Raw genomic sequence first — 280,634 nt, 5'->3', positions numbered from 1 at the left:
GATCAACATTATTTATCACCAAGTGTTTAGCTTCTAAGGTCGCTCCATCTAAAATTATACTGAGACAAATCATTGCAGAATACACTGGTGTACATTTGAGAATAATGACCAATATTTTTAATATATTTAAATTTATAATATACTTCCATCGACGATTTTCTCAAAACCTTTCACTGGATTGCACTGAAGTAAAAAACTCAGACAGACCAATATGTTTGCGACTTGTAATTCGCAGTTTTATTTCAAAATGATTTCGTACGAACAAAGCCATGTTTAACAAAACAGAACATGTCTTATTCTATCTCTACTCACTATCCGTTAAGGTCATAAGAAAGACCATATAGCACAGAAATGTTCCCTTTGTGACCAATTGAGGATTCTTTGTCGCCAGTAAAAATAAACACCTACATAAATGTAGGCATAAACTACAAAGCTGAATAAACATAAAGAATCAAGACTCTTTGTCTGATCCTCGTATACGTCAACATTATACTATCTTTTGTAGAATAATGTCAAAGTTTCTTTGTAAACTTGACGTATGTTCTCTAATAAATATACGTTGTCTAGAATTTCATTGTATTTATAAATAAATTACGTTAAATTAAAAACAGTTTTTGAATGTTATCGCTGCAATCTTAAGAGTACAACTCAGTTTAACTTGCAAGATTGATACTTTAATTTTAAGAATGGTAACAACGCGTAAAAAATTTCAAAATTGACGGCTGATTTTTGAAGTTTTGCATAGGTACTTTATTAATATTCATTATAAAATGGCCGTTACTACTACTGTGTTTAATTTATTAAGTACTAGCTGACCCGCGCAACTTCGCTTGCGTCATATAAGAGAGAATGGGTCAGAATTTTCCACGTTTTTGTAACACTTTTTACTGTTACTCTGCTCCTATTGGTCGTAGCGTGATGATATAAAATATGCTTTTTTTTTCACGAAAAATATTCTCAAAATTATTTATATCTCTTAATATAACGAAGTCGCGCTAAGGCATATTCGCCATTTAAACTGTTGCCATGACAACGGAATTTTGTTAATTCAATTGATTATTCACGACTTCGTTCGCCACCTGAATTTTCCCGGGAAATCCGTCATTTTCCCGGGGTAAAAAGTAGCCTATGTCCTTTCTCGGGTATCAAAGTATCTCCATACCAAATTTCATGCAAATTGGTTTAGGCGTGATTGAGTAGCAGACAGACAGACAGACAGAGTTACTTTCGCATTTATAATATTAGTATGGATAATTTATTAAGTATAACTTGTCTATATTATGAGAATGTAAATAGTCGATATATCTGTAAATATGTTGTTATACTAAGCTCTGTAAATAAAACTAGTAGTAAGTTTTTAAAGTAGTCGGATCTACTAGTCATTAAGATATAAGTCACTGTAAATAATAAAATACGCTGTCAATATTATTGTCGTTTCATTTTACTCACAATCGGTATATTTTCTTTGAGAATGTTTCATGATTTCTTTGCAGTTAGTTGATGAAGGTTTGTATTGAATTGAATGGGTACTTTGTTCTTCCTGTACTGCAACCTGTAGCTCGATTCTCTACTACTATCGACTACCGACAACCGAACTGTCATCGAGAAATTTTGTATGAAAATCTGGTCAGCGCCTCTGACGGGTGTCGTAGAAAACTTTTTGGCAGTACATTCTAAATGTCAAATGTCGATAGGTAGCCGGTTGTCGGTAGTCGATAGTGGTAGAGAATCGAGGTACTGCTCGAGTAATCAAACGGAGTGGTGAACCTTTGCAAGCAAGACATTTGAGCGTCTGCCGACCTTGCAGAATTGTAATTTTTATATACTTTTTTTTATTAGATTTGGATGGCCAGGAATAACATTTTGAAAATGTGATTATGAAAAAAGAATTAGTTTTAAAAATACTTCGTTCTCTTAGTCTATCAACGTAATATAATCATAATAACATAAGGATCGTCACATTGAAGTATATGATAATTATCATCGAGATAACATTACCTAATGATCATAATAATATCAGTACAGTAAAGTTATTTGGATTCTTTATTCTCAAATACTTGGTGTAGTTTTTGATAAGTATATTTTTTATTGGATCGATAAAATAACTGCATAAAACAGATATTAATTGAACATCCAAATGCACTAGTTGAGTCAAAGTTACAGGCCGCCCACTGTAATGTTCGTTACCAGCGTTCGTGGCATTTGGAATGTAATCGAGACGCACTCCATCTATTTCCTCTGCTATAGACAAACATACCACTGCACGTGTTATTTGATTCCCTGAAATACTCTAACTTTGTGGTAGAATCGAAATAGATAGGAAAGGAGTCAAATTTAAATTTGAAAGTATTGGCCGCAGTCGAAAAAGAATCACAATAGTTTTTATTCTAACTGAACAAAAGTGCTCTCTCCATTATTAAAGTCGTTCCAAAACCGTCCTACATACTAAGTCCTAGAACAACAAAGATAAGTAATTATAATACTCAATTAACTATACGAGCAGTTTAAATATTAATAACTAGCTGACACGCGCAACTTCGCTTGCGTCACATAAGAGAGAATGGGTCATAATTTTCCCCGTTTTTTGTAACATTTTTTACTGGTACTCTACTCCTATTTGCCTTAGCGTGACCAGTAGTTCCTGAGATTAGCGCGTTCATTGTTCATTCGTTTGAACGCGCTGATCTCAGAAACTACTGGCCCGATTTGTGAAAATTCTTTCAGTGTTAGAAAGTCCATTTATCGAGGAAGGTTATATATCATCACGCTACTACCAAAAGGAGCAGAGTACCAGTGAAAAATGTTACAAAAACGGGGAAAATTTTGATCCATTCTCTCTTATGTGACGCAAGCGAAGTTGCGCGGGTCAGCTAGTATTCTATAAATATAATAACTTGGTCTTCTTTCAAATTAATCTTCGCCGTTTGTACTATAGTGAGTTCTAGACAATAAAGTATGGACACAAATGCGTCAGGTTGACTAGACACTAACAAAATAGTTTTTCTCGACAGACGTTATTAATTCCCAACTCGGGAGCTATTACTTTGTCACTGTATTTTCAGGTAAAAGTAAAATATATTTATGTGGAGTAAAATACTATATTAATAGCAGAAAAACATCTAGGGATCTATTAAGGCAATGCCAAACAGCTGATGTATATTGGTTTTACTCTTCATTTATTAATCTGTATTATTTTATTATGATGAACGAATTTGTAAATAAAAAATAGGAAAGAGTTTAGATCATACATGTTTTAATTTATTTTAAAAATCAAAGGCCTTCGGAGTTCCCAGTAAATTTACCTCCACGTAGTTAAGTACTTACTGAAATAATAAAACATGCTATTTTCTAGGAAATGTCTTCAAAGCTTCAAAGTATAAAAACTACCTAGGGTAATAAAATATGCATAGGAAACTACTCGTACTTCTTATCCGAAGTAGCTTAACACACCCATCACGTTTTTAAAGTGCCATGTCTTAAAGCTGAATTTCTTGAAGTACCTAGTACCTACATTTGAAATGATTTTGAGTAGGTACTTACAAATCTTGGAGACCAGTGAAGGGTCTTTACAGAAACAGCTCAAATTTTATTTCGGTAATGGACGACACTTTCGTGTATCATTGTTGGAAAATGGCTGATAAATTTTTATTTTGTTATTAACAAGGACATTTAACAGCGGGTTTGGTAATATTGATAAGTATATTTTGTTTTCTTTCATAATGTTTGAAGAAATTTGAAGCATTGAGGTAACTATTGATAAGTATATTTTCGTTTCCTTTACTAAATACAATGATTGACGAAATTTTAATTCTACGGAAGTATTCGCTCTATTGATTGTAATCTATATTAGGAACTAGCTGACCCGCGCAACTTCGCTTGCGTCACATAAGAGAATCATAATTTTCCCCGTTTTTGTAACATTTTTCACTGGTACTATGCTCCTATTGGTCGTAGCGTGATGATATATAGCCTATAGCCTTCCTCAATAAATGGGCTATCTAAACTGAAGATTTTTTGAAATCGGACCAGTAGTTCCCGAGATTAGCGCGTTCAAACAAACAAACAATCAAACAAACAAACTCTTCAGCTTTATAATATTAGTATAGATAAAACGAAGTATGTTTAAACATTTACACAAATTACAGACACACACACACACACACACACACACACATTTATACAGTATTTCATATTGTCCCTTTCCTGTATACTCTCCACATTCCAAATAATAAGGAGTTATGAATGTTCCTTGAGTACATGCTAAAATACCTCAGCATGAATATTCTGGATAAAAATGCTGTAAATTTTAAAGGAATGGATGCTGTTTAAGACTTTTCTCGTATGAAGACGGTGAAGTTTTGGAGCGGGAAATTAAATAGTTTTGCTGTTCCGTTATGCGCACAGATTTACGTCCAGATAGTCTTATGCCTACAAGAGATTTTGATAAATATATTATATTTTTAATTGTCTAAATATTTTATCTTTGCCTTTTGATGACGACGCATTTGATGGAATGACTGATAGTTCTTAATTTATTTTTTCATACTTTAAAGAAGGTAAGGTAAATTCAAAGAAGGGTCAGGGAAGATATCCTAAAACCTGTATGGCATTGTGTTTTATCTGCAAGTTTCGAGATTAAAGATTTCATTCCAACTTTTACCTCGGTATAAAGGAATGAAATTAGTTGGCAACTGAATGATAATGGACTTTGTGGTGTACAGAAATATTACGTAGTTCAGAAGCGTTCACTTATTAGTATTAGTTCGTGTAGCACTAAGTGCTTAGCTTAATGAAAGCGTAAATATAGGCGCTAGACAAGGCTGATATATATAATATATGTGTATAAAACTCTTCTGTAACTTGGTGACTGAAGTGCGCAAGGCCGCAACTACTAAACACAAGAAACTGGAATTTGGCTTGTGTGTTCCTTGAGAGTGTAAGGGAGCACCAAGAGAGGATTTTTTGGAAATTTCACGCGGGCGAAGCCGCAGGCGGAAAACTAGTGAATATTTGTTCAAACTATTGCCATTATATCTGTGATTATAGGTTCCTTATGTGATACTACATAACAAGTAAGTATGCATATATTTTTTTCGAATAATAGCATTAAAATTAAACAATCAAATAGCGGATTAAGAGTCCTCGCCTAATTCCAGGTGTTTCGCATTTAAACCTTTTTACATAATGGAATTCTCGTGTAAAAATATATAAACTTAAAAGTTATACTTGGTAGTTCGATTGATGAATATTTATAATGTTTTGTCAAAAATGAAACTTACTTAAAATCAGGAGTAAGGTTTATGAAACTTTTTTGATTTAGAACTTTTTTTTAGTAGTACCAGCTTTTTGTAAGAAGTTAAATAATGTATAATTCATGAATTCGGCGAAATTACTAGATTTAGATTTTACATAGATATTACGCGTCAAAGTTTTTAGAAATATCTAGAAGACCTGAGAATAGAATATTAATTTAAGAATCGAAGATGGGTAAAGGGTTACTATTTTATCATTTATCCACTAACTACAGAAGCGCGATTCTGTGCAACTATCGACTACCGACAACCGAACTGTCATCGAGAAATTTTGTAGGAAATATTTTGGCAGCACATTCTAAATGTCAAAATTTCGATAGCTAGCCGGTTGTCGGTAGTCGATATAGTGGTAGAGAATCGAGGTACTGGTTACGCACAAGATTATGTTACACATGTATGATCTCTCCCCGTAAGTGATACTTATGCTATTAAGTATCACTCCCAACTATTCGCTTTATGTGGTTAACATAATTACAAAATATGCGCCGAGAGTAGCGTAACTTCCTACATTATTGCTATTGGGTGTAAAATAGTATAAGCGAATTGCGCCAGACATTGATCAGTCTTTTATACAAAACTAGCTGACTCGCGCAATTTCACCCGTAGCCAGTGGCGCTCCCCGGTTGTTATATGATTTGTGGGGTAAGCAAACCTTGGCGCGGTCATTCCATATGTGGGTGACCGCATAGTGATATTTGAACAAGGCGTCTCCGTGCTTCGGAGGGCACGTAAAAAGTCGGTCCCGGTTGTTGTCAATTAAGATAACAGTCGTTAAGACATATCAAAGGCCTTTCGGGCGGTTAGAACTACTTTGACACTAGGTTGACCACTAACCACACGACAAGAAGAAGAAGATCCCGTAAATTCCATTCCCGTAGAAATTTTGATTCCATCGATCCCATACAAACCTTGTTTCGACAGTAACAAGCATATAAAAAAAATCATTCAATTTAGTATAGTTGTTCAAGAGTTATGCACGTACATACATTTAGGTAATTCATTTTTATTTATATAGAGGTAGATTCTTTGTACTAATAGCATTTTCACTGTTCTATATCCATATACTATTTATAATACGTTTTGTTCGATAAAAACCTTATTGTAGTATCGCTATTTTGTAAGTGTCATTTAAAGCCCAAGGTATTCTGCATACTCAAGTATTCTCTACTGTTAAAACTCTTCTGCAATCTGTGCACATAATCTTATCATTATTGTGACCTGTATTCTTATAGATTTTAATGAAAACCGTGGCCTTTTCTCCCTGGGACCCAATATGATATCTATACTAATATTATAAAGCTGAAGAGTTTGTTTGTTTGTTAGTTTGATTGTTTGTTTGTTTGAACGCGCTATTCTCAGGAACTACTGGACCGATTTTAATAATTATTTCAGTGTTAGATAGCCCATTTATTGAGAAAGGCTATAGGCTATATATCATCACGCTACGACAAAAACCGGGAAAATGATGACCCATTATCTATTATGTGACGCAAGCGAAGTTGCGCGGGTCAGCTAGTTATCAATATGATAATTATCTGTTTATTTGTTTGTTTTCCACGTTCATGAGCTAAGAGTTAATAGTCGACTTCGCTTTTTCATAAATGTATTGAAACAAGTTTGTATGTATAATTTTTTATGTTATGGCGTTAATACTTACATTTTTTTTTTATTATAGATTTATAAATACGAGTAGGTGCTAACACGTACTTTTAAATTGCAAAAGATTGGTTAGATTTCCTAGTCATCAACATACAGTTTTTGGCCAATACCTAATACTACATTTATTGTCATTGGGCTCATTTTTTAGTTTCAGGCTAGTATTTAAACTAGCTAAATAAAGACCCTACAATATCAGTAACACACAGCATCAGTTGATATAGAATATACAGATTCAGCTATTCAACAACTAATGAACGATTTAGCCTTGCTTTTACCACTTTTGAAAAGGTATTGGTTAAATTATCAGTTAGAATTAAGACAGTAGTTTGCTGTCACACTATCGAGATAACCTTAAGGATAACGGACCCTTCTCGAAGGACCTTTATCCTGGGACCCAGAGATTAGAGGGATATGTAGATGCAGTCACGTTATTGTGTGGACTGTTGTTTAGTGCTATAGCTACTGCAAACTGTCGCAGATATATATATATATATATATATATATATCGGTATATAGCGGTAGGGATTTAACTATGGGTTGGAAAATCCCTGAAGACTGTCAATGTCAAACGTATTTAGTGGAATTTTGTTTTATGGTATGACGGATGTCTATTTCTAAGCATATTTTAGAAGAAAAAGGCATTGAGATTTATATTATGTAAGAGTAGCAAATAGTGATAGCCGAGTGGTTTAAGTTGGGCCCTCCCACGCAAGTGGTCGCAGGTTCGAATCCGAGGCAACACACCAATGACTTTTCGAAGTTATGTGTGTATTAGAAATCTTTATCACTTGCTCTAATGGTGAAGGAGAACATCGATATCGGTACAAAAAAAAACAAACCACGATGTAGACTTCAGCTTGGATCTATTAAATCACCGAGAAACTTTTAATATTTTTTTAATGACTCCTTGAGAAAAATCAAATTACATATAGGTAAGTTGTTGCAGCCAAATACTAGTGTAAATATACAGAGATAATCGTGTTCATTTTTAAAAAATAAGAAAATATCATTTAACTTTTGAATTAAATCGTTTACGTGGCATCGACATATGCAGTAAATAACTTTTTTAATACCTATCTTCAGTGTAATTTATTGCAATTTACGGCACGTTTATTAAATCTTTCGAAGTTTTTCTAAAGTAAAGGTAGACAGATAGATATCGAAGTCTATTGAATGGTTGTCAACACGTTGACGGCTTGATATGCTTGTGACAGTCACAAACAATCAAGTAAAAGATTAAATAATTACTTCGTATGTGTTTCTTTTCAAGTGTTTTTCATAAAAAATGCCTTAAAACATTGTTAATTTAACATTACGAGCAAAATATAGGTACTATTTTCCGATCGTAAACCATTAAATGTATCCGTATAGTGTTAGTGTATTCAAATATTTTGGTTTATGTACCGCGATTATGAATTTTTCAATAGAATAGTATAAATTCAGTCAAGTTGATTGTCCAAAAAACATACATTTTTGATTAAATCTATTCAGCAATTCAACTTTTGTCGTAAGAAGAGGCTGGCGCTACACGGAAAGTATAGCGCTATTTCTTTTTCACTATAGAGCTTGGATCGCATCAGCACGTGGTACAGTACCAGCGGGCTTATCACGTATCTCAGTTGACAGCCAGTATACGTCAAATCTATGGTCACTATTCAGTACATTGCTGCTTTGACGTAACGTATTAATCACTATAATCTAAGGGGGAAAACAATGGACAGCATAGTGGTTTTCAAATGACTTTCAACTGAGATACGTGATAGCCCCCCAGGGCTGGAAACATAATACTACATGTGTTCAAAGTTTATTTAGATCGTTTTTATTGTTTTAAACTGTAGGCGAGGCACGCTTCACCATAAGTGCGGTCATACCCGGAAAGGACATTGCGGCCTCTATAAAAAGTTTTATTCGTAAACCCTTACGTGTTGTTCAAACCACTATTGTAGGTTTTATATAACCTAGGGCAGAATTTTCCACATGTTGTTTTTATATTGGAGTCAAGCCGCTACCATTGCTTCAGAAGGCCATTTTAAATTTCTATAGAACAGGTAGTTTCGGGGTTAAAATATATATTTTTTGTAATTTGTACTTAAAAAAATCCCGGATGCGCAAATGTAAGCGTAGTTATATGAACAAATTGAGTTTTCAAAGCAACGAAATTATTTTATCCTCGACTTTAATGCCACTTTTATGACCTAAGTGGTCTTAAGAGTCTAAGGACAGATTTATCACAAAATACAGAAAATTTAGTGCTCTACAGTTTGTCGAATCGTATGTTTCGTTATTTTATTTTGTAAGCTGTGTGCGATGTATTTTTACTTATAGGGAAATATTAGTTCTCTTCAGTGTGTTCTAGAGTGAGATAAATGGTTACGGCTTGCGAGTAGAAGAGTTTAGAGAGGAAGGGCACCCATTAATATATGTATATGGCGAGTGTTATTCCAACGGGTGCTCTAGATGGACAAAGACATTGCACTCTTGAATGAGGTATCATTCAAGAGTGCAATGTCTTTGATTGAAGCAAAAACACTTATTACCATTTTTCCTCACTATACTGTCGATAAAGAGACCGTAAAAGAGTAATGCATATTATAACCTTTCGCTTTAAACAATGATGACAATAACAACGATTGGGGTCTCAAACAAACACCGAACATTTGTTGTGACCGTTTTCCAGAAAGTTCTGCGTTCAACGACGCTCGTTAGAACTTATTAATGGCAGTTGCGGGTAGATTACAAACTTCTGAAAACCTCTACGTCATGGTGGTTTTTCATTATCACCCATAAGGTTAATTAGACCACTGAAAATGGGAAACGTAGGAACGCTGTACTAAATTAAAATGAAGGGCAAAGAAAAAGTTTTGTATATCCCAAAAATTTTAAAAGAATCGGTGAAAGAGATTGAACATACGTTTAATAATAACCAAACTTATATGATTAAAAATTTAAATAACATTAAAACTGGGAAAATGTTTATTCCTTGCCATTCTTATACTTACAAACTTTTACTTACACAGCTCAATACTAATACAGAAATATTATAACCGGCAAAAGCACTAACTTAATTACTTAAGAACCATTACTATAGTACTTATGTCTATGACCGAACAAAACGCTCAAATTGTCGAAGCTGTATTGTTGCTCGTAAAAGTAGTCGTTAAGTCTTTTCATGCATTGTAGCCTTACAGAAGAACATAAATGGCCGGAAACACATTACTTGTAGTTTTTTTTTGGTCAAGTATTAAATGGAACAGACAGAAGTAAAAGGTTTTTATATTAACTAGATTTTCCCTTGGCTCCAACATTGTTGATTTTGGTTTTTTAAATTGTAGCATGAGTATCTTTCCGTAGAGTATATTTGAAGCTATCATTCTGCCTAATTAAAACAAATCAGTTTAGTAGTTTTACCGTAGAAGTGTAGAAGATAGACAGACGAGTTTCTCATTTTACATCTTACTTTACCAACACAAGCACGTGAGATTAGACTTTATTCTAGCCGACATTGGTCTCCAGTGATTACATGAAATGCCGCGCACAAAAGTTTGTAAAACTTAAAAAATAATAAAATGATTGTCACGTGAAGTCAATTTTAAACCTTCATGGAATAAAATCATATGATTTTTTTATTGCCCCAACATAAAAAATTACGAACGTGATTCTTGGATCAAGTTAATTTAATGGAATTGTGTGTACCTGAAGATTGTGAAACGTGCTTGCAATCGTGTATATTTCTCAACAGAATTTTGCCAGTCAATATTTAAAATTGCTTTTAAAACTGATTTTGTATTGAAATAATTCCTTTTGATTTACCAATTTTCAATGCACAATACGCATGAATGTAAGTAATAAATTATTCATACTTTCAGTCGCATTTGAGTTTCAAAACAAAAGCTTAAAGACTCTCCACAAATTGTCGACATAAGATTAGACAGAACTCAATCTGATATAACAAAGGCTTCGCATGCTTTATTTGTGAAGCATTTTGCACAAGAACAAAATCCTATTATAAAGTCTACATCTGTAGACTGTCGCAGTAAAGCAGAATGTACGGAAAATACAAGGTTATTTTCATAATTAAGAAGTTTTAGGGTTACACAGAATATGCAGCGTGCGACTTCGCTCGTGTTAAATATAAAAAAAAATAATTCTTTTGACTATTTCGACAGTAAATTTTATAAAGAATACCTGTGAATTAGCTGTGAAAGCGTTACTTTCGTTATTTTAATCAATTCCTTGTTTGGGAATATAAGGTACCTGGGGTATGACAGCCGAAAAAGGGCGTTGGAAGGGTTGACAAGTACGCCGTTCGGATACATGCGACACTTGCCACAATTTATGGTCGCGTTACAATGTTTCGTGTTTGGAATAATATGCTGCCATATTTGACCCAGCCACCTTATTTCAATCCTTTAACTATTTCCATGCGAAACTAATATATAAACATAAGATCTGTGCCATGAAAATTAAAAAAAAATCTTAAATGAATGGTTGTCTAAATTATTTAAGGGAAATTGAAGCTCACTGACATTTGCCGGTGTTCTAAAATCTAGGATATCATAAATACTGAGGTAGTAAATCCGGGTGTTTCATATTAAACAGAGCTGTGTTAAGAAGGATCATTTACCTTCCCCGATTTTACGACACTGACAAACAGTAGCTAGGCACAAATTGTTTACATTTTGACAGGAGCAATATCGACAAATAGTCTATACTAGCTGACTCGCGCATCTTCGCTTGCGGCACATGAGAGAGAATGGGTAAAAATTTTCCCGGTTTTTTTTACTGGTTCTCTGCTCCTTTTGGTCGTAGCGTGGTGAAATGTAGCCTATAGCCTTCCTCAATAAATGGGCTATCTAACACTGAAGCAATTTTTCAAATCGGACCAATAGTTCCTGAGATTAGCACGTTCAAACAAACCAACTCTTCAGCTTTATAATATTAGTATAGATACATAGTGTAACCAAATTAAAGGTTACTTTTATATGGGTCGGGTGCTGAAAATGTGTTGACGTTTTCAATATAAATCGTTTATTGGTATTGAATTTCAGTAGTCGGAGTCGGCAAAATTAAGGAGGTACGTACTTTAATAAAATTTGTTTCAATAATATACATACACATATACAAAGTAAGTATTTTTTTTTTATAATCTTTAATTATTTAGGGCTTTTAACTCTATGAGCTTATGTCAGCCCCATCACAACAAAAACAAAAAAATCGACACAGTTATTTTCTTAAAAGTATAAAATATAAATTTATAAACACATTTCACCTCACTGGCTGGATAAACTAAAAAATTACTAAACATTCCTATGTCTAAACAATTCAAATTTAAATTATTATAAAACTTTTGCCTCTAAACAATAATGTTTCAAAATCAACTAATTTAGGCCTTAAACTTTGTGAGTTTTACTGTAAAATATATAACTTATCCATTAGAAAGATTAAACAACTGTCCAACGACATCTCCACTGTTAAACATACTCCTAAGAAAATATTTACATTCGTCACAAATAACTCTAAATGCCAACTGAATCTTTTCGTCTACAGTTTTTTCTGATATAAAAATATTCTTTAAATTCCAAATTAAATTAAGTAAGTCAAATTTTTTCTGTTTAGTACTACTAGGTTGTAAGTTAAAAGAACAATTTCAAAGTAAGTTATTTTCCTGGACGTAACTTACTAAATGCTCGATGGGTAAAAACAATCTTTTGAAAAGCTGAAGAAGCACTTGGTTTGGAACATTTACAGGTTGTGCGTGTTTTTACCCGTTTACACTTTTCCTTTGTTGTCACATTGCATTGCGTGTCCGCAGTACTCGTAAATAGGTACTATTGAAGGTGAGCTGCATAAGCAAGTTGGTGTATATCGTGAAACTTTCAGAAGTGATGACCAGCGATTTTCATAAATGCTGACAGCTTTGTAAGTATATATGTTACTGTAAAAGCCCGAACGGTGGTAAATCCTAAGATTTTCCGGTATAACCTAAGATTTACCAACTGGCAATGGTAAAAGTCCGAATAATTATTTTATTTCGAACTTTTACCTATATTCACTTGATGATATCGAGATGTCGCCGGAGCCCCGCTTCGCGGGGCTCCTTCTTCTGGGTGGTTAAAAAAAAATAACCACGAAGGCTAAGGTAAATAATTGTTTCGGGTCTGGTTGTACTTTGTGTCCGTTATTTGTATGTTTGTAAAATCACCGTGACACAAGAGCAATTCTTAGTTGTCTTTTTAACAAAAAGAGACACACCCAAGATCAAACGTCCAGAATATATTAAACAGCCATCGCTAAAAGTGTTCTCTCTGCCAAGGCCCTTAATCAAGCTTCAATCCTACAGTTCGCGTGACTGGCCTCCAAAAACAACCTGGGATCTTTTGTGTTATGCCTGCGAGCGATGTTTGTCGTTATTCCTGTCCATTTATCATTCAACCACAATCCCGTTCATTACAAGTACGCATTTTCCTCCATTTCTTAATTGGAATCGCTTGTCTTCAGAACATCGGCAATTGAAGAGTTTCTGAACATATTATTGGCTCCGGCTATGAAACTGACATTCCATTTAGCTTCACTGGTTTAATTGATGGAAATAAATAATGGAAGAACGATAGTGACGTCATAAAGTGATGTACAATGGCAGTTGTAGTACATTAGATATATTTATAGTTGCAGAGAGATTGCAAAGCTCTCGAATCCTTGTCGCTTAGGATTGAGATTTCCGATGAGATCGCACAATATCCGGACTCGGCTCTTTGAGTCTGCGATTTTCAATACTAATCCCATGGAAAAAATTAGGAGTACTTGTTGCCATATATTATATCGGGTACATTATCACACTCCGGGCTACTATTGCAAATATTCTAACATATTTTTTAAAAGATCAATGTCACTTTATTCTACCTGGGAATCGTACCCAAGACCTCGTGGTCAGCATTTGTATACATCACCGCCTAAGTCGCAGAGGCAGGCAATGAATTAGCAAGAATTATTAATTTTGATTTCCAGTGTGAATGTGTGTATTAGAAATAATAATTATCACATGCTCCAACGGTGAAGGAAAACATCGTGAGGAAAACTTGCATGCCTAAAATTTGTTTAATACATTTATTGAGGGCATGCAAAGTCCCCAACCCGCACTTGGCCAGCGTGGTGGACTCAAGGCCTAAACCCTCCCTCATTACGGGAGGAGACCCTTGCCCAGCAGTGGGACAGTAATGGGTTAAATTTATTATATTATTATTATGAATTATAAATATTTTAAGAACCACGAACATACTTTGTCATCACAATATTCTGGTATATGTTACGCACTTAGTTATATTTTATCCATAAATTCTATAGCTTTGTTTTGTAATATATTATCATCAATTGATTAGTTCAAAATTGCTTTAGTTGTTGTACCTATAACAATTTGATTGATTTCATAAGTTACAATCTTAGTTGAACCTTGAATATTGACGTTGTTTAAATCGGTTTTTCGAACCCGATCCAGGTTTCCTTGCCAACCGGTTTGATTAGAATATAGTCTGGACTTTATTGGATTGGTAAATTGAATGAACCAGTTCAATTTATACAAACTTACGTAATCATAGGGCTCGATTCACAATTATTTCGCTTTTTGGATGAGCTAGTACGAATTTGTTCTTAAGATTGTATGAAACAGGATGAATTTTACTAATTTATAGTACTCGAATGTCGAAAGTTTTGATCGTTTTATGTATGTAAAAGCTAAAACAATGAGATCTTGCGTGAGTTATTTATTAGCATTTTATTCATGAAGTTGTTTGAATCTACACTAATCTATACTAATATAAAGCTGCAGAGTTTGTTTGATTGTTTGTTTGAACGCGTTAATCTCAAGAACTACTGATCCGATTTGAAAAATTCTTTCAGTGTTAGATAGACCATTTATTAAGGAAGGTTACAGGCTATATATCATCACGCTACTACCAATAGGAGCAGAGTACCAGTGAAAAATGTTACAAAAACGGGGAAAATTTTGACCCATTCTCTCTTATGTGACGCAAGCGAAGTTGCGCGGGTCAGCTAGTAATTACATAAAAGGTAATTTTGTTTAAGATAAATTTTGATATGCAACACAGTTTTTAAGTTATACCGGTATGCTGAGCAATATCTGTATCATGAAAAGTCGATATACATTTTAAAACTATAACAAATTGTACGTAAATAAATGGTGTATAATTAATAGTAGTATAGTAGATATATATATATATCTACTATACTACTATTATATATATTATAGATACTATGATATATATTATATTTACCTATAATATATAATATTATAGGTAAATATTAGGTCGGGGAAAAAGTCTTTTCGCATTATAGTATGTATGAACTTGTAATAAAATCTTTTCTCTACACAGAAAACCTCAATATTTGGGTACCTCACGAGCTTATTCAAAGAAACCTAACGAACCTAGTACTCATTTGTGATTCTTGAAGCCAATGAAATTTTATTACAAGTTCATACATACTATAATGCGAAAAGACTTTTTCCCCGACCTAATATACCTACGAACAAATTAAATTGAGACGTCTTCGTTTGCGTCAAGATAATAGCGAGTGCTAGCGATTGTCACAAACTTTAAGTTACGTTCACAAAAGGACAACTAGACCTTGAAGATTGGCACGAGACCGGTAACAATGATATTAGAGGAGACCTTCTACTTGAAGAAAGGGTGTTTTAGCATTACATTTATTATTTAAATTATTTATATACTCAACATTCATAATATTATCACTTGTGATGGTGATAAAATACACGGAACCCACATTTCACCAATAACAATGTTAGCCCCAAGTACCTACTAGAAGTCGAGTCTATTGCCATTTACTGGGTACATTACCCACCTCCGGGCTACTTTTATCAAATAATAATCAAATATAAATTTGACACGGTAATTGAACTTAAGACTTCTACCCTATCAATTCTTTACTCTGTAATACCTAAACTTGAAGTATAAGGTATAAGCTCTAAAAGCAATGAGCACATTAGAAGGAACATTACTTCACCTATGAACTGAACGGCTCAATGTACTGAGAACACGTGCCGCCTCGACCGCTATTACCGCTGGGATCGTATCCAACCATAACTTGAAATTGAGATGTAGATCGTTACATGGACGTAGAAACCATATATGGTTCAACCGTTAACGCATAATTTGATAGACTTGTAGACCATTTGACGAGGTAAGAGAGGTTTTTTACGGGCTATCGACTGCTAAAATTCGAGTCCTACTTTTGATTGAATTTGTATTTGAAAATTTGAGTCAGAGATTTGCATCGAAATGACAATAATATCGCGTGGCTTTTGTGATTTTAGTTTGGCTTTCTTAATTCGGAAGTTGTTAGTTAAGAGCCCTAGATAAAGTGATAAGCGGTCTGTATCCTATAAACCTAACTTTATATTGATTTTCACGTTCTTTAGAGACATATTGGCAAAATAGTTTTACACACACACACACACACGCACACATAAACACACACATTCACAAACACACACACACTCACACACAAACACACACACACACATAACATGTACAAAAAAAGAGTGTAAAAGTGTAAAAGCAGCTGCTTATACAATCACCGCTTACTGTTCGTCGCACATATACCACAAACAAATCAAACCTACTTTCTTACAATCGAGGGAACGGGACTGTATCTCCTTAACACAGGTTATTTTGTAGCCTAGCTAGGAGAACAGCGCTCTACCCAAAAATTGTAGATGTACAATTAAATTTAAATTATATGTGCAATTTGTAAATATGCATTATTGTAAATCTGTCTGCAATCACTTTGTTCTTAAATAAACATTTATCTTATCTTATATTTTTCCTACGTAGATACATTTTACATATTTTTTTGATTCAATTTTGATAGAGGCGCTCCATCCAACAGTTTATTCGTCTCCATTTTATGAAAAGCAACAAACACCTTTAGTACAGCTTAAATTAATAGAAACCATTTCGCGGATATTGGATTCTTTATCTCTTAAGTTCATATGAACAGGAAAACAGCGGTGTGAATTGAATCCCTTTCATTTTAAATCCCCATTCAATATGGTCTTTGAAGATTCATACATTGATTTTTGTATCTTTTTATATCTTCGACGTAGTTTCACGTTTTCACGCTTTTATTTATGTAGTGAAATGTTCTTTAAATATTATAACATTAATCGTTTATGTTTCAATGAAATATGATGATGAATATGACAAGGAAAACAGTCTGGAAACTTTCAATTGGAGCCGGATTATTTTTTTCTGATAGTCCTCTCCCACGCTGTGAATAAATCTTTTGTCGTTTGATATTAGATACTAAAAATAAAGTACACGTAGACTCAAGACACAAATAATACATCATTTAAAATTATATATACATGTATTAGTATTACCTTCTTTTTGTCCATCCATCTCAAGATTTGGACACCTATCTGGAAGGGTGGCAGGAGATGGCCGAGGATAGAGACCAGTAGGCAGCATAGGTAAAAAAAAAAAACAAAATTGCTAGTAATATGTAAGTATGATTTTTACGACCATTCTATAAAAAGTATATACATACTTCACGCCTCACCTATATATCAAAGTCCTTATGTAAGGTATATTCTGGTTACAAACGAGTTTCCTTATATTGAATAGAAGTTGCCGACCTGTTGCTTAAAAGAATAGGCTGTTGGCACGATAAGAATTCTTCTAGTGTATTCTCGAAACTTGAGGCTCAATGTTACTGAAAACGTTTATGGAATTGTATGTTTAATTTTTACTTTTCTATCCTAATATTATAAAGAGGAAAGATTTTTAAGTAAGTATGCTTGTAATGAATTGGCTCAAAAAGTACTGGACTGATTGATAAAAAATCTTTCACCATTTTAATGCTACATTATTACCATAGACTATTTTAATTGCAAGCAAAAAAACAAATTTGCAACCGTATGAAGCCGAGATGGGCCGCTATTATATAATATTGTTACTGTGGTATTTATCGAAAGATAATAATTAAAAAAAATATTACATTTTAGGATATAATTAAAACACCTAAACGAATACAACATTTTTCTGAAACAATCGGTGCGTCAATATAATAAATCTTGAAAAAATTACCTATGTGAATATCGTACGTTTTTCCTGATACTATATTCTTGTAAATTGTCAATATAATGTTCTGCTTTAGAGAGACTGGAAATATATTAATGTGATATCATATTATTAAAATTCTTCCTTTGATCGCTGGGCACCTGTACATGATATGGTTTAATGTATGACATTTTAATGAAGTACAAGGCTATATAATAGTACCTACTTTTTGTTTACCTCCCCCTCTGGGCAAGAATATCTTCCCGAACGACGTTCCCTGGCCTTGAGTCCACCACGCTGACCAATCGGACTGGGGACTTTGCATGCGCTCAAGAAATTAGTTAAGAACTTTTAGACATGCAAGGTTACGTGATGATGTTATCCTATATCGAGCAAGAGAAAATTTTGTATACATATATATTATATAGATAGATAGATAGACACATAGTAAAAGTCTTTGTCTTCAAACATATTGGTGTTGCTTTGGGTTTGAACCACTTGTGAATTAGGCCAGCTAATCTATACTAATATTATAAAGCTGAAGAGTTTGTTTGTTTGAACGCGCTTATCTCAGGAACTACGGGTCCGATTTGAAAAAATCTTTTACTGTTAGATAGCCCATTTATCGAGGAAGGTTATAGGCTATATATCATCACGCTACAACCAATGGGAGCAGAGTAGCAATAAAAAATGTTATGAAAACGGGGAAAATTTTGACCCATTCTCTCTTATGTGCCGCAAGCGAAGTTGCGCGTGTCAGCTAGTGACTTATACGTGTCATTAAATAGTAAGTAGGTCCTTCCATTCCGTCACCCACACTTTTCAACCACATCTCTTGGTTTTACAATTCGCTTTCTACGCAGTTTGTTGCTATATTCAGGCACAAAGTTAAATGGTTCGTACCGTAATCGGAATTTTATTAGAGATCAGAGTTATGGGCGAATCAAATTCCAGTCGATCACTTTTATGTCGCAGCTTTGATGGGCGATCGTATTTCAGTGAATTATTTTATGTGTCAATTTACACTTATACCGTTAAGTTTATTAATCTTTATTTTATTTGTATACTTTTATCTCAAGGTAGAGAAACTAGAAAAAGCTAATTTATACCCGAAGCTAATTTATAACGTGCCTATTATACCCGAAGGTGTAGACTGATGTGTATGAAATACTCCCGCGTTTCGCCATAAGCTATGTTAGTTCCAACGTATAGGGTACGAGCTTATAGCTCTAATCTAGGAACCAGACTTACCAATGTAGTCGTACTCAATACCGCCCAGACAAAAAAGCCAGTTCTTTCAGATTTTTTCCTATGTAAGTATATAAGCCTAGCCTTTATTCAAACTATGTTGGAGTTGGCTGCCAGTCTCACCGGATGCAGCTCTATACCAGTATTTTACACCTTTTCTTAGTAAGTACCAAGAAGGTATTATTTATATATATCGGCCAGTGGTAAGACCATAAAATTCTGATTCATTCAAATTTTACTTTTAATGATAGAGTCAATGTCTTTCGGCATTTTTTTATTGTGATAAAATAGGTGACTCCCGATAGCTCCGTCGCAGAAGTTAAAGTTTTAATTGTTGAATAAAATGTTTTTAAGAATTAATCTAAATTGGATATATTTGCAATACGAATTGTGATTTCACCAAATTGTAAATAGTTTGTTTAATACATATTGAAAGATCACATAAACCAAACAAATAATTCCCACTAATTAATTGTGAACAAAGTCATATTAGGCTCATGAAATGTTGTTTAGAATATTAATAGAATTGGCTTTTAATTAATATTGCCGTTTATGATAATGAGGCGCTTACAGCCATTTGCGATTGTACCTACCTATGATAGTAAACGATCTGTGAGTTATGCAACACTTGACGCGGTCTTTCCATAGATGGGTGACCGCATCGAGGTATTTGAATTGGAGTCTGCGTGATTCGGAAGGTACGTAACAAGTCGGTCCCGGTTGTTGTCAATTGAGATAACAGAAATTAAGCTATGTCGGTCTTTCGGACGGCTTAAATAACTTCGACACTAAGTTAACGACTAACCATACAATAATATAAAATAACCATTAATAATGTACAAGCTAATTTGAATCAAGTAATTTAGTCAATAGATATTGGGTGTTGAGTTTTTTATTTCGGGTTGTCGTTGAATTGTCCCCAATTTTTTGTATTAGATAGTAAATTCACTCTTTTTTAATGTCAAACTCTCGATACTCGATGATTTTAATTGGAGAGAATCGTGTTACAGATTACCCGTCGCGTAATGCAAGGTAATGACAACAGCAAACATTATTAAAATATAGTAAGAGCTTTCTCGTGTTTTAAACGAGAAATACAAATTAATTAATTTCATTAATATTAAAGTAATTTGCGGTAGATAATCATTCTTTATTACAGCGTTTTGTTAACCTTAATAACTAGTTACCTTCAGCTTATATTTAACAAAGCTATTTACGGTGCCACTTCAAACCATAATTCGATTATATTTAAACAATATTCATCAGTTTATTAGGTATTTCAAAAGTTATTAAATATTACTCCGTACTAAGACCAAAATATCACAAAAGAGACTTAAAGCCTAACCCTTCTGGATTCAAAAACTTTAACTTTCCTATCTTATTTTATATTTATGTACAAATAATAAATTAATTGTTGTACGGGGAAAAAGCTTTTCGGTACTGAGTACAACGGCCGTGGGTGCGAACCGACTGAAATATTAGCAGTATCAGAAAATGTAGATAATAATGTCTATAGTCCAACAACTTAAAAGAAAGCCTTTTAAGCAAGGTACGCGGATGGCATACAAATATTAGAATTTAGATAGCTCTTCATCGGGCATTATTGCAGGCGATAAATATTTAGGCAGCCGACCGGTTTTGCTTCTTTTTGGGCATATTATTATACATCATTATTATTATCTTTAACTGCACGTTTGGCGCAGTGGTTTAAGCGGTCACCTAGCCACAATAACCGTAGCGCCGCGTGTGGCGGGTTCGAATCCCATCTGGGACAAATATTTGTGTGATGCACACGAGTATTTGTTCTGAGCCTGGATGTTGATTTATCTACATAAGTATGTATTTAGAAGTATATAAGTATGTTTATCAGTTGTCTGGTTACCATAGTACAAGCTCTGCGTAGTTTGGAATCAGATGACCGTGTGTGAGTTGTCCAAAAATATTTATTTATTTATTTTTATCTCATTATACTCTAAGTTAATTTCGCATCCTAAGTTATTATATTATAATGTGCTAAGTATAAAGTCGCTTAATTATTATGAAGCTGCCACGTGTCCCGCCACGTGACGACATCATTGCGTAGGAAAATAGGTCGCATAAATAGATACTCAACGATGTTGAATTATACTGAATGAATAGTGAATTACGTCGGTATGAAAGAAATTTCTACTATATGCTGAATATCTTATATATAAAATTCTCGCGTCAAGGTTATCGTTACCGTACTCCTCCGAAACGGCTTGACTGATTCTCATGAAATTTTGTGAGCATATTGAGTAGGTCTGAGAATAGGCCGACATCTATTTTTCATACCCCTAAGTGAAACTATTTTTTTTTATTTATATGGCATAACAACGTTTGCCGGGTCAGCTAGTAGATATATACCACCACGTTTGTTATACCCGAAATTATAAACAGAGATGTAAAAAATACAGTCACTACGTCGGTTTGCCTGAACTACCTGACTTTAGAAGTCCTAGTCGCATTGCACACCCTGGGCTACAGTAACATTCCACTACATTTAGCAACACACAATTACCGATTATTCACATTCACCGTAACATATCTATATAAATCTATTAGGAAATCGTAGGATAATTTTCAATAGTCCATTGTAGTAATTATCGGAGACGTAGAAGCCATTTACTTGATTTATTAAATAATTTATGACTTAAATGGTTCACGGAGGAGTGGTTACGAGGAAAATCGGTTTGTAGAATACATAAGTAAGTTAACCATTTGGTTCCGTCTTGGTATGAGTAAAATATCAGTTACCTTTTGTGTACCTATATTAATCATGTTCTTTGGTGTCTGCCTACCCCTAAGGACCAAACTCGTGGTTTATGCATTTATATTGATATCAATAGGTTAGCTTTTGATCTAAAACGATCATGACATCGAATTCAGCAGTGTGATTTTCTTGAGATAAAAAGAGAAAAATAATTAGTTTATGCAAAATACGTTAGGGGTGCTAATCAGTTTTGTTCGATCGGTGCCCCTAAAGTTACATAGTTTGAACCAACTTCTATGAGAAGTTACTGCCTCTGTGGTCTGGTTGGTAGCTTATACGACTGCTGATCACAAGGTGCCCGGTTGGACTCCCTCGTCCGGGTCGTTAAAAGTATTACTGGTATTTTCAAAACCTCTCTATTACAGAGAACTAACATTAAAAATAAGGAAACGTGGTCATAAAACATACAGCCCTGCCTAAACCTTCGGACATAACAGGCGTGATAAATTAAAAGTAGAGTGAAATATGTATAACTTAACAACTTATCCTTTGGCTTTAAATAACTCAAAACAATGAGTTTATCTAATAGTAATTTTTAGAGATACTGACGCATCCTTTAAATATTGGGTCGGTGAAAGTCTTTTTGCATTATAGTATGTATGAACTTGTAATAAAATCTCTTTGGCTTCAAGAATCACAAGTGAGTACACGGTTCATTAGGTTTCTTCCAATGAGCTCGTGAGGTACTCAAATATCGAGCTTTTTTGTGTAGAGAAAAGATTTTATTACAAGTTCATATATACTATAATGCGAAAAGGCTTTTCCCCGACCTAATACATCAATTTTTTATAGTTGAATTAAACCGACTGTAAACGATGAAACTAGAAACTGGACCAATTCAACTACCCCTATGAAACGCATGTAAAGTGCTAAAGAGCGTAATTGGGTCGGAACTTTTCAGCGATTAGGCAGCTAGTTTAGTGAAATATAAACTGAAATTAAATAGAACTTGCTTGATGTGCCAAAAATAACTAATAAAATTATAATGTACGAAAACTGAGATTTTTGGGTATGAAGTAAGGCTTGCTACACACTTATTGCCAAGCCGAATATGTGCGCAATAAGCTTAAGGCTTATTAAGCCGCTTGGTCGGGCATCAAAACCAAGAGTATGTAAATGAACCCAATCGGCATAAGCCGAACGAGTTACCCCCGGTTTCTGAGGTACATTTAGCAGTAGTTTATCTATTCAATAGCGTTAAAACTCATATAAAAAAACGCTAAATGTACTCAGTAACCGGGGATTAGTCGGGTCGATTTTGTTATTCGATATATTATTATATTGACGAACCTTATATGTGTGTAGCAAGCCTTACTTCAGATTTTTTTATAAATGAAATGATACCATAAATTAATAGCCACACTATCGCAGTAGGTAAGAATATGTAAGTATTAACAGTCGTGAGGATGATGAATGAATAAATATATGTACGATGCTTTACACCGTACATCACATTGCACACAGTCAGCATTTTACGCCGACAAGCAACGATACAATTATTTTATAAATCAGTTTACGTTTACCTACCAATCGGTTCGCGTATACTCACATAACCATTTACTATACCGTTTTAAATTTAGTTAAGTGAATAAACCATTTTAATCTTAGCTCAAATCTTTACTTTATTTATGTATCTATCATTACATAAATCTTCTGTACGGTATAACCATCGCACCGAACAATATAAATAGGACGAATGAAAGTCAAGAAGTTGCCTCTTTGCTTAAAACCACAACCTCTGACATTTTGTTTGTATTTTGTACATGCTTATTTTCAAGCTAATTTAAAGACCAGTCTTGGGCCCAGAGTAATCATAAACCAATGTTGTAAAGCGCTGAATACTAATTATGTAGAGACCACCAAAATTTCTAAAATTACTAACATTTCTAATGAAACTGTTTGAAACTAGGCTTTATGTAATTAGGTTTATAGAATTAAACATACACAAGTAAGTGGCATTCGCAATTGTATAACTTTATTCGAATACTAGCTGACCCGCGCAACTTCGCTTGCGTCACATGAGAGAGAATGGGTCATAATTTTCCCCGTTTTTGTAACATTTTGTACTGGTACTCTGCTCCTACTAGTCGTAGCGTGATGATATATACCTTACTCGATAAATGGGCTATCCAACACTGAAAGAATTTTTCAAATCGGACCTGTAGTTCCTGAGCGCGTTCAAACAAACAAACAAATAAACAAACAAACTCTTCAGCTTTATAATATTAGTATAGATGAGCAAAATGATCTTTAAGAAATCTCGAAATGTCCTTATATAAATAAGAATCGGATTCCAGTCTGATGTCCAGATGTAGCTGAATACAGCACATTTTACATGAGCAACTGCCAATCGTACCTCCACAATCCAGTTAACAGGGTACCTCTCGGTACAACTAGTTGTTTGACTTTCTACCTTCTGACTGCTGGTAATAGCTGCCTTTGTAAATTAAGGCCGGGACCCGCAACTTAACGTTGCTTTCGAAACACGAAGGAACTCGGTATGTATCATATGGTCACCCATCCACGACCAATCTTGTCAAGCGGAACTTATGATCTGATATTTCGATCTACACGGCTAATGGTTCTTAGCTTCTCCAATTATGCTCGTAACTGCACATATTTTTACTGCTTCCGTGGCGCAGTGGTTTAGGTCACCACGCCAATACCACTGCGTCGGGAGATCGTGGGTTTGATTCCCACACGGTGCAATTATTTGTGCGATCCACAATAATTGTTTCGGGTCTGGTTGTGTTTTGGGTCCGTTGTTTGTATGTTTGTAAAAGTCCCCGCGACACAAGAGCAATTCTTACTGCGGGAGTTGTCTTTTCTTAAAGATAAATAAAAAAAGATAAATTTATTACGAAAAAGAATTTAATAAGTAACATACATTTGAGTTACGTTTTCTGTTGTATCTTACTCAAATAAATTAGTTTATATGAGGAAGGCTTGTATCCATAGCAACTGTATTATTATCATACATTACATTTATTGCTTTGGGCGCTAACGTGAAATCCGGGAGAATAGTCGTTAGTTCTATATTGGAGTGGAAAGAGCGGTAGTTTAGCCACCCTGACGTATTTTGAACATTAAAAATAATGTATGTTTATCCATACTAATATTATAAATGCGAAAGTAACTCTGTCTGTTTGTCTGCTACTCAATCACGCCTAAACTACTGAACCAATTTGCATGAAATTTGGTATGGAGATATTTTGAAACCCGATCATATATATCTATATATCATCACGCTACGACCAAAAGGAGCAGAGTACCAGTAATTAATGTTACAAAAACGGGGAAAAATTTCACCCATTCTCTCTTATTGGACGCAAGCGAAGTTGCGCGGGTCAGCTAGTAATATATATATATACTCGTATAAACCATAGAAATATTACAATACCTACATATGACGCGCCTGTTATGTACAGAGGTAAACGCAATACAACCTTTTGAAATTAACAATAAGGTGCAGCGCAGACGGCACACTTTTTGTGCGATCGAGTCTGTGTACTAATGTGGTAAAGTCTATTAGAAACTTAAACTTACCGTATTTTGTTTTTTCTTTAGACTCAGACATGTCCAAACAGGAGCGGAATAAACAATACAGCACACTTCAACCCACATTTTTCTTTTTTTTTTTTTAAATAAGTTAATTTTGAATTATGTTATAGTTACATGAATTCTTTTCTTTTTTTTTTTCTTTTTTTTAAAAGACAACTCCCGCACTAAGAATCGCTCTTGTGTTGCGGGGACTTTTACAAACATACAAGCAACGGACACAAAGCACAACCAGACCCGAAACAATTATTTGTGGATCGCACAAATAATTGTCCCGTGTGGGAATCGAACCCACGACCTCCTGACGCAATGGTTGCGGCGTGGTGACCTAAACCACTGCGCCACGGAGGCAGTCTTTTTAAATGTCTTTCTATTTTCACAGACTAAAAAGTGCGTCACGGATAGTCTGTCGTCTGCGCTGCACCTTATGATTGTTGATGAGCATGGTCCGTGATCATAGTCCACCTAATTACCAACTGTTTAAATTTCGAGACCTTTACCAAGAGATTAGATAGTAATGACAAACGAATAATATAAATACCTGTGCAGGAAACATGCCAAAAGTATTGCTCCCACAGGAACACCTTGACGGATAGGGAAAAAGATCGATTGAATTGTGAATGGGTAAAGGCGGACCAAAACCCAATATAAAAGTTTGGAATTTGCATTTCCTTTAAGCTTTAAATGAATTTTATTTAGAGCAACCGGATTCCGTACTGATATTCAGACTGACGAATAGATTTATTGGAAAATTTTCAGCACTTTATGTTGTATGTTATAAAATACTAGGAATTTTGATAATCCCTTTAAGTACACAGCTCAAAGGCTTATAGGCAACTTGGGACCGCGAACTCTATAACTCTGCTGAAACATCGAACAAATCATGGTGAATAATAAAATTTTCGGAAACATGCATGCACGTGTTAATTTCTGTGCAATATTCAAAATCCTACTAATTTGATAAATGTGTAAGTTTTAGAAATTGTGAGTCGTATATTATAATTGATGGTCTTCACGCTATTGATGGGTTTGAACCTGTAACCCCGCGATCGTAAGTTCTATAATATGGACCACCACGCACCAATTAAATTGAAGTGCAATTTCTTTGCTAGTCATCTAAAAGTCATTAAATACCATGCAATTACGTGGAAAATTTTAGGATGCCTTTCTACATAATTGAATTGCACAAAATGACTTTTTAAATACGGCAATAACATTTGTTTAACACAAAATTACAAATAATTGGATTGATCCCAATGACTTTTTAAGTAAGTTGCTTGTTTATTTATCGTCATCCTTCAATTATTCAACAACGCTGAAAACTTTAGGTATACATTTCACTTTTTCCGTAGTTTTAAGCGCGATTTTCTCCGTTGTATCGAGTGCCGGAAGTTTCACATTTAAAATGTACTGCAAAAATAGTTCTTATGGCTCGCGCTAGAGGAGTTCATTAGATTTTCATACCAAACTTCTCGATAGGTATGCGTCGATAGTGGCTTGCGTATAGAATCGAGCTACAGTAATTTTCATACAAGGAAGCAGTTTCCGGACAGAGACCTAATAAACTGGTTATAAAAGTCTCACAAAAAAGTAAAAATCATAATAATATTAAAAAGCGATTGTGATGAATATTTATCTTTTCGAAAATCAAATTACAAACCCGGCGGGCGCAATGCAAAACTCTGTCAGCACCTAAACAACTTGTTTCTATGTAAATGAATTCACACGTTTATTAGGCAATGCTACATGTCGTTTCCATTTATTTTTACATTTACATTTTATTGCAAGCTTTTATTTATCTTATACATTTGTATGTTATCATTGTGTTTATTTTTAAAAATTCCCAGAAAAGAAAATATAAAACACGTTAGGTACTTATTTCAATGTTGTGTGAATGTTAGAACGTCACGCTATAACCATAGCATGTCTGTAGTTTCTAAAAGCAGACGTGAAAAATAAAAGACTAATTTCAGTTAACATATTGCGAGTTGCACCTTGAGATCAACGGTACATTGGAGCTATGAGTTGCGGCCCAAAACGCGACCACTAGTACTAACCACTAGACCACAAATGTAACCACCATTCGCAGCCATTAGTGACTTAGGGTAGCCGCTCAAAAACAACTACAAAACGCCGCCACAAGCATATTACGTCGATCTGTAGCATATGGCGTAAGCGGCGTGTAGTCGGTTGCCCGGATGGCCCGCCGAGAATTAGTCGACTATTGTGGCGGAGTGTGCACAAGCAATGATAGCGACAAAACGCAGTCATAAAAAGCGAGCTTGAATGCGACAATTTGTAGCTTGGTTTGCCCGCATACTATAAAAAATGTTTGAAAATAATCGTTTGCATATTGTGGAAGTGTTTAGTGGTGACAACTAGTGGTTCAGTGTGCTGACGGCTTTATAAGATCTCTGAATATTTCTCTGTTTAACGTTGTTGTCAAAAGCTGCACGTCTAGGCTTCTATCTCGGAGCACTCCGTGTCTCAAAGCGCAGAAACTAATTTGTGTCTATGACTGTCGTGTCTCAGGACCGACGGAAGGTGAGGACAGATGCGGGTGTTTTGTTTTACAAAGGTATACACTTTGAGAAATTGGAGACCTGCCTGGCATGACGTATAGTATCCATGAAGAGTACGTACGTACAGCAGGGTGAATTCCAATCACTAGAGGTTATTTTTCATAGTCAACCGAGAAGCTATCGAGAAATTCTTCTTCAACAAGAACTATTTTGGCAATTTGTCTGATGATGGCTACTCGATAACATCGAGTGTGGCAAAAAGAGTTACAAATTATTTTAGCTGTACCCCGATTCTCTACCACTATCGAGTCCACAACCGGCTAGGTGTCCAATTATTTTGTGTGAAAATGATCAGCGCCTCTAGCGGGTGCCATAGGAACAATTTTTGTGAACATTAAAAATCTGGATACTTGTTTGTATCGACTATACACAAACACGCTACTGAATATCTTTCTGAATTTTAACAAATTAGTAGTATCTACCATCCCGCAGTTACGCCTAAATTCCGGGAAAAGTGTTAAGCTCATAAAATTCAGTTAGCATTTGTAATATAATCTATTTTAACAACAATTCAGTGCAAACAATAACGCTAAAACAATAATAAATTTTACTGAATAATCCACGGAAATTACTCTTAATCACATTTACTGTGAAACAAATACAGTGGTCATAATTCGTATAATTTTATAGTATCACTAGCGGCCAGTCCCGGCTTCGCCCGTATTATAATTTCCTTAGACAACTTATTCTCCCAAATGTCCACGTATGTACCTACTGCACAAGATCCAATTATTCAAAAATATTATAAATAATTTTCCCCGCTTTTGTAATATTTTTTACTCTGCTCCTATTGGCCGTAGCATGATAATATATCATACTATCTATCTATCTAACACTGAAATATTTTTTTCGAATCGGACCAGTAGTTCCTGAGATAAGCGCGTTCAAACTAACAAACAAAAAACCCTTCAGCTCTATAATATTAGTATAGATTAGAATTGTCATTTTATGTGAATTAAATTAACTGTATATATCAATAAGAGTTTTATTTTAAACAGCGAAACTCCTGCTCTTTTTATATACAAGTTCAAAAACTAAAAGTACATGGATACAATAATTAAAACCTTACAAAAGTTAAAATTACTGCTATGAAACGTGCATATCAAAAAGGATTTAAAAACATCGTTATTGTTGTTTTAGAAGACAAATATGATGTAGGTACTAATCTCTAATCCTGCTGATTTATTTGCATATTTTAAAAGCATGTCTAAAATTGAGAAGCAATATTTAACTGTTTCGTTGAAAACAACCTCAATAATATCGCTTCACCGTTTAATGAAGTACCGCAGAGGAGATTAAAACTGTGCAAATTAACGCGCCACGTGGAAACTGAGACACGTTCGGTTCTATATTGATATAATCCGATTTTGTTCACATCTAGTAACAGTACCTCGATTCTATACCACTATCAACAACCGGAGGTATGAAGTTTTTTTATGAAAACTAATCATTTATTGTGGGTATGCAAAGACCCCAACCGGCACTTGGCCAGCTTGGTGGACTCAAGGCCTAACCCCTCCCCCTCGTTTGAGAGGAGACACATACCCTGCAGTTGGTTAAAAATCAACGCCTCTAGTGCACGTATTCGATAGCACTGATTGCAGAAAATCGCACTACAGCGCCTCTAACGAGCGCCATAGGAACTATTTTTGCAGTACATTTTAAATGTCAAATTGTCGATATTCGATAGCACCGTCTGTAGATCGTACACATGTATAAGTATTTAAAATATGCAACGATATGCCAATAGACTCACTAACACGCGCAGCTCTGCCTGCTTGAGATTTACTTTCTATTTTGCTGTTTAGGTCTTTTTAAGTTGCTTTTGTGGATCCTAAGTTTTCAAATATTCGTATACTATAATTTTAACTCGAAAGCGGAACATATAGACAGTCTTTCGAATATTTCATATAAGTTATTCGATAGAAATCTGTTCGATCCCTAATTTGTATGCAGAGTGCGTTAAAGTTGAGCCAACAAAATAACAACGTAGTTATACTTTAGGGATATGAAAGAATATCAGTGCGGTGGCATTATCTGGGATAAGGAAGCGTTTCCATATATCCGGATTTGGGTAACGAAAGCGTACAATTGAATGTCTACACGACGTATACATAACGTGTCAGAAAGTTTTTGGCAAACGATATATTACCAGAGTGAATTTATTATGAAGGATAATGTCAAAGAAAATTCAATCACGCGGAGGCTAAGTTGATCGACTGAGTTTTGTAACAAGCGCGTTTTTTTTACGCTATAGCGGCGTTCGTAAAGTTTTCATACCTTTGACGATAACTAGCCAGTTGTAGATAGACAATTGATCTTAAAAATCGCCACTCTCTAATAACTAAGCTAAACACAGACATTTAGCTCTAACTAGCTCTTGGCCACCTATTTCTAGACATTTTTACTCTTATGCGTATACATAAAACCGCGTTTAAAAATTGAAAGTGTTCAGTAAAAATTCAATTACGCAAAAATTCAATAAACGGTTTGGTATTTTAAGCCTGTCGAAAATATTAATCTAGATTTTTTCGCAGGTACAAAATACAGTGTTTTTTTACGCATGCCTCGATGTCTATAACTTCAGGCGACTTGTATATAATAAATCTGTTTATACCTCTTAGGGCCTATATTATTTCAGCCATTATAATTGACCCACGAGGTATCTATATATTCAACTATTATTTTTGGGTCAAATAATAAAGATTCAGGAGTTCATTTTTAAAGAGTATTCACCAAAGTTAACTGTCTCTATACTATAACATATTGAAAACTGTTTAGCGTTATTGACAGACTTTTGCATTTATAATATTAGGTATTATGTTGATATGGTTACCTTTTAGTCAAATTCGTTATTAACAATTGTTATTAGACGGTTTACAGAAATTATTTCGTAACTTAATAAAGGCGCAAAGTAAAGATAACTACGGTCAGTTTTACGGTAAACTATGTGCGTGATAAAGTCGTAGCCAATGTTTAAAAACAATTGTCAATAATTCATTTAATAGACATCTGATGCCGGTGCGACCGCGTCTTTTAATTTTAGATTCTTACTGATAATAGTTACAATCGAAACGATAGATATGCTGTTTGACTTCGACTATGACGTAGATACAAGGATTTTACGATAGCTTTGCTGTAAAAGTATCTGATAGCAAACGTCTTAGATACAGGCCAAGGACTCAAGTCTTAAGTTTCTTTAAAAATAACAAACAAGGTCGTATTTAGCAATGTAATTACAATTAATGCTTTACCTTACTTTCTTCTTTTTCTTTACTACTATTTACACCGCAACTCACGTGCACAAAGGATTTCATGCATTTTTCCTTTGTTCTTGCAATTTGTTTTTTGTTTCTGGTTGTACATTCTCACAGTTCAAAATGTAGCAAAATAATTTATAATTTAATTTTAAAATTACTAAATAAATAAAGAATAATTAAATGATATTTTCATACAAGAAAGTACTTACGGTAGAAAATGTGAGATATTTTTCTTGAAAAGTGAAGCATATTCCTTATACTGTTTTTCGTTACTGACAGTCTTCAGTCATTCACATTACACTCGAACAATTAAAAAATTGTTACTGTTTTAAGTGTTCTTATTTTAATGGCTAAACATTTTATTTGGTCGGGCGTTTCCTTACATGACAATGCAGAATGATATCATCTACAAACATGTGCACTATTAATTTTAATAAGTTTGTGTAATTTACAAATGGTTGTTCCGGGTAAATGTTGTTTTGGAATCTGATTGTGTTTATATTCTTCATTTACACGTAGAAGTGCATAAAATACAATCACAATCGATGTGTTTTTAAATCTCATATCGATCTGCTTATTGGGTACACACGAGAATTACAAAATTTAACTTATTTTTTTTTCTTCAAGCATTTAGCTAAGTTACTTGCGTAAAAAGGAATTCTTAAATGCTTAAAATGTGTCAAGAATGATAGGCCTTTTAGATATAAAGTCGAAGGCTCACGTACTTATCTCCATAATTATTAAATTACATTTTAGGGTCTCTAGAAAACCTAGGATTAATATATATTTTTTGTCACAGTGACCGCTATTAGCATAACACGGATGTAGTGTATATATAATAATATATTAAAATTTTGCCTCAGTACAACTTTATATAAAAAGTAATTTAGGTGGCCAAGTGTAGTTGTTAGTCAACATTTATAAGAAAATTACAATATAATGACAGTTGGTACAGTTAGCAACAAAAACCTCTTTTTAAAAATCGATGTTGGTTTTTAAAAATGAGATTCTTAGTAGTTAACTATATTATTTTGAAAAGCTTCGAAGTTCAAGTCTAAACTTAAAACAATTTATGTTAAAATGAATTTGAGGAGTAAAATATATAAATTCACTACTATCAGATATTTTTGATGAACAAATATTTCGACACTAAAACGATACCATAAAGAAATCGAGATTGCGTTACCGTATAGTATGTAGGTAGTAGTAATGCTTTTGTTGCTAGCTCTACAAAAGAAAGGTTGGAAAAAAAAATACGTTTTGGCCACAGATGTTGAGTTTTATGAGTGAAAAGTGAACTTGTGTATAAAATGTTTGTTGTCAACCATTATAAGGGTCGCTACTCATTTGCAAGAGCTTGCCGTCGTCATTTGGTGTGAGCCCTCGTCATGCGGCTTGAAACAACATAAAATGCCTTATTATTCAGGTTGACTGCACTATTTATACTTTAAATATTATAAATTATTCAAATCGAAGCAAGTGGCGTTCGTTTTCTTTCTGCCTACAATCATAAGTAATAGGTGTGATTATAGGTATGTATGTATGTATGTAAGGGCTATCCGTATTAATGTAGATAGCTACACGCTGTACTAAGACCAAAATCGCTTTACAGGCCTGACAATTGACGCTACTTAGTTGTAAAGATAAACATTCAAATATTTGTTGTATTAGATACAAGCTTAAATCTACAACACTAACCCCCGGTTTCTGAGTACATTTAACGGTAGGTTAACTGTTCCATAGCGTTTGTTTTCGTATGAGTTTAAACGTTTAAAAAAGGTCAGAAAGAGTCAGTTTCCTAAAATGCATAAATTTCAAAGATCTACGATTACAGATCTTTGAACTGAAATGAGTAGATAAGGTCGCTAGTACGTGACGCACATGAGCCAGCCACAAATACACTAGCAATGTAAATCTAATAAAACCTAGTAAGAATGATAAGGCGAACATCACAAAAGTAATGGACATTGACACAAGAGTTAAGGGCTTAGTCTAGACTGTAATGTACACAATAGTTTGAGACGCATACATTAGACGTTTCCCACCCACTAGCAAACATAATTTTATTCACTTCTTTAATCCGTCACTAACGAGTTTGTAAACGAGCATTCTTCGACGAAGCAAATAAAGGGGATAGGGCGATCCTCTATTAGTCATACTATAGTCAATAACGAACTTTTTACGTATCTACCTTCGTTTTGAATTAGATATGTTTTTCTCTACCGATAGAAGCGTGATTCTCTACCACATTCAAATTTTCTACAAAAATAGTAATAACGACGATTTTTTTTTAGCCGGTTGAAAATAGCCAATAGTGGTAGAGAATCGCGTTGTAGTGCTTCAAGCGAGTGCTGTAGGAACTAAGTATTTTGGCAATACATTGTTATTGTCAAACTCGCGATACACTACACGATATTGCCGCCTGTACAGTATCGCACAAAAATTCAAAACTCCATAACAGTCTTGATAGTAGTTCTTAGTTAATCAATGTAGATAATCCATAAAGCAGTATCTTATCTACAGAGCTCGATACCAGTAGAGAATCGAGCTACTGTGGGGCTATCAAGTATCTCAGTTGACAACTATTTAAAAGCCACTATGCTGTGCAATGTTTTCTTCCTTAGATAATAGTGATTAACGCGTAACGTCAAAGCAGCAATGTACTGCTGTTTAGTGCTTATCAATTTGACATATTCTAGGTTGTCAACTTGAGATACATGATACGCCCGCAGATGCCCATATCGTTTCGACAACCGTGTTTTCCTAACACTGTATATAGTTTATCGCAAACAGTGATAGCTATTAATCTTCTATAAATGCCCATTGTACAAAATTTATTTGAGACCTTATTTTATATCGAGCATAACTATCGGGAAGAAAATAGTCGTTGTGAAGGTTTAAAGCCCAACATCGTAAAAGGTACGTAGCGTACGATATCTAGTTTTTTAAAGTTGATAGTATCCCTCTCAAAAATAACTATCCTTTGACAAACTTCATTAAAATATATTCAGATTTAAAATGAACGATGTTTTTTTGATAGATGTAAATAAAAGGACCTCCTTCTATATTTCGCAAATCTATTTCTAAAAACAAATAAATAAAGCACTCTAGTATGATTTCATTGAATTTATTTCTGATATGCGAAGTTAAAAGAGTCTAATACGAGAAGGGATCGTGTTATTCAAAGTAGCGTATTTTATACGTCTTCACGTTGTGCATTTTGTATTTTACTCGTAATAAAATATTCGTATTATCTCCCAACGGGATTATTCGTTGAGTTGCAAATATTCTTGAGTGCATTTGCAGTGCCTTCGTTGTTTCTACAAATTATTGTAGAAGCAAATTTAAAGTTTTTTTATGTCGTTATCTTAGAGTCAAATATCCTACTTGTCTAGGCCATATCTATAATAGGTTAGTAAAACTACATTCAAATTACATAAAAACCAAGAGAGCATAGACTATCAGGGCATTGTGTATGCCCTAATATTATAAATGGATTCATTTTAAGTCGTTATCAGTTCTAACATTTCTCCCATATCGTAATATAATCCCATAGGCCCCATCAAATTACATTCACTATGGCGTTAAGTGACCTCTGTATGTTACTGATAACACAACTTCCGCATCTAACGATTGTTCATTTTATCCCATTTAAATCCCATCAAGTCATTATTATGTAAATAGTTTAGCAGACATTTTACTGGAATGTAGAACTATAATAATTATTGAACCGACTATTGACCATGAGGTCTCGAGTTCGATTCCTGAGTCGCGCAAAGTGCTATTGATCTTTTATTACTTATATAATAATAGCTAAAAAGTTTCTCAATAGTTACAGTAGCCCAGAGTTTAATAACATGCCCCGTAAATGGCAAAAAGCTTGCCCCTATTACATGGGACTAACATGACAATAGTGAAACTTGCGTGTATTTCATGCACCTCTGCCCACACATTCGGTTAACTCAGGTGTTATGTTTGTATGATAAATTTACAGTTAATCGAACCATGGAATTGTAAAATATGTAGAAAGCAACAATATTGACCATTATTAAAAAATAATTTATAAAATTTAGATGAAAGACGTACAGGTGGTCCGTAGGTAATATGAGGTGACAAAAATAGTGTTTGTAAAAAACTGTCGTATTCTAGTGTTGGCAGTGAAAACATCCAGTTAATTATTTTCCAGCTTGTCTAAAATCCTTAAGTTAAATTTATATTACTTTAGAAAATGCAATTACTTTCAAAGTTCCCTTGAGAATTTCAAACTGTAAAAGCATTGAATTTCTCTCATCGAGTAGAATCACCTGAGAAGTGTTAACGAACAACTTGCAATTCTGCTGACAAACCTATCTTCGAATTTTGTCCGGATTCCGCCACCTTGAAATCATGGTCACTATGTCAAATTCATTTTCCTGTACATTACCCTTAAGCATCGAGATAAAATCAATCTAAATGTTCATATCGGGGGATATACCATTTTCTTGCGACTTTAGCAATGCCGCAGTGTCGCCTGCATTTGGTCATTTTAGAGTTGACGTTTCAAGAGCAGCGGAATAGCCATAGATGCTTCGAAGTTTAACGCGTGTTCATGTAACTGGCTAAATATATATCTGCAACAATAATTATTTGTTAGTCCTTTATATCTAAAACTCTTCCATTATTGAGTGACTGACCAACGACTGACTGTCTGAAGGAACTGGACTGTCTGTAGGTTAGGAACTGACTGAGGAACAACGCGCAGCCGAAACTACTAAACAAAAGAAGCTGAAATTTGGCATATGCTTCTAGGAGTACGTGGTGGAGCCATAACTTTTAACTCTCGCGTTGAATGTTCAATATATAACAGGATACGAGAATTAACGCGAACACGCATTTTACCTTGAAATGCTTTAGTGTAGTGGAGCACCAAGAAATGATTTTTGGAAAACTGGAAACAGAAACCCAGTTGATCAATAATAAAGAAAACTGATCTATCAATTTCAGTATTCAGATTGAGAAGCTAAAGTGGTTTTTTACAGTATGTTACGTGTAAATGTACTGACTCAAAGGCGTAAAAATAATATATACAAATATTACCCAATGTAACTGAAAAAGTAAATTGTAACAACACACCCACGTCGAACACTTCACAATTCAAATAACGAAACCAATTTCCAGTTGAAAGAGTCTTAACGACCGTTGGGTCAAATTGTTGCTGTCAATCTTTGTCAGAAAATACGATTTACGCAACTGTTTTACATTTTACGAATATAACGGGACTAAACAACAGCAAAACAACTACATGGAATATGTACAATATTTGATAGTAGCTTTTATACTACTTTGATACTAGCTTCTTTTTCCCCGAGGTAAAAAGTAGCCAATGTCCTTTCTCGGGTATCAAAATATCTCCATACTAAATTTGATGCAAATTGATTCAGTATATAGTTTAGACATGATTGAGTAACAGACAGACAGAGTTACTTTCGCATTTATAATATTAGTATGGATAAGTATGGATTAGGTACATAGCATTGTTTACTTTAAATAATACATCATTATTGTGTTTTTCGTTATATCCAATGTATTTCCATAGTATTTTCTATCTTTAAATACAATTTAGAGATTCTCTTGCTAGAGTAATAGGATTATATCATGAACTAGCTGACCCGCGCAACTTCGTTTGCGTCACATAAGAGAGAATGGGTGTTTTTTTTCCCCGTTTTTGTAACATTTTTCACTAGTACTCTGCTCCTATTGGTCGTAGCGTAATGATATATAGCCTATAGCCTTCTTCAATAAATGGGCTATCTAACACTGATTTTTTTAAATCAGACCAGTAGTTCCTGAGATTAAACGTGATTTAAAATACAGAAGATATGTATTTCAGTTTATTTCATGTGAGATTTTATTCTTTATTTCACCCTGCCGTTTCTTTTTAAGGCTATCAGATTTTAATACATAGAAAATAAAAGTTTTTTTAATCCTGAAGTGTAGCAACACACCTTTTGAACATTAGGTGCGGAATGTTTTCGATGAGTGACATAAATTAGACAGCTAACTTAAAGCAAATCCATGTGTGTCGCTAGTTTTACAAACTAACGATTTTAAACTATCGCGACTTGTACTCATACACATAAATATATTATGTAACGGATCTTAAACGCGTTTAAAAATTAAAGGTTTTACCTTATTTGTTCACCCGACGTTTTGATCGAATTACATCGACCGTGGTCACGGGCTGACTGATGTGGCTACTAAGCGTCGCCGTCGTCTCCTTGTGTCGCGAGTTTCAACGCCTCCCTTAACTTGGTTTTCACTGAGTATAATGTTCAGAATTCTCGGATTATTTTTTACAAACAGACTATCTAATTTTGTATGAAAATCTGATCAGCGCCTCTGACGGGTGTCGTAGGGAACATTTTGGCAGTACATTCTAAATGTCAAATGTCGATAACTAGCCGGTTGTCGGTAGTCGATAGTGGTACAGAATCCAGGTACAGATTTTCATACAACATTTCTTATCAACAATAGTAACGTTATTTTATTCAGTGCTTATTTATTGTTTTATAGACGCGTAAATAAACAGATTTCGTAACATCCATGATAAACAATTTAAATTGAATTATAATTTCCCAGAGAGACATGTCAAGCGTTAACTTCATTATATATTGTGGGTGGAATGAGGAATTTTCCCCAATGTTTTTTAAGGTAAACATGTTTTTCACCACCATCACTCTTTATTCGATGTCAGTGCCGAAAATATACCAAGTTATTTTCGAAATGTAGATCGTAAACACCAGTATGATAGATACACTTAACCATCGGGTTGATATCTTTCAATACTCCCTGTTTCTTATTTTTAAAACGAATATATTACGCATTTAGGTGTTGAGTAAACAAGACAAATAGGTTTATATGTAGATTACAATAAACAGTGTTGAAGTACTTGGACTGTAGTGAGGTGGATCTTAATCATTTTATTTCCGCTGAATAATGCAGTAGCAACATTCTGTACAGTTGATACTTTCGAGTATCGAGAGTTTGACATTTAAAATTTACTGCCAAAATTGTTTCTAAGATGCCCGCTATAGCGCTAAACCGATTGTCATACAACATTTTTCGATAGCTAGCCGGTTGTAAGTAGTCGATAGTGGTAGAGAATCGAGGTACAGTAGCTCAATACTCTATTACTATCGACTACCGACAACCGACCTGTCATCGAAAAATTTTGTATGAAAATCTGATCAGCGCCTCTGACGGGTGTCGTAGAAACTTTTTTGGCTGTACATGCTAAATATCAAATTTCGATAGCTAGCCGGTTGTAGGTAGTCGATAGTGGTAGAGAATCGAGTTACAGTTTGCTGTATTGGTTAACGTAGTTACTTCATGTCTGTTAGATATCAGGTTACCTTACCATATATTATGTATAGCTTTGTATTACGACACTACAAGTTTTTTCCCACAACGACAATCATTGTTATGCTAAAATGGCTATTAGGTTTTGTTGTAACCCATTACTGTGTATGCATCCTGGGTACATAGTATATACAGGGTGTCCCAAAACTCAACGATAATCCGAGACAGGATGAAAGGCCAAGTCGTACCGGCTATAGGAAAAATAAAAAAAAAATTCCATATCACTTAGTTCAGCAATAATAGACAATTTTCAAAAAAGTTGAAATTCCACACCCTTGGTCGCATTTTCAAGTCCTGTGATCACCAATGTCACAATTTCGCTGTGTTTTTTTGAATTTCGTGATCTTAATTAAATATGCTATTAATCGTATAACAAATGAATGCACAAAACATTGTTAATTTAATAAAAAAAGTTAAGTTTTAGTGAGTCATCTTTCTCAAAAATATCGTTAGTCAACTTTGACGCTTCACACTGAAAAAAAAATGTACTACACTACCCTTGGCAAGTTATTTCAAAAGTTGGCGCATTTAATCAAGATTTCAAAATAGTATAACACTTGCCACTTTTCTTGCCATTAAAAATGTTATTTTTATTTGAACGAAGAGTATCCTCGCAAATGGATCGGACGCAGTGGTACAATTTAATGGCATCCTCGTTCCCCCGATCTAAATCTAGTAGATATTTTTTACTGGGAATGCATAAAAGAAAAAGTCTATTCGAAATCAATACAAAATCTATCAGAACTTCGCCAGAAAATTGACACAGCGTCAGAAGAAATAAATGCAAGGAATTTTGCTTGACTGGTAAAAAAATCTTTTGCACGTCGTTGCAGAGCCTTTATTCGTGCCAGAGGAAAGCAATTATTTTTAGTAAAGATGTAATTGAGTCAGTCCATAACAAATATGTAATGTAATAAACATAATAGGTTATAATAATTTAAAAAAAAAACAATGAACGAACCATCGATCTTATTTAATTATTCTCCTTAAACTAAAGTAATTCCGAATTCTTTTCCTCTAGCATGAATTCAGGCTCTGCAACGCCTCACAAAAGACCTTTGCACCGGTCAATCAAAATTCCTTGCATTTATTTCCTCTGACGCTGTGTCAGTCTTTTCTGTCTAAGTTATGATAGATTTTGTATTGATTTCGAATAAACTTTTTCTTTTATGCATTCCCAGTAAAAAATATCTACTGGATTTAGATCGGGGGAACGAGGAGGCCATACAATTGTATCGCTCCGTCCGATCCATTTTCGGGGACACTCGTCATTCAAATAAAAATAACATTTTTAATGGCAAGAAAAGTGGCAAGTGTTGCACCATTTTGAAATCTTGATTAAATGCGCCAACTTTTGAAATAACTTGCCAAGGGTAGTGTAGTACATTTTTTTTTCAGTATGAAGCGTCAAAGTTGACTAACGATATTTTTGAGAAAGATGACTCACTAAAACTTAACTTTTTTTATTAAATTAACAATGTTTTGTGCATTCATTTGTTATACGATTAATAGCATATTTAATTAAGATCACGAAATTCAAAAAAACACAGCGAAATTGTGACATTGGTGATCACAGGACTTGAAAATGCGACCAAGGGTGTGGAATTTCAACTTTTTTGAAAAGTGTCTATTATTGCTGAACTAAGTGATATGGAATTTTTTTTTTATTTTTCCTATAGCCGGTACGACTTGGCCTTTCATCCTGTCTCGGATTATCGTTGAGTTTTGGGACACCCTGTATAATCTGCTGTCAAAATGAGTGAGGGGGAAGGCCTTGGATCCTATTAAGAGTTACTTTATATTAATTACGGTTAAATTTTCAAAAGCAACAACAAAATATTGCTACGAAAATCTAATCTTAGTAAAAAAGTTTGGATTTTTGAATGAATGTTTGTTACTCGGTCACGCCCATACTACATAACAGAGAGGAGCGATTCAAAACTATGAATTCTCATAGTGTATCTTTTAGTGTTGACGATGGTGTGAGCCGCGTCAGTGCGAGCTGGCCCTAAGAACACAATGCTTCTTCGCTTATAGTGACCATAAAAATTGATGTTTTTGTTTAGTCCTGTCGAACACTTAAAAACATTTCCAGCCTCATAAATTACCTTTCCATGTATATTCAATTATTTTGACTTAGTTTTACGAGATCGTTTGTAATGGAACAAAGATCTTTTATAGGATAATAAAATAGGCAGTATCCTTGTGTATAATTGATATTTATGACGGTCGTTCGGCCACGGTTGTTTTTTAACTACTGACCCGTGAATAAGACTGGCATAGGTTTTCTCTAGAACGACTGGAAAGAAGTATTCTAATGTGTCAACTGGATTGATTCGGACGATTTGAAATGCTACCAATCATCTCAGGTTTTAATAAGAACTTTAATCTAAATTCTCTAGATAATATAATTTTTTTATCTCAAATCAAGAGATACAACAAAATTTCAAAGTCAAACAACAAAAATGACGAATAAATCGCATGTAAAATCTTATTAAGGTACGCATTGTGATTATATTGCTTATAGTCTATACTAATATTATAAATCTGAAGAGTTTGTTTGTTTGAACGCGCTAATCTCAGGAACTACTGGTCCAATTTAAAAAAAATCTTTCAGTGATAGATAGCCCATTTATTGAGGGAGGCTATAGGCTATATATCATCACGCTACGACCAATAGGAGCAGAGTAGCAATAAAAAATGTTACAAAAACGGGGAAAATTTTGACCCATTCTCTTTTATGTGACGCAAGCGAAGTTGCGCGGGTCAGCTAGTTGTCGATAAAATACTAAGCGTGATTCGTAAATCGTGAACAGTTGCTAATAAATAGATTATACATTTAATTTACAAGAGTAAAACAAGTTTACAATATCAAAAATCTTTACGAATGGATTATTTTCAACCAATCCAGAACCTACGTAGCGTATACGAACTATAAAGAAACATCCTATTTGTAAGCACTAACCCCTAGATCGTGTCCATGAAAAATTCATCACAAACGTTAGAATAACCGTCGAATTCATTATACATTCATTATCCGCCCAGAAAAATATCGAAAGGATTTGCGAGTTTTATCATTGTAGGCAAATATGCGATGTTTATTCATATGGACATACCATTGAAATTATAAAGCGACTAACACGTAATGGTAGGTAATTAAACGGATTTCCTAACAAATAAAGAGGGATTTAAACATACATTTAGCTAAAAAAATGTGTAATGTGTCTGTTTACTTGAAACAATGGTAGCGCTTATTCTGCTGCGCTATTCTCTACAGTAAGTGATATCGAGACTTTGTCATCTATACTAATATTATAAAGCTGAAGAGTTTGTTTGTTTGAACGCGCTAATCTCAGGAACTACTGGTCCGATTTAAAAAAAATCTTTCAGTGTTAGATAGCCCATTAATTGAGGAAGGCTATAGGCTATATATCATCACGCTACAACCAATAGGAGCAGAGTACCAGTAAAAAATGTAACAAAAACGGCGAAAATTATGACCCATTCTCTCTTATATGACGCAAGCGAAGTTGCACGGGTCAGCTAGTTAAATATATACTGCAACAATAGTTCCCACGGCACCCACTAGAGGCACTGAACAATATTTTAGACAGCATTACCCTTGAGCTAGCCGTGTGTCGATAGTACATATTATTATATGTATCTAGACTCTATAGTGGTAGAAAATCGCACTACTGCTGTATAGTCGAAATAAGTTTCCACTAGCACATTTTCAACAGCAGTTTTACCAATGAAATGTTTTTTTTCCATTGTTTATTAACTTAAAAGTAATTTAAACAATTGCTATAGATATATTTAGGAATTGTTGACTATAACTATTCAAATGATATTTTTGTACAAAAAGTATGATTAAAAATATAGTTAGTTATTATAATTTCGCTCGTAATTGCACAACAGTTCTTAGCACTTAAAAAAAAACTTTAAAAATACTTGACTATTACCTACCAGTGTCTTTACTAAAAAGGAGTGAAAAGTTTAAGATAACTACAATATTTTATTTTTTGTCTCAAGGTTCGCAAATCTACCGTGATAGAATAGAGCAAATCTATACTAATATTATAAAGCTGAAGAGTTTGTTTGTTTGTTTGTTTGTTTGAACGCGCTAATCTCAGGAACGACTGGTCCGATTTGAAAAATTGTTTCACGGTTAGATAGCCTATTTATCGAGGAAGGTTATAGCTTAGGCTATATATCATCACGCTACCACTTAGAGTAGAGTACCAGTAAAAAATGTTACAAAAACGGGGAAAATTACGACTCTCTTATGTGACGCAAGCGAAGTTGCACGAGTCAGCTAGTAGAATAATATACTGACTGAAATTCTTAGAACAAATATAGTCTTAAATCGAATTAAGGCCAATAAATATCGGCGACCAATAACACAAATCCCTGCAAGAATCTTGCCTTATCAACACCAAGTCCTGATACTAAGTCATTCAAGAATTGACATTTTTAAAGATAAAATTTAATTTTAGTATTATACAAGTCGATTAAATAAAAAAATAGATGGCCACTCGATGACAGAATTATTTGCCTACTCTAATATGGTTCTTGATTTAAAATTAAAGTGTGACTGGTACGAATAATAAAATGCATTTTATTTTACCCCGTCCGATGTCAAAACAAACACAATAAATATTATTAAGTTTCTTTAAATGTTTTAACAAATTGTTAAACTTTATTAAACAAATTATACGATTTATTATTCACTTCAAACATTTTAAATGACTTTCATAAGTCAGAGGTTTTGAACTTAAAACTTCAATCGTGCTTTGTCTCAAGAAAATATCATATTAATGTATTTTATTTGTTAAGCTTAATATTCTAGGAACGTATTTCAAAATAAAGTATCTTTGAAATCTAATAAAATTATATCAAATAGCTGACAGTATAATTTTAACTGAGCATATTTATTTGACAGAATAGTCTTAGATGAGATATTGCAGTTAATACTAAATAATCCAATGCCTTTAAATATTAAGGTCGACAATAAAAAATACTTGATTATTGATTGATAAACCTAGTAGAGAGTATGAACATATAAGATCTTATCCCTTCCACATTCCGGGACTTTTGCCCAGCAATTAAACTTTACTAACTTTACTTATTGATGAATTGGTTTTAGTAATTACTAGCTGACCCGCGCAACTTCGCTTGCGTCACATAAGAGAGAATAGGTCAGAATTTTCCACGTTTTTGTAACACTTTTTTACTGTTACTCTGCTCCTATTGGTCGTAGCGTGATGATATAAAATAGGCCTTTTTTTACGAAAAATATTCTTAAAATTATTTATATCTCATAATATAACGAAGTCGCGCTAAGGCATATCCGCCATTAAAACAGTTGCCATGACAACGGAATTTTGTTAATTTAATGTCATTATTATATTGATTATTCGCGACTTCGTTCGCCACCTGAATTTTCCCGGGAAATGCGTCATTTTTCCGGGGTAAAAAGTAGCCTATGTCCTTTCTCGGGTATCAAAATATCTCCATACCAAATTTCATGCAAATTGGTTCAGTAGTTTAGGCGTGATTGAGTAGCAGACAGACAGACAGAGAGACAGACAGACAGAGTTACTTTCGCATTTATAATATTAGTATGGATAAATGGCATTGCACCCGGTTATGTGTATAACCTCAATAAAATACTTATGCGTAAATTCAAAAGGGCAATTGAAATTAACACTTGACAGGAGTTTCATAAAAGCCTGTGAATGGCACGCCCATTACGAAATATTGCTCGTTCGAATAAATCTTCTCTGTTGAGTGATTGTTTCCGGGTATTTGAATTTTTAAAATGTAGGTACTTTTATTGCAGGCTTGCGCCCATAATTTTGTGCCAACAGAATTATGGTATGAATCTAACGATCTTCAAAAAAATCGTTGGATTCATACACTAATCGTAATAATTATGAATTCGCAAATTTTTGGTCCTTTTAAATTATATAGGTTAGTTTTTCCGTAGGTCTAGTTACTTATACCTGCGAAAAACATGATACAGAATATTAAATAAAATAACGTCAATGAATTAAGAACTACTTTGCAATGTACAACCAATTTTAATTTTAAAGTTAAGTTCTATAAAAAATTAAACATAAAACGAACACAAGATCAGTTTTGAATTCAATTTGCACGTAAAGTATCACGCAGCTGTCTCGCTTTCATATAGGATATGAGTGCAATCAAATAAATTGGTGGCACGGAATACGAGGAAATAACATATTTTAATGAAAACTCCACTTTATTGAACGAATTCGAGTAATTTATAGATATTCAATCGCACTGACTCCGAAGTTTATTTCAAAATGTACGACTATCAAATGCCGGGAACAATTCAAGATCGGAAAACATTACTGGGATTTTCTCTTTTTTTTGTGTTAACAATCGAAGCCTGGATTTTTGTAACTTGCTCGTAAATCGTACAAGTCACAATTGGTTAGTAGCTATTTAAAGGTTTGATGGACGAAATAAAATAAAATACACAGCTAAACCTGTTATCATAAGGTCCACGCCCCAACACAAAAAGGAACAAAGCCAGAGATACACTTATAAGGGTCAGATGAAAACTAGCGAGCAACACTCGCTTTAGTCTAAAAATAGACTTCGATAAAACCCACGCATTTTGTTTAAACAGATATTCGTAAACAAGCAACCTCGTCAAATGTATGAAAAAGTAAAAGATCATGTTTACTTTCTCTACATCAAAGCTATATCGCAGATAAGTATTACTATTCACGTCACGTCTAGCAATTCGATATGAGTTTTATTTTCAGTTTTAAGACTGGACAGTAGAAAACTATACAACCTACGAAAAATACATTAAGGGTTCGATATTATTGGCCAAACGATTTGAAAAACAAAATAAACGTAAAATTATACACCATCGTTCTTAAAAAGATCGGTAAAACGTAAAATGTAGTAATAAAAGAATTTCCATTTATTGCTACCATTTTTTATCCGAGGTTTGTGTTGAATTTAGTTTTTAGGTTACATTAACAAAACGACGCTTGTTGATATGCTATAAAGTAAAGCAATTTAAAAGTATGAATTACGAGCTAGTTTTTTGGGATATTTGACCCCAAAACTAAGAACAACTTAAATTAAAACAATTTAAATTAAATATTGAAAATCACAAATAAAACATTTTAACATAACGCAGCCTTAGCATTTACGTCGAAGCAAAACCGATATAAGTTTTTATTGTTTTGATAATCCATTCAAGTAGCCAGTTGATGTTCTCTCAACAATTGAACAAACAGATTGCCAATTTAAACCCTTCCTAACTCCCAAAAGGGTTGCAAAGCAAATCTCATAAGTAACTTCCTTAGTCGAGAAGGTCCAAAGGTTAAAATAAATTCAAATAAACTTCGCTTAAGATATCTTCGACACGAGTTGTTAAATACATTTACATACAACCAGTAGTGCGATTCTCTACCCCTGTCGACAACCGGCTAGCGATCGATACATTTTGTGAAAAAATCGGTCAACACCTCTAGCGGCGGCCTTAGGAACTATTTTAACAATATATTTGAAATGTCGAGCTCTCGATACTAATAGTACCGACCGTAGACTATCGCGCTGCAGTTTAGGCCGGCGGCGATTACGTTGAATGAATTTCCTACTATCGACTAGCGACTACTGGATAGCCTCCGATTTTTTTTCTATGAAAGCGTGATCAGCCATCTAGTGGGTTCAGAAAGATCTAATTTTGATACATACATTTTAATCTGTCAAACCCTCGATACTAGATAGTCTTGTGTGTCGATATGAGGTAGAAAATAGCGCTACGGAAGTAAAAAGTAATATGAGTGTTATTCAAGTAATAAACAATAGATATGTGATAAAATTAATTAAATTAGAAAAGTCACAAACATTCATACATTTATATCAATACAAATTCTCGCATTTATACTATCAGTGGAAATGAATACGATTTCGTGTGAATCGACCGAGATTGGTATTTGTTAAATAATATATACTGAGTTTAAAATATTTCTAGTTAGAAGGCATGTTAGCTTTGTCGTAAACAATATAAAAGTTCATTATTATTACGAAATATTTTTTAAAGTGGACCGTGGTTGGTTTTAATCTAAATGGCTTATGAAGCGAATTGTTATGGACATAGTTGTGTGGGTATTCAGCAGTACAGTAGAGCTATGCATAGACACATAATTAACAAACATATATAAAATACGTCTGTTATACACAGAGACACAGGTGAAAGAAATACATCCATATTTTGCCGTTCAAACTGATAATAGGTAATTATCATAAAATTAATAATTGTTGTTCATTATTTTGCAGTCTCTAAGTCCCCAAGTCGCACTTAGCCAGCGCGGTGGACTCAAGACCTAAACCCTCCCTCGTTTGGGTGGAGACCTTTGCCCTGCAGTGGGACAGTAAAGGGTAAAAAAAACCTATTGCCATAAACCAGGCATGTTCCCAAGCTACTTTTGCAACTTGGGCATAGGTTGCGAAAGTAGTTAAATTATTTTTTTTACTTATTCGTATAAAAATGGGCAAGTAATAACTTTTAAACTCTCGCGTTGCATGTTTAATGTATGGCTGACTCCTCCTGGACAGACTCCGACCACGGCGACTGCAAACTGCGCCGAAACGTTAGGCATTTTAAAGTAAAATGCGTGTTTGCGTTAATTCCCGTATTCTATGATACATCTATACTTATCTATACTTAATATTATAAAGCTGAAGAATTTGTTTGTTTGTTTGTTTGTTTGAACGCGCTAATCTCAGGAACTACTGGTCCGATTTGAAAAATTATTTCAGTGTTAGATAGTCCATTTATCGAGGAAGGCTATAGGCTATATTTCATCACGCTACGACCAATAAGAGCGAAGTAGCAACGAAAAATGTTACAAAAACGGGGAAAATTTTGACCCATTCTCTCTTATGTGACGCAAGCGAAGTTGCGCGGGTCAGCTAGTTAAGTAATAAATAACCAGTTTATGGTAGCACTTAGAGCAATGGTATACTGACCTATAAGTATAGTTTTCAGTAACAAAGCCAAAACATTTTCAAGCCCCCGGGATTCACAACTATTGTTTAGTTGCTCACCATTAATTAGCTGTTTCCCAGAATCCCCCAAATAATAGATATTCGAATACAACATTGACATTTTACAGAACAAAAGGAATGCTTTGTACGATCGTATTTATCGAATAACTTTGATTTAGTTAACCACAAACGCGTTTAAACAAATAGTAACCGCACATAATATTTTATCGTGAAATTAATGAACCTTCGAGATTAAACCTCGGTATTACTATGTAATAAATATCGGTGAGCTTATCAATAGAATACATTTTTTATAGTCGTTTTTACATTTTGGACAGGACGTATCTCGTATCAGTTTGTCTGCTATCTAGTTTTCCTACGTAAAGCCGTTATCCGTTTTCAGTTTTTTATTCTGAATATATTGTTTCACAATTTTTTTGTTTATTTTCATAAAAGTGAAATGGATAAACCAAGCTTCTGCATATCCTTAAAAAATACAGACCTGTCTTAAAAGTGAACTCAATACTCTCAACCTGCAATATGTGTAATTATGGAGGCATACTAGAAAATGACTAACACTTCGAAATCATAATAGTTTCTTTATTATTTTTAAACGACTAATGGCGCCATCTATGAGTTGAGCGTTGAACAAATAGATAAGGAAAGGCTCGGAGAAAGCCAGCGATGACCGAGCTCTCAACAAACTACGGACTGCCTGTTTATTTTTGTTCCACATCGGGCTTTTATTGCGATGGCGCTTCGAATGTTTTTTCAACTCCAAACAGTGGGAATACAAACCGTAAGACGATTTAGATTGAATGTTCCGATTCATTGGTATCGTTTTTATTGGATTTACGGATTCACCGGATCGACTTTCATTTCTGACAAAGAGAGCGGGGAATAGACCAGTAAACAATGTGACTGTTTTCCTGTCTCACGGAATAGTGAAGACAATTTTTTTCACCTGAGCCTAACGTTAATAGTTATGTTTAAATTATGTTTTGTAATTAAGAAAACAATCAAAACTGCAAGACTAGATAATATTTTCAAACAAAATTTCAGAGGGGCCATGTACTGCACTCTTTAGCTATTGTCAAAATTTGAATGAAAATCTTATCAGCGCCTCTAGCGGGCGCCGTGAGAACTAATTTCGCAGTACCTTTTAAATCTAAAACTCTCGAAAGTCGATAGTACCCACTGTAGATAATCGCCTATAGTCCTTACCTTGATTTTCATTTTGCTTCCGAAATAAGTAGAACCGTAATTTACGCATACAAAAATTAATGGAATATCTGATAACTTCCGGTAAGATTTTCACTAGTCAGTGTCAATTTTTAATACCATGTTTTATTTGTAATTTAGAAACAAATGTTAAACCGAGATAAATAATAATACTTGTATTATTTTGAGGAAACGGCTTTTATAAAGGTACAAAACTACGTACCAATTCGTGTAGCGTAAACACGATGGGTTTTACGAAAGAAGTATTCCAAGATCTTCATCTTTCAGTAGGCCTTGTAGGCAATGAGATTGGAATCAACAAAACAAACAGAGACCAAAGTGTTTCATACATAGAAATAGCTCAAATCCGGTTATATTACGAGCAAACAGATGAAATTGGAACTCTTGAAATTTGCGCTTTCATTTTTCTTATATCTTTTAGTTGCTAGGGGGCCACGCGGTACAATGTCTCCCATAATGTTCACATTGTTTGATTTGACAGCTGATTTTGGAAGTTATGAAGAATAAAATGTAATATTCTTTTCTTTAAATCTCCAGGCTACTGTCAAAACAACTGTTTTTATTCATTTGTAATCCTATACATTTGGTAACTATACATTACTACTACTACTTCCTATACTACTAGTAGTAGTATGTTACTAGTAGTAGTAGTAGTACTATAAATTAGTAAGTCATTGTTACCTTTATGTTTTGAAGCACCTTATAATATTTTCTGCTTTTTATGCTACAATTTATTTTTATAATATGATTTGTTGAAGAACTTTATGATGTTACTTTGTATGAAAACGTTTTCTTCTATCATTTTACTTGAACGTTAACGCCTTATGACCCCTCATTAAAAACGGAACGACCTTCTTATTATCCTTGCGAAATATATTCATTTCAAAAAGATGCTAAGTAAGAGAAAATTCTGCTCTACTTACTACTTTTTGGTACCGAAAGAATTAACATAAAAGTCGTCTTAGTTCGTATACTCGTATATTTTTGGAGACTCTGAAGCTGTTTTTGACGTAACTGTAATAAGGAGTATGGTCCTATGATAAACGTAACTTAGGTACGTAAACTAACGCTTAGTTAGAAGGGTACACCTGCAACCCTTAGTATATTAGTGACTTAATTGAATAATAACTTTATGACATTACCTTGTTGCGAAAATGCCCACCCGAATCCAGCTTTATTGGGTATAATTTTAACTACCGTTTTTGTCGAAATTCCTGTTATTGTCCATAATGGCTAACCCTACAATATACAGAATAATATGTTTATTCTCTGTGTACGTAAATTACACAATAAATGTTAAAGTGACCCATCATTGCTTTCGTAACATATGCGGGAAACCCGGAAAAGTAAAAGAACTAAGTTGTTTTCACATTCTATTTCCGAGGAAATTTCCGGAGCACGCTGGTCCTGCATAGTTTATACAAACCGATGGAACTGGATATAATTTAAAAGGAGTTTTCTAAAAGCATATCGTGAAGCTTTTACGAGGAATAATATAATATCTCCAGTGAAATACGTGACTGTTTGAATTATTTGTATAAAGCCGGTTCAATTTTGTCTTTTATCTGCAATGCTTATCTAGGAAATGTAGTGTTGTTTATAACAAATATAATATAACAATGTTTATACTGTTAAGTCAGTTTTATATGATTTCAGTTAAGTTCCTTAGCTACAGAAAGTTAATATGTAATAGGATACGGGAATTATACTACATAAAGTTAAATGAAAACTTGATTTGTGTAGTCCTAGTATAGATATTCTTAACTAACATAGTTATTCATAGGACTATAAATTTGAACACTTTTGATGGGAACTTGCGTGTTATGGCACTTACCATAATAATATCAGTTTCGCCATATTGGCATGGCTCGGTAAAGAAAGACTATTTGAAATGCTTTATACGAAGTTTACGAAATAACGGATATTTTAAATTTAAATTTTAATTTACTGAAGTAAAGTTCTACAGATGTAATGTACGTAAGAGCAAATAATGAAATGAGCACGTAAAGCGTTCGTTTGGAAAACTTATGTAGATTTTGTTGGCAGCGTCATTGTTTACGCAGCTTAGTGTATACGTGACAACAGATCACAGTCGGGAGGTGTATGTTGTAACCCAGTACATACGCTAGCTGAATACGATTGAATATGTCACGGTGGAACAAATACAGCTTACATCGCGATATCGTATCTACAAATATTTGCGATTCGTCGTATTATTATTATATTCGTATTTTATTTTGTATTCGGATAATCTATCCTCTTGCATTAAGAATAATAAGAATTGTGAATATATTTTGCAAAAGAAGTAGAGATGTTTATATTTATTAAAAAATATTTTAGAGTAGTGTCCTTTAAATAGACGAAAAATTTCATTGACTTGGAAAACGGGCATTCACAATGCTAAATACCCATCGGCAATTATAAACTGAGTGATGAGCTTTTTAAAAATGTACAATCACTAAAAGGGCTCCTGTGATTATATTTTTTTGTTTCCTGGAACGATTACAATGTCTCCTGGTTTTTTGAATTGTAATGTTTTTATAACCTAAATTAAAAGTTCACAATACATTTTAACTTATAGCATTGTGTATTAAAAAACAAAACGGGAATTAATTGCGCCGAAACCTGAATGCATCTTCGCGTTAATTCCCGTAATTTGTTGTGTAATAAACATGCTATGTGAAAGTTAAAAAGTTTGAACATAAGACAGCCAGTACATTTGAGTACAGTGTTTTCTTTAAAAAAATACGTAGGTACATTGTTGTTACGTAGGTACACAACCTTGTTGGTTACAATTAACGTAGTGTACCTTCGTATTTTTTTAAAGTAAACACTGTACTGTACTGGCTGTCTATAAAAAGAATCTAAAAATATGACGGTGACGAGGCTACTGAAAGTGGCTACAAATATATCTGGGATTCATCTATCACTCTCAAAGAGTTTGATATAAACAGCTTTACAGTTTGATTCCCAAGCTGTCTATCAATAAAATGCCATGTTTATTTATTTGAGTTTTTCTCTAGTCGACTGAGTTTCACACTGCGAATTGTAATTTTGTATAAATTTACTCACATTTGTAGAAAAACAGAGGATGAGTAAATACGTTCGGGATGTACCTACTTTATTGAGTACACAAATTGTTAAATAAGTAATAGAACTTTTCGAGATAGGTCAAATACGAGACTGAGATCAAAGAGGTTAATTATTAGGTTTTAGTTGTAAAAAAAAGAAAGTTTTTACTTAGGTTCACCGATTTGTTTCATAGTTCATATAAGAATGCTCCTGGATTGATGGTATGAGGGCAAATGGTTATTGTTTTATTAATATTTCTTGTTATTGATTTGATATAAATACGTACAAAATATTGAACCCTAACGCTTAATTTTGAATGGGTTTGTTTTAGTAGAAACACCAACTGAACGATTACAAACACTGAAATGACCGCTTTAAGGTACAAGGTGAGCGAAAGGTACAAGTTATAGAGTGTTTATTTTGGAGTTAAGCACGTAAAGACTATTTTAATTAAGCAACGTAAGGAAAACCTGAGCTGCGTTGACTCATTTTTTTATTACCAAGCAAGAGGTGTTTATTTTTTGTAAAATGTATTACGGTAGTGTGATAATCGTATCAAGTGGCGTTATTTGGTCTTTGCCTACTCTTTTGAGAAAAGGTTATGATTTTATGCATTATGTTTGTTATGGGCATAATTTGTAAAGCAAAAAAGGTTTATAAATGGCTATGCTTACGCTGGATGTCTGCAGAATTAAGCAGGGCGTACACTAGATACCTTTGAGAGTTTAATGGTCAGTTCCACTTGCCTAAGTCCATTGGATAACCTACCCCGTAGGTGAAATAACATCAATGAATGGCAGAAAAGATCTGGCAATATTCGGCTTGTTAAGATATTTATGTATATAAGTATGTTTATCAGTTATTTGGTTACCATAGTGTGTGAGTTGTCCAATAATATTTATTTATTTAATAATAATGGTACCAGTAGCGTGATTCTCTACCACTATCAACAGTCGACCAACCAGCGAGCTATCGAGAAATGTTGAATGTAAATCTGATCAGCGCCCCTAGCGGACGGATTGGGAATTATTTTTGCAATACATATTTAACGTCAAACTCTCGATGGTACTGACTGCACGGAAGCGTGCTACAGAAGTGGTAAAACTAGCTCTAAAACGGTAGTTTTTGTATTCGAACTGTCATTATTATATAAGCTTAAAGGCTAATAAATAGAAAAACGACCGCTAAACAGCAGAACCGGGTTTAAGTCTGGGAAAGTTGGAACATGTCATCTTTTTGCTGCTATTTAGTCCTCACTGCGTTTTTTATTCCACAGTATTTTTCTTTCACAGCTAGTTCACGGTTCGCACCTTTTTAAGCAGAAAGTTAAGTATACTTTACGAGGGCGCTTAACGCAGTATTCTATATGATTAAAATAAAGTACTCAGGCGAGGTCAAATAAACTGTAATAAAAGTTAGACTGTTTTGAAAAGCGATACGGTTTAATTTTAGACTGAGGTTTAGAACAACTTTGCGACGGTTGAGAGTAATCCAGTTAAAACGATTCGATACTTTTCAACTAGTGATTTAGTTTAGCTCTGTGGTTTTCTAACCAGTTTATCCTAGATTTCGCTTTAAAATCTGCGTACGGGATAATCCGCTTAGATCTGATATCAATTCAACGTTGGAAGAAACATTAGCAGAAAAAATCATTGCTGTACAGCTTATAATATGAATAAAGATTTTGAGTATAATTTAGTTTAGTTTGAAGTCAATAACAAACGTATAAATTTATGATAAAAATAAATGCCTGGCAATATAACTCAATAGATCATCAATCCACAATATATGCTAGTATTGGTGCAAATTGATTCAAACCCACGTACCTATTTAAGTATAACAAAGGTTCCAAATCAAATCTTCAACTTGAAAAAGCTAAGACGAACTTTTACCCTGATGCTGGCAAATACTTGAGAGTTATAAAGAAAGGAACGGCTAAGTAAAATGTGAGATGACTTCCGCTCGTGCAAAAGCATTAAAAATGTAGAACAGACTGAAAACAGGCGCACGTTCCTAGAGTAACTTGTATTCCGATGTTCAAGAATGAGTCACTTAAGTCTTTAGTGCTACGCAGCGCTACGAGATGCTACGAACCTTCGGTCCTACAAATTGCTACGAAGCTCTACGAAAGTATTATATTTTTACTAAAGTTTTATTTTCTGTTTTAGTTCAAAACAAGTACGCGTACTTGTTGTGTGTTGTGTGTCATTTATTTGTAGAGCTCATTTAAAATACTCTCTGCAAATGCCTAGGTATTAGGTATATAGTAATTTAAAAGTTATGATCGACTTTCAATACTATGTATTATACAGATATTATACCTGACCACGATGAAACCGGTTCTGTTGCCATTTGATTGTTATGATAATAATATATATAAAATCTGATTGTAAACATTAAAAAATAACCGAATGTCACATGTAAATAGTCGTAGTAGTTTAGAATTGCCTTTTTACATGTTTAATTCTCAAGTTCGATAAAGTAATATGAATGAGGTAATTTATAACTATGTTCATACATGTGTCGTAATTATTACGTACAAATATTATTATTAATGTTGCCTTATTTTTCTATAATATATAAGTTCAAAGTACATATTTTTTTTACTAATCGTTTAGTATGTATGACGTCTGCTTATTACGACGTGTTCCTCAATTTCCTTCCATGTTATTATAAACAGTTCCCACTTTACATCGATGCTCCTAAAGTACACATAAAGTTTCTCCCATCTAAGCCAAGTACCTTCTATTCATTTTTACTTTTAGAAACATACAAACAACGGACACAAAGCACAACCAGATACGAAACAATTACTTGAGGATCGCACAAATAATTGCTTCGTGTGGGATTCAAGCCCACGACCTCTCGACTCAGTGGTATCGGCGTGGCGACCTAAACCACTGCGCCACGGAGGCAGTTAATTTTTAAGGCGTAAGAATCATAATTTTTATGTTCAACATTTTCAGAAACAACAAACAATTACAACATTCGTAACATTGAAACAATTTCAAGGTTTTCGGAAACAGGAAAGAGTTAACAAAGCCTTATGGGTTGTTGGGTGAAACAATTGTTTTTTCTTTGATGTCGTTTAGTATTAAATATCTTTCCTCAACTGAAGTGTGACGTAGCGGAGTTTATTAAACGCAACAAGTGGCAGTTTTAATAACGAATGGTAGGTTGCCTGTTATTTTATGTGTAATTAATTTACTGTTCTTGTTGATAACGGTGAAAAGCGTTGTTTTATTGAGAAGTATATGGTTCGAAATTAATACTGATTCTGTGAAGCTTGCTACACACATATTCGTAACGACAATAATCGGTACTATATATATATGGCATCGTAGTAAAACATAAATAATGACTCGATTACCGAGCGAAAATAACTTTTTAAAAATACAGCCGGTATATATTGTTTCAACTTTGAAACACGCATTAGGAAAGAACAACGTGGGCTCCGAAAGTGGGAGAACTGGGGCTTAAATAAATAATTAAAACGTGTCGAGAATCACTAATTTTCTGAGAAACTTTGTAACAAATTGCCTATTATCTCGACCTTTGCATTAGCCTCCAACAGAAACACAAACTTGTTTGCTGTAATTATTTTGACTAAAACACGCAAGCTTTAACTTTCACTCATTTTATTCCTGAGTTGCGATTTTTTACTACTATCACTACATACGCTTTCTAGATATTTATTTGAGAGACTACTTATTGCTCCTAGCATCTTCTACGTTTTATTTAAGTACAGTTTGATGCCTTATTCTCACAACTCGATGACAACAGAAAATAACCCTACGTATCTACATAATTATTAATAATACCCTATATAATATATTAAGCATTGATTGTGGTGGCAAACTACAGTAACTCGCAGCGTAGCCAAGATATTTTTTGTTTGCGAGAAAACTTTGGCAGTTAGCTCATACAATTTTCTTTAGCCTCTTCGACAGTTACTTAACTTCATCAAAAATGCATGAGCTAAAATCATTATTTCATTATGCTCGAATCTCCATAATACATGATATTTCAATTACTGTAGTTTTAGCAACAATTACGAGTAGCACACGTTCCCAAAGTTTTTATTGATCACCTTTTTAGAAACGTTAAAAGCTTCTGATTTTTTAAGCGAGTTTCTAAAAGTTGAATATCCACGCGCGACGCACAGACTTTTCGATATCACAAAATTAATAAAAAACGGTACGCACACTTCGCTCAGAGTTCTTTGTTTGTAATAAAAGAGAAAGGTAAAATAGGGCTCTATCTTTCAAATTTTATATCCTTGTTTCATATTTTGGATATTGCTGACTACTAAGTTGTCAGTCTTATTATATTTTTAGCCAAGGACTAATTGGCATCGAAAACTTCTGTGGTGGGTTCGGTAGATTTAAACTTTTATTCAAAACTAGGACCATAACAGTTTTGGAATAAAATGCAGGTGACCGAATTTCATATCATTATAATAATTGTTATTCAAACCCACGTAAAGTAAACCAGCTAATTTGATGTAAAATCAACTAAAATCACAAATTAAACCACAATTCTGTTTATACATTGATTTATTTCTTTAGCGGTTGGGTTTTCGGTCATTGAAATTAAATTTATTTGCTGTGGCTTCACACCTACCTTATATTTGTAGTATTTTTACTAGGGTAGAAATGAAAGATTTTTAATAAAAAATAATTTATTTTATTAATATTCATTGTCTTGAAGAGTGCGAAAACCATCGCCAATATATAACAACATCCTATTAAATTATAAGTTATAATATAATTAGATAGCAGTCATTGTGGAGTACATGCACCCCAGTCCTCTCCTATCCTCTCTTCTCCAGTTTATTCCTTATGGGTTTGAGAACCCCAAAAATGTTATCACTTCACAGTTTTTTTTGGGGTATTAGATGTGACTAGTTGAAGTGTGTGCGTACTGAGAGTGCTCGGACGGGGGCGACAGGCGTGCACGTGCGCGTGGTGAGCACGCCCCGTCTGATGGACGCGCACGACGAACACGTCGGAGCACGATGCAGCCGGCTGAGGCAGCTGGTGGTAGTGCCGCGGCGGGAGATACCGTTCACACCAACCATTTCTGAAACAACAATACAATAAGTTTTATTTTAGGATTTATTAAGAAAGACCCTTACCAATAATTGCTCTTATGTTGTGGAGACTTTTACGGGAACAAATAACAAACACAAAGTACAACCAGAACCGAAACAGCGATTTGTAGATCGCACAAATAATTGTTCCGTGTGGGAATCGAGCCCACGACTTGCGACCAACGGTAGCGGCGTGGCGGACTTAAGCACTGCGCAACACTTATAAATATTCAGTTTGTCAGGCTATTGTGAATGCAATAGCCAATCACGAGGCCTTGAGTTTAATGCATGAGCAGGATGAAGGGGTCTTTAGGTTTCTTCAAAGTCTATTTGTTAATTGTAATGTCCTCATATCACATAAGATCAATACAATTCAATTTATAAGTTATGTGTAGTTCTCACAAAAAAGCCGTCGTTAATAAAAACAATTGTTAAGACACAGCAATAACTTATGAGGTGACAAACTTTAAAAAATACAGTCGACTTGGGAACTTTCTCCTTTTTGTTGAGTTGGTAAAGCATCTGTTTTATTCTCTGTCTGTAAGCTCTTATAAAGCGAAAACTGGTCGGATTTGTTGATAAACCAGAACACGTGTCATCATAATAATATACCAGGAAATCTGTGACGACCAAAATTTCCTTTGTGCTCATCAGTATCGAATCATGTGAATGCGTTAGACAACAAAGAGCTATGCTGAACGATCATCAATATTATTCTGGTAATAAGGAAACATCAGCTCGAAAATGACTAATAATGAAACACATTAGGTACTTATGTGTATAAAAGTAGACTGTATCTGTGGCGAAGTCAGTAGTGTATCTGGTAATAATTATGGTCGTAGGTTCGATTGTTGGATTTAATTGATATTAGAATACTTCCCAATAGAAAGAGATCCAGAGTTTGGTAAGATGGTCGGTACATTGGCAATAAGGTCGCCCTTTATAACATAGGACTAAAGTGTAATGGCGAAACATGGGTGTATACTTCATATACCTCTGTCTACACCGTGGAGTATAATAGACGAGATATTATGGATATGTAAAAAAGATTAAAAAATTATCGTCTTGCGGAATTAAACAGAAATATGAGTTGCAGTATTTCTCGATACAAATGGATTAAGTCAAGCCAAAATATGCTTTAATAATTGATCAAATGGATAGTGTCAGCGACCAACGTAGTCACAAAAATAATAATTTGTGATAAACCAAAGTATCATAGTTTCATATATTAATAGATTCGTTTTACAGTTTCATAATGTTTATATGAAACTAGAACATCAAGGTACAATTTTTTTTATTTTTTACGCACGCTAAAAATCATTTTTCGAAATAACCTTGTTAAGTCTATAACGCAGTACCTCAATTCTCTACCACTATCGACTACCGACAACCGAACTGTCATCGAGAAATTTTGTACGAAAATCTGATCAGCGCCTCTGACGGGTGTTGTAAGAAACATTTTGGCAGTACATTCTAAATGTCAAATGTCGATAGCAAGCCGGTTGTCGGTAGTCGATAGTGGTAGAGAATCGAGGTACAGGTATACTGTATTACTTTTACGTTCAAACTCCAAGCTTATAAAATGTCGATCGGATCACTGCATGTAACCAGGTGTTAGCATTTTTATTTTGCAGCTAAATAACTGTTTAAGGTACTGAAATGTTGTATCATCAACACATTACTATGGAACTTTTATTATAACGTCTTTACAGAAACCAACTTGCAGTAAAATTTATATACACCTGGATAACTTTATAGATCATGAAATAAGATCTTCGATCCAGAATATATTAGAAACCGTAAACGCAAATCTGAACGTGATTTAACTATGCTATTTAAACTACATACTACGTACAGTCAAAAACAAAAACATTAATATACTGTCACGATTTCTATAGCATTTTAAACAATTATAACAGTAAAATGACTACAGTAGCTGTATTCCCTACAACAATCGACCATAAAATTTAGTATCACAATCTGTAGCTCGATTCTCTACATACATACATACAAAAGTAAGATTTAAAAGGTGACAATGTGAACATTACATAATTTTGCTCATGGCCGTACATTAACATAAAACTTCTTTGTGTCAGTGATTTGTGAATCCGTAATGTCTCCTGCGGTTGAGACCATTGTGTACTTTTTGAAAAGAAAGGAGAATTCTTTAGTACCGCGTCTCTCAGTTCTCACGTGACCCATTATGCCTTTTCAGAGAACAACCGCGTATTCCGTTCGAAAACGAAATAAATTGATGTTCTTAATATATTACGTGCACAGCGTAAGCATGTAAAAACATAATACCAAGAAATAATCATCTTAAAAATATTTTTATTCCCTTATTTCTCCAAAATATATTATTGAGTATTGCATAAGCAGTGATAGCTGAGTGGTTTAAATTGCATCTCCCAAGCAAGTAGTTGAGGATTCGTACCACAGGCAACGCAAACATGACTTCTAGAAGTTATGTGTGTATTAGAAACTAGCTGACCCGCGCAACTTCGCTTGCGTCACATAAGACAGAATGGGCCAAAATTTTCCCCGTTTTTGTAACATTATTTATTGCTTCTCTGCTCCTATGGTTCGTAGCGTAATAATATATAGCCTGCCTTCCTCGATAAATGGACTATCTAACACTGAAAGATTTTTTCAAATCGGACCAGTATTTCCTGAGATTAGCGCGTTCACACAAACAAATAAACAATCAAACAAACAAACTCTTCAGCTTTATAATATTAGTAAGTATAGATAAATATTACTTGTTCTAGCGGTAAAGCAAAACATCGTGAAGCATGCCTGAAAGTTCTTTAGAACAGTTCTTCAGGGTATGCAAAGACCTTAACCCGCACTTAGCGAGTGTGGTAGACTCAAGACCTAATATCCCTCCCTCATTCCGCCCAGCAGTTGGGATAGTCATGGGTTAGTTCTTATTTATAAAATATTTATTACTTCAAAAATATGATTGAGTATTGCGTAATAGGTATAAAATATTCCCAATTGTTCTTTAGAAAAGGTTTATTCATCAAAATAAAGTAGTTCCGTGTTAATTCTGACAGCTTTTGTCTGAAAACAACAAATATTAAAGTGAATTATTTTGAATTGATTTAAGTTTGTTCCGCCTAAGTTTTAGTTTAACTTGATTGAGTTTACAAACAACGAAATATAATTAAAGTACGCATAACTTTATGATCTTCAATCATAAATATTATTTATAAGAATAAAACTTGTTAACTTGGATTTAATTATTCAGTTATTGTCTCTCTCTCTCTCTCACTGTGTGTTTCTTTCATGCTATAATCCCATACAGTAGTGGGATCGGTACCCCGATTCTCTACCACTATCGACTACCGACAACCGGCTAGCTACCGAAATTTTGACATTTAGAATGTACTGCCAAAATGTTTCCTACGACACCCGTCAGAGGTGCTGATCAGATTTTCATACAAAATTTCTCGATGACAGGTCGGTTGTCGGTAGTCGATAGTAGTAGAGAATCGAGCTACGGATTTCCTTATCTTTCTCGACAATTTGCTGTATCTTGAACATCATGAAATTACACCGACCGTGGGCATGTGCAGTAGGTCGATTGTCTACAGACGGTACTATTTATATACTTCAAGAATAGTTCCTACAACTCCCGCAGTAGGCGCTAATTCAATTTTCAGAAATTTATCGATAGCTAGCCATTCGTTGACAGTCGATATTCGTAGAGAATCGCGCTACTGACAGAACGATATGACAACTTGACGTCACGTGTGCAAGCCGAGATAGTTTAAAGATGTAAATAATCATCTCGAAAATATTAATTAATCTTGAGTGGTGTACGTACTCATAATGCTTCAGTAATATTGACACAACGACTTTTCAGAAACGTGATGTATCCCTCTTAAAGATAAACTGCAAAATCTATTACTTAGTCGATAGTCCTTTGAACGTGTTATTCAGTGACCACAACACTGCACAGAGCATCACTTGGAATAGCCAATACAAACTCATCGTCTGCTTTCATTGCTTACATAATTTATCTATTGGACCCGGTGGCGGCTAGAGAATAGATCAACCCACCGCTGTATATAAAATCATTTAATAAGGTTAATAAGATTTGGTCGCACTGAGGTGATGTTAATTGAAATGTAATAAATATTTCACGAAGCAGTATAGGATATGAAAAAACTTATGCGCGTAGATTGTTTTAACATATTTATATAACCATTATCTTTCCCTTCTTTACCAAATTGTCCTTTACCGTACGGAGGTTAAAAGTTTTTTGCTCTTAAAAATCTTGTATTTGACTTCGAATCGAATAACTAAATATTCAGGTGTTTACAAATTTAGAGACAGGAAAAAGATTATTGAATTATCAAAGAAAATTGTTAAAATGAGTCGGATTTTCGAATTGTAAAAATCTTTATAAGTAAGATTCTTTAAGATTCTTAAAATTAAGTGCCTTCAGATTGTAATGAATATAAACCGTCAGGACCTAAGAAAAACACAACCGTACTCAAAAAATATTGCTTCGAGAAATTTTAGTAGCTCTCGACTTTCAAAGATTTCGGACAAAAAATAAATAAATTATGTACTGTACTTATCATGACAAGATAATAGACGTTCGTCTTTTAATAAAGTGGTATACATTATGTCATTACTATATTTGCTGTTCAAAACATAAATAAATTTTACCATTATTTTTTCGTAGCACTTTATGATAAGCTAATAACAACGTTATTCTTTCAAACAGCCTTCAAAAGAGCTTAATAATTTTAAGTTAAACTTCTCGAAAGTTTATTTTAAGTATTATGAACTTAAATGGTATTAAAATAGAATTACCAATTAAGTTCTTATAACTTTAGTACAGTAATAAAGTGTACTTAGGAATCTATTTATGAACAAGAGCTTCGTTAAATAAGAAATTATGATGTGAGTAACAAAATGTAAAATAAAAATACAGACTGCTTTTAGTTTGTTATTCTGTACTAAGTATATTTATAGCTGATCAGCGATCAGCGAGCGTCATAGTAACTATTTTGGCAGTACATTCTAAATGTCAAACTTTCGATACTCGACAGTTTCGACTGGAGAGAATCGCGTTACAGTAATGTTTCTAAATATAAAGGTTATTGAGATTACAAGTCACTGTTTCACCATTAAATCAAATGCAACGTCGAATTCTGTGTAAGTGACTGTCAAAATCCATCCAGAAGATAATTTATTAAACCACAACACAATAGGATACAATAGAGAGTTCAAATTATACTGGTTTTTATACGATTTATGAGATAGTACCGTTGAAGATGAGCCCCATCACAACAAAACTGTGAGAAATGATTGATATAGTCCTAGCAAGAGTTGTATTGAATGCCGACATCAATTTTCGATGCTTAATTTCTTGTCTTTATACAATAAATGTGCGTGAAACACGAACATTTTGAATTAGTACAAAAATTTTTTTCACCTTAAGACTAGGCAAAGCTTGTATTACTATACTCCTAAATACAATTTTTATATAGATAAATTAACCACCAGGCTCAGAACCGATACTCATTCTCTTCACACAAATATTTGTCCCGTGTGGGATTCGAATCTACTATCTATTCGGTTTTATGGCAAGGTACGCATCTTAACCACTGCGCCAAACGTGCAGTTAAACTTCTATCTCATTTTAAAAATAAATTATTAAGAATGATCTTTTTCTTATCGTTAAGTGAATTTCTACTAAGATGTCTTTAGGCTCTTCAGTAATATTGAAAATCAAATATGAAAAAGTAATTTGATTAACATTTTTTTAACTTTTCCAATTTGACTTGAAGAGGGACTTGAAAATTCACTGGGTAATCGCTGTAAACGTTAAACGTTATTATTTGCGATTTGTTAAGTTAAAGATAAAAATCGTATTTCGAATTGTGTTTACTGCTGCTTATGTATTGTGGTCGGTAGCTCGATTCTCTACTACTATCGACTACCGACAACCGACCTGTCATCGCGAAATTTTGTATGAAAATCTGATCAGCGCTTCTGACGGGTGTGGTAGGAAACATTTTGGCAGTACATTCTAAATGTCAAAGTTTCGGTAGCTAGCCGGTTGTCGATAGTCGATAGTGGTAGAGAATCGAGCTACTGAGCAGTACTTTAACGTGTCCGCTATTTTCCTTATCGTAATCGTAACGTTCTCTATTTTCAAATAGAACAATTTATTCTTGCTTTAGAAGTCTGGAGTTTCGCAATGTGTTCTGTACTCAGCTAGCCCCTTATTACACGGGCCTAACATTGCAAAGGGCGATAGTTGAATGTATTTTAGGTACCTCCGCTTACACTTTCTTTTATGATACGCATGCTACTAGAAGCAAAATATCTATATGTTACTGTAAAAACCCAAACTGTGGTAAATCCTAAGATTTTCCGGTAAAACTTAAGATTTACCAACTCTCAATGGTAAAAGTCCGAACGTTCTTTTATTTCGAACTTTTACCACCATTTAATTGGCAAATCTTAGAATTTGCATAATGACACGGTAAAAGTTGATAAAGTCATATTATATTGTGTTTGAGCCGGAATATAATGATATTGCTAGGGATATAATTATATGCCGTAACATAGTTATAATGGGAGTTTGAAGATGTCGCCAGAGCCCCATTTCGCGGGGCTCCTCCTTCTGGGTGGTTTAAAAAAAAATAACCACGAAGGCTGAGGTGGTTCTAACCTAACCTAACCATGTCGGTTTGCCCAAAACTCCTTCTTTATAACTGATAAATTATTTTATAATAGCTACATTTACCTGCCCTTGAGGTATACCTATCCTAAGATTTACCAAGTGAATAGAGGTAAAAGTTCGAAATAAAAGAATTGTTCGGACTTTTACCATTGAGAGTTGGTAAATCTTAGGTTTTACCGAAAAATCTTTGGATTTACCACAGTCCGGGCTTTTACAGTAACATATACAATACAAATATTATAAAGCTGAAGAGTTTGTTTGTTTCTTTGTTTGTTAGTTTGTTTGAACGCGCTTATCTCAGGAACTAGTGGTTTGATTTGAAAAATTCTTTCAGTGTAAAAAGCCCATTTATCGAGAAAGGCTATAGGATATATATCATCACGCTACGACCAATAGGAGCAAGTACCAGTAAAAAAATATTACAAAGACGGGGAAAATTATGACCCATTCCCTCTTATGTGACGCATGCGAAGTTGTGCGGGTCAGCTAGTTAATAATAAAATACTGAGAATAAAATATAATATATTAATAATACTATTTACTTATGTTGTAATCACTTTGTAAATCGAATGTATGACGGATTAAATATCCAATCGAGATTGATTGAACATCGGAACTTAATTTAACATGTTTTAATTCTGTCGCTGTACTTTCAATATTGTTTCCATTTCAATTAATGTTTATTGCAGTTATTGTTTAATTGAAAGGCATACATAAATGAGTGCTTAAATGTTTTGGTTATGAAAAGAAAATCAATGAATGTCGAAAGACAAAACAAACTATTGTGCTGCCGTAATTGGAAAATTATATTTCATTTCATTTCGTCTTTGCCTGCACTTTCGGGTACAACAGGCGTGATGTTGTGTATCTTTGTATTTCCTATGTTGTCTTTTTAATGTCAACATGCTAATCGAGAAAAATATGTGAAAACCCATTCTTAACGAGATTTCCATTCTTTTGAAACTATTGATTTACGTACTTTGGCATTCATTATTTATATATTTCTCAAGACTAATCTTGATTCAATTAATCACAAATACTATTTGTTATTGATCTCAAATCATCGGCATGTTTCTTCCCTCACGCCGATTGAAGCAAACACGTTGAATACATTTACAGTGAGCCGTCAAAGACGAAATCATTCAGCCATTCCGAGAATAGCTTACATCAAAGACTTGTTGGCTTAAATTATACAATAAACTGCGATGGACAGCCAACGTTTGAGTAGAAACAGTAATCGAGTGGTTCCATCATAAATAAATTATATTTCGTAACTTGGAGACCTCTCCATGGAATTAAAATACCCATTTATTTGAAATTTATCTAATTGAGATTCCCCTTAACCTTGCCTGTACTTACCACCTAAATGAACTTCGTTGAATAAGCTAGGGATTCAGGATAAAATTAATTTAATTGAAAAGCTCTTCAAGTGTTTTTTGTCACCTCTTGCCATTTATTTTAACGATCGAACGGGTAACAATATCCTACCAAATAAATGCTTATACGCGTTGAAAAAGAAGGCTCTGGGTCGTTTATAAGTCGTATTATTAATAAATACGTAAGAATATATTAAGGAAACTTACCAGACATCTGAACTCCTTCGCAAACACTGGACCGGTGACGCGATGGCGTGTCCAGTCGCATGCGAAATAAGCACCCAAACGCCTAAAACGAAACAAAGGAAAATTAACATAAATATTTACTTAAAAATGTCTAAAGGACCTTTATTTAGGCTTATCAGATTACTGGTGTTCCCGCGACTTCGTTCGCGTGTTTTTTTTTTACGGGGTAAAAAGTCTTTTCTGAGATTTTCTGTTAAGAAAATTTCTTAGAGATTGCCCGGAGTTAGGAAGTTGAGGTCGAAGACCGTGCCTCGGAGAGCACGTAAAGCCGTCGGTCCTGCGCCTGACCTCTCACTGGTCGTGTCGGTTATCCGTCCCACCAAACTATGAGAGTGATGGAATAGACAGTGTACCTGTGTATTGTGCACACACTTGGACACTATAAACAAAGTCCTGCACAGATGGCCAGTTTCAATGAAACTGACCGCGGTAGCCGTGTATCGGCTAGGAGGACATTATTATAAGTCCGAAGAAAAAAAGATTTTCATGGCCAGTTACGCGACTTTCACAGTCGTCGGTACTATGGATTATGGAAGGTGACATAAAAATGTACTTGAAGTACATTTTTATGTCACCTTCCATCATTCCAATTAGTTCCCACAGCACCCAACAGGGGCGTTGATTCCTTTTTAACCGAAATTTTGTCGATATCTAGCCAAATGTCGATAGTCGATAGTCTGGTAAAATACCCCTCTGACCTTAGCCTTATGACGTGGTACTTTTGACATTTGTATTCTACGCGAAACTTTACGCTCTTAATTGAAAATCTTCAAGTTGAAGAGGTTGCTGCCGTGTCGAAGTTTTTCAATTAAAATGCATCTGACTTTTATTGAAGAAATCGCACAGTGTGTTATAAACCCTATTTTTGTTTCGTCGTCTTTTTATTGAATTAATCGATAGAGTATACCATTCTGAGGATTAGAGTAAAACTCCGGGCTCGCTAAGACTTGTACTTTTTTCGTTATTCAGTGTCAAAGTTCCGGAATATCCGACTATTGAAAAACGAAAAAAAATTAATTACAATTTAACTGAAGTACTTATTCCAGAATTTATTTATTCTATCGAAAGAAGATATAATAGCCGACCATTCCACCAATTCCTGAAGCTTTAGCATGAATAGGTCGAGAGATATGAATTTTTTTCTCATTTTTCGTTTTTATTTTTTTATTCATCTAAACCGCCGTAGTAGGTGGTCATTCCTACATCAAAAAATTGCTAATACTTTCTTTTATTTGCAGTATTATTTTTAAAACCTAACTCGCTGGTTTCCAGGAGATATTTGAAATTTTAAATTTTACTTAGGGTTGTCACTTTCGAGTATCCGAAAATTATATAAGATTATAAACCTTTATTTGAAAAAAAAGTTAAGGCAAGCCCCCCGGCCGTAGTTCTGCACGACGTACCTCAGTCACGCCTTACTGAGGTTGTTGAAGTGCAGAGTACGGTTACGGTATTAAGGTTGACTGGCGCTCAGTCCCCTAAAATTGTTCCAACTCCAGATGGAACAACCATTGATTTTGCTTTTTAGAAAAAAAATCAACAAATATAATTACATAATATGTGTATAAATTATAATAAATAAATTGTTGACGAAAATAATTTTATCGTATTTTTTAAATAAAAAATCGACACAATTGATGTACATACATGATAAAATTTGATTTAAAATTATAGATAGGTATATAATTCATGTAGATATATAAAATACATAAAAATTATTCTTAAAATTGTTATACCACAAAAATTACAATAAAATTGATTTAAAAAAAAATGGTTGTAAATCATTATAAAATATTTTTAGAAATATTTTGAAAAAAAAAACAAAATGTTGTAATAGTACTTATGTTGAATGTTGATTTATAGGTATACTTATGAGATATCGGAAAGAATTTTCTTTCATTTACTATAAGTTGAGTCTTTTGAGTTAGAATTTATAGACAGATTCCAAATAAATGTATCAATCAACATCATGCCAATTTCTTAATTTGTTTTTTAATTTCCTTTATAAAATTACCCAATCTTTGCCATTTTAAGCCACAAAATTATGATATCTTGTTATGGTCGTGATATAAAAGCTAAAACTTTATAAAAATAAATTTATTAAGTTTTGATTGAAGTGGTAGCCCTATATGCGGATATTTCGGATATCACTAAACTTTCAAATATCTCCTGGAAACCAGCGAGTTAGGTTTTAAAAATAATACTGCAAATAAAAGAAAGTATTAGCAATTTTTTGATGTAGGAATGACCACCTACTACGGCGGTTTAGATGAATAAAAAAATAAAAACGAAAAATGAGAAAAAAATTCATATCTCTCGACCTATTCATGCTAAAGCTTCAGGAATTGGTGGAATGGTCGGCTATTATATCTTCTTTCGATAGAATAAATAAATTCTGGAATAAGTACTTCCGTTAAATTGTAATTAATTTTTTTTCGTTTTTCAATAGTCGGATATTCCGGAACTTTGACACTGAATAACGAAAAAAGTACAAGTCTTAGCGAGCCCGGAGTTTTACTCTAATCCTCAGAATGGTATACTCTATCGATTAATTCAATAAAAAGACGACAAAACAAAAATAGGGTTTATAACACACTGTGAATCGTTGTAACGCAATCTCACACTGATTACACAGGGTTTAATTAATATACGCTTTTGATTACTTTGCCTTAACTAATATGTTTCGTCATCTGGCTATATTATGCTCGATAATCGAGTGTCGATTGAACTCGACTAAAAATGCAGTCACGAGTATAATTTATGAAACGTTACAACAGCAAAAATAAACTGTAACTACAATATTATGAGGCACCCATAGCCAGTTGCGCTCACCGGTCGGTAAACGATCTGTGGGTTAAGCAACCATTGGCGCGGTCATTCCATAGATGGGTGACCGCATAGTGGTATTTGAACTGGGCGTCTCCGTGCTTCGGAGGGCACGTTTAAAGTCGGTCCCGGTTGTTGTCTACTAAGATAACAGACGTTAAGGAACGTCAAAGGCCTCTCGGGCGGCTTGAACAACTTTGACGCTAGGTTGACCGCTAACCATACGACAAACAAACAATATTATGATCATTAAAAATTCAAGAAGCTGCTGTTGTTATTTCGTCACGATTTTCGTTTTCAGACACAACTGAAATAGTGCAACATAAATAATTCTATATCATACAATATAGGTTTTATAGTTACAAAGCCTGAATCTATAGATGTGTGAAGATTTTTTGCAAAATGTTTAGAGCACTTACCAAAAATCTCTCTCAAGCCTCCCGACCGCCGGTCTTTTGTAAAGCTTAAGAAGTATCTGAGATATTGCCAAGAGTTCTGCGGCTTCGCTTCATTCAACGTAAGCGAGGACTCAATATAACACAGAGTCCCTTTAACAAATTGGATTTAGGACAACCGTTCATCGTGAAGGAAATGTGTTAATGTAAGACTTACGGTTATTTATTTAGCCACATAACAGCGTACTGCTTTTTATATTAGGTCGGGGAAAAAGTCTTTTCGCATTATAGTATGAATGAACTTGTAATAAAATCTTTTCTCTACACAAAAAAGCTTAATATTCGGGTACCTCACGAGCTCACTGAAAGAAACCTAATGAACCGTGTACTCATTTGTGATTCTTGAAACCAAAGAGATTTTATTAATATGACAATCATCTTTAACAGTCGTTAACAGCACTCACGACCATGAAAGTCTGACAACCAGTCTTAACGCCCAGGGGATAGCTTATAAATCAAGGTACTGGGTTGTGAAGGTCGGGTAGGCTTAAATACTGGTATTCAGCTGCATCTGATGATATCAGAAGCTGACTCCAACAAAGTTGAAAGAAAGGCAAGGCTAAGATATGAGTTGTTAAAATATTATTTCGTTATCTGCTACCGTGGCGATACTACATGCTATTGTCATTATTTCAAGCAAGGTGTCGTTTTTTCAACAAATTCTTTTTGTACTTATTCAAGTAGAAAGAATTTAAAATATTGCTATTTCCCAACAATTAGACGTCCAAGGCTAGCAGTGGATCAGGGACTCAAGAAAACAATCTTGTATAACAATTTAAAACTAAAAGTGTAAACTAATCTATACTAATATTATGAAGCTGAAGAGATTGTTTGTTTGCTTAAACGCGCTAATCTCAGGAACTATAGGTCCGATCCTAAAAATTCTTTCAGTGTTGCATAGTCAATTTATCGAGAAAGGCTATAGGTTACATATCATCACGCTACGGCCAAAAGGAGCAGAGTACTAATAAAAAAATGCTACAAAAACGGGGAAAATTTTGACCCATTCTCAAATGTGACGCAAGCGAAGTTGCGCGGGTCAGCTACTAACATATAAAATGATTTTAGATTTGATATATCAAAACTATCTACATTGTAACCAAAGCCATTATTGTTTGAAAGCGTTATCCGAGATTAATTATGACAATTCAGTCAATCAGTTAGACGAGCCTTTTGTACTACTGATTATGAATAGATTGTAACTATACACTAGACATAATGTTGTATTGTGTGTGTGTCTATGGCGCGGTCTGCAATGTATCCGAGTGAGGCTGAGACTCATGAGGCCGGGGGTTCGATTCCCGCGTCAGGCTAAAGTATTAGAATTGGTCTCTTCTAATTTATCTATACTAATATTATAGAGCTGAAGAGTTTGTTTCTTTGATTGTTTGTTTGTTTGAACGCGCTAATCTCAAGAACAACTGGTCCGATTTGAAAAATTCTTTCAGTGTTAGATAATCCATTTATCGAGGAAGGCTAAATAGGCTATATATCAAATAAAATTTAACAAAAACGGGGAAAATCTTGACCCATTCTCTCTTATGTGACGCAAGCGAAGTTGCGCGGGTCAGCTAGTGTTAGAATATTTCTCAATAGTAGCCTCGGGAGTTTTACCAATCTCCCGAGGCTACCGTGTACATGGCAATAGGCTCAACCCCTATTACTTGGGGCTATCACTGTTAATATATTTATTTATTTCATGACTATACTTACTGTTGTGTTTTAACCCTAAGCTGAGCATTTTGATGTATACGAAAAAAATATATTTATGAACGCTATGTTGTAAACTGAAAATTCACGACATTTGTTTACTTATCATGTTAGTTACCTACGGCTAAAACAAGAAATAATAATGAAATGTGAAGATGACAGATGACCGAACTGTTTGTATCAGTAAAATAAGATATTATAGCAATTTGAGCAAGATCACTGAAGACGTAAAACTTAATTATAAAAGCTTATATATCTAACAAAATTACATTTTATAAGTCAAGAGAATAGTTTTAATTAACGATCCAGCCATTTTGTCCTGGATCAAATGTTTGCCAAATAATCTTGTTGGTAAAGTCTCTTCGGTATTCGGAATTCTTTACACAACGAACTCATTTACTGGGATTAGGTCTCAGGTTCGTAGTTTATTAAAGGTTTCGTCCCACAACAAACTAATTTCAAATAATATAAGAATAAACTTTGTTGTTAAAATCCCTTTTTTATAGTTTAGTCTAAAAGTTTAATTAAATGCTTGTTAATTTCTACTTGTACAATTAACAAGCAAACTAAGGCTATAGTTAAACATGCTTAATACTAGCGCGAAAACATGCCACTATGAAGCAATTGCTACTTAGTAGCGCGTGTACTGAAGCATTGCTAATAATGAGCATGCTCATTTTGAGTTTTGTCAAAAATCAGCAGCCTGCAAATTACAGACGCGAGCCAAGGCAGCGTTGATATCCATACTAATATTATAAATGCGAAAGTAACTCTGTCTGTCTGTCTGTGTGTTAAATTTGGTATGCAGATTATTTTGATACCCGAGAAAGGACATAGCCTACTTTTTACCCCGGGAAAATGACGCATTCCCATGGGAAAATTCAGGTGGCGGACGAAGTTTCGGGTAAAAGCTAGTCCTTAATAAAGCGTGCTACACATAAGCAAATGTGTCAGTTCGACTAGCACACTTGTTTTAGGCACCATATTTTATATGTCTTCCCAAAAATATCCTTAAGCAATACCAGATTTTACATTGTTGGATAATCTAACTATATATATAAAAATAAAACCCGTTTTCCTTGGTCACGCCGTCACGCGGGAATGGCTGGACCGATTTTACTAATTATTTTTGTGTTGTATTTGTTATTATTAGGAGAAGGTTCAGGAAAAAAATATTAAGAAAATCTCTCAGAAATATTGAAAAATACACATTTAATTTTGCATATTTTAGGCGCTACGAAGTTCGCCGGGTCAGCTAGTATTCAATACATCCACATTAATAGTATGATTATCTATTACCTAACCTAATCCTCTTATTCATAAAAATATATGAAGTTATGAAAGGCTTATAAAGAGTTTTGTTTCTTTCCCTCCTTAGCGAAATGAGAAAGAGGAAACATATTATAGTAGTTTTTTAACTAAAATAGTTTTATAGTGTGTTTATGAATAAGAGGGTCAAAGTTTGGTTTCTATACTCTTCTCTTAAGTGAACTAGGGTCACTTTATAAAAGATTTATGTTTGCAGCCTAATGAACTTATTTCAATAAAATGTTCAAGCACTCGTCACAAAAAAATAAAAAACAAGCTTGGAATTGGTATAGAGAATGAATGAAAAACATATTTCTTTCGTTCATAAAATCTCTATGTAAATTCAAGTTTGTGGTTCTATCGATTGAATTGAATAGTTGACTGGGTTAACGAAAAATTATTAAACTTGCACTCGTAAAAGGTTCATTTAAAATGCTTAGGCTAAGTATGTTTTTTCGTTAATAATATAATTATTACAAACTGAAACATTTTATTAGGCACTCATTTTATTTTGCGGATGTAACTTGATACCGTACTTAAACCGTAATCAGTCAAATTTTTCTTTCATATATCAACCTAGCCGCTCCTCCAACTATGTTAGAGTCGGCTTCCAGTCTCACCGGATGCAGTTGAATACCAGAGTTTTACATGGAGCATCACCCATCGGACCTCCACAGACAGAGACCTGGGTTATAACAGATTTTTCTTTCATACAGAGAAAAAATATACGCATAGACGTGAACGAAATGTTGATAATATTAACAGGTGCGTATTGCCCCGAAGGCTCTACGCTATGATCATGTCAAACGAACACGTTCTATGTCTTGTTATCTGTGAATAGAACATATATACTGGCAGGTGGTAAAATTTCAACTATGGCAATATTTCAAAATGATTAGTGCATTTAGCAATGGTTTTACTGCTTCGAAATAAGTATCAATTAGCATATCGGAGGGGCTATCACGTATCTCAGTTGACAGCTATTTGAAAGCCACCATGCTGTACATTGCTTTCTACCTTAGATTATAGTAATTAACACGTTACGTCAAAGCAGCAATGTACCTATTCTATAGTGATCATCATTTTGACATAAACCACCTATCAAATGAGATACGTGATAAACCCACAGGTTGTGTTTTGACAGTTGTTTTCGTCCATTTGCTATCATTTATCTTTGCAAAGATTATCGGCACTTTATGCATAAGCCGTGAAACTATTTTGTATTAAAATAGTCAACTCTGAACGAACTACTAACTTGCCCTTAACGATTTTAAACTCTCGATGTATACATCAGATAAAGCAACGGGTTTAAGCGCGGTTGAAAAATTAAGTTAACGATATATTTTTTGCTTATCCGACGTTATGGGTAAACAAGGTAATGATAACTTTTAAATAAAATAATAATATAATAGAATACGGGAATTAACGCGAACACGCATTTTACCTTAAAATGGCATTTTGCATTTATTTTAAACAAGGTAATGGCCAGTCAACAGTATAATAAGATATAAAACAAAAGCAAACATCTATATACTAATGCTACACACCAGACATTGTTCTCAACTACAATATTGCTACAACATACCCCATTATTTGTTTGTGCTACCTACGTATTATGAGAAACCCAAAAGGTACCAATAACTGGATACTGCTGTAATAAAAGCTACAGAGAACAAACATGGCCGTTATTCTACTGAAGTACCCGACTTCATCAATATCTCAATACGTAGGAACATATCTATAGTCTATTGTCGTGAGTCTATAAAGAGCGTTGATTTCAAACCGAATTTAACAAAGCAATCGTACGCATTCTCTCTTGAATACGAACCGAAGCTTCCATACACCACTTATGTCTGTGTTACAACCGCACGGCTACAATTTCCAATTATTTGAAACCAGCTATCTGTGCCTCGATTCTCTACTAATATCGACTACCGACAACCGAACTGTCATCGAGAAATTTTGTATGAAAATCTGTACCTCGATTCTCTACCATTACCGACTACCGACAACCGGCTAGCTATCGAATTTCGACATTTAGAATGTACTGCCAAAATGTTTCCTACGACACCCGTCAGAGGCGCTGATCAGATTTTCATACAAAATTTCTCGATGACAGTTCGGTTGTCGGTAGTCGATAGTAGTAGAGAATCGAGGCACTGATCAGCGCCTATGACGGGTGTCGTAGGAAACATTTTGGCAGTACATTAGGTAGTCGATAGTGGTAGAGAATCGAGGTACAGTTCGTAGTTTCACTCGCATTATATGTCAATTATAATGGTAACGTTTCATTTTACTACTCAAGGCTTTTAGGTGTTATATAATATTTTAAATACAAGTAAAAAAGATACATATGAACTTACAAGGGTTAGGCAGACGCTAAAGAAAACCACTTGCTACGATACAATTACAAACTTCCCTTGCTTCATTCACAACCATACATTTTTTCAGATATAAAAATATCTTGCTAATAATAATGGTCTAGCACGTGTGTGTTGTAAAAACGGCAAACAATGGATACAAGTAATTCGCTTCAATATTTCTTGTAGCGATTTCACGCATCGCAAGCCCAGGTAAATAAAAGCCGAGGTGGAATAAGCTCATTTAACGAAAAAGCCAAAAAAACTGTTTAGACATCTCTTTACCTTTCTAATATTGTGTTATCTTCCAGAAAGTCGTAAAAATGTAGGCAAATTAGAAGTATTACAAAGTTTTATCTTTACTTTGCAACAGAAAATACGTATGATTCCTACTATAACTTTATTTTATTCCACTGGGTGTGCGAAATATATGCCGAAGTAAACAAGATCATTTATCAGTTCTTTTTTTGTGATAAGCTTATATTTACCTGTTTGAACCCTCGTCGGTACCGTGCGTTCATGTAGCAGTAAATGATGGGGTTGTAACACGAGTGCGACATCGCTAGCCAGTGGCTCGCGAACCACACGTACGGCATGCCCGGCCACATGCCCCAACTCTCATCTTGTTCATGTACCGTCCATAATACCTGTGACCCAATTAAATAATAAATAAATGATAATAATTATTTAATATAAGTCTAAATACATACATATATATAACTCAAAGGTGACTGACATAGTGATCTATCAGCGCACAAACCGAACCACTGGACCGATCGGGCTGAAATTTGGTATGCAGGTAGATGACGCAAGCATCCAGCATCAAGTTTGTATGATAATTCTGTCCTAAGTCACAAAACGGGCGGACGAAGTCGCGGGACAAGCTAGTAGTTTATAAGACCGGATCCCTTCTGACTTATCAGTCACTTTTGTCGAAAAATCGTTTTGGGCTTCTTTAGGCCAAGAACAAGTAGTTGAGTTGTTGCCAAATTGAACTCTTCCCCTTCTTTCAAGTCCACAAAAAATATTTCTTCCTTACAGCTTTATACTTTCGATGTAGAAAAAGCTATAACATATTTTAAGATTTTATGAGTCTGCTTAACTCTGAAGGAGCTAGATGCAATAATTGTTTAAATTAAATATTGTTAGTTACATAATGTATGTCATAAGTTTTTAAATGCTGTATAAAAAAAATATTAGCGCCCCTAGCGGACGCCGAACTAAGTAATAAGTAAATTTTTTAAAAGACTAAACTCTCAATACTTGAAGATCGCGCTTCTCAAGACTTATGCTATTAACAAAAAAGAGGCAACATAAATAAATAGTTATTCACCACGTGTCACTCTACATGCGGCTTCAGCAAAACGGTTTGGAAGCAAATGAGCTCATTTTTTATTCGTATTTCTTCCTCGTTTCGTGACACTCCTGACTAACGACATAGATGGTCGTTTTCCAAGTTTTTTCTATAAGAATCCTTGGGATAGTCAATTTAAGGACAAATGATAAGCGTCCGTACTTATTTCCTGAACTAATATTAAACAATCAATAATTTTTCTTGATCGTGCAATTTTGAATATGATTATGTTTATTGAGTACTGCGGTTTTACTAGGCAAATATACCATTTTAACTGTGTCTATCTTTTGGCACTGTCTTTTTAATGTTCTAGCTATACCTATGCGCATATAGATCAAATTATAATAAACCTATCTACTTTAAAAGTCTACATAAGTATTAAAAAGCAAAACCTGCTCTATTTACTACAAAAACAGTTTTTTTAATTCATTTGCCATAACTACGAAATAATCGTTATAATATAAATAAGTAAACAAATAATGGAACGGTTCTCTTTATAATACTGGCATGATGGAAGAGCATCAATCATTTCAACCAACACATTATTCTTAGTGTTCTCGCTTCGGAACGAGACGTCTACATTCATGAATGTACTATGCGTGATTTATTAAAACATAGAAGACATTAAGCATTACTGTACGCAACTGTCGCATTTTTAGACCATCGATTTGTCTTTTACTTTACATGGTAACTATTTCAAACTATTGCGACCTGTGCACGTAAACTACGACGAAAAATAGAGCATAAGAACCGTTTACAATAAGATTTCGATATTATTAAAGGAAGTAGGCACCTACAACCCTCGCTTGGCCAACATAATGAACTCAAGGCTTAATTTGTCTCTCAGTCTTAAAGAGACCCTTGTCTAAAATTTAAATTATTCAATTATTCTTAATTAAAAAACGACAGAAACATACTAAATTTTGACTCTAGCAAGTGGCTAGATGGTAATTTGTTCTATAAATTCAACCGCAATAATATTGATTAATTTCTTTTCCTTACGCAAAATCCAATTTGCCTTCACTCCATTGGCAAGTTTCCAATTTGCAGGAAGTAGAAATCCGTTACAACTTATACGTCTTTAGTATAACTTCCTCAAAATAATTACTTGGAAAGCGTGGAGCAGGTAAGCTCTGCACAAGTCAAGATTTACGCTGCTGAAATGTGGCTTACCGCGTATGTGAATAAAATAAATCCAATTAGGATCCACTATATAACACTCGTGGTATGATCCTCACACAATATTACTGCTATTTTTAAACAAGCGGGGAAAACATAGTTCAAATTGTTTGGTTTAATTTTTTCTGCGGTAGACGTGATTGGACTAGCTTCATAGCACAAATCTGGCTCAATTTTTGCTTCCGAAAGACAGATTACATCGAAATTAATTCAGAGTTTATATTCTGGTATCAATGGGACCGCGTTAAATGTCATTGTCTTTTACAATAATAGGCTTAAAATTCCCTTAATATAAGGTCGACGAAACCCCGTACAAAAGCACCTCTTCTATTCCATCTTTGTTCCCTACAATCTATTTCGATATTACGCACAAAGTAGGATTAAGATAAATTTATGGTTCGGTAAACAATATTGTTGACAAAATCATTCCTGTCTTGTTAGATTTACTTTATCATTTTTATTTTCCTCAAACGAATAAGTATTTTAAGCTATATTTGTTACATGTGATTAGTGTGTACCTACGCTTCCTCTCAAGCGCCCGGCCACCGTGTCACGGTTGAATGTGCTACCCCCGTCAAGCGCCCCGCCACCGTGGTACGGCAAAACGATCTTATATTTAAAAAACGTAGAAAAAAAATACTAAAACTATCTTTATCCCTTTCAAACATATTTGACATTGAAGCTGATGAAACGAGACGACAATCTAATGCACACACTTGAATAAGTGGTTGATATAGGCCAGAGAGCACCATAAACAACATCTGACCCAACGACATGTTCCTTTATGACCAATATTGTAAATACTTTTTTTAACTAATTTTAACGATTTGAGTATATTTTACAGTTGGATTTTAATGTTATTATTCATTAACTACACGATAAGACCTTTCGTCATATTATTTTTTTTGCCTAAAAATATTTATTAGACTTTCTTCAAACACATGCCTAAAGCACACAATATTCAGATTAAACCGACTATTGTGCTAGCACTATCAAATATTATTTGTGGTTTATTGTTTTAATCTATAGCAAATTTTATGTAGATTTCAAATATATAAGGTATGTCTAGGGTGTTAGTATTAAAATATGACGGAATCGACGCTTAAACGCCAACCGCCAATTCAATTTCGCGCGCCATTTTTGGCCCGGACGCTTAACGGTATATTTGAATTTTGACGTTGGGGCGCTCGAGAGGTTATTACGCTTGTGTATATACGCTTTTATGAAATGTAGACTTATCAAAACATTTAGTAATAGCAATCCAGAAAGGTCTTTGCTCGAATAACCAGGACTAGACGCACGTTTTTTTTTACGTGCCGTTTACTGACAAGCAAATGCAATCTTCTACAATAATCTACACACGTCCATATCGTTAAAGTAATTATTTTAAAACTCATCATCGTCATTGGCCTGTGTCCATCTATTGCAGATGATTCAGGTGGCGTCAGATAGAGGAATATTAGTAATCAGGGAACATCTTCGTTCGTGACTTAAAAGACCTATGCGGGATTGACAACCGCGACCGCTTTTTTTTTAACTACAGTGATATTTATAGTGGGTATAAAAATGAGTACTTGCAATGAACATGTTGAGAGGCAGCCAGCATATCGTGAACACGGTCACCACGATCACCATCATTTTGATCATCTGCAACAATATAACTCATAAGTAATGTTTGCAAAAATACTTAACATCGCGGAAAGCAAGCGTAGGATTGGAGACCTTTTCACTGGGGACAAAAATAACAGCACTTGACTTGACTTTTGAATTGAAATTTTATTCAAGAGTATAATATGATTCAAAAGATGTATTTCATAAATGGGATCTTGGTTCTACTCAATGCCGCATTATATCGAAACAACATAACAATATGTATAGTCCTAAAACTAAATAAACACACTGTTATTGCAGTAACATATTTTTTATTACATTTGACAAATTCACAAAATCTAATTAACGTTTACATCATCACAATGTGTGCTAAAATGTTAAAGTTAACCAAAAACACTCAATATCAATTTACCTGACGAGTGTAAATTGCTATCGAGTTACTATGCAATCGCTTATCCATAAACACGTAGCTCGATTTTCTACCCTTATCGACTACCGACAACCGGCAAGCTATCGAGAAATTTAACACTAAAATATGTTTAGCGCCCCTATCGGGCTACATGAGAACTATTTTGGTAGTACATTTTAAGTATCAGACTCTCGATACTCGATTGTACCGACTGTACAGAATCGCGCTACCAAACACGATATCTATACGATCCTAAAAATGTCCAATAAAAATATTTAAGGGGAATCAAATGTAATAATATTCTGTGGAGGATACTTCAAATAAATCCTTATCTTTCCGAATAAAACATGAGGTTGGGCTGTCTTTTTAAAATTGAATTTCTGTCTATAAATATTTTTGTTTCGTCTTTCTTTCAGGTTAATGATCAAGTTGGTGACAAGCCGACCGAATAGAATTAATCAAAATTTAATTACGCGGGGCTTTTTGTGCCAACGGGTTGTGGGTTCGACCCGTTTACGCCACTAACATAATAATAATATATTTATTTAGGTTATCGTTGCCATTTCTGTGTCACATAACGCAAGAGAGTCCTTGGATTAAGTTGCAAATTACCATTTTTATTATCCTACTTTGGTATGCCACTTACTTATTTCGGTAAGCAAATATGTTATGGCTCTGCTCCTATGATATAAGCTATACATTTATTCTGTCAATAATTCCAACCAAATTTAAATGGCAGTAACAGCAAGGTAAAACCTTTTAATACTTTCTGCAATTTAAGCTCATAATTATTTACAAACTGATGAGAGTGATTAATCCCCATAAGTTTAGATTTTAATACACATTTATTTGTATGAATAAAATAAATAACGAATCATATATCACTGACAATATCAATATAATAAAAAAGTTAGTTAGCGAAGTTGAATCACGAGGCCTCGTTGATCGACCTTTACATTATATATTATGTTGAGATCAAAGTTTATACAAATAAATATTTTTGGTTTATAACATTAATTGACGAATGATTTTGCGGTTTTTCGAAGCGAAAAGTAAAATATATATCAAAAGTCGATTTAATTAACTTCAATATACCACCAATACCTAGAACAGCGTTTCTAATCTGAAATAAAAAAATACTGAAGTATTTTCAATAGCCATACCAAGTTTTAAGATCCAATTAGTTTCGAAAATGTTTGTACTTTTTGAATGAAAGCAAAAAATATTTTTTCGTACAAAATAGTGAGAAATAAACAGAGAAAATTTCTACAAATTCTATCGTTACGGTGTATGCAATAATAAGGCAAGGAAATCTTAATGATATTGTTAATTAACCCTTTGAAGGCTGTCGTACCCTTATAACGGATGGCGCCACAATGTAAACAAGCCTTTTGTTATCAAATATCAATCATCGTTGTACGGTTAATGCAATTTATACCGACTATGTGGTATAACTACTGAATGTGGAACGATAATTTAGGAAAATGATAAAGTATATTAATACTCATCAGTACATACATAGAATCACGCCTCCTTCCCATAGGGGTAGGCAGAGGCCAGAAAACTTCCCTTCCCTCATTCACATTCATAAATTTTCTCACACAGGACCGTCGGTTACGAATACAACGCACCCGCGCAACTTCGCTTGCGTCACATAAGAGAGAATGGGTCATATTTTCCCCCGTTTTTGTAACATATTTCGTTGCTACTCCGCTCGTAATGGCCGTAGCGTGATGATATATAGCCTATAGTCTTCCGCGATAAATGGACTATCTAACACTGTAAGAATTTTTGAAATCGAGACAGTAGTTTCTGAGATTAGCGCGTTCAAACAAACAAACAAACTCTTCAGCTTTATATTAGTATAGAAAGATAGATAGATATATATGATCTGTGTATGTCTTTCTAAGGCGTCCCCTCCCGGCGTTTCCATTGATGTCCGCACAGTAAATTTTACATTCATTCATTCTGTCTACACGACCAAACCATCTGAGTATCACTTCTATATCGTAATTGAGTACATTTTCACGGTATATAATATCTAGAAGTGACTTGACAGTTGCGATAATTATTGTAAAATGCTCGTCTTAAAGGACTAACATCGTTCATTGCAAGATGTGGATGTACTACATACTCTGCCTTCTCCTTAAGCTATAATATATATTTTAATAGATCAATATCATTCTTTCCATCAAAAAATACCACGATAAATCTTGCAGAATTGTGTTCGATTTAAAATATGATAAAGCATGTAAGCAAAACATAATGTTAGCGTTGTCAACACCCTGTAGAAAGTCTTGAAGACTTGTCACGATAAGGTGGCTCCCTCTCGTGGCGGTACAAACAATTTGACGTAATGAATACAGACTCGCTTGCTAAGACGCAAACACTATGTTTAATTTAAATTCTAATTAGGTTTTTTATTTAAGAGCACCAGCTTACATTTTAGTAAATTATCCCTTTTTGAGATGCCTCATAGTAGCGTCTAGTGTAGTGTCTTCCTGGCTAGTGTCTAGTTTAAGGATAATAATAACGATGTCCAGGGGGGCTATCACGTACCTCAGTTGACAGTTATTTGAAAGGCACTATTCTGTACATTGTTTTCTCCCTTCGATTGTAGTGATTAACACGTTACATCAAAGCAGCAATGTATTGAATAGTGACCATCAATTTGACGTACACTAGCTGTCAACTGAGATACGTGATAGGGTCAGCGCAGACCGAGAGGAGCGCAGCGGAGAGGATTTTCTTAACGCACTTGAAAATAAACTTTAAAATTATTGAAATAAAGTGCATAAGTGTTGAGTACATTGCTGCTTTGACGTAACGTGAGAATCAATTTATTCTAAGAAAGAAAATAATGTACAGTATAGTGGCTTTCAAATAGTTGTCAACTGAGATACGTGATAGCCCCCTGGTTTCGACACTAATTAATATTTACCAAATAGCTTACATTTAATTTTGTTTTAATACACTTGCATTTAGCAGATTGGATATCTAGCACTTATATATAAACTGTGAAAATGGCTCGTATTTTGTGGTATTAAAACCATTCACGTACATACAAGTTAGAAACCACTATTTGGTTATTATAAAAAAAATCGTTTTGTGCGAGTATTAACCAAGTTCTTGCCACCTAATCCCTACCGCCACAATACCGTCCTCATACAATGACCAAATGAATATTCTCTACCTAAATTTCTTAAAATAAATGTTCCTGTAACTTAAAAAAGAACTGCAAATAGTAAACAAATAACAGGCACGCGTACGTCAGTTTATTTAGGGTTCCGTGAATCGTTGACGTTGATAGACATATGTAATATATCAAAGTGACGACTGTAAACGAAATATTATCTGATATGTAAACCTGTCTCATGGGCTATATGATAACTGATCGTTACATCATGTTTCAGATATATTGTGCCGCCGTGCCTCGCCACATAGATGTCGGTCGCGGTTATTTTATCGCCGTTTTTCCCGGCCCCAAAGGATATTCAAAGCTTTTTATTCATTTTACGAGAAAATCTGTAGTTACCAAGTCTAGACCGGATGAGAACACAAATCATACAATAATAGTAGAGTAGTAATAATATATGTAAATCAAAAATCTTAAAATTGTAAGATTTTCACCGAGACAACTATATGTTTTATTGAAAACTTGAACACCGAGCCATCTCTTATTATGTGTGAGCTAACGAACTTGCTACGTTCTCTTTGCTACGTCAACCTAATTTATTTAATGCAAAGTTCTAGTTTATAGTAAGATGATACTAACTTTTCGCTTAGAATGTTGTAACCGCGTGTCTCTGGCGTCTTGCGCTTCCCCCGGCGGTCGTCCACCCCACACCGCGCAGGCTATCCTTGCATACGTCGCGATGAGTGCCGCCAGTGGCAGCGCAAACTGCAGCACCAGTAGCGCACACGTGTACTGCGCACTCTGCCCCGTGTGTTCCCACTGTTCGAGGCAAATATCTCTGTAAACACGATGCATTACATCTTTGAGTTCAAGTCACTACTCTATAAACTTAAATATAATCCAAAATAGTCTATAGAATAAAGTAAAACTTCCTTCTATGTAAAGTTTTAAAGATTCGCTTTACATTTCGGAGGGGTCAAGTAAGTTTACTGTTATCATTTCAAGCTATCTATTTGCCTAGGAACTGTTAGTATCAAGTTAGAATAGTATCATGATTAATTACGAAAGCAAACCTCGAAGATTAATTACTTACGCCTGACAATACTGATGCCACGCCGTCGGTCTCTGTAGTTGTGATACTACAGATATTGGCGCCGCTGTTGCTAAGGCCCCGCCCCATACTGCGGCCACTACGCTTTTCGCTGCGGCCTTACCAAGTCGAGGCTTTAGCGGCCGCATGATGGCCATATACCTATCTATAGATATAGCCAACAGCGTATATGCACTAACAAGCACCGACACAGCTTGCGAATAGTTCACCACCTTACACATTATCAAGCCAAACGGCCAGTACCTCAGCACTAACGTAGATACAAATGAGAACGGCACACAGAACAGGGTCATTAGAATATCACCTACGGCTAAGTTCACTATAAAGTAATTCGTCACTGTCTTCATACGCGGTGAAGTTTTCACCACGAAACACACAAGTCCATTTCCAAGAAGTGCTATTAAGAAAACAGTTGAATACATAAAGTATACACAACTTTGGAAAACTGTTGAAGTAAGAAAGTCCTCTGAACTTGCACTGGGATTGCACACGTCGGGATCCGGCCATGTTGAGTTGGTCGATGTTGTATTCACATTTTGTTTTTCAAGACCATTGGTGTATGTTTCGAGCGCGTCGTAAAGTGTACTAGTTTCATATTCCACCTCATTGGGGTCTAACATCGTGTGCCGTTTACTCCCACATCTTCAAATAGAAACGCTTGCTTTTCCACCAAAATGTATCTGAAAAGAAATGAGGTGAGTTAATCTACTGTGATACAGAATTGCGTTTGATATTTCGGTAAGCAAATATACAGGTGTGAGTCAATCCAAGTACATTTTTGTAGCATAGTTAGGCTGTTCTTTTTTACAATATTACTATTAGATCTTATAGGAGCGTTATTTCTAAATAGTATAAAAATCTTTAACCAAAAAATCCATATCATTCAAAGATTGTGAGGGAAGTATGACTTTCATAATAACAAAATAAAAAAAAATACAATGTACCCAGTCTAGTTCCATTACCTAGTTTCCTATTTCATCTCTACAATATTCGAATTCATTTAAAACCAAGTTTAAACTAGGAAATATTTTCAAACATAAATTAAAAAGTAAATAGTCAATTTAGTATTTGAATTGAAAATGAAAACCGTATTTACTAAGTTGGAAATTGTAGACACTGGGAGAAGTAATAAAATAAATACTAGAAAACCCTTTACGCGTACGATGTCACTGCAATTGAATTGTGAATTAATTAAACTTGTCTGTTTGCCGCCGTTCCCTTTCCAAAGTAAGGTTGGTGTCTGCATAAAACTGAATGTTTAGAGAAACTACACTAGAATTTCTACAAATCCCAAAAGAATACGGTCAATTTTATTTATTCACTCAAAATGTTCTAACTTCCCTACAAGACTTACCAACGTAATAGTACGTACCCTACAGGCAACTGTAGGGTTTTTATAAAAGGTCTTTTCACTCACATTGACACAGATAGTTTTCAACTTGATTAAAAGTGACTAAACTTAGATTAATCAATTCTGGGCAAGAATTGAAACACGTATCCTTGGAATCACATCTACTAATATTATAAATGCGAAAGTTTGTGAGAATGTATGCATGTATGGATGTTTGTTACTCTTTCACGCAAATATTACTGAACCGATTACGATGAAATTTGATATAAAGGTACCTGAAGACTCAGAATAACACATAGGCTACTATTTATCCTGGAGTTCCCGAAGGATCGGGACAAGGGAAGAGTTTCCACGCGGACGAAGTCGCTGGAGGCTTCTAGTATATTATAAAAAAGACAAAATCGCCTTGCCATGTCAGTCTGTTTGTCTTTACAGAACGTTATTTCAAACAATTTTTACTAATAGATAAAATGATATCACAGGAGCTCGTGGCTTAGTTTACAACAGCCGCACGGATCGATCTCTGAGGTTAAGCTACGCTTGCCGAGGTTGTTCCGTGGATGGGTGACCATCTTATACATATCGAGTTCCTTCGTGTTTCGGAAGGCACGTTAAATTGTGGGTCCCGGCTGTCATTTTCGAAGATCTTTGACAGTCGTTAACAGTAGACAGAAGCTTGAAAGTCTGACAACCAGTCTTACCGAAGGGTATCGTGTTAATACCCAAGTAACTGGGTTGTGGAGGTCAGATAGGCAGTCGCTCCATGTAAAACACTGGTATCCAGCTGCATCCGGTGAGACTGGAAGCCGACTCCAACATAGTTTGGAACAAAGGCTAAGCGAATATATATAAAATGATATCACAGGGAGGATTTATGTAGTGCATTATACCGAAAAAACCGGGTCGGGCTCTAGTTTCTTTTAAGACTATGTTTAAACCCGATCGTTATAAGCTTTGTCATGCATATGTTACATACTTTACGAGCTACCATAATAAAAGCATTTCAACAAATCACATCATTTTAAAAACCCACCGATACATTACATTTACGTAAAAGTGCTTTAATACACTCGCCACCAAAATTCTGTGGAACATTTTTTCACTTCGAAAATGTGTTTCCACGTAAACTATGCCAGTCAAACTAGTCGTAATTTGTAAGAGTTTATGAGATCGAACATAGAAGTACTTGTAGCCATACGTTGTGTAATACACACGCAATGATATTGACCTAGCAACAACTGGTAAAGTACCGAATATACATATCTGAAACATTGTCAAAGTGTGGTGCAAAAAGGTTCACGCACCCTAGTGCTATTTCGGTATCAAGTTTGATAAAGTTATCGATATGTATCATAACTGCGCGTCTTGCAGTTATTGTATGGATTCAGATATTTCATAAGGTGTTTATTGGACGATATATTATTTAAGCAGTGATAGCCGAGTGCTGTAAGTTGATCTCACGCAAGTGGTCGACGATTCGAACCCGAGGCCACACACCAATCAATTAGAAAATTAGTTTAATACATTTCTTGACGATTTCCCCAACCCGCTCTTAGCCGGCGTGGTGGACTCGAGGCCTATCTCCTCCCTCGTTCGGTAGGAAATAGAAATACTTGCCCATCAGTGGGACATAGACGGGTTGATAAAAAAAATTGGACGTGCTAATTTGTCCATTAATACATTTCAATAACAATACCATTTGTGTTATAGCAGTGCCTACGTATATATAAACGATGTAATAAGGTGTACATGATAAATATAATTTTGTCTCACACGTAGGGCCTTCGAACTAATGTGCTGGCTTTTCCTAGAACATCCGCTGAGGGAATATTTTATAGACAATTTCCACATTAACATGTTGTTGTAATAAAATTTTTGACTTTGTGACTTTCATCAAATTTTAAGCATTATAAAACTGGAGTGTAATCTATAAGAGTCTGATAAAATTTTTTACGATGAAATAAAAGCTTGCCTTTGCTCCTTAATTTTTCTTTGCCTTTTTTTTAAAGAATGATTGTTACATGTAGAAGCACTAAAGTTCGTTTTGCACTTCAACTAAAATGCAATATAAACAAGAAAGTATCAAAAACTGGTCACTCATATTCCGCTGGAATTATAATTTTCAAGTAAATTTTAAATGTTAAAATATATAGAACCCTAGTACAACGGAGTATAAAAAATACGCTACAGAAGCTTAATATTGTCGTATTATGTATAATCAGAGTATCTTAAGGCTACCGCTTCTATAAAACTAACCCGACACCAAGGCGGCATGGCGAATATAATGAAGGCATTCAACGTGAATGTGATACCATAACGATCTTACTGTGAAAACTACAAATAAACAACTACACGCATCTATTTAGTTACTTACTTTGTTATAATATTCACTATAAACAACTTATAATCGTTGTTTTACATTATTACAGCAGAATAACTCAATACGACCATGTCCGAGTAGAAAAGTGATTTCCTACTACTAGTGACAACCGGCTAGGTATCGAGACAATTTGTATGAAAATTGACCAGCGCCACTAGCGGTTTTTAAAAATTTTGGCAGTACATTGTAAAAATCAAACTTGCGATACTCGATAGTACCGAGTGTAGCAATTCCCTACCGCTATCAACTAGCTAGCTATCAAGAAATTTATATGAAAATATGATCAATGCCTCTAGCGGGTGTCGTTGGAACTATTTCTGTAGTACATTTTAAATGTCAAACTCCAGATACTCGACATTACAGACTGCAAAGAATCACGCTTCAGATATTTTTTTCTGTCTGTAGATATGTAATGCTGTATTCACGCCATTATAAAAACATTTAATTAACTCTCGTGATACATGTCTAGGCTTTTTACTTAGTCCCCGTGACGTCCATTTACGTCAGTAATATTTCTTAATTTAATTCCTACGAAACAATACGACCTAAATGTTCGCGCAAAATAGACAGAATTCAAGTCAAAGCCGTAACGAGGCGGACTCGAGCGTCGGCAGAAATAACACTAAACAATAATTTTATTATGAGCAACTCAGAAGAAATCTATACTAATATTATAAAGCTGAAGAGTTTGTTTATTTGTTTGTTTGAACGCGCTAATCTCAGGAACTACTGGTCCGATCTAAAAAATTCTTTCAGTGTTAGATAGCCCATTTATCGAGGAATATGCTCAGGCATCACGCTACGACCAATAGGAGCAGAGTACCGGTAAAAAATGTTACAAAAACGGGGAAAATGTTGACCCATTCTCTCTTATGTGACGTAAGCGAAGTTGCGGGGGTCAGCTAGTCAGTGATAGAGGCATAACAAACACTATTTAATAAGATTTGCTTGGTTACAAGTGTATCAAAAATCATTTTATCTTCAATCCATCAAATCAAAAGTATTGAGCAGGTTTCGACAACTGTTGGTACACAAATAGGTTATAACGTAGATACTTGCGGTGGGATATTTTTCTTCGTGAACCAAGTCACGGATGAAAAGCTAGATTGAAATTAACTAATAAACTAAATTATAACTGCCTCTGTGGCACAGTAGTACCTATTGGTAACCTCGTGTCCGTTTTTTGTATGTTTGTAAAAGTTCCCGCGATTGTCCGCGAGTTGTCTTTAAAAATAATAATTATAATCATAGAGCAACGTCTCAAACCTAGTATATACTTCCAAACCTAGTACTACTTTTTTATATAATTCTACAAAACCATGATATAACGCCATTAGATTACAGACGTGTGATAAAATAAAACTCGAAGTCATTAGTTACGTAAATAAATGACCGGCTCTATATTAATGGTTCATTGGTCTAGACTTGACAATACTCTCCGTGTTATCTAAAGACGCGTCATGTGCTCGTGCTCAATTGATAAAGGGCTTAAGTGTCAAGAGTGTCAGAGGAAGATAAGTCGTATTGTTTCGAGTGATTTATTCCCAATAATTGTATTTTTGGGATTATTTATACACTAAAATAATAATAGCCATCATTATTTGTTACAAGTTTGAGTTAGTCATGCGTAGCTTTTAAACTATTTCAAAATATTCCCTGACTTATTTTGATTACGATAAATTTATTTGTGAGGTATATGATAATGCGATCATATCTGTGAGGTCATGCAAAGAGGTTAGGATCGTAGTACTCGTAACCAGCGGTCCGGACAAGATGTATGAATCTGAATGAGGTAAGGGAAGTTTGTAAGGACCGTACCAAGTGGCGTGCTCTGGTCTCCCCTATGAAAATAATGTTTGTATGTATGTAATTGGTAACGAATGAAAAGTTATAGATGTTCTTCCAAATACTTTTCAGATGCTTAAACGAATGTCATGTATACATAGGTACAAGATGTATGAATTTGAATGAAAATTGGGTCTCTGCATACCCACTACAAAGCATGACATTTTCATTTTAAGAAATATATAAATATAAAAAAAGATTTAAAACATACATCGTTAAATTAAATAAAGGCGTTAAAGAGTATCCATTTCATTGAATAAAACCACGAAATCTGATCAGGAAATCATTTCGTTTCACCAATTGTAAATAATACAATTTCACTGGTCGACCTTGTTATAATTGAAGCTTTTTCTCGAATTAATTTAGCACGTGACTCCCTGGCTTTTGTGTTAACATTGTAAGTACACGGATCACGTTATCGAAAGAGAGACTGCAGTAGATGTCTCTTAACCTCCTATTATAATAATACTAGCTGACCCGCGCAACTTCGCTTGCGTCACATAAAAGAGAATGGGTCAAAATTTTCCTTGTTTTTGTAATATTTTTTACTGGTACTTTGCTCCTATTGGTCGTAGCGTGATGATATATAGCCTATAACCTTCTTCGATAAATGAGCTATCTAACACTGAAAGAATTTTTCAAATCGGACCAGTAGTTCATGAGATTAGCGCGTTCAAACAAACAAACAATCAAACAAACAAACTCTCCAGCTTTATAATATTAGTATAGATGAGACCCACAATAGCAATCGCGAACAGAAGACACACTACATTTCTACCTACACCTTCAGGTATATTAGTAGTATTATTACGTAACAGTGTATGAAACACATTTCATCGGGGCTAAATGTTAATTACAAATATAGTAGAGCTACTTATTTGACCGCTAGCGAGTTTTTATATAGACGGTACTATTGAGTATCTAGAATTTGACGTTTAAAATAAACGACGAAAAATTTGTCACTGCGGCACCCGCTAGAGGCACTAATCGGGTTTCAGACAAAATTTGGCCTTAGCTGACCCGTTGTCGAAAGCCGATAGTAATAGAATATCGCGATAAAGGTAGTTCTATTGAAATAACTACTCCATTAAACTATTTAAGCAGTAAAATATTGATAACTTAAGAACTTCCGCTGTAGTTACTTATTGTAGATAAAGACTGCAGTCTGAACACTATCTAAGTGCACGGAAGCGACCAGCAAAGTTTCCTCGTTAACATTTACAAACGATACAAGAGACAAAATGAGGGCACGTTTATAAACACGATAATGATGATGCTAGAAATTATATTTAATTAACTCTATTGCAAAAAAGTTAATGCGAAAAAGTCACAAATTCGACGGTTTCAAAAGACTAATTAAGATGGATTGTGAACAGATATAGTTACAATTAGCTTAATTTGAATGGAACTAAATTAAACTATTGGTTGAAATATATATCATACACACGTATTTTGAATATTATTTCCAAAGGCGCAGGCAAAGATCAAAGAACGCCACTTGGTACGATCCGTTCCAAACTTATTATATTAAAATTATTTTAATAGTCATATTTTCCCAATCCGTAATTCTAATAGCTAATATTCTTCTTACATTAAATACACTCGAGTAAAATAACAGGTTTAATCCAGTTTTAAATGAAACCGCTATATAGCAGAATTTATATCCACCGCAGCGACCTTAGGCCGTGGTATTCAATCTACAATACAATAAAGTACAACTTTATCTGGGGGCACGGAAGTGCCCCCGCAAGTCGAGCAAAAAAAAAGCGGCACGGCCGTAACATCCCTTTCTCGAAGCAATTCGGGCTATTTTTGACACCCCTATAATTTCGTTGTGGATAAAACTAGAAGCCTGGATTTTCAGCAACTAATAAGTCATTGTATAAACACGATATATTTAAATTTTCAGTCAATTTGAACCAGTAGTTTAAGAATGACAACTTGTTAAAATTTTGAATTTTGTCACTCACTGATTCACTGACTCACTGACTCACTGACTCACCGATCATCAAAAGTCTAAGGTACTTCTAGCAGACTTAGAAGCTTAAAATTTTGAATACAAATAGGGTTTAGTGTCTTAATCATGGGAAAAATTTAATATTTTCTAATTTCGGTCCAGTTTTCTAAATACATCAACTGCAACAATAACTTTGTAATCCCATATAAATGTATAAGATTACAAGGTTACATTTGCAGTTAATGAATTATTGTTACTGTAGAAAATAAAATAAATAGGTGTAAATAGGTACCTACTATATGAGGCATAACGGGAGAGGGTATAGGGTGGGTAAGGGTGTTTAGCCCATGAAACTGAACAACATTCCCATAGGAAAATATGTTGAATTATGAAAAAAAAACGTCTTTCCATACAAATTGGACTTATGTTCGCTCTAAAAAAAGAAGTGAGATGCCACCAAAAACATTCTGTATAAACCTCAAGTCTCGCCGTAAAAAGTGGTGAGATCTATATAATACCAAGTCGGTTAATCTATTTAGTCTCTACTTAAAGGAACTTCTGTCTTAAGTTATTACGTACGTTATTATCATGCCAATTTAAAAAAAACCTTTAAAACATATAGATCGACTTGGTCATCGCAAGAAAACACAAATTCGCCATTAACATTTCAGGAGCATTAATTTCTCGTCGTGCTGTGTAGTGTGATACATACTAATAATTAAATCATGCGATGGCCAGGTCGATCTATTTGTTTTAAAGGTTTTTTTTAAATTGGCATGATAATAACGTACGTAATAACTTAAGACAGAAGTTCCTTTAAGTAGAGACTAAATAGATTAACCGACTTGGTATTATATAGATCTCACCACTTTTTACGGCGAGACTTGAGGTTTATACAGAATGTTTTTGGTGGCATATGTATTGTGTGCCGTACATTACAACCACGATGAATGGCTGTTTACACGAATGAAATCACCCAATCGAGTGATCAGCGTCGCGTTTGTACAATGTAATCTATACTAATATTATAAAGCTGAAGAGTTTGTTTGTTTGTTTGTTTGTTTGAACGCGCTAATCTCAGGAACTACGGGTCCGATTTGAAAAATTATTTCAGTGTTAGATAGCCCATTTATCAAGGAAGGCTATAGGCTATATATCATCACGCTACTACCAATAGGAGCAGAGTACCAGTGAAAAATGTTACAAAAACGGGGAAAATTTTGACCCATTCTCTCTTATGTGACGCAAGCGAAGTTGCGCGGGTCAGCTAGTTAATTAATAAGCTCTTACGTTACCATGCAGTGAAAATATAGGACCAATGTTCGTATTTGTAGTATCTTTGAAATTAAGGATCAGACGATAAAGAAGTTTGTATAAGACCGTTTAGGGGACCAAGACCATTGCTTTGCAGAGAAAAAAATAAATTTCTAATTTTGTCCACAAGTGGCGGGGTAATCGCTGAACATTGAAACATAAAAAAATAATCATCTATACATTACTGTGTATAAATGATTATAATTATTTGAAGTTAGTAAAAAGGATACTTCAAATAAAAAATATGCTAAAATTAATATTATATAGAATATACAGAAAAGGTTTCTTCGCAGAATAATTCTGAAATAAAAATAAATCTCAAGAGTACAAATTCAAAAGTTCCTTAAGTTCTTCTTTTGCTCAAAGTCACTCACTGAACAAAAGTAAACACTGAGACTTGCCAACACATTGGGATTGAACAAAATTTTTATTTAAAACAACATACTATTACTGCGCAGAGATTATACACCTAAACGAAATCATATTCAATATTGAAAACAATAAGCGCCTCTAGCGGGTGGTACTATAACTAATTTTCAGGAACATTTTCAAATATCAACCTCTCGGTACTTCATAGTTTCGTGTGTAGAAAATTGCGCTATAGTAGCGCCATTTTCTAGCGCTATCGAGTATCAACAACTAGATTATTTACAGTGACCTTTGTACATTTTTGGTGTATTTTATTTGTTTCTTAGTTGCGTTTGTAAATTTTGGCATTTACAGTAAAAGGATTTTGTGAATTTTAAGCTGAGTGACTTTGAGGGCTAAATAGTAAAATTTACTTCACTGTAAACTCCTGTACATTGAATTACTAAGTATAATGTAATATACTTTGACGTGTCTTATTAAAGTACACAAATTGACACTTCGCTTCAGTCACGTACGTACGGGGAGCCCTAATAAAGCCCATAAGTAATAGGGCCAACCCGCGTAGTAAAATGTTATCATATATATTATTTATACTCCAAACTAACATTATTAATGGAAAAATCTATTGATCTGTATGTCTAATGTCCTATCATAGTTAAGCCTCTGAATCGTTTTTCCAAAAAAAATGTTTAAAGATGTTGAAATTATTGTATTGTATGGTATTCAGTATACCCTAATACTTAAACCACAAAGACATAAAAACATTTAAGACGTAATTAATCTAGTATATAACAAGTAAAAGACGAAATTGACTACCTTAAAAAGTAGTCGAATTCCGAGGCCATATTTCCTCAGATAAAATATCGACCCTTAACCGGTAGCGGCTAAATCACATCATAGAAAACTATCAAAAGGAATTATGACCATCGGTGTTACGGTTTTACGGCTTCGATCTATTTTCAGTTAGTGGTTATTAACGGAACGATGATAGGACGGCCATCATCTGTGTACTGCAAATAGACATTTATAGACACGCCCACGCCTACCTATTTGGCTATTCTATTTATAGAAATTGGGAATTTGTTAGTTGTGCTCAACGGTCGATCTGTGGGTTAAGCAAACCTGGGCCCGGTCATTACATAGATGGGTGAACGGATAGTGGTATTTGAGCTGAGCGTCTCCATGCTTCGGAGGGCACGTAAAAAGGCGTTCCTGGTTGTTGTAAATTAAGATAGCAGTCGTTAAGCCTCGTCAAAGGCCTTCGGGCGGCTTGAACAACTTTGACACAAGGTTGACCACTAACAATATGATAAGACAGAACCACTAGCGGAACTACTGACGCGTAGCCAATTAATCACGAACTTTTACAAGTTGCGATTACTTAATGCAAAGCGTCATTTATTTATTTTGTTACAAGAAGACTAGTCGTCATGATCACGTTCAGTTTAGTGTTCAAGATTTCTACAGTGCTCTGTTAGTGACCCACTGCATCGCAAAGGCCTGACATTATTATAGTCCAGTCATTATAGTAAGTTCACCTCGGAATTCGAGATACCCAGCTGTAAGTCTGTAAATACTTGTATATTGACACCCTAAAAGTTGTCTCAAAACCTACATATGGTAGGGTGTACGCAAATATAAAATTTCAAGGTCCAAAGTCCCAAAAACCGGTTTTTTGAGCTTTTTTTGTAAGTATCTCATTTCCTATGGAATTTATGCATTCGTATTTATTACCGATATTGTACAGTATAAAATTCTCTACAAATTTTGTTTGAATTTTTTTTTTTACGGTGAACCGTTTTCGAGATAGAGGGCGGAGAGCGCGCGGTCACAGGATCATTTCAAGTCAACCGGTGCCTCCGGTCGAAGATGCGCCATATATAGTTGATGAACTATGGATAAATCAATGATGAATAAATAAATTTAACCCATTACTGTCCCACTGCTGAGCAAGGGTCTTCTCCCGTAATGAGGGAGGGGTTAGGCCTTGAGTCCACCACGCTGGCCAAGTGCGGGTTGGGGACTTTGCATGCCCTCAATAAATGTATTTAACAAATTTTATTCAAGCAAGGTTTCCTCACGATGTTTTCCTTCACCATTGGAGCATGTGACAATTATTTCTAATACACACATAACTTCGAAAAGTCGTTGGTGTCATCATTTTCTTCATAATTATATTAAATCTATATCTTTTCAATAATACTGATTTATTTGTTTTTTTTTCATCATGTAAGAAGTTATTAATATTAATTAGGTTAAAATTCAAATGTAGTGCCTATATTTTCATGAAAAATTCTGCAATTACATGGGCAGGTAAGTGTTGATAAGTTAATTAATACTGAATAAAAAGTGGATAGGTTATGAAAAAAATGATAAAAAATAATGTAATAGTTAATAGAAATTGACAAATATTTATTAATCATTGATTTATCGATAGTTCATCAACTATAATATATATGGCGCATCTTCGACCGGAGGCACCGGTTGACTTGAAATGATCCTGTGACCGCGCGCTCTCCCCCCTCTATCTCGAAAACGGTTCACCGTAAAAAAAAAAATTCAATCAAAATTTGTAGAGAATTTTATACTGTACAATATTGGTAATGAATACGAATGCAAAAATTCCATAGGAAATGAGATATTTACAAAAAAAGCTCAAAAAACCGGTTTTTGGGACTTTGGACCTTGAAATTTTATATTTGCGTACACCCTACCATATGTAGGTTTTGAGACAACTTTTAGGGTGTCAATATACAAGTATTTACAGACTTACAGCTGGGTATCTCGAATTCCGAGATTCTTACCTAATTTAAGCTTAATTGACTGCACTATTAGTTTGAAATATAGAATGTTTCTACACTACTTGTTATCCTACAATTATAATAGTATCTCGTGTCAATATTAATTAATTTATACCTAATATTGACAAGCAAGGTCATCAAAGTTACAGATAATTAATCCATAGTATTAGCATAGCAATAGTAGCCATTCAATCAATTAAACGTTGCACCAAACACACCTCCGCTAATAGTTACTGATAGGTATCCGTAGTAGAACCATTACATATTAGCTCGGGGAAAAAGTCTATTCGCATTATAGTATGAACTTGTAATAAAATCTCTTTGGCTTCAAAAATCACAAAGGAGTACATGGTTCATTAGGTTTCTTTCAGTGAGCTCGTGAGGTACCCAAATATCGAGCTTTTTGTGTAGAGAAAATATATTATTACAAGTTCATACATACTATAATGCGAAAAAACTTTTTCCCCGACCTAATATATCAAGATGATTACGGAATTTTAATAACCCACTAACTACAGTTAAGAAGGTGAAAATATGAATAAAAAAGCAAGAAGTACCCATTACCTGTCCTACGGCTGGGGACTTCTCACAGAGTGAGTAAAGTAGCATTAAGCTTAGTACGAGTTAGGAGTCAGTAGACGAACTTAGCACGAGTTAGTAGGAGGTCAGGGGTGCCTCGACCTATGGATCTGTCCGACCATAGGAAAGAGGCATACGGGCATGCGATCCCGTCCTACCCGAGCCACTGCAGCTCCTACCCATTCTCCCCTCCGCAGCTGCAGTGTCCAGTCCCCCCCCCCCTACCTTTACCATATTCCTCAACCATTACCCCGCATCCTTCACCACTACCTCAATTTTCCTCCCATACTCCCGTTGTACCGTAGGATTCCCAAGGAGGGTTGACGTCAGGCAGGCGGCCGGTTATAAAAATATCAGCCAAATCCCTTCAACATGGATTCAATGTATGAAAGATGCGATAGGACTAGGGCGTTCCCCCGAGGCGACGCGCAAGCGCAGCACCCGGCGCCTGCGAGAAATGGACGAGGGTTGTTGCATCAGGGACGGATGCAACGTAAGAAGCGAGTCCGTGGCGATGTAAGAATGAGGATTGCGAGTTGGAATGTAGGAACGATGACTGGAAGAGGTAGAGAGCTTGCCGATGTTTTAAACAGGAGGCGAATAAATGTAGCATGTTTGCAAGAGACGAAGTGGAAAGGCACGAAAGCTAGAGAGATTGGAGAAGGATATAAATTTTATTATACTGGAAGTGATGGTAAAAGGAATGGAGTGGGTGTGGTGTTAGATAGAAAACTGAAAGAATGCGTGACGGATGTAAAGAGAGTGAATGATCGAATTATGTTAGTAAAAGTTATGATAAAAGATGTAGTGCTAAATGTTATGAGTGTATATGCGCCTCAAGTGGGATGTGATGAAGTAGTGAAAGACAAGTTTTGGCAGGAATTTGATATGGTAGTAATGAGTATCCCACAGAGTGAAGAAATCTACATAGGAGGTGATTTTAATGGACATGTAGGGAGAGCGAATGTAGGGTATGAAAGAATACATGGGGGGTGGGGTTTTGGTCAACGGAACCGTGAAGGGGAAACACTGCTAGAAGCTGCTTCTGCTTTTGATCTGGCCATAGCAAACACCTTTTTTCAAAAATTGGACCAACATCTTATCACTTACAAAAGTGGTCCGCATAGCACACAGATCGACTACTTCTTGCTCAGAAGGAATAGCTTCAGCACGGCCAAGGACTGCAAAGTCATACCTGGGGAGCCACTTGTGTCCCAACATAGGTTAATGCTCCTAAAGATATGTATAAAACTGAAAACAGCGATAAGTAGACCAAAACCTCTACCGAAAACGAAATGGTTTATGTTAGAAAAGAAAGAATGTGCGGATGAATTCCAGAAGAGAGTGACAGAAAAGATGATAGACATGGAAGATGATATACGGAAGAAATCCGCTAATGAATGCTGGAATGAAATGGCTTCTTGTGTAAGGAGTGTGGCGACGAATGTTTTTGGTGAGAGCAAAGGGAAAAGAATGATTGATAAAGATACATGGTGGTGGAATGAAGAGGTACAAAGGGCACTGAAAGAGAAGAAGGATGCATTTAAAGACTGGAAAAGTGTGGACATATGTAACCCCATTATGAGAGAGGAAAAACGAAAGGTGTATAATGAAAGTAAGAAACAAGCTAAGAAAGCTGTGGCTATTGCAAGGGGCAAAGTCCAAGACAACCTATATAAATCCTTAGAAACTCCCCAAGGACAAAAGCAATTATACCGGTTAGCTAAAGCTAGAGAAATTAATGGAAGGGACATTACGAAAATAAAATGCATTAAAGATGAGAGTGGAAAAGTTTTAACTGCCGATGAGGATATAAAAGGACGCTGGAAGATGTATTTTGAAAAGTTAATGAATGAAGAGAATGATTGGAGCAAGGAAATAGAAGAAGTACCGAGGAACTTAGGAATGATAAGGAAAGTAAGTATAGATGAAGTAAGAAAGGCTGTAATGAGCATGAAAAACGGCAGAGCAGTTGGTCCAGATGGCATACCATCTGAAGTATGGAAGTTTCTGAAAGAGGATGGATGCAAGTGGCTGACTTTATTCTTCAACAAGTTGTTACAGGAAGAGATTATACCAGATGAGTGGTGCAACAGTACACTGGTGCCTATTTACAAAAACAAAGGGGATGCACAAGAATGTAACAACTACCGAGGAATAAAGCTCATGTCACATAGTATGAAAATTTGGGAGAAAGTGATAGAAAGAAGAATAAGAGAAGAGTGCGAGGTAACCCAAAACCAATTTGGTTTTATGCCAGGACGGGGCACAACAGACGCAATATTCGCATTACGCCAGTTGTGCGAAAAATTTAAACATGCGCATAAAAACCTGCACATGGTCTTCATCGACCTTGAAAAAGCCTATGACCGAGTGCCTCGTAAAGTTTTGTGGTGGGCTTTGAGAAAGAAGAATCTGCCTGAGAAGTATGTAAGGATTGTATGTTCGATGTATGAAAGTGCTAGTACTCACGTCCGGTCCGAAGCTGGGTTAACTGACAAGTTCAGTGTGGCTGTAGGCTTGCACCAAGGGTCGGCTTTAAGCCCATTTCTGTTTCTTCTTGTCTTGGACGCTTTAACCGCCGAAATCCAACGAGAGGCACTTTGGTGCATGTTGTTCGCCGACGACATTGTACTTGTTGGAGAAGATGCAGCCGGAGTACAGAGCAGACTCGAGCAATGGCGGGAGAGGTTGGAGAAGGTTGGACTAAAGATCAGCCGAACTAAGACCGAGCACCTTTACTGCGACTTTGGTGGTCCCTCAAACTTCTCCCCCATTGCTCTAAATGGCGTTTCCCTGCCAGTATGCTCCGATTTTAAGTACCTTGGCTCCCTCATTCAGAGCGACGGCGAAATTGACCGAGACGTGAATAATAGGATAAATGCTGGCTGGATGAAATGGCGACAGGTCTCTGGTACAACGTGTGACCCCAAAATGCCTCTTAAGCTCAAGGGGAAAATCTACAAAACGGTCATCAGACCTGTTGTCATGTACGGATCTGAGTGTTGGGCAATGAAAAAGACGAATGAAAGAAAGATGCATGTAAATGAAATGAGAATGCTAAGGTGGATGTGCGGTGTGACAAGAGTGGATAGGATAAGGAATGAGTACATTCGAGGAAGTTTAAAAGTTGCGGCAGTCACAGAAAAACTAGAGAGTAGGAGGCTATCATGGTATGGACATGTCATGAGAAGAGAAGAAAGCCATGTTACGAGACGAGTGATGAATATGAATGTAAGCGGACATGTAAGTAGAGGAAGACCAAAAAAGAGATGGATGGATTGTGTGAAAGAGGATATGAACAAGAAAGGGGTGAATACAGAGTTGACGGCTGAAAGGGATGAGTGGAAGAGGAAAACATGTTGTGCCGACCCCACCTAGCGTGGGACAATGGTATAGAACATATATATAAGCTTAGTACGAGTTAAAAAAGCTTTGTATACCTTCAAAGAACCTTTAGGTATACAAGGTTTTTTTTTAAAAGACAACTCCCGCACTAAGAATTATTGCTCTTGTGTCGGGACTTTTACACAAACGTACAAACAACAAACACAACCAGACCCGAAACAATCACTTGTGGATCGCACAAATAATTGTTCCGTGTGGGAATCCAACCCACGACCTCCCGACACAGTGGTATCGGCGTGGCGACCTAAACCACTACGCCACGGAGGCAGTCAAAGTTTCATCATTATGATTTTTATGATTTGAGGATTTAAACAGTAAATAAAAATAATGTACCCATAAGAATGCCTATTTATTTATAAGAGTTAACGGTTGCTGCTTGAACAACTTTGACGATGAATGTAAAACTCGTAAATAATTAATCAACCGTACGCATTCGAAATACATCTCCGTATATAAGACGATACCTTTATTACCCTTACAAATAAATACAGGTGCATCAATCTTAATGATGAATGTATTACCGCGATGTTCCACATACAGTTTTATGTAACAGATGGCTTTCTGAGTGTACCTTGCCTCTGCTTATTTATATTATAAAATCTATAAACGCATGTGGCCAATGATTGCAGCTGCGCTGAAAGCTTATTTAATTTGTCATTTATTAATGAAACGAAAGAGGGACTCTTCTATATAATACTCCTTAGTTACGCGTACATAAGTAATTATAATTTTCCTTCAAAAGTAGTAAATGCGCACATATTGAAAACAGCTGATATATACATACATGCATTACCTACAAGCAATTTAAGTAATTTCTACGTCTAATTAATGTCGAGATTTACAATTTGGTGCTAATAGTATTACCTGATTAGAGTAATTAACTGTGGCTCTGAAACACATGTGCACAATGATACCTGTAGTTCTCTGCAGACTACTGGAAAAATAGTTCCTACGAAGCTCACTTGAGGCGCTGATCAGATTTTCATACAAAATTTCTCGTTAGCTAGCCGGTTGTCGACAATCAATATTGTTAGAGATTTGGACTACTGTAGGGGGCTTATTATTGCTTCGTCTAAAGACAAGCACCTATAATACGAAAGACCCTAAAATTCTACACGCGCATTTAATTCGGGGTCTTGAACTATGCTCCTGCAAAATTTAATCACAATCGCTTTAGTGATATAGCCATCAAGCCGTCGCTTTAATGATACTAAGAATGGATTGTTTAAATTTACATTAACGCATAGTAAATTCTTTAATAAATGGTGTACAAATCACTATTACGATAATAAATGGTTTTGTTTCAACGTTCGGAACGCATTAGCGAAGCGGATAAATCTGTCAATCGGCGTGAAATGAGAGATACCACCTGAGGTAAGCTTGTGCACTATACGAAATGTATACAAACGTTCTCGGGTATCTTGAGAATGTTATCTTTACGTTCTGAAAATGTTTAATACTGTTAGTATCAGTAAAATAAAATTGTAAACTAGACTGCCTATGTGGTCTAGTATGCGACTGCAGATCACGAGGTCTCGGGTTCAATTTCCGGGCTTGACTGGCTGAAATTGGAAATATCCAATATTGCTACTAAGTCTATCCAATTTTTATCGAGTCTTATCTTTTTAATCTAGTTCTGTTGGTCTAATCTGTTACAATATCCTCAATAGTAGTTCGGAGTATGGTATAGTGCCCAGTATATGGCAATAGGCTCGCCGCCTATTACGTGGAGCCGCCAATAGTCACGGCGAAATGTGGTTATGTTTCAGACAGTTCAGCTCACACCTTCGGATATAGCAAGCGTGACTTTATTAATAACAAAACTGACTGCACTATAGAAACTCGTAGAGAGAGGTAAAGCTATTTTAATTATTCATATTGCAATCACAGGAGTCATACCATTTTGTTGCAGTTTTCATGAGTCAATATTGACTGTCCACTGAAATACTTCCGTTTATTTTCCACTGTATAATTTATACGAAGCTACGCAAATGATAATCATTTTATTTCAAGACTTTTAATTAAACTAGATGATTAATTGAAATTCAACTTTTTGGTGGAAGTAGTTTTAAATTATTATATTATTGCCTTACTTTCTTTAAGTCTCTACAGTCGGTACTATAGAGTATCGAGATGAGGACAGTTTAAAAAAATACTACGAAAATAGTTCACGCGGCGCCCGTTAGAGGCACTGAGTAGATTGACATACATTTTTACATATTTTTATAGTTTTCAATAATCGATATTGGTAGAGAATCGCGCTAATGAAAAACGTTCACCAAAGAAATAAGCTTGTTCATTTATATTAAGTCAATTTCTAATCCTGAGTGTTTGTATTCGTAGTTTTTATAAGATCAAAGTATTTAGAACATATCGTTAAGTGGTTGCCATTACGTTAGACTTTCATCTTTCATTGCTTCATTCACATTAAATTTGCAATAAAAGTATTAAAATAAACATAAAATTGAGTGCATTCGTTATTTTTATTACTTGAAATTAAATAAAACCGAAGAGGCGAGATAATGGATTATAGAAATATCTAGACTTCACGGCTAGTTGCATTTGTAAAAGTAATAAAATACTTTTATTGTTACGTGCTGAGAGTAAGGTATTTCAAAATGATGTTCGCTAGAAGTTTAATTGGATACTCACCTTTTACTTAAAAAAATATTGAAACGCGTATTAATAATACGTAATACGTACCTAAATCCATTTTCACAAACTTTTGCATTTATAATAATATAGTAGGATTAGTAAAACAATGTAACAAGTAATCTATTTTCTCATTGTGTTTGAAGACAAAGAAGTTATTCGAATACATAAACCAAAGTCATTTAGAAACAATATGTTTTTCACAGTAGATAGTCTTCTGAATACAATCGACAAACTCAATTCAATAGTAAACTGTATTGAAATGTTCGGCTTTCATTGAACTTTGTAATAATGATGTTGTATTTTCTTAATTTATCTCTATCATCTGTCATCTTAGTGTTCTTTTACTGCGAGTATATTGTTTCACAACGTTCATTCATCATTTTTCTTTAGCTTTTAAACCCGTGTACCGAGTATGTTAAGCTTATAGGGAAGTAATAACGCTGCTGGGGAACATTGGAAAATGTAGTGCCTTTTTACTAGAGAGACTTTTTGTTCTTAACTTCATTGTTCAATTAACTCTATATTAATCGTCCTTACATATTATATTAGGCCGGAGAAAAAGTCTTTTCACATTATAGTATATATGAAATAGTCATAAAATCTCTTTGGCTTCAAGAATCACAAATGAGTACACGGTTCATTAGGTTTCTTTCAGTGAGCTTGTGAGGTACCGAAATATCGAGAATTTTTTGCGTAGAGAAAAGATTTTATTACAAGTTCATACATACTATAATGCGAAAAGACTTTTTCCCCGACCTAATATGTTAAATGCAGTTTAAGCATTACAAAATAAAGTAATAGGAATTGACAATAGGGACCTTGTAATGTTACCTACTTAACCGCTAGTGAAACCGCTAGTGCGTAAGGCCTAAGTGGGTAAAGAGTCTTTCTCCGATTGAGGCAGATTCTGAATCCGAATTTACCCTTAACATATGGTTCTCAGAATAACTGAAACGTTAATTGATATTACTTGTTGTCCCACACATTTTTAATGAATCGTGAAATTTTGGTTAAAGATAAAAAGAAAGAAAACCATCTATATCAAGAATAGATGAAATTCACAAAATTATCTTCCCACTTTCTAAAAAACAGTAGTTGCTCAGTATCTACCTTCAAAGATCGCTTTGTCGAAATCCCCGTGTTATAAATAAATAATTCATGACAGCCATTCTAGTTTGAAGCTATCGCAGATCGCTTCGGTTTGGTTCTACACAAAGCTTTTTATTTAGACCAAGCTTTTAGGTATTATGAAAATGTATTGAGTTCTTGATTCAAGATTACATTCATCACATGCTCCGAAGACGCTGCACAATACAAGTGAATTATTATTTATTATATTATTTAGAAATATGGTTCGAGTATCGCTCACTTTGGTTAGTATTATTCGGTTTTCAGACTACAGCAATATTCTAAAAAGTGTATACATATAAAGTTTCTGAATTCTGACAGAATCGTAAATGTCATATTTCATACATATATTACTGTCACACATCCAGTACGTTCGAACCAAATAAACAATCGAACTATAGAAATATATTAAAATAAATTATGCTGATAATTTGCAAACACTCTGGCGCTTTCAAAAGAAAGTTATATATTTTACTTCATAGTTATCAAACTGCGTTACTTCAAAAACTATAACTAAATTAATTGCTTACAGTTTTACCTACACAGAATTTTGTGATGAAAATAAATTTATGATGCATACAGAAGCTCGTTGAAGAAATACTAAGAATCGTAGCGGATATGACTGTTAAAATGAAACGAATATCGCAAATGTAATTGAAATTTACTTTGATACGAATGGACATGTGTTTAGAAGTAAAGATAAAAGACAGTTGGATAAAAAATCATACATTTGTTTATTATTTTATAATCATGCCATACTCGGCCCAGACTACTGGATGATTTAACGAGAGGGTGAATCTTATCTATTAAATAAATACTCATAGATACTGTTAAAGTAAACATGCTAACGTATCGCCTCTAAAGATGTTCATTTATGTAAAATTTTGCATCAAATTTCTAACGCCTGTCTAGTCGTTTATTTCACAAAACTGTAGCACGATTCTCAATAGACGGCACTATCGCGTATCGAAAGTTTGACATTTAAAATGTACTGCTAAAATAGTTCCTTCGCCACACGTTAGAATCGCTGATCAGATTTTCATACAAAATTTGTCCATAGCTAGCTGATTGTCAATAGTCGATAGTAGTAGAGAACTACTCTACTGTACCTCGATTCTGTACTACTATCGACTACCGACAACCGGCTAGCTATCGAAATTTTGACATTTAGAATGTACTGCCAAAATGTTTCCTACGACGCTCGTCAGAGGCGCTGATCAGATTTTCATAAAAAATTTCTCGATGACAGTTGTCGGTAGTCGATAGTAGTAGAGAATTGAGGCACTGGCTGTTAGAATTATTTTCCGAGGGTTGATGTGGGTTGAAGTATAATTCAGAGTCCTAAAGCGCGGCCATGATCGTAAACACTAAGCTCTCGCAAGATTGTGTCATTGGTCAACCAGTGAGCCCATTTACTACGTCGTCTCTCTCTTTATCTTAATTAACTATGCGACATAATAAATTAGGCTATTCGTAAGATCAACATTGGTCTTTTGCTTGATTTAAGGGTGTATTTTTCTTTGAACAGTGAATCAGTTAGAGAGTATTTTCACGCAACTGCGTGCGTTTACATTATAATACTAGGTTCATTCTGACGTCACCCTCGTGAAAAAATATCCGGGGTAAGAAGTATTCTATGAATTAATCCGCCAAGTAGTTTTGTTTGTGAAGGAGTAAAAACCTCCACCCATCTAGCCATCCTCACAAACTTCGCGTTTATATTATTAGTAGGATAAACCACAAAGAAATAAGTACGTTTCAATTCTGGTTCAATACTAAAATACACACGCGTTGATCTTGAAATCTATTCACCGCTTTTATTACTTCCCAACGAAGATTTATACACGGATGTAAAACTAATATTGAGTGTGAAACAGCCGACATGCCACTGAAACCATTTTCAGTCGACTCGACAGAAATATTCGTTTGATCAGCTGTTACATTCTAATAGTAGGTACTTAAGCAAACCGGCTACTTGGATTTTATTTACCTCATTGACAAAGAAAACGAAAGGTATAAAGTAATGTAGATACTGAAACTCTTCCAATAGCATTTCGACGACAAAAACAAATATTTCACAATTATATCTGTCTGAAAACACATCTTTATTATCAGCCTTCGTTTTATCCTACGTTAAATAGGGTACAATTTTTTTTTATTAAACCTTTAAGAAAACGTTAGCGTAGGTGTATGAAATGCATCCTATTTCAATTTATAAGGAACGTTACTACTGAGAATATGTTAACACTAAAAGCCACCAGCGACTTCGTCCTCGTGAAAACCCTTCCCGTGTAAATCCCGAGCCCTCGAGAACTCCAGGTTCTAAAAAGTAGCCTATGTATTATTCTAAATCTTCAACTACCTACATATCAAATTTCATCGTAATCGGTTCAGTAGTATTAGCGTGAAAGAGTAACAAACATACTCACAAACTTTCGCATTTATAATATTAGAAGGATATATCCGTCAGAATCCGTCTCCGGAACTCGTGATTGGCAGATGCGTACATTTTATTGCTCGGACTACGGCGGCGGTAAAACACATGTTACTATTTTATTTACATACTGCCGAAAGCTGCTTTGTCTGTGTTAAAAAACAGCGTAGAAACGTATTTGTTGAATTTTATCAAAATAATTTACCAGTTTTTGCATGAAAGAGTAACAAACGTCTTTTGCCAGTCATGCAAACTCTTGCATTTGTAATATTTTCATAATTTTATTATAAAGATAACCAAATTATTAATACAATTTTCTAAGAATCAGAAACAAGCAAGCTTTATATTGAGCATAAAATGTTCCAGTATAGTTTGTACAGTAATTATGAAGTATATTAACGTAATGAAAGCTTTAAACACATAACGACAGGTGGCAAATTTATCATAAATGAATGTACACAAACTGTTAAAAATTATATACTCGTGTTTACAAATGTTGGAGCGAAAACTGTTTGATGATTATGTTGAAATGTTCATGACATACGATAAATTGGGCCTTTGTGAGCAAAGTAATAGTCCTTTACATGTTGCGTAACTAGACAGTCTACCAGGTACCTTGAGAAAATTTTAGAAAAATTCAATAACAGAGCTATGGAATGGATAATGGATAAAAGACATGATATAGTCCTGGAACATAAAATCATGTCTTTCTCCCAAAGGGTCTTTTTCGCAAAGCATCTTACATATTGTTATTCATAATATATATGATCGCCGACCACGAGTACTACGCACCTGACCTTTTCTCTAAACATATCAGCGATGATCTGTAGTAATATTTCATAGTGAAAATAGTAAGTATAACTAGCCTTAAACCAATTTACAAACTTACATAAGTCATAACTATTTGAAACAATTTTAAAACTACTTTATTTTTCGATGTCGCCTTATATAAATTGTAACGCGATTCTCTACAGCCAGTATAAAAGTTCTGTGATATGTTCTGTCTTCTTCTTGTCGTATGGTTAGTGGTCAACCTAGTGTCAAAGTTGTTCAAGCCGCCCAAAGGCCTTTGACGTGGCTTAACGACTGTTATCTTAATTGACAACAACCGGGACCGACTTTTTACGTGCCCTCCGAAGCACGGAGACGCCCTGTTCAAATACCACTATGCGGTCACCCATCTATGGAATGACCGCGCCAAGGTTTGCTTAACCCACAGATCGTTTACCGACCGGTGAGCGCAACTGGCTACGGGCGCCTCAAATATGTTCTGTGTGTTCGTATTACGGTAGTCGCGTCAAACTAATGCAAGTTAATTAAAAAAAACATTTAATTTTCATTTCTAGTTTGTTCTTGTAGAATCAATTTTAAAAATATGTAGTAGTCTCTCATTAATCATTTAAAAAAACATCTTAATCAAAGAATATAATGAAATTATTGCTCTATTTTACTGCACTGTACACAGCCACTGAAAAATTGAACAAAACATTGTTCTTTAACCAAAAGCATTATTAAAAATGTAATTTTCATGCAAAACGTATGATTGAAAATATGACTTATGTTTGAAGCTAAATGTATATAACAGCGTTCTGTATTTATGAGTGGAGCTGCAAGTTTGTTTCTGTTTATAACAACAACTTTCTATATTTATGAGTATAGAGTTAAATTTAACTTTATCTTACCCCTGGGTTTGTGCGCGATTTATATGATACCGTTCTTCGTGTTAAAAACTATCAATGGTTTTTCATCAAAGAGAAATTGGTGGTTTTGTTTTTTTTATAAAAAACATAAAAGGGCGATCCCATACCCCGCTACTCAGACAACATAGCAGTCTTCCATAATGCCATATGTAAACAGTATAATTGCTTCCATTGCTCACTGATGCGTACCAAAAAAAATAAGGTTTATTCGTACCATTTATGTATGTTCCAAGAAGGCCATCAGATGTCCTTATTGCCAATCAAGAACGACTCACTTATCTATATTGAGACAATTATTGACTTTTAGACAATCGACTTCGAAAGTCTTTGCTTTTTATTGCGGGCGTTACAGGCAATCAAAGTTCGCTCTGGCTTATATTCAACCTCATAGAGAATTCAATATATCAGTGTGTCCTTAAACTTTATTTAAGATAGATTCGTTAATGGCACCGTCGTTCCCACTAAGCGGAGAAATATTGGATTTCCTTTCAGAATAAAATTTGTAAGTATAGGTAGTTAGTTCAAAATATATTTGAGCTTTACCGTTGTGGATATACTGCCTATATTACTAAAATTACAGTCAGTTAGTTTAGTTGTTATTCCAGTAGGTGTCTTTAAACAAATAGATCGGGATGTTTTCGTCGTTCAGATCTCGAATAGCTTTTAACGACTATTGTAAATGTAGAAAACTTCTAGTGAACATCAAAGAAACTAATTTCCAGACCGGTCATCCAGTTTACCAAAAACTTCACATTAGACCTACTATTATCGAAAAAGTTTTGATTGTTTTTTTATAGAAAAACAACCTGCCGTCTCCGCTAAAAGTGGTTCCTACTATTTGAAAGAAGAAGATATTATCATAACTTTATGCGAGACGTATTGCTCGTATAACGAGCAATATACGAATGAACATAAATATACATAACAATCGAAATACTTTAAAACAGTTTAAAAATGGTAAGTAAACGTTTGAGTTATTTTTAGTTGGCGTATGCATATTGAAAATAAAACTGTTTTCTCATCCATTCCTCTTGATTGGTGTTTGTGCTAAATCGCGGTGCAAAAACAATCTGGCTAAATGGATGAAACCTGTTTCTATTTCCTACGTCTAATCAACACATATCGTAAATATAGTGCATAAAATAAATAAATTCTTAGGAGCAGCATCACTGTTCTCCCTCGTTTCCTATGATGTTTATGAAAAAAGTCACTTCTTAACTTAGAGTTCAATTGCTATCTAGAAATTGCGACTAGTAAGTTAAGCACGGGTTTTCAGTACATAAATGGCCGCTAATGAGTAGTATGACCAATGTCTGGTTGTTTAAGAGGGCAATATAACAAAACACGATCTATGTTTTAACCAACATTCGCCTCGAGATCGAGATCGGTATAACCTGGAAACGTCCAAATGTAAACAAAAAATATATCTTAACCTTAAATTTTTTTATCGTCAAATATAATTTATTCGTCCGTTCCTGACACAAAAGAAATTATATTATGGCTCGTCCACGGAAATGTTTCGTAATAAATTCATTCGAGAGGTTACGATTACATTAGTACGTATTAAAAGAAAAATTGGCCCAAGCAACGATCAACACGCGCTAAATAATCTATATACTATATACTATACTATATACTATCTATACTAATATTATCTATACTATAATATTATAAAGCTGAAGAGTTTGTTTGTTTGTTTGTTTGTTTGTTTGAACGCGCTAATCTCAGGAACTACTGGTCCGATTTGAAAAATTCTTTCAGTGTTAGATAGCCCATTTATCGAGGAAGGCTATAGGCTATATATCATCACGCTACGACCAATAGGAGCAGAGCAGCAGTAAAAAATGTTACAATAACGGGGGAAATTTTGACCCTTTCTCTCTTATGTGACGCAAGCGAAGTTGCGCGGGTCAGCTAGTAATATTATAAAGCTGAAGAGTTTGTTTGTTTATTTGTTTGTTTGAACGCGCTAATCTTAGGAACTACTGGTCCGATTTGAAAAATTATTTCAGTGTTAGATAGTCCATTTATCGAGGAAGGCTATAGGCTATATAACATCACGCTACGACCATTAGGAGCGGAGTAGCAACGAAAAATGTTACTAAAACGGGGAAAATTATGATTCTCTCTTATGTGACGCAAGCGAAGTTGCGCGGGTCAGCTAGTAATTTAATATATGGTTTACGTAAAGACTTATTATTTCTCAAATCCCTACCATCAATCATATTAGGCTCGAGAACAATCGATACTAAAAGCCTTAAAAGGAAGGTTGTAATACACTAGACGGGCAGTAAAAGTTTCCGTCCTTTCAACTCACGCGTGAAACTTATTCGGCCGTATCTTTGCTGTATAACTATTAGAACTTAAATTTCTAAAGTCTTAAGTAAACAGGGGGAGGTCTAATAAAAGGCCTGTAAACTCCACTTAAAGTTAGCGGTTTGTTTCACTAATATTGTTAACCGGTAATTCGAGAGCTAAGTGGCACAAATTCGGGGGTTAGGAAGATATTTTGACTCAGATTAGAACTAGTTAACTACCAGTCAAACCAGCTACTCTTTATAAAACGTTTTAGTACAGTTTATTTTCATTTGGGACCATAGTATGAGTGCCTAATAAAATGTTTTAGTCTGTTGTATTTTGATTTTAACATTATTTACGAAACAAAAGTACATAAAATATACATTTTGCATGAATTTTATACAAGTTTGAGTTCAATTAATCATTTTCCTTACAATTAAAAACAAACGCATAAAATTTTGTACCGTGATTTCCTCAGATTGGCTGTATTAAACCATTGAAGTAAAATAATAAAAGCGCAACATTGACACATGATATTAAAACTGGATGGAAATACATTCCACAGCTTTACCATTTAAAATATAACTGGCCCTAAATCATAACAAAGGTAATTCAGGTAGCCTGAATTTGATTTCGCACAAAGAGTACTAGAATTTAATTTCCGTGCCATCAATTTTCTCTCACAAAATGTATGTAAATTCACACACTCCTACGCGATTGAAGTGGTCGGCACGTTTATGAAATGAATATTCAACAAAGTCCCAACTAATAAAGTGCACGAGGGAAAAACTTCTGGAAAATTCCGTGCTACCTTTAATTTTATTTGCTCTCTTTTATATTAGCAAACTTCCGAACCCTTAGAACTTTTTTACGACCTAAAAAATGTCCTGCCATAACAAAACATCACGCCTGTTGCGAGGCGCTCATAGCCAGTTGCGCTCACCAGTCGGTGAACGAACAATGGGTTAAACAGGTTGGCGCGGTCATTCTGTAGATGGGTGACCACATAGTGGTTTTTGAACTGAGCGTGCTTCTGAGGGTACGTAAATAGTCGATCGATTGTTGTCAATTAAGTTAACAATCATTAAGTTATTTATGTCAAAGACCTTTCAGGCCGCTTGAAAAAAATGCCTCTTACCCCCAAAAGTGTAGGCAGAGTTGTATGAAGTATACCCGCGTTTCGCCATTAAGCGTCAATCCCATTTAATAGTGGACAGTCTCTTGCCATATCCCGGGCACGTAAAGTTTGAAACTAATAGTTAAATAATGTACGAATTCATATTAATTATAAATGCATGTATTCAATTGACATCTTTCGACATATTTTACCTGTGACTAGTTGTTCAAAATGCGTAAATAATTTAGGTAAATTGCTTTGATATTAATTTAATCAGTACATAGAAATGCTAATGATGTTTATGCTACAATATAATTATAATTATCGCGTAAAGCTTCAACATTTTGTCAGCACTGATTACTTCACATACGTGTAAATCGAATGAGGTCATACCGTCTGATACAGACTGTACGAAATGTTAGGAGCTACCAGGCATTTAAGTTTACCAAAATTAAGGATAGGGAATCATTCTCTTTTAAACACTTCAGTCAGTCTATGCCCCCCAGTTTCTGAAGTACATTTAGCGGTAGTTTATCTATTCAATAGCTCAAATGAAACAACACAATTGAATAGATAATTTACCGCTAAATGTACTCAGAAACCGGGGGTGCATCACCTTAACAAAGAAATGTAACTAATATACAACTTTGTACAAATAAATAAATACTTACAATTATAATCACATCAATTAAGTGATTCTGGGAACTTACTAACAAAGAGTTAAGTACTAAAGTTTATCTATACTACTATCTATACTATACTAATATTATAAAGCTGAAGATTTTGTTTGTTTGATTGTTTGTTTGTTTGAACGCGCTAATCTCAAGAACTGCTGATCCGATTTGAAAAATTCTTTCAGTGTTAGATAGCCTATTTATTGAGGAAGGCTATAGGCTATATATCATCACGCTTCATCTAATAGGATTGGAGTAGCAACGAGAAATGTTACAAAAACGGGGAAAATTATGACGCATTCTCTCTTATGTGACGCAAGCGAAGTTGCGCGGGTCAGCTAGTATAATATATTTTTCTATGCGTAGTAAATTGCACACTGTTATTTTTCTTTAAAAAATACTTGACATATTTCATTGTAACGTATTTCCTGTCCGAAGGGTCCGCTATCTCATGGTTCCGTTTCTCGCCGGCGGACAGTGCGGACATAATATATGTTACTGTCAATATACAACCATTGGAACTGTGATTTTTGTCTTTCTTTTAAAAGTTAGCAGTTTGTTCTTATACTGTAGTTGACTGATTTTGTCACTATTCAATAAGTAAGAAAAACTGTCTCATTCAAACGCAAATTCCTTAAATTCAATCTTGTATTCTTCGCTTTGGAACTGCTGCTCTGTATTGTTTGATAATATATATCAGCTTAGCCTTTCTTCCAAGCTATGTTGGAGTCGGCTTCCAGTCTCACCGGATGCAGCTGAATACCAGTGTTTTACATGGAGCGACTGCCTATCTGACCTCCACAACCCAGTTACCTGGGATAACACGATACCCTTCGGTAAGACTGGTTGTCAGACTTTCAAGCTTCTGACTGCTGTTAACGACTGTCAAAGATCTTCGAAATTGACAGCCGGGACCCACAATTTAACGTGCCTTCCGAAACACGGAGGAACTCGATATGAATAAGATGGTCACCCATCCACAAATCAACCTCGGCAAGCATGGCTTAACCTCAGAGATCGATCCGCGCGGCTGTTGTTAACTAAGCCACGAGTTTTTGTTTGATAATAATTACTACAAATTAAATTATATTTAATTTATGTAAGACATGTTTTTCTTCTTATCGTATGGTTAGTGGTCAATCTACTATCATAGTTGTTAAGCCGCCCGAATGGCTTTGACGTGGCTTAACGACTGTGACAAAATTTTTACGTGCTCTCCTAAACAGGGAGACGCCCAGTTCATTTTCCACTATGCGGTCACCCATCTATGGGATGACCGCGTTACTTAACCCGCAGAACGTTTACCGACCGGTGAGCGCAACTAGCTATTAGCGCCATATACGATATTTCACTTCTTTATTCTATCACCGAAATCTATGTTAAATTGTAGGTATTACTGGAGAATCACGTTACGAAACAAAGATTTATATGCAGCTAATAATATCAAAAAGATGAGTGGTACGTACGTTTTAATGCAAGTCTACATCTCTATGCTGACAAATTGAACTGGTACTGGTCAACTAAGCTCGCTTAAATCCGAGCAAAAGCGACGGTCGCTTATCGGAATTGCCACACGACAGTCGTTGGGTACACGTACGATATCATGGCTAGAGAAGAGCTGACACGATGACGTATCCGTAGCGAAGTTACGATCTTTAAATATTATATATGCCGAAAGTATAAAATGACTACAACTACAGGGGTCAGTTTAATTGAAACCAGTCAACAACGGTGCCTATGTGTGTATTCGTGTCTTTATATAACGGGTCCTATGTGGACTATGCTTACAGTGCCCAAGTGTGTCTCCCCGTACCTCTTTCTTGCTTCGCCCTCGTAGCCCGGTGGGACGAATACCTACACGACCAGTGAGAGGCGCAGGACCGATGTCTTTACGTGCTCTTTAAGGTCGAAGGTCTTCGACTTCAACTTCCTACCTCCGGGCAATCACTGACTAATTAATTCTAAACAAAAGCACCATTTTTGGTCTAACCTGTTATAATTCAAGTCATTTGTTTGGATTTTTAAGCAACAACGCCTGTAATGAAAATATTTTATATATTTTTTATCTAATAAAAAATAAAAGTGGAATAGGAAAATTATTTCTAAACTGTGTTTTTACTGTTTTATAAAAATAATATTTGAAGATTATAAATAAATCATGAATTCCTATATCTATATAACGAACAAGTGAAAAATAAACAAAGCTGAGCTCGAAATAAATGTATCTTTTACAGTCGCGAAATCAGAATACCTGTGAGCCATTCAAGTCACGAAAATAGAAACATTAAAACATCTATCTCATAAACGTAGGCGTTACACCGAAATACTAATCAGATAGTAACTCCGTGCGTAAACGTACTGAAACATCAAACCATCATAAAAAGAAAATATAAAGATTCATAATACCGTGTCCGGTTTTGGTCGTCTTATTGGATTTTATCGGATTTGGGTCAAAATATTGACCTCCGTGTAGTTCGTGTTACTGCATGTTAAAAAAGACCAGAAAAGGAATGCCAAAATAATAAAGGGAAGGTTACGACACACACAAATGTAGGCTCCGGACTAACATCGTTTGTAGTGTACCGTATGATTTATGTACGGGCCCCGCGTTTCCGACATCCTAAGACCAAACCACTGCTTGATATGCATGGCATAAAATTTTCGTTCTACACAATCAAGGGTTTTCTAGTGCCTCTATAAAGTCCAATCTTTACTGTCGTGATAAAACTTTCGTGTAAAATTCACATCATTTTGCAGATGTTTGTGTGTTTGGAAGCGAAGTAGTCTACAAAAGGTCATAAAGCAAATAAGAACATTATATGTATATCACATTTTATCATATGTCGCTAGTGATATGTTATTTGAGCCATAACTCGTACATGCAACCATTCCACATTTCGTTTCGACTCAACGATGAGCAAATGCTTTCCTATAACCCTTTTCTGTCTAGCCATAGCCTCTCTCGGAGATATAATATATCCATCTACTTTGAGACGTAACAATCACTCCTCATTCGGACATCTTATAACAAAATATTTTTGTTATATTCAAACGTTTACTTCGTGAAACCGTCCTTGTTTTATTTCTATTTTCGTCGCATACAATATTAGGCCAACGTTAGCAGCTTAGCCTTTGCACGGCTAAGCGGATTACAATACGAGAGCTACTGTTCTATTTTTATGTGGTTTGAAAGAAAAGGGTTGCAGCTATCAAATAAATAAATTCCAGAACGGATAAATAAATTCTTTGTCGTCTGGATGAATAAGAATGAGTCATTGAATAGAAAAAAACGAATTTACGACGGCTAAATATACTTAACGTTTAAGTAATGGTAAAGCATCTATTCATTTTGAGTATAGCCGATTTCGATCTAGCCTCCTTTCCAACTATGTTGGAGTCGGCTTCCAGTCTCGTCGAGTGCAGCTGAATACTAGTATTTTACTGGGAGTGTCTGCCTATCGGTCCTACACAACCCAGTTAAAACTAGATAACCACGTATAAAATATACAGATACACAGAAATAAAATGTAGAAGGTTGAAAAAGATCTTCACAATCTCAATATTTGCATTACAAAATTCCAATTTAAATACATGAAATCAATTACGTACACACAGTTATTATCTATACTTTTATACTTATAATATTATTATTAATATTATAAAGCTGAAGAGTTTGTTTGTTTGTTTGATTGTATTATGTATTAATAAAATACGAGCATTACGTGTTTGATATATTTATTGACAGAGAATGCCAAATCGTTATATGATTAATATATGGCATCTACCATAGAGTAGAAGGAGTTTAGGTGGAGTTTAGGTTCACCACATTTCTCCCCTCCTAACCTCTTAGCTGTTCTGCTGAATATAAGATGCAGCCAACACCTGGTTGAGGTGTCGGCGCCAGACATCGCCGTTGTCGGTGCGGATCTCATAATGAAGTCGGCCTAGACGTCTTGTGATAGTACCAAACTGCCAATGGTGCTTAGCACTCGTGTAGTCACGGGCCTGTACTCGTTCGCCGACTTCCAACTGTCTGACCTTGATCTCTTGATGTTTTGATGTAGTTTTTTTATGGGTGTTTCTAAACATGCAGTGTAATGCTGTTCGAACTTCTCTTCCAAACATTAGCTGATAAGGTGTCTGACCATTCAAGTTTGGTGTCCGTCTGAGGCGAGTTTTTACCATGACAAGTTTCTCTTGAAGATTACCCCTTTCTCCCTCTAAGCTTCGTAAGATTCTCTTGACTGTTTGTACGTATCGTTCAGCTTGTCCATTGGTTGCAGGGTGGTATGGAGCAGAGGTTTTGTGCGAAATCATACAGTCTTTTAGAAATTTTTCGAACTCTCCCGATACGAATTGTCGGCCATTGTCTGAGACAAGGAGTAGAGGTGTTCCATAGGTGCAAAATAGTTCTTTCAATTTTTGGATGCACCAAGAGCTTGTCGTTGATTTAGTAGGTATAATCTCTGTCCATTTCGAAAATGCGTCTACAACTATTAAAAGATAGTATCCGTAAACAGGTCCGGCAAAATCAATATGAAGCCTTTGCCAGGGGCCCTTTGGGTGTTCCCAGTGGTGTAGTGGTGCTTTCTCTGGTTCATTTTGTTGTAATCTACATGTTCTACAGGACTTAACTTTTGTTTCGATATCATTGTCAATTCCTTTCCAGTATACAAAACTGCGGGCCAGTAGCTTCATTTTCACAATGCCCGGGTGACCGAGGTGTAGTTCGTCCAGCACTCGTTCGCGTAATGTTTTTGGGATTAAGACTCGCGTTCCTCTTAGTATACATCCATCTTGTAAAGTAAATTCATTATCATTGTAACCGAGCGTTTTAAGTGATCGGCCAGTTTGTAATGCGAGTACTAATGGTGTATAATCGGAATCAATACTTGTCTCTTTCGCTATGATATTTGGGTTGACATCAATGGTATGTATTTGTTGAAGTTGAAAGCTGTAATTCTGGTCCATTTTGTTTGCCTTTGTGTTTTCTACTGGGAACCTGGATAGGTAATCTGCATTTGAGTTGTTAGGCGAAGTTCTGTATTCAATGTTGTAGTCAAATCCAGATAAGAAATGAGCGTAGTGGAATAATCGCATTGTACTCATTGCTGGTAACGTTTGATGTGGGTGGAAAATTATTGTCAGTGGTTTATGGTCTGTCACTAGGATAAATTTTCTACCGTAACAATAATAAAAGAACTTCTTCAATCCCCAGTATATGGCAGTGTCAATTTGGCTGTACTTCTTCTCGCTATCCGATAGTGTTCTGGAAGCGAATGCTATCGGTCTTTCTGATCCATCTGGGAGTCTATGTGATAGTACTGCTCCGATTCCCAGTGGAGATGCGTCTGTTGCAAGAACCAAGGGCCTCTTGGGATCAAAATGTATAAGTACTCTTTCGCTTAGAATTTCTTTTTTAATGTGTATAAAGCTCTGTTCGCATTCTGTAGACCATCGAAAACTAGATTCTTTCTTGAGTAAGTTGTTCAGTGGATTCGTGATCGATGATAGGTTGGGTATAAATTTGTTGTAAAAATTTGCCATTCCAAGAAATGTCCTCAATTCTGCGGTGTTGACTGGGCGTTCTGTTTTAATTATTGCGTTAATCTTTTCTCTGTTTTTGTGTAGACCTTCTTTGTCGATAGTGTGTCCCAAATAGTCGATGCTTGTTTTGAAAAAGTGGCACTTATTTTTGTTTACTCGTAGGTTACTTTCTTTTAGTTTGTCTAACACGAGCTTAAGTCTCTGTAGTAATTGTTCTTTGTTGATGCCTTGAATGATGATGTCATCAAAGAAACATTTTACACCTTCGAGATCTTGAAGGAGTTTATCCATAAATTTCTGCCAAAGGCTCGGCGCGACCTTAACGCCGAACATTAGGCGGTTCACCTTAAAAGTGCCTCGATGCGTACTTAGTGTTTGTAGCATTGCGCTTTCTTCATCCATTGTCATGTTGAGATATGCCTGGGTGATGTCGAGTGTACAGAATAGTTTACCTCCGTTCATCTCTGCAAATATATCTTCTATCATAGGTATTGGATATTGTTCATCTTGTATGACTTTATTTAGTGTAACTTTATAATCAGCGCACAATCGGATACTCCCATTCGGTTTGACAACTGGTACCACTGGAGTACCCCAATCAGAGTGGGAGAAATGTGGTGAACCTAAACTCCACCTAAACTCCTTCTACTCTATGGTAGATGCCATATATTAATATATAACGATTTGGCATTCTCTGTCAATATATATATCAAACACGTAATGCTTGTATTTTATTAATACAGTATTGGATATTGTTCATCTTGTATGACTTTATTTAGTGTAACTTTATAATCAGCGCACAATCGGATACTCCCATTCGGTTTGACAACTGGTACCACTGGAGTACCCCAATCAGAGTGGTCGACTTTCGTGATGACACCCTGTTTGCATAGTCGCTCGATCTCTTCATCCACTTTGGTTTTTAAAGCGTACGGTATTCTACGTAGTTTGATAAAAATTGGTCTTGTGTTTTCTTGTAGATTTAGGTGTCCTCTGTAATTGGGTATTTCGCCTAAGTCGGATCGAAATACTGATGTCTTGTAAAGTTCCAAAAGCTGGTCTAATTCTAGATTTTCTGATTGCTGTAAAGTTTTTATATCTGCTAAATTTAGAGTTTCGAGTTCTTTCATCCAACTCCGGCCAAAAACGGGGTCAACGTTGTTGTTGATGAGGTATAATTTACCGTGGAATTCTTTTCCTTGGCATCTGCATTGAACGTATGCAACACCTGCAGGTTCGATTACTTCGCCGGTATATGTTTTGAGTTTTATATTAGTTTTAAAGATTCTTTTGCCGATTTTCAATTTTCTGTAGTCTCGTAATGACATAGAAGTAAGTGTGGCTCCAGTGTCAAATTCCATTTTCATCTTAGCATGTTCAATGTGTACCGTTATCATGTATTTTTCGGATGTTTCACCAGATATAACATTAATATCATTCCATTCATCATCATCGCTTATCGCTGAGTCGTTTAATTGATTTATATCCGGTGTAGTCTTACTGGGCTTCGCATCTGAGCGCCGTTGTAGACACACACTAGCTAAGTGTCCGACCTTCTTGCATTTATAGCATGTTATGTTTATAGCGCTACATTTCTTGGTTTCGTGAATTAAACCACAGCGGAAACATTTCCCTTTTAAATCTCTTGGTGTGATTCCTCTAAAAGGAGATTTTTTTGAATTATTGTAGGAATCAGTGGAAATTTTATTGATATTGTCACTACTTGGTTGTTCATTCGGAAGCATTGATGTATTTTCTGCTTTACTCATTTCAATAGATGTTGCAATCTGTGTCAGGTGTTTAAATGTACATACTGTTCGGTCTTGTAAAATTTTTGTACGTGCGTCGCTATCTTTCAATCCTCTTATGAGTTGAAGAGATAAAAAGCTTTCTGAAATGTTTTTCTGGCAGTGTTGACAGTTAAATTCGCAGTTGGTAGTGAGCTTTTTTAAATCTGCGGCGTATTGCGCTACTGATTCATCCGATTTTTGAGTTCTCGATATAAATTTATGTTGTAGAACCCATTTGCTAGGTTTTGGGTCTAAGTAGTCGTCAAGTGTTTCAGTAATTTCGTTAAATGTCTTATTCAATGGTTCGTCTGGTGCTATTAAATCACATAATTTTTCATGGAGTTCTGGTGATAATGTAGACAGAAGAATATTTGTCTTCATGTGGGGCTCAGTAATTTCATTAAGTCTAAAGTACACTTCCAGAAGTTTTTTAAAGTTATTGAACGTTTCTGATTCATGTAAAGGATTAAATTGTATTTTTGGTATAATCTTATGGTATTGGTATATTCTATGTTGGTCTTCCTGTCGCTGACCTTGAATAATGGTTTTTTTTGTTAAAAGTTTTGATACTAAAATAGTGTGAAGTTCTTCGAATTCGTAGCCGTAATTTTGTTCGTGTAAATACGCTGTTTCATCGTTATCATCTATGGTTTTGTTTTCTATCTTCTCTTGTAACTCTCGCAGTGCTGTTATGGTGTCCTTCAAGGCTGCGGAGCGAGCGGTGATGTCCTCGTCAGACATCGTCGCCCTCTGCTCGATGTAGGTATCGAGTCTGGTGAGCATCCCACGTAGGGTGCTCCGTTTTTTACGTAGCTTTTCCATTTAGGTTCAGTTTTTCCTCGTCGCCAATATTATGTATTAATAAAATACGAGCATTACGTGTTTGATATATTTATTGACAGAGAATGCCAAATCGTTATATGATTAATATATGGCATCTACCATAGAGTAGAAGGAGTTTAGGTGGAGTTTAGGTTCACCACAGATTGTTTGTTTGTTTGTTTGAACGCGCTAATCTCAAGAACTACTGGTCCGATTTGAAAAATTCTTTCAGTGTTAGATAGCCCATTTATCGAGGAAGGTTATAGGCTATACATCACTACGCTGCGACTAATAGGAGTAGAGTACCAGTAAAAAATAAAAATTTTGACCCATTCTCTCTTATGTGACGCAAGCGAAGTTGCACGGGTCAGCTAGTTGATTGAATAAATCCTTTAAACAAATATTAATACAATAAATCGTATCCTCTATATTACCTTTTACTTCAGGAGATAAAATAAAGTACCATGATTACGTGTTTCACTCTCATATCACTCAATTCTGACGAGTCATTAGATAAATTGCTGTTACATAATCTTTACTTGATTGAGAGCGAAATGACAATCTCGTGGAGTATCCATAATTTATCAGAATGTTCTGCCTAATCGCATTATTGAGTAAAATGTGTGAAATGATTTCGAGTAAAGTATTGAACTATGTAACGCGGTCCTCTACAGTCGGTGCTATCATTTCGTTGGTGGAATATAAAAACAAATAGATGGACGACATAAAAAAATTGCAGATTGCGGTATCATACGTTAGTTAACATCCCTATAGGATTTTTTAATATATTCAGTGTATAGAATTGGCCTCCCTACAGATTTATTATAAGTATAGATGTATGTATAGATAACGTACATTAAACCGAGAAATCAATTAACGCCGATTCGCAGGCAGATACTAATTTTTTGTTTGATCGATAGTAAAGTAATTATTAAATTCAATTCGAATGTTTATGACCTAAAACTGAAGAAGAACGAAAAACATCTTGAAAAATACTCATTATACTTACTGATTTAATAATTTCTTGAAGCTGCAAAATAAGTTTATCGGGCCATTCGTGCTCGTTCATTTAAAATGTATGTCAAAGTCTTGAACAAATTGGTACAATTTAAAAAGTTTATCTCGTAAAAGAATATTTTGTTTTATGTTTAAACAAGGTCTTTCTTCTTGTTATATGGCCCAACAACTTAGTAGAGGACCTTGTATGCAAGACGTCATCATACCGTCGTGGGTGGCGGAGGTATACTTATTTCGGAATTTAGAACATCAGTGGCCCTTAGATTTATGCAGCTGACGGTAGCCCGTTTGTCCGGACTACTTTAATTAGGAAAAAAACAAAAAAAAACAATTACTGACTTACTCGTCTGGATCCGCTAGTGAAAATGTCGCCATGTTGGATACGTTTGAGTACGCCAAGAGATACTCTCGAAATAATGTGCAAGCCGAGACTCTCTACTAGCCAGACATATAGTACCGGTATAACGCTACTTCAAGTTTAAAATGCAAATAGTGAAACTGTAAAGCAGAATGGCGATCGTGAATATTGCGCTGCTCTTACTTACGATAGCTATTTAATATCGTATAACTATTTTCATTTTTATGGAAAAAGCACTCAAGCATTTTCTAATAATTGACTTTTCTAATATACCTACATATAACATCACACCTTTCATATCCGAAAGTGTAAGCAAAGGAATATTAAAATACACCACGTTTTACCATTTACAATTCCAGTCCCATATAATAGGACGCAAATATTAAGAAAGGAACATTAATTAGAAAAAAACAATAGCACATTGTCCGATCCGGCAGTCAAACCCGAATCCTCTACGCGAGACACTCGAGAATTCAGATATTTTAATCAGAAATGTTGCTTTCAAAATCTTTGACAAACGAATATTATTACGAAACATCATTTTTGTAATTAATTTAAAATTTAATTTGATTCTTATACAATATTTAATTTATTATACGAAACACGAATAGAGGTTTATTTTTGAACATAAGTAGGTATTAACTTCTAACAATTCGAAAGTATAAATTAATTTTGAAAGTCTTTAATAGTGACATTGACACCTTAGAAATCAAAACTATAATTGAAATTAAATTTATTCTATAACACAATGTAACACTCGTACAATTATAATTGAACAAAACTTTTATATTAATTATGTTAAATGAACTGGGCTAAAGTTATAGATAAATTCGCTCTAACGGCTTAGCAACTTATCGATAAGTGTTGAGTGGCTCATCATAAATAAATTAACACCAAATGTATAAAAAAAAGCTGTAAAATTCTAATTGCTTATTAAACCAACATTTATTCAGAACATTTTCCATAAGAACTTTAAAGACGGCACGGTCGGTTCAGCATGTTTTTGAGAACCAAACATAATGCGCCGCCCCTACTCAACGTGGTATAAGGAGAAGACAAAGAAAGAAGACTTATCCAGAGGCAGTTAAAAAGGAGCGTGCGATACGTGCTTCATTCAATATTACAATTAACAGTGGAAAAAGTAATTATTAGTTATAAACGTTCATTTAACTATTCAATTCATTATACCTACTTCCCCAATAATAGTACAAAAGTGTTCTTATACATTTCTCTTCGAACCGACATTCATTTGCAAACCATTCTTAAAGAAAACATATAGTTTGTAAAGTCCATCATATGAAAAAGTAGATTTGATGTCAAATAAACTAAGTTGAGTGTTTCCCAAGACGATCACGTACCACGCTCAGATTGCACTGTATCAATTCATATGAAAAAGGACCCAAGAAAATATGACAAATGTTCTAGATTTATTCCAGAGCTCTTAGAACATTGGATTTCACTCGAGAGCTTTTAATACGTTAGTGACTGATTGATTTCTCTAGTATACTTTGATTACAGCTTGGAATAAGATTTTTCTATTACTGTTACATTTTTAAGACTACTTGCTTTTCACGTTATATTTTTCTGAGACTTCACTTACACAGATCATATTGGTGCTGTTTTTACAGAAGGTCAAGTGTGCAGTAACCGTATGCTGACGTCATAGATGACAAGATGTATGATAAGATATTTTAGAGTAGTGTATTGTTAGTGTAGGAACATTGTATTCGACGCAGTAACAGACGATTTTCCCTACAATCGCTACTACAGAGTATCGAGAGATTGACACTTAAAATGTACTGCAAAAATAGTTCCTTTGGCGCCGGCTGGCCCCATATAATAGTCGATAGTCGATAGTGGTCGAGATCGCGCTACAAAGAACACGTAACGCTACGAATACGTTGTAATTTAACATTAAAATTCATTTCAACATATAATTACTTCCTGCAATTGTAATTTCACATGCAGTTTATTCTCATTTTCATTTAATGAATGCATTTAAAACATTAGGATCATTTCCTTATTTAGATCCGGTTAATTGCGACGGACGGTCACTGCGTTATACAGCGTTAATGGTCTATAAAAAAACGAGTTATGGAAACATTAATTGCATAATAATATTATTATTGGAATGGATTCTTAATTTTAATTATTAATTATCGAATGAAATAGAAAATATGATGTTGAGGTCAGTTAGGAGTGAGGTGCGTGATTAAGACAAAGAAAGATTTCCCAAGTGGGTTCACGAAATTTGCATTTGGTATAAAATTTCTATGTTTACATCAATATACAAAAATTCATTAATATTTATAAGCATAGATAGTATTTAATATTCTAATAGTTTAGTCATGTACCTTACACAAAATATTAAGGACATTATTATGTCGCCAGTCGCCACTCCGTTTATTATCTTTTTCTGTTAAAGTAGCAGTAAAAAATACTTTAAACTAACGATTGTCAAATTGGAAGATAGATACAACATACTATAATATAGATCCTTAGCGCGATTCTATAGCGTCGAGAGTTTGACACTTAAAACGTACTGCAAATATATACCGCTAGAGGTACTGTTATGGATGTCAAACAAAATTAATCGATTGCTAGCCGTACCCCGATTCTCTACCACTGTCGACTATCGACAACCGGCTAGCTACCGAAACTTTGACATTTAGAATGTACTGCCAAAATGTTTCCTACGAAACCCGTCAGATCCCGCTGATCTGTGCCTCGATTCTCTACTGCTATCGACTACCGACAACCGAACTGTCATCGAGAAATTTTGTATGAAAATCTGATCAGCGCCTCTGACGGGTGTCGTAGGAAACATTTTGGCAGTACATTCTAAATGTCAAAATTTCGATAGCTAGCCTGTTGTCGGTAGTCGATAGTAGTAGAGAATCGAGCGACCGATTGTCAACAGTTAATAGTAGCAGAGATTTTTGCTACAGGTGAGGAGAATTGTAAGTAACTATTAGTAAAATTGTGACGTAAAACATCAATCATTTTGATTCAGATATTAGTTAGGCATAAGAAAAAGTTGTGAGCCTGACACCGCGCCCGATTACTCTGCTCATAATTAAAGAACTCATTTCGTCTCTAGATTAATTGGACCATCACGACGCTCGAAGTAAAACTTAGTTCAATTAAAAGGAAAGCTAATTGTGACTATTTCGAAAGCAAATTCTTTTATAACTATATGCAACATTATTTCCTCTGTGGCGCGGTCGGTAGAGTAAACGACTGCTGATCGATGGATCTCGTCTTCGATTATTAGGTCATGCAAAGTATAATTGGTAATCATACTTTGCATGACGCAAAGTATAATCTGTATTTTCTAATTTATATTAGAACTAGCTGACCCGCTAGCTTGGCAAACGTTGTTTTGCCAAGTAAATAAAAAAATATATATTGTAACTTAGGGGTATGATAAATAGATGTTGGCCGATTCTCAGACCTACTCAATATGCTCACAAAATTTCATGAGAATCGATCAAGCCGTTTCGGAGGAGTATGGCAACGAAAACTGTGACGCGAGAATTTTATATTTTTTTTTGTGAATCTAAACCATTCTCAGATCCTCTTAAAACACACACAAAAAATTTCATCAAAATCGTTCCAGTCGCTTAAGAGAAGTTCAGTGACATACACACTTACAGAAGAATTATATATATAAAGATTTCTCATCCTATAGATTAGAAACGTGCCCGGTAAATCACAATAGTCTCACCCCCTTTATTAAAATTGCCGAAACGTGGGTATATTACAAAGACTTTGCCTGCACAGTTAGGTATAACAGGCGTGATAATATATTATATGCGTGTATATATACTACAGTTATAAAATGACTTCTTTCCTTTATTGAGAGGAGTGAGAGTAAATTGAATTACTTGCATGTCCTAAAGCCGCACTTGGCCAGCGTGGTGGACTCAAGGCCTAACCCCTCCATCGTTCGGGACGAGACCCTTGCCCAGCAGCGGGACAGTAAAACGGGTTAAACAATAATAATAATTACAAACACAATCATACCTAAATCAGTTTTTGCACATTAGAAGTATATTCATCTACATAGTCCTGTAAAGTTCTGAATACGCTCGTAAACATGCCCCACGTTTGCCGTGGTTTATCCGATTAGTGTTCAGAGTAAAAATTTCGCTTTAACGAAAAACATTTTATTTTAGAACTATGCGGAACGGCTTCACCTCGCGTTAGTGTGTTTTATAAAAATATTTTATCCGATTTCCAATAAGAACTTACACGTGTAAGTTAAAAGGTGTAGCTTACACGTGTTATTTAATTTTTAGTTGACCAGCCATACATATTATATACATAAATAATATCTGTTATACCCGACGATGTAGGCTGAGGTATATAAGATACCATAAAGCATCCCAAATAAAAATTACACAAAAATTGGCGTTTCAAAGAATATATTTTATTGGCAAAAAACTAAACCCTTTCGTTTCGGATCTTGTTCAACTGAGCGGTCCTTATTGTAGTGAAGAATAGTTGTATTGTTTTATACTGAAACATATATTTCTTATCCATAAAAATGGCAGAGTAGTCCGTGTCTCTGTGACCAATTACACACTTAATTGCCTAGCTAAATTCAAACGGGTTGGTATGATTATTTCCTAACATTCTATTGGACGCCAACAACGTAACAAAATATTTTCGGGACGCCAACCAAGGCGGTCATATATTTTGATTACATACCTTTGATAACTAATAGTCTATCTTGAAAAAGTCAGTTCGTGGCAGCGATTAATTCTCGAAACATTTTAAACCATAAAATTTGAGTTCACAAAATGGTTAAATAGTAATAAAACAGTCTCAGAGATTGGTAACAATTTAATTAGAAACGGATTCCTGGAATAGCTTTTGAAGTGTATAAACCATAAAACGAACTATTTGGCTATCAATATTGACACATCTAAAACCGGCCGATATGATGTTAAATCTATAAATATGCTGATGGAAGAGTCGCTCGTCTCCCACACTGGTCCTCAGTCAACAGTTGGTCAGTCAAAGGCTTCCGATAATTTCATTCAGTCATCTTCATTTATCCAATTTTACAGTTTGGACGAGAGCGGATTCGATTTGCTTTGATCAAAATAGTGGTCGCCGACTCGCGTTGGTAATCGTGAAATTCTGACTTCGATCTACAGGTTAAGCGTAAAATTGAATTTCTCAGGGTTAACTAATTTTCAGTTGTGGTTATGGTGTCAGTCGCACCCATTCCATAGCCGCAGACTAGACTATTATACTTCTACTTTAGCAAAAAAGTATATTCCCAGAACGATGAAAGTTAATTCATTAATTAGTTAAAAACGTAAAAAATAAGTAATATGATACACTGGTATTGAAACGAACTCAATTAAATTAGTCTATATGTTACTGTAAAAGCCCGAACTGTGGTAAGTCCTAAGATTGTCCGGTAAAACCTAAGATTTACCAACTCTCAATGGTAAAAGTCCGAACAAGCCAGAGTTTAAAAACTATGTTACGATATATAAAAAAATCCTTCTTCATAACTATGTTTATTACTATTTCACGGTATAATTATATACCTTGACATAGTTATAAAGAAGGAGTTTTGGGCAAAGCCACATGGGTAGGTTAGGTTAGAAGGGTAAGGTGGGAGCGAGCGAAGCCAAGCTCCCACCTTAGCCTTCGTGGTAATTTTTTTTTTATCACCCAGTAGGAGGAGCCCCGCGAAGCGGGGCTCCGGCAACATCTCGACATCATCAAGTGAATATAGGTAAAAGTTCGAAATAAAATAATTTTTCGGACTTTTACCATTGAGAGTTGGTAAATCTTAGGTTATACCGGAAAATCTTAGGATTTACCACCGTTCGGGCTTTTACAGTAACATATACAAAAAATCAATGAATGAAACGAAAACTAATTTAATATTAACAAAAACACTTAAATAAAGATCAAAGCAATAGAATTGACGTGTTAACTGTTACACCGACAGGAAAATCAAAACAAATCATATTTCTTCTTAATCTTGTGTTTCTCTTTGTTTCTTTTTTTTAAGATCTTTTGAACATGTTTTTTTGTGACTCTCAGTTTTCTAGCAAAGAAAAAATGTACGAAGTTCCGAAAGATATTATTACGAGAATATTACTTTCCAGATAATTATCTTTTTTTAAGGACGACATTTAGTAAGTTTCATTAGATTAAATTTTGTATTGAAGTCCTGAAGAGTCTATTAAAATGTTATTAGTTTTTACCACAGGATTTATAATAATTTTCTATATCACCAAGATAAGTGCTGTAATAAATCTTAAATTAAGGCGAAAGAGATTTCTTTATATAACCTCGGGTGAAGCTTAACTGCCAACTAGCATTTTTCAATTACGCTTTAGAGTTTCCTGCACCAAAAGAACATTGTAGATTAAATCTATTTTTATTTTATTTTGTAATTAAAGTGGTATATTTTACTTCCCTTAGGGAGTAATATGAATCGCATGAGTACCTTATTTTCGTATCCGTACTGTTAAAATAGCACTTCACATATAAATAACATGTTGTTATCAAATCAAATCATATTTGTTTACTTCTTTAAATGTAGATCAGATTAAGTTATAAACGATAAATCAAAGCAAAGTTACCAAGGCAATTAAATAATTATTTAGACGCTGCTGAGAGGCAAAGTTTTCTTTGAAACTTGAAAGTTCCAGGAATAATCGAGGGCAAATTTCCGAAAATAGATGAAAATGCCAAATAAACCTTTTTCAAAGTTAATGGTTAGATACTAGCTACGTAAAATAGTGTACATACGTATATACCTGCATGATATCACGCTGTTTTCCTATAGGGGTAGGCAGAGACCAAAGAACGCCTCCTGGTACGTATCCTTGCAAACTTCCCTTGCCTCATTCACATCTATACATCTTGTCATACAGAACCGCCGTTTACGAGTAATAAGCACTTGACCTTTTTTCAAGGCATAATGTGATGGGAGGGTATCCCCTTCTTGCGCTTCAAAAAGTAAAGTAGTGTGTTAGTTATTTTATTTTTCTATTTAGGTACAAACGTCCTTTAAATCTGTCGGAATTGTTATTAGTACACGTAAAACCACTCGCGGTGAGTCCGACACCTCTGGGTTTTAAATAGCCCCGGTTAATCTCATCATGTCACCGCAAACCGAAGCGAACAGCAAGCTCAGGTTAATTGCCTATCTTCCTCTAACATTCCACTAAATCATTTATATTCTAAAGGTTGCCAATTTACCACCCACAGCAAAGATTCTGATCTTTGCATAGGTAGATCCTTCGTGGAATGAAAACACCGTTCTAGGTAGAAGCTCCCAAAATACGGATTTTTGGGTAAACGTGGGACAAAAGATAAATGAAAAGTATTTTTGATAATTATTCGCTTTTAATTTATTATTTAATTTATATATTCATGTTGTAAGGAATACTGGTTACCGAATAATAACCTCGCCAATGAGGAAGAATAAAAAAAACGGGATGTTCATGTGTTGTATTTTTTTTTGTTATATTAATAGAATGTTTTTTTTTATGTTTAATATCTAGTTCGTAATCTAGGCACAAAATAAATTGTAACTAAAGATGCCTAGTTTCGTCAGCAAGACAGCTAAGTTTCCTTTTTCAGTCAGAAGAAAATGAATGAATGGTTGAACAATGAACAAAGTTTTGTTTTTATAAAACTTTTCTTGTGAATAAGCGTCTACGAATATTTCAATGGAGATAAAATAACATGACGTTGCTGTTCAAAGAATAGCGTGAATAAATGTTTTGGTATTTTAAAATAAAGTATAATACAGAGTTTTGAATGGACATTAAGTAGGTTGTAAGCTACTTATGTTGCGGCAAAACTGGAATAAAGTTACGATATTTCATTTAATAATGTAAACAGCGACCATAGTTTTGCTTTATATTTGTCCAGCACTGACAAGAATGCGCATTAAATATTTTTAATGATACTTTCTGAGTTTGTTAATGATATTTTGTAACGGACCGAGGACATGTTAGACGATAACATTATATTTGTTTGTTAAAATTTCATTGACTCTTGTTAAGGGAGCTACTAGCTTGTCTTTAGATGAGTAAATTCGGAAATTATGTTGCAATGGGTCCTCGCTTGATCGAGAGAGACCTATTGAAAAACCTGAGGGTTATGTGTTTCTCAGTTGCCAACCGTTTCACAGACACTATTATGTTCATTGTTTCTTTTTTAAAAGGATGTAGAGAAACATGTCATTCTCAAATACGTCCCAAAACCTCTCTTTTTTACGAAAAATTTTATATCTACGAACAATTTTTTTAATTAACTTCTCTCCCAATTATGCCTTTATTTTATTAAACATCATCAAATATTCAAATCTTTACTTCGAGGGTTCATTTCACCTGTCACAGTTTCTTGAAAGGAACGCTAATCAGTAATTAATTGAATTATAATTGAAGGAAAAACTGCCGTCATATTTTAACGTTATTGGGAGAAATTGTACTTCTTTTGAGTTTGGTTTCGGGCGAGAAAATTGCTGATAAATGCCTAACTTGAGGTGCAATATTTTACTGCAATTAACCGAGGAGTATTCCCCCTTTTTACTTCCTTCAGGAGGAAATTTCGTTAAATGCGCTCTTAGTGCTCTTCTACACTTTAAAAGGCATCTTCATGCCAAATCTCAGCTATCTACGCACTGTAGGTTCGGCAGTGCGTTGTCCATCAATCAGTCAGTCACTCACTCAGTGACAGAATATTTGTTTATTTTTGATTGATAATCGAGTTTCATGCATAGCAAGCAAAATACTCGTTTATATAGAAATTACGAAATATTTCGCCTCATGCGAGAATACACAAGGGATTTGAGTTGACCAGTGTTCTGAATGTAATATATCAGATTTCAATTTGGCAGTTTGTAATTCGTGATATTCTCAGCGAATACAAATTTACATTACAATAGCTAAACACGAGTTTGCCAGGTGGATTATTTTAAAACATTTGATATTTCATAAAATTAAATGTAAAAACACACAACTATTTTTGCTGTTGCTTTCATAACAAGAGCAGCACATTTTTAAATTAAATTTCCTCATTCATCATCCGACGGCTTGTATTTTTTCCGCTATATTGTACCTTAGTGCTTTGTAATACGGATAAGTACAGCGCTTGAGGTCGTTTATTTATAATTTCTACTAATTTGTTTCTTCAACTTTATATCTCAACGACTTCGTGGCTGTCAATAGAATTTTAATGTCGTATTTACGAGTTCTTATAATTTCTCATCAAGAAATTGAAGCTCCGCTTTTTAGGCTTCACATAGAAACATTAAGAGACAACTAAAAACTCTTAAATAAACAACAGACGTAATAAAACCAGAAATAGTATTTATATTCTGCGGTGAGAATTCATAAAAACTTATTTTATGAATTCTCAATCTCTATTAACTATTATAGAACTGTGGTAAAACGAATATGTTTTTAGCAACCGAAACCAATAACAAACTCCATATTTGCTGAGTAAATATTAGTTTCCATTAACTTTTACAATAACGATCGAAACATTTTGATTAATGATGGCAAAGTCAGGTGGTACAACCTTAATCTATTATATTTTACAGGAACATAGCAAGCACTTTACGCTGTTCCAATCTTAAAAAATAACCCCAGTAGCCGGTAATGTCGAGTAACGAGTGTTTGACATTTAAAATGTAATTCAAAAATAGTTCTTATAGCGACCGCTGGAGGCGTTGATCAGATTTTCTTAAATTTTTTTCGATAGGTACATGTTGTCGATAACCGTAATCCATACGTATGACTCAAGAACAAAAAGTTCCATACGTTTATTGCACTGTCAATTCTTTATTACTTTATAATAAATATATTTTTTCGTAGAAGTACAGGTACTTACTATTTTACTGAAACCGTTATACAAGCAAAACCGTAGTCAAAGCAGGAAAGATAAGTAAGAGCTACAAAACTACTACTCAGCGACTAAGCTACTAAGGTCATTAGAATATATTTTGCAGATTCATAACAAATAAGTTGTGAATTCTACAGTCTACAGTTTCATATTAAAATACGCGCAAGCGGAACCATCGACATTATCAGTATAAAAATACGGAGACCGATAAGCTTTATGTTTACCGTTACCGCTGTGTTATAAATTTTCGTTTCAGACATTTATATTTTTATGTCACAGTACACGGGGTTATATGATTTATGAGTAGAAGCGATACGCTATACTATCATTATCTAGTTTCATGGAACTTCTTCTTCTTCTTATCGTATGGTTAGTGGTCAACCTAGTGTCAAAGTTGTTCAAGCCGCCCGAAGGCCTTTGACATGGAACTTAATATTATAATGCAACGGGTCTTATACGCGATTGAAAATTTCAAGGTTAGGATACCTTATTTGCTGCCCGACGTTTCGATCGAATTACATCGACCGTGGTCACGAGCTGACTAATGTGGCTGCTAAGCGTCGTCTCCTTGCGGCTCTCCTCTCTCCTCATGGAACTTGTTAGGTATTATTATTATTATCAGTCCATATTGTCCCACTGCATGGCAAATGTCTCTTTCCACCTATCTCTGTCTAAAGCTATTTCATGCTAATGTTTAGTATGCGAGTCCAACTCAGCTCGCTTTTTCTTTCTAGGCCGTCCACGTTGTCGTTATCAATAGCGCTACCATGAGAGGGTAACTATAGTCTCCCGGAGACACTGTAGTTCTCGTAAAACTCGAACAGCGCCTCTAGCAGATAGTTAAGGTACCAAAATTGCTACCATGGGTCGCCATATTTAATAACGTGTAGTTAAATTAAACAACAGTGAATGTAGATTGGCTTTGTCGTTCATTCTTTCCCTATTTGAGCCCACTGTTGTAGTTGCGTTCTAGTTTTTAACTACGCCAACTCATGGTAGGGCTACTGTAAACTGGAACCCATGACGGGAAGTAACGATTAATTAAGAAAAAAATCAAAATTTATTCTTATCGCTTTGACGAGTATCTAACTGTCATGTTTATAATGCCCATAATTACCTTTTTGAGACCTTTTTGACTAGTCGTTGTGCTCATACTAGTAATAAGAACGTATGTTTAATATCACAAGTTGACTGAAATTCAAAAGTTATTCTAACAATTGATCATCCACGTCGATGATACTTTTTTGTGGAGCAACAGTCAGGAACACAAAACAGTTTAATAATATTAACAATATATACCTAAAATACAATGTGTATATGAGATAATCTACCATAATTTTATTTCCTCTTACCCCCGAAAGTTCAAAGCAATCTGTACCATATGGGCTCCGCATTATCTTGGGAAAAGAGCAATCCATCTCAGTTTACTAAATTACTTGATTATATCTTTTTCTCAGGTTTTCCCATAGGACAGCGACGATTATCCGAAGATCTTACTTATATTAAAATTTTAAATTCTGTTAGTTTGAATGGTTTTATCTACTTGTTTTACGTTAAATTCAGTGGGTGAACAGTGGCGCGAATCTGTACAACAACATTATCGAGAACCGATAGCTAACGAGAAATTTTGTATGAAAATCTGAACAGCGCCTCTACCGAGTGTCGTAAGAACTATTTTTGCAGCATATTTTAAATGTCAAACTCTCTATCCTATATCTCTATACTCTCTATCCTATATATCTAATCGTTTTACCTTTCGTAAAAGAGGTCGGAACTCCAGTCTAAAATTAGTACTAGTATTAAATATTACACATTTAATATTATGTACACAGATTACCCCGTCTCTACGATATACGAGGACAAATGATACTCGTTACATTGGCTGGTACCCAAAATGAAAAGGTCGAATGATAAATTGTATTCTATAGTCAACGGTGATAATGTTTTAGGTCACAGGACGACCTAGGTACTAGGTACTAATGTGAGTACTATTAAAACCTAGCCCTCTTGCTATTAGCAATATCCTATTGTCCCGTGACTTTGCCCGTGTCTAATTATTGTCTATTGGCATACAATTCTGAGTCTTTAAAAAAACCGGTAAAGTGAGAGTTCTCGCACGAAGGGGTCTGTACCATTATTAATAAAAACGGCAAAGTAATCACGTTTGTTGCATAAGAGATCCCTTGAATACTGTTAAGGCGGCAACAGAAACATAATTAAACAGAAACATTATATCATCTGTGAAAATTTCAACTGCCTGTCTATCATGGTTCATAAGATGGCTGCAGCCTGGTGATAAACAGGCAGACAGACAGACAGCGAAGTCTCAATAATAGGGTCCCGATTTTACCCTTTGCGTACGGAACCCTAGAAATTAACTAGTATCCTTATGTAAGCTATACAAAGATACTACTTACTTAATGAATAAATTTAATGCCATCAAAAACATTCTGTAAAAAACCTCAAGTCTCGCCGTAAAAAGTTGTGAGATCTATATAATACCAAGTCGAATAATCTATTTAGTCTCTACTTAAAGGACCTTCTGTCTTAAGTTATTACGTATGTTATTATCATGCCAATTAAAAAAAAATACCTCTAAAACAAATAGACCGACCTGGCCATCGCATGATTTGATTATTAGTATGTATCACACTACACAGCACGACGAGAAGTTAATGCTCTTGAAATGTTAATGGCGAATTTGTGTTTTCTTGCGATGACCAAGTCGATCTATTTGTTTTAAAGATATTTTTTTTTAAATTGGCATGATAATAACATACGTAATAACTTAAGACAGAAGGTCCTTTAAGTAGAGACTAAATAGATTATTCGACTTGGTATTATATAGATCTCACAACTTTTTACGGCGAGACTTGAGGTTTTTTACAGAATGTTTTTGATGGCATCTCACTTCTTTTTGTAGAGCGAACATAAGTCCAATTTGTATGGAAAGACGTTTTTTTTTCATAATTCAACATATTTTCCTATGGGAATGTTGTTCAGTTTCATGGGCTAAACACCCTTACCCACCCTATACCCCCACCCGTTATGCCTTATATAGTAGGTACCTATTTACACCTATTTATTTTATTTTCTACAGTAATAATAATACATTAACTGCAAATGTAACCTTGTAATCTTATACATTTATATGGGATTACAAAGTTATTGTTGCAGTTGGTGTATTTAGAAAACTGGACCGAAATTAAAAAATATTAAATTTTTCCCATGATTAAGACACTAAACCCTACTTGTATTCTAAATTTTAAGCTTCTAAGTCTGCTAGAAGTACCTTAGACTTTTGATGATCGGTGAGTCAGTGAGTCAGTGAATCAGTGAGTGACAAAATTCAAAATTTTAACGAGTTGTCATTTTTAAACTACTGGTTCAAATTGACTGAAATTTTAAATATACCGTGTTTATACAATGACTGATTAGTTGCTGAAAATCCAGGCTTCTTGTTTTATCCACAACAAAATTATAGGGGTGTCAAAAATAGCCCGAATTGCTTCGAGAAAAGGATGTTACGGCCGTGCCGCTTTTTTTTTGCTCGACTTGCGGGGGCACTTCCGTGCCCCCAGATACTTATTGCTTAAAGTTAGTATGTAATGAGTATTATATTCACCAACCGATTAAATACCTTCGCATCTGAGCTTTTTCTATGCTAAAAGCTTCAAACATAGTATAGATATAAATAAAAAATAGACTTCGCACATTAGAGGAAAGGGTTGTTATGAGTATAAAGTATTTTTTCATGTTTTGTCACTGTTCTTTTTATTTTGTGTTCGCGCTTTCAAGCTTTATTTGTATTTTTATTATTTCACACTGCTCGGCTTTCAAGTGGTGTCAATCACTATTTTATCGACGTTTTTTTGAGGCTATCATTATTTGATAAATTATATTTATTTTGACGCGACGTTGTTTTGTCTGTGGACATATTAAGTCCATTTTATTTTTCAACCTGCAGTGTCCATTTTCTGGCAAAGGTCTCCCCCAAACTCTTCAACGAGTCTCTGTCCTCAGCCATTTCCTGCCACCCTTCCGGATATTGGTCCAAATCGTCACGCCAACATTTACTCGGCCTGTGGCGACGTCTCGTCGACCTTTGATAAAATGACATTATCTACTATAATAACGTGCCAAACCTAGGTTATACTGGTCGTGGTCGTAAGCGGACTGATTATATATTATATTATTATTATAATTAATTTATAATAGATAATTATTATAATGTACCTACACTATTGTATTGGGGTAAACCTGTAAAAATAGTTGTAAGGATGAATAAATAAATAAATAAATATTATTTTCACTCAACAGACTGAGCTCTTGAACAATATATATTGTATCACTATTACTTTTAAGACACACTGTCAGTGAAAAGGCAGGTATATACCTATGTATCGCCTTAAAATTATGATTAGGTAGCGCGATTCTGTATAGTCGGTACTGTCATTATCGAAAGTTTGACATTTAGAATGTACTGCCAAAATAGTTTATATAGTAGTGGAGCATCGAGCTAAGGTACTCCAATTTGCGACACGATATATTATATCAAATCGGTGGTCCTATTTGACAGAGATGTATGTAAGTATAGATGTGAATGAGACAAGTGAAAGTTTGTAAGGATCGTGCCAAATGGCGTTCTTTGGTCTCTACTTATACTTTCTGTACAGTGGTAAAGGGACGTGATATTACGTATGTAGATACAATACATCTAGGTAGTGGAAATTGTACTACTCATGAATTATACTATGATAAGTTTAGGTACTCTTACTAGTATGTTCTCTGGTCTCTGCATATCCCATTGGGAAAAAGCCATGATTTTATGTTTGTACTAGAGGCCGCCCGTGACTTGTTCGCGTGGAAACCCTTCCCATGTAAATCTCGATCCTTCGGAAACTCCGTGATAAAAAGACAGTCTATGTGTTATTTTGGGTCTTCAGCTAGCTTTACACCAAATTTCATCGTAATCAGTTCAGTAGTATTTGCGTGAAAGAGTAACAAACATCCATACATACATACATTCACACAAACTTTCGCATTTATAATATTAGTAGGGTGTATGAAAGTATTACTCTTTACCTAAGGCATTTGTCTTCGTCCTAATACCCGAATACAGCGATGTCACGAACAAATTGGCCCAACTTATTGCCAAAACGAACCTTCGCGTAATTCAGAAAATTAGGCCTTAGAGACTCGAGACATTTCACTAATTAGATATCCCAAAAACAGTTATAAAACATATACATAGTTACAATAAACGAATTGTAATATACACACTGTTTTATTAATAAACGTCGTGAAAACTAGTTAGTTCCGCAGTTTTTTGTAACTTTCACTGTATGTAAGTGGAGAAGACAGAGCACTGTATAACTAAACACAGCTTATCGATAACCTAGCCTTTCTTAACTATGTTGAAGTCGACTTCGAGCCTCACTGCATGCAACTGAATAAATTGAAATTTTAAATGGAGCTACTGCCCATCGCGCCTCTACAGCCAAGTTACCAGGTATTTGACAAGATACCCTTTTTTTTTTTTTTTTTTTTTTTTTTTTTTTTTTTTTTTTTTTTTTCGTCAGGGAAACCAATCGGGGTCGCTGTAAAAAGTCGACCCACCGGCTAGGTCCCCGCCGCACTGGGACTGCGCAAACGGGGTATGTGGTCCGCCGTAGAGCCCACTAAAAACCTGACGAGTGTCCAACCGCTTCCGCAAAGACGTGCGCCGGGATAACCGCAATAAGCTAGTACCGCAAGACGCACGCCATGCGCGGCTCGCCCCCTGTAGGGGGGCCCTACCTTGGGTGAAATGACAAGATACCCTACCCTTTCAAGCTCTGGCTGCTAAAATCGACTGTCAAATATCTTTGAAAATAAAAACTGGGACCAACAATTTAACGTGCCTTCCAAAAGACGGAGGAACTCAGCATGTATTATATGGACAGTAAACACCCATCCATTGAATAATCGGCAAGTGTAGCTTAACCTGAGTGATCGATCCGCGTAGCTGTGGCTACTTAGCCACGAGCTCCTACTGCTTATATGTTTTAATATTAAGTCAGTTGTAATGTCGGTAGTATTGTGTCATAAATCATAGCCAAAAGCTTTTAATTAGTGGCTGTCGTCTTAGTAACAGGAAACGCAGACAGCAATATCAATGTCGGATAAAAATGTCGAGGATTTTCTTCTGTATTACTTTTCCATTATCTTGTCTCAGGCTAACAGTAAACAACGGATTATTTTAAATGAAATCACACCTACAGGTCTCAGTTATTACATCACTATTTAATACTTGCGAACCTCCGCTCACGTCTTTTCTTAACATTTTCTTTCTGTTCTATTTTGTTCCTCGTCAAAACCGTTCCCTTGTCTTAAAGACAATTTTACAACAACGATTGGTCTAATTGGTTAAGCCGTTCTTGAGTTTTGCACTCAGCAACACTTTTATGTTCACACAATATTCATTTTTATATACATAACTAGCAAACCCGGCGAACTCCGTTTCGCCACCAAATGGCTTCGTTTTATGTAACATTTCGTTTTGTGATTAAGAGATGAAGAAACATTTTTTTATTTTTTATATTTGAAAAGGAAAAAAATATTGCATTTCACAACAGTAATGAATTCATTTTGAATACAAAAATGAAGTGTCATTTAGTTGAACTTCTCTAAGTATATGAAAGTGAATCCAAAGTAAATACTGAATCGAAGCGTTATACGTGTCCGCAAATTATTCGAAGATTCATTGAAGTGCTCTTTGGTAAACCACATTTTTTGTTTTTTGGTCTGACGTTAACACAAACAAAGCGGATGGTTTACCAACTCGTGAACACGCAACGTATAACTGTCCATGTGAAAAACAATGATTCTCTAAATTTATCCCGCAAACACTAAGCGATTGGCCTTGCGACTTGTTAATTGTCATTGCGAACGCAAGGCGAACTGGAAATTGTAATCGTTTGAAGTCAAACGGAAGATCGGTCGGAATCATTGGTATTCGAGGAATACATACATTTTCACCTGCGTACTTTCCGTTAATGATGGTTGCCTCAATCAAATTCGACATAAGTCTTTTTACCGCAAGTCGAGTACCGTTGCAAAGTCGCGGTGGATTCAAATTACGCAATATCATAATAACTGTACCAACTTTGAGTTGCAAGTTATGTGGTGGAAATCCTGGTAACTCCAGAGAGTTCAAAAACTCCGTCGGATAATTTACTACTTCATCGAGATTTGTTATAGAATCAACGGATTTGTATGTCACCAAATCGCCTGCTATTTTTGATTGAATGGTGAAATTCAGTGCGTGTACATCATTATTCTTTGCGGCAAGAATTGCTCGTTCACTTAACCAAGCATAATTCTGATAATTCTCACTAATGTTTGGAAAAACATTTTCAATAAGAGCTAATTGAGAGTCTACAAATCGACAAAAGTCGTTGGTAAGAGTAATTAATCCAGATGTCGCATCAACTGGGACTTTTCCATTTCCAACAGCTAACAATTGTTTGGAAAATTGTGCAGCACTTTGATCATTTTGAAGTTGAACTCTCATATTAATGGTTAGCGATAATGTTTTTACGTTATTCCATAAAGGTGATGCCTTCAGGCAAGCATTCAATTCATCTGCAGGCGTTCCACGGGGAATTACTGGCAAAGTCTGCCTGAAATCGCCTGCCAACAATATCATCAAGCCGCCAAAGATGTTGTTATTTCGCCGAAGATCCTTCAGTGTCAAGTTAAGTGCTTCAAGTGATTTCTTATGTGCCATTGTGCACTCATCCCAAACAATGAGCTTGCATTGCATCAACAATTTTGCCATTGCACTGGATCGGGAAATATTGCATGTTGGAGTATCAATTGTGTTTAAATTGAGTGGCAACTTAAGCGCAGAATGTGCAGTACGACCGCCATCTAGAAGAGTCGCCGCAATTCCAGATGATGCTAACGCCAAAGCTATGTCACATCTTGATCGAATAGTGGCCAAAATCAATGAAATGACAAATGTTTTCCCTGTCCCTCCAGGTGCGTCCAGGAAGAATAGACCACCAGTATTATTGTCCACCGCTTGTATTAATGTTTCGTATACTTGTTTTTGCTGTTCATTCAGTAACGGCACATTATTTTGAACAAATTCCTGAAATGTATCAACATTGTATTGCAGCTCTCGATTTAATTCTTGGTTGAATGCATCGTGCATCGATCGATTTGGCGCAATCATTCCTACTTCAATCAGTAGCTTGTTTGCAATAGTCAAGCATTGATCCTCAATCAGAATCAATCCTTCATTGTAGATTTCATCGGTTATTTGCATGTCAGGATTATTCGTTTGAATGCGCAAACGATGCAAGATATCTTCACATATGTCGTCTTTGTATTTGTTCCATAACTGCATTGGTTGTGAAGGAAAACATGTGGTGATGATAATTGCGAACAGCGTTCGTATTTGGTACGCATTTGATGAAACAACTGAATCGGCAAGTGTTAAATCCCAATGAGAATCGTTCTCCAGCAAACCCAATAGTTGACATGCTTCTCGATATGTTTGGCATTGGTGGCCATTCACAGTTTTCAAATGCGCAAATGATTTTGGTCCACGTACATTTACCAACAGCAGTCGCAAATAAAAACATTCATCATTTCTAGGATGAACAGTATACATACGACCTAGTGCATCAGAGGAAAACACCTGTGGCCAATCTGGAACTGGGGTGCCTTGTTTGCGACGTTGGAATTTCTTTGTTGATTGATTCCAAGTGTAATACTTGGGCATTTCAACGTACATCAGCGTCGCTGCGAATGGATCTGTTTCACACATTGAAAAGAAGCTAGTCAATGTTGTCGATGGTGGTCTCTCAGCTCGTTGTGCGGCATTAGCCTCAGTGAAGTAAACTCTTTGGCCATTTTCCAAATGCACTGCTAAATGTACAACTGTGGGATATCTTTCATGAATTTGAAATGACAATAATCGCCACAGTGCTTCATTAGTACTGACGTATCTGCCCATTTGGAAGTTGCTGATTTCGTCATTCGCATTTTCCGACGCAATACCAAACACAGCCATGTCGCTGCCTTTTGTGACGTACTTGCACAAATATTTGATTGATTTGGCCGAATGACAACTCTCAACGTTTGCATGTGTTTCGAAAATTCGTGATAGCAGCGGGCAATATGGTACAATGAATTCATTTCCGATCTCAATCTCTTGATTTTGAACTTTGACTTTAATAGTTCGACCATTATCTTCTTTTGAACGCCGACGATAAACTGGATATCCATCGTGCCCTGTGACTGTTTCAGCAACTAACGGTCGCGGATATCGTTTTGTGCACTTTCCATCAGCCATGCAAGGCGATAATGGATTCAAAGCACCGCACGGTCCATGCACCATCTGCGTCGTCACAATGTCGTGTAGATGGGGATCAGTGACTGGATCAGGAATTTCAGCTGATATGATGTCATCCACTTCATTTGAATGTAATTTGTTCAGCAACCAAATTAGGATATGAGCATGCGGTAGTCCACGCTTCTGCCATTCCACCGAGTACATATAACAACGTGTGTCACCAAAAACTCGATACTTAGTAAGCACATCCATCATAACCTTGAGTTTTTGCTGAAATACTCTGGCGATTATGTCATGGCGATCTTGCGGTTTTTGTCCCGGTTCCATCTCACGTTCAATTTCCATCCACTTCGGATTGCAAGTGAACGTAATAAACAAATCCGGAGTTCCATAATTTCGCACGTACGTCATAGCGTCTTGAGCGTATTCGTGCATGTGGCGTGGGCTTCCGATATTTGATGATGGAAGAATCGTCAGACGTCCAACATTCTGAACATCGCCATCTGAATGAATAGCATCACGCAAGTGTATATAGTCCTCAGATCGTAGCTTTGCCTGATTGTATCGGATGAACGCTAAACGTTCGGTCTCGACTTTGACATACATGTCGACAGCGAATTGCTGGAATAGCCGACGGCACTTCAGAATGACATTCTCCTCATGTGTACGAATCATCAAACGATACGCATAGTAATTCATTGCGCTTAGATTTTTATTCGTTGATACACCTGAAAATGCAAAATTAAATGAATTGTTAATAGAAACCAATAATAGCAATATAATTAGTGTGTGAATATTTTACCTGTAATTGGATCGACCATCTTCAACGTGATGTCGTATCCGTCTTGCCCTTGCCAATAAATGATTGGATATTGTAACGCATCGTACAAACGATGTGTCTCGTTTACACGATGCATGATATTGCTTCTTCGCTGAACGACAATGTCTCGCGATTTAGTTGGATCGCCAACAATAATTGCAGCAACATCATTAACGGTGGGTGCATTGAATCTTCGCACGTGTTCACCTGTTGGGGTACAATCCGCTCTTATGACAAATTTGTGCGTATCCGATGGCATTTGTTCCAATGCTGTTTTGAACATATTAACCACAGCGTTATTAGCGTGAAAAAATGCTTGCAACTGTTCTATAATTCGTCTCTTTAACTGTTGTGTTCCCTGTATATTGCAACGCACATTCAGCTGATCCACCATCGACGAAATAAAATATATTTGCAGAAATTGATGCGGCTCATCCGGTGATGGCACCATTGAACCATGCAAATGATATATTTGTCCTTGTATCTGTAATTGCAAACAATCATTTGTTGAAGAATACGGTTTAACTTCTGATCGTGTGATGGTGTAGTGTTTGGTGTATATGTAGTTTTTATTGTTGCAATTCATTTTGTTAGTGTGAGTGATTGGTTCTGTGTGTTGTATCTTTTACCTTGCAAGTCGGCATAAAGCCGCCTTCTCGAATGATATTAGCTCCAAAGGAAGTCATGCGAAAGCAGTTATTGTATTCAAGGATGTGTTGAAGAAAATGGTAGGAATCGTGATCACTTCCATCGAACAATTGTTTCAGTGGCTGTGGTGGTGTAAGTAATGGATCCAGTTTGACTTTTCCACTTGCGCAACACAATCCAGCCGTTTCTCTTTTAAACTTTAACGCATTACAATATCGGCATACAGTCGTCATTGGTCCAATATCTAAATTTTCATCATTACTGTAGTTCGCAGTGGGATCATATTGGAATGCCAAGCGATTGTATGATGCCAATGATCTTCGTGTGCTCACGCGCTGTCTTAATCGGGCATTTTCTCTTATTATATTTTGTCTTACTTCGCTTAAGTTCTGTGAATACACTTGTTGCTGGCTTGCATGTCTTGTGCGGCGGCCGATGTTCGCACGTCGTCCTCTAGGCATTTTGGACTATGGACAGAGTAGTGAATTTAACCTCAAATGCACGATCCACATAATTTACACAGTTTAACTTACCACCTTAAAGACAAAATGCCTGCTGTTGAAATCGAATAAAAATCTGCACAATACACGTAATTGATTTGTTGGTTTCCAATTAAAATGTTAGGAAACGAATAACTTATATTTTTTACTTTTTTGAACACAATACCGTTTTTTCACATGAAATTCTCTGTCAAACAATATATCACGCACCGGCACCATCTACAATGAGTAGCTGTCAAATAAAAATATTAAAAGAAATACGATACAAATATTGGTATGTAGTACATGCTATGTATCAGAGATGGCGCTGTATGAGAAAAATGATTTTCTCTGTTTTTTCGCCTTTCTGTTGAATTTTTTCCTGAATTTTCTTTGCTATAAACCTCGCGGAGCTCGAGACCTTTCCAACGAATCCAAAACCGTGGAAATCGGTTCGTGCGTTCTGGAGTTATAGCGTCAGGAAGGAAAACCCGACTTATTTTTATATAGTAGATAATATAAGATAACATATTTTAAAGAGATGAAATTCAAACCTGTGTACATTTCAAATGAGGTAAATTTGCGATTAATGAATAATTGACAACATTTTATGTTTTCTAAAAATAGTAATGGATTTATTAAATGTTCTTCTGAGATTCGTATTCATTTATAGGCACAACTATAAATATGAATACATAAATTATGTACCTATTTGAACACAACTAAAAACAAGAACACAAATAACTTTGGATATTGTGCTTATATGTAATTCTTTTATCCGGAAAGTATTCGGGATATTGGACTTATAAGAACCCTTAGTAGGTTTCCAGTTTATTGGTCGAAGGAGGAACATATTTACTAAGTTATATGTATATTCAGTCAAATACGGATAATTGAATCTGCAATCTACTGTTTAATAGTAACCCAGAGTCTGTTTTCAATCGCACTAACACTGTTAATGACGAAACCTGGGTGTATTCCATACACTTTTGCCTAAACCTTAGGATATAACGCCGTGATATTATGTATATCAGCTATATTTAAGACATTCAACTCCAGATTTATGTGCTACCTAAAAATAGATATTATTTTCGGTTTCATCCGTGGGTGGAATCTGACAGATTTTTATAGAGGACTTGTTTATTAAAATAAACTAACAGATAATAAATTTTACAACACGAGATCACACAGATATTATCTACAATAGAAAAAACGTTTTACAACTTTTAGTATGATATTCTTCGGTGCTTTTCTACAATCCAACAACTTAGTAGAGTCTCGTATGCAAGTTTCGCGGAATTCGGAATTCGGAATATCAGTCGCCGGCGGACTCATGCAAGGTGGTGAATTTTGGAAATAATTACACAGAATTCTTAATTAATCGTGCGTGTCAAAGCTCTCTACTAAGTTGTCAGACTCCAGCAATTACTTAAACTATCAAAGCTGCTTTTCACGTTCCATATAATTATGCCCTACACGAGTCGAGTAAGCTTCACATTATTAATCTGTCTATCCGATAGAAAGGCCTTAAAATTCGCTGTGATACGTACATATGTCTTGAAAGTGTGGAATTGTGGAATTCACTGAAATCTCTTCTTCGTTCGAAGCAAGTGCTATTTTACATTAGCATTTCATCAGCGTGTATGTTTGTTTTGCGAATCTGCGGCGGTTGCGATAGTATCTGCAATACAATTCGCTACATCTACACGTTGCAGAAAAATGTTCCATTGTCGTAATGATAACAAATGATAACGTGGCGCATGATGGTGCTTCTTGTGTTTTGTTACGAACAGCGTGTTTGCAGACTTTCAAAAATTCTGCTAGTAACAAACTGTGCTGACACGTTTTACTCTTCTGCAAAACTTTCCCACTTTAATTTCTCAAACCACCGTTCACAAGCAGCCTCTCCAAGCGTTTCCAAACTTAACACATTATAAATAACAGTATTTCGTGGAACTTGTTCTCAAGCTATAAACTCCTCAAACGATATTATGGGTGATAAATGTCTATGTTTACAAAAGTTTACGATTGTTTTAGTACTTAATAATTTCGTCACCTACTTTCAAATTTATTTATTATTGGTTGTTTCGTGATAATTATTTTGCGTCAGCCGTTTCCGTCCATTACTCACGGCCGATTTCACCCAAAGCGCTTTGTTGTTGTTCCTTATTTTGTCAAATCTGTTTTTCGGCTTGTAAAATTTGTGCCTGGTAAATAATCTTAATTTGGATTGACGCCAAATTAAAATTATTTTCCGCGCCAAGAACTCGCTTAAACGTTTATTTACGTTTTCTCTATATTATATTTACTTGACTTCTCTATTAATTCTACAAATAAATATAAATATTACTTTGTGGCTTAGGTTAACGAAACCCAAATGACTATAGGTAGGTGCAGCACATGTTATAGTCTTAAACCCTGTTATGTACTCAGCTTTGTTTAAACTTTACGGTTTTAATAAAAACAAAAGTTAGCAAACAAAGGGCCAGCGGTTATTGTGAATGTTTTTTTGTTTTCTTTAATAAAAGTTGACAAAACATTTTTGTGTTCAGGTCAACCACTTCATATGTTGGAAATAATAATAATTGAAGGACTCACGGTACTTGTTGGAAGCAATTGAAGTAATACAATTGACCATTTTTGATTTGATTGAAAAACCCGATGGTACAAGGACAATGATTTCATATAAGACACGTTAAGGCCGGAGACCCTAAGTTTAAAAGAGTTAAGAAAAAAATACGGCAATAAAATAAAATATGTAAGTACTAGCCGTACGAATAAAGACTGTAAAGAAACTTTAGTTATAACGTTGGTGAATGAAAGTCTAATAAAATAACGAAGAGTATTCACCAATTGAAAATCCGGTCACGTATAAATTAAATAACCTTTCAGAACCTTATAGAGAGTTGGCACTGAATCATTGAGAATTGTATCGTAATACTTTGTATTGCTTGCTTGTTTTATCTGTGGAATATTTCTATTCAACTTCTTTTAAAATATTTTTATGTTACGTACCCGCTGACTAATTAATTTCTAGCGTCCCGTTGACAATATACTTGTTACTTACACAGACTTACAACTAGATATTGTTATTTAGTTATTTAAATCCATTATATGCTTGTACTTTTTTTAAAGAACATTCCCGCTCTATGAGTTTCTCTTGTATCGCGAAGATGTTAAAAAACGGACAAACAACGGGCACTTTACAATCAGATCCCTATGAGAACTTTGTTGAATATTTTAGTACCGCGTGGGAATAGAACCCACAGCCTGCCAACACAAAAACAGCAGCGTGGCCACCACCATAACCTCTGGGCAACGGAAGCCATCAAATGATTGAATACAACTCTACTATATGCAATTGTTTGTTAGAATTAATGTTACTATACAAAAGATTGTCCGAACTATATCTATTACATGTGTAGCGTACTTTATTTTTACAAGCATATGTTTTAGTGAAAACAAAGCCAACAGCTATTATATTTAGAATAAATCTCTTTCAGCAATGCTATTTGACACGTCTGTCATCTGTTCCCAGTGATCCCACGCATATTCTCAACTGTGAACTCATTCATGTATTTCAATGTAGTCGCCAAAGCTCATAGTTTAGTTGGAATGTTTCTCTCGGTACTATTGGCGTTTTCGTCTGATTGCTACACACGCCAGCTTAGATCAGGAATGTCGTAGAGAACGTTATCGTCAATACAGTGAGACAATCTTCGGCTTAATTAGAAGCAACTTGCTGCCCGCCTCGGCATTGCCCGGTTTAGAGTTATTTTACAAAAAGACCTTTATAAGTTTGACACATAATTTTCCTCTTAAATCACACTATCTATGAAAAGAAATGCATCAAAAACCGTCGCGTAGCTTTAAAGATCTAAGCATACATACATACAGACACAGAGGCAGACGCGGGAAACGTCTTTGCTCTATACTATGTAGTGATATACAAAGAATCAAATGTGGGCTACATTTGATGCTTTGTATATCGAGAGACACAATTAAGTAAGAGGGGGATATAGTATATAAAATACAGTGTTCGCGCTAACTTTTTTACAACCGTGGACGCTAAATTAAATTTAAAGTTGAAGCATTTTACTTTCAACTTAATTTTAGTGCGCCGTATATTTTTATCAATTCTACGAAAAACCGTGTTTCTTTAAATGTACAAAGATGAGTTATCGCAGCACATAAGCAATATATCTCTTTTTATTGATAAAATAATAGCAACATGGTTGAATTATTGCTTTCACATAGAACAAAATACCACATATTTTTCTTTAAACATTTCAGCACTATCGCATGAAATAGAAAATGTAAGTCGGAACACGTGGAAGTAAACTGAGGTGGCTTCAACGATCTCTAAGAATAATATAATTGCTATATTTGCACCTCATATCCTTATTTTTTTTCATATTAGTCTTCTCGACACAAATTAATCCTTATTTGTGTTACGACAAAACCCAACAATTTATGTTCTATTTAGTGCTTAGTTTTAATCAAAGTAAATATTTTGTTCACAGGTTCGTCATACGGTTTATATAAATATATTCGAAGTAAATTGAATTTTAAATTTGAAAATCCTATAGACTATACCTCTTATTCATAAAAATATATAAAGTTATGAAACGCTTATAAAGAGTTTTGTTTCTTTTACTCCTTAGCGAAATGAAAAAGAGAAAACATATGAGTAGTTATTTAACTAAAATAGGTTTATCTATAAAATAAATGAATCATCGACAAACTTTGCTGATGACATTTTAGAAACGGCCAGTAAGCGCTGTTAATGACACTAAACGTAATATTATTAATACCAAATCAAAATTACGAATATATTTTGAAATGCTCAGTTCCAATCAAATAAAATTAATATTGTAAAACAATAGTAGCTAAAAGTGCCCGGGTGAATACTGCACCCTGTAGAATAGGGACTTATAAATAACTTTTATTTTTAGTGTCGTATAATTAAAAAAGCAGTGTAAGCAGTGATAGCCGAGTAGTACAAGTTAGCACCTCCCACGAGGGACCACACCAATATCTTTTCAAAGTTATGTGTGTATTAGAAATAATGATCACTTGCTCTAACAATAAAGGAAAACATCGTGATGAAACCTCGCGTACATAAAAATTTTTCAACACATTTTTTTAAAGCAAGCGTGGAGGACACAAATCCTAACTCCTTCTTTGTTCGGGAGGAGACCTTTGCCCAGCAATGGGAAAGAAGTGGGTTAAAAAGATTGATAATTTCTGCTTTCTGCGTAAAGTTTTGTTCGAAAATATTATTATTCTAACTACCAATAAATTATTCAGACATGCCTCACTCTGTATGGAAATCAATCACTCAGTGTCAGGCTTCTAGTCTTACATTTATGTAAGCCATAAGATACTCAGATTTGAATATTTCGTAGGAAATTGAAAACATTGTAGCAACACTTACGAATTTCTATGAAAATTATTAGGTACTACTTTTTTGTAAGGCCTTATTCGAGTCAGTATCATTTTTTAATGTAATTTTATTTAAATTAGCAAAATTAATGCTGGGACATTAAACATTGCAATTGATATAACTATTTACTCTCTGGTTCACATTGTAACGCTTGTTTAAAATATGGAAATAGAAATAATTTTCTATCATAATTTTTATTATTCTGATTAGGGCTTTCTAGCAACAGCCGCAAAGCGGTAACAATATCTTCATACCCTAAAGAACCAACAAAAGATTTGATTTCACGTTCCACACTGGTCGTTATTTCAGCACTTAGATACACACTTTGTGCCGTAACACGCTTCTGCTTCTATATCGTACAATCCTATATACCTACGCGTTGTAATATACGCCGTATAATATACCTGTACCTTCCATATAGAGCCTTCATATTTTGCAATTTTCATCACAATCATACTATGAAAATAATGCCTTTTATCAAATATGAGCTCGTGGCTAAAGTAAGATCCGCGCGGATCGACGTCTCAGGTTAAGCTACGCTTGCCGAGTTTGAAATGTATATGGGTGACCACTTTGATGGGTGGCATGTTAAATTGTATGTCCCGCTGCTTGGTAGCTTGAAATTCTGACAACCAGTCTTACCGAAAGGTAACGTGCTATAACCGAGGTTACTGAGTTGTTGAGGTCCGATAAGCAGTCGCTCCATGTAAAGAACTGGTATTAGGGCTGATACACATGAATAAGTAGCAATTTGAATTTAGTCGATTAGTTCACTCAGCTGTTCTGTAACAAATTACTCCGAGCACAGCTCGTTATACTGATGAGTTCTTAAATTGAAATCTATTTATACTAAAAATGAACATCCCAGTTAATCGACTACGCAAGGAGAATGAGACTGTTATTGTCTGAAATATGATTGATGATGTTTAAAAGGAAATTGAAATCGTAAACCGTATTTGCCTATCTTAGTCAAGACAGATTGCTGACAAGTCGGCTTCTAAATAGATCATTGTTTATTAAACAATTTTTGTAGTACAAATACGAAGCTTTTAGCCAAAGTATAATTTGGTGTGTGATTAAAAAAAAAGTGAACAGGTCATAGTAAAGTACATAGAAACGAATCCTGAAATTTTACTAAATTTAAGATTGATGTGAAATCTGATATAATTAAATCAAATCAATTAATTTATTCGCTCAAGTACGGAATTATACATAGTTATTAATTTGAACCTAATCCAAAAGCTTAAAATTTACAAATTTTACTTGAACAAACAGCTACCATTTGCCGAACTATTGATCTTATTTAGGAAGTAATTGTTCAACATTATATTGCCTAGTTACCACCCATCAGCCATATAACTTTGGATATAAAAGCTATGTTCGGATTATATTATTAGAAGAAATTAAATAACAATGTTTAGCCAACAGCCGCGCCGCGTAGTGTGTTATACGTGAATTATTTTGTAAATAAAACCAAATTTATGATACCCGCGGTTAATTTTAAAAGTTGAAATATGACGTGCATAATATACCGAGAACAGAAATTGTACGAACTGATATATTTTTGGGCTCGATTCAGCTTTGGTTAAAATCGAACAGATTTAAGGGCAATTGTGATCGTGAATTCTAAGTTGTCCAAATAAAAATGGCTGAATATCATATCAATATCTATTCACGGCATTATTCTTGTTCTCTTGAAAAAGATGCAGTAATGATCATGACACGTTTTTTTATGTGGCCAATGATCTCTGGTATATAATCTAGCACAATATAAAACTTCATATATAACAATTCAATTATTTTGTCGTACAGACGTGCAAATACAGATGTTAGCAATCGATGCCAGTAGCGCGATTCTCTATATTCAGTACTGTCGAGTAACGAGAGTTTAACATTTAAAATGTACTACCAAAATAGTTCTTACGGAGCCCGGTAGAGGCGCTAAACAGATTTTCGTATGAAATTTCTGGATAGCTAGCCGGTTGTCGGTAGTCGATAGTAGTAGAGAATCGAGCTACAGCAATTTTTATAGACTCTTTGCTTAACCTCTACTGGACTTGTAATCATTTTCTTACTGATTGGCTAAATTACTTCCAGTATAATAAAAACATACACCAAGAAATATAATACCAACGAACATTACTTTTTAACTCACAGTTTGTTTTCCAAGAACTAGCTAACAGAATCTTTTCATTGTGTATTGCTGAAAAGATCCGCGTGCAGGAGTTCCTGGAACTAACTAACAATAAACATTATTATGCATTTTAATTTATTTCTTCACTCATCTTTGTAACTACAATAATTAGTCTAACAATAAGCGTATTGTTGTAGCGTTGTTTAATATCTCTTTGAAAAAACCTGAACGAATTGTTTTTAATTACAAAAATTACGAATATACTTCACTCAAATATGAAAAAGAAAAATATTACGCGAATAGAAGCAACACTGTACGAGTATTGCAGCGACCAGACTTGGAAATATAAACTGTGAAGTTTACAAAACAGAGCATTTAATCATAACTTTTTTATATGCATACCATCTTGATACCTTTGAGAACTCGTGGTTAATTGGTCACAAAATAATAAAAAGAAAAGAGTTACTAAGGGAACTAAAAAAGCTTATGAATAATACATTCGTTTTAATAACAGAAGCAAAGAACACGTCAGTACTAATTACGTCACGTTGCTATAAAACCGTACGAAAAGTTCCTTTGAAGTGTTTTGTGCAAAGGTTTTTTTAAGTACCTGTCTGAGTGCAACAATAGACGGAGCTATATTTCTCTCTAAGACAAAATTAACACAAAGCTGACCGCCAAGCTTCATTAGTCTACCAAGGACTTTGAGAAGACTACTGTTTGAAGCTCGAAATTTACATTGTTTGTTTTGTTATGTGCCATGGTAACAATGTACCTAACTTAGGGAGCAATGTACTCAAACTACATTTACGATTACATCTTTGCCGTCTTCTTTGCATAGTTCATTCAAGAGTGTTTATTTTGATAAAATCTTTTAGAATTTTTAACAATAATTAACAATCAAAAAAATATTTTCGCTGTAGATATACTTTTAAATGCATATAATTCAACGATAGAAAATTTCTAAGAAATAATTAGACCTTTTGAGTCATAATTAAATGACTCTCGCTTAAAAGCATTAGTTTTTTACTAAATCAATGAGCACTTATAATGAAGTAGACCTTTGAATAACATTTTAAAATCATTTAATTTTTTTTATTTTATTGAACCAAACAGACTACGCCATTTTATAAAATAGATACATTTTAGATTCAAATAAAAGAAAGGTCCGAAAAAATTTAAGTCAACAAAGAAATAAAACGTAAGATTAGAAACATGTGTTGACTGTTGACGCAAAATTTTTCACCAAGCTTTACCTATTCCTACAGTAATTGTACGCATTACACCTAAATATTGTACTTGGGCTTTAATACTGGTTCAAGTCAAGCACATATATCAGTTGAGTGACATATTAAGGGTCAAACTTCTTACGGTGACCCCTGTCAACAAAAAACTGAGGTCACTCGCCGGCCCTCTATCCCTCCACCTCTCATTTAGCCCATGATAGAGCAATTTTTTACTGTTTGTAGAATAGTGTTTCGTGATAAAAGTTCATTTTCTCTTAACTTTTTTAGATCGAATGGTTTTTTTCGCCATGTACTGAGACACTAGTCTTCTCAATCATCCGAAAGCACTTGTCAATTAACGCATTACGGAAAACCCGGCTCCCATCAGTAGGGATAAATGGTAGGTACAAATGAAACAGCCCATTTAAATCGCTTAAAGTGTATTTTAATAGAAATTGCCTTTCGAAAAAGGTAGGCGGAGATAAAAATCTATTTATTACTTCTTATATTTTCTTTTATTCTTATTTCTCTATTTACAAAATCTTATTGTATTCTGCCAATAAAAGCAGAAACATGAAAGTTGGAAAACACTACGAAAACTAATTTCTGAAAGCGCATATCTACATATTCAATGTAACGTGTTTATTTAAATCAGTCCAGTAAATCAGATGCATCTAATCAGGCTTGAATTTCAGATATGCAAACTAGCTCCGCTAATGGGCGTCCGATGTACAGCAAGTCGCCCACACATTTAATATCAAACGAATTTAGACAAAACAAGTAGAGCGTTACATACTAACTATTATGAAACAAAGCAGAACAACCGAGTACTACGGTGCAATGAATGAAATGTGAACTCAGTGCTTCAAAGTTCAGTTTGTATGACATTTCCAAATCGTAACGGTATTAACAGTTTCTGTGGAATTCGTGATTCGCGCAAAGTTCCGTTTATATTTGCGACACTAGTCCTAAATATTCGTAGGAAACGGCATTATAAAACAATAAGTTAAAGCATATTGCATAACCTCTAAATCTGTATACAAGAGGGCTCAGTTACATGTTCTTCTAGGACTCTAGGTGAACGAAATCTATAAGTCCACGTTTCCTCAGCTTAGAGGATAGCTAAAAGCTACTACTACTACGACTACTTCTACAAGTGAAAGTATACCTTACCAAGCTTAGAGGGTACTGGTAAAAGTATACCGGAGCACCAAAACATTCGTGATTTGATGTGTAAAACATCAAATCAAGATCTCTCCAACGAACCACGCTGTGATACAACTCATCATTTTTCTTAATTCCTTAAAAAACTAGATCAATTCGCACTATACCTTCACCTATGCAAAGCGATAAAATTATATTATCCAGCAGTAGTAAAATTAGACTAGCCTACCGCTACGATTATTAAACGGGTATACGACGCGCCTGTAAGGTCACACCAAATTGTTTTACGACTTTATGACGAACCTTTATTGTCTTTTTAACCCTACCTAAAACCCTTGCGGTGCTTCCGAAAAGGGGATTATCTTATTTTCTACCAGTTTCCTCAATAAAAAAATACTTCAAAGCAATATTATTGTTTTTCACGGTAAACGGCGTTAAAAGCCTTTAGCCGGAGCTCTTTGTGTACCTAATCAATATTATAAGGTCGTTTTTGTTTATTGCTATTTTTTATTTAGAGATATCCAGTAAACAGTGATTGCCGAGTGGTGTAAGTTGGCACCACCCGCGCTAGCGGACAACGCGGTGGCTCTAACGATGAAAGAAAAGACCGTGATGAAACCTTGCATGCATAAGAATTGTTTAGTACATATCTTGATCATCTCGGGATTTCTATTATAATCAATTTCTAAATAAAAATACCAGCCAGTTTACTCTAAGGAATAAATTTGGGACCTCCGCAATCCGGAAGGGATAAAGGTTTTGTAAGGATTCGACAACGAGTAGTTGTCAAGAGATTTCGGCATAATTAGTTTCCATGACGACTATCATTGGGGTTCATGTCATCCGGGAATATGCTGGCCGAGCAATCTGACACAAACATCTACAATTTAACTTCAAAGGAGAACTTAAGTCATCGGATTGCAAGATATACCTACTTTAAGCTACCTTCAATCCTTTTATTCATCAATTATATTTCTAACTAGCTGACCCGCGCAACTTCGCTTGCGTCTGATAAGAGAGAATTCATTATTTTCCCCGTTTTTGTAACATTTTTCGTTGCTACTCCGCTCCTAATGGCCGTACCGTGATGTTATTTATCCTTCCTCGATAAATGGACTATCTAACACTGAAAGAATTTTTCAAATCGGACCAGTAGTTCCTGAGATTAGCGCATTCAAACAAACAAACAAATTCTTAAGCTTTATAATATTAGTATAGATACACTAGACTTTGTCGCATTAAACTATCGATTTATTTTCAAAACAAAAGTTACACACAATGTTTCAAACCTTATCTGTGTAAATGTATATCTTAAATTAATGGTCCGGACATTATTGCCGTAATAACCATGGTCGATTAGTAAGGACTATGGGAAAATGGACTCGTATAAGTTATGGCGAAATAATATTAGATTTATATTTACGTAGGACCCACATCGCATTGCAGATTGGCGACTGACTGAAGTGTGGCAGTTGGTATTGTATAGTTTATCGGAAAATGGACTCAAGGGGCTCAAAACTGAGAGGAAATTTAGTACTACTATCGACTTTTACTAATACTGTCGTGCTATCTATCGCCAGGACAAAACTGATCAATGTCTCTAGCGGGCGCCGTAGGAACTAATTTTGAAATGCGCTACTGCCACCACTAGCGTGAAAGTGAAGGTGGTAATCATCTTCTGCTGGACGGTGAATGGAGACGAGCTGTGTATTCTACATTTTAATTGTCGTCATGAGCCTAAATGGTCTTAAAGTATACTATTTTACAAGAGTCTTGCCTTTCAAAATATCATTTTATCACGTTTGTTGTTAATACTTTTGTACTTTGTATTACGTCCTTTATAATATTAGCAACAAAGTTCATCAAAATAATCCGGGTTTCATAATAATTAACCGAAAGAGTATTATGTCGCGACGTGTTTGAGTAGACTTCAAATTATGTGTTGTTTTAAAAATTTACGCTTTAATAGAAATATACTTTTTTATTTTCTTATACTTATTGATTAAAATTTTAAATCACGATAAACATTCAGATCCCTATTAAAAGAAAAAGAGCACAAACAGACCCTGACACGAAATACACTATGAAGGTTAAAGCTCAAGGTTAAACAGTAAGAATTTAGAAAAAAAAATCAGTTAGTAAGAATTTTCAGTTGCGTTTAAGACCCGTTGCATTATAGTATTAAATGTGAACATTATTCCTATTTACCTAGTAAAAGTGCCTTCGAATTTCGACCTAGAGATTTGGGTAAAAATGAAAATGTATTTTGCCAGTGTTTTATGCGATACAATTCTATATCAAAATGATTTTTTCATATTCAATTAGTAGTCTACGCTAATGCAACAACTCACAGTCATATTTTCGTAAGTAAATATCGGTATAAGCCGTCAGGGTATTATAAAAGCAGCTAGAAATTCAAATTTGGGGAAAATACGTAAATAAATTCAAATCTTAAATAGCTATACAGAGAACAATTATCAATTCTCTCGTGACACATAAATTTACAATCACCTATGGCACTAAAAAAATATTTATTACAATATCTTGGTTCTCTATATTGATTTACACCGTTTTTCGACACATTTTACGAAATACCAAAAATGGTATAAAAACAATACTTGTATGAGACTACAATATGACAACAATTGAGTTAGCAAGTTACGTTTAAGTTCTACGGACACAATAAAGACTATGTGAACCGAATGATTTTGTTTTAACGTGTTGACGAAGCTTTAGTTCTCAACTTCTACGAGTCACCAACAGGAAAGTTGGTAAATTGACTGAACAAAGAAAACTGTGTCCCAGTCGATATTATTACCACGGAAAACTTGGTAACAAATTAATAATCATTGCAAGAAACGTGTTTTGTGCTACAAGAGCAGATGGTACGTCCACAAAATATCTTTTCTCTTTGCCAAAAAAACCTGAATTTGTAAACTTCTAGTGTTTCATATAGAAATTGTAACTTATTCTACACATGGTGATATGCTGTGATAACCTTAACAGAAAACTACGTCGCATGCAAGAAACCTTTACACCTGACCTGATGCGTAATTAGAATACAACCGTAATAATTTAAACAACTTGACTAACAAACCTACTCAAAGAATGGTTTAGAAAAAACTTTAATACTTCAATTAATTATTCTACTTGAATTTAAAGTACGTATTTTACCTCAAGTAGTACTCAAAACGTCTCAGTTGAACTTAAAATTTCGTAGAATATAACGAGTGAAATGCACAAATTATGCGAGCGAGGCACTAATAGCAGCCCTGACCCCAAACATTCCTAATTATCATTTTGCACTATCAGCTCTGGTAAATGTATAATCGCGGTTATATTAACTAATGTTTAGATGTCGTGCATTTTATCATAACAATATTGAACAAAACCTTGCAAAAAATATACTTTTACAATATTTAACGCCCACGCGAGTGGAAAATTGATCCGCAACTTAACTGTAATCGAGGATAAAAAAATAAACTATGGAAAAATGGATGAAACTTGTCGATGAATGAGAATAGAATGTATAAATTGATGACAATAGTACTACTAAGTCTGTGAATTTCTTATCTAAACAACGAATTCCTAATTTGTTTGAAAAGCTCTTGTCAGAGCGTTTTCTGTAAGAGGTTTTTCTGAACAAATTAGTAAAACTTGTTCTCGCAAACTTTTTGTGGATAACAACTACTTAAGCAAGAATCTACTTCTTCTGTAGCTCTTTCACACACTATTCATAGTATCGCATCACATTCACACCCTTTTTAGCTCAAAACATGGGTATACGTAGATGATTCGTAAGAATTATTATATTATATTATGAGTAGAGTGGTCTCATTAACTCTAAAATCATGACTGTTTCATTCATTATTTCGGGAGTATCATTACCATTAAAACGGAACCGAAAGCTTCTTTACTTTTCAACTTGCGTTGTATCTATACTTATATTATAAAGCTGAAGAGTTTGTTTGTTTGTTTGTTAGTTTGAATCTCAGGAACTACTCCACCAATTTGCTTGAAATTTGGTATGGAGATATTTTGATACTTGAGAAAGGACATAGGCTACTTTTTACCTCGGGGAAAATGACGCATTCCCGTGGGAAAATCAAGGTGGCGGACGAAGTCGCGGGTAAAAGCTAGTCTACACTAACATTATAAAGCGGCAGAGTTTGTTTATTTGATTGTTTGTTTGTTTGTTTGAACGCGCTAATCTCAGGAACTACTGATCCGATTTAAATAAATCTTTCAGTGTTAGATAGCCCATTTATCGAAGAAGGTTATAGGCTATATATCATCCCGCTACGACCAATAGGAGCAGAGTACCAGTAAAAAATGTTACAAAAACGGGGAAAATTATGGCCTATTTATTCTCTTTTATGTGACGCAATTAAGCGAAGTTGCGCGGGTCAACTAGTAACTAAATAATTTTGAAATCTTTTTCGCTATACTTTAAAACAGCACATGTGAAGTACAGAAAATTATTATCTTGTATACAAGTAAGACTACAATCATATCCACGAAGATCTCATCGGTGAGTTTGAAGTTTGTTCTACTACGATCTAATATCCGCCCACTGAGTACATGTACATGTAATTGTCATTATATATTTAATCCTTCTCTTTGTACCACCTACACTTGTCTGTATAAATAGTACTAGTCTTATCGACAGCTAAATGTAAATGGTAGCCAAAATAATATTCTCGAAATAATATTCCATTATACCATTATACAAAATTAGAAAACGTTGTACATTTCACTTCAAATTGAAAGCTGTTTCAAATGCACTTATATGTTTTATTGGAACTTCAAAAGATACTTTTATTCTGTTATATTTGTCATTTATATTGGTCAGGGACGTAAATTAAATATTATATTTTTCTAAAAGCGAAAGTATAGAAAATAATGAAATAGTGCGCTTAGCTACACACTAAAATGCTTTGAAATAAATTTAAGCCATTAATGTCCTACTGCTGAACAATTTTCTCCTCCCGGAATAAGGTAGGGGTTAGGTCTTGAGTCCACCACACTAGTCAAGTGCGGGTTACATACCTTCAAGAACTGTTCTAAAGAACTCTCAGGTATGCAAGATTGCATCACGATGTTAGACTTCACCGTTCGAACAAGTGATTATTATTTCTGATGAGATATTTATTTATTTATTACTAGCTTTTACCCGCGACTTTGTCCGCCACCTGAATTTTCCCATGGAAATGCTTCATTTTCCCGGGGTAAAAAGTACCCTATGTCCTTTCTCGGGTATCAAAATATCTCCATACCAAATTTCATGCACAATGGCTCAGTAGTTGAGGCGTGATTGGGTAACAGACAGACAGACAGACAGAGTTACTTTCGCATTTATAATATTAGTATGGGTTTACTGCTCTTTCCTATAACCCATTAATACAAAGTTTATATAACATTTTTTTTAATAACCCGTTTCTGACCCGCTGCAGAGAATCGGGTTATATAACATTACATGCGAAAAATAACTGCTTAGAAAATTGTTCATAAAACATCATGAAAGTGTCCGTAACATCTTTCAAAGTTCTAACTCTTCAAATTATTCAAAGAACAATAATGGAAACACGTGGAACTATTTCTATTGTCTTTCTAATGTTAAAAAAATCGAACCGTCTTCGCGATTTACGCAAACTTTAACAAAAGGGGAAAAGTATCTTGGCAAAGACAAATGACGGTAGACTTTACTATAAATTGACATCCTACCCGCAATGTTTTATATTCGTTTGTTTAGTTGAAAAATATTCCCGACTCCTAATAAAAACACACTATTTTTAGGTACTTGCTGATACGCGCTTGATTATATGATTCTTTTTAAAGTAGGTAATCTTTGTTTGATCCCGTATCCCTGTATCCATTTACACTATAAAAACTTGTTTTATTTAAATAAAATTCTAGAATCTTTTCAGAGACTTTCCATGTACGATCATAGTAATATTCTATTTCAATATGTCAGCCAAGTGATGCATACGTCTTCTACGCAAGTTGACAGTTTTAGTCTTTATAAACAGACTAGCTGACCCGCGCAACTTCGCTTGGTTCACATAAGAGAAAATGGATCATATTTTTCCCCGCTTTTGTAACATTTTTTACTGGTACTGCTCCTACTGGTCGTAGCGTGGAGTTATAAAGCCTTCCTCAATAAATAGACTATCTAACAATGAAATAGTTTTTCAATTCGCACCAGTAGTTCCTAAGATTGGCGGGTGCAAACAAACAAATAAACTCTTCAGCTTTATAATATTAGTATAGATGGACACCAAAGTATACATCCAGGATCGGCAATCCCATGATCCGCGATTCTGGATCATGGATAGTTTCTTGCGTGAATCGCGCGCGGCATCTTTCCACCAGCCGCTCTAGAGCACGACCGAGTCGCATACGATCTATCCACGCGCGCTCGCAGCGCATTAGATCATTTAGTGAAGCGCCTTTTGACTCTTCCAAGTTACTTATGCATGATTGTCACATGCTTTAATAGTGAGGTGAATGATGAAAAACCGTATGGTAGAGATAGTATTTAAACGGCTCTTATAAAAAAGCGGCCCCCATTGCAGTTGCACTTTACCGAGGTCTACCATTGCAGAAATCTGACCGCACTTGCAATCTGACCACTTGAATAACAAGCAAACCACTTCACGAGCATTGCAGATAGTCTCGGAATCCACAAGTTATTTAATTAAGTAGAAGCAAATTGCACCTAAGTCGGGGTGACTTAGGTGCAATTTGCTTCTGTACCTCGATTCTCTTCCACTATCGACTACCGACCACCGGCTAGCTATCGAAATTTTGACATTTAGAATGTACTGCCAAAATGTTTCCTACGACACCCGTCAGAGGCGCTGATCAGATTTTTATACGAAATTTCTCGATGACAGTTCGGTTGTCGGTAGTCGATAGTAGTAGAGAATCGAGGCACTGTTTTAGTGCATTAAAAGGTTTATTTTTAGACAACATTGTAGAAATAGAAACACATATTTGAAGGTCGCCTATGGCAAATATAGTTCGTGTAACTTAATATGTGTACACGGGCGCGCTTTCGCTGTAAAAAGAATACAATACTGATAGACTAAAATGCTTTAGCGTTGTCTACATGACAACCGATACACATTAACGTGTTGAGTTCCATTAGTTTCAAGCCATTTCTGCGTAGTTGAAACTGAATTTGCGAAATATGAATGTCGTATAATTTATTACAATGATTGGTGACCTATTTATGAATGTCAGGGAGATCTTTGAGAAATGGATAATGATTGCATAATTATGTATCGAAGCATTAAGCTTGAAAGTCTGACTATGAGTCTTTCCTAAGGGTATCGTGTTATAACCCAGATTGTGGAAGTCCAATAGGTATCCAGCTGCATCTGGTAATGGATGCCCAACATAATTGGAAGAAAAGACTAGGCTGATGATGAATTATGTATGAAAGCAAATAAATATAGAGCGTCTAAGACTGTCGAAGCCGGCTATGTCTACTGGTCGGTAAATGATTAAAGGGCTCGCGGGTGTACTTATATAACATAGATGATATATATTTATATAGGACATAGATGGATTGCAACACTGGTATTTGAGCTCAGTTGAAGTTATAAGTAGATGTGTATGATATTCACCAGCGTTTTTCCACTAACAATGTTAGTACTATATAACGGGGTGCAAGCACTAACTTCAGAGAACCTTCCATTGAGAAAATGAATGAATATGAATTTGAAATCAGCACTTTGACTGGAAACAAAACCTAAGACTTTGTCCACCCTACCACCCTTGACCACCCTAGAAACTGACGTTTTTTGTAATAACTAAATAAATGAATCCAACCGTAAAACGAGTGAGACAAGGTGTCCCGAGAGACTACCATGAACTAACCCTTATGTCATACACAGCTGAAGTATCGTTAAAAATATATCGCACGGTCGCGTCATAGGTTCAATAAACAATTCTATTTACTATTTTAGGAGCAACTAAAACTCAGGAAATAGTATAGAAAGCTACGGGATCTGTATGTAATTGTATATTTATTGTAATGTACATTAATATTAAAAAACAAATGTTTTTGCACAAATGTCTGTACTCCTTGCACTCCAAGAACGGCAGATGACAGATTAAAACGAATAATAAATTAGTTCTATTTTCATTATAGTGTAGAGCAGTATTCTGGAGTCACGTGTGCAAGGCTTAACGCGAGCAAGGCCGATGCAATACAAAAGTATTTCCGACCTCTTGACGATACTGCAAAATTTAAAGAATTAATAAAAAATAAATATCTTTGGACAAATTACACACGGTCACTTGATTCTAAACTAAGCAGAACTTGTACTATGGTAACCAAATAACCGATAAATATACTTATATACTTCAAAATACATACTGATATAGATAAATTAACAACCAGGCAAATGTTCGGGTGCTCAGCACACAAATATTTGTCCCGGGTGGGATACGAAACCACCACACGCAATGCTACAGTAAATTGCGGTGAAGTGACCACGTTAACCACTAAGCCAAACGTGCAGATAAATACTTTTGTGTTCTATTTATAGTTTGTATCGTTAACGAGCACTTACAATAATGCTAAGCTACAACCGGTACATGATAGCCGGTAAATAAAGGATGAACTGATACATCGAGCCATTATGTAGAGCCCAAATATAATGTCGTTATAATGTATGATATCACTACGTAACTACTCAAAGATATTCTAAATATATGCGTTGTAAGTGCTCCTGTACAAATAAACAGTAGCGCTACCATGAGTTGGTAACTATAGTCTCCCGGAGACACTGTAGTTCTCGTAAAACTCGAACAGCGCCTCTAGCGGATAGTTAAGGTACCAAAATTGCTACCATGGGTCGCCATATTTAATAACGTGTAGTTAAATTAAACAACAGTGAATGTAGATTGGCTTTGTCGTTCATTCTTTCCCTATTTGAGCCCACTGTTGTAGTTGCGTTCTCACGTTAACTACTCTAGTTTTTAACTACGCCAACTCATGGTAGGGCTTCAGGTCTTACCAATGTTCCGTTTACGATCAATATAATTTAACGGTCGGTATCATTTTTGATAGATTTGTTTTAATGGCATCTCTTATTGGTAGTTACAACATCACGCACAAGTGTGGTCCACATTAAACAACTGCCTTTATGAATGTCGTATTACCGGACACCGAATACCTTTAGCTCGTAAAATGTAACCTTTTTCCATTGTCATGATCTCGAGAAAAGGTCATTTACTGTTGAAACATTGTTGTTTTAGTCGTTCCTTTTTAAACGACTTCGAATAGAAAAGTTGTTCACGCATATTAGCACTTAGAAGAAATTCATACAAAATCAAGTCTCAAAATTTACTGATTACAATTATTGAAATAACGTGGAATTATCTTTTATTATTCTTATTACTTATTTGATGTTCCTTTTCTCACTATGTGTACTAAAGTGTGGTATAAAAAAAATGTTGTATAGGTAACTCATTACCATTTTCTTTTCAGTTAATCAATGTAAGACTATAAGTTTACACAATAAGTAGGTATATCACTAAGTTCATAAAGTCTAATATTGTTACACAGTGACACGATAAACATGAACGTACCACATGCATTACAAAATATCGCTCCTAAGAGTACGCTTTAAATCTGGGGTAGTCTCCGATATGATCGCATACTTACATTATAGACGTGTGCACGAACTCTTAAATAAACTTATGTACCTGAGACGATATATGACCGTCTTGTGTATCGTTAGTCATAGTCAACTGGGGTTCTCAACATCGCTACTGTAAAAGCACAAAGGAAATATAAGCCGTTGTCGCTTGTCAACTTTGTGTCCGACTTGCACTGTCCATAGTCACCTTTGTTAGAAATCTGTAACTAAATCTGATATTTGACGAGGTTTCAGGATACAACTCACCCCGAAACTACGAGAACACAATAAAACAATAAACCGAAGCAAAAATCTATCGATTGTGAATATTTGTGATGTATTTATTTGTTAGTATTTCACGCAAAAATTATATATATTTATTTTTATGTCGCGATTTTCCAAGTCTCTGATTATAAGTCCGAGTCAAGATAACATTTTTCCGACTCACGTAATGCCCAATCGACATTAAACTTTATGAAACTGATCTAAATATAACTTATCTACTCAACACATTGGGATTTTAGTGAATCCCTTTATACGTAACTCAAGTAACCGATTTAACACGAAATAATAACTCCAATAAGACAGGTTTTGATACTCACAGACATTATGTAACCCTCTTGGTGCCGATCCGTTCATGAAACTCCGTAATGCATATGTATACGTTGATAAAGTTTCATTCAGACGTTTAATTATAGAAAGCAGGGTCCTAAACCCTTGTTAAACAAACTGATGAATGTATCACGTAACAACGAACTTGACTTTAATGAAGAGATACGTAATAATATATCTACCTTAATAAGTAGGTATATTTGTCAATTACCAAGGGGCGTTCTTTGGTCTCTGTCAATCCAACACGATTCTGTGCCGTCCGTCCGTACTATCGAGTATCGAGCGTTTGACATGTAAAATGTAACTAATGCAAAAATAGTTCCCACAGCGCCCACTAGAGGCGCTGATCAGGTTTTCATACAGTGTTACGATAGCTATCCGGTTGTCCAGTCGATAGTTATTTGGAGTCCCGCTACTGGTTATACACAACATAGTAGTATTCTTAGTTTGCATTCAGATGACTGTGAGTGGTTATATTTCTTTACTAGCTGACCCGCGCAACTTCGCTTGCGTCACCTAAGAGAATGAGTCAAAATGTTCCCCGTTTTTGTAACATTTTTCGTTCCTACTCCGCTCCTTATGACCGTAGCGTGATGTTATATAGCCTATAGCCTTCCTCGATAAATAGGCTATCTAACACTGAAAGAATTTTTCAAATCGGACCAGTAGTTCCCGAGATTAGCGCGTTCAAACAAACAAACAAACAAACAAACAAACAATCAAACAAACAAACTCTTCAGCTTTATAATATTAGTATAGATTTATTCGTGTAATGTACTATCAAATGATTCTATTTTAGACTAGCTGACTATTTTAACAGTATATTTGTTGTTAGTTGATCGGCGTGGCTCTTCACGCTTGAAACTTTCGTTCTCTATTTCAGCTTCTATGTAACCTAAGTTCCATCCCAGGTGTTTTCTTTAAGTAGGTATAGTAATGCATGTATTAGCTATAACCTATTATAAAACGTTAATATTAGGTCGAGGAAAAAGTCTTTTCGCATTGTAGTATGTATGAACTTGTAATAAAATCTTTTTTCTACACAAAAATGGTCGATATTTGGGTACCGCACGAGCTCACTGAAAGAAATCTAGTAAACCGTGTACTCATTTGTGATTATTGAAGCCAAAGAGATTTTATTACAAGTTCATACATAGGAAAATATTTTTACCCCGACCTAATATATCAAACCGAACGACTAAATTAGCTTTTCAAATGGTCTTAAAAGACATAGGTTGTGAAGAAAACTGAACGGAATTGCCACTTAATGTCTACGTGAAAGGCTGTATTTTTAATTAAAGTCTCGAATCGTTTTTACTTTATCTTCACTTGTCAACTATGTAGAACCTAATTTTGGGTTAAAAAGTTTAGTGACGGGCAGCTGAGCCTCAAAGGCTTTTGAACTTGACGCACACAGGTCACACATATGTAGTATAAACCTTTGAAATATTTTTTGCTTCGTAAAAACAAGTTCACAAAGGATTCTTTCAATGGGACAGGTCTCGGAAAGCACGACATTTTATAGTTTGAATTTTTGTGTGTGATAGGTTTCTTCGTGTTTCGTAAAGGTAATCAAAATATTGATTAATATACCTAATAATTTTTAATATAATTAAGATCGTTAATTTGGTTCAATAGGCTAATAGGCTGACAACTTTCTTTATAGTCAGGTTGGGTCAGGTATCATTATACACACACAATTTCCAACATATATCTTTTAATCGATACATTTTTAACAATAGCATTAAAGTCATATAACAGTAAAGTGTAATAATTAGTTTACTTTATTTTTTACGAGAAATATTGTTTTTTTGTCTTGTACCACTTTTTGAAGGCTTTCTTACTTAGGCCCATCGGACACAAGACTACGTGGTTAATTGCTTGAAGACGAAAACCGTTAAGTATCGGAGATTTGCGTAACCTTATATACGAAGGGCCGTAGACGTCACCCAGCTATTTCAGGTTCCAAGTTGCGGTAAATTTAGCTTCCAACACATCGGTCATGCGGCCGACGTGGTCAGCTTAATCCCACTTTAACTTTCCAGCTTTTTAGTAAGTGTCTGGCAACAGTCCACATTGTATAATATTATGAACTTGAACTATGAACTTTAGATGGTCCGGCTTGTACTAATGAATGCAAACTAAAGGTTAAGTTTTAATTGTTTAATTTTTAATTGTTGTTTTCAATACTAATTCCTCGTGTTTTCTCAAAAGCGAAAAAAACATTCATATTCTAGACACCTTAAGGTTAACTTTGAAGTTCAACTGACTTTTTTTAGTAAAATTTGTTAAGAATATTGAGTAGCTCATAAATACAACATATGACCTTGAAGTAGTACATTAAATACACAGCTAGAATCATTAATGTAAACCTCTTCAGAGATATAAGTGCATATTGTATGTTTACCTAAGTAGCGACCCGCCATGGCTTCACCCGGGTCACCTCGGATTAACGTCAACTCATTAGATACTAAAATCTATCCGGAAAATCCTTCTATATATTGGTGAAAACCGTATTAAAACACATAGAGAAGATTTTGAGCTTTCCGAGAAAAAACAGACCGTGACTTTGTTTTATAATACGTAGTAATTAATAAAAAACGTAAATAAGAATATAGTATAGAAATAAATAAAAAAAAAACACATTCAGAAGGTTGGCCCTATTAAATCACCATATTCAGGTAAAAAGACATTTGTTTTATTTTGACGTCAAAAGAGCATTTTATACAAAGTCGCTAATTACTTCAGTGCTGGCAATGATCAAAGAGCAGGTAAAAAGTACAGTTAGTTTATTTATTCAGCCCCGTTTGTGTCTACGTTCAAGCTCGTACTTTGGTATAACAATTTAATTTGAATTAAATTATTTATTTAACCACTGTCAGTATCATCATTAGACCGATATAAATGAATGACTAGATTGTGAAATATGAATTTTCATTTTTTATATTAATTTTAAACTATTATAAATTAATGAGGTATAATTGATTTTACCTCATTCATTTATATTAATTGCCCTCAAAATCACACTTTATAATATTTTAAATGCGATAGCGCGATTTTTCAGTCGGTACTAACGATTACCAATAATTTGACATTTTAAATGTTCCAAACAATGGCTATACCAATTGGTAAACTGCCATACCAATTATAATGTTTAGCATGAAGAGATGGGTAGAGACCCGGGATCAAACATAGGCTACTTTTGCGAAAACCAACCCCTAAGTCCCTAAACATTGCAGGATGAAACAAGGGGAGTTTTGCGGGTCAGCTATTAAATAAATTTAATAAATATATTCCATTAATATCCCATTGCTGGACAAGGGTCTCCTCCCGTAATGAGGTAGGGGTTAGGCCTTGAGTCCACTACGCTGGCCAAGTGCGGGTTGGGGACTTTGAATGCCTTCAATAAATGTATTAAACAATTTTTTAGGCATGCAAGGTTTCCTCACGATGTTTTCCTTCACCGTTAGAACAAGTGATAATTATTTCTGATACACACATAATTTCGAAAAGTCATTAGTGTGTTGCTTCGGGTTCGAACCTGCATCCACTTGCGTAAAATATTAATATTAAAGCTCTAAATTATTAATGTTTCACTTAAACTAACTTTTTAAACCCTCTTACCAACTTGATCTTTGAGTTGAGCTACAGTTAAGCATGTTTCAAGTAAATTAATTTAATACTTAATTAAAAAGGAAGCTCAGAATAAGATCGCGGGAAGTTTAATTAATGTCTCTGATTTCACTATTAACAAGTAAACAAGTACTTAAGGACACTTGCGAAACGTAAATACTTAGTCTAACGACACACCATCGCATCACGCGGCGCCACACCTGCGTATCATTGGCCCTTTGAACAGTTTTAAAAAATATTAAAGGCTACGACGATATAAAAACTAAGAGAATGCATTAAACTACACGCTAATTAATTTATTTTTTGTCCGAATATTTTGATTTTAGTCATAGGTATTGGGTTGTGGAGGTCAGATAGGCAGTCGTTCCATGTAAAACAATGGTATCCAGCTGCATACGGTGAGACTGGAAGCCGACTCCAACATAGTTTGGAACAAAGGCTAAGCCAAAAAAAAGTCACATTTTTTTCTTTCGGGAAACATGTAAGTACACTTTATTTTTTATTCTTTGCGTGGCATTAGAATGCAATATGTACAGTCGTAGTCAATTATTAGTGTAATCAAAGGAGACCCTTTATCAAACGTAAACAATATAGAGTATTTGACTGGGAGTTAATTTATAATCAATCAATGTCACAACTTTATCCTTGATGCAATCCATTCAGACGCTTAGTGTACAATGTCATGTCGTTTATTGACCTTAATTAAAAGTTCATTTTCAACTTAATGAATGTTTCTATGCTGGAAAACTGATACCACCTCTATTCGATAGAACTTTCTTAATTCATATTGAAAAGTTAAGTTGACAACATTTTGAATGAAGAATACAAATTAAAGTTTTTAAACTATCGCAGTTTGTACGCCTCATACAAAATTACAAACGGGTCTTAAACGAGATGAGAATTATAAGGTTTAGGATAACTTAATAACAAACATAATTTTAAGACAAAAATATTGATTGCTAAGAAGGGTTGATGTCAGGCACGAGGTCAGTTGTAAAAACGTCAAATCCCTTGACAACATATTTTTGAGTAATCAAACATGCTTCGTCGACCCCACCTAACGTGGGACAAGGCAAAAAAGAAAAATTTAAAGACAAACTACGATGAATTAGTAGTTTACTGTAACATTACATAATATTGCAACAATATTATGGTTTCTGAGTTAAGGACTATAATAAACGATACATGTACCAAAGCAACCAAACACTTACAGTTCTATATAATTCGATACATATATGTATATATACATTATCTACGCATCGTTGCAATGTTGAACAATAAATGTACTCAAATAAGAAGAAGCCGAAATTTCAAATGAGAATAATACACCAAAATTTCAGTAGTAAACAATCAAATATCTCTCCATCCAAAGTCTTCAAACTTAACCCCAGATAATATTCGATATAAATTCTGTAAATTCAAAAGCGTTCTACCTTAAAATCGTCTATGAAAATATTAGGAATTTTCATAAATTTTCGTACGAAGCTATTGAATATATATGAAAATATCTCTGTGATTTTTTAAATTTAATATGCATTGCAAAAACATATTTCTCTCAGATAAACTAACTTTAAAAAATCGTCTCTGCGTACGATATCAATTATTATTATTAAATTAAAACGTTTATTCTGTTTTCTTTATTACGATGTGTCTTATTCAAATAATTTTTAAACTGAACACACTTATAAATTGTTTGTATTTATTGGCGTATACTATAATTATAACTGTTGTGTATTTGTTAATTTCATATTGGAATATAATCCGACGGACCTAAAGTTGCATTTTTGTGTAAAGTACATCATCATAACTTTATCATGAATTAATTATAATAGCAATTAATTACGATTATCATAATCTCTTAAACTTGTGATAAACCACTAAAGATTCTGGGTACCGATCGTTGACGATGTAGAGTATTTGTTATTGTACATATTGTAAATATTTATTTATATTGTTATGAAATATTGGATAATAATTAAGTATTAAGTTTGGAAATAATAATGCATGAAAATGTCTGAAAAAAGTAATTATCTCAAATTTATAATGAATATGAAGACAAATAGATCACTGAAACAACTCTCACATCCAGACTTTACAGTTTCTCTTTACGTCAAGATGCATACAAATTTAAATTATAATAAGATTTCAATCTCCTCTTGCTTTTAAAACCTAATGGAGTTTTAAACATCCGCCCTTCGATGTACAGCTTAATCCGATAGATTAGTAGTAAATGCATTAATTTTTAAACCCATTTAAATAAGTGCTTTTAAATTATTAAACTGAAATGTGTACAAATCAAACAAAATTAATTCTACTGGTCATCAAATAACCAGGGTGATTTTACGAAAACTATTTAATTATAGAGAATCTATGTCCCGAAATTATATCATTTATGAATTTGATAACAACATATCGAAGAAAACTTTGTATAAAAATAATAGCATAAAAATAAAATCTAACTGTCAAACAAATCAAAGTCAGTATAAAACTTTTTACTGACCATCAATTAATAAGAAATGACATTTAATTTACACACCTATTACTAATAATAATATACCATCGTAACGTAATTTATACTTATCACGAATCGAAGACAGAAACTAGTAAAAATCTGAAAAACATTTTCACAGTCTCTGATATAAATTAATTATTTACCTATTTTAAGAAGTTCTGGAAATCTCTTTCGCTAATTGAGAACTTTTCACACTTAGCAGAAGTCAAATATAGTAACAAAAACTTATATACAATTTGCCACAACACTTTTCAGTATTTACACTAAACTGGTGCAAAATAAAAAGTATTGTTAATTTTAATAAATAAATAACAATTTTATAATGATCACTGAAGCACTAATCACTGTTATTATAAAAGATTTGTGATTATTTTAGACTTTCGTAAACGAGAACGCGCATCGGGAGTGTTTGAAGTGCGGTGTCGGGAACGAGACGGGCGGTCGACTCGCCGCGTATTCGAATCTGTCCCGTGAAAGCGCGAAAACCAAAGGCGAGCGCGCGCCGTAGTGGCCTCACCATTCATGCCGACGAATATTGCCAACTGAAAGTTTCTACTGAATCATTCAACCTACTTGTCTAGCTAATTCAACTTTTGCCGGAGTCCTTTCATTACAAATTCATCATCAGTGTTTAACTTTAAAATTGTTACCTGTTACCAAACTTTGTTGAAAACGACACATTTCGAAACATGAACATCCATTATTCAGGGAGGTTTTACAAATAATTATAGGTTGTGCTTTTGTTTTTCACGTAATGTATTCGTTACGCCGTTCGTTGTACTTTTTATTTCGTAAATTGTAACGTTTTATTTCACAATATAAATGTTACTTTGGATAGGCTCAAGAAAATATATTTTTACTATATATTTGGTTTTATGTAAAGAAGACCGGGTAAAAAGGTGATATAAATTTTAACTAAGACTGCTTGAAAATGTTTATCTTAATTTTATATTAGATGTAATATAATTTGAAAAATCATTAAATTAAAATTATTTTAAAAAATCACTTAGTTCCTATGTCGATTTCGTAAATAAAATTATAAGGTACTTGATGTGGCCATATTTTTCAGCAGTACTATGGTATATGGCCATATTTTTCGGCAGGCCATATTTGACCAAGGTACCTCATTTATAGATTTTAGGTGCAAACATAATTTAATAACAATATTGAGCTGTAATTACGTAACGAAAAAATGTTTTATGCTCATTGGACTAGATTGCTCGGGGCTGTGTCTTGTGTAACTTAACGGAGAGCAGAATGTGAATTGTCTGTTCATCACTATTTTACCGAATGACGCAGATTTGGTTTCCACGGGATACGCGTTGAATACTGTTTGTTTACTTTCAATTGCGTCAATGATCTATCAAGCGGTTTATGACTACTGACCACGAGACCCTATCCCAATTTTAAAACTCCTATCAAGATATTTGCAGTTATTAACGCTGGCAAATAACAGCCTAAACCTTAAAGAAAGAAATGTCAAATTAATATAGTAAAAGTTTGTTATAAAGTTCGAATGACTTAACAATAAGTAACTTAGTAACCTTCTTGTAAACTTATTATTGCAAAGAGACTTGATATCATTGTAGTTAAAATTTTGTTAAAATCCGTGCTGACGAAACCAATCCTAACAAAGAACAAAGCAACAATAATTGTTTTGAAGAAAATTATATTTTAATGCTGCATTAAGTTTGTGTTATAAGTACCATCTATGTATATTAAACACTAGCTGACCCGTGGAACTTCGCTTACGTCACATAAGAGAGAATGGGTCATATTTTTCTCGTTTTTGTAACATTTTTACTGGTACTCTGCTCCTGTTGGTCGTAGCATGATGTTATATATGCTATAGCCTTCCTCAATAAATAGGCTATCCAACAGTAAAATATTTTTTCAATTCGCTCCAGTAGTTCCTGAGATCAGCGCGTTCAAACTAACAAATAAACAAACTCTTCAGCTTTATAATATTAGTATTATATAGGTTAAAAGTTCCATGCATATTAAAACGTTAAAATATATTTGTATAAGTTATTCTATCGCTGAATGAAATGTTCGTGACTTCGCTCCCCGATGAAAGTAATAAAACAAATGACGGCAAATAAAACATTGAAATGTCTGTCAACAACCGTTTAATTCAATGGCATCTGTAGATATTAATAGTAATAAAGTTTATTAAATGAGTGATAAAAATTCTGGCCACAATATTATATTAAATAGCGCGTAGCTTTCGCATTTCCTTGCATTTCTTATCATTATTTATTTTAAATTCGCGATACTTTGTGAAATACATCTTCTAAAACTCATTGTGATGATTTATTAAAGATGAATCATATTTTTATTACAGCGGCGATCAAACATCCCAAGGGGACGCTCTTAATTACGTTTGTTTTATCTCGATTGCTGCTAAATTACAATATTGTTTCTCAGTTAAATGGAAACGTTCGGCTTCGAATTAATTATAATCATTGTCTCAAACGAAAGGAGTCATCTAAGTATCTAGGGGTGATATAATAAAAGTTAAAATCAATATACATTATATTAAAATAAATTTCATACACACTTACCTTATGGGAAGTAGGTTTAGGCACAGACCAAAGAACGCCAATCTTAACAAACTTCCCTTGCTTCATTGGTATTCATACATGTTGTCATACAGAACCGTCGGCTACAACTACTCAACACCCTTTTGAAGGACATCACCGTGAATATACGAACGAAGTATCTAAAGTTATTTAAAGAAATGTTGAATTGAATTATTCTTATTAAAAGCAAAACAGTATTCTTCAATCAAAGCCACAGGGAGTATCATTGAAGCAACTGAAAGAACAAACTTTAGTTTAAACAAAGTTTAAAAGTTATATACGGTGAGGGAACGGATTTCGAACAGGTTATTGAACGATAATTTAATTTGGATTTCAGCGAGAATGTGGTGGTCTACAGACTGTGAAATAGTAGGAAAGTAAGTTAACTTGTAGTTTGAGCTCTTATTTGCATTTTAATATTTCGCGTCTCATCAGATATGATCTGTATTGAATATCTAAGCTAGGACGTATCCAGGGGGGCTATCACGTATCTCATTTGACAACCATTTGAAAGCCACTATCCTGTCCATTGTTTTCTCCCTTAGGTTATAGTGATTAATACGTTACATCAAAGCAGCAATGTACTGAATAGTGACCATAGATTTGACGTATACTAATTGTCAACTGAGATACGTGATAAGCCTGCTGGAATTCCTTCCCGGAGGTTGGCTTTGTTTTACGTATTTTTGATATGGAATATTAAAAACAAATTTCATCCTCTACTTGACCCGTATCCGACGCCTAACATAACCTAATTCATAACAAACCTCAATGTTATTACTTCAATTCTCAAAATATAATGTCTTGACTGGCGCCAAAGTTGAACAGACTGAAGTAGAACACCAAATCTGTTACAAAGTATGACGTCAGAACTCATGACAATGCGCTGTCATAATTGTTTTCTGCTGCCTACACTAATCGTGTAATCTTATGAGGCGGTCATGCTCCAAAAAGTCTCTTTTGATATTAACCAAGGGAAGAACGGGACATATTTGCAAAATAAAACATATCCACTAATTTTCGTTCCTTACTTCAGTTCCACACGAGTGGTTTGTTTTTAGCATTTACAAGAGTCTGCCGCGACGTCGTCCGCGTTTTACATATTTATTTTAGTTTACCAGTTTTTACATACAAAAGTTTTTACACCCTTAGGGGGAAATATCCCCAAATGCTCTCTCATGCTCCTCTACACTTCCTAGAGAATCGTAGTACCGAATTTCAACTTTCTACAGTCAGTCAACCAGTCAGTCACTCACTCACTTAATAACGGAAGAGTTATATACACATATATATTATGTATATTCATTGATTTATGTAATAAAATAAAAAAGTATAAAGTAGATAGATATTCAATTGCCTGCCAAATGAAATAAGAAACTTAAAAAGACGTCGTAGAATGTTTTTCCAATCTTATCAAACTTCTTCTAACTAAAGTTGTGTCAACTTACAGCGATATCTACTACTACTAGCCTGAGTTTCTAATTGGAGTTTCAATTTTCAAACTTGTTATCCAGTTAGAACCATAACCTACTCAGGTGATTACCAAATTAGTCTAACATACGCTTTTCGGATATACAGGGTATGGCGTAAATAATGGATAATCCATTACCAGCGGATGGGCGACCACCCGACAGATCTAAAAATTAAAATTTTTCTCTGGCATAAGTATCATAGTTTTTGAAATTACGGCCATTTTGCGGGTTTTAAAAAAAAAGCGATTTACGCTCGTACTGGTTGTACTAATTTTTAGGTCTGTCGGGTGGTCGCCCATCCGCTGGTAAAGGATTATCCATTATTTACGCCACAACCTGTATATTATTAAACTTGGTCAGACAATTTAATTAAAACACTTCAAATGATTATTACCACTCAATGTCGGGCACAGTTAAGAATTAATTTATTCAGTACACACTACGAAAGCTGTACCATTCTGACATTTTGATGGCTGTAAAATATTTTCAGACATCCAGATATTCATTACTAGCAGTTGTCGTTGACTATTTTAATCAACTTGAATTGTTCCATTTATTTGATTCATTCTTATCATATTATAATTTCATCAATTTAAGACTATCTCTATGTCAAATAACACGCGAGATAATGCGTTAGTCAGCTTGCTAGGTATGTTCTGTGAAAGTCACTGAATATATTGTAGGTGAAATATTTTCACGAGCCCTGAAAAACATTAATAAATGTAAGAAACTATGGAAATTAGATGGACTTGGTCGCAATCACTAGTCAAAGCTACTACTCAACACTCATGTTGTAGTCGCCACGAAATAATATTTATCTTCAAAGATCTATTACGGTTCACTAAACCTTTAATAATCTTGTTGCAGTAATTAACTTGTAACAATTAAACATTTTTACGTTTGTAAAATACCCAATCTTAGTGTGAACTATTTCAGAGTAATAGCAATTAAACTAAGCTTATATTTTGTTGTACAAAACATGTGGTTAATAAATAGCATTTACTTTTGAAAAACTCGCATAGAAATATTTTTTTTCCTTTCGAATTAATTATCAAATACTTCAACTTACTTATTATGTAATACTAGTTGACCCGCGCAGTTTCGCTTACGAATTAGCTTTGCATTTTTTTTTAATTTTTCTTACCGTAAATAATCCTCGTACTAAAGGAATTAAAGGAATAGTGTAAAAAAAGAATTAGTGAAATCGGTTCAGCCGGTCTTGAGTTTAGCGCTTAGCAAAACATTTGGCGATTCATCTTATATATAAGATTACACTTGCTGTGGTCATAGGCTGTATGCGACCACGATATGTATTCTCGTATATCACGTTATTCAGCTGTAAGTAAGATTATATTTGCAAAACGAAAGAAAAGTAATGAAAAAAATACCAAAGAACAGATGCCGATATATAACACGTAATAATATAGACATCACATCGTTTTTCTTGGCGTAATATACTATTAAATACGCAACAATGGATAAAATAAGATGTTGTGTTTATGTTGGCACTCCCTTTACTTTCTTGAAACCGTTTTTTATATAATCATTACGTTATTTTTAACAAGCCGTTATATTGTCCAACACAATATAATAGTGGTTAATTTCCACACCGCTACCATTGCGTTGGGAAGTCGTGAGTTTCATTCCCACATGGAATAATAATTATTTGTGCGATCCGCAAATAGTTGTTTCGGGTCTGATTGTACTTTGAGTATGTGTGTAAAAGACCCCGCGACACAAGATCAAGTGTGAGAGTTTTCTTTAAAGAAAATCAAATCAAAAATAATACAAACATATTTTGAACGTTTAAAGTATTATAATAATAATATGCTCTGCTACAAAGCGACCCATTGCAAACAAAAGCTGAGCAATTTATATCAATTTTCGTTTTCGTTAAATCGTTGTTTAGTGTTTTTTATTAATCCTAATTCTTGCTAATCTTATATATATAAAATTCTCGCGTCACAGTTTTCGTTGCCACAGTTTACTCCTCCGAAACGGCTTGACCGATTTTGATGAGATTTTGTGAGCATATTGAGTAGGTCTGAGAATCGGCCAACATCTATTTTTCATACCCCATAATTTTTATTTTTAAATTTATATGGCAAAACAACGTTTGCCGTGTCAGCTAGTATTATGTAAGGATAGATGTATAGTCCATTCAAAAAAGTAAGTGTAGAGTGCGTGAGCAGGATCCTAAGCAATTTCTTCAGAAATTGGTTTAGGATGCTTAGAGTGTAAACATACTAAAAATCCCTGTCTCTAGGGGGGGCGCCAGAGTGGGGGGAGGGGGTTAAAGTTCCCATTTTTTAGTTTTTCACTAATATCTTTAAAACGGTTCTTCGTAGAGAAAAAGTTTCTTCTAAATATTGAAAGATGATAAAATTGTCTACAACTTTTGTTGTACACACTTTATCGAAATTCTCATCAGTTTTCGAATATCACGCACCGAAATAGTTAAAATGAATGTTTTTCAGATCATGATTGAGTGTCGTAAACGCGAAACTTTGCTTTTGCTTAACTTTGGAACTAAATGACCTACAGACTTAAAATTTTGGATTTTAATTATGTGGGTATCGCTTACTGGATAACTAAATTTTCAGCGTTCTGGTCTTATCCAGAGGTTCTCAAATAGAGGCCACACTGAAAAACATTTCGCCGCATTTTCAGGCCCATATTTTTTTACCTCTGGATAAGACCAGAGGGACAATTGCCAGAGGGACAATCACAAACCATTTACGGATACATTATTGAACTGCTCTAAATGATTTTATACGGACATTGTTCAACGCCTAATGTGCCCATAAGTGCGTCAAAAGTATTTCTATTTATATCATCGTAATGTAAAACAGTCGATAAAAAGACAACGATATACGAGGCATACTATTAAAAACTCGTAATCACGCTCCACATATAAATACTAGCTGACCCGCGCAACTTCGCTTACGTCACATAAGAGAGAATGGGTCAAAATTTTCCCTGTTTTTGTAACATTTTTCACTGGTACTCTGCTCCTATTGGTAGTAGCGTGATGATATATAGCCTATAACCTTCCTCGATAAATGGACTATCTAACACTGGAAGAATTTTTCAAATCGGACCCGTAGTTCCTGAGATTAGCGCGTTCAAACAAACAAACAAACAAACAAACAAACAAACTCTTCAGCTTTATAATATTAGTATAGATTCTGATTCACGGAAGTACCTGTACATTTAATACAGTTTTTCTTTATGTAATGAGACAAATTTAGAATATTTTTGTAATATTATCAAGTTTTTTATTACTCGTAAACAGCGGAACATTCCATACACCGGCTGAATAAAACCGTTTTACGAGCAATTGAATTGTTATTTATAACGGCTGTCGGCTAGGTAGGTATTTTTTGCACAAGTTCGGAAAGAAAATGCTTTGTCTTTGTATCTTATTAGCTATTGCCTGCGACTCCGTCCACGTAGACTATACTTGAGTGGCTTTACCCTCATCGTTCCTGTAGGGTTTTCGGAAAACCAACTATCCAATGTCCTTTTTCAGGTCTCAAATAATCTTTATACAAAATTTTCATCCAAATCGGTTCAGGCATTTAAGCGTTAAAGCGTAACTGACAGGCAGAGTTTCTTTCGAAAGTATAATGTTAGGATAGTTTTTCTTTTATCCATATTTGATAATTTTAATTTCCATATGCAATAATTTCACGGATATATTATTTTAGTCTTAAGGTCAGTTTTGCAATATTTTTGAAATTTATGATGACGCACTTAAGGTATTTACTAGTGGTGAAACCGGACCTTATGTTATATTGTTATCAAGAACTTTAAGCTCGTCGCAAAACAGTCATTAGGCAATTTCTAATAAAAATGACTTGACTAGAAATAAGTCAAGTAGAATATATTAGAGTTGACCATTTTTCTATATTAGGATTCTGACTATTTTTTAATAAACAATGTAAAAATTCTGCAGCTCGATTCTCTACTACTATCGACTACCGACAGCCGGCTTGTAATCGAGAAATTTTGTATGAAAGTCTGATCAGCGCCTCTGACGGGTGTCGTAGGAACTATTTAAGCACTACATTCTAAATGTCAAACTTTCGATGCTCGAGAGTACCGACTGGAAGTCAACAAGAGAAACGGAAAATATTTGGTCAAAAACGTCATTACGCAATTATTTCTTCCTGTTATTATTCAATTATTATAAGAGGGTAAAACGCTTCAAAGATATTTACGTCCATTAAGCTATTAGGTGCTCTTTACAATTTACCTAACGGTCTTTTATTTGTATGAAAATTAAACAGCAGCAGAGCCAGATGATCTTAAAATAAACCTTTACTTTATCACGGATTCTCATTAACTGTCAGGCTACTATGCTGTACATTGTTTTCTCCCTTAGAATATTAAAATTAACACGATAGGTCGAAGCAGCAATGTACTGAACAATGATCATCAATTTGATATTCAGCCGTTTGTCGGTAGTTGATAGTGGTCGAGAATCGAGATACAAGACTAAAATTATTTATAAGATAAAAGGAGAACCATTCACAGTAACCAATATGTAGGTACCTAATTAAAATTATATTACACAATATAGTAGAACAATACATACTTACATCAAACGAGTATGAATTTTGAAGTCTATCAAATTATAGAACACAAACATTGAAATGAAACAGAGGTCTCAATTCTATACAAAACTATATCATTCCCTGTCATAGTACCAATAGATGGATCTATTGACAAATTCCCAATTCCATTAATTAATAACAAGCTTACCTGTTCATTAGTACTGTCCCTATGTTATTGTTACTATTGAATGAGTTCCGCTTATGTAATAAGTAGACTTCTTGTAGACTGGAAAAATAATAAAGAAGCATTGCAATTTTTTTTGTACCTATGTTATTGGATAAAATGTTATTCCCGGATAAAGTTATTATTATTTGTTTTGTTCCCTGTCCAATCAGTCTTGTTATGGAATGCGCTCCCTCTTGAAATCAGGATGTCCACTAACCATCTTATGTTCAAGAGCAAAGTACGAGATCTTTTATTGAACAAAGTTGCAGAATCGTCAAAATTATCTTAGTTTATATACAACGTGACGCTGCAATGGCTTATTTCAGTTTCATAAGTATAAACTTATGTAACTAATATGTATGTATATTTGTAATTTTTTGTGTGTATATACTTAATATTATTATTTATTTATACTCATTTTGTCTACATCTATTATTTTTTATTTGTACACCCTTTCTCAACTCACTCTCCTTCCTCTTTTTAATACCTTCATTACAATCTCTGCATCAGCCCAAGGTAGACTGGCAGAAAATGCCCCAGGCATTAAGTCCGCCTTTATAAAGCCCTGTATATAAAGATTGAAATAAATAAATTATTTACCGGCAAATAGTCATTCAACAAGAAAGTTATTTAACTGCACGTTTGACGCAGCGGTTAAAGTGGTCACCTCGCCGCAATAACCATAGCGTCGCGTGCGGTGGGCTCGAATCCCACTCGGGACAAATATTTGTGTGATGAGCATGAGTATCTGTTCTGAGCCTGGTTGTCAATTTGTCTATATAAGTATGTATTTAGAAGTATATAAGTACAAGTATATTTATCAGTTATTAGGTCACCATAGTACAAGCTCTCCTTAGTTTGGAATCAAATAACCGTGTGTAAGTTGTCCAATAATATTTATTATTAATATTGATTTATTTTTGAAATCAAATTGTTCATTTGTAAATGTAGGAATTGAAACTTTTATGAGACGTTCAGTCACCCATCTGTAGAATGACTGCGCCAGGGGTTGCTATAAGCAGCTTACCGGTGATAACATATTTATGTTTGAGCAATATAAATATCTTAAATAACAAACAAACTCCTGATGTATCACGCGTATTGAAAATAATAATATGTTTTGTTGATTCATGAGAGTATTTCCGGGCCCATTAGCTGCTTTAAAGCGATTAAAATGTCAAGATATCTTTATTTATTAATTTACACGACTTTCGTAAGATATTTCAGACCTTGCTTTATTTATTGTTTATTTATTAGAAGATACAAAACAAATATGATGCATGTTTTTGGAGACAGCTTTGATTTTGATATTTATGCGGTAAAAAATAAGGGATATTTATGAAACGGAATTGAGTTTTCTTTAGAGCTGTGTGGCTAATATAAAATTGAACCTTAAGTTTGACTCTAAAATTGACCAGTTTTTAATACAAAAATATGAATTTAGTGGCTTTATGGCGTTCTATTCAAGTATTAGCTGCAAATAACATTAAATGAAGTTGTTTTACCGAATTAAGCTGTCTAATTGTCGTGGCGCCAATATGACGCTCTTTTGACCCTGTTACGCACGTAAACGGCTTTCACAATTTAAAAATCATTTTTTTTTAGAAACCAGCAGCAAAAAGGCTATAGGTAAATATATCTTTCAGAAAAGGACGATCTTTGCATCCAACCATTGCATTTACGCTTGATATAGAACAACCAATACTAACAAATCTCCAAACTATGGATAATCTTAAATAATAAAAAGCTCGTTCAAGTGCGAGCCGGGCTCGCGCACGAAGTGTTCCGTACTATCTTCCGCTAAATTTGAAGCGTATATCTGTTACGTTTTTTAATATTGAGCAAAAAAATACAAGATATTGCGTTTATTGTATGTATACCCTTAATATTTTTTTGAATTTTTAGTATTTGTTGTTATAGCGGCAACAGAAAATACAGCATTTGTGAAAATTTCAGCTTTATAGCTATCACGGTTTATGAGAGCCAGACATCGTAGGCTTAGTAATGGGGTCCCTTTTTACCCTTGGGGTACGGAACCCTAAAAATGATGTATAGTATAACCAAAATATTAAGATTCATAGAGCTATATTTATTGTTAATCCGTAGTAATTCACACCCACCTGTTACGTTGCTTGCGTCTGCTACTACACTGGGCTCTACGCTAATATCATATTATATATCACTATGTTTAGACATAGACCAATCGCTACTCGATTTAAACTATTTCTAGATAGCTAATGGATAAATAATACAGAATACTAGTTGCTCGATCTTCTAACACTGTCGACTAGCGACAACCGGCTAGCTATCGAGAAATTTTACACGAAACTCTGATCAGCGCCTCTAGCGGGCTCCGTAGGAATTATTTTGGCAGTACATTTTAAATGTCAAACTCTCAATACGCGACAGTACCGACTGTAGAGAATTGCGCTCTAGATCCGGGAGGTCTCTCATCTATGAACTGTAAGGCGCTACGTGCACAAGGCTACGCAAGTCTCCCATACTCAACGATTTTATTCTTCAAGCGACCACCGACGTACAAATTGTCCAGAGTTTGTTAGGGAGCTCCACTTACTGGTCGTGTCGGTTATCCGTCCCATTGGGCTGTGAAAGTAATGAAATTGAGAGTGTGTATTGTGCACCCACTTTGTTTCTACAATAAATAAACTCTCGCATTGATAGCTGGATTCAATGAAGCTGGCAGCCGTAGTAGAAAGACGACTGATGGTCACATCAGACAATAATTATGTAATGTAAACGATTCGCCTCGGATCCACTAGCAGTCCGTAGGGCTCGCCCCATAGCTGGTTGTCATGTGTGGACATTGGACAATGTAATGCACAAGCGCGGCGACCAACAGGCCAAATCGTTACGTGCTTACGTTATGTTGACGCCTGTTTGGCGGCAAGGCTAAAGGCGGCTCGACGACAATATCTCTCCGAGTAGATTAGTATGCTATGGCGCGTAGCAGGACATCATCTCTCGAGCACGTGCTTCATTTATAACGCCTGGGGAAAAACTACTAGTAAACGTGATACAGTGGTTATTCGCTCGTACGATTCCGTCACGCATAATCGAATGAACCAGTTTGTACACGTTATGATAATATATAAGGCAATATTGTGCGTTGTTAGACGATATACTACGATGTAAAAATACGTAGGAATACGGTAAAAGTTTATTACCTACATTATTACATATTCGCTGCTTTGAAAATCGTTATCTATGTTAGCTTTGTATGTACGTTAATATAAATACTTTTCACAAAATAAAACACAAATAATTGTTCCGTGTGGGAATCGAGCCCACGACCTCTCGACGCAATGCACTAAAAATAACTAAACCTTCTGAAATAGTGAAGAGCAACATGTTTATTTACGCAAGATTGATGATTCTATACAAATTCGCTCCTTGAGTTACACGTAGGGATGTCGTTATACCTTTCCCATTGTCGAAAAGATCTGCAAGCAAAGAGCCGTCTTTATGAGAGCGATAGAGGACATTATAATGGAAATTGCTGAATAATTATAGTAACGGTAAGAAAAGACTGCGTTCAAACGTTACGCTTTAGATTTTGCTAAAGCTCTCCAGTTGACGAGTTTCTGCCCACGACTTCGTCCGCGTGGAAAGATTTACCTGAATAAAAAGTATCTTGTGTGATTCAGGTTATACATGGAAAAAGAATAATCAAATATTAAGGTATAATAAAGGATTCATGTACCTTATGTGTGTTGTAAATATTTAACTATTTTTACCATGTTATAATGCAGAAGAATATTTTATAGAGTTTAACATTCTCGTATGATTACGAAACCAATCGGAATACTTACCTAGGTGTTAAAATTAAAACATTATATTCATAAAACGTAACTCTCAGACTCTAACTTTTTTGACTACTTATAGAAGTAATAAGAAATGTATCCAGAACTGTACAAGTTTAGGGATAAGTTTAACAATTGGCAGAATATTGAAGGACTTTATTTATCAAGTTTTAGGTTAGGACCGATCGGGGTTTTCGTCCAAAAATAGATTTGATACTTTATTGCTTAGGGATAACAAGCATGATAAGTTGTACTTGATTCAAAGGCTCAACTGAAAAAAATATATTTCATGGATTTAGTACATATGCACTACGTTCAGTCAGTTTTTAATTCAGTAGTCTATGCTACAGCCGCGCAGAGGTCTTGGGTTCAAAGCCTGTGTCGGGCTCAAAATGATGGTTATATTGTCGATTTGAAAGGTAGTATCATTATCTAACTAGGTTATTATCATACTATGTGCTACAGACTTGCTGATATAGCTTTGTGCAATGTTATGCAATACAGATAGCAACGTTTTTTTTTATTACGTCATGTCAAACTTTGATATATAGTATTTCGCCAAAGTTTGTTTAGCAGTGAAAACGTTATAAATGAATGGTAGTAGCACTTCTATTGAGTATCGACAACCTATCGAGAATTTCATTACGAAAAACTGATCTACGCATCTAGCGGACGCTGCAAAAACTATTTTTGAAATACATTTTGGATGTCAAACTCTCAATTCTCGATGGTACTGACTGTGGAGAACTGCGCTACAGACATACTAGATTAAACACATTTAGACGTAATTTGTAACAATGTAAGTAATTCAGATAAAGTTTCATTTGTCGTATGGTCAGTCAACCTAGTGTCAAAGTTGTTCGAGCCGCCCAAAGGCCTTTGACATGGCTTAACGACTGTTATCTCATTGATAACAACCGGGACCGACATTTTACGTGCCCTCCGAAGCACGGAGACGCTCAGTTCAAATACCACTATGCGGCCACCCATCTATGGACTGTCCGCGCCAAGATTACTTAACCTACTGATCGTTCACCGACTGGTGAGTGCAACTAGCCACGAGCGCCTTTCAGATAAAGTGACCCTTGTTTTTAGTTGGAGAAACTAGAAACCTAGTCAAACACTTCTTTTCGTTCAAAAACATCTCTACTTAATATAAAATATGCAGAGCGTCGCAACTGCAGCTACATTCTAACAATACTTATCATGTTTCATAATAACTTTTCATCTTTGAGAGTACCTTGTTAAATAACCTTGTTATTGAGACAATTTTACTGCAGCTAACTAGCGAAGCTTTTTTACCTTTTTTCTATAAAACGTAATAAATATATGATAAAACCTTTATTAGCATGATACATGGTAGATATTAGGACGGTATTATATCTTAAAACAGAATCATGTTCCTAAATATTTTAGCGTGCAAAAGAAAAAAGTAAAAAAAAATTACAAGGTACTCAATTCAAAGTCAATAGTCAGAAGCTTGAAAATCTGACAACCAGTCTTACCGAGGGGTATCGTGTTATAACCCAGGTAACTGGGTTGTGGAGGTCCAATAGTAAGTCGCTCCATGTAAAAGACAGGTATTCAGCTGCATCCGGTGAGACTGGAAGCCGACTCTAACATAATTGAAAACAAGTATTCAATGGAATTTTGTGCAAGGAATAAATAATAGAGATTCTATTACTGAACCAATCGAAGCAAAAACGCTAATACACATATTCAACTTCAGTATTCATTAATCTTCATTGATGATAGCACTTTGTACTATTTATAGCTTTGCGACACTCATGGCGTGCTTTATTCCTGCCATATTTATAATGTGCTGATTATTCAATATTATTTTGCCCGCGACTTCGTCCGCATGGTTTAGTGACTTAGGACAGTATTTCCATGGAAACATTCATACCCTCTTCCTACCTCTTTTTTCATTATAAAATTAGCCAATGTTCTTTTTCAGTGTCATCTCTATCTCTGTCTTTATCAAAACGGGCCTACAGCAGAAATATTCAATCTTTTGGTTCAGTTAAAATAGGTTAAAAAAACAACCAAGTTTTCCCAAATAAACACTGGAAATATTGATTTATCTTGCCTGATCTCGAGGTTATAATAACGTACAACTATTAGTACGTTCAACGTACTCTACTATCGTATATCACACATGAATATACTAAAATACTTAGTCGCCGATATTAGGTTACAGCGAGCTAACTGTGCATAACATTGTTTACTGAATACAGAATCCAAATGTGTGCACAATACACAGGTAGGTAGTCTCTATTGCTCATACTTTCATAAGCCGATGGCCATAAGTCTAGTGAGAGGTCAAGCGCAGGACCGACGGTTTTATGTGCTCTCCGGGGAATATAGGTCTACAAACCCAACTTCCTTACTCCGGCAATTTGAGATAAATTCTTAACAGGAAACCTTAGACAATACTTTTTGGCCCAGGATTCGAACCCGAGACCACTCTACGCTACACTACCGAATACGCCACTTTCTATTACTAATTGACAATAATGAAAAGGAATTTAATCTACATTATTATTATAATATCAAGGAGTAAATTCAAAACATAAAATTTTAGGATTTAAATTCATAGCACGATGAAACGTTAATACGCATTATATATCATAATATATAGCCCGATGTTGTTTGACGAAAGGTCTCCCTGTTATACAAGGGCCTAACTTTTGGGGTTAGTAACGTGTGAACATTTTAAATCAAAATATTAGCATAGATTTTTGGAGTACAACAGCATACTGTATACTAAATATAATGTTTTATTCGTTTTTTTTTACCATTTATTACATTTATTGAGGGCATGCCCCCGACCCGCACTTGGCCAGCGTGCTAGACTCATGGCCTAACCTCTGTCCTTCGTTTGGGAGGAGACTATTGCCCTGCAGTGGGACAGTAATGGGTTTTTAATATAAATAAAATAATAGATTTAACCTTTTACTGTCCTAATACCAAGAAAGTAAATGAAGCAGTAGTTAATTAAGTTGTGGAGCTAGCAAGTGCTTGTTGTGTTGGTTTTATTATTGTATTTAAAACCAAAGAGCTTCGATCGTTTTTTTTTTTTTAACTAGTAAGACTTATACAATAAATTATTATTAATAAAAATTTGTACTACTTAATAATAAACTGTAATATCTGATATAAACTGTTAACAGGTGTTATGACTTCTGAAGCAACGAAAATTTCAGCCTTTATGTACTTCGGTTCGTGCGCCATCTCCGACCAGGCGCACTTCTTATTCACGAATGATAATGCTAATATTATAAATGCGAAAGTTTCTGAGAATGTACCTATGTAATAGTATGTATGTATGGATGTTTCTTACTCTTTCACGCCCGGCCTCTAGTAAATACATAAAACCAAGTAATCATAGTAAATTGTGTTAAAAATAAGCAAATGTAACGTATGAACACTCGGGAAATCGAAAATACTCAGCTGGGAACACGTCGAACCACGTGTCAACCTCAGACATATTATCTACAAGATAAAAGTTACTCCGTATATGTCTAATGCACTTGAGATAAGAAAATCAATGATGCAATATCTATCACCGACTAGAAATCCGCGAATTACTCAAGAAAAACCATCTTTCTCAAGTAAATTGAAAAGACAAAACGTCGCCATCACAAATAATATCAATTTCCATCAGTTAAAACAATATCATTTATACCAGATGCTTTTGCACTTATTGAAATATGTGATCGAGTATTAAACATTAAATAAAAATATTATTGGTAATTGTTTTGCGTATACGTTGACCTTGGTTATCCTGTCTTATCAGCATGAGTCAAATGTCTGAAGTGCTTGAATGCTTTTCATGCGTCCGTATTGTCGTCCAATCACTATCCAGTGCTTATCGTGTCTTCACTCGAGTAAGTAAATGTGTGCAATTGATAGTCTAGTAACAGATTAAAATTAAATATTTTAAATGGACACTGTGTCGCCTTTTTCTAGTGATCGTATTTAACTGTATAATTGGATACCGAAGGACTGGGTAAGCAGTAATATGTTAGATGTCAACCGATAAATACTTGCATGCTAAGATTAATATATTAATCTATACTTATATTATAAAGCTGAAGAATTTGTTTGTTTGTTTGTTTGAACGCGCTCATCTCAGGAACAACTACTGGTCCGATTTGAAAAATTCTTTCAGTGTTAGATAGACCATTTATCGATGAAGGCAATAGGCTATATATCATCACGGTAGAACCAAAAGGAGCAGAGAAGCAATAAAAAATGTTACAAAAACGGGGAAAATTTTGACCCATTCTCTTATGTGACGCAAGCGAAGTTGCGCGGGTCAGCTAGTATAATATATATTAATATTAGCTCTAATTATCATGGCTCGTGAAGTTTCTTATCTTTATGTTATAAATAAATATTCTGTGTATTTTCGTCTTGTATTCCAAAATCATAATAATAATATGTTGTTAGATACAAACAGATTCTCAAACGATCTACGACTAACTAGTGTTATCAAATAAATTCATAAATAATCAATTCAATAGCCTTTTCAATTACTATATTGTAAATGAAGTCTATAAGATTCGCTTCCTTTGTTTGCAGTGTGTGGAAAAATGGATCAAGCGACAAACAATGCAATCGCCCCCGATACCTTGTTATCAATATCATCGACAAACGATGAAGATAATTCGACGATAATAACTGATGATAGTAAACAAAAAACGGTTCTGCTAAAATTAGAACAATTAGACAGCGCAGTCCAAAACGGAAATTTAGACGATATCAAAGAAATAATTGAAAACATACGTGAAAATGCAGTGTTAGAGAACAAAATTGTATCCAATTTGTACACTACTAACCCGAAATGTGTAACACAAAATAACTTGATAATATATGTTTGTAAGGACAAAAGACCCGATATCTTAAGCTATCTTACACAAGAAACAGACATTTTACATCACCTTGAAAATCCATACCTGACTGAAGAGCACGTGGATATGCAAAGGTTAACGGCATTTCGTTACGCTTTGTGTTCATATGACTTTAACATGGTGGAAATGCTTTACGATTTTTGGTGTAATACAAACAATTGGACAGGTTACAATACACACAAGGATAATAATGTTATTAACAACATAAAACGAATAGGTCAAACTCTCATCAAGGCTCACAAAGACTGCGAATATATATCGGTCAAAAATTCACATATGCTTATCAATGTTCACTGTCTTAAACAATTTAATCAGTTTCAAAACGAACTTTACACTTCTCTCCAAAGCGTAGCGGCTCCAGTATATCCGGTTGACATGAAAGATAAAGTAGAAGCGATGAAATCCGTGATATTGAGTGTTGTTCGCGTTTATAAAATTTATTCAAATATTGACAAAGTAAGGATATTGGACTGTGACATCGAAAAAGAAAGAGCTGTGAAAAACCTCTTGGCAGAGAATTCAATGTACGTTAGGGCTCAATTATATGTATGGTACGAGATATACTTTCGTAAACTAGACTATAATGTTTCTTTACTGATATTAGGAAGTTTGGACTATTTGAAAAAGCATTTAGTTTCATCGAACAAAGATGCTAATAACAAATTATATCAGGACATCGAATGTACGATTTATCACTATATATACCGCAGTAACGAAGATTGGAGATTGTATTTGTCTAAAAATAGAAAAATGCTACAACAAAACACGCTTGGCATTTTTGATGACAAGCTTATAAAATTGGAACTTAAATACGATGAAGAAAAAATAATATACGGGTCAATACTATTTGTTGAGAGATTATGTTTTGAAAGTTCTATAATAAAATTTGGTGATGAAGTTCAAAAGTATAATTCCATTCAAAAGAAAGTTACATCCGACTCTATGAACTATCTAGCTATTCGACCGTACATGAGAGATGACTATTCGCTGAAAAAAATGATCAATTTCGTAGAAAATATAATAAAAGTCACAAAGGTATGCGACGAAACAAGTGTACTAATGATTGAAAGGACAATACAAATATTGGGAGAAATGTTAAAGGATACTCCCGATTCGACTCATTTATCAAAAACTACAAAATCATTATTAGAAGCTGAATTTTCTATAAAAACAATCAGGGACTTACACTGGCTGAGAGAATATCAATCTCATTCATTCAACGACCAACTTACTAGACGACTAGAAGCCGCACAAAACAACATAAGTAAATATCAAAAAGTCCACGACGATTTGAAAAAAATGATATACGGTCTAAACAATGTTCAAAAAATGTACACACCGATAGTTGACAGATCATTTCTAAAACAAGGTTTAGATTTATTAGATGACCGGATTAAAGAAATGCCAGAAAGTGTGAAGACATACATAGAAAATACATATCAATTTTTCGGAACCCGAGATAAGTTCACGCCAGTACTTCATAATGCAGGGTTATCGGAACAGATGTTGAGAGAAATTGTATGGATAATGAACGTCAAAAAAAACCTGACAACAAAAATTAAAGGAATAGATGAATACATCAATCAGTTAGTTCTTAATACTTTACCTAAGTACCTGAATATCATAAAACTTACTTCGTCCGAGATAAGAAATAATAATGAAAAGTGGAATACTGTAATCAACAAAATGCCTAACTGCAAAATGCCTGAATTTCCGACCCAGACCGCTTTAACTAGAATCAGAGCGAAAATACAATCTAAAAAAGTAAAAGAGGATAAAACATTAATAGAAGACCTACAGTTAACAAAAGATTTAACTCTTCAGTGGGAATTTATAAGAAATATAATCCAATTTTGTGCAGATGAAATCAATTTATTTGAATCAGATTTTCTACTATACGCGGGGCAAATTCAAGAAAATAGTAAACCCGATGTGGCCAACATGGATGCAGTAGATAAATTGATAAAAATATTAGAAGAAAAAGTTATAAAACTTCCATTGAGCTATATTCCTGAACAAAAATTTGAAGGAATTAAAGAACTAGTGAATATGTTTTCCAAGAAAACAGAAAACGTCGACAAATGTAGTAAGGCCAAGCGCCACAAAATTTTATCATGTTTAATTGCAAGAATAACTATGTTACAGGATATCTTAAAATATAAAACAGACGTACCGGTAAGCCAACAAGTAATGAGGTACAAACACGATCTCAAATTCCGTCTCACTATAGAAATGCTACTTGTTGACATCTTCAACATTTTCCCCAAATGTGGAATATATCAGTTCACGAAAAAGAAAACCAAGCTCCTGGCTGAAATTGACGTGGGAAACGTATTAGATCACGGAAATCCATTTTTGGAAACTATCGGAAATATACTAGATGATCAAGACTTTTGTACTGAACTTATGAGTAAAGCGATCATGATCGCTAATGATGGAGAATCTATTAAAGCCTTATACGAACTATTCAAAGATGATATTATGCCGGAAATAATCAGAACTGGTAACACAAGTGAAAAAGTAAAACTGAATGATGATCAAGTAAAAAAGTTGAATATATTTAAAAGCTGTGATGATCGATTGGAAATGTATTTAAAACTCATTACAATTTATACCAAACCCAATTAAAAATATTTTTACGTCCAATAATAAAATGGAAAGTATTATTCTAACGACCCGTTCCTGCTTTATTTTAGAAGAGCCATTAATACTCAGGTATGAAATAATATATTATGCAAGTAAGTAAATATGTCTACAATACACTAAAAATATTTGAGTACTACTAAGTAGAACTACTACAATCGTTTTCTTTATAGAATGTTTATAGCATAGTTATCACAGTAAGATTTATAATATATAATATTTATCGAATCTGCTTTATTTAACTTTTCAGAGTTTTGTACTAAAACCCATGCATTTATTTCGTAAAGTTTTATTCAATTAACAGTATTTTAATAACCACATCACTAAAAATAAACAAGATTAAAACTATGTGGGAGATGATTTTGCCATGAGACGACGAAGAGCAATAACAGTTCCTTATAACAGAGCCCGGATATAACATAGATAAATCATCTATCAAATCGTTAACCAAGTTATTACCGTCCCCTATAAATACAGTTTTTAATTTATTTTTTGTGTCATATTCCTTTAAGTCATAATCTACGGTAATTTTGTCTTTGCAAGTTTGTTTTTTCTTATTTTTGGATGATTCTTTAGACATTTCCTGATCTTCATCATCACTATACGTTTCGTAATATTGTTCATGATCATCATAGTAATCGTATTTGTCTTTTTTTCTATCTTCCTTTTCGTAATAGTCTCTATCCTTATATTTTTTTCTTTTTTTCTTTTTCTTCTTCTTTTTACAGTCATTTTCCTTTTCGTTATAATACAAATCTTCTTCTGGAGGATCCTTAGAATCCTCATTGCAATTTTCTGGCGGGTAATAAAAGCTTGGTGCACTTGTCGGAAAATAATAAGGTTCATAAGGTAAATAAAAAGGCATTAACGATATTGATACAGAAGTTCTGGTGCAACCAGCACATTTGTGAGAATTTATTGTACTTCGACTACAGGAGCATTGATCAACAGTTATACCTTGACGCTGATTACTTATATCCACTGGGGCAGGATTCGCTAAGCTTCTTAAGTCGACTATTTTATTTTTGGTTTGATTGTCTCGTACTTGTTCCTGGCCTTCTTTAATAGGAACGTTTGTATCCACAGACATGTTATAATTTTCTTCAGAAAGTAAATGTCTAAAGTCGAAGTCATCAATAGCTTCATCTTGATTGGCAAGAAGTTCTACAAGTGGCCATTTTTGTTTTACTTTAATCTCAAGTGTGGGTTCTATATTATTTTTAGTACTTTGAAATCTTGTGGAAATATGGGAAACGTCTCTTCCAAAAATGTTTTGCCTAATTGACAACATTTCATCGGATAGTCTTTTATCGAACATATTTACTTTCAAGTTTGGGCTACTTGTATTTGATAAAATGCTTTTTGTCTCAAACAGGGATGTCAGTGTCGTCGATTTACGTTTATTATTTTGCACATCTGTAAATAAAATATATAATAATGAAGACACAGAAAATGTTATGAAGACATTCAGTATTGATATCTATTTAATTTAACTTGACTTTACCTTGCCAAATCATATGGTTTTCTTTCTGCTTTGTATCTCGGGCAACGCCATGATTTAATCTTTTTAAAACAAAGTTATTTGAATTGGAAACATAATTTATAATTATTAAAATATGAAACACAAAAAACATAACCAATAGATATAAAACAGTACATGTTACCCGGCGTTAATGAAATGTCGAAATGGCTTGAACATTGTCGTGACCACTTAGATATCTGGCCATGATTGTCATTTATACCGTAAATCGTTATTGAATATATTTATTTTTGTGATGTTGTAAAAAATTATGATAATTGTGAAATTCATTGTATTGTTCGGATGTATCAGTGTTTTTAGTGCGCTGCAGACGTATTATTGTGAAATATGTTCCAACCACACACTCTGTCAATACAAAGTATGTTTAACTGTTATATTGGGCTCATTAATAAAGAAATAATTGTTCTTTTAAATGTTAAACATTGTTTACTTCCTGGACATCAGATTCCGGGCCCTAGTGCAGCATGCGATTCATACAACAGTTCAGCGTTACTCTCAAGTCAAGATATTGTAGAATTAGTCGCAAAAATTAATGAGAAAAGGAACTTTATAGCAATGGGCCACTCTAAAATCTTACCTCAAGCGGCTAACATGAAGAAAATAGTAAGCCAATGTATACAAGTATTAATTAGCATATAGAGTCATAAAATGGTTAGTTACTTATTAACTTGAAATAATTGTTTGTCAACAAATATTTTATTAACTTTAATTGAAATAATGTTCTCGTTAATATTTCTAACTGAATAATTTCGTGTACAAAATAATACAGAAATGGTCGTCTCAATTAGCCACTTTTGCACAACGTTGGGCGGATCAATGCGATCCAACTCTACATCCAGATAAAGAGGACATTTGCAGAGATTTAGGTTAGTTCTTTTCTATCAACTAGTATTACTTGGTATTTATTACACACAAGTATTATTAAATAATAAGTAGAATATATTTAAGTCGTTTTATCACATTGAGCGACTCCTCTCTTAATGAGAGACTAGCCTTTAAAATTTTGTCAACTGTAACGAAATTTTATCTTATTTTAGAGAACAAAAAAGTTGGTCAGAACATTGCAAGCGTCACAGGACCTTCGCCAGGACTAAATGTAAAGAGCTTTGTCGAGATGTGGTTCATGCAAATATTGGATTACCCTGGAACTGTCACGTACTACAATCGGTATATCAATAATGAAACTTGTTACTGACCATCGATAATTAATTTACTCTTTTATTAGACGTTCCATGCCTCTGGCTCCGAAAATGTGGAACTTCCATACAAACTTTCATCACCTATTTTACCCCCTCATGAATGGATTACTAAAAAATCCTTTCTTAGGGGATGCCTACATAATCAAAAGTACCTCTTGTGCATATTTCATGTTTCAAACGTCTTTAAATTAGACTGTGCGATGATCAGCAGTCAGTTAGGATAAGTAATTTTATATGTAAAGATTAAAGTAATGGAATTAACGCGAAGACGAATTCTACATGCCCGTCGTTTTGACGTAGGTTGAAGTAACCGTGGCCACACGGCCATGTATGTACCTATAATAAACATACAACGTGAAAGTTCAAAAATAAGACATATATGTAGGTGAAGTTAATATACCTACTGTTAGAAATGGCAGAGATAAGATAAATTTATTTGTTTTTCCCTTTTTTCCGAGATTCATTCGGTAGGGACCTAACGATTTTTTGATCGACTATTACCTTAGACAGCGTAGGTCGGCGAAGGTACATGTTTCCTTTCAACCTTCACTTCAAGTTTTTATTCCATATTGGAATTAGGATTTTAATTTTCATTTTAACAGATTTTTGAGTTTGTTCTATTTTGCAGGACTCAGAATTTTAGGACGAGATACTTCACACAACTAATATGGGCTGAAACCGAATATGTCGGATGTGGCAAAGTGAAATTTTATGTAAGTACTAATCAATGTTTTCTAGCGTAAATGATTTTACATAATTAGCGAGCTCTCGTCTATAGCTATCAAAGAAGTTAATTATTTAAGCAATGATAATTAAGTAAGCATACATAATATTAATCTTAATAATTAAAGTCTTCTTAGTCATTAACGGGCCTCTATGTGTTGGCTTCGGCCTCACGTATGCCTTCCAAATGTCCGGGACTCTGTAGTACCGAGATATACCAAAAAATGTCACCTTATATTTCCAATTTTCTAATTTCAGCTAAACAGAAATAATATTACAATAGAGAGGCTTGTATGCAACTTTTCGCCTAAAGGTAACATCAACGGCAAGCCGGTGTATGCGATCGGATATGCTGGGACTCAATGCGACAGTAATATGATTCCTGATCAAGTCTACAAAGGTTTATGTAAACATGAAGATACAGAGACACGTAATATTCACATTTATTTGGTAGACATTTAGGCAACAATATTTTTATGCTTTAATTCATATATATTATAATATACCTACAGTTACGTACACGTTTTTACTATTTCATTAAAATACTTACATCGATCTATTACACAAATTATTTTAAAATACTACACAACACTCGCGTCCTCTAAGTATGAAAAGTTACCAACAGCAACCAGGAACAATGTCGAAATGAAACATAGATTTTACACTAACCTTTAGCTTCAAGTACCCAATAGTTATAAAAAATATATACACGTGCCTACATTTAAGTTGTGGACTTATTCTCCTGAAGATTGTACCTCTATTCAAACGTGAACAAGAACTCACGCACGAAAACTTTCAATGAGTTTGAAGGCCCATAAAGTTATATATCTATGTACCTACCTTAGAGCCCTTCTAAGCTTTAAGGAAACAAATTGTCATCAGTTTAGAATAAAATATAATTGTATCGTTTCATTTCAGCAATTAAATTAACTTCTCAAACATCTACAGTGAGCAGTTTACTTAGGATCCTTAACTTATCAAATGACTCTGTGCCGCATGAGATAGACCCTATTCGTAATAATTTAAAACAAACAAACCTCAAGAATGATAAGCAAAGGAATCAAAAGATAAGACATGTCATATCAAATAATAGTTTCGGTACGTCAGTTAATGTAATAAAAATAAACACATTTCCACATTCTATTCGCTTTTAATCAAAAACATCTGTTTCATGTCTATTTCAGTCGCAGCAAGGCGTACTCCGATACGGAAGCAAAATATTAGAAAGAGTCTTCTCCAGAATATGTCAAGAAATATGAATGACGACGAATACCTCTACCAACACGATAGAGGGCATTCACGTTTATATCACGGATACGAAGAGTCATCAAAACACGATGCCCCTTCTATATTTCCAGTAACATCTTATTTTCAAGGAAACAACCAAAATTACAGAAGATTTGATTATACCAACTCAGCTGCAAGTGGAAATTCAAGTCCTAACTACCGAAAATTTTACCAAAGTCACGAATGTACGCGCAAATTAGAACATCGCTGCGAAGACCACTGTGATATCCATTGTGACAAACACAATGACTGCTGTGGCTCTCATCAATGTGCAAGCGGACATCATCATTGTCATCACCACTGTACTCAATGTCAAAGCGAAACATTTACGAATCCTATAGTTCCCGAAGAGTTGTGCCCCTGTACTTTAGCATGTCCAACTATATGCCCTCCTCCACCAATCCCGCCGCCACCTTTCCCACCTCGACCTTTTCCGACTCCGGCTTTCCCACCGCCTCCGTTCCCGCCCTCACCTTTTTGGCCGCCAATTGATGGTTGCAATTTAAATTGTCAATGTTTACACCACATGCACAGGCGGGTAGGTGACTTCAATGACGAAACTAGAAGATCAAATACGTTTCAGCCGTTTAATAATATACCAAATATGGTAAAAAGTGCCAATCACAAGACAACCGCAGAATCGTCTTCGCCTCAAAATTTGAAGCAACTTCACGACTCCATAAGCGGCGAAGACTACAAAAATGATAATGAAAGAAAAGAACCGAATCCTCAGGAACAATTAATGGAAGATGACGTAGTCCATTCAAAGTACAATATGCAGGATCGTGACTACTTATATCGTTCCTTTGATTCCAGCCTAAGGAAAAAACGTCAACTGGAACAAGAAAAGGCTATAAAACCTTTTTGGAAAATGCATCACTTTATTAACAAAAAAATACCTGAAGTAAAAACCATAAAATACACTACGCTGCGAAATAGAAAAAATCAAAAGACTTTACAAGCTGTAACAATAGCCGTTTTTCCCGAATCTAATGCTGAAGACTATTCTAATGAGGAAAACGAAGAAGGTCAGCAGTCTACAGAAAAATACTTATCGTTTGACGAACTAATGTATCTAAGAAAATTCAGCGACAGCTACATGGATTACAATCTTCGTAGAAATCAAAATAAAGGTAAAACTACTACAAAAAAGAAAGCCGCAAAACAAGTCAAGCAAGCAACAACAGCTAAAAAACTGTCAGGAAAATCTAATACCAAAGCCACCACAAAAGCTCCCCCTAAAGGCACCACAAAGGCTACCACGAAAGCCACCGCGAAAGGCGCCACGAAAGCCACCACAAAACCTACCCAGAAAGGTACAACGAAGGCGCCAGCGGCTACAACTAAAGCACCAGCAGCTACTACTAAAGCACCACCGGCAACCACAAAAGCCCCGGCTTCCACTGCAGCTACAAAAGCTTCCGCAACAACAGAATATACAGCAAATACCCCATTCGAACGGAAAAAACACTGTACGCGTAAACTAACATGCACATGGACATCATTTACAGGCGGCAGTGGCGGCGGCGGTGGTGGTGGAGGCGGGGGCGGCGGCGGCGGCGGCGGCGGCGGCGACTATGACGATCCGAACACTAGAACACCGCCTAATTTTGTCGACGGCTGTACTCGGACTTCTACTTGTACCCGGCCATTTATGGACAAAAACAAAGAGGCCTCAACGACTGGTGTACCAGACGACGGAGGTGGTGGAGGTGGTGGCGGCGGTGACGGTGGCGGCAATGCTGATGGGGCTGATGGATCTGATGATGATGGAGATTATTGCGAACGACGATCTCTTAAAGTTCATAAGCGAAGTTGTAACTCAACTACCAAACGTGCAAATCATGACCTATTAACTAATAACAATGGCGACGTAGATAATCTATCTGATAGTGTCTCAAAAATACAAAATTGTACTTGTAACAGAAAACTAAGAATAAAAAGAAAAGAAACACTAGCGTCACAAGATGGTGCTAAAGTTTTATCTTACACCGATCTTTACTATATGGTGTTAAATAAAATAATAAAAGCAAAAAAGAGTGAGTCATGTAATGCAAAAAAATGTCCCTGTAGTGGCACAATCACACTTATTCATGTTTCATGTTTGTATTTTGTTTTAGTGTTATTTATAATGTATTTCATTATCTAGCATGCCATTAAAACTTCAGAAATGTCATCGTTGTATTTTTTATTAATAAATCAACAACATTCCAAAAAATAGTAAGAACGATCTAAAAATTAACTTAGCTGTCGTATTTCGTGTACAGTGGAATACATCATTTAATTTTAATTTTCTTAAGTCATTGGCTAGGTTTCGTAACAACTCCTTGTAGCATTGTGTCTTTCCTTGCAATTTTGTATCAATATTTTTGCTGCGTAAGATTAATTTAGGTATCTTAGGTAACTTTACAGAATTATGAGTACATTCTGCACTCTTAGTCTTAGCTATAGTAGGAAGTGGGTCTCTTCGCCTTCTCTTCGTATCTTCGCTTAAATACATTCTCGTCAAACTGTTTGCGTGCTTAATTTTATTATTAGAAAAAATGTTAATTGCTTCTGAAATAAGAACGAATTAGATTGTTAAAATTGTTTAAACAGAATCTCTGAAAAGGCAATAATTAACAGTTACTATATGTATTTTATTGAAATCGGTTAGTTACTCATCAATTTGTAATTTGCCAGATGTCTTTTCTATGCTTTTTAAAAACTTTTTCATGACCCTGTATCCGTTTTTGTACAATTTTACATTATCCGGAGATAGCGTATTGAGTGTGGTCGTACTTTCACGTTCAGTGGATGTATCAGATTCAAAAATTTCATCCAAAAAGTCTTTAGTGACCGAGCTCATCTTCAAATTCTCTATTTCCATCTCGACATCAGACTGTGCTAAATTCGTATTGTCATAATATGATTCTGGGGTTTCACTGCTGCCTTCATCGTCCTCCTCTGGAAAAAAGTAATGGCCAGTAAATTCTCTGTTCTGTTGGACTGGAGCTAGTTCAGCTTGGACCTTGACGGGTTTTACGACGGGTAAAGGCTGAGTATACTGCCGGTTCAGCTCAGAAGTTGAGATTTTGTCTGAAATAAATAGAACGATTCTCAAATAAGTACAGCGTAATAAAATCAAGCCAATTTGAAGTGGCGTATTTATGCTGTATTCGTACCATTACTCCTGAAAATGACGGCTTCAATCAAATCAACTAAAAGTGTCGAATTCACATAATCCTTTAGAGTAGTCGCAGTTGTGGTGGTTAATTCATTCTTACTATATACTCGGTTGACAAACGCAGCTACATTTTCATCAGTAAAAGAAATATCTGAGACACCGGTACTTCCAGGTGTTATATTTGACAGTAAATCTTTAATCGTTGGGTCGTTAGTCAATTTTTTCTTTAACAATTCGATAAAATCGTTTAGCAAAGCATCTTTACTTATAACATCTTTAGTAGAAGCAGTGATTTCTTCTCTGAGATGCTTTGGATTATACAAATGAGGGAAGTAGTCAAACGTTGAATCTTTCTCAGAATTATTATCTGAAGATGACACCTCTGCATCATACAGAACGTCGGTGACAGTGTGAATATCATTTGTCGTATTTTGTAAGAAGGGAATTGTTTGAGATGACATCAAAGACATCGAAGTCTCTTCATAATATGGGACTTTTTCAGCTCCTTCAGACTTTGCAGGTTTTTGCTCTGGAAAAATACGTGAAAGTAAAAATCAGAATCAGGTGGGGCCTATTTTTGAAGGTTAGCAGTTTTTTTGGAGATAATTATGTATTACGTTTATACTGACCACACAGTGCTCTGTAATCGCTGTCACAGACTCCATCAGGACATCCAGAACAAGGTGACCCACATGAATAAACGGTTTGATTTCGTCGATTACCCGCAGGTGCGAAATTGCACACCAATCGGTAAATAGTCCTATAATTTACGATATCTAATCGTTCCTGCAATAATGCAATGAGTTATTTTAGTTCTATTATATTCTAGTTTATTAACAGGTATAGGAAGAGCTGTTGGTTTAGTTAACAGCAGCCACGTGGATCGATCTCTGAGGTTAAGCTACGCTTGCCGAGGTTTTTCTGTGGATGGGTTACCATCTTATACATTGTAATCTGTACTCCGTCTTTTCGAAGGCACGCTAAATTGTGGGGCCCAACTGTCATTTCCAAAAAATCTTTTGCAGTCGTTATCAGTAGTCAGAAGCTTGAAAGTTTGACAACCAGTCTTAGCAAGGGGTATCGTGTTAAAACCCAGGTAAATGTGTTTTGGTGGTCCGATAGGCAGCCGCTCCATGTCAATTACTGATACTCAGCTGCATCAGAGGAGACTGGAAGCTGACTCCAACATATTTGGTTGAAAAATTAGGATTTTATTATTAAGAAGTACATGATATTACTTTGAATTTAACACCACCACAGCCAACATCTGTGGACTCCTCCCACACAAGCTGCGTAAAGTAATCGTAATGTGCTGCTCCGGTTTCAGAGGATCTGTAATGAATAACTGATAAAATTAAGACTTTATAGAATAAGGAAACAGGTGTCGTATTTACTAAACAAATCGCTGCTCTTTCGCGGTGGAGTCAAAATTTACCGATTGGACTGCACATGAGTCCGTTATAAGCTAAATTTGAATTTTCAGCAGACCAATGGGTTCGTGGAAAAGTATCTATAATACATTTTGGTTTTGTATAAATTAATTTGAAACATACTTGGCAAAGATATGAAAGTTAACAGATGCGAAAGATTCGAGCACTACAATGTCTGCCGGGTCAAATTGTTTACTGGGAGGGCACATAGTATGTATTATAAAACCTCAATCTTTTAAAAGTAACTTACGGTACATATCGAGATATAACTGAAGAGTTTATCTTCAACAACTCCATATACCACACATCAACGAGGGCTAACGGCGAAAGACCTGGGGAATCGCCTTGCACTGTCGCGATATTTTGACCCACACGCATATCGACTGCAGAAAATAAAATCATTCTTTTATACGTGATTGATCATCCTAATGCAGCTTTTCAAAGACCAAGATACCCCTAAAAAAGAGAATGCTCAAAACTAGTTGTTAGATGCTCTCACCTGTCGAAGAAAAAAGGTTATTTCTAAGGTCTTCGTTTCAGTTATGGTTGTTTTTATAATCTTCTAAAGTACCTATTACCTACTTACTATAAGCAGTAGTAACGCTAACATTCCTCCCTATGAAAAATACAAACGGTCTTGGCAACAAAAAGAAAATAGTATCACATGCTTATGTACTTGTATCACGGCAGCTATCTTTTAAATCCGGCACATCATGTTTAACACACTGGTCAGCCCATCGCTGTGCTGAATTTTCTAACTCTGCATTCCACACCTGTAAAAAGAAAATTAACAGAAGGCTTCTCTGTTATACCGAACTAAATTCCAAATCATACTGCTTAACAGAATATTCCCCGTTCTAACAGATTTTTTTTTAACCATTATGCAACACTTTCGGGACTCGACCGAAAAGCAAAGCCTGGAAATCATCAGGAAGCTTTGAAGTTAATTAAAAAAGGAAGGTGTTCTGGGTACATGGAATAATAATCTAACGTTTTAATTATACACCGAGGCGCTCGTGGATAGTTGCACTCACCGGTCGGTAAACGATCAGTGGGTTAAGCAACCTTGGCGCGGACATTCAATAGATAGGTGGCCGCATAGTGGTATTTGAACTGAGCGTCTCCGTGCTTCGGAGGGCACGTAAAAAGTCGGTCCCGGTTGTTATCAATAAGATAACAGTCGCTAAGCCATGTCAAAGGCCTTCGGGCGCCTTGAACAACTTTAACAGTAGGTTGGCCACTAACCATACGACAAATGAAATTATACATGTACCTACTTATTGCTAAATCACTATCATCACTACATAGCACTGTCACTACATTATTATACGTCATTATTATATAAAACAAAGTTCTATCGACAGTCTGTCTCTCTGTTTGCGAAATATGCAAACCCTACTGAACGGTTAAGTGTAGAATTTGTTAAGGTTTCGTGTAAAATATTTTTCTAAGCCGAGCGAGGCATGGGTGGGCCCGGTTTCTAGAGGATATATATATTATATTACTTACCATTTTCATCATACCGGCTGCAGGTGGCAATGATCTGATTTCTCCAGCCGCTACCTTGTTTCGGCGATTATTAATTTTGTCCAAAATAAGTTGTCTGTCCATTGTGTTTAAAATTGTACGCTCGTAAGATAAACAACGACCCGCCGGGTCCTCAGACTGAACAAATTCAACGTTATTAGATTCATGTTAATAATTTCAAATTAAATATAAAATACGGAAAAGATACTTTGACGTGAATCAGTCCCCTTTAAGTAACTATTTAATCTTACCCGATATTTGCACAAGGTGTGTTGTCTACTATTATTACAAAAGTCTGGACTACAGTAATCGTTAGTTCTACAAATAGTTAAAAACAGTAAAGAAAAATATAAAAATAATGTTTTCTTTGTCATCAACATTGATATTCAGGAGGTTAAAATTTATAATCAAAATTACATTTCTCTGTCTAAGGAACTCTAGATGGCCTATGCTCATACATTATGAAAACGGGTAAAGTTACCAGAAACTAACCTACTGTCGGTATTTTTACGTATCTACCTCTATCACTTTTTAAAACTTATCTCACAAGGCCAGATGTTTCATTATGCAAAGATAATAGAAAAACGATAGCATCTGTTACACGAAATTACCTATAGGTATATTAAGATTTATAATTTTTAAATCAAAAGACCTTAATTAGAATGACTAGCAAGATTTTGTACCGTTTCGTTTGAGGAAAATAACTTATAGTCTCTTTATTTTTAGTCTTATTTTAATTATCGGATTTTTCATCCTCTGTAAGTTACATTTAATGAATTTACCGCAACTCGTGCATAGCAAACAACGTATTGGAATCAAATAATAGAATATGAAAATCTCGTTTGTTTAAAGCGTAATAATATTATATTTTAATTATTGGATTAAATAAAAATACTGGCAAAAAAATTGTTTTACGTCTTTTAATGAAACAATAGAATGCTTCCATATGAATATTACGTATTCTGAAACGGTTCATCTAACTTCAAACTTGGATTTACAAAACAAAGTTGCGTGACAGTTGATGTCACTTGTTTTATTTGTTAAGTTTTGCAACTTGTGTTATCGGCTAAAGATAACCTCAAGCCGTCTCGGTTATTTCTAATTAAACATTGAGCAGTAAAGCTATTATTCTTAGTAGCTAAAATCAAAATGGCACGTCGTTTACAGGCTATGATCGGTCCCTCAATTCTTAACTCAGATTTATCAAGACTTTACGAAGAATCACAAAAACTACTGGACAATGGTGCTGATTATTTGCATTTAGATGTTATGGACGGGCATTTCGTTCCTAATCTAACCTTGGGTCATCCAGTAGTGAAATGCCTTCGTAACAAAATCAAAGATGTGTTCTTTGAGACTCATATGATGGTTTCGAAACCTGAGCAGGTCAGTTATTTATGTTTAATTTCTAATAATTTAGGTTAATACAATTTTAATTGTTATTAAATAAAGAATAATTACAATAATGGTAACCGTGTATTTCCAGTGGATAGTGCCGATGGCTGATGCTGGAGTGGATCAGTATACATTCCATATTGAACCAGTTGATAATGTAGCAGAAGTTTGTAGAAAGATAAAAGAAAGTGGAATGAAGGTGAGAACATATTTATAGTCTTTATTTATCAGCCCCTATAATGTTTAAACAAACATGATTTTATGCCTGTATCTAGAAGTTTAGGTCAAAGTATAAAATTCAACCGTTTTGTCATTATCAATGTTAATCTCATGCAATAGGTAGGGCCTATTGCTATTTATTGGGTACATTACCAAAGTCTGGGCTACTATAGAAAATATTCTAATATTAATTTTAAAGAAGAGTAACATTTTCCCAGACCTCATCTGGATACACTACTGGAATATCATTTGGAGACACTACCAACAGTGCCACTCCGAATCTAATAAATATGTAAATATTTAATTCTATTACAATATTTTACAGGTAGGACTAGCTATCAAGCCAGGAACACCAGTTTCCGAAGTTGAAAAATACATCTCTATGTCAGATATGGTACTCATTATGACGGTAGAACCAGGGTTTGGGGGACAGAAGTTTATGGAGAACCAAATGGTGAAAGTACAACATTTAAGAAAAAACTATCCATTGCTGAACATTGAAGTAGATGGTGGGGTTGGACCCTCCACTATAAGCTGCTGTGCTAATGTAAGTTATATAAAAATATCATAGTCTTGTTGTTTTTCAGAAATAATTATTACTTGTTTCAACAGTAAAGGAAATCATTGTAATGCAACCTTAGATGCCTGGAAGTTCTTTAGAACATTTCTTCAGGATATGCAAAGCCTCTTGCGCACTTGGCCTATGTGGTGGACTGAAGGCCTAACCCCTCCCTCATTCCGGGAGAAGATCCTTGCCAACTAGTAGGACATTAGGGTTAAAATATTTTTGCATTTAATTGTAGAAACTTGTGACCTACTAATATTAAGTGTAGTATGTTATTTGTTTCAATACTTAACACAGATCAGGTTTATCAGGTCACAGTCAATGTATACTGATAAGAAATTAACAAATACAACTAGTTTTTTTTTTAACAAAGCACATTCACAAGTCCGACTCACAGTAAGTCAGTATTTATAATCTGTTTTATTCTCTTTATAGGCAGGAGCTAACATGATAGTGTCTGGAACAGCAGTCATTGGAGCCGCTGATCAAGCAGCAACAATCAAACTACTTAGAAGTACAGTACAAGAAGCTATTGACAGACAATAACTCAACACATTCCAACTACACAATACAGATACTGGAGTCTTCCATTAGTTTTAAGGGTTAAAATTGTTTTAAGGGTTTTCTAAATAAAATCATCAAAACATTTTTTGTTGTTATTTTATTAGTCAAATCTGCTTAAATCTAAACTATTGTCTGCAGTAATATTTTCAGATTGCACTTTAGCTATGGGAAATGATGAACTGACTGCAATACCAGTGCCTGAAAAAACCATTGGTTCATTGATAGCTTGTAGTTTACTTTGTAGACTTGATAAGGCAATCAGTACTGCTTCTTCAGTTCTTATTGTCCGAGACCCTTGATTGGGAAGTACATTAACATAGTGGTTAAAGAGCAAACTGGCATCCTCTGCCTGTACTTGTTCATCACTCTCCAAAGCTGCTTCAATTCCATGTAAGCCTCCAAATACAATGAGAGCATGATTGTATTTAAGTTGTTTGGTTGGTAGGTCATTTATAGGTGTTCCTTTATCAGATGTACCAATTGTTAAGTCATACCTGAAAAGAGTTATAACAGTGAGTAGTTTGTCAACAATAATGCAAAATGCAATTAAAACTATTTTGTAAACAAAGCTGTTGAAAGACCATAGATTAGTTAGAATACAAAACATATTACATACCCATCTTTATAAGGACTCTGTGTGAAGACTTGACTTAAGTTGTTAGCAATTCTAACAGTATAGCCCCAGTAGACGCCTGTCTCAGCTCTTGGTGTAGTAAGGCTTACAATCTTTCCTTTGAACTTTTTACTTCCTTCTTGTGTAGGCAGCATTCTCACAGTGACCCTGATACCAGGGTTCAGCAGTTTGTCTGTAGAAACATCTTGTAAGAGACCTACATTAACCTGAGACCCTTTGCCTGGCTTCACCTTTTTGTTCATAGTAATGCCTTCCCTGAAATATAAACCAAAAAAGAATTTATTGATGCATGACAGTCACAACATATAATAATGTTAGTTAGTTATTAACAGTAGAATGATAGGTGATGCTTTATATATAGATAGATAATGACTTTTTAACCTATTTACAAAGGCTTAGTTTTCACATATCCTCACCTGAATTGAAAGTCATTAGACATCCTCAAGTGATGTGGTGCATCTAGAGGGTTCAGTAATCCAGCAAATTCTAAGTCTTTATGAAGTGGGAAGAAATGTTTTCTCAAATATTGAGGGCACTCTAAATATTGCAAAATACGCGCCAGTTGAACACAACTTTTGCGAGCTACCTTAACACCATCAGCGTCTTCTAATTTAGACTTCTTTGTATTTATTTTGTCGCCGATGTCGTCAAAAACAATCACTTCATCAATACAAAACACGCAAGCAGCTCTAGCTATTTGTCCAGCTAAATAAGTGCGCAATTCGGCAGACTGAGCATTCTCCAATATAGAGCCTGGAATAGCTATACTAACAGTCGAAATTTCAGCATATTTTTTTTCCCGCTCTATTTCCTCTTGTACTTTAGCTTCAGTCTCACGCTCAAGTGCGACCCTTTTCTCACGCTTAACTATTTTCTCCTCATTGCGTTGCCGTTTAAGAGCCTTCCTTTCTTGATTTATTTCTCGCCAACTTTTGCCAGGAGGTTTCGGAGCTTCTGGTTGAGACATAGCTGTTTATTGTATAGTTATTTTACTGTTTTTATCAACATAACATAACCAAACTAACTTAACCATGCATTTTACATCGATAATGTCAACATTTCAACTTTTTACAATGTGACATATAGGGTTTGTCAGAATAGTAATATTGTTGAATTAATATCATTCAACATACCATCGAGTTCACGAGTGGCATAACGAGTCGTATTTATAAATTATATTATTATTTGTCTTTATATTCAGTAATTAGTACCTATTAAACTTTAATTAATAGATTTAAACACAATTATATTTATTTTATATTGATTTATTGTTTGTTTTTGACTAGTAGTAGTATAATATGGGATATTGTATTTGAATATTGAATTATTTGATTAAAGAATTCTGAGTCGACTAAACTGCTTAGTAGAATAAACTACCAATAATTGAGGACTTATTTTTGTTATCTGTATCATCACAACACTGTTGTTTTCTTTTTTATCAGTTTGTGTCTTTGTGAGTTTCTTTACACCTTTTATCTTCATGTAAATTTAATTTAAATTTATATATTGATCTTTTACATAAAGTGATCGCTGTAGTTTAAAGGTAAACGTGTTTATGTTTAATTCATACAAGCTTATTACGGTATATATCGATAAAAAAGTTTTAGTTTGTTTATGAGGTTAGGTATTTCGAACTTCTATGATAGCCATTATCATTTTAGTCAAACTATCAAATTATTAGTTATGTAGATATTTCGGAGATACGAATTACCGACAAAATATCTGCGTTACATACTATTTCATTGCATTAAGATCTGAAATGTCTCGTATGTGTAGATATATTTATTTGATAGATCCCTGTACCTACCTAATAACACGCGGTCGGGTTTTTTTTTTCATTCTATGAAAACTCATGAACATTAGTAGTCCGGTCAAATTAGACCAAAAAATCAGTAAACCCACGACAAATTCAGGGGAAGCTGAAAATTCTTAAAATTGTTTAAATTATAATTATAAACATTGTCTTAAAAGTCCCAACCGATCCCATGTAAGGAAAAAAAAATAGCGGGGTAATAAGGTCCAAAAAATGAGTTTTTCGCGATTTTCTTGAAAACGGTAAGTTTGCGATAAAGCAAAATTACCCCAGACATAATTTGTAGATCAGGGAATTTCCTATAAAAAAGGTATCAATAATTTTTTCCCTAAAAGCCACCGCTTCTGAGATATAACGATGCAAAAAATTGCGAGCGTCATAATACACTCATACACTACTTCAACTTGCTTTAGCAATTATAATATTAAAAGAAGTTGAAATCGATGACATCATGGATGCTGATTTAATAATTAATATCGAAAATATAGTAGATAAAATTTTTTCATACAATGATATTGAAAATGATGAAATATCTGGAGCTTTACTTAATAAACTGAATCAAAAACTTAAGGATTATGAGGAACGAGGACCAACAGCGAAACTTTGGATTCAATATTTTTATATGGTTTCAATTCTTAAAGAGTTTTTAAGAGCTGAACCTATGGGGGATTGGAAAACTCATTTAAACTGCGTCAAAGAAATGCTTCCTTACTTTCACGCGTCTGGACATTTTCCGTATGCTAAGTCTGCACACCTATACTTGCAGGATATGCTACAATTAGAGAATTTCATAGATCCTGAAGTCTATAAAAAAATTTCTGAAGGATTCTTCACTGTGAGACGTTCAGACAAATTAAGCTGTGGCACTTCAACGGACATGGTAATTGAGCAGTCTATGATGAAAGCTATGAAGACAGATGGAGGTATTGCTCGAGGAAGAAGCACAAAACAGAGTGTCATAAGTAAATGGGTTTATAGTATGCATGCAATGAATACAGTTTGTGAAAAATTAGAAGATCTGGCTAATGTTAGGATGGATACGACCGAGCAGCATGTTGATGCAAGTGATTCACGAGTAAAAAAAGATGCTAAAGACTTACGAAAACTTTTGGAATGGTTCTCAATACATAATCCTTTTCCAGAGGTTTTGCATCGTTATATCTCAGAAGCGGTGGCTTTTAGGGAAAAAAATATTGAAACCTTTTTTATAGGAAATTCCCTGATCTACAAATTATGTCTGGGGTAATTTTGCGATAAAACTTACCGTTTTCAAGAAAATCGCGAAAAACTAATTTTTTGGACCTTATTACCCCGCTAAAATTTTTTCCTTACATGGGATCGGTTGGGACTTTTAAGACAATGTTTATAATTATAATTTAAACAATTTTAAGAATTTTCAGCTTCCCCTGAATTTGTCGTGGGTCAAATGTCTAAATTGACCGGAGTATAGCGGTCCAAATAGAAATGTTATCCAAATTCATATTGGATGTGTTAGTACAGAAGGTAGGTAGGTACCTACCTATAACCAAGTTTTCAAAATCACCCATTTTGAAAAGCTTGAGATACCTACCTAATTTGAATAAACTTTAAATAAAGTGGATTCGTGACGAGTTATAGGTAGGTACCTACCTACCTACCAAAAAATCACGCCTACAATAACCTACATGACTAGACTAGCTAGAACTACCTGCTTGCCATATTCGAAATGCCAAAAATGTAATAAAAACTCAGGTTCGAATCCCGGGTCGAGCAAAGTACTATTGCTTTTTCAAATTTTCTTTAAATGGGTGTTTCCCTATAGTAGCACGAGGTTTGATAACGTGCCGGCAAATTGCAATAGGCTCGCACCTTTACATGGGGCCAACATTGTTAATGCTGCAGTCGGTAAGGCTGGAAGACGACTCCAACATAGTTGGAAGAAAAGTTAGGTGATGATTTAAACGAATTATCTATTACCTAAAAATATTTGAGGCGCCCATAGCCAGTTGCGCTCACCAATCGGTAAACGATCTGTGAGTTAAGCAAACCTTGGCGCGGTCATTCGATGACCAAGTCGATCTATTTGTTTTAAACGTATTTTTTTTTAATATTGCTAATGTCATTCTGTTGAGATAAACAATTAATTAAAAGTTGATAACATTTTTTTCAGTGATCATGCGTCATTGATCATTTCATATCACTTAAATTGCTCTTGAAATCTTTACTAACACGTATGTCCGCGACTACGTTCGAATGGACTTTTCACAACGCGATTTTTCCCGTAAATGACTAAATGTTTGCTCCACAAGGAAACAGTTATAGGTAAAAATATACGTATACATGGGTCTCCTACGCCGTAGGTAGGTAGGTATGATCTTCGCAAAGCATCAAATAAAAATACACATATTTAATCAAATAGGTATATAAAAATAACATTATTTGCATCCCTCATCAAGTTTCAAAAACTGCTACGAAACTCTTCACACGCTCTATTGTAAAAAAATGCGAGTTTCTGTTAATAGATCAGATACCTACCTAGGTTTGTCATATTGTCATATTCCTATGATGTAATAAACATTATACTGATTTTGTCTGAACGTCAATACAGTTGAAAGATCGCGCGATGTTATCGGAATATTACAAAACTTTGTTTGTTCAATTTTAAATAATGTTTGTCGCAGAGCAATAACTGTGCTGTTTACATCACGATACCGTTCAATATAAGGGTTGCTATAACATTCATTTTTTTTAAAACCAAAAGTCAGTTATTCGTTTAGGTCAAATAGACGCGAACACATAGGATTGTAGGATAAAAATAGTTTGCCACACTACTATCTCCATGAAATAAAGTTTGAAAGATTTGATTCCCACATGGAAACAATATACGTGCTCACGTAGTCCACGTGGTCGGACTGTGAGGCTTGCTACACACTTACCTATTCCGTTCGGCAATAATTATTGAACCCCAAACCGACTCAAAAAAAAAAATATATAGAGCAGTGATAGCCGAGTGGTATAAGTTGACACCTCCCACGCAAGTGGTTGCAGGTTCGAATCCGAGGCAACACACCAATGACTTTTCGAAGTTATGTGTGTATTAGAAATAATTATCACATGCTCCAACGGTGAAGGAAAACATCGTGAGGAAACCTTGCATGCCTAAAATTTGTTTAATACATTTATTGAGGGCATGCAAAGTCCCCAACCCGCACTTGGCCAGCGTGGTGGACTCAAGGCCTAACCCCTCCCTCATTACGGGAGGAGACCCTTGCCCAGCAGTGGGACATTAATGGGTTAAATTTATTTTTATTTATTTTATTTTAAACCGACTCAAAGCAATTTCTGCACTTGTTCGGCTTATGCCGATCGGGAAGTTCTATTGAAACTGATCGTCACAATTCTGCTTAAACACGCAGACGCGGCGATGTAGAGCGGCATTTTTGCCGAACATTAATCCACTTATATTCGGTTTTGTCGCCCAGCTAAGCCGATAAGTGCCGATTCGAATATGTGGGTAGCAAGTCTATAACAATATGAGCCTAATATAAACTACAAAAAAAATAATGTCTGTCAACCCTAATCAAGTGGTAAACAAGATTGTCTTGTTATCAGGAACCCCTGTAAAAGGTCAAGTGTACGAAGTTATAATAAGCTCGCTGGGAACAATTATCTCCTGTATTCATTACAATAGAGACTTTCACACCGACAACATGGCAGCCAATGGAAAATTAGGTAAGTGACCTCATATTTATAAAGATAATTTTATACGACATATAACTTAGATTAAAAAACTTACACATACTTGGTGCTAGTTTCACAGTTTAGATAAATTATATTATCTGCAAAATAAACAGCAATTGTATGAAAAAAAACTTTCAAAAATTCGTCTGATGAGCCCTCTCATAGATATTTAGTGAGACTATTCAGTAGTTGTGAAAGCGAGTGTAAAGACCGATTTCGCTACTACAATTGGCCATAGTTAAACGGAAACGATCCAACCCACACAGACGTAGTTTCGAGATATTTAACTTTTAAGTTCAGATCACTTTAACTTTGGGGACTAACTCAGGACTATAACTTCATGGTGGGTTTGAATTTTACTTGGATTGTTTTCGTGATATTAAAATTTTAACTTCAAGGAGTGTTTTGGTGTACATAACTCATTTTACCCATAGTGTGGGTTGGATCCTTTCCGTTTAACTATGGCCAATTATAATTAATGATTTGATGTATCTGTTTTAGTTTTAACCAGAATTAAACTTCTTCCCTATAAGCGTTCAGTATATAAGACACCACAGCGCACTGTTGCAAGAATAAGATTATTATACCAAAAATTTGCGTTACCCAACAATTTCTAATAGAATACATAAATCAGTAAATATTTTGGTATAAAGTAGATGTATTTTTTATCTTCAAATAATGTTTATTAAATATTTAAATGAGTAGGTAGTAAGCTGCTTCAGTTACATGGATCTACAAAAAAGTATGTATTCATTTGTCCGCAGCTCTTCTCAGTGTGTCAGATAAAGCAGGTCTCCTGCCTCTGGCAAAATGCCTGTCCGATGCTGGCCTAGGTCTTGTGGCCAGTGGGGGCACCTCGACCGCGCTTCGCAACGCTGGCTTCAACGTCACCGAAGTGTCGGACATCACGAAGGCTCCTGAAATGCTGGGTGGCCGTGTAAAGACCCTACACCCGGCTGTGCATGCCGGAATATTGTCTAGGTTAGCTATCCCTATAACCTTTTAAAAGTAGTTACCGTTTAGACCTTACCTACTTTCGGAGTTGATTCATAGTTCATATAATGTTTTATTGCCACAGACTATACGTCAGATTGGGCGCCTTGATCGTCCAACCTTATTTATTACTTCTACAGTTATTTCGACGGTGAAATGTTTACAGGCTCACAGATTCTGACCAGGCGGACATGAAGCGTCAGAAGTTCGACATGATCAGCGTGGTCGTATGTAATCTGTACCCGTTCGTACAGACTGTGTCTAAGCCCGGCGTGACCATTGCGGATGCAGTCGAGAACATTGACATTGGAGGTGTGACCTTGCTGAGGGCCGCAGCCAAAAACCACGATAGAGTCACCGTGATCTGCGACCCCAATGACTATGATAAAGTTATCGAAGAGCTGAAACAAAACAAACAGACCTCTTTAGAAACAAGGTAAGTTTTCGTAATTTAAGTAACATTTTCGAAACTTGCGTGCTCCCTTGATGTAGCTGTCTGGGGCATGGTTGCAAAAAATAAAAAATATAGTTTGTTGATGCGCGGCTTAAATATTAAGATAGAGTCTTTCATTAGGTTGCTTATTCAGTCGACTATATTATATCAAATAAATACTAAACAATTTATGCCCGGTTTCTGAGTATATTTAGGGGTAGTTTATCTATTCAATAACGTTTTTTTGTATGAGTTTTAACACTATCGAATAAATAAACTACTGCTTAATGTACCTCAGAAACTGGGGGCTATTTCAGTACCTACACAAGTGCGTTTCACAATTCTTTACAATGTTTCATACTATTAAGTTAATCATTAATAGTTATTTTGCCTAGAAAACAACCACTATTTGTTGGACTTTTACCTTCCTATTCTTATCTGACTATTTGCTTATCTATAGCTTTCATGTTTACCTAGTTCAAAAAACATTAAATATTGACAGGTCTTTCTTAAAATATTTGGACATGTTTAAGGTAACAGATATCGGTTTCTCTATAAGTTGTTTTTATTGTTAACAAGCCAACTATTGCCATCCATGAATGTATGTTATGTTTGAAGGAAAACTCTGGCACTGAAAGCCTTCACTCATACATCGGAGTACGACCTCGCTATCTCAGACTACTTCCGCCGCCAGTACTCCGCTGGAGAATCTCAACTAACCCTCAGATACGGTAAGTAAACTAACCTTTATAATAAAGATTTCGACCGAGACTTCGTCCGCGTGGGTTGTGACTTAGAACCTAATTTTTATACAAAATTTCATCCCCTATTTTAGCCCCTATTGGGTAGAATTGATACAAAACCCTGCATGCCAAATTTCAGCCCGATCCGTCCAATGGTTTGGACTGTGCGTTGAAAGATTACTATTGACCGGTTTCTGAGGCACATTTAGTGGTAGTTTATCTCTTCAAACTGTTTTTTTGTATGAGTTTAAACACTATTGAATATATAAACTACCGCTAAAAAACCTCAGAAACCGAAACCTGACTGTCAGTCAGTCAGTCATATTTGAGTTATATATATTTAAATCGCGTAATCGTACTAAATAATCCTTAATTTTCCTTAAAATATCGTATCTGCCTTAATTTACATATCATCATCGCCAAAAAGTATTATATAGGTTAAGCCCTCTTGACCCTTCGTGACATGATCTCCGATAGGACATTTCAACTATTAAATATATTGAGTAATATCTTCTAATAGCAAGTGTACGGAAAATGATTACAAAGTTTAAATTAAACCCTTTTTTTTAAGGATTAGGCAATTTGGATTTTCCCTGATAGTAGCCTATTCGCAATATTTAGGTAAACTTTTTTGTACCATTGATTTTAGTCTACCTGTAGCTCGATTCTCTACCACTATCGACTACCGACAACCGGCTTGCTATCGTATCGGAGTATCGGAATTTTGACATTTAGAATGTACTGTCCAAATAGTTTCTACGTCACCCGTCAGAGGCGCTAATCAGATTTTCATGCCAAATTTCTCGATAACTAGCCGGTTGTCGGTAGTCAATAGTAATAGAGAATCGAGCTACAGTTCACTACTTATAACCATAATCTGTTCGTAGGTATGAATCCACACCAGAAACCAGCGCAAGTGTTCACAACTCGCGACCGCTTGCCACTCACCACACTCAACGGCTCGCCGGGCTTTATCAACCTGTGTGATGCCCTCAACGCTTGGCAGCTCGTCAAGGAGCTGAAGGAAGCCTTAGGGCTCCCGGCAGCCACTAGTTTCAAACACGTGTCACCCGCCGGAGCGGCCGTGGGAATCCCTCTCACTGAGGAGGAGGTAATATTTAAATACACTAGACAGTGATTCATTTTGTTCGAAAAGAGACGTTCTTCGTTCTATCCACAACCTTATCCCGCATTTATTATAAATATTTCTGCTCTATCTTTCTCCCTATTTCTTTTTCCCACCCTACCCTCAATCCCCCTTTCTACCCCCCCCCCCCTCTCTCTTTTTAAAACTTTTCTAGCTCCAATTCTCAAACACAAACAAACACTCCTTCGCGTAATGTATTTTTAGAGGAGTACAAAAAATGTTTCGTCACATCTAAATATATGTAGTGGAAAATAATGGTGGATTAAGATGGTCGCCACGCCACACGGAACAATTATTTGTGCGATCCGCAAATAGTCGTTTCGGGTCTGGTCGTACTCAGTGTCCGTCGTTTACATGTCTGTAAAAGTTCTCGCGACACAAGAGTTATTCTTAGCGAGGGAGTCGTTTTGAATGAAATCGTGTCGGTGCAGGCGGCCGTGTGCATGGTGAGCGACCTGCTGCCGTCGCTGTCGCCCGTGGCGTGCGCCTATGCGCGGGCGCGCGGCGCGGACCGCATGAGCTCGTTCGGCGACTTCATCGCGCTGTCGGAGCCGTGCGACGAGCCCACGGCGCGCATCATCTCGCGCGAGGTGTCGGACGGCATCGTGGCACCCGCCTACACGCCCGAGGCGCTGCAGCTGCTCACCAAGAAGAAGGGCGGCAACTACTGCGTGCTCCAGGTGAACTCCTCCCTCCGCGATCTTATTAGACACGCGATTTTGACAAATTATCTCAGAATTAATCAAATTTATAAAAAGTCACTACTCAATCTATTTTCTTTTTACTATGTACGGTTTGTTTAAAGCGCGTTGATGCAAAAGTACTCGGTATCTTTATCTGACAGCCTACAACAATTTCATGTCCTTTATCGACTACCTTCTACCAAAAACATGTAAGGAGGAACATGATAATGTAATACATCATATTAACTACATTCAATCAGTCGGTGTCGTTTAAAAAAAAATAGTTGATAATATACCTATAATGTTATTATCTCGAATAGATGGACCCCAACTACGAGCCCGATCTAATGGAGCAGAAGACGATCTTCGGTCTCACTCTTGAGCAGAGACGCAACGATGCTAAGATCACGCCGGATCTGTTCACCAACGTTGTGACTAACAAGAAACAATTGCCGCCCAACGCCGTCAGAGACCTCATCGTCGCGACTATTGCACTCAAATATACGCAGAGTAACTCCGTGTGCTTCGCTCGTGATGGACAGGTGAACAAATATACGGAAATTTTAACACTGTTAGCCGTGCATTCGAACGGTACTCAATTTTAAGTTACACTTTAGTCTGCTATGTTGAAATGTAGCAATATAGTAATATCAAATTTACACATTCAATCTGATCAGCGCCTCTAGCGGGCACCGTGGGAACAATTTTTGCAGTACATTTTATATTATCGATTATTATCGACAGTATGGTACCGACTGTACAGAATGAACTGTACAACTGTACCTACTGTACAAAAATAAAAGTTAAAATAAAATAAATTTATCCATTTACTTTCTTACTGCTGAGCAAGGGTCTCCTCCCGTAATGAGGGAGGGGTTAGTCCTTGTGTCCACCACGTTGGCCAATTGCTGCGGGTTGGGGACTTTGCATATCTTCAAAAACTATTCTAAAGAACTCTCAGGCATGCAAGGTTGCATCACACTGTTTTATTTCACCGTTAGAACGTGATAATTATTTCTTATACACACATTTCTTCGAAGCCATTGGTGTGTTGCATTGAGCTCGAACCTGCAACCACTTGCGTGGGAGGTACAAACTTATACCATTCGTCTAACCCCCGGATTCCGAGGTACATTTAGCGGTAGCTTGTCTATTCAATAGCAATGTACTCAGAAACGGGGGGTAAGTGTTTTATCCTACTACTATTACAAATGCGAAAGTTTGTGAGAATGCATGTATGTATGTGTGGATGTTTGTTACTTTTTCACGCAAATACTACCGAACCGATTACAATGAAATTTGGTATAATGGTAGCTGAAGACCCAGAATAACAAATAGGCTACTTTTTATCCCGGAGTTTCTCGAGGGATTGGGATTTACACGAGAAGGGTTTCCACGCGGACGAAGTCGCGGGCGGCCTCTAGTAATAATTATAATGTGGTGCAGGTGGTGGGTATCGGCGCGGGCCAACAGTCGCGCATCCACTGCACGCGGCTGGCGGGCGGCAAGGCCACGCTGTGGTGGATGCGACGCCACCCGCGCGTGCTGGCCTTCCGCTTCCGGCCCGGCGTCACCCGCGCCGTGCAGTCCAACGCCATCGACAACTACGTCAACGGCACCGTCGGTCTGTACACACCTACATACTATCATTTTTTTTAGTAAGCCTGTACTGTCCCACTGCTGGGAAATGCCTCCCCCATTTTTTACTACTATATTGTAGTGTATACTACACTGTAACCCCACACTATACTATTATACTGTATCTATTCATTGCTTATATGGTTATGGTTCAACTTAGTGTCAAAGTTATTCTAGCCGCCTGAAGACAGTTAAAATGACTCAACGACTAATCTCAAATAACTCACTCTCAGCTTAAATACCACAATGCGGTCATCCAGTGTATGCGACTGCCGCGTAAATGTCTCAGGCCGGATCAAAAAGTGGTTTCTGAGTTTTTCTGTAACACGGAGGGACGATAAAGACAAAGGACTAGATAATAGTGCACTTGTGTAAAGTATACATACTTACTTACACACTATAATCTCATGTGATAATCAAATAGCGGGAAGTCGGCTAGAAGAACTTTATCTATACTATAATATTATACTATAATATTATAAAGCTGAAGAGTTTGTTTGTTTGTTTGATTGTTTGTTTGTTTGTTTGAACGCGCTAACCTCAGGAACTACGGGTCCGATTTGAAAAATTCTTTCAGTGTTAGATAGTCCATTTATCGAGGAAGGCTATAGGCTATATTTCATCACGCTACGACCAATAGGAGCGAAGTAGCAACGAAAAATGTTACAAAAACGGGAAAAATTTTGACCCATTCTCTCTTATGTGACGCAAGCGAAGTTGCGCGGGTCGGCTAGTTTATAAATAAGATCTGTTGTAAAAGCGTTTTCATTCTAAATGTAAACAGTCATAGTTGGGATAACATTTTAACAACATAAGAAACAGATGACTATTTTGTTGTACAGGTTCAGACTTGCCGCTAGAGCAATGGAACACTTTGTTCGACGGGCCAGCGCCCGCCTTGCTGACGGACAAGGAGCGCGAAGAGTGGACCAGCAAGATGGACCAGGTCGCCCTCGCCTCCGACGCGTTCTTCCCCTTCAGAGACAATATCGACAGAGCTGTACAGGTTTGTTTCTTTAACAGATTTCAATCGAATTTGTATCCCGCGTTAAAAATCATTGTAAATACATTTTCATTAATATGTAGAATTTGTAAAATTGGGGTCGGTAGAATTTGGCCGTTTAGATTCAGAAGCTTGGCTCTACATTAGATCTGATTTCTTTTGCACAGGGCAAACCTTATGTGGTCGTCTTGGCAACATTTTCAGGGGCCGAAACAGGTCAGTAAAGTCAGTAAAAGTCAGTATTTTTGGACCTGGTCAGTAAAAGTCAGTATTTTCGTAAATCGGTCAGTATAGTCAGTATTTTTCCAAACTCAACGATTTTTTTTTTGTTTTCCTCTGCTGTTGGCCAATCTTACATTCTCGATTTGCCCAGTAATTATATCAGAGGGTTGCTATGGATGCTCGATATTATGTGGATGATCTACGTAACATACAACGTGTCCCAAAACTCAACGTCAGAACAAAAACCTGAGCTAGGCCGTTGTGTTGGCTCTCAAAAAATAATTTTAAAAAATCTATCTCGTGTAGTTTAAAAATGACAACCATTTTTGTGAAATTGCCACCCTCTGATGAGTTTAGTCTACTGTGGCAACAAATGACTTCTTTTCTAGTTCTTTTTTTATGTGGAGTATTCTTAAGTAACGCTCCTACAAAATTCAATTCATTATTTGCACATTGGTGTTTGCAAAACTTTCCCAAAATTTTATGACGAACTAATAATACGTTAAATTTAACGACTATCTTAAGATTTTTTTATTTTCTCATCGTCTATGAAATAATTTAGTAAGTGGTATACCATTTTCGAAAGCCCATTAAATGCGCCAACTTTTGGAGGTACATGCCGAAAAAGCGTAGTACAATAATTTTTCAGGGCAGACTGTCAAAGTTGAGTGATGAAATTATTTTCACGGCATAGTTCGCCATAAAAGGGATATTTTTTGATATTCCAATGAAGTTGTGTGCAAATAATGAATTGAATTTTGTAGGAGCGTTACTTAAGAATACTCCACATAAAAAAAGAACTAGAAAAGAAGTCATTTGATGCCACAGTAGACTTAACTCATCAGAGGGTGGCAATTTTACAAAAATGGTTGTCATTTTTAAACTACACGGGATAGATTTTTTTAAATTATTTTTTGAGAGCCAACACAACTCGGCCTAGCTCAGGTTTTCGTTTTGACGTTGAGTTTTGGGACACGTTGTATACATGTATTGAAGAATAGCAAATTAAAATGTACTATTTTTTTGAAATCAATATTTTTGAAGTGAAAATTCTTAAGCGCCGTTGCGCACTTTTTTCGGAATTGGTTTTTTGGAACTTCTAAACTCGCGTCAGGACAAGTGACCTGATCAAAGATTCGTAAGACCTGATTGAAAATTCGTAAGACCTGATTGAAAGTTCGTAAGATCTGATTGAAAATTCTTAAGACTTGATTGAAAATTCTTTAGACTTGATTGAAAATTCTTAAGACTTGATTGAAAATTCTTAAGACTTGATTGAAAATTCGTAAGACCTGATTGAAAATTCGTAAGACCTGATTGAAAATTCGTAAGACCTGATTGAAAATTCGTAAGACCTGATTGAAAATTCTTAAGACCTGATTTAAAACGTTACTAACAAAGCGTTTTAACACAATAAAAAGGCGGTGCTGGTTGACTATGGGGATGGTGGAGACCAATAACCGAAAAAAGGCTTTTTTACCGACTTCAAAAAAGGATTTTGACTTCTCAATTCGACTGTATTTTTTTTTATTTCACACCATTCAAAAAACGGTTAAGAAATAGTCAGTATTTAGTCAGTATTTTTGAATTTTTGGTCAGTAAAATCAGTATTTTCGACCTTGGAACTTGTTTCGGCCCCTGCATTTTGCATGAAATGCTTTTGGTGTTATTTATTCATTTGTCTTTGGACCCGGTACCGCCACTCGCAGAAAGTCCCAGTGTCCACTAGGACCGGCATCGCCCTGTTGGGAACTTGTAATCTAGAATGTTAGTAAAAGGGAGTCAGCATTTTGCCATCAACGTCCAAGGATTACACATGCTATCAATATTTAGTCATTGTATTTGTAGCGTTTGTAACCTATAATTGAACTATTGTATTGACTTAATTACGTACAAATAATCAAAGAAGATTATGTACTTCTAGCAAAATATGCCGTTCTAAACAGTTAACTGCACAATGTTTTTGTTCTTTTTAACAGTGTGGCGTAGAATACATCGGCAGTCCCTCCGGCTCAAACAATGACAAGGAGGTCATCGACGCTTGCAACGAACACAAGATTATTATGGCACACACCAACCTTAGGTTGTTCCATCACTGAGTACAACGGTGGACTGATTTCCTAACACTATCATGCCAAGTCTAAAAAATCAGTAGCGCGATTACCTACAGTCGGTACTATCGAGAATCGAGAGTTTGACATTTAATGTACTACAAAAATAGTTCTTACTACGTCCGCTAGAGGCGCTGATCCGATTTTCGTACAATATTTCTCGATAGCTAGCCGGTTGTCGATAGTCGATACCGACAGATAATCACAATACACAACTCTATGCATTTTAGGAAACGTATTTTCTAGTAATTTTTAATTTTAATGTCAATTACTAGGATGTAGGAATTCTCGCTACTTATCAAAAGCTCGAATGAAGATAATTTGAATACAATCTCATTAAGTTAGAATTAAGCAAACAGTAAATCATGGAGCCAATATTTTTATACTCTTGTTCCTACAAAATATAATTTGTTATTGTCTTTTCAATACTTATTCAGAAGTTTTGATATTTGTTTTTGATCTGTATACATTTTCCAGAAAATGTTATTTTTATGGAGTTTATTTCTTTACAAATTTTAAAATGTACTGTTTTCCTTGTTAAGTTTTTGGGAAGATATATTTAATATTTCGATCTTCTTGGTCAAATAAGAATATGAATTTTATTACAAGACACTAAATGAAATTAACTACATATTTTTATCGTACCCAGTGATATAATTCATTCCATGTTTAAGTTTACGTATGTAATCAAAATTACAATCAAAATCTTTCTGAGATGAATAGATTTTGTTTGTAAAACATGTATTTTTAAGAATTTAAAAATAAAGAGTATTTCTTCAATAAACTTATTTTATTTTATTGCATTGATGAACCTAAATAATCGGCAAATGGCAAGTAACATACATACAGATAATCACGTCTTTAACCCACAGGGGTAGGCAGAGAATGAAAGCGCCCATTGCTACGGTCCTTACAAACTTCCTTTGCCTCCTTGTCATGCAGGGACCGCCGGTTACGAGTACTACACACCTGACGTTTTGCAACACATCACCTATATGATCTGCGTATGTCTTTCTAGGGCGTACCCTACCGGCGTTTCCATTTGCAGTAGGTACAGTAAATTTTAGAAGTAATTCTACACACATTCTCTCAAATAAAAAATGGCTATCTAACGGCCCAAATTACCTTACGCTTAGGTTTATTACCGTTAACTGTTAAAATCAGTTACCTCAACCAAACTCATAACAAAGAATCAGGTACTTTTTCCTTATCTGAATTGACGCCATCTGCCTTCATAACCTTAAAAAATTTAATCAGTTTGTAATCCAGTTATCATGGGACCTCATGGCCAAAGAATACATTTAGTATAGATAGCGATTCCCGATCCATGTGGCTAAAAACAACATCTTTTCATGAACTGGAACAGATAATTTTACATATTTTGCATTTCATAAGTAGGTACCTACACCTACCTCAATAAATAAAATGCATTGCAAACCTATCGGTCGCATGCTGCAGCAAAGATTACTTATTTAACTTAGTAATACATTTTCCCAGAATAAATAGAAGTCAGCTGCTAAAAATATTTAAGTAAATATTTTTTTAAAGTTATAATGATGTGGATTAAAATGGCCTACTATTCTTTTTCTGCATAAAGTGCGATATCCTAATAATAATCTTCTCTAACCACTCGTTCCCCTTTTCTCGGAAATGAGTAATATTTGTTGAAGCACATTGTGCCAGCACGCATTTGTTAACATAAATATAACTATAAACCGCACTCTATATAGCACATCATATTGAACGATACATACATCTATAGATGCGGGGATTTTTGTGAGTCACTGTACTGGTTCTTCCCCGGCTTTGTGTTTGATAACGTCAGTGTTCAATTACCACATTGGTAATACCAGCGTATCATAATTACCCTCAAATGTGCAGAAATATTACACACATTGTATATGTCCTATTTTTGTCTGGATCATTAATTGCACTTATCAACGAAATATTACTAGGTGTTTTTGTATCAAAGTACCTAGTTCGAGAAGATTTTTATACTTTACGAAAATGTAATGTTCTAACTAGTTTCAATAATATATTACTTTGGTCCGCAATCAATACTTATACAATGACGTAACCTCACTTTTGGTTATTTATGTACTGTCCCAATTTATTTTTAATTCTGTAAGTTTATTTTGTTGGTAGCTAAGTTATTGAATAAACGATATAAAACACGGAAAAAGTTGTGTCGGATGTAGCAACATTATACATCTGTCAAGTGGTGATGTCAAAAAGTCGCAAACTAAAAACATTGCTTGTGTCTCTTTCACGAACGGTTGTGCAGGTCCTGGAAGTGATAGTTCAAGTGTTACAAGTGAATTTGTACACACACAAGTGTATAATTTATCTCCAACCTATTCCCCATTTAATTAATAGTGTAAAGAGGTATTTGAAGTGATAAAAAAACAATTGTCAGGATGTCTTCCAGTCCAAGTGATCACGACATGAGCGATTCTTCTAGTTCTGGGACGTCGTATAATATGCGATATTCACCCTACGATTCTCCGTCGCAACAAGTGCCGCAGTTAACATCAGGTCTTACTGAACTCACTTGCGCTGACAACAAAAGACAGTTTCTGAAACATGGTGAGTACAACGCATTTCTGTTTCTATAGCACGATAGTGATAACGCGAGTTTCCCAGAATCGACAAGTATAATCTGTATTATATAAACTTAATTTTTTGACCTCTAGGTATACTATTTATAAGTCATATCATATCACTGTTTTCTGGATGATTTTCCATATCTTGTAAGATTAAATTTCGAGGAAAAATCATAATATTATTTGGCAAAGTTGGTTAGATATGCTGTCAATTTATGCAATAGTGGTTTTAAATATTGTTATAAATGGTTTTTCCCCTCATAACTGTAAATCTGTGTTTACTTATTCAACTTTCTATGGCAGAATGTGAGATTATGTGTGTGTTAGTTTCTTACAGTTTTTTTCAGCCCTCTTCTGTGTCCCAATGCTAGACAAAGCATTCCTTTTGCCTTCCTTATACTACCTACTTACAAAAAAATCTGAAACATTATTGATTAAACTTTAAAGTCATGTGCTTTATAGTACATTAGAACACAATAATATACTAATTATAATTATCATGCCAAGTTACATTGCTGGTAAGTAGAATTATGCTGATCTCTCCATATTATGTTCTACTCAAGGCATGCCCTAACCATTGCCTATCCACATATTACATACAAACATTACTGTCCACATAGCATGCTATCAAACTATTACTTTTTATCATTTATTGAATACAGCACAAACAGACATTAAGAGGAACAAAAATGTTTGGAGTCGATTGTGTTATTAAATATGAGATTCATATCATCATTTGCATTGCAAGTTCAGCATATTATAGAATATGGGAAAAAATGTGAACACACTTTTTACCTCAGAATGCTTGATATTTTTATACTGGCTGTAGTAACAGAATTGGCTGGCTACGATAGTAAAGTTCCTACTATAGTAATGTACTAGTTGCGTACTAGATCCATAAACCATAATTGTGGTTACATTGTAGGAATATTAATAATAAATTTCAGATAAATACATACAATGTTGTGAATCAATAAAGTGTAGAACTAGTTGAATAATAATTCTTATCAGGGATACTGTGACGTACATCACGTCACACATAACAACATTTATTAACTTATTCATATACCACAGAAATATTAAACTAACTTGAAGAATAATTCTGAGGCTCGCTTTTGACTAGAGGATGGCATGTAATATTACTAATCTTTGGTTTCAATCACGGACGTGTGTGCATTATATCACAGTGCAACGAAATTGTAAAAAAGTAGGCAAGCAATATAATGTTATACCTTTATACGTAATACAACAAATGAGCAAGTTTTGAGTTTCTCGTGGCACCTTCTCTCAAGTAACCAGTTTTTACACACTTTTAAAGTAAGCTTTTTGGGTTAAAAAATTACATGACTATTTCAAATACATTGTATGTTTTTATATTTACAAATGATATTTTGAATTTGATTTTATAGGTATCTCATAGTCAAAGTATGCTATAATATGTCTTTCATACCCTCATCATTTTTACTGTGTAATTTTCAATCTATTAAATATGATGTAACTCATGACAAATGTTTCATAATGCTAGTAGATACCAGTAAAATGATGGCAACATTTTTTTATTTCTGGTCACACTGGTTTATTTACTGGATTATTATTAAGTTACAGTATTGTCTGTAGAGTAGGCTTGATTATTACTTTTCTACATACTTAATATTACCCCATTTCCCAAAACAGTAGGCAGAGACCAAAATACACTGATTGATTATTACAAAATTCCCTTGCTTCATTCATATCCATACATCTTGTCATATTACTTGTCAATTATCATACACATAGGCAATGGGACATACTAACATCTATCAGCATAGTGTATATAATATTTGCACTAGTATTTAAAATAATATTATATAAAAAAAATAAGAAAAAAAATCTCAGAGCTATGACTTTCGTAACTTGTTAAGCAGCTTATATCCTTCACTAGGATGTGGTCAATTAAACTTGCTATGTAAATATTCGGTTTGGCATGTTTGGTTTGCCAATATTTATCGAACAACAAAACATACTCGACGCATTTGTTCGGCTTGTGCCAGGTTTCATCTACACATATTCGGTTTTGCTGCCCGGCTATTCCGATTAATGCTTAACTGAATATGACTTTAGCAAGCCTTGCTCTGCAAAGTTTCGTCCAGTAGTCCAGTCGTTTATGAGGTTTTATAAGTAACTAGCTGACCCGCGCAACTTCGCTTGCGTCACATAAGAGAGAATGGTTAAAAATTTTCCCCGTTTTTGTAAGGTGCCCCGGGGCAATAGCAACCAAGGGGCTATTGTAACCAAAACGAATATCTCCTATAATATATTTAATGCTTTTTTATATATAACGCCATCTCTAGATTACTAAGCATACGATACAGTTGCATTAAAATAATAGGTGGCAGCACAGTAACATAAAACGACGATAAAACAGGTTGATCTGTCAAATCGCCATTTTAAAACAATTTTGTACAAAGGCAGGTGGTGACAAAAAATTATAAAAAATATGTTTTAGTGTGTTTTATTGCTTGTGTTTTATGTGGAGTATATTGTTGACAAAGGTAAGTAACTACATTAATTTTTGCTTAGAGATCCGATAATACTATAAAAAAATATGTGTTTAGTTACATTTTCCCTGATAATAACCTAAAATGAGGTAATTGCAACTTTGAGGTTAGTTGCATTTCCCCCGTGTTGGTCTGTATGAAATCATGAAACCATAGTGATGTACCATGTCGATGATTTAATTCTATGAAAAATAAGTACTAAATTAGGTATCAATAATTATGATATGATAAATACTAGCTGCTGTTGTTATATTAAGGACATCTTAAAGGTGTGTTTTTCACAACATAACTGTTGCATAGATTTTTAATATTTTTATTTTTTCGTAGAGGTAGCTTGAGTCCTGAAATATAACTTTTTTAATATTTGACTAGGTACATAATTTGTAGTAAAGAAGGCAGCGATAGCCTAGTAGGTATACCAACGGACTACAACGCAGAAGGTATCGAGTTCGATCCCACGGCGCGCACCAATGACTTTTCAGAGTTATGTGCGTATTAAATAATTAAATATCGCTTGTCCCGTGCCTCGGAGAGCACGTTAAGCCGTCGGACCCGGTTGTCATGACGATCTTTGACAGTTGTTATTGGGTATCAGTACCTTTCAAATAATGCTGACACTGGTCTAAGCCATGGAATATCGCTATCCCTTTGGGTTGCGGAGGTCAGACGCCAGTCGCTCTGTAGAAAAGTGAATATTCAGTCAAATCTGGTTAGACCAGTAAGCGGACCCCGGGTTCCAAATAAAATGGATGTAACTAGGATTGCGCGTCTGTGATATTATCAGATACGCGTATTCGGCTGTCCAATATTAAGTACCTAACAACTATTCAATAAATGTAACTTACAAGGACTTGTTAATATTTTAATGAACTTAGCTAAATTGTTATTTCTTTTGTTTATTGGTGTGCAATAAAGAATTTATCTATCTATCTAAATGACTTATGCCCTGTTTCTGAGGTAATTTTATGTAGTAATAGAATACATACGTTAATGCGCTAAGCAGAGTTTAAACTACCGGCATGTACTTCAGAAACCGGGATCAAGTAATAAAAACGCAACCTTCGCGAACGATTTTAGCCCCTTAGATTCATAAATCAGTATAATCTATTGTTTTAGATGGTCCGGCATTATATACGAAAAACAGAAATCAAATATTCTCAAGATCAACTAAATTTAGCATTGGAAGATATCAGAAGCAAAAAATTTAACACGTATCAAGCAGCCGAGGTCTATGGAATTCCGAGGTCTACTTTGGTACACCGACTACGCGGATCACGAGGAGTGAAAAAGTCGTATCGCGGTAGGCCTACTGTTTTCACCAAAGATACGGAAGCAAAAATAGCAGGTTACATTCATTCAGTAATGGAAAAAACTGTTTTTTTTTATTTTTAATAACACTAATGTTCTTTATAAACAAGTGATTCTTATGTTTATGATTTTCTTACTGTGATTATTGGATGTTCTAATAGTGAATTTAAGTTTTGTTACTTTCCATTGTTAATATGCAGCTGCTAAGCAAATTAAAATGTAACAATGTTCCTTAAAACAAGACAAAGTCTGTGTGATTTTTATAACTGTGATTGTTAAATGTAACTGAGACTGATAACTTGTAAGTTACCTACTTTACTTTCCTATTAAAAGACTGTGCCATATATATTCTGTTGTTATTTTCTCTCTTAACAAACATCCAATAAAATTCAAATATCGATAAAGTGATAAGTAAGTCACAACACTAACTATTAAGTAAATAGTTGCAATTATCCCTGTAGTAAGAAAATATTTATTTTTCTCGAAACTGAGCTAAGACACGTTAACATACGTTTCAAATTCGTGTGCGTTATAATGCTTCTTTGAATATTTCTGTATTTGTATATTTTTAAGACCAACAGATAAACGACGAATGATATTAGTTGCATTAGCCCCTTATTGGGGAAATTGCAACTTTTTCTACCGCAACTAGAAAATGGTTAAATTCTGTCAATTCCTGACAGACTTCCTTTTTAAAACTAGGTTACATGTAATATTAATGAAATAGTTAATCATGCAGATTAATGTTACAGATTAAATTTACAATAACAATTAAGCTGCACCAAATCAAAGTTGGAACCTTATTTTTTGTAGTTACATTTGCCCCGGGGCACCTTAACATTTTTTATTGCTACTCTGCTTCTATTGGTCGTAGCGCGATGATATATAGCCTAAGCCCCCCTCGATAAATGGACAACAACAACAGACTAAAAATATTTGACACTGCAATGGTAGCGCCGTCTGTCGGATCCAATGTAAAACATTCTTAAATCAACAACTACTAATAAATTAAAAATTAATTAAAAAAACATTGTCCAGCGGACAAAATTGTGAATATAAACCATTCTCAGATCCCCTTGAACACACAAAAAATTTCATCAAAATCGGTCCAGTCTTTTAAGTGAAGTTCAGTGACATACACACTTACAGAAAAATTATATATATAAAGATGTATACATACTCAAACATATTTCTAGGACCTGAACTAATATTATGGGGCAAAAATATTTTTTTTTTTCCAATAATTTACTCAGATTTTTCTACGAGATTGGTATATCTATAAAAATGATTTGATATAATGGTTTTAATATGGGAGTATACTATAGATACAATAAGTTCCCTATGCATTGATTTAGAAAACTTTGCAAAAGTATATGTGTATCATTATAATAATATTCAGCTAAGTAAATATGAGTTCAAATCTCATGTTGAATTCGCACATACTAAGCAGAATTCTTTTATCATACTACTGTAGATATTTATTAATGTTAGCAACCCTTTATTGTAATCAAGCAATATCATTAATCTAAAAGTTATGTAATACCTTTTGTCTTCAAAGTTGAAAGTGAAAGTTTGTCTGAGGAAAAATGGATTATAATTATTATTTCCGTAATTACTTTTATAATTATTTTTATTAATTGCTTATTAAAATTTGTTATGTCATACAACAGAGAATAAACATTAAAAAAGCCTCAGTATGTGTGCTCGAAGTCTAGTTTAGTATAATTTTCCCTGTATACGAAATTAATAATAAAATTTATTAACATAATAATTTTCTTTGGTTTTATACAGCAACGCGGCCTTTCCTGCAAATCATTGAGCAGCCGCAAAATCACTTTCGGTTCCGTTACGTAAGTGAGATGATTGGCACACATGGCTGCCTGCTTGGCAAGTCTTATGGCTCAAACAAGACCAAAACGCATCCTACTGTTGAGGTGAGTTATTCGTTTTTTTTTAGGTGTTTGGGTATTTTCGTTAACAGTTGTCAGAATTTTGAAAGTCTGACAACCAGTCGTACCAAATGGTATCGCGTTATAATCCAGGTAACTGGGTTGTGGAGGTCCGGTAGGCAGTCGCTGCAAGTAAAATACTGGTATCTAGCTGCATCCGGTGAGACTGGAAGCCGACTCCAACATAATTGGATGAAAGGCTAGGCTGTCACACACACTTTATTTACGTAGGTAGTCTAGTTTTACATGTAAGAATTCATAGCAAAAATATAAAGATTTTGCAAACATAATGTGTTCTTAGTGCGCGTTAGCAATCTATCACAAAGATGCAAAAACTTGCGATGTTTTTGTTCCAAAAAATCTGCTTGTTTCGAGCACAGTTGGTGAACTACCCCGGTCAAGCATTGGTCAGGTGTCACTTGGCTCAACACAATAACCCAGAGGAGCATCCCCACAAGCTTCTTGAAGATGAGCAGGACAGAGATGTGAGCCAACTAGTACCTGAACAGGGAAGCTATAGAGTGGCGTAAGTAAAACAAAATAAAGGCTGTTAATACAATTTTTATTATCAAAATGGTAAACAAATTATTGGGTTAAATTCCCAGTATTATTCGATGACTAAGTGCTTAATTGATAATTTCGATAATCGTCAGTCTAAAAACAATGGGGAAGAACCATGTTGAGTACCTACGCTGTATTTTTTTTACGTTTTAGATTTGGTGGTATTGGTATTATTCATACAGCCAAGAAAGATGTACCTGCTCTCTTGTTGAAGAAGCTTTTAGAAAAAAATAGGAATCCGAACGTAAACGTGCGTGATGTAAGTACTAATTACCTCCATATTTACCTTCATATTTTATTAAGTGGCATTCTGTATTTAAAGCTTTCGACAAAGGTAACCTTTACCCTCATATTGCCGTTTGTACTGTTGGTGATTCTTTAATCTTTGTATAAACGTGTTTATATAAGTACTACACACCTAACTCCGAGCTTTTATTGAGAACATAATAGCACTTTTCCCGACATGGGAATAGGGAAGTCGACTATCAGTCAAATCAGCTACTCTTGCGATTGCCTAATAAAATGTTTCAGTCTGTACCTAATAATTACATTTTCAACGTTATTCATGAAAGAAAAAATTGCCTGAGCATTTTAGATGAACCTTTTACGAGGACAAGTTTAATAATTTTTCGGTAACCAAGTCAACTACCTGATTGCTGGCTCCTAATCAGAACTGAACTACCATTCAGAAAATGGGCGCAGCTATTATTTATTAGAGGCCGCCAGCGACTTCGTCCGCGTGGAAACCCTTCTCGTGTAAATCCCAATCCTTCGAGAAACTCCGGGATAAAAAGTAGCCTGTGTGTTATTCTTGGTCTTCAGCTACCTATATACCAAATTTCATCGTAATCGATCGTGAAAGAGTAACAAACATCCATACATACATACTCACAAACTTTCGCATTTATAATATTAGTAGGATAAGTAGGATAACGTTCAATTTTACTTGCAAATATTTAAACTCAGTTTACCTAAATCTATTTGAACATGATAAGTATTGATGATAAAATTCAAGTGTAATTGGTAGTAGTTCTATGACGATCATTACTGCACCCCGATCAAAGGGGGATTACATTTTCCTGTTAGATACATATTATCATATACATATAACACACTAAAGTTAAGCGTCCATTGCGTCGCATAGTATGCACTTGTAATAAAATCTCATAGTATGCATATCTGCGTTATTAAAACTAGCCGACCCGCGCAACTTCGCTTGCGTGACATAAGAGAAAATGGGTCTTAGTTTTCCCCGTTTTTGTAAAAAAAAATACTAATACTCTGCTTCTATTGGTCGTAGCGTGATGTTATAGCCTTCCTCAATAAATAGGCTATCCAACACTAAAGTATTTTTCAATTCGCACCAGTAGTTCGTGAAAAACCTCTACAATTTTATAATATTAGTATAAATAGTATAAAAGCAAACAAACTTCAAAAACCGTACACCCCGATTACGACTCGGTGAACGTGTAGCTTGAAATAAAAAATACACACTGACCCTCTCTTGTATGACATGTTACAACCAAAGATGGAAGTAATAAGGCGATACTTAACAGTCGCGCTCGTGACTTCGTCCGCGTGGTAACACTTCCCGAAGTAAATAGTACCTATACTTATGTAAACCTAGATTAAAACCAATCTGTGTACCAAATTTTATTAAAATCCCTCCAATAGGTTTTTCGTGAAAGAGTAACAGACATCCATACATACATTCTCACAAACTTTCGCATTTGTAATATTAGTAGGATTACAAAAGGTGCAGTACAAAACGTTCCGTGCTCTACCAAAGACGTGTTACAAAATAGCATTCGCTAAAATAATAATATGGTACAAATCAATGGTTTTGAAATTTGAAACCAGTATTTTCACTGTACATTTAGTGCCCGAACGACGTAGGTTTGTGGTCATGAGCAATATAAGTTAAGATTGTGGTAAACAGTATAACTTATTTCTGTTTCATTGATAACAATGAGATTAAAAATATGTTATTGCATGAAATCTTCTTCTTCTTATCGTATGATTAGTGGTCAACCTAGTGTTATAGTTGTTCAAGCCGCCCGAAGGCCTCTGACGTGGCTTAAGGACTGTTATCTTAATTGACAACAACCGGGACCGATGTTTTACGTGCCTTCCGACGCACGGAGATGCCCAATTCAAATACCACTATGCTCTCACCCATCTATGGAATGACCGGACCGGTGAGCACAATCTGTGATGAGGAGTTTTTGACACGACTGCGTATTTTCTTTAAATAAGCTCAATTAAGTACTTTGTTTGTTTTGTTTTTTTTGTTTTGTTTAAAAAAAGACAACTCCCGCACTAAGAATTGCTCTTGTGTCGCGGGGACTTTTACAAACATACAAACAACGTCCACAAAGCACAACCAGACCCGAAACAATTATTTGTGGGTTGCACAAATAATTGCTTCGTGAGGGTCGAACCCACAACCTCCTGCCGCAGTGGTGTTGGCGTGGTGACCTAAACCACTGCGCCTCGGAGGCAGGCAAAGTACTGTAGTTCTTCGAATTGTTATTCGCGCATAATATACCTAATACCGCTTCCATATAAAGAGGTCTTAAGGACCTTAAGTTATTAGTATTCACAATATGTAGGCAACACTACCTTATCGCGAATTCGTTCATTAGGAACGCTCTTATGCCACGAGCATTTCCTGCAGTAAAAATATCTTAATTTGCGCAAAGCTATATGAGTGATTCATGTTTATTATGTTAACTTGCTAAAACATTTTTCTACCGTTTTGCAAGATTTATTAGGTCTCTTTTACGTGTCTAAATTACTGAACCGATTTGGATGAAATTTTGTTCAAAGATAACATGGGACCCGAGAGAGGACATAAGTTAATTTTTATGACGGAAATCCCATGGTAACTGGAACTAAATAAGCCACATAACTATAAGTACATGCGAACAGAGTCACGCATTTAACGAAATAAGTTTAAATAATGCTATTCTGAGACTTCATCCGTAGTATAAAGGTCACAGCAGACATCAACTCAGGAAATAATCGGCTTGTCCCGAGGCTTACGTAAAGCTTACGTTACGATTCCGTTTACTGTGCGCAGGTAGTTTCATACAAACAATACTTAACGGCTTGAGTTGTTACGATGCGTTGCGATTATTCCTTTCCGAGCCGAAACGTGTGCTACGGCCATATAAGATGATTTCATTGTAATTATAATAACATATCGCACTAATAATACAATAGTGCTGTAACTCACAATACATCTTTTATCATAATTGGCGAGTAACTTGTTTATTACTCCCTATACCTAATGGGTACAAAAACCTAAATGCTCTTAGAGTGTTAGAAATTAAATAGAAGAGATCATTATGTTACTAATAAAATTGGTATGGTTATCTAGTGTTAATTCTAGTTGAAGTTGTTCGTCGTATTTTGAGTTACTACACTGTTGTAATATTAGTGCGATATGTAAGTGTAACAATAAGCAATGAACAGCTAATATTTAGGTAGTATACTGAGTATACTGACGCATGTGTTTGGTTGTAATAATGCATTGTTATGTGGGCGCTTCCTGTAATACAACCGTTGTTTACAAGGATTTATGTTATATCATTAAAATTTTCTTGGACATGTTCTATACGACTTTTTTACTTTAAGAAGATAAGACATTTCGGTTTGAAGGACTTCACATTCTGCTATTATCTTACGTAGTGTTACTTATTTGATCGATAGATATCCCTGAAAAAAAGGATTTTATGCTTTGGAAAATAGAGGATTGCAGAATACGAATTTTAAACGAAGACTGTAGTAACAAGTCAAGTTCCAACATAGCTTCGATTACGACATAATATTAGGTCGGAGAAAAAAAGTCTTTTCGCATTATAGTATGTATGAACTTGTAAAAAATCTTTTCTCTACACAAAAAATCTCGATATTTGGGTACCTCACGAGCTTACTGAAAGAAACCTAATGAACTGTGTACTCATTTGTGATTCTTGAAGTCAATGAGATTTTATTACAAGTTCATGCATACTATAATGCGAAAAGACTTTTTCCCCGACCTAATATATGTAGTTTATCATATAAATGTTGCTGGTATTTAAACTCTACCTACATTATGTGGCTATTTGTAGTACATGAATATTTTAGAAAATAATTTCGGCTTCCTTTCTACGGACTTCATGTAGTAGACGGGAGTTCCAGAGTAAAGAGCTTTTGGTGTCGTCGTGGGCTTTCGAGCCTCAACCACAGTACCGCGATAGAGTTGTGCGGGAATACTCACGTCGTTGTTCTTCCGTTAAGCTTCGCAATCCGACACGAAGAATTCAAACAAATAATCATCTCCCAAAATGTACTTTTGCTCGGACTGCGGTATGTACTTTGTGAATACAACTTATTGATTTATTATTTTCTAGCTTCAAACAAAATGTGAGAATATGGCCAAGACTATTAATTTGAACATAGTGAGGTTGAAATTTAGCGCTCACGATGTCCACACCGGCGAAGAAATATGTGACCCTGTACTTTCCGAACCCATACATAATATGAGTAAGTTATATAATATTTTTTTACTGCCACTATTAAGAGCAAGTGATAATTTTGTAACGGTATCCTCGGAGGACGTACAGAAGGGGAGGTCTGTACCCAACAGTGTGTAGTATTTTTTTTAATTGATTGCTGTCGCACTGCAGGGCAAGAGTCTCCTCTCGCCTTGAGTCCACCACGCTGGCCAAGTGCGGGTTGGGGACTTTGCATGCCCTCAATAAATGTATTAAACAAATTTTAGGCATGCAAGGTTTCCTCACGATGTTTTCCTTTATCGTTAGAGCAAGTGATCACTATTTTTTTTAATTTTTTTTTATTAGCCCCTTATGTGTCCCACTGCTGGGCAAAGGCCTCCCCTCTTTCCATCCAAATCCGTCTGTCCTGTGCCAAGATCACTATTTATTATACATATATTGATACATGGAGGAATATCTCTACCCTTTTTGGTATTTATTTTAAATGAAGTATTTATTTCTATATTATTAATAATTATTTGTAAAGTATCTTATAGTATACTTATATTTGTGCAGAGAGTGCCGCAACAAACGATTTGAAGATATGCCGTATAAGTCGGTCTTCAGGAAGCGCCTCCGGCGGGGAAGATGTCTTCATACTGGTGGAGAAAGTTAACAAAAGTATGTTTAAAATTACTTTTTTTTTCATACAAATAAAAAAACCGTCCATATTTTTAGACCATGTTATAAGGCCTGTTGCCATATACCTTGGATGTTACCAAAATCTTTGAAGATATTTAGAATGATATTACAGAAATTAGCTAGCCTCCCCGTTTTCCGAGCTAGTGGTAAATTCAGTCATTGTCGCCATCATAAGTCAGCATTTGACCAAAATAAAAAAAATGCCAACAGCTGTTTATTTGGGTGGGAAATCCCTAGAGCTTTGGTGATCGATATTTGTGTTATTTTTTCGTTCAAACGTTGTAAAATGTTATTTATGCTCAACACTTTAGAAACTAATTTATTACCTAATCTCAATTAAGTTCTCGGAAGTAGGGTGCGATAACAAAAAAGTACCATTTCTCAAAACACTTCACTTCTCATAGCTGAACAAAAAACCACTTAGAATGATATACATACATTGAAACAAATTCTCTACGTATTTCACTGTTGAGTCTATTTATAGTTTACAATATCGCTTCCTATGAGTTGTTTATATTATATTGTTTTATTATTTTTTTTTTAATAACCCATATCTGTCCCACTGCAGGGCAAGGGTCTCCTCCCAAACGAGGGGGAGGGGTTAGGCCTTGAGTCCACCACGCTGGCCAAGTGCGGGTTGGGGACTTTGCATGCCCGCAATAAATGTATTAAACAAATTTTAGGCATGCAAGGTTTCCTCACGATGTTTTCCTTCACCGTTATTATAACTGTATTATTTTTTAAACGAGACTAAGTACTTGTAAATAATCGGCTATCAGTGGCGGGAACCTATTGGACACACCGACGTATTCTTTTTTATTCTTGACACGCGCTTGACTTAATAAGTACTTTTAGTTATCTGCTCTAAGAAAAATATTATGTGCTCGTGCAAAAAAAATATTTGTTGTGTTATATACACAATAAATATGGTTTTTTATAATCGTTTTGAAAAATATATTGTCTTAAATAATATTTATTTAATACTTAAAAGTTAAATACGACAACTATTTAAGGACATTGCTAATAGCGCAACGTAGTATCTCTGTATACACCTTCGGTTGTAACAGGCGTGTTATTATGTATGTATATATGTTAAGCATATTGATAACAAACGGAATTCACGAGGTGAATAGAGCTTATTATGTACTAAACATAGGTAAATGTTTTCAGAGAATATAATGATTCGTTTCTTCGAATTGGATGAGAATGGAGAAAGGAGCTGGACTGGCGTAGGACAATTCATGCAAAGCGATGTCCATCACCAATATGCCATCGTTTTCAGGTAAGCGACCGATACTGATACCGAATTTTTAAATATTTTATCTGTCTCTCTGTCTGTTGCACTTTTGGAGCTACTATGCTTCCTGGAGGCTGTTTGTAATTTTAAGTTCGCCATTTACCGGGTAACTTTTTTTTAAACGATAACACTACGTAAAAACCTTAGGTACTTACACAAATATAAAATATTTTGAACGTTTTCGTTATTAAGGAGGTGTTATAATTCACAAACATACGTAAAAAAATACAAACAATAGTAATTCACTTCCAAAATGTCTAATCCGACAACTCTTTGTCTCGGTGTGAAGCACTATTCTTGGTAAGTACTTGATATAGTACAGCCGAGAGACATGACTATTGATGGGTCTGAATCCCGGCTCGGGTCAGAAAGACTTTTCTTAGCTATGTGATAAAAAAATCTCAAAGATTTCCCGGAATTGGAAGTTGAGCTCGTAGACCTCCGTGCCTCGGAAAGCACGTAAAGCCTGGTCGTGTCGGTTTAGCCGTCCCGTTAGACTATAAGAGTAAAAAAATAGAGAGGGTACCTGTGTATTGCGTACACACTTAGCCGCTATAAACAGAGTTCTTCGCAGTTGGCTGGTTTCAATGGAACTGGTTACCGTAGCTGAAATCGGCCAGGACGAGATTACACATTATATTAATTCACTAATTTGTTCCAAAAGGACTCCGCCATACAAAGACCCGAAGACTCCAGTGGATGTGCAGGTGTTTATTGAACTGGTTCGCCCGTCCGATGGTCGTACGAGTGAACCGAAGGACTTTAAATTCAAGGCGGAACAAGCATACAAACAGATCAAGAAACGAAAGACAAACTCGTCGTATTGTTCTATCGGCAGTTCTTCAAGTAAGTTGTATTCTAATATCATACATTTTCAATATTATTTTCGGATAGTTTCACACATTTACTAGCCTGTGACCGCGCACGTCAATGCAATTGGGTACTTGACTTGGTTAACGAAAAATCGTAGAAGTTTCATCTAAAATGCTCAGGCTACTTACGTTATTTTTTTTTAAATAAATTCGAAATTGTGTTTATTATAGATTGAAACATTTTATCAGGCAGTCATTTGATTCGTGATGTCATTAAACTGTATTTCTATACTAACTACTTAACAAAGAGTAGCTGATTTGACTGTCGTTAAGTACCCAATTCGATCAAAACGTTGGGCACTTGTGTATTGTGCACATTTGGCTAGTTACATTGAATTTCTCCGCCGAAGCCGAATATCGGCTAAGACATTAGCCACCTTTACACACACACTATCGCACGTTCTTAGGTGCATGCAGAATTACGCACGGGAAACAGTGCGGTCTTTGCTAGCGATTTTCTTCGCGGGCTTGACAGATGAGCGGGGCGCGTGGTCTTTCCTTTCCCCTTGCACGCGAGCTCTTTCGCGTGCGATTGTTGTTTCATGCGCGATAGAGTGTGTGTGTAAAGGTAGCTATTGTTATTATACAAAATACTTACAACTTGTTACGTATTTCAGGTGGATCTTTAAGGAGCACTTCTGATTTGCCGTTAACTGTCCTAAATGTGAGTATTTGTTAATGTTCTGAATTAAAAAAGTTTCCTTTTAGCAATGAGAGAAGGTTAGCCTTGAGTCTGTTAATAAAAATATTAAGGTTTCTTAATAGTGAAAATTTTCTAAATTACTACTATCTAAGAGCTTGATTGATGGTAATATAAGATATTAATAGTAGAAATATTTACAGCATCAAGAAGATATAATAGTTGGTGAGACGACTGCTGTACCGACAGTCCCAAATGCGTTTTCAATGTACTCCACACAGGTGAGCGTTTAATTTGTGAATTACTCAATCATTGACATTTAATAGTATTTTTTTTAAACATAGACTGAATCAGAGAACCTTATACAAGATTTCCCGAAGTAAAAAGTATCCATGTGTAAATCCAGATTATAAGCTGTCAGCGTACGTAATTTCATTAGAATCCGTTTAATAGTATTTTCGGTAATACATACGTACATACATCCATACATCCATACATCCATACATACATATGTATATTATAATATGAGTAGTATAAGTTAACTGCAATGTTATATTAAGAGTTGCATAAACATTAAAAAAAACATGGAAACGATCTGTCCAATTTATGTATAAATCAATACATATTTGTAGATGCAATACACGGCATCGCCGAACCAATGTGATTTGGCGAGTGCGCTAGCGGGATCGGAGGCAAGTCTTTCGCCAATGTCCAGTCCAATGTGGGCCCAGGGAACCCCCGGACTGCCTGTTGTAGAGCCGCCTATTACAGATTTGCACTTGAATTCAGGCGAATTAGACGATTTGCCGAAAATTGAACCTGAAAGCAGAATCCTCTCTGAAGGCATGACACAGTTCTTTAGCGGTATGTATTGTGATATTAAAGAATTATGTATAAAGATTCTCTTTATATCCTGGAATTGTATTAGTCACATTAGCAAGCCAGCCAAGAACTAACAGAAGTTCATAGATTTAACGAAATAAATATCTAGTAAAATGGTGACGTAATGTCCAATAAATTTTATTCTAATTAGGATTACGATTGAGAATTACGAAAAAACTACATATTTGCTTTGATAACATATACGCTAAATGCATATTGCCTATTTTTTTATCTTAAATTATTAAAGAAAGCCCCCCTACCTTTTTTGGGAATAAAGATAAAAAAAACTAACCTGTTATTCCGTGTTGCAGAATATTTGAAGAGCTATGAAGATTTGGGAGTCAATGCCGATGTAAGTTTTATATCATTACATGTTAACGATATTTATGTACTGTTGTTAATTCGCTTCGCTATGTTAGTATTGAAGCCTTCATCCTTACTGCAAACGAATGCTACTATAGTCTCTCAATTTAGTACTAAGCCTTGGCATGAGTTATATAGTGTAAAATAATATAATAAAGCTGAAGAGTTTGTTTGTTTGTTTGAACGCGCTAATCTCGGGATCTACTGGTCCGATTTGAAAAATTCTCAAAATTCAGTGTTAGATAGCCCATTTATCGAGGAAGGCTATAGGCTATATATCATCACGCTACGACCAATAGGAGCAGAGTACCAGTGAAAAATGTTACAAAAACGGGGAAAATTATGATTCTCTTATGTGACGCAAGCGAAGTTGCGCGGGTCAGCTAGTATAGTGTAAAATTAATAATTATTATTTATGTCTAAAAGAACGTAGTCGTAGCAAATATTCGGTATTCCCAGTTGTCCCCACTACGCTGTCACCCCGGGGTGACAACTGGGAATTCCTACTTTTATTCCCAGTTGTCACCCCAGAGAACAGTGTTAGAGTGGACAACTGGGAATATACCAAATATTCTACCATCATCTGCACCGAATTTCTGTTATATTTTATTTGTTTTTCTATAAATCTATACTAATATAATAAAGCTGAAGAGTTTGTTTGTTTGTTTGATTGTTTGATTGTTTGATTGTTTGATTGTTTGTTTGTTTGTTTGTTTGTTTGAACGCGCTAATCTCAGGAACGACTGGTCCGATTTGAAAAATTCTTTCAGTGTTAGATAGCCCATTTATCGAGGAAGGCTATAGGCTATATAACATCACGCTACAGTCATTAGGAGCGGAGTAGCAACGAAAAATGTTACAAAAACGGGGAAAATTTTGACCCATTCTCTTAGGTTACGCAAGCGAAGTTGCGCGGGTCAGCTAGTATTCAATACAATTCTTCCCTTATCAGTTTCTTAACATTTGTTTCGTTTTGTTGATTTCTCAATTTGCTTATATATTTGATGGTACTAAAGTATACATTAAAAAGTATATTATGTATTTTCAGAAGGTGCTAGAGAGTCTGGAATTCCGACCATCCATGATAGTGTCTGACTCCGGGCGAGCCAACTATATTAAACAAGAGGTAACTATTTTATATTAGCTTAGCCTTTGTTCCAAACTATGTTGGAGTCGGTTTCCAGTCTCACCGGATGCAGCTGAATACCAGTGTTTTACATGGAGCGACTGCCTATCTGACCGATTCTGACCTCCACAACCCAGTTACCTGGGATATAACACAATACCCTTCGATAAGACTGGTTGTCAGACTTTCAAGCTTCTGACTACTGTTAACGACTGTCAAAGTTCTTCGAAAATGACAGCCGGGACCCACAATTTAACGAGCCTTCCGAAACACGGAGGAACTCGATACGTGTAAGATGGTCACCCATCCACGGAACAACCTCGGCAAGCGTGGCTTAACCTCTGAGATCGATCCGCGCGGCTATCGTTAACTAAGTTGAAGTAAAATCATTAAACAGCATAATCACGTTTTACTGCCCTTCAGGCGCAGTGGTTAACGTGGTCACTTCGCCGCAACAATCACAGCGGCGTATAACGCGTGTGGTGGGTTCGAATCCTACTTAGTACAAATAATTGCACAATGAGTAAATATGTATTTATACATGCGTTAGTATGTTTGTCAGTTACCATAGTACAAGCTAGTTAGTTTGGAATCATATGATCATGTGTGCGTTGTACAATGATATTTATTTTGATATTTATGTCAGTGAAAACTTTTATTTTTCAGAAAAAACCTAGTAACCCAGATTTACTTGAGGCACAAAATATGTGGCCGCCATCATCCAAAGGCAATGAAACGAGCGACAGCAACAAAAAGAACGCAGAGTACAGTGCATTCTATAAAACTGAAGATGGCATTGAAGTTAAAAAGGTAAATATTATCTATACTAATATCATAAAGCTGAAGAGTTTGTTTGTTTGTTTGAACGCGCTAATCTCAAGAACTACTGGTCCGATTAGAAAAAATATTTCAGTGTTTGATAGTCCATTTATCGAGGAAGGCTATAGGCTATAATATATATCATCACGCTACGACCAATAGGAGCTGAGTACCAGTAAAAAATGTTACATTAATGTGGTAAATTATTACCTATTCTCTCTTATGTGACGCAAGCGAAGTTTCGCGGGTCAGCAGTCTTAAATATATCAATTAATTGTTATCATCTTACTAATATTATAAATGCGAAAGTTTGTGAGGATGTATATGTATGTATGTTTGTACGTATGTATGTACAGTATGGATGTTTGTTACTCTTTCAACGCAAATACTACTGAACCGATTACGATGAAATGATATAATGATATATAGGTAGCTAAAGACCCAGAATAACACTTGGCTACTTTTTATCCCGGAGTTCCCGAGGGATTGGGATTTACACGGTAAAGGTTTCCACGCGGACGAAGTCGCGGGCGGCTTCTAGTACTACTATAACGCGAAGGCTTGCTATATGAAACGAGTGCTTCGGAGAGTACGTAAAGCCGTCTGCAGCAGCTGATCTCCAGCGCAAGATCTCCTGAACGATTTTCATGCAGTTTAAACTAATGTGTAAAGCGGGTCCCGAGGTCTATTTTGGTTTATAATTGTTTAATGTTTACCCGGATTAAACCGGTCCACTAGTTTTGTATATTAAAAACTAACAATATGTATTGTGCAAAAGTATTTATTCTATGTAAAGAAGTACGTAGTACCCGTATTTATTTAATTATTGAGTACTTTGAAATGTTTCTTAGGTCAAAATATTAGGTCGGGAAAAAAGTATTTTCGCATTATAGTATGTATGAACTTGTAATAAAATCTCTTTGTCTTCAATAATCACAAATGAGTACACGGTTCATAAGGTTTCTTTCAGTGAGCTCGTTAGGTACCCAAATTTCGAGCTTTTTTGTGTAAAGAAAAGATTTTTATTACAAGTTCATACATATTATAATGCGAAAATACTTTTTCCCCGACCTAATATAAAGTAATATTACTATACAATATCTCATATTTACATTTAACTTTAACTTTCCTTTTCGCAGTTGGTGAAAGATCTATGTGAAATGATAAGAAACAAAAACGGATTTAAGAAACAAGAAGTCCGGAGTCGATTGGAAAGATTGTTCAACATACGACTGTCTAATGGTGACACGTAAGTGTTACAATGGTCGCCTTTACACACACGCTCTATCGCACGTTCTTAGGAGCGTACAAGATTACGCGCGGGAAAGACGGCGCGCTCTTCGCTCGCGATTTTCTTCGCCGGCTTAACAGATAAGCGCGGCGCGTGCTCTTTCCCTTTTCCTTGCACACCCTTTATACGCACGCTCTTTCTCGCGCGATATAGCGTGTGTGTAAAGGCACCTAATGTGTAACAATTCATGTCTGTAAACACTCACAATTAGAATTCTAGGTCCGTATTAATATATCCATCTTAATACCGGTCCTGAGACCACGATCTGATAACTGGTATTTCAAAGGGCAAAATGAAATAAACTATTACGTTTATTTGCTTTGCGGTACCGTATTATTTATTAAAATGGTGCATGAATCAGTTTAAAACTCCTAATGACTGACTCCGCAATGGTAGCGGCGTGGTGACCTAAACCACTGCGCCACGGAGGCAGTAGAAATATACTAAAATACTGTTACAATTTCAGATTCCTTCACATGACATTATGTTCGAATCAAGCCAGTTTGGAGTACGTCGTGAAGATAATTCACAACGTGAAAGCGACGCACCTGCTCGATTGTGTCAATGACAGACAACAAACTACACTGCACCTTGCTATACTCAACGATCTACCTAAAATTGTGTCTTTGCTTGTTGCCAAAGGTATGTCACATGATTCTATTGTAACGCGAGTTTACTCGCCACTTTAAAATTAGTTCCTTCAAAACACTAGGTCCCGTGGGGGATTCTGCCCACGAGTAGACGCTGCTTTTTTAAGTGGGTCAAATACAAATTATAATTAAATTCATACTTATTAAGTAAGTTGTTAGATTGCATACAGCGACCATTTATTATTCTCGGTCGCCGTTTATATTTGACCACGCATATTCGGTTCGGCACGCTCGGTTCGGCAATACTTATGTTCAATCAAAACCGACTCGACTCACCTACACATATTCGATTTTGCAGCTCGGCTAGGCCGATTGATGCCGAACAAAATATGTGTGCCTTACATTCGTGAATCCGAATGTTTCAGGATCTAACCCAATGTTGAAAGATGCCAAAGATTTGAACGCTATTCACTACGCCGTCAAGTATAAGTCTTGCTTAGAGCCGCTCCTAGACGCTATTAAGAAGAACGATGTTCCGTGCAACCTGAACGAATGTAATAGTGGTAAGTGAATCTTACTGTTAAAATTATATTGTTCCGATTTAGGATATTTTTATAACAATAAATTAAACCCATTAATGCAACTGCTGGGCAAAGGTCTCCCATAATGAGAGAGGGGATAGGCTTTGAGCCAGTCGCACTGGCCAAGTGCAGGTTTTGAACTTTGCATACCTTCAAGATCTGTCATAAACGGATTCTCAGGCATGCAAGGTTGCATCACGATAGAACACATGAAAATGTTAATTGTGTTTTAAAAGATTAACTTATTCCATTAAAATATTAAAAAATCCATGACATTTTTTATTTAATTCAATATTTTTAAATAAGAACCAGAATTCATGAACACTGTGAACGAACGAAACTTTTTTTTACCAATAGTCAACAGTCTTGACGATAGGGACGAAAAGTGTAACCGAACGATAATTACCAGAAATAATAAGTAGCGTTCGTCAACACTGTGAACGACCGAAACTTTCCTTTCGCGATCGTCAACAGTGTTGCCGCGATCGCCGCTGCCTCTATTTATGATGCCTTTTAAGAACTTTTTTTATGATCACGTTTTGAAATTTTCAAATCCGACTACCGAAACCGTTACCTGGCCGCGCTCGCCTAGCGCGAGGTAACCAGGCAATAAACGTGCGCATCTGTCCCCAGAGCGACAGTCGGCGCTGCACATGGCGGTGGTGGAGGGCTGCGCGCGGAGCACGCGCGCGCTGCTGGCGCACGGCGCGTCGTACAGCGTGCGCGACGTGTACGGCCGCACGCCGCTGCACCTGGCCGCCTACGACGACCGCCTCGACGTCACCAGGACCTTGCTCGACTTCATACCCCTGGTACGTACCTACGCTACGCTGCTGGCGCACGGCGCGTCGTACAGCGTGCGCGACGTGTACGGCCGCACGCCGCTGCACCTGGCCGCCTACGACGACCGCCTCGACGTCACCAGGACCTTGCTCGACTTCATACCCCTGGTACGTACCTACGCTACGCTGCTGGCGCACGGCGCGTCGTACAGCGTGCGCGACGTGTACGGCCGCACGCCGCTGCACCTGGCCGCCTACGACGACCGCCTCGACGTCACCAGGACCTTCCTCGACTTCATACCCCTGGTACGTACCTACGCTACGCTGCTGGCGCACGGCGCGTCGTACAGCGTGCGCGACGTGTACGGCCGCACGCCGCTGCACCTGGCCGCCTACGACGACCGCCTCGACGTCACCAGGACCTTGCTCGACTTCATACCCCTGGTACGTACCTACGCTACGCTGCTGGCGCACGGCGCGTCGTACAGCGTGCGCGACGTGTACGGCCGCACGCCGCTGCACCTGGCCGCCTACGACGACCGCCTCGACGTCACCAGGACCTTGCTCGACTTCATACCCCTGGTACGTACCTACGCTACGCTGCTGGCGCACGGCGCGTCGTACAGCGTGCGCGACGTGTACGGCCGCACGCCGCTGCACCTGGCCGCCTACGACGACCGCCTCGACGTCACCAGGACCTTGCTCGACTTCATACCCCTGGTACGTACCTACGCTACGCTGCTGGCGCACGGCGCGTCGTACAGCGGAAAGTCGTCAAAGATGCACATTTATTTTTGATATTTATCTTCTTTTTTCTAAAAATATAGTCAAAGATAACCCAATAGTTCATGTTCTAATTTTTTACAGAGTGAAATCGACGTTATGGACGATTCGGGCAACACGGCATTACAAATCGTTTGCGGTGGTACTATTCGCGAGAATACTGTTGCAATTGGAAGACTTCTGCTCGAGAAAAAGGTAAATAGATGGCCATTGTGTAGATAATAGTACATATGTGGGTGATATTTGTAATGCGAACAAGGGGGTATACTTTTGTTCTTCTGTTTATTGTTGACTTTAAATGTGTTTAGTTGTACCTTAGGTTGATAACACGTTAGAAACACAGATTTAATTTCAAGATTTAGTTTTATGACATATTAATATGACAACAGACATATTACCCAATTTAACGACTAAGTGTCTTTGCTAATAAACGTCGTGTCTTTTTCACACATACTGCTTAAAAATTGATTGAAAGTGGCAAAGACGGTATAAGTAATCGGCGCACACACAACGTTTATAAGCAAAGCAGTTAATATTTAAAGTTTTAATATGAGTAAATTTTCAAATGAATGTTTAGTTGAACTTCAAAATTCATATTCTTATACAAACAGACACTTTTTAATAAATATAAGGAAATGTTTAGGCTGCGATTCCACCAGATGTGAGTGGGGTAGCGAGGTGGTGCCCGAGGAAAGGTTTACCAATAGAGTATCCAAATTGGAAAAGATTTTTCTTGCGCACCGCGTCGATACCTAGCACAATTCTGGTGAAAGTTTCAACGCTTACATAGAATACTAATTTCAATTAGAATATCAATTTGAGATACAACTATACATATTTAAGTTTGACAAAGTCCCGAAGAGGGATTGTATATTTGTTTGTTTGTGTGCAAATATTTTTGTTAGGCCAATCCAATGAAGACGGAAGGCGGTAACGAGTCGGCATGGCGCCTCGTACGAAACAAACCGGAGCTAAAGGCGTTGTTGGGTGAATTCGTCGCTACTGATTTAATGGACGAGGACGATATCAAGTCTGAACCTGAGGACGATTTTGAGTCCGCTGATGAAGGCGTAAGTATATGTATAAAGTATTTACTTATCATTTGTTACGCTCATACACTTGGAATTAAATAGCTTTATCAATGCGTCTGTAAGAAAAAGAATAGTTCCTTTTCTCTTTCAAATATATGTGCGTATATTAATATTTTTTTTCTAATACAGTCAATCTGGGTAACTTTGAATCATTTGGGTAACGTTGACATTGGGAATATGAACTAATTTCGATTATTTTTTCATATAAAACCAACACAATTGATAAAAGATTATTTTTTCGAAGTTACCCAGATTGACCTTATGTCCGTTCATTTCAAATCATGAACCTTATCTTTATAAGGAGACGTTTACGCGAGTCGAGTGTGCGTACTCGACTTCGGTGTTCAACTGCCATAAATCACAAATTAATGTAATCGGAGACAAAATTAATACAATACGCCAATGACAATATTCTTATCCTAATTATTATATTAGCTTGCAACACCGTCATAAAAGCAGCATTCTATTTTTTTTTAATTTTACAAGCATCTAGCTTTCGCCCGCGACTTCGTCCGCGTGGTTTGTGATTTAGGACAGAATTTTAATACAAACTTTCATTCCCTATTTATCCTCTTGAATTGATCAAAATCTTCATTTCAATATCTTACCGGATGCCTACGTCATAACATCTACCTGCATGCCAAGTTTCAGCCCGATCTGTCCAGCGGTTCGGGCTGTGCGTCGATAGATCACTATGTTAGTCACCTTTGAGTTTATACGTATTTATAAATAGACGTATCAAGTAACGGGCTATCAGTGCTCGGTTCCTTAAATGTAAACCGAGGTCGGTGGATAAGCGATGAACGTAACACTGAGTGACGACTGGCAGGAGTTCCCGGAGCTGGGGCTGGCGGAGCTGGCGCAGTACGCGCGCGAGGTGGCGGCGCTGCTGGACGCGGCGGGCGCGTGGCGCGGCCTGGCGCGGCGCCTGCGCCTGGACGCGCTGCTGGACTGGTACGCGGCGCAGCCCAGCCCCACGCTCACGCTGCTCAACCACCTTAAGGTATGCTCCTCTATGGACTCCGCGAGTGGTATTCGAGCTGGGCGTCTCCGTGCTTCGGAGGGCACGTAAAAAGGCGGTCCCGGCTGTTGTCTACTAAGATATAGTCATTGAGTCATGTCAAAAGCCTCTCGGGGGGCTTAAACGACTTCGACGCTAGGCTGACCGCTAACCGACGACAAACGAACAAATCGCCTCTTACGCTTTCATGACCGAACAGTTGATACGATTTTTTAATCTCTTTATATATTTACCTACTAGCTGACCCGCACGACTTCGCTTGTGTCACATAAGAGACGATGAGTTATAATAAAATTTTCCCCGTTGTTTTAACTTTTTTCGTTGCTCTTTATTATCGTAGCGATAAGTTTAATCTTCCTCAATAAATAGGCTATCCAACAGTAAAATATTTTTTCAATTCGCACCAGTAGTTCCTAAGATTAGCACGATCAACTAAACGAACAATATTATTTGTTATACGTACCTATTTATTTATTTTATTTTTTTAATTTTAAGAAGACAACTCCTGCACTAAGAATTGCTCTTGTGTCGCGGGGACTTTTACAAACATACAAACAACGGACACAAAGCACAACCAGACCCGAAACAATTATTTGTGGATCGCACAAATAATTGCTCCGTGTGGGAATCGAACCCACGACCTCCCGACGCAGTAGTGTTGGCGTGGTGACCTAAACCACTGCGCCACGGAGGTGATCTAGAAGTATAGATGCTCGAAATCGCGCCTTTTAGATATTTTGTGATTATAAGTAATAACTCCGTGACTCGGAGAGCGCGTAAATAGCGCGCGGTAACAAAAATATATTTTCCAATGAAGATTGGTTTGTTCGCTTCTCTATATAACTAGTGACCCATTTTATACAGTATAGTATACCTACTATAAAGAGATTTTCAATCATTTATTCAGGATTCGAGAGACGACATAACATCAAAGTCCCTGGCGTTGGTTCTCGACGACATGGGCCAGAAGAGTGCCGCCAATGTTATAAGAAGGTACATCGAATGACAAGCGATTAAAGCGAAACAATCCGCAAATCATTCATCTACTACGAGTGTAAGCTAGCAAACCTCTTAGAATGAGAATAAGATAAAATATAGAGACACAACACTGATTTTATAACACCCTCACCCTCAATAATGTTGTTGTGTTTATAATAATTGTTACTTGCGAGTTAGCGTTATCAATATATTGTTATTTTGTTTATCGTTTTTTATACATTGATGATTATGCAATCAAAGCATTTTAGACTATGGTGTTTCTTATCAAAAAAATAAATTTGATGTGAGTGGATAATATTGAATATCCCTAATAAGTAATTGTTATGAATCGTACGTACATTTGTTTTGTCCGGTTCGTTTAAATTTTTACGGATTTATAAACCCTTCATAGCAAAATGTACAACAAGCAAAATGAGCACGGCACTTAAAATGTACAAATCGCATAATGTGCAAATAGCAAAAAGAGCAAATCGCATAATGTACAATACGCATAATGTGCAATACTTAAAATGAACACTATACGCAAAACGAGCAAAAAGCAAAATGTACATAGTCGCCTTCGTTCACACTAACCACTTACTGCCGTTTCTTAGTTTGGGGTTTGTTGGATTCATATAGCATTGTAATAAACAACTTCACATTCAATATAAGTTTATTTATATATTAATAAAGGGAACTTAATGAGGCGTGGTATGAAATCCTTGAATCACCAAATAACAAAGCAATGAGGACTTGCGCAACAACTAATTCTGTTGATTTTGATTTTGAAATTATATTATTTATTCAAACTTAAAAGAAAACAAACTAAAATGCAAGTCTTGTATATATCATCTGTAGAAGAAATTGTTTAACGGAAATACTTTTAATATGCAAACTGTTTAGTATTTTTTTATACTTTTTATCAAAGACGATGTCTGCTTTTCTCCTATTTTTCATTGCCAGCTCAAATATGCTTTTTTTAATTTTATTATCACTGAACATAGCTTCTTTTTTTAATTGAATTATCACTGAACATAGCTTCTTTTTTAATTAATAAATGAAAAACATTAAACTTATCTTTTTCGGAATTTTGGCATTCAAACGCCTGTGCCAACCTTCAACAGGACTAGTTGTTCGGTGTCGTTGGTTGGCACAGCTTAGAATCTTTGGGTTAAACTTGGGATACCACGTCCGTTCGAAGTAGAGTCTAAAGGCTCTCATTGCGTTGGTATTTGGCGATGATTCAAGGATTTCATACCACGACTCAGGAATTATTATTATTATTATTTATTTTATGTATGTATATAGAACAAACCCCGCCGATTTTAGGATACTAACAATCAAAGAAAAAAATCTCCACGGGGTCTTGTAAACATGCCCTAACAGTATTATGTACATTTTGCTTTTTGCTCGTTTTGCGTATAGTGTTCATTTTAAGTATTGCACATTATGCGTATTGTACATTATGCGATTTGCTCTTTTTGCTATTTGCACATTATGCGATTTGTACATTTTAAGTGCCGTGCTCATTTTGCTATGAAGGGTTTATAAATACAAATTGAACAAGGTAAAGAATATTTCGCCCTTAGCGCACAATAATACTCAGATGATTACATTTATCTAAATAATTGACACTTATTTGATACCAAATAAATAAAAATTGTGCCAAGTTGAATGACCGGAGTAAGGTAAGAGGTGAAGTTGAATCAGTAAATTGGGTACTTGGACTTTATTAATACATTGACTATAGATTAAGATGTTCCTAAAGCCATTAAAGTGTCTTAAGCAGTAAAACAAGTAATTTAAGAACGACCATAATGTAGTATTTTGTCACTTTTATTAAATAATTTTAACAATTCGGTAAATCATCATGAAGCAATTACATTTATCATCATGTCATCGTATAAATTCAATTTAAAAGTACAATTTAGCTCCCTTTTTTAATATCCAAATCCATACATTTAATTTTATCTGACATACCGATTGTAAGTAATTTTTTATTGTAATACATTTAGTTTTAAGATTATAAACAATGTATAAATAAATGATTTTATATTTCACTAGCTGGCCCGCGCAACTTCGCTTGCGTCACTTAAGAGAGAATGGGTCGAAATTTTAACCGTTTTTGTAATATTTTTTACTAAAACTCTGCTCCTATTAGTCGTAGCGTGATGATATATAGCCTATAACCTTCCTCGATAAAAGGACTATCCAGCACTGAAAGAATTTTTCAAATCGGACCAGTAGTTCCTGAGATTAGCGCGTTCAAACAAACAAACTCTTCAGCTTTATAATATTAGTATAGATATATTTGTAAGTGAGACTGTTATCAGTTTGCCATGATAAATCACGGCGTAAAGTAGATTTTTTCTTTGTTGCACAGTTCATTCAGTTGAGCTTTAGGCTAGTGTTAAGAAGTGGAAATATTGAACCATTAAACGTATTTCATCTCTCATTCTTAAGAATGTGAGGTGACATTATCACTAAACTAAGCAGTTATATCCAAAACATGTGTGTACTTTAGTCGGCAGAAAACAAGTTCTGTTGTAAATAAATGTGCTATTTTAGTTATAAGTGACTTACTTACACTCCAGAAGTGAATATACTTAATTATAGGTAATTTTACATATATGTTTTATGAATTTATGAAAACAAAATATTATTGGCATCTAGAAAAATTAAAAATAAATTGATTATCCATACATTGAATGCTATCCCACTGACCTTTTACGACATCCAACGTCTGCGCAGCATAACCGCCGTGGCAACGCATCATAAACGTCGCGTTTGTTGACATCAGGTACATTCACGACGTCCTGGTCTGTCCTTGTGCCTCCAATAGTATCAGTGCGTCATGTTAACACAGTCGTCAGCCGACGTTAACACGACGCAAACGCTATGCAAACGTTGGAAAAACGCCAACGCTCGTAAATCGCCAGTCGAATAGCGGCTTTAGATAGATGACACTAGAAGGACGATATAAAAAAATGTTCACTCTGTTTATTTAAAATTATTGTTACTTACAGCAATAACTATTAGAATTTGTGATATAAATTTAACATTTTGATCAATTAAGATAATTGTTATTTCGGCTTTATAAAAAAAAAATACAGTGTAATAAAACTTACCTACTGGTAATATTTTATATGTTAGCTATGTACCTACGCAATTATAAATAATGTGCATTACATAAATATTGTTTTAGATTCGATCAGATAATATACATATTGTTAGATTTTACATTAAATGAGAATTTTAAATAAATCTATTTTTTAAAGTCTTGTCATTATTTATTTCTGTACACGTACTATATTGTATGTTACTAATGTCCCATTGCTGAGAAAGGCCACCTTCCGTTCCAGGGGGTTTCTAGTCCTTGGGTCAACTTAAGTCCTGGGTTAGGGAATATGCATGCCCATGAAATGTGTTAAAGAAAACTTTGAAGCGTGCAATTTTTCATCATTATATTTTCCTTCACCATTAGAACAAGTGATATTAATTTAAAATTTACAACTAGCTTGTGTCAAAAAACTCGCTGATGTCTCGCCTAGGAGTGGAACAATAAGATAAAAATACCTTTCTTCAAACATGTCCTCTGAAACCTCAAAATAAATGACACTAATAAACTCTTATTTTAGTCACTTTGAGGGTACAATGACTGGTTATCATTGTATTCTTCTTTTTTCATATATCATCATTATCCAGGTAAGTAGGTACATATACCTTTTTATTTAAATAATTTTTGGGCTTAAGTAAGCCGCATATAAAAAGTATATTCATTATAAAAGTAATTTTCAAGTGTCAATGTCAAATATGTCAAAAACAGCTGATCTAAGAAGGCTTGTTTACGTAAGTAATAGACACGGTTTATTTAAGAAAAATGAATAAAGGTATGCTTATTAGAAGCAAAATAAGTTTAATGTATCGTGTGGCATATTTTTATTCGCGACCGCGGGCCTCCGAGGTCTTAACTGCTTATTTGACACAATGCAATGAACCTCCCTGGACGTCATACTTTGTGAAGGTAATATAATAATATGGTTGTTTTGTATCTGTAAATGCTTTCGAGCAGGCTCAGTCCTTGCTATTATCTTTACAATGCACAATTACCTTTTCAAGTATCATATGGGTTGATCATCTGTGAATAGTTAGAATACGGCTTTAGATACGCGAAAAGTTAAAAAAAGCACATTTGAATCAAAATAATTATCTTATCTTTTTAAATATCGGTCAGGTAGGTATACAGGGGGAAAGAAAAAATCAGCAGAGGAGGGAAATATATAGGTATTGAATTCTGAATTTACTGAAATGAAAAATACTTTCATTTTTAGCAGTTAAGATATCCTTCTCAAATAAGTTTTCCTACTTGGCCAATTTCTTTTTCACTTTGTATTATAACAATTGCTGGTTTGAATGAAGTTAACTTGTAACTGAACTTTCAAGATAACTATACTTTGTATGATTTTTTCTAGTACAGTAGTGTAAAAAATGATCAGTTTGGCATGTCAAACTTCAACTGGAAGGTGGGAAGGTCAAATTATCAAATACTGAGGACTGGCTGCTTTCCCTACATAAAGTATCACTGTTCAAGGAAAAGAGAAGAAGATTTAACTACCTCGGACAGGTTTATGAGAGTTATTAAAGTTGTAAATTTTGGTAAGTATTAAACATTCTAAATAACACTTAGTAGAGAGGTTTGGCATATGCGATGTATCTTGACTATCATAATTACTTATTCTGTGTTCACAAGTCTCAAGTCTGTGAGTCTCTGATGTTCTAACCTCTACATTTCATATACCTCAACCAATGTGTGAACCTTGCATACTCCCATAGTAATAGCAGTTATCTACTGTTGCTGAATTACATTACATTGTTAACCTATGTATATTCCTAGAAAAAAAAACTAATATTTTATAGTCCAACAACTTAGCAGAGCCTTGGTATGCACAATTTGTCTAGACTAAAATTTATATTTCTGGGTATTGCCAGCAATGGTAAATAGATGGTAGCTGTACTGTCAATTAGGTAAATAAGCCTGCAAGTCACTGATGTTCAAAATTGTGAATCTTGCATAACTCCCCGGTGACAAACCTTGTATACAGGGTTCTCTATAAAGTGTTTGGACTTTACTATAATTAAAAATAAAATCAGGTGATCTTATAGAGATAGAATCATTACCGGCGGTCCTGTGTGAGAGGTACGGATGTGTATGAAGCAAAGGTAGTTGTAAAAATCTTACCATGTGGTGCTCTAAGAGGCATGGTTGTATTTATGTACATAATCTGTATTGCTTTATTTTACTTATAATTACAGGCATACCGTGCTTACTGTATGGACTGGCAGCAACTCAATTGATAAGGCATACGGAGATAGTACACACGTCAAGAGGTCCTGTCACTATATATTTCCTGTTACCAGAGCATAAAGGGTCGACTTATTAGTATTTTGAAGTTAATAACATTTTGTGAATAAGAGGAAGTGAAGACTAGTCAGAAAAAATAATTTAATTTACTATATTATGTTTAATTCTAATATTGTTAATAAATTGCGCATATCGTTAATAGTCTACTATGCATTAATGTCTTATCGGGCCCCTGCGATACAAGCCACGAGCTTAGTGCAGGACCGTTGTAAACATTTTATTGTATACAAATTTGAATAATAAATGTATAAATTAAAATAAGATATTGGTATAATAATCTTTGTAAAACAAGTTACAATCAATAAGGACCATATGAGGTGTACTACACTTTGCCGCCTGAGAATTTGTGGGTATTTTTTTTAATGTAAGGCCTTTTATTTTTTTTTAGACATAGACATATATTTATTTTTACTCTGATGTAAGTATAGTAAGTCAGTTCTCATTCTAAATATTTGAACATTTAGCGCAGTAGTTAACGTGGTTACTAACTTACTTGGCTGCAATATCCTCAGCACCGCGTGTGGCGGTTTCGAATTTCACCCAAGAGAAATATTAGTGTAATGAGCATGAGCATTTGTTCTGAGCTTGGATATGAATTTATCATCTGTGCATCTTTCCGTCCAGTCATGGAAGGATGCTCAAATTATCCCTATACCAAAAAAACGTAACCCGTCTACTTTTTCTGAATATCGTCCCATATCCATACTTCCCTTCCTATCTAAAGTACTTGAACGCCTAGTACATATGCAACTCAGCAACTATCTTTCTTCAAACCTATTCCTAAATCCTTTCCAATCGGGTTTCCGTCCTGGTCATAGTACTACTACGAGCCTGGTTCATATTAAGGAGGACATCACATCGGATATGGAAGATGGCAAGCTTACAACCCTAGTTTTGCTAGATTTCAGTAGCGCTTTAAATTGTGTTGATTTTGATGTTCTACTAGGTATATTGTGTTCTCTTAACATATCTCCATCGGTGGTTGACTGGTTTCGTAGTTACCTGTATGGGCGCCGGCAACGTATTAACATTGAAAACAATGTCTCGGATTGGTGCGCTGTATCTGCTGGCGTACCGCAGGGCGGCGTTTTATCTCCCTTACTTTTCGCAGTTTTTATAGATTCAATATCCAATCACATCACTTCTTCCTACTACCTCTATGCAGATGATCTACAAATTTATTCTTGTGCTTCCGCGGATAGGTTGACGGAAGCTGTGGAAACGATAACAGCCTTAGATTATAGTTTTTATTTACTCTTATATTTTACTGATACATTGTGTACAATAAAGAGTTTTTATTATTATTTATTATGTTTGTCCAAGTGAAGTGTTAAGCTTGTTACATGTATACATAAGTGTACTCGAATCGGCACGTTCGGTTCGCCAGTAGGTATTTATCGAACAACAAAACCGACGCGAATGAATTACTGTACTTGTACGGCTTGTTCCGATCGGGTAGTTCTTTCTGGTCCGATCGTCACAATGGAGAATGTTAACATATTTTGATAATTAGCACTCCATATTCTCTGTTAAAAATAAAAAATACTAGTGAAAGAATTACTTCGATACGTCAATTAGTTTCGGATTTATTAGTAAAACAAGTTGTAACCGTCAATTTGCGTGTGACGTCATTGTACACCACGCTTAGTCTAGCTCACACGGTCCTTAATAATAATATTTACTATTATTACACTATAAATGTAATAAGGGGACCAATACACAACAAAATACTGCATAAGCTATTACATCTAGGGCTGGAGACTTGATATTAAGCGGGACGCGGCTCGCGCAGCACGGTGTAATATGACGTCACGCTGTTAGCGGGACTCGATATTTTTCGAAACTTTGAATGCTTGTAAAATAAAAACTACTTGGTATTTTTGACTAAAACAAAAACTAGTTTGCATGTACATGTACAGGCTTTACCGAGTCAAAATTTGAAGCGATTTGGCATACCTAGTAACATTCTCCATTCTGTGTAAACATCCAATCGCGGCGATGCACTGCGGCATTTTTCACGAACATTTGTCTACACATATTCGGTTTTGCCTTGCAGCTATATCGATTAATGCCGAACCGAATATGTGTGTAGCAATTTAAGCCTTAATCATTATTTGAACTTTTTACCTAAAAAATATATGAATTAGCCCTTTGTATTTCTTTAACAATTTGGGTTTTGAAGGTAGGTATAGGTGCCGCCAAACAACTTGAACAATTTCGCTACATCCTAGTAAACGATTTTTAGGTCAGTTTAGGTATAATAGTTTTGCGCAAAGGCGAGGGCGTTTCAGCTTCGACCACCCGACTGGTATAACAACCAACCAAGTGTCCTCTGCACTGGGTCGACATTCTGTTTAATTTTTAATACAGCTAATTATGTTCAAGTTGTTTGGCGACGTCTATAGGTAGGTAGGTACCTTATTAAGGTTAAACAAGATATAACAATGTTCATGAAATTGATAATATAATTGCCGTCTGTAGGTAGCTACGAAATATAAATAGGTATAATATATACCTATTATCTTTTATTTTTTGTATTGTCATGCTCAAAAGATAAAAATGCAGTCAATGTAGGTATTTATTACCTTAATAATTAAATAAAAATATATTTACATTTTCATAATATTGTAATTAGTTTCATTAAGGTACATAGATACCTACCTACTTATTTAGAAATAATATTTTTCGCTCTTTACCTACCTACGTTTATAAATAAGGTTTGGCGGTTAGTCAACAATGGGCACGATTTTAAAATCAATTTCTAAATAAATAATATAATGTTGTGGTCACAGTCACTCAAATGACAGTCAGCCCAGAACGACCAGAACAACAACAAGATTTACCTACCTCTTTAGTATGGATTGCGCAAATTATATTTTATCGTGCGGAAATCGAAGGAACTCCAAAATTATATTATAGGTAGGTAGGTACATATTAATAATTACAGTTGATTCTAATTTACTATTTGCTTACAATAAGTATTATCATCTAATACTAACCTTCGATTAGATTATCAGGTATGCAAAAATGGAACATGGACATTTTCCACCTAACACTTTCTGCGGGCAGTTTCGATTTGTTTTCCCGAATAAAAATAATAACAAGCCTATAATAGCCCCGTTTTTTTCGAACAAAATTTGTCCTGCAACGTACTTAAGCAATTTTTAGTGAGGGATTCCAATAAAGTAGCTAGGTATTTAAAGGATTTTAAAATTTTCTTGAAACACAAGAGAAGCCTTTTTTAAAATATAGTTTAGTCTTTATACTAAAATATAAAAAACTGGCCGACTACGAGTCGGATTCGCGCATGATCGGTAAAAGTAGGTAGGTAGTTACATAAAATTTGAGGGAAGACTGAAAATCTGTTTTTCAGGTTACCTACGGTTTAGTCCCGCTCTCGAAGTAAGAATCCCTTTTAATTGGTAAGTAGGTAGGTACCCAACTAACGAAAATATTTTTTTTTTGCCTGAAAACAGAAATTAAACATTAGTATCTATTATTACTTATCAATATTGGTGTCCTCACTTATCAATCTAAGGTCAGATTTTAAATTCGAAGCATTATCTGTGTTTAGGTCAAAAAATTATAGACTGACGTAGACGATTACGTATTATGTGCATCGTCACGTTTTTTTATAATCTTAATTGTTTTTAACTTGTGTTAAATCGCTCGTGTCGATTAGCACGTGGAAAACAGGCAAGTAGGTACCTATTTAATAATAAACGTTTAAGAGTCCCTGCATTGCGTTAACTCGCACAGGTTTTTACAATATTCCGACGACCTAGTATGGAGTTTTGGGCTTATTCCACTTTTCCCCGTTGGATGATCCCCATTGATGGCATAAACGATTAATCTAGATTACAATTAATAGTGTTGTTATTTCAAAAATAAAGTAGCTTTTTCATACATGTCACCGTCAGCTGCATAAGCCTCATGGTCACTAATATTCTAATTTCTGAATTTTGCGTATAGCTGTGAAAATCGCGTACTAAGCTCTTTACTAAGTGGTCGGACTACAGTCTAAAACATTAAAATGGATGGGTTAACTTAAAAAAGATACGTTTTTCAGTCGGTAGATAGGTACATCATAAAAATAAAAAATGTTCACTAGACTACTTACTAATTTATCAGACACTAGCTGACCCGCGCAACTTCGCTTGCGTCACTTAAGATAATCATAATTTTCCCCGTTTTTGTAACATTTTTCACTGTTACTCTGCTCCTATTGGTCGTAGCGTGATGATATATAGCCTATAGCCTTCCTCGATAAATGGACAATCTAACACTGAAAGAATTTTTCAAATCGGACCAGTAGTTCCCGAGATTAGCGCGTTCAAACAAACAAACAAACAATCAAACAAACAAACAAACTCTTCAGCTTTATAATATTAGTATAGATTACCTGTTAGATATTAGGTATGTCATTGTATTTACGTATACGCTGCATTTTTTATTTAATTTCTCTGATGGCACTTTGACTACCACTTTAGTTACCAGCTTTAATGAGGCATTGATTTAGATTCTGACCGTACCTAAACATAAATACGTTCCTACTAAGTTACATAATGTACCTTGTCCGAGCCACTTTAGATATCTAAATATGTATAACACTAAGTTTTGTGTCAATCCGTTCTACTTAAAAACTTTACATTTTTGCAGTATCACGGTATATCCTACTTTGTATATGTCTCATCTCATTTAATTCTGATCTCACTTAATTACTTCTGTCATTACACCAGTAGGGTGACAGAGTCTGTAACCGTTATCACAACAATATTCATATTTAAATACAAAACAAGGAAAAATATAAATATTTCTATTATCGTCGTTATCAAACGTCAAGTATAGATTTCAAACATTTTTATATAAAAAAGCGGTCACACAAAAATGACTAGGTACGTTGTACATCGATTAAAAAAATAAGAGAGAATAGGTCAAATTTTTCCCCGTTTTTGAAACATTTTTTACTAGTACTCTACTCTTTTGGACGTAGCTTGATGATATAAAGCCTATATATAGCCTTCCTTGATAAATGGGCTATCTAACACTGAAATAATTTTTCAAATCGGACCAATAGTTCCTGAGATTAGCGCGTTCAAACAAACAAACGAACTCTTCAGCTTTCTAATATTAGTATAGATATATATCGCATCGTATCTCCGCAAAAAGTTCTCTATCCAACGTACCTATCTCTTGTTAATCCCCGCAAAATTTGCACATATTACCTACTTACTCATAAACAGGTCTTAAATACCTACGAAGATGGTAGAAAATCTATTCAAAATATCAGTAAAAAGACAAATGTCATCATCCTATGGATGGCAGTGGTCAAATGAAAAGCACTCCATGAAGGAGCTAGTAGCGAACTACAATAATAAAAATAATGTAGCAATAAAAAAACATACAGATGATGTCGCAGGTAATAACTAGTACTTAATTAATTGAAGATGTTAAATTATCATAATTATGTTGTGACCGATTACAGTACACATATACATTGATTTATTTATTATCTAGCTTTTATATTATACATTTTGTTGGGTTCTACAATGTGTATTGTTTTCCGACAGTTCGTCGTGGACGTCTGAGTAAGACTCATTAAGTGATACGGCCTATTATTAATATAATATATTTTATCTAGCCTCCAGTCTGCACTGTAGCCAGTAGCCACAATGATCGCCGCATTAGCTCTTGTCTTATTGGTGCCTGTGCTCTTTATTTATTATTATAAAAATGCGTACAAACGACCGGAAAACTTCCCTCCTGGTAAGTACAAAAGAATTAAGGAATTATTTTATTTGGTAATTGGAATTAATAATTATTATTTGTCTCACCTTTGTTGAAATTGGCTGGAAGATAAATAAAACCTTTTAGATAAAACAACTTGAATCAACTAAATAGGTAGTCATTTAAAGAAAGAAAAAACATATTGAAATTTATTGTCAAATATTAGCGACAAATATAGCAGCAGTAATTTTCTTAGATTTCTTACTCACTTTCTTCCCTCTTTTTTTGTGAAATACAAATTAATGCATAAACTTTCAAAAAAAAATGTTTTATAAAGTACCTACCTATCTGAATCTAATTAGTATTATTATATGTTTTAATTGCAGAATTAACATAGGTTCAGTTAAATATAAAACGCACCGAAAAAAAATGCAACTTCTTTATGTTTTCATCAGACAATTCCGTCTCTTAGTTGTCTCTACATATCTCAACTTCACTTGCGTCACATAAGAGATTTTACTGGTACTCTGCTCCTATTGGTCGTAGCGTGATGATATATAGCATATAGCCTTCCTCGATAAATGGGCTATCTAACACTGAAAGAATTTTTCAAATCGGACCAGTAGTTCCTGAGATTAGCGCGTTCAAACAAACAATCAAACTCTTCAGCTTTATAATATAAGTATAGAAGATATTCTATGTACCAAGTATATATCAATACCATGGGCAATGATAGCCGACTGGTCGCGGTTTCGAACCCAAAGTAACACAACAGACTTTTCCAAGTTATATTAGGTCGGGGAAAAAGTATTTTCGCATTATAGTATGCATGAACTTAGTAATAAAATCTCTTTGGCCTCAAGAATCACAAATGAGCACACGGCTCATTAGGTCTCTTTCAGTGAACTCGTGAGGTACCCAAATATCGAGCTTTTTTGTGTAGAGAAAATATTTTATTACAAGTTTATACATACTATAATGCGAAAAGACTTTTTCCCCGACCTAATATACTTATTGCAACTAACAATCACTTGTTCTTGCGGTAATGAAAAACAACGCGGGGGCACATAGCGTACTTGAAATAAGTACACTAAACCGTTATTAGAGGATTCGAAGGTGCTTAAACAACGTGTTAATATAACAATGTAGCAGGTCATAAACGGGTACAAATTGTTGCATTATAATATTATTCAAGTCATTAATACAAGTCGTTAACTCAGGACTAGCCTATCTTTTATACCTGGTGAAGGAATAGTAAAATAAAAACCGATCTTCAAACAAAAAATATTCCAAAGATAACTTAAAACGGTAAGTCACACGGTCATCGAAAAATTTTGTATGAAAATCTGATCAGCGCCTCTGACGGGCGTCGTAGAAACTTTTTAGGCAGTACATACTAAATATCAAAATTCGATAGCTAGCCGGTTGTCGGGAGTCGATAGTGGTAGAGAATCGAGGTACTGCTCACAAGAGACAAGTGTCGATTAATTTCCATCCCATTGTTGCAATATGAAGTCTATCAATTTTCGTTATGTCATATTCCTAAATACAAAGTTGCATGGTATTATCTCTGTAAATGACAGATTTCCATACAAACTTTCATCCCCTATTTCAATACCTACCACCCTTTTTTTTGTATATGTAGTATTGAACGAACCTGTCCGATATATCAAAAGCTTAAATACAAAGTTTGTATGGTAGTATGGATTTTTCTCCAAATGACAAACTTGCATACAATCTTTCGTCCCTTATTTCAATCTCTTCCATCTCTTTCGGGATTGAAATGGGACCACATGGTACCACTAATATGGACAAACGCGGGTTGGAGACTTTGCATAATTACTTTCGAGAAATCTGTTACACGCATAAAAAGTGCATACGTTTGAACAAAGTTCTATGCGTCTTATATTTATTTCAACCCCGTCGTCGGCCATCGTTTGTGGTAAAGCCCCCAGAAGTGCCCAGAACCATGTATTTTCGGTTAACTTAGTAACAATGGGCTTAAGTGATAAGCAAGTTAATTAGTTGTTATTCACGTGTCATGTCACGACTTACAATATGTTTTCAAATAACCGAACCGAGACGGACACAATCGATAACATTAGATATTCAAAATAAATGATATCTTTTTGTCAGGGGCCGAAACAGTTGCTATAAAATAAGCACGTATAGCAAGTGAGATACGTGTAATGAAGATAAAATGCAACTAGGATAGGTAGAGCTAGACTAGTAAAAATCATGCGGCGATTTATCAGAATTGTAGCTATTATTATCCAATTAGTGGGGTATTGTATACGTTTCTGTTCATAACTTAAAAATACCTATATTTTATAAATAGCAATCATCGCATCATCTAAAATGGATTTGTTTGTTATCAGGGCCTCCAAGTTTACCAGTTTACGGAGCATTTTGGATTGTTCTGGCTCATGCGTTTTCCGATCTCTCAACTGCTTTCAAGAAGCTGGGACAGAGATATCATTCGAAGGTCCTAGGGCTGTATATGGGGCCTGTACCGACTGTCGTATTAAATGACTCCGGCTTGATAAAGGAGATGCTCAATCGAGAGGAGTTTGATGGACGCATGGACATTATACTGTTCAGGTTGAGGTCGTTTTGGAAGAAACTTGGTAAGTTCGATTATTGTACCTCCACGTCTGGTGGCATAACTAAAAGACCATTAGAGCCTTTTATCATAATAAATGGCCAAAGGTAGCTTTTCTCAGATCTTAAGCGTAATTTATATAAGACGTAGCTTTTTTCCCATTTTACTTAAATGCAAAAGCTAGTGGGGATCTAAAATGAAATATACGACACACATATAGATATTTGTATAATTTAATAGAAAGTATGATTTCTTTATTTTGTTCTGTTTTGACGTATTTAAAGAGTGTTTTTGTCATAGAATTCTTCATTTACGATTTTTTTTCGACCGGGCGTAAATGGTTACGACAGTTTCTTTTACAGTGATAGTATTCTGTATTTTTTATATTAATAATATTAATAATTCAATCAGGACCCATCTTGCCCATCCTGTCCTTACAAATTCTTATCTGTCTGACTTTTGACCGAGATACGTCAGCGAAGCTACATGTTTCATGTTTCCCGACAGGATAAACTTTGATTTGCCCTTTAAGTGTATCTTAATGTTCCATTTACATTGTGTCTTCAACTTCAACACTATTTACGACTTTTTTGATGTAGAGGGTACAAATTAATAGACGCTATTTGAAACGCTTTACATTATAACCTTATACCGCGACACAATAATTATTTCATTTGTCTAATTGCCAAATTTTATGACCGGTCAGTCGAAAAGTTACAAAGTCCCGTAGCGCGATTCTCTACAACAATCGACTTTCGATAACTGGCTAGCTATAGAGAAGTTTCGTATGAAAATGTGATCAGCGCCTCTAGTGCGCGCTGTAGGAACTATTTATGCAGTACAATTTAAATGTCAAACTCTCAATACTTGATAGTAACGTCTGCGACAATTGAACCATGAAGAACGTTCACGCGACTCCAAGATAAGAATGCAATATTTTTATTTTTATTGCATCAGTAGGTACATAATGAAATGGAAGGCTAATAAAGCTTATTTAAGTTTATCGTCTTGGGGTCTCGATTCACGTGAGGTTAAAATACGCTTAAAACATCTCATGATAATTAGCTCCTTGATATAGGTATTATTTTATTATTAATTAGGCAATATTTTTACTTTTGAAAGGCTCTTTAAGGTGTTTTAGAGTATCAAGAGTTTGACACTTAAAATGTACTGCAATAATTGTTCCTACGGCCCCTACTAGAGTCACTTATAAATTTTTCATACAAAATTTCTCGATAGTTAGCCAGTTGTCGATAGTTCAGTTAATCGCGCTACTGTTTAAGATCTTTTGCCCTATCGTATACATGGTGTGCATTGTTTGCGGTAAAATCCATTTATGTTAACCACAAAGACATGTACCTAATATAATCATTATGACTCATGTTGACAAACGTTGATAACTTTATTTAAATACTTAGTACCTAGTTAACTTAAACTACCTATCTGTGGCGCAGTGAAAGTATAAGTAAGTACTGCTTCTTAGTCATATTTTTAAGTATCTAAAAATATGACTAAGAAGCAGATTTATAAGTATGATAGCCCTACAACTTAATTAAGAGCCTTAGCGAGCACGATTTATCTAGATTACTTTTTTCAAGTCTTGAATTTCCATAAAAGTTGCTGTATCAAACAGGCCACTGACAGCTGCATAAGCGGATGACTATGTATACCTCCGCCAATGATATACCGTGTATACAAAGCTTTCTACCAAGTTGTTGAAGTATTAGGTCGCAAAAGACAAGAAGAAAGTCATAGAAACGCAACTACGGAGACCACAGTTCAATCACCCGCGCTACTCCCCTACGTCTCGCGTTTTAATTGTTTCTCCTTTTGCGTACTGACTTGTTTCTATAATTACAAAGTTAAAAAAACGCATTTTATAACCATGCCACAGTTTGGGCAAGGTAAATATCTATTTTTGTATGTTATATTTTATTTCAGGTATATTTTTCACGGACGGTTACTTCTGGCATGTTCAAAGAAGGTTTAGCTTAAGGTTCATGAGGGACTATGGCTTCGGGAGACGCGACAGTACTTTGGAAACAGTCGTAGAAGCCGAGATTAAGGAAATGTTGGACCTGGGAATGAATGGACCTAAATATCCTGCTGAAAAGGTATTGCCAATAATTTGTCATAAACTTTTTGCGTATGTTTGTAAACAGTGTGTTGAAGTACAAGCCCTGCTTATTTTGAAATTACAATGACATGATCGCGTGTGAGTTGTCGACAAAATGTATAATCCAAAATTCGAGTTCAGAAGCGCGATTCTCTACGGGCGGTACCAACTATGCTATTGACGAGAATTTGACATTTAAAATGTGTTAAGCAATTAACTCCTACAGGCACTCGCTAGGGGCGCTGATCAGGTTTTATACAAATCTCTCGATAGCTAGCCGGTTGTCGATACTCCATAGTACTAGAAAAACGTGCTTTTAGAAATAGGTACCTAGTGGCTTTCAAAATCTGTTCAAACTTAGATCTTCAACATAGATACATTTAGTTTTAAAATCGTTGGCGTTTAATTATCTAATTGTGTCAGCTAGTGACTCAGCTGAATAATTGCAATTATTATAAACTAATTATGAAATTAACAAACAAAGTAATAAATTACAGATGTGCAGTAACACTTAATTATTCTTACATAGAACGGCGTAGAAGGATCGTATGATAAAATCGACCTAATTGCGCCACCGCTATTTGCTTCTAGTTATTACTTCAAGTCGACATCACATAAGTACATAATAAATAACATACATGGCGCCCTGTCTTTACATAAGACATTTTTTATATTCTGTATATAGAGCGCTGTTTTATTTAATTACGACTGCAACAACGATTCGGGATTAGACAACTAACGAATGAATATCGATTTGTATTTTTTGGTACTATATTTTAAATGTAGGTGCTGATGTACCTACCTAACAGTTTATCTTGAATTAGCTTAGTCGTTTAGCTTTCCGTATATCTTATAAAACGTAATACCTAATTAAGAAATAAATGTTATTATATTTAATTAGTTAAATACGTTATTTCAACAATTCGTTCGGTTTTCGAAATATCATGATTTTCCAATTTTCTATAACTTCCATATTCTTGTTTACAGGAAGTAATCAAGGGAGATCTAGTGTCCATGCCATATTTCTTCTCCATTCCATTCGTGAACGGTATTGTGCAAGTTCTTTCACGCAGTACTCTTCCGAGACCTGAGTACAAAGACCTGTGGACTCTTTCTCGTGGTACAGTGCTGTTTCAAAGAAGTTCTAATGATATGGGTGGAGCGCTCTCCCTCACACCCTGGTTAAAAGATGTACTGCCCAACTACAGCGGATATAATTCACTTGTAAAAGGCAACCAGTGCCTGCTTGATTTCTTTAAGGTAAGTGATAGATTAGTGTTTAACAAAATTGATTAATTTACTACCTAAAGTATTTTTACTTGGTCATGAAATGTCTAGTAATATTACTCAAATACGAAGGTTTGAAGCTTCCTTTCCTTTTTAAAATGTATCGTAACATTTGATTTTCAATCGCGCTTAAAACCCGTTGCTGCAATATTATAATATATGTGTGCAAGTTGTGAGGGTTTAAAATCTTTATGTTTTGAAATTTTAATGCGTTACATATGTGTAGAAGTAGAGTACAATGCAATAAACCTTCTTATACTCTTATACCTTTATACCTTACCTTTCACATTAACTTTCAAGGAATTGAATTCAATGTTGTATCTGAAATTGTGGACTATTTGTTTGAACCATGTACTTATATACGATGCACGGGCTTAAGCACGTTACGGTAAAACAGAAGACAATCAGTTGCTCGATTCTCTATTACTATCGACTACCGGCAACCCACTGTCATCGAGAAATTTTGTATGAAAATCTGATCAGCGCCTCTTACGGACGTCGCAGAAACTTTTTTGGCAGCACATTCTAAATGTCTAAATTTAGATAGCTAGCCGGTTGTTGGTAGTCGATAGTGGTAACGAATCGAGGTACAGGTCGATTACATTTGATTGTAATCAAATCGATCATCTGAGTATAGTAAATCTATGATGAGTATCTTAATAAATCGGTTGTACAATGTACACTCCTTTATCTTACATTTCACACCCAGTGACACGTGTAACATATTTTTAACCGATAACTTGTATCATACACGTGTTATTTTTCAGAAAATAATCGACGACACAATGGCGACACGTGACGTCACATACGATCGCCATTTTCTCGATATGTATATTTCAAAAATGAAAGAGGAATTTAATGAAAAGGACAAAACTACATATTCAGGTAATACTTATTTAAATGTATACTACCGTAGAAGCCTCTAATGAACAAATCTTGACTCTACCAGTAGCGCGATTCTCTACCGATATCGACAACCGGATAGCTATAAAGAAATTTTGTATGAAAATCCGATCAGCGCCTCTAACGAGGGCCGTAGGAACTATTTTGCAGTACGTTTTAAGTGTTGTTTTTAAGTATTTTTAGTATGAATAAACAAAGGCGAAGTCATGCATTGAAAATAAATAACGCTAAGTAAAAGCAAACAATACGATATAGGTACATCATAATTATCACAACGCATTATACGTGTACTACTTATGTATTAAAAATCTGTGTATTACTTAACTGTACAAATACTCGTGTATTCTGAGTATAAAAATCGCGCTAGCATAAAGGTCAGTTCTCACCGTGACGCGACGCGAACGTCATGCGTAGATTAGAATATTTCAAAGTCCAGAATAACATGATCCTGTATACTCTATTCACACTAAGTTCATCGTAATATGAGCTTTGTTTGATTTCTCTATCCATACTAATATTATAAATGCGAAAGTAACTCTGTCTGTCTGTCTGTCTGTCTGTCTGTCTGTCTGTCTGTCTGTCTGTCTGTCTGTCTGTCTGTCTGCTACTCAATCACGTCTAAACTACTGAACCAATTTGCATGAAATTTGGTATGGAGATATTTTGATACCCGAGAAAGGACATAGGCTACTTTTTACCCCGGGAAAATGACGCATTTCCCGGGAAAATTCAGAAAATTCAACGAAGTCGCGAAAAATCAATATAATAATGACATTGAATTAACAAAATTCCGTTGCCATGGCAACTGTTATACTAAGAGATATAAATAATTTTGAGAATATTTTTCGTGAAAAAAACGCATATTTTATATCATCACGCTACGACCAATAGGAGCAGAGTAGGTAACAGTAAAAAGTGTTACAAAAACATGGAAAATTCTGACCCATTCTCTCTTATGTGACGCAAGCGAAGTTGCGCGGGTCAGCTAGTTATCTATAAAGACATTATTTTTGTCTCGTCTCGTTGTTGTTTTACGACGCACATTTTCTGAATAAATAACAAACACATGCAAAGGAACGATAAAAAGTAATAAAATTAACCGCAACTGCACAATAGGAAAATATCTGCGCAAATGTTTTGTTTATTACTAAACTCACGTGCGCATCTAGTACATAGTCTATGGCCCTATAGTTTTTTGATCAGCTACATACATTATTCTCACAACTTATAGTCCGACAACTTAGTAAAGCGCCTTGGCATGCTCAATTCTATGTTCAAAATAAAGTAGCAAACAGGCTGACTTCGGTGAGAAGAGATGGCAAGAAACTTTTGGCCGCTGGTTTTAATTGCTATCACAATCTTTAACTGCCTGGGCTATAGTTTTCGCCCAGTGCTAGAAATTAGACCCTAATTCTTTGAGCCTTAATTATGCCAAATTCAACACATCTTTGTGTGATTAATGTTCTTAAAAGAGCTAGATATTAGATTTTAATAAGTATTTATCTTTTTGCCCTTTTAACATCGCAATGTTATGTATCGCAATTTACTACAATAGAGGTACTTTTTTGCATTTTGTACAAAATAAATCGACAAGCATAGTAAAGACAAGTCAAAGTCCTTGCATTAAAAGTCCATTTTATAAATGTACCTACTCGATTGTGTTGTCCCTCGATTATTATATGAACATGTGATCGATAAAGCATATCGTTATGATCTACTTATTAATACCTAATTAATAAGGTGATCATAAGGTGATCGCAATGATTTCAAAAATTGATAATTAATGACACAACGTGAGGTTGTTTTTAAGTGCGCCTTTATGAATAATACTTTATTGCATATTGCGAGAGACACTCTGTCTGTCTGTGTCTTTTCCATGCCTAAACCACTGAACACACTCGAATAAAATGTTGTACAAAACTAGTATGAGAATCGAGAAAGGACATAGGATAGTTTTTACCACGGAAATCTGACGGCAACGGGAACTATTGCCCACGTGAATAGAGACGCGGGCAAGAGCTTATACTGACTAAAAAAATTGGGTATTTATGTTTAAAAAATCCTACATAGACTTCAAATATTTATAATTATTCAAATTAGTATATAATCTTTGATGCAAATAAGTAGTTAAATATGTTTAAAATGCGGAACTGGGTAGTAATTTATAATTTGGCATAACACAACAGTAAATCTTGGTTAACGACAGTCTTTAATTATATAGCCCTTTTGTATGTAATGTAAAGCTACAAATAGATCGCATACAAATTTATAACATTGTTTTTTTATCTTAATTAAATCAATTACAGTACGTTTTAAAGAGGCGAGTGTTGTGTAACATAGTAATAAAAGTATGTCAGGTTGTTATATCTACCTGAGTACATTATGAGATTCTAATCACTTATTTCTTTTTGTAGAAAATAAACGCAGTAAAAAATTTCGTATTTCTTACAACCGCGCTACTCCGTCCGCGTTGAATAAGGTTTACCGTTTTTACAAAACGTTCTATTGCTACTTCACTCCTATTAGGACTATAGTCATAGCGTGATGTGTAGCATACCTCAGACTATCTATCTATCTATCATTTGGTTAGTGGTCAACCTAGTGTCAAAGTTGTTCAAGCCGCCCGAAATGCCTTTGAAATGGCTTAACGGCTGTTATCTTAATTGACAACCACCGGAACCAACTTTTTACCGTGCCCTCAGAAGCACGGGGACACTCAGATCAAATACTACTTTGCGGTCACCCATCTATAGAATGACCGCGCCAACGGTTGTTTAACCCACTGATCGTATAACGACCGGTGAGCACAACTGGCTATGAGCGCCTCCGAATGAAATATTGAACAGAAAATATTTTTCAATATGGGCCAGTATTTCCCGAGATTAGTACGTTCAAAAATACTAAAGAGTTTGTTTCTTGTACCTATCTTATAAGTTAGATTAGATTTTCAGTGCGGAGTCATCGGTTAACTCCAAAACGAAGATACGAAGTCGTTAACTGTTTAATGACAAAGAACATTTATTTTTTCGAAATCTTTTTTAAATGCAGTATGACAATAGCGCTTCTTTTGACTAAGGGTTCAATGGCTTCGTCTCGATGGCGACATAAGTGGCACGAACAGTGAACCACAAAATCGTTGCGTTTAAAGTAAAAAACGTCTACAAAATAAATATAGGTTGTTTCTTCCGTATTCTGTTACTATATTATTATAGTCACTGTGGTTAGAAATTACATTTATTTTTAGGTTAGTGATCGCCCGTTTTTTTAGCTTCTGAGTTCATAATAATGTCAAAACTAAACTAAAAGTGCTAGCTAAAATTACTTTAAGTTTGAACCTAAAACATAGGCGTCAATTCAAACGATCTCCAGGTCTTGGATTAGATCGGACAAAATGCCGTATGAATTTAACCCATTACTGTTATACTGTTGCAAGGGTCTCCCCCGAAATAACGGAGGAGCTAGGTTTTAAGCCCATCACGCTAGAAAGTTCAGGTTGGGGATTTGCCTACCTTAAAAACTATGATGTTGTAATAAATATAATAATATCATTTTCAGTCGATCAGCTGATACTAACGTGCACTGACTACATGTTCCCTTCGGCGTCGTGCCTGCAGTTCGTACTGGTGTTCTTGGTGGAGCGCATGCTGCTGCAGCCTGAGATCCAGCACAAGATACACGCGGAGATCGACCAAGTAGTTGGCAAGAATCGTCTGCCGAACCTGGACGATAGACGCAAGTATGAAGACACACTTTTTCGCCAATTCGAGATGGGATAGTCAAACAGTTGCGCGATCTAACACCACATTTGAAAAGTCGAGAAAACAGCAGCGTTATTTTTCTACAGTTGGTACCATCGATTATGAGTTTGACATTATTTTTAATGTTCTTAAACAGTTCAAGGCACCCGCTAGGGACGCTGACAAATTATTCGTACAAAATATGTCGATTGATTTTTGTATTTAAAGTTGAAACTAGAAATGACTTGAACCCGACTATTATGAAAATAATTATCTACTTACTCATGCAGGTGAAAAAAGAGTTACAACGTGACATGAATCATTTGTATTTTTTTCTATAGGAACGAGGTTAGGTCATTAACTTAGAAGTACGTGGTCAACGGTCGTACGAGGCATTAATGATTACAAACGGGCTACGAAGACTGTTATGGCACAATTACGTGATTCGTTTATAAACAAAAATCTGTCCTCTAGAATTTCCCCTAGATCTATTAGCGGCTATAGGCTACAAACAAAAAGTAAATCTTTTCATCTATTCATATAAATATACATGATTCATCAAATTGAATGTACGCGCATAATTTTAGAACAAATAAGCTGAAATAGATTTTAAATGTGTTTGTAATTGCTTAGTGTGAAATCAAATGACCGTGTGTGAGTTATCCAATTAATTGTCCAATGATATTTAATAGTTGCACGACATTTTGTTTATCCACGATAGTCGGACAGACAGTGCAAGTTTAACACTTGGTATTATTATTTTTTGAGTAAGTTTTACCGAAAACAACGTCAACGTTGTTTAAAAATTGCAGATTTATGATAATTTTATGTAAAATACTAAAACCGCCATCTGTGATGTTAAGTATGCTAAACTCTAGAATAATAAAAGTAAAAAATAACTAGTAAGATATTTGTCAAATGTAAATATCAGTAGTTTTCATACAAATGTATCAGATTAAATGGAAGAAATAAATCAGGACATGTTTATGAAGAAGGATTTCCGCGTCGGGGTCTATACTTTGCATGTTTTAATGGTTAATTAATAATACTAATTATATTAGTGTGTTTACAAATAAACGAATCATACACGGCTCATATTGGGGAGGTCCTGCAAAAAGGACAGACATGTGCATGGTACTCGCAACCAGCGGTAAGAATGATGCAATGGAAAGAAGGGATCTTGGCAAGTGGCAATTTTTGATCTCTGCCAACCTCTAAGGGGAGAAAGAGTTTATGTATGTATATATGTCGCAGGGATAATAATATGTTGAAATTAGTGATTTGATCAATCCCGGCAAATGATAAAAATATTTCAAGATTTAACATATCCCTAAGCTAATCTAGTTATTTGATCAAATCTCGAGACTGGTATAGATAAATGACAAAAACAATGTTTGTGTGTTATATCAAAATCTTAATTGGTAAGGCAAGACAACAAAGAACAATTATAAGACAAGACAAGACTAAAATCACTACTAATCGTATCATTTAGCGAATCAAACAAATAAAAACGAAAATAATGTTTTGCAAGTGAATATCAATTCACTAAATTTTGTTTAGGGATTTGACCAAATAACTAGAATAGATTAGGGATATGTTAAAATCTTCACTTTGTTAATTCATTTCCCGGGATTTCATCAAATCACTAAGAGATTGACCAAGTCCCTAATTTTATCATATCACAGATCCCGCTCACGCACTCTACACCCGCTTTTGGAGTATTCTTTGAGCGGACTAACTACGTAACTGTCAAAGGATTTTAACACGAGAGTAGAGTCACATCTACTTGTTTTAAAAAATATTTTATATATTGTTAGGACTTAGGCGTTGTAGTATGCCAAAGGGTTAGTTGTCGACAGTGTGTCCTTGCATGTGGGCATGCCGAACGAATCTTTTTCTTTTCTATTACGATAATGAATGCCGAGCCTTAATCTTATCTATTTTATCAAAATATTTTTCGAAGCGCATAATAAAGTGATTTATAATCAAATTATTGTCCACTTATATTAGTAAACATTTTTTGCAAGTTCAACTTTTAATTTAAAGTTCGACTATAGTTAATTTTCATGTAAAATTCTAAATGTTAACGTGTATTGAATATGTATGAATTGTGTCGCGTTATTCAATATTATTATCCGAAATATTTAGTGTTTCCAAAAACGATATGAGGATATTAAATTTAAATATTTTAGGCGCAAAAGTTTTAATCAGTTTGACATTTGACTAGTTAATTACTTGAGTTGTGTATAGGCATAAATTTAAATAGCGACTAAGTAGGTCTATTAGACTAGATTTAATTAAGTATATATCAACTCTATTGGTATAAAAAAGTATTAAAATCTTTCTGAACTGTCCTACTAATTCCACTAAGTAATTATAAGGTCGAAAGTTGACGAGTATAGATCTGTTTGTAAAGTATGTGTCTGTTTTAAAATAATTTTGTATGCAATTTAGCTTGGATATAGTTGAAAACCAGACACAATAATTTTTTCGTTTAAGAAAATCAATCTTTGACCCCCGGTTTCTGAGGTACATTTAGCGGTAGTTTATCTATTCAGTATCGTTTAAACGCTATTGAATAGATAAACTACTGCTAAATGTATCATACGTCAGAAACCGGGAGTAAGCGGCTTAAATAGGGGATATTACCACTCTCGTGTGCGAGGTCACTGGTGTTACCTGCTTATTAATTACTAGCTGACCCGCGCAATTTCGCTTGCGTCACATAAGAGAGAATGGGTCAAAATTTTCCCCGATTTGTAACATTTTTCACTGGTACTCTGCTCCTATTGGTAGCAACGTGATGATATATAGCCTATAACTTTCCTCGATAAATAGACTATCTAACACTGAAAGAATTTTTCTAATCGGACCAGTAGTTCCTGAGATTAGCGCGTTCAAACAAACAAACAAACAATCAAACAAACAAACTCTTCAGCTTTATAATATTAGTATAGATTATTTCTGTTTGTTTGTCGTATGGTTAGTGGTCAACCTACTGTCAAAGTGGTTCAAGCCGCCTGAGAGGCCTTTGACATGGCTTAATGACTATATCGTAGTAGACAAAAGCCGGGACCGACTTTTTACGTGCCCTCCGAAGCACGGAGACGCCCAGCTCAAATACCAATATGCGGTCATCCATCTATGGAATGACCGCGCCAACAGTTGCTTGACCCACAGATCGTTTACCGACCGGTGAAAGCAACTGGCTATGGGCGCCTTATTTCTGTGAACCCTCTACTTGGAAATAATAATTCAGTATTAATAAGGCAAATATGAACTACATTTTACATCGAGTAAATAAATTTAAAAAATATATATTTTTGGCATTCACATTAAGATTTTATCTAAAAAAAAGTAAACAAAAAATATCTCAGAATAATTTCCGCCGTGTCAACGCACTTATTTATTAGTTGTTTATTAGATATTCTAATTAATGTTGTTTTGATCGTTTGATGTTATCAAGAAGTAGATCGTAGGCATTCATTAGGCTTAAGACTGGGTGATTGACATTATTTTGTGTTATCACTCTGTTTAGGTACTATCAGGCCTTAAAACTGATTTTATCTGTATACCTCACGGGCCAGAAAAATTAATTCACCAATTATTTCCATATTTATGTGGAATATAACTACATATATCAATCGATATGAATACTAATATTAATTTTTAATTAAGAATATTGGCGGGTAACAAAACTTATAATGGGAAACAACAAAATTCTCACATTCATAAAAGTATTAACGTAATCATAAACAAGAATGGCGCTAATGCAAGCGTATTAATAATTTATGAAGACGATCTAATTTTAGATACGTATCTGTCAGAAGCGTTGCTACTTTTCTATTGACTTGATATATTTGGTATTAAAGAGAATATTTTGGTTTTTCTGTTAGTACTAGGTACGTAATACGATCCGTTGCTCTATTTAAAATACTTACAGCTTTATCCGGTAAGACTGGAGGCCGGCTGTAACATAGTTTGTAGAAGGGCTAGGTTTATTGAGTACGATTTCGAGTGTTCAAAATAAAATTCAATATTATCCTTTATTTCATGAACACGTTGGCATCTAAAATCGTTATAGTATTGCTAACATATCAACGTTTTGGTCAAGCCGAACAGGAAAGGTGAGTGCCATTCATTTGGCTTCCATTGAACCATTAGACTCTACTTCAAACTTTTCCTCTCATTTGATTAACATTTCGAAGCGAAGTATAGATACTTATGTAAAAACTAACAAGCTTTGTTTATTAAGGCTGCATATGCTGTTTTAATAGCTCATAAAACATAACATAGCTAATTATATCGTAAAAACTGTGTAAAACAATGTTTAAATAATTTCCCGTGTAATTGTATAACGGAGTAGTTTCGTGTCACGGTACCCAAACACAAGAAATGTTGAAATAACTGTGGTTAGTTCGTGAGTTCTCCAAATTGTTTACTTTTTGATTGTCATGCATCATTAGATTGTAATATTTTGTTACACGCACTTTTCCTACTTTGTCCAGTTACGTGCCGAAAATTGTGGCCACGAGATTCATAAACCGCCTCGTGTAGCGCAATTCTCTGCAGTCAGTACTGTCGAGTATCGAAAGTTTGACATTTAAAATGTTCTGCAAAAATAGTTCCTACGACGCCCGCTAGTGGCGCTGATCAGATTTTCATACAGAACTTAGCCGATTGTCACTGATGGTCGATAGTTGTAGAGAATCGAGCTACTAACACCTATTATTTTTCAATTGTTTATAGTGTTTCCTTTACATTGTCTGTAACGCGATATCTGGACAGTCGGTCCTAACATCGATCGATTGAAAGTTTGCCATTATAGGTAGTGCAAAGGTAGTTCATACGGGGCCCGCTAGAGGCGCTGATCAGATTTTCATACAAAATTACTCGATGGCTAGCCGTTTTCTATTAAAAATAGTCAATGCCTAATACCTAATTGATAAAATTTAATTGATTTAGGTTAGTAACTATACTATAATATCTCTATATCTCTAGATTATAGAATATTATATTTACATGTAAGTACATATTTACAGGTAATGACAGACAACAGATTCTTTTTATCTGTAGTTATTGCTAAGCCTGATTACAAACGGCTTTATATTCTTAGATTTCTTAGGTTTATTATTCTTTAGTCGCTATGCGGATGATAATACGAAAAATGGCACTGGCTTTTGTGTCAAAGTAAAAAAATTAACATACTAAATATGAACATATTTAATAAATAGGTATTCTGAAATAAATCGAATACCTACTTATTTATAAGAAATTCAATATTATAATAGAAATATGAAGTAATTGTGAGACCAAGACATCGTTGCCGCTTATGAGATTTAAAGATAATACTTGAACTATACCCTGAACACCAGTTGGTCTAATCTTACGACTATATTGGCAGAATGATGAATCGTAAAGGACATCTCTTGGCTTAGTTTAAGATGATGATAATACTGTTACATACTGTTCTAAGCCTAAGATGGCAATATCAGATGATTTTTTTTATCGAGAAAATTCGATCGACGCCTCTAGCGGATTCCGTTTTAACTATTTTATAAATGCCTGTAAACTGTAGATACTTATGACGGTACCTAATTTAAGAAAGTGCACTTCAGTATACCTACTTGAGACTTTACTCTGAGTAGAGACTATCTATGCGGAAGGCATAGGTTCAGGTATTTACTTGCATTCGTCACTGAAACTTCTTTGTTGCTTATGAGTTCTACATTCATAAATAGTTCCTAAGGCGCCCGCTAGAGGCGCTGATCAGATTTTATCACTGGCCAGTCAATAGTCATAAGTGGTAGAGAATCGTGTTACTGCAGTTTTATACAATACATTTCGGCTACTCTCTAATTTCACACAATAATATACACACAAAGTTAAAAGGCGTCCTATAGATACTATGCCACAAATTGACCACAAGCAAGTTTCCTTGAATTTCCGTTCACCGCTTTAAATGAGTACGGTTAAGTATTGCGGTATTTGGTACAAATTGTAACAGCTCCGTGTATTAGTTAGTTACATAAATGGAGAAAAAATGTCGTGATCTTAGATAGTAACAGTCACTGAACGACTGGTGATATTTTATTACGAAATGTTTTAACGGTATCTGGTCTACTTCTTGTTAATGCGTACTGCCTCTGTGGCGCACTAGGCAGTAATGTGACTAATGCGCAGAAGTCTCGGGTTCGAATCCTGAGTCGGCCAAAAATTCTGAGGTTTCTGTTAAAAATTTTAGAGATTGTCTGGAGTTAGGAAGTTGAGGTCGTAGACCTCCGTGCCTCAAGAGCATGTAAAGCCGTCGGTCCGGCGCCTGCCCTCTGCCTGGTCGTGTCGATTTAGCCGCCCCACCGGACTATGAGAGCAAAGAAATAGAGAGTGTACCTGAGTAGTGTGCACACACTTGGCCACTCTAAACAAAGTCCTGCACAGTTGGCTGGTTTCAATAAAACTAGCTGCCGGAGCCGAAATCGGAGAAGACATTATTACATTAAACTAGGGTTGCCATTTCTAAAATTTGGAAAACCGGACAAGACGCGTGAAAACCCCGGATTTTAGAGTCCGAAAGCCGGACATGTCAACAAGAAGAGCAACCGCGACGGGAGGAGTGGGGGAACGGTGAATATACTTGGTTCGTCGGTTGATCGTGGTGTGCGAGCATAGTGCGTGTCTCGCAGGCGGCCCAATTTTTTTTATTTATTAATTTCTTAAAACCCGGTCTACAAATGAAACCTTCCCCGGACGCTCCCCGGATGCCCTCTAAACTAAGACAAATCCGGGGAAACCCGGACGGATGGCAACCCTACATTAAACTATAACCTCTGCTTAGTTTGGAATCAGATGACCAATAAGTTGTCAATAAATATTTATTTTGTGATAATTAATAACAAATAATTATTTGTCAACAGTATGCCATACACTGAGGCGTGTATTCGCGAGACCATGAGGTATGACACCATGGTACCGCTCGGTGTACCGCACCGCGCGATGAAGGACACCACATTAGGAGGATTTGATATACCCGAGGTAAGATCGTTATTCTATATCTACATGCTCGTTTTGAAACGTCATTTATGGTTCCAGACAACGACTTTGATCAGTATTTTAAACCAAGTAATGAATTTAAGGTGATTTTTCTATGTATGAACAGAAAGTCGATGAACATATACAATCTTTAGAAACTCCATATTATTCAGAAGCATGCATCTCATTTAAATTTTTTTCAATGGAAATACAACAAACAATTTTTTTGAGATTTTTCGATCTAATTAATGATTTTTTGAGATCTAATTAAAATTTGTAACAAAAATGGTTATGAAAATATGAAGTTATTCAGCGAGTTTCATAGCTGACTGTACACTCTGTATCTTATTTTCAATTTTGATACAAATCGCGCGTTTTCCTTTTAATAGATTTTGGTAAGAAAAAAAATCTGCAAATCAAATTTAGCAAATTATATTTTTCAACTGTTACGTTTACTGATGAAACTATGAATGTTTCCAGAATACAATGGTGAGTCCGAACCTGACAATGTTGCACATGGACGAATCAATATGGGGCGACCCCCAGAATTTCCGACCGGAAAGATTCATCAAGAACGGAGTACTGGATGTCGCCAGTGACAAGTCACTACCGTTTGGAGCAGGTATCTAAAATTTAGTATTCTTTAACACACCGCTTTAACACACATAGAATATACACACATGTAATCCAACGTTGATAAAAGCGAAAGGCATTAATTGATACTATCTATTTCTTGTATCATTATAAGGCTATACAACAAAAATCAGATCAATGTAAGCAATAGTTTAGTCACAGGATTATTTTGTAGTTTATTCGTTTAACTGCACGTTTGGCGCCGTGGTTTAAGCGGTCACCAGGCCGCAACAACCGTGGCGCCGCGTGTGGTGGGTTCGAATCCCACCCGGGACAAATTTTTGTGTGATGAGCACGAGTATTTATTCTGAGCCTGGATGTTAATGTATCTATATAAGTATGTATTTAGAAGTATATAAGTATGTTTATCAGTTATTTGGTTACCATAGTACAAGCTCTGCTTAGTTTGGAATCAAATGACCGTGTGTGAGTTTTCAATTAATATTTATTTATTTATTTATTTTATTGTTAGTTCAAGCGCCATGTATAATTCCCGGTCAGATAGCTAAGTACTATAGGCATATTTATTTACAAGTCCTTTGCCGCGAAACCACCGTTTTGTTACGCAGGTTTACATACGGAATTTACATTTTACTCAATCATTAAGGTATTTAAAAAGCATAAGCATTTAAGAATTCTTTGAAAAAAAATTTTCGTATACTTCTCGTAAACTGTTTTTAACTACTTTCGGATTGACAGTGGGCACTTATAGTATATGTAGTTTTAATTAATTCCTCTGACTTTTATCAACGTATATCAATTTTTTTTGTCCTGTCCCACTGCTCGTCAAAGATCTTCTCCCAAATGAGAGAGGGTCCTTGTGCCCACCGCGCTGGCCGAGTGCAGGTTGAATTATTAAATATATTTACGCCTTAATTTTTAATTTTATTTACGCCTTATTTTTTAACTTGTCCTTCGGCACATGAAGGCTATTTACTTATTAGAGTAAACAGTAAAACATGCATTTTGTGTGTACGTGAATGTAAACCAGGCAACGCACTAGAACAATCAGTCTTTACGTTTAAATAATCCGAAAGCAATCAGAACGAAGCTATGTACATTATGACCTTCAAACTGGTACAAATTAACTATCTTCCGTGATACATCTTCTGTAGTGCAATTCTTTCCAAGCGGTACTATCAAGTATCGAAAGTTTGACATTTAAATTGTACTCCCAAAATAGTTCCTACGACGCCCTTTAGAGGCGCTAGTCAGATTTTCATACAATATTTCTCGACAGCTAGCCGGTTGTCGAAATTAATAGAAGTAGAGAATCGAGCCACTGTACCGCGATCCTCTATTACTATCGACTACAGACAACCGGCTCGTCATCGAAAAAAATGTATGGAAAACTGATCAGCGCCTCTGACGGTCGTCGTAGGAATTGTTTTGGCAGTACATTTTAAATGCCAAACTTTCAATACTCGATAGTACCGATTGTACAGAATCGCGCTACTGATATAGTTATATAAAAACGAATCCCCAGATGTGTTGCTATGATCAAAACTCAAAAACGACTCAACTAATTCGAAACGTTTTCATAGAGAGAAAAAAAAAACAAAATAATGGAAAGAAAATTCGTGAGTTCCGCGGGTCAGCCAGTTATAATTATAATATAAAAGGCATAATATTAACAAAATTTACTCTTAATTTTGTTGGCTAATAGCTAAATCTTTTAGGTCATAACAACCGGGCGTCTCAAAACCGCAAATCAAAATCATAAATACTATTAAGCGAATGTCAAGATCAGATAAATATTAAATACAATAATCTGTTCAACCTTCAGGAAAAAAAACCATACACGTGCATTCAAAATAAATAGCAAAGTCCTTATAGAAGCACTAAGTCTACATGACTATTTATAGCCTAAGCAACCATTGCAAAGTAATTGCTAACCAGTTTGTAGAACGAACTGCATATGAAACATACCTTATAATCCAACAACTGGGTAAAGAGCCTTAGAATGTACAATTTAACGATATTATTCTCAACAATACTGTGTATTTTCATAATTAAATACCTGTATCTAACAGACTATTTTACGAGCTATACCTTACGTGTGATTGATGTTCTAAATTTTGATTTTTGTATACTTCCGCCGGCCTCGAACCTTGCATAAAACATTCGTAACTAAGTTGTTAGACTATAATACGGCGCAGCTCGTAAACCTGCTAATAGCAGGTCGTAATTGCAATAAATCATTTGCACGAAATCTGATTTGTTGCATTTAGGTTGGTAACATCAGGAAAAATAATAGCAAACGTTATTCAGACATCTTTAGTTGGATTGTTATCCGTCGATGTGTGATAGAGATGTAATGGAGACAGACATCCTAGTGTTTTATTTGTTGCATCACAATAACCTATTTGAAGGCGTTTTTAGCCGCAGTTGCAAGCGATATTCGATATTTTTTCAAGATTTGGTAGAAAGATTTGCGAAAATAATGTTAAGTAGGTAATTAAATATAAAAAAAATAAATATACACTGAGTATTTACATAAAATTATACTTATTTAAATTTAGGATTAGCCTTACAATGTTATCTTTGTATAAAGATTCATTTAATGATTGATGGTAATGAAAATATTATAAGTAGTTAGGTATTTTGTCACAATATTTTTTTAAGGACTCTAAATACCACAGAAGAACTAACGTAGTTTTGATAAAATTCGATAAATTAACTGGACATTATTTATATTAATATGGCAAATTCTATTGTAAATTTGTAATTAAAATCATTGTAAAGAGCAATTTGTCGTAAAATAAATATTAAATAGTAAAAAAATATTAAACTAACTCATATAGTTTTTATAGTTTGCCCTACAGATAAGGTAGCCAGTTGGCCGGGATTTCCAGGATTATCCCGGAATTTCGCGTGTTGTCCCGTGTCCAGTAATTTTATTTAATGTAATAAAAAAGTACTAGTTTTCGACCAAATTACGATACTACGTCGTTTTTTTTGGTCATTCCTACTTAGTGTGGATCCCGGACTGGAGACCAAAACTCTGATTCCGTTCGTGGCCCCCAGACATGTCCAGGAAATGATCAGCCTGGATCTGGCAACCCTATACATCCGTTTTACTCTAAATTAAGATTACAGATAGACCCTGCTCAAGCTTACTAGAATAAGTTCTAAGTTCTTAAGTTACCTTGGCTGTTCTTGAGAGTAAACGTGAAAGTATCAAAAGAGAACGTAAATATTTACCTAATAGGTCACTCTAATCTCAGTCACGACGATCAACAAACTTATAAATAAACAAAAATACCATCTTTCGTATCTAAATGATATTTATTTCGATCTCATAAAAGAATCATACATTTTAAAACTAATATGTAACAATTTAGTTGCAGCGAAAGTAATAATGTATAATTCTGCCTTTATTGAAAAAAGTTTAAGTCCGATTTTGTCGAAAATGAGTTAAGAAATTAGAGTGCACTTACTTGCCACTTTTGCAATATTTTAAGTGTAATATTTGTTGTTTATTGTACAAAAGGGATTTTGTACAGTAAACAACAAATATTTTCAACAAATTTTCAGTACATTTCAGAAAAAAATGCTTCATCGAAAAAAAAATTCTGAAAATTTTGGTAGGTATACCTACGTACTTACATTTTTTTTCGAAAAAGAATAGGTATTCGCCTACCCTTTTTCACTAGAAGCACAGAATTTAGGTCTCAATTCATAATTAAATTACTCGTATAAAACGCTTGACCTTAGATTATTAGGTAGTAAATTAAGGTTAACAATATTTTTAATATTTCTTAAATAAAGTAAATGACATTACGTCGTCCTTGTACAAGTAATAAATAAATTATTCGGCAATTATTGTTGATTTAAAATTTTCGACTTTCCCACTATTGTGGAAAGCTAGAAACTAACCTTCAAAAATATTTATTCAAAACAAATAAATCACAGCGAAAGACTTAATTGCGTAAAACTTACTCAGTTTTTATGTGTAACAACAACAGTTGTATGAAATGATGATTAATAATTTCCAAAGTTATGGAATAATAAATAATATTTAATTTTAAATTAATTATTAACTTATTTTATCATTATTTTATATTTATATTGCCATGGTCGCCGTGTAGTATAAGAATTCGCTTCTAACGCAATTGGTAGGACGAATCGAACACATCAATGACTTTCCGGAGCTATTGTTGATTTCAAGTTAAAGAATAACCGATAGAAGTGATACATAACTATAACTAGTAATAATAATTGTTTTATAAATTAAGTCACTTAATATTATTGTCTAGGATAATATCTTGAACATCAACCAAGCTATTTTTGAGAAGCCGAAAATGTTAAACTTAAAAAACCTGCCATTCGATTAACATTTAACTAATTCTCACGTTGATAAACATTGATAACAATCTTTAGTAAACCTTATCTTAAACAGATAATATTCATGAGGTTTTAAATCAAGATAAAACGGGTTAATACGTAAATATTTTTTTGTTTTTAGGAAGAAGATTGTGTGCCGGCGAGACTTATGCGCGTCAGACGATGTTCCAAGTATTCGCGGGCTTTATGCAAGCGTTTAAAGTGTCAACTGCTGACGGCAAGCCTCTTCTGAAGCCTGCCAAGAGGCTTCAGGGCATCATCACAACTTTACCAGACTTCTGGGTACGAATCACTCCAAGAACATAAACGTACCACGTAAGAATTAAAGTCGATTGCATTGATTTGTTTTAAAATATTTGTAATTTACTTCTAGGTATAGTTTAAGTCATATGTTTATAAAATAATTTTAATAAATTCCCTTTTTAAATGCTTCATATCAATTTATTTAAAGTGTATGCGAACAGATAGGCACTTGCCAAATGAATGATAGTCACATAAGTCTTGCCTTCATAAATAATATTCGTGTAAGTTCCAATCCGTTACATAATAAGTATATAATATTATATTATTTGTTTACTATACATATATTTGCAAAGCCTGTTTAATTTTATTATTATTTGAAATAACATACTCGCTAACTTATAAGTGTTGGAAATTTTACGTAATGCGGTATATTATTGAGTAAGAAAGTATCCACATAAGCCTAGTTTTTGCAGTTCAAAAAATACTAAATCACAAGACTATGTATGTGAATGAAACAAGGGATGTTTGTAAGGGTCGTAGCAAGTGGCGTGATTTGGCCTCCGCCTACCCGTATTGGAAAAGGAACCTTATGTTTGTATGTAAAAGATACCACATTATCTATACTAATATTATAAAGCTGAAGAGTTTGTTTGTTTGTTTGTTTGAACGCGCTAATCTCGGGAACTACTGATCCGATTTGAAAAATTATTTCAGAGTTAGATAGGAGCGGAGTAGCAACGAGAAATGATACAAAAACGGGGAAAATTATGACGCATTCACTCTTATGTGACGCAAGCGAAGTTGCGCAGGTCAGCTAGTAATAAATATATGAAAGGAGAATATCAAATACAAAATCTAAAATATTTTAATGACATAAAATCTGTTACAATATCTACACATTGTCCTGACATCTATGCTAGCCGAAGCTGTGTTGCAGATGCCAGTGTCTTCACGCTTATTTATGAACATTACAATATGTCTTAAATAAGACAATAGATTATGCATACATTTTTAGAAGTACAACATTCTCGCAGCGAGCGAATTTTAAGCAATTTTGCAAGAAGTCGTTTTTTTTCTGGAAGAGTCATCTTTCTTAGCGTAAACAAGTTTTATTTGACCATTAAGAAACGTTACATGTTTTTTAACAAACATGAAGGATAAAGGTACATAACAAGATTGATTCAAGGGCACCGCGGTAAAAAAAAAACTTGTTCTATTTATTGATTGAGATATTTATATACCAACCTTTTATAACTTGTTAAACTTTACATTCTTTACCATTGGCTACTTTATATTTTTGTACAACAAATTACTGTCCCACTGCTGGGCAAGAGTCCCCTCTCGAATGAGGGAGAGATTAGAACTGAAGTCAACCACGCTGGTTATCTCTTTACATGCATCCCAAAAACTTCTTCAGTTAACGTCTCGTAATAGCATTCAAAACATGATTTCGATTTATTTTCAAACTCATTATTATAATCAGAAAAATGACATTTAAGAAAAACAAGTGAAGGTAGTAATTCTTGTTAAGAAATATATTTGAAGTATATTATACTAAGTACTTATAATTGTTTGTTGAAATTGAATGCGTAACATAATATAAAAATAAATGAATAAAATAAATAAGCTTACGTAATTAGATTTTAAGTTTCTATAATAGTTTAATAAGAAAAAAATATTATAAGTAATAGAGTTGTTTAGAAATATATTATTAATTATAATATAGTTATATTAAAATTTTAATAATTTGTTTATGAGTTTGTTTGCGTCCTTGCCCTCATTTATCATACAAGTGGTATTACTCACACTTGACCTGTTTCTCAGTAATTAATATCATTTCATCGTTATCATTTTAACTTATTATTATGTGTATTACATCAAATAAATATATATACTATCTCTATTGGCATCTCCCGTGTAAAATATGTAAAAGAAGAGATGGGTCGATAAATATAGCTCGTACTAATAATAATGTCCTCCTAGCCGATATACGGCTACGGCAGTCAGTTTCATTGAAACTGACATCTATGCAGGACTTTGTTTATAGTGTCCAAGTGTGTGCACAATACACAGGTACACTCTCTATTCCATCACTCTCATAGCCCGGTGG

General features: G+C 35.1%; 10 protein-coding genes across 18 annotated transcripts; 6 read left to right on the top strand and 4 right to left on the bottom strand.

Annotated features, from left to right (window-relative positions):
* Window positions 1–56,971: 56,971 nt before the first annotated feature.
* LOC142973867 (RYamide receptor-like) lies at window positions 56,972–168,717 on the bottom strand. The gene is made up of 7 exons (XM_076115889.1): window positions 168,391–168,717; window positions 83,119–83,816; window positions 82,665–82,863; window positions 78,448–78,516; window positions 74,825–74,983; window positions 65,639–65,720; window positions 56,972–57,336 (listed from the first exon to the last, which is right to left on the bottom strand). Exons 2-7 carry the CDS (start codon window positions 83,754–83,756, stop codon window positions 57,158–57,160), a joined length of 1,326 nt encoding a protein of 441 aa, XP_075972004.1. The 5' UTR covers window positions 83,757–83,816; window positions 168,391–168,717; the 3' UTR covers window positions 56,972–57,157.
* A 19,109-nt stretch (window positions 168,718–187,826) lies between these two features.
* Window positions 187,827–190,105, bottom strand: LOC142973820 (uncharacterized). Its single transcript, XM_076115844.1, has 4 exons — window positions 189,971–190,105; window positions 189,424–189,882; window positions 188,833–188,931; window positions 187,827–187,834 (listed from the first exon to the last, which is right to left on the bottom strand). Exons 1-4 carry the CDS (start codon window positions 190,098–190,100, stop codon window positions 187,827–187,829), a joined length of 696 nt encoding a protein of 231 aa, XP_075971959.1. The 5' UTR covers window positions 190,101–190,105.
* LOC142973572 (uncharacterized) lies at window positions 189,797–195,391 on the top strand. 2 transcript variants are annotated; one of them, XM_076115409.1, is made up of 8 exons: window positions 189,797–190,364; window positions 190,451–190,609; window positions 190,776–190,872; window positions 191,044–191,173; window positions 191,834–191,918; window positions 192,187–192,358; window positions 192,847–193,026; window positions 193,113–195,391. In XM_076115409.1, exons 1-8 carry the CDS (start codon window positions 190,257–190,259, stop codon window positions 195,362–195,364), a joined length of 3,183 nt encoding a protein of 1,060 aa, XP_075971524.1. In that variant the 5' UTR covers window positions 189,797–190,256; the 3' UTR covers window positions 195,365–195,391. The 2 variants fall into 2 exon arrangements, with proteins under 2 accessions (XP_075971524.1, XP_075971525.1); XM_076115410.1 differs by having other exon boundaries at window positions 190,451–190,657.
* On the bottom strand, window positions 195,373–199,774 carry LOC142973573 (uncharacterized). Of its 3 annotated transcripts, none has more exons than XM_076115411.1 (9): window positions 199,590–199,774; window positions 199,321–199,476; window positions 198,488–198,584; window positions 198,062–198,194; window positions 197,620–197,713; window positions 197,011–197,167; window positions 196,380–196,910; window positions 195,997–196,293; window positions 195,373–195,771 (listed from the first exon to the last, which is right to left on the bottom strand). In XM_076115411.1, the coding sequence occupies exons 1-9, from the start codon at window positions 199,716–199,718 to the stop codon at window positions 195,407–195,409; spliced, it is 1,959 nt and encodes a 652-aa protein (XP_075971526.1). In that variant the 5' UTR covers window positions 199,719–199,774; the 3' UTR covers window positions 195,373–195,406. The 3 variants fall into 3 exon arrangements, with proteins under 3 accessions (XP_075971526.1, XP_075971529.1, XP_075971528.1); XM_076115414.1 differs by having other exon boundaries at window positions 195,997–196,161; window positions 196,647–196,910; XM_076115413.1 differs by having other exon boundaries at window positions 195,633–195,771; window positions 195,876–196,293.
* Window positions 199,775–200,351: 577 nt separating this feature from the next.
* On the top strand, window positions 200,352–202,165 carry Rpe (ribulose-phosphate 3-epimerase). Its single transcript, XM_076115408.1, has 4 exons — window positions 200,352–200,724; window positions 200,825–200,932; window positions 201,278–201,499; window positions 201,953–202,165. Exons 1-4 carry the CDS (start codon window positions 200,488–200,490, stop codon window positions 202,061–202,063), a joined length of 678 nt encoding a protein of 225 aa, XP_075971523.1. The 5' UTR covers window positions 200,352–200,487; the 3' UTR covers window positions 202,064–202,165.
* LOC142973570 (28S rRNA (uridine-N(3))-methyltransferase) lies at window positions 202,157–203,789 on the bottom strand. The gene is made up of 3 exons (XM_076115407.1): window positions 203,132–203,789; window positions 202,698–202,970; window positions 202,157–202,575 (listed from the first exon to the last, which is right to left on the bottom strand). Exons 1-3 carry the CDS (start codon window positions 203,680–203,682, stop codon window positions 202,182–202,184), a joined length of 1,218 nt encoding a protein of 405 aa, XP_075971522.1. The 5' UTR covers window positions 203,683–203,789; the 3' UTR covers window positions 202,157–202,181.
* Window positions 203,790–204,122: 333 nt separating this feature from the next.
* LOC142973569 (bifunctional purine biosynthesis protein ATIC) lies at window positions 204,123–218,005 on the top strand. Its single transcript, XM_076115406.1, has 11 exons — window positions 204,123–204,258; window positions 208,120–208,239; window positions 209,013–209,229; window positions 209,408–209,677; window positions 210,293–210,405; window positions 211,305–211,528; window positions 211,996–212,244; window positions 212,568–212,789; window positions 213,694–213,871; window positions 214,728–214,891; window positions 217,090–218,005. The coding sequence occupies exons 2-11, from the start codon at window positions 208,218–208,220 to the stop codon at window positions 217,207–217,209; spliced, it is 1,779 nt and encodes a 592-aa protein (XP_075971521.1). The 5' UTR covers window positions 204,123–204,258; window positions 208,120–208,217; the 3' UTR covers window positions 217,210–218,005.
* Window positions 218,006–219,446: 1,441 nt separating this feature from the next.
* Window positions 219,447–247,755, top strand: Rel (nuclear factor NF-kappa-B family member relish). The gene is made up of 22 exons (XM_076115405.1): window positions 219,447–219,807; window positions 225,461–225,603; window positions 225,999–226,144; window positions 226,333–226,438; window positions 230,577–230,709; window positions 231,237–231,341; window positions 232,533–232,644; window positions 233,324–233,505; window positions 234,149–234,195; window positions 234,375–234,452; window positions 234,804–235,035; window positions 235,365–235,405; window positions 236,465–236,542; window positions 237,209–237,352; window positions 238,501–238,610; window positions 239,119–239,294; window positions 239,668–239,805; window positions 240,457–240,635; window positions 241,473–241,583; window positions 242,294–242,458; window positions 243,309–243,482; window positions 244,408–247,755. The coding sequence occupies exons 1-22, from the start codon at window positions 219,639–219,641 to the stop codon at window positions 244,504–244,506; spliced, it is 2,868 nt and encodes a 955-aa protein (XP_075971520.1). The 5' UTR covers window positions 219,447–219,638; the 3' UTR covers window positions 244,507–247,755.
* A 535-nt stretch (window positions 247,756–248,290) lies between these two features.
* On the top strand, window positions 248,291–250,163 carry LOC142973566 (uncharacterized protein C15orf61 homolog). 6 transcript variants are annotated; one of them, XM_076115402.1, is made up of 3 exons: window positions 248,291–248,327; window positions 248,956–249,134; window positions 249,792–250,163. In XM_076115402.1, the coding sequence occupies exons 2-3, from the start codon at window positions 248,981–248,983 to the stop codon at window positions 249,917–249,919; spliced, it is 282 nt and encodes a 93-aa protein (XP_075971517.1). In that variant the 5' UTR covers window positions 248,291–248,327; window positions 248,956–248,980; the 3' UTR covers window positions 249,920–250,163. The 6 variants fall into 6 exon arrangements, with proteins under 6 accessions (XP_075971517.1, XP_075971516.1, XP_075971513.1 ...); XM_076115401.1 differs by having other exon boundaries at window positions 248,302–248,327; window positions 248,951–249,134; XM_076115398.1 differs by having other exon boundaries at window positions 248,309–248,502; window positions 248,951–249,134.
* A 5,288-nt stretch (window positions 250,164–255,451) lies between these two features.
* Cyp304a1 (Probable cytochrome P450 304a1) lies at window positions 255,452–280,274 on the top strand. Its single transcript, XM_076115397.1, has 9 exons — window positions 255,452–255,666; window positions 258,006–258,254; window positions 260,171–260,343; window positions 261,333–261,605; window positions 262,400–262,517; window positions 266,091–266,271; window positions 273,187–273,304; window positions 273,782–273,923; window positions 278,403–280,274. Exons 1-9 carry the CDS (start codon window positions 255,573–255,575, stop codon window positions 278,585–278,587), a joined length of 1,533 nt encoding a protein of 510 aa, XP_075971512.1. The 5' UTR covers window positions 255,452–255,572; the 3' UTR covers window positions 278,588–280,274.
* Window positions 280,275–280,634: the final 360 nt, after the last annotated feature.

Source organism: Anticarsia gemmatalis, chromosome 6 (genome assembly GCF_050436995.1).
Source record: "Anticarsia gemmatalis isolate Benzon Research Colony breed Stoneville strain chromosome 6, ilAntGemm2 primary, whole genome shotgun sequence".
Lineage (NCBI taxonomy): Eukaryota > Metazoa > Arthropoda > Insecta > Lepidoptera > Erebidae > Anticarsia > Anticarsia gemmatalis.
This window is presented reverse-complemented; position numbering and strand designations above follow the sequence as displayed.

Bases quoted from the DNA above. Each gene is read 5' to 3' on its own strand.
- LOC142973566 (XM_076115398.1), top strand. From the start codon at position 248,359: ATGAATAAAGGTATGCTTATTAGAAGCAAAATAAGTTTAATGTATCGT. The intron at 248,503-248,950 runs GTAATATAATAA...GATTTTTTCTAG, and splicing joins GGACGTCATACTTTGTGAAG to TACAGTAGTGTAAAAAATGA. The intron at 249,135-249,791 runs GTAAGTATTAAA...TTATAATTACAG, and splicing joins TATTAAAGTTGTAAATTTTG to GCATACCGTGCTTACTGTAT.
- Cyp304a1 (XM_076115397.1), top strand. From the start codon at position 255,573: ATGATCGCCGCATTAGCTCTTGTCTTATTGGTGCCTGTGCTCTTTATT. The intron at 266,272-273,186 runs GTATGAAGACAC...ATTTGTCAACAG, and splicing joins AACCTGGACGATAGACGCAA to TATGCCATACACTGAGGCGT. The intron at 273,305-273,781 runs GTAAGATCGTTA...GAATGTTTCCAG, and splicing joins GAGGATTTGATATACCCGAG to AATACAATGGTGAGTCCGAA.
- LOC142973867 (XM_076115889.1), bottom strand. From the start codon at position 83,756: ATGTTAGACCCCAATGAGGTGGAATATGAAACTAGTACACTTTACGAC. The intron at 82,864-83,118 runs GTAAGTAATTAA...TCGTGTTTACAG, and splicing joins TGGCATCAGTATTGTCAGGC to AGATATTTGCCTCGAACAGT. The intron at 57,337-65,638 runs GTAAGTTTCCTT...TTGTTGTTTCAG, and splicing joins CGAAGGAGTTCAGATGTCTG to AAATGGTTGGTGTGAACGGT.
- Rel (XM_076115405.1), top strand. From the start codon at position 219,639: ATGTCTTCCAGTCCAAGTGATCACGACATGAGCGATTCTTCTAGTTCT. The intron at 230,710-231,236 runs GTAAGTTATATA...ATATTTGTGCAG, and splicing joins CGAACCCATACATAATATGA to AGAGTGCCGCAACAAACGAT. The intron at 231,342-232,532 runs GTATGTTTAAAA...AAATGTTTTCAG, and splicing joins GGTGGAGAAAGTTAACAAAA to AGAATATAATGATTCGTTTC.
- LOC142973573 (XM_076115411.1), bottom strand. From the start codon at position 199,718: ATGTTGATGACAAAGAAAACATTATTTTTATATTTTTCTTTACTGTTT. The intron at 197,168-197,619 runs GTAATATCATGT...GCATTATTGCAG, and splicing joins GTGGTGGTGTTAAATTCAAA to GAACGATTAGATATCGTAAA. The intron at 196,911-197,010 runs GTCAGTATAAAC...GTATTTTTCCAG, and splicing joins CGATTACAGAGCACTGTGTG to AGCAAAAACCTGCAAAGTCT.
- LOC142973820 (XM_076115844.1), bottom strand. From the start codon at position 190,100: ATGTTTTTTGTGTTTCATATTTTAATAATTATAAATTATGTTTCCAAT. The intron at 189,883-189,970 runs GTAAAGTCAAGT...TTTTATTTACAG, and splicing joins AAACCATATGATTTGGCAAG to ATGTGCAAAATAATAAACGT. The intron at 188,932-189,423 runs GTATAACTGTTG...CTGTATTTATAG, and splicing joins TATAAGTAATCAGCGTCAAG to GGGACGGTAATAACTTGGTT.
- LOC142973572 (XM_076115409.1), top strand. From the start codon at position 190,257: ATGATAATTGTGAAATTCATTGTATTGTTCGGATGTATCAGTGTTTTT. The intron at 190,610-190,775 runs GTAAGCCAATGT...AAAATAATACAG, and splicing joins CGGCTAACATGAAGAAAATA to AAATGGTCGTCTCAATTAGC. The intron at 192,359-192,846 runs GTAATATTCACA...GTTTCATTTCAG, and splicing joins ACATGAAGATACAGAGACAC to CAATTAAATTAACTTCTCAA.
- LOC142973569 (XM_076115406.1), top strand. From the start codon at position 208,218: ATGGCAGCCAATGGAAAATTAG. The intron at 208,240-209,012 runs GTAAGTGACCTC...ATTTGTCCGCAG, and splicing joins GGCAGCCAATGGAAAATTAG to CTCTTCTCAGTGTGTCAGAT. The intron at 209,230-209,407 runs GTTAGCTATCCC...AAATGTTTACAG, and splicing joins CATGCCGGAATATTGTCTAG to GCTCACAGATTCTGACCAGG.
- LOC142973570 (XM_076115407.1), bottom strand. From the start codon at position 203,682: ATGTCTCAACCAGAAGCTCCGAAACCTCCTGGCAAAAGTTGGCGAGAA. The intron at 202,971-203,131 runs GTGAGGATATGT...TTTATATTTCAG, and splicing joins TCTAATGACTTTCAATTCAG to GGAAGGCATTACTATGAACA. The intron at 202,576-202,697 runs GTATGTAATATG...AACTCTTTTCAG, and splicing joins CAGAGTCCTTATAAAGATGG to GTATGACTTAACAATTGGTA.
- Rpe (XM_076115408.1), top strand. From the start codon at position 200,488: ATGGCACGTCGTTTACAGGCTATGATCGGTCCCTCAATTCTTAACTCA. The intron at 200,725-200,824 runs GTCAGTTATTTA...GTGTATTTCCAG, and splicing joins TGGTTTCGAAACCTGAGCAG to TGGATAGTGCCGATGGCTGA. The intron at 200,933-201,277 runs GTGAGAACATAT...AATATTTTACAG, and splicing joins TAAAAGAAAGTGGAATGAAG to GTAGGACTAGCTATCAAGCC.